General features: G+C 40.3%; 2 protein-coding genes and 1 pseudogene across 28 annotated transcripts; 2 read left to right on the plus strand and 1 right to left on the minus strand.

The window, feature by feature from the left end:
- The first annotated feature begins 66,782 nt into the window (after positions 1-66,782).
- Positions 66,783-165,444, plus strand: LNX1 (ligand of numb-protein X 1). Of its 3 annotated transcripts, none has more exons than XM_088021159.1 (10): positions 66,783-67,174; positions 129,707-129,948; positions 130,436-130,588; positions 135,858-136,060; positions 138,368-138,766; positions 149,708-149,842; positions 155,686-155,863; positions 157,677-157,905; positions 164,768-164,926; positions 165,303-165,444. In XM_088021159.1, the coding sequence occupies exons 1-10, from the start codon at positions 66,783-66,785 to the stop codon at positions 165,436-165,438; spliced, it is 2,226 nt and encodes a 741-aa protein (XP_087877285.1). In that variant the 3' UTR covers positions 165,439-165,444. The 3 variants fall into 3 exon arrangements, with proteins under 3 accessions (XP_087877285.1, XP_027956444.1, XP_027956445.1); XM_028100643.2 differs by having other exon boundaries at positions 138,395-138,766; XM_028100644.2 differs by lacking the exon at positions 66,783-67,174 and adding an exon at positions 75,843-75,934 and having other exon boundaries at positions 138,395-138,766.
- On the minus strand, positions 165,163-242,988 carry FIP1L1 (factor interacting with PAPOLA and CPSF1). Of its 25 annotated transcripts, none has more exons than XM_028100647.2 (19): positions 242,692-242,988; positions 241,496-241,540; positions 241,353-241,392; positions 235,166-235,223; positions 233,956-234,059; positions 227,783-227,847; positions 226,930-227,037; positions 226,277-226,407; positions 225,915-225,983; positions 216,778-216,881; positions 210,218-210,325; positions 200,288-200,381; positions 198,461-198,617; positions 185,726-185,752; positions 183,663-183,717; positions 182,189-182,244; positions 174,583-174,796; positions 167,575-167,712; positions 165,163-166,976 (listed from the first exon to the last, which is right to left on the minus strand). In XM_028100647.2, exons 1-19 carry the CDS (start codon positions 242,774-242,776, stop codon positions 166,829-166,831), a joined length of 1,806 nt encoding a protein of 601 aa, XP_027956448.1. In that variant the 5' UTR covers positions 242,777-242,988; the 3' UTR covers positions 165,163-166,828. The 25 variants fall into 25 exon arrangements, with proteins under 25 accessions (XP_027956448.1, XP_027956447.1, XP_027956450.1 ...); XM_028100646.2 differs by having other exon boundaries at positions 216,778-216,887; XM_028100649.2 differs by lacking the exon at positions 241,496-241,540 and having other exon boundaries at positions 216,778-216,887.
- LOC114206661 (elongin-C pseudogene) lies at positions 232,007-232,345 on the plus strand (annotated as a pseudogene).
- Positions 242,989-243,793: the final 805 nt, after the last annotated feature.

A 243,793-nucleotide genomic window follows, 5' to 3' on the forward strand; every position in this document is an offset into this window, starting at 1 on the left:
ATATTTATCTGCTAATTCACTCACTCAGCCAATGCAGACTGGGTGAGAATTCTGGGTCAGGCACTCTTCCGGGTGCTGGGACCTAGAGTGGAGGTGGGCTATAATTAAATAAAAAGATAAATAATAAAAGAAAATGGTAAATACTACCAATAAAACAGGGTCAGACTATAGAGATTGAGGGTGGAGTAAAAGGACAATGCTATTTTAGTAGAGTGACCAGGAGAGAACTTTTCAGTTTGCTGCAGTCCACACCATGCCCTATAGCCTTACTCACTTCAGTCATTTACTGCTGCCTGCTTGGCAGCTGGAGGCATCCGAGGTTGTCAGCTCTGCAATAAAATGATGGAAAATATAATCAAGAATTTAAATTAGGAACAGGGGAAATATAAATAAGAATAGAATGACAAAAGCAGAAGAAATTGGCACCAAGGATGGATGCCACGAGAGCCTACATGAGTGGTACAGTTGAGTGTCAGATTTAACTCTGAGCTTCCTGGAACTCAGAGCTAAGGGAGATATGTCCAATGACAGCATTCTCAGTTTTGGAAAGACGGAAATAAAGCCATTCCTTTATGGGTATAGAGCTTTTCGTCACCTGAACTTGGAGTAGAATTTGATCACGTTAGGCTTTCTGAAGGGAACTCTGACGGATAAAGTAATCAATAGTCTCACCAACACAGGCACAAAAGTATTTTCCACTGTTTCAGTCATTCATTCAAAACACCATGACTAACACATTAACATAAGCACTAAAGATGCAAAAAGGCCTGTTGTTTTCTTTTCTTTTCCCCTAGTGTCCATAGATAACAGATGAGGACATACTGCATTTAAACTAAACTCAGTGAATGTCAAGATAATGCCATGCAGACGCCTTGTTCCTGCTGATCTCAGTGCACAGAGTAGTCCGCCGAATGGACAGAATGCTTCACTTAAACTATCTTCCTTCCATAAATCTATCTTCTCTCAGTTGGTTATTAAAGAAAGAGTAGAATTAACTGCTCTTTGTGACATTGCTCCGTGACAGCCATCCTTATTACTAAAAGGCAATTTCTGTGACCTTTTGATGTAAGTAGGTAAATCTCCTTCCCTTTTCTGGAATAGCCCAGCGGGGGAAAAACATGGATGGTTATGCACACTGACTCCTTAATGTGAAAAACAGCCCACTGAGGGAAGGAAATTCCTACATCCATTCACCCTCTGCGCGAGAAGATTCCGCCACATTCCTGGGCTGGCAGGAGATCTAGCCTGTCTTCTAGAATGTTCCTAGGGAGCTTTCTCATGGCTCCAGTGTCCAGACTGTCTTAAGTGTTCCCTTGCCAAAGGAGCCCAAAGGCTTCTTAATTTGTGTTAGCTCCACTGTGAATTCCCAAGGGCAGAGCATGTCTATACTTTTAAATGTGTCTCCTGCCCCATGAGAAAACACACTGGCAAAAATGCAGTTGAGCCAAATTTTCTGTCCTTATTTTTTTGGCCCAGATGCCACCCCGCTGAGTCCTTATCACCTGGATTATCTCTTGGCTCACTGGTGATTTTGTGGGTTCACTCTCCTGCACTTGGCGAGAATCAAGGCGTTGTCTGAGGGCCAGAACCAAAACATTACTTCTCCCTCACTCTTTTTGAAAACTGAGAAGAGCATTTTGACTGCCAGTTGTAATCCTTACCCAGACTTCCTCCTCTCCATTACCACACCTCTCTGTTACTCTGACTAAATATCCCCTTTGAGCCAAGCTTACAGAACTGGTTCTCTGGGTTTGCAACAATGACTTTCCAGAAACACCCCGAGTTCAGTCTGGCACGAGCCTCGCAGTCTCTGCTTGGCCATCTGGCAATGCGGCCCTTCTGGTGCTGAAGTTACCCACCCTACCTGAGATGTTATCCAAGTCACTTGATATGGAGTCCTGCTCCGTCCGGGAATGGGACAGCCCTCGAGTTCCCTAGGACTTGCTACGAGAGTCCCAGATAGTGCTGTGTTTTCTGACAAAGCGCATCGTGTACGTTTCTTTCCATGGGCTGTAAACATGTAGTAGGTATATATTTACACACATTCACAAATACCTCAATATATAACACATTGTTTTTTTTATTTTATTATGTTATGTTAATCACCATACATTACATCATTAGTTTTTGATGTAGTGTTCCATGATTCATTGCATACAACACCCAGTGCTCCATTCAGTACGTGCCCTCTTTAATACCCATCACCAGGCTAATCCATCCCCCCACCCCCCTCCCCTTTAGAACCCTCAGTTTGTTACTCAGAGTCCATAGTCCCTCATGGCTCGTCTCCCCCTCCGATTTCCCCCGCTTCATTTTACCCTTCTTACTATCTTCTTTTTTTTTTTTTTAACATATAATGTACTATTTGTTTCACAGGTACAGGTCTGTGATTCATCACTCTTACACAATTCACAGCACTCACCATAGCACATACCCTCCCCAACGTCTATCACCCAGCCACCCCATCCCTCCCATCCCCCACGACTCCAGCAACCCTGTTTGTTTCCTGAGATTAAGAATTCCTCATATCAGTGAGATCATATGATACATGTCTTTCTCTGATTGACTTATTTCACTCAGCATAATACCCTCCAGTTCCAACCACATCATTGCAAAAGGCAAGATTTCATTCCTTTTGATGGCTGCATAATACTCCATTGTATATATATATATCCCATCTTATTTACCCATTCTTCTGTCGATAGACATCTTGGCTCTTTCCATAGTTTGGCTATTGTGGACATTGCTGCTATAAACATCGGGGTGCACGTACCCCTTCAGATCACTACATTTGTATCTTTGTGCAATTGCTGGGTCGTATGGTAGCTCTATTTTCAACTTTTTGAGGAACCTCCACACTGTTTTCCAGAGTGGCTGCACCAGCTTGCATTCCCACCAACAGTGTAGGAGGGTTCCCCTTTCTCCGCATCCCTGCCAACATCTGTCGTTTCCTGACTTGTTAATTTTAGCCATTCTGACTGGGGTGAGGTGGTATCTCATTGAGGTTTTGATTTGGATTTCCCTGATGCTGAGTGATGTTGAGCACTTTTTCATGATCTGTTGGCCATTGGATGTCTTCTTTGGGAAAATGTCTGTTCATGTCTTTTGCCCATTTCTTGATTGGATCATTTGTTCTTTGGGTGTTGAATTTGATAAATTCTTTATAGATTTTGGATACTAGCCCTTTATCTGATATGTCATTTGCAAATATCTTCTCCCATTCTGTCAGTTGTCTTTTGGTTTTGTTGACTGTTTCCTTTGCTGTGCAAAAGCTTTTTATCTTGATGAAGTCCCAATAGTTCATTTTTGCCCTTGGCGATGTTTCTAGGAAGAAGTTGCCGCGGCTGAGGTCGAAGAGGTTGCTGCCTGTGTTCTCCTTCAGGATTTTGATGGACCCCTGTCTCACATTTAGGTCTTTCAACCATTTTGAGTCTATTTTTGTGTGTGGTGTAAGGAAATGGTCCAGTTTCATTCTCCTGCATGTGACTGTCCAATTTTCCCAACACCATTTGTTGAAGAGACTTTTTTCCATTGGACATTCTTTCCTGCTTTTTTGAAGATGAGTTGACCATAGAGTTGAGGATCCATTTCTGGGCTCTCTCTTCTGTTCCATTGATCTATGTGTCTGTTTTTGTGCCAGTACCATACTGTCTTGATGATGACAACTTTGTAATGGAGCTGGAAGTCCGGAATTGTGATGCCGCCAGCTTTGCTTTTCTTTTTCAACATTCCTCTGGCTATTCGGGGTCTTTTCTAGTTCCATACAAATTTTATTTGTTCCATTCCTTTGAAAAAAGTGGATGGTATTTTGATGGGGATTGCATTAAATGTGTAGATTGCTCTAGGTAGCATTGACATCTTCACAATATTTGTTCTTCCAATCCATGAGCATGGAACATTTTTCCATTTATTTGTGTTTTCCTCAGTTTCTTTCATGAGTGTTCTATAGTTTTCTGAGTACCAATCCTTTACCTCTTTGGTTAGGTTTATTCCTAGGTATTTTATGGTTTTTGGTGCAGTTGTAAATGGGATCAACCCCTTAATTTCTCTTCCTTCTGTCTTGTTGTTGGTGTATAGGAATGCCACTGATTTCTGTGCATTGATTTTATATCCTGCCACTTTACTGAATTCCTGTATGAGTTCTCGCAGTTTTGGGGTGGAGTGTTTTGGGTTTTCCACATAAAATACCATATCATCTGCAAAGAGTAAGAGTTTGACTTCTTTGCTGATTCAGATGCCTTTTATTTCTTTTTATTGTCTGATTGCTGTGGCTAGGACTTCTAATACTATGTTGAATAGCAGTGGTGATAATGGACATCCCTGACATGTTCCTGACCTTAGAGGGAAAGCTCTCAGTTTTTCTCCATTGAGAGTGATATTTGCTGTGGGTTTTCCTAGATGGTTTTTATGATATTGAGGTATGTACCCTCTATCCCTATACTCTAAAGAGTTTTGAACAAGAAAGGATGCTGTACTTTGTCAAATGCTTTTTCTGCATCTATTGAGAGGATCATATGTTTCTTATTCTTTCTTTTATTAATGTGTTGTATCACATTGATTGATTTGCGGATGTTGAACCAGCCTTGCAGCCCAGGGATAAATCCCACTTGGTCATGGTGAATAATCCTTTTAATGTACTGTTGGATCCTATTGGCTAGTATTTTGGTCAGAATTTTTGCATCCATGTTCATCAGGGATATTGGTCTGTAATTCCCCTTCTTGATGGGGTCTTTGTCTGGTTTTGGGATCAAGGTAATGGTGGCCTCATAAAACGAGTTTGAAAGTTTTCCTTCCATTTCTATTTTTTGGAACAGTTTCAGAAGCATAGGTATTAATTCTTCTTTAAATGTTTGGTAGAATTCCCCTGGGAAGCCATCTGGCCCTGGGCTCTTGTTTGTTGGGAGATTTTTGATGACTGCTTCATTTTCCTTAGTGGTTATAGGTCAGTTCAGGTTTTCTATTTCTTCCTGGTTGAGTTTTGGTAGTTTATACATCTCTAGGAATGCATCCATTTCTTCCAGATTATCTAATTTGCTGGCATAGAGTTGCTCATAATATGTTCTTATAATTGTTTGTATTTCTTTGGTGTTGGTTGTGACCTCTCCTCTTTCATTCATGATTTTATTTATTTGGGTCATTTCTCTTTTCTTTTTGATAAGTCTGGCCAGGGGTTTATCAATCTTATTAATTCTTTCAAAGAATCAGCTCCTAGTTTCGTTGATCTGTTCTACTGTTCTTTTGGTTTCTATTTCATTGATTTCTGCTCTGATCTTTATTATTTCTCTTCTCCTGCTGGGTTTAGGCTTTATTTGCTGTTCTTTCTCCAGCTCCTTTAGGTGTAGGGTTAGGTCGTGTAGTTGAGACCTTTCTTGTTTCTTGAGAAAGGCTTGCATTGTTATATACTTTCCTCTTAGGACTGCCTTTGCTGCATCCCAAAGGCTTTGAACCGTTGTGTTTTCATTTTCATTTGTTTCCATGCATTTTTTTTAAATTCTTCTTTAATTTCCTGGCTGACCCATTCATTCTTTAGTAGGATGCTCTTTAGCCTACATGTATTTGAGTTCTTTCCGGCTTTCCTCTTGTGATTGAGTTCTAGTTTCAAAGCATTATAACACATTGTTTTAACTTAAATCCCTTTCACTCATTTCTTTCATCCCTAAAGTGAGTACAAAACACAGTGAGTTCAACATATCCATCAGGTTTTTTTTCTGAGGGGTGAGCATTGTCGTTTAGGCTTTTCGAGTAAATGTCTTTTCATAGACTAACAAAACTTTGTCACCAACTGGCATTGAGTGGCCAGGAAACACAGCTGGCAAGGTGCTTTGTGTTTAGCAGGGGCTCAATTCATGAAATAATAATAATCACAGCCACCCACTGGGTTCTTCTCCTTTGCCAGCCCCCATCAAACCCTACATGGCTTGGCTTATCTTGTTTCATAATTCTAAAAAATACTAAGGTTATTCCATTTTTCAGAGGCTTAGAGAGATTAAGTAACTTGTGCAGAGTCACCGAGTGGCCAGACTGGGTTTGAAAGCACGTCTGTGCTCCCCAGAGCTCCTGGAGGGAGAAAGGACAGGGAGGAAGGCTGTGAGATCAGGAGGGGCTTGGGCAGCCAGCTCTTCACATCCCCTCAAGACTCTGGGCCAAGGCTCTATGTCAGTACTGCAGTTCTCATCTGCTTAATGCACAAAGAACCGCTTTCCCAGAAGCCTGCAGCAGTCCTATCCCTGTCCATTCTGGTCAACACCTGGTTAAATCATCAAGCCCAGGGATTCTCAGCCTTGCCAACACTGGCATTTGGGGATGGACAATTCTTGGTTGTGGGGAGCTATCTTGTGCATTGTAGGATATTTAGCAGCATCCCCGGCTTCAACCCACCAGATGCCAGTAATATCTCCCAAGTTTTGACAGTCATATCTCTAGATGACGCCGATGTCCACTGGAGGGCAAAACTGCCTCATATGGAGAGCCACTGCACTAGCTACAACCAGAGGTGAAAGGAGATTGAGGTCACACAGAAGTGATGGTTAACAAGCCCAGAGGTTGGGAGCTTCTGTGCATATGTCTGGGGGATCTCTGGGATCCTTTGAGTGAAGCAACCCCTCTCATAGTCACAGCACCATTAGGACTCAAGCAAAGTGGAAAAGGCCAAGGTTCTAGCCACACTAAAGGAAGCCTTGGGCCCTGCAGGCTTTCAGGTGGGTGGAGCAAGGAGTCCCTCCAAAGGGCCCTAAAGGGCCATGATTAGCATTCCCCATGCCACCACTGTGGCAAGAAATGTGTGTATATCTGGGAAATGGTCCTTCTTGTATAGCCATCTCTGTAACATTCATTTGACCCCACGCATAAATGGTTAGAGAAGCCAGGCCAGATGTGACTGCAAAGCTATACGGGGTATGTCAGAAGTGCCCCAAGCTGGTGCTGGGCTCTTGTGGCCTATCACAAGATGGCCAGTGGCCAGGAGAGCCCTTTATCTCAGGCCCCACATTGGGCCTCAAATTTAAAATCTTGACATCTCCAATGTTATATACATGTTGAATTTTTGCATTCGGTCAAAAGCACTAATGTGTTCAATATATACATTTAAAATATATCATGCTTTTCATATGTCTACTTTGGAATTTCTTTCATGTTTAACATCCCAAGAGCCTCTAAAAGTGGATGTGGCCTCGGCCTGTCTGGACTTCTGGCGAGGCCTGCTTTCATCATTATAATGGCACATATGGAGTGTTATCTCCAGAGTTATCTCCCTGGGCCCCCAAATTATTCCCCACATGCTCTGATTAGTGCTGAAAATTCTATGGAACTTTTGTTTGCAGTGTCTTACATTCCAGGATAATTCTCAAAATAAAAAATATCCCTGGGAGAAATAGTATAATGACCTCTCCAAACTCAATCATGAGAAAATAGACAAGCCAATTTAAGAAAGGCTCAAAAGACTTGAACAGTCACTTAGCCAAAAGAAGACACACAGATAACAAGTAAACACATGGAAACGATGCTCAACATCATTAGTCATTAGGAAAAAGCAAATTAAAACCAGAATGAGATATCAGTACATATCTATTAGAATGGCTAAACTGAAAAAGACTAACCATACCAAATGTGGGTAAGGATATATAGGAATTGGAACTGCTAATGGGAAAGTAAAATGGTACAACCACTTTGGAAAACACTTTGGCAGTTTCATAAAAAGTTAATTGTACACCTACCGTGTGATCCAGCCATTGCACCCTTAAGTATTTACCAAAGAGACAGGAAAGCCTATATCCATACAAAGACTTGAGCACATATATTCCTAGTAGTTTTATTTATAATCATCCAGAACCAGAAACGACCCAAATGCCCATCAACCAGTGAATGAATAGTACAACCATACAGTGGAATACTATTCAGCAGTAAGAAGGAATGAACTGTTGATACACACAATATAAATGAATCTCAAAATTCTTTATGCTGAGTGGAAAAAGCTGGACAAAACAGAATACATCCTATCTGATTCCACTTATATAGAATTCCAGAAAATGCAAATAATCGATAGTTACAGAAAGCAGAGCAAGGTTTGCCTGGGGGTGGTGGTGAAGGGGGAAGCAGGTGGGAGAGATCACCGAGGGGCATTAGGAACCCTCTGGGGGTGATGGACATGTTCATCATCTTAGTGGTGGTGACAATTGCGTGGCCACCTCCAGATGCCGAAGTCGATCAGATTGTCCACATTGAATATGTGCCTTAGGAAGGAGCTCTGGAGCTAGGGTGCTGTGAGGGGGACAGGGGCACAGTCCTTCATGAGAACCACTGGGGTGATTTCTCCGTTGCCCTTTCGTCAGGCTGAGCACAGAGGTTGTAGACATTGCCTGGATAGTGTTACTGGCGTGAAGTGTGAGAAACTCATAAAAAATGTAGCAACTTATGGGTGGGGGAGAGCCCTGCGTCGGCACCCTTCAGACAACCTGAAGGCCCCCTTCATCTGGGTAAGGCCAGAAGAGATTAGGTCAAAACACACTGGATATATTTGCATGGCAAGATTCCTTCTTCTTAGAGAGGAGAAAAAAGGAGAGTGCCTCCCCACCCAGAACAGAGAAAGTGACAGAGCAGCTTGGATCCCCTCCAGCGTAGTCAGGCCAAAAAACTGAGAAGTATCCCAGTGTTCATTGAGAAAATGAAATGCACACACACACACACACACACACACACAGAGCAAGAGCGGCAGCAGAGCGAGCTGCCTCTGAGGCTGGGGTCTGCAGGTGCAGGCTCCAATTAGAGCAGCCAGCCTTCCAATACCTTTTCATCCCGAACAACGGCTGGGCCTCAGCCCCCGCCAGGGATTGAGGAAGGCCCCCGGAAGGACAGCCGACCAGACCCGGGAAAACAAAGACTGTCCGAATAAAGGCAGCTCATGTGAGTCGAACCTGAAACCCTAGCTTCATTTTTAAAACCTCTTGTGAGAATTAGCCAATGCACAATTTTGTGGAAAATCAGCCACTGGCCGTAAGGAAACGAACTGCCTTCCAAGACCCTCCACTCTACTTCCTCCTTAAGTGAACGTAGGGAGTTCTCTTTTGCAGCCCAGGGAGGCACAGTATTTCCATAATGGCACAGTCTTGTTGGTTGTTCAAACCCTTGACAGCAGCACCCCCTAAACGGATAGATTTTTTAGGATTACGGATGTAGGGCAGTCCTTCTGTGATTGGTGGCTCTTTATCGTTTATATAACATCAAGGCATAAAACAAAAGACATGGACCCTTATTTTTGGCAAAGAGGTGTGTATCTGATGTGCTTGCCAGTGCTCTAGCCTCAGCAGAAAAACACTAAGATCACAGACTTGTTTTCTCCATCCTTCTCCTCCTCTTCCTCCCCCTCCTCATGTTTTTTTACTGACTTCTTTAAGAGAAGGCTAGAAAGTTCGAGAAGCTCATACAGAGTTCCGTACTTCCTCTATAATCAAGTCTTCTTATTCCACAGCCAAGGAAACATTCCAAAGGAGAAGGAGCTCTCAACAGGCATCACCTCCCGGGTGCTCTTTCTAGGCTGCTTTGCCACCACCAGCAGCCTCTGTTTGGGGCTGCTTCTTCCCCTTCTTGAGAGTCTTTATTGTTTTTAATACAAATCTCCAAAGAAGTGCCAACAATTAGAAATGTTAACAACAGAATGTTTAAAAACCTATATTCCCACAATGTCATACTATTGTTCTGTGTTTCCCTCCAGATCTTGTCACGGGGCATACTTTTTTGTTTACTTAATATATGTGTGTGTATTTATATATATGCATGTATTGTGTGTGTATATATGTATATGCATATACACACATACAAGCATACATATAAAAAACTCCTGATTATTCCTGTAACTTGACTTCTCCACTGGATTTGCAGTCATGAGATATGAATGATTGGAAAGTTAGCAACAGAAGAAACAGTCCTTTGACACATTAATACCCCAAACAGTCAATTCTCGTTAGTGAATACTAAGTGCTCGTAGGGGAAATACAGAGTCAGGTTCCTGTGAGCCTCTGGTTCCAACAGTTTCATCAATTGACCAATACACAACCTCGTTCTATGTATAAAGACACCTTATTTAAATATATATTGTTTACTTATTAACATTGAACTCACGACCAGCAGCACAAAGAATATGGGCCTGAATGAAGTGTGTCTAACACACCTGTGTTCTTTGTAAGAAACGTCACAGCCTTCTTGTGTGTAGGAACACTGGACAGCACATCAGAAGTATATCTGGGGACCATTTTGAATACCAAATACCAAGAAAAAGCACAAAAATACAAAAAATGTGGCACTAAGTGGACCATGAAAAAGACACTTGTTTCAGTATGAGTACTGGAATAAGAAGGCATTTTGTTGGACTTCAGCTGGTCACTCATATTTTTCACTGTCCTCACATGACTGTGACAGTGCCATGAGTTTTGACTGGGGGCTCACAAATAAATTTTAGTGAGTAGATGAATTTGCAAATATGGAACCCAAGAATAGAGAGATTGACTGTATCTCCATTATATTAATGCCAGATACTGTGAAAACAGAAGGTAGTTGGCCATTCATCCTTCCCTTTTGAAAATAATTTGTCATTTCTTGTTAAAAATGCTACCGTGATGGCTGCCAGCTATCATGACAGATCCTTTCCTTGTAAAGTGGCATGTTCAGGAATACCTGGTAGGAAACCTTCTGTCTTGCTTCCAAGATCATCTTCGGAACCACAGGTGTGTTTGCATGGAGCCCATTCAGGTTGAAGGCAGTAGGTCTGAGTTTGAGTGGGGCTTCAGGCTTTCATCTCTGTCAGCAGCCTGACCCTGAGCAAGGCCTGTGTTCCTTCGTCTGTAGAAGAGAAAGTCTATGGCTCATCAGGTCTAAGACACTCATTCTTTCACATCTTAACATCTCTAAAACTGTCTCTTTGTTTTACTATTGATGGTGTGTTGTGGTTTAATTGGCAGCATTCTGTTTTCTTTCTGGTGGTACATAGAATAAAGGTGCATATTCCACCCTTTGGTTGGCCTGTGAGAAATGATGAAATACAGCAATAATGACACCTACTTCCTGGTTTTACAGGGACTGGGCAATGCTGCAATGTCGCAGGCTTGTTGTGAAAAAGCATGTGCGACAGAACATGTATGGTGCCACCACTTGCAAATTCAAGAATGATTATCGTGCCTTGCTCCTGGAATAAATCCATCTTCTTACTTTTGCAGTTCCTCAGGAAATTTCATAAAAGTTGTACCATAACTCCTATAACTCAGATTATATTTTTCATGCAATGGTGGTACAAACATATTGGTTTAGGGGGTCATTAAATTTTTTTTGCCACTGGAAATAACTTCCAAAAAGAGTTTGAGAACTACTGTTTTGAGGAAAGCAAAATGCAAGTTTCACGGGGGCTAGAGCAGTCCTCGTTCCATATTTACAATATTGCAGCTGTGAGGGTGCATGGGATCCGATTATTGGGATTCGCTTATTTGCATCATTAGGTTCCTTGACAGTACGAGTTGGACTTCCTCTCACTTTAACTGCTTTTGCATAGGTTCTGTCCTCCCAGTAATGAAAGTGAAAACATTGAGGCAATAATTCAGTCCTAAGTTATTAATATAACCCAAGCTGCTTCTGTCTGGGTCATCCACATTATCACCTCAAATGCTCTTTTTCTGAGGAGGGAGGGAGGTTACCTAGATTCTGTGTACAAGAGAAAGCTTACAATACCTTCACTTCAAACAGATGCCTTAAGTACAGATTTTGACCATGTTTCTTTGTATATGTTTGTTTGTTACTTGATGCAAAGGGTCAATATGAATCCAAGAACTATCTCTGGAGTCTGAGCATGGACACGTGATGGGAACAGCTAATTGGGCATATAGGGCCAAATGCCTGCCTCCCTGATAGCAAAATAAGGAGGTTGCTTTACTTGCTATCCTCTTGCCAAATTACTAGCAAAGTAAGTGAGTAAAAGGAAGAGGGGAGAAAACTGGGATTCATTAGGCTGCTTCTATGTGCCAAATTGTCAGGGGCTTGTGTCCAAGTGTTTCAACGCACCCACCTACGGGCATTATCATTTCCATTTTACTGTTATCAACACCTGCCGCTTGAGGTGAAATAACTCATTTAAGGCCCCAGGAGTAAGGAAGAGAATCACCTTAACACCCAAGTCCTGCCTCAAAGCCCTGCTCATTGTATTCTAAGGAGCAAGAGGGGCCAGTCAATGTCTCCGAGATGCTGTTACAATTGCTCCGCTGTCCGCTTTTCCTGCGGTCTTTGAGAGGAATTTCAAACGGGGCTACTTTAGTCACACTGTTGTCTTCTTACCACAGTGACATGCATAAACAGGTGCTTGCTAATACTTTTTTTGAAACAATGAGGTTTTGTTTTCCCCCAAGCCAGGCAACGATACATCCCTTCTGCTCCACCATGCTTCCTCCCTTACATAAATAAAAAGAGAGAAAGGGAAAAAGTAATAGATGTCCAGTCTCAGTGAGGTTCCTCTCTGATTTCTGTTCAGAATAGCAGGTCTTGTCCTCAGTAATTATTACTTTTGGGGTGCTGGCCGATACAGATTAACATCTCCTTTTCTTAAATGTTGCACTGGAACACAGAGATTTTAATTGACGTGCCCAAATTCACACAGGAATTAGCAATGGACCCAGAAGCGGGACCCAATACTCTGGTTCCCCTATCGGCCCACCCTGCTGTCTTATGCACACTTAATAAATATTTACAGCTTTAAATATCTTCCCAGCCACAGTTAGGACAAGAAGTACATATACATGCACGTAGAACGGATGTGAGGAACGTGAACTTGAATGAAATGGACACAACACCCCTCATAGTTAAAGTGCTGACCTAAAACCGGGAGATCCAAGATTTAAGACTTCTACTTGTTTTTTCAGTCTCTTGGCTGTTCTTTAATGTGCTGGGCAGAGAGTACAACCCGGACTAAAGGACGTAAGGTCTGTGGCCACTTAGAAGTGCACTGGTGAGAGACAACGAGGACCACATTCACCATGATGACTTTCCCAAGCTCGTGATGCCCTGAAACACTATGTGGGAAACAGTAGGACCTGTTACAAGAAGGCTTGTTTCTAATGCGTTGGATAGAATATTGGTCAAATCATGCCCTTACTTCCCAATAGACATGTTTTTATATTAAATCATATATAACATCTGCCGAGATATTGTTTCTTTTTCTCTTTATGAAAATATTGTAATAATTGCAGTATTCGTACACTGAATGGACTCAGTCTATTCTAATCACATATATTCTTTACTATAAGATACTGAGGAAGGAAAACATCTAAATGGAAATTTATATTTCTTAATTAAATTCTCTTAAACATGGTAATGAGTTATGTAAAGTAACCCCAATTCAAACTTACTAGAGAAAAAGAGGGATTTCGTTGGCTCACAAAACGGAGAAGTCCAGAGTGGGGATCCAGGTCAAACAACCTCAGCACCCTGTTTCTCTCCCGACAGCTGCCTCTGCACTTTCCGGCCTGCATAGTGTATTGCCAGCATTCTATCTGCCCCCCTCCCAAGTGACACGAAAGATGGCTGGCAGGCTTCGAACTAACAGCTTCTTTTCAGAAAGGTGGAGGGTGCTACCTTTCTGCCCCACCTTGGATTTCAAAATGCTGGTGACAGATTCTGATTGACTTGATGAATCAGCCACCCTGTTGGACCAATTCCTGTGACCAAAGAAGAGTGGACTGTGGCCAGCGAGGCTGGATCACGTGCCCACCCTTCCTACAGGGTGTAATAGTAGTGTATGGATTAGACAATGACAGGCTAAGACTGCAGCCCCACTAGGACCAGGGAGTGGAGAAGGGGCTCCCCAGAGGGAAGGATATTCCAATGCCAGAAGAAGGACAGAAAAATGAGCTGGACAGACAAAAAAAGTATTAATTAGCTCAGCCTGTGCCACGAGGCTTGTGATAATAATTATTATTATAAAAATCCAGTTGACCAGCTAATAGTGGGTGCTCAAGCCTAATATATGACTTTCGGATTTCCCACCGCCTTCAGTGTAGAATGTTATCATGACACACGTGATTTACAATATACTCCATGCCCTACCGAGTTGATTTGCAATGGTTTCAGTGTTATTAACAAGAATCTTAACAACAAAATACATTATTCTCAATCAGTTTCTGCATAGGGTTCCAGTGTTTCCCACATAATATTTTATGAATTCTAGGAGGTCCCGTGTGAAGTAGCTGGCACATATTTTGCTGTATAACCTTTCTGGTGATTGAGAAACTGGGCCCTAAGGAGGTTATGCAATCTCCCCAAAGTCCCACGACCAGTTTGTGGCTGAGCCAGTAAACTCTTGTCTTATGTCCCAACTGCAGGGATCAGCTCCCTTCTGGTCCACCATTTGGCCCAGACGAGGAAGATTGATGGTGATGAGGGTTCTTATGTCAAGCACTAGTGCGATTGGTTTTTAATGGTCTTTATTTTCATCTTAGAAGGAAAAATAACATATTCTTCTCTGGCTAAATACTATTTCAGGAAAAGCCACAAAGCAGGCCCCTGAGTCCTGTTTACAAAACCAAGCCCAACCTAACTCTGCTGAGCTGGCAAAAACTGATAACCTCACTTCAGCTTCCCTGGCCGTGGTCCACAGAACACGGATCTGTATTTCTGGATATTGCTGTGCATCTTTCTTCATTTATCGTGGCTAGGGGAAGTGAAAAGTGCTGCGAAAAACGAGAGGTGGAGACCCTGGGGAAAGGAGATAGTAAAAGGAAGATATAAAAGGGGAGAAAGAGAAAGGAGAGACTAAGAAAACTGCAGGGCACAGGCAACCAAAGAGGACAGTGGAGAACCAAGTTTGGAGGAAGGTGGTGCCAAAGTTCCAGGAGGGAAGGGAAGCTGACATTACCAAACCCCTATTATGTGCCATGGACATTCACATCCACTCTCTTGTACTTAACGCATCATTGCAACATCCTTGCAAGCGATGTGTGGCCATCGCATGGTCTGTAGAGAAGGAAACAGAGGATCATAGTGTCCAGGTAACTTGATGGATTCATGCAATGAAGAAGTAATGAAGTTGGGGCTGAACCCAGACATGTCTGACCCCCAAGCTGAGATTCTTCCCACCCCTCTCTCCCCATCATCCACGTGCTCTCTGATCACTACTTGTCTTAGGACAGGTTACCTAGAAGCAGAACGCGAGACAAGGATTCTTGTACAAAGGATTTCCCGAGGAAATGTTCTCAGGAAGAGCGGAGTGAGGGAAGAGGGGGAGGGCAGGGGAAAACTCTAAGCAAGGATATTATTCAATTACTCTAGCTTTAGCTGATCTGGCAGGGAACATGAATCGCCCTTCAGAATTCATCCCACGCTGAGGCGAAGGAGTCAGACTTTGGCACCCATGCCAGTTATTATCTGTGGCCATCCCTTTTGGTGAGGAGGGATGTGAGAGGTGTAACATCTCAGGGGAGTAACTGTTTAGAAGAAGGCGGGTCTCTGGAGAAGGAGGTGGCTGTAAGTCGTTAGCAGCCGTGTTCATAGAAGTTGGAGGATGGGTAGACCAGCGCAGGAAAGGTGATCTGCACCAGGCAATGGCATCTTCTCTGAACTCTGCTACCAGTCCTTGACTGTGCAAGGGAAGGGAGAAGGGGAGGCCAGAAAACAAGTAGCCACTGCCCCCATGGTCACTGGAGAGCCCAGTCTGAGTGCCATGTCAGTTATGAAGGCCTGGCCACTGTGGTAGCCGATCTCTCCAATCTGTAGGGAGTAGACCTCACACGAGAGCAGTTTCTTTGATGTGTGGCCCCATATTTGCCCCCAAACCATACTGCTCCCTTCAGGAGTCCCTTCCTCCCTGCCAGGCCAAAATTCAATGGTTTAGAAGAAATCAGAGGACCCGGGATCTTTGACTTCACCTTCACCACATTCATATATTTATCACCAATTCTCTCTCCACTCGCCTATTTTCTCTTCTTTCTCCAGCAGATTTTATTTTAAAATTTCAAACATGTAACTGCAGAATCTCACTAAGCCAAGGATTCTCAAGGACTGTTAAAAATATATATACCAGAGGCTCCCTCTGCCTCCATGGAGATTCTGAATCTATTAACCTGGGATTTCTTTTAAGTCCCTGGGTGATGCTAATTGCAAGATTAAGAATTACTATACCAGGCATTCCTCAGTCACTTTGGGCCTGTGTATTAGAATCACCTAGGGCATTTAAGAAAAATACCCATGCTCAAATCCCATCCCCCAGAAATTCTGATTTGATGGGTCGTAAGTGGGAGCCTGACATTGGGATTTTTTAAAGCTCCCCAGATGCTTTTCATGTGCAGCCAAGGAGGAGGGACACTTGCTTGGAGATTTTTTTAAAACTGATCCATGGGGACAGATGTCAGCATAGGGAGAATTGGAACTGTGTTGGGATCAGAGTGTCCTGATAAGAGGACAAGGAGCCTCCATGGACAGGGGCAGCAGAGGTGAAAGAAGAGATTCTTACTATTACTTTGATGATGAATAGCCAGTGTGATCTCATTTCCCATTAAATGTAAAAGGAACTAGATTTTTTTCAGGAATGTTTTTGTTTCTTCAGGTGTTCCTCCCCAAAACTGGTGGGTGGAAAGATTACTCTACTTGAGATTAAACCCAGAATTAATTCAGCCAGTTAAGACAGCTCAGGCATCATCCTGTGACATTCCCGATCCTTCCCCTCAACAGGTGCATAGGTCCCAGGAACACTAGCCACTGAAATTAATTATTTCCCAGTAGTTGCACTCCTTGCATTCCTGGCCCTCTGCTTTTTTCCCTCCACACATCACACACACACACACACACACACACACACACACACACACACACAGCCCTCTATGTTTACCTAACCCCTTGGGCTGCACCTCTAGCCCAGTGGACCTTATGGCAAAGTTCTCATAGTTCCCCTTGCTGGCTCACCTGGACTGGTTTGCCCAAACTCTGCAGCCAGGAAGGCCCTGACCCATCCTAGTGGTTGGTTCCCATACCCTATCCTGATGCCCCCTTCCAAGATCTAAAAGCTGATCCAGTTGATTCTTGGTATTACTGTCAATTATGTCCTATAAAGTCACTGCAAACACTAAATTAGTAAATACTGAACCATAGCTCCCAGGGGAAATACAGGGTTAGTTTCCTGCTAGCTTCTGGTCACATTTTCAGCAATCAGTAAACAACCTTGTTTCATGTTTAAGACGCCTTATTTAATATATATTATTGATTCATTAACATTGGGCTCATAGCTAACACACTATAACTCATGTCAGAACAAAGCTTATCTAAGAAATCTATGTTCTTTGTAAGATACACGACAGCTTCCTTGAACTAAGGGATACTAGACAGCATTTCACAATACTTAGGGGCCATTTTAGACAGCAAAATTACCAACAGAAAGCACAAAAACTGTGGCACTAAATAGACTATGAAAAGTACACTTGTTGAGCTGAAACAGGGAGGAAGACCTAGCAGAGCATGTGCATGAGAGTGTGCAGGTACCACAAATATTGAGTTTGGTTTACAAATAAATGTTGGCAGGTAGGGAAATTCACAGCTATGGAATCCACAAATAATGAGGATTGACCATATAAGCATCCAATTCTGAGAGACAAGATGTTTTAATAGCTTGCTATTAATTCAAAAGCCTCTGTTTTAAGCTAGCTCTCCTGAAATACTATATAGCTGAAGTACAGTGTTGTTACCCACCCCCTTTCTTTAACCAAGTAACTATTTTCATGGGAAAATATTCATGTTTCCAAAGATAATTGAAGATTTTTTTGTTTGTTTTGTTTTCTGGACCAATGGAACATAATAGGCAACATGAGACTAGGTGCACTGTGTAGATTCTGGCTTTTCAATAGAACACTATTTTGGAGGAATGAGAAAAACAGATGTATTTGTGGTCTTTATTGTGGATACATAAAGAGGATTTTTTCCTCTTTATTTCAAAAATGGCATCATCCATTTTAAAAATTAAGGTGTGCCTATAATGTAAAACAAAACAAAAAGCTCTATCCAAGCCAGGGGTGTGGCCTCAGGGTTGTCTAGCTGAGATCGCTAGGAAGAGGCACAGACTAAGTACTACCACTCGGATCACCCCACAGGCTGAGCAAGTACGGAGAATCGGTGTCTTTTTTCCCAGCTCCCAGGTCTGAGCCTGTCTCTTACCTACCGTCTAGCTTTATTGCTATGTCCGTAGGGCGAACAACTTTGCTGCTGGTTCAGAACAGCTGTGGGCAGGGCTGCAGCCTGGGTGCTGACAAACCATTCGGAAGGCAGACTTTGTCTTTTACAACACACTTTCTTTCCGGGTCTTGGAGGGAAGCCATGCTTTGGCACTGCCTGAGACTTTTTTTTTTTTTTTTTTGCCTGAGACATTTTTGGAAAGGATGGGCCAAAGCAAGGGCAGAGGGAGCCAGAGTGAGCTCTCAGCACTGAAACTCTGCTCCTCTGCTATAGTTGGCATGAATTTCGTCTGTTTCTAGGTGGGGAGGATCTAGTAGCCATTATTCTGGCTTCTGCTAGGGACAGCTTCCAGTCCTATTTGTTTGTGGCTGTACCAAGGGAGGGTTAGAAGCAAGAAGGAGGGGACTTGGCCCACTCTCCCATCTCAAGTACCTCCCTAGTCAGCCCAAACAAACATTCTCTACCTGAGTGCTTGCCATGTGGACCAGCTTTAAGAAAAGTCTTCTATTGTCCCATTCTTCCCGCTACATGGCTGCTTTCAAGATTTGCCTAACAGAAATCCTGGAGATGATCCTGTTTCCAGTGAGTTTAATTTTCACTTGTGCTTGAAAACTTGAAGAGGCGCTAAAAATGCCTTCAAGTTGGAGAGCTGTCAACTGATACCCATGATCTGTCTTCATTGCTTCCTAAATGCAGTTTTCCTCAGAGACTTGTGGAGTCAGGATGGTGTAAACCACAGGTCCATTGACTAGAGCTGAGTGCTCCCACTGAACACCCATTCTGGAATAATCAAGTGGAAAGTGCAGGAAGAGGACTGGCTCATGAAGAGGGTGCAGGACTTCTCGATGAAGCACTTCCAGATCCTTGAGAGAAGCAGCAATGGCAGCAGAGCCTTAACAAGTTCTGGTTCAGTTCAGAGCGTCAAATATGAACAGATTATGGCAGCCATCTTCAGAGATGAGTGAACTCAAGACTGACCTAACCATAAGCACATTTAAAGAAGAGAAATAAATTACTTCACTTCCATGCATTCATTCAACAATTATTTGGCTTTTTATATTTGAATTTTATTTTCTTTAGCATGGGGGGAATTTAGTTTGGGATTATTTCATTCATTAGAGTCAAGGTGCCTCAATTCAAAGCAGGAAATCTTGTTTTGTTGATTTGTGATTGTTACTTTCAATATAAGCATTCATCATTAGAAGGAATTCTCATGGAAATGCTAATGTGAGAGTCAACCCAAGTTATCTGGAAGGGAATTAAACACTTTTTTTCTGTACCGTTAAGGACCACAATAAGAGAGTCAAGAAGATGGGGAAGCTCCAAGGTAATCAAAAACTCCAAACCTGGTCTCCTTCACAGCATCCAGGGGATGCTTATCACACTAGCCAAGTCTTCCTCCTCCCAGAAGATACCCCTGGCCTGAGACAAAGGCCGGATGCAAAGCTTAAACTGTCCCATGCCAAAGCGCTCTTAAAACCCAGTGTGCATATGTGGAGCAAATGTAGCTGATTTGAAGAACTCCTGCTGGAGTTTGTGGTGCTCCTACCCCCCACGCCTGTCCAACCAAACTGGCCTCAGATCCTTGGCTGATCTTTATATAGTGTTTCTTTTTCAAAGACACCTGAAGAATGAAGGCTCAGTCTTCCAGACTACTTGCTGCTCTTCTAGCTTCACTTTCCCTTTCAGACTCTTGGCAAAGATAGGTGTATGGTATGTTTTTCATTAGATTTCAAAAGTAGAATTAATACTCAAATCTTTGGCTTTTATGATTGTAAAGCTCTTTTCTGAAGCCCTTAAGAAACTTCAGAGCTTTCTTTGGATCACAAATGAGCTAAAGAAGAAGATCTTGTTTCCTTTCTTTGGTTTGCCTATTTATGATGAAAAGAATGGAAAGAAAGGACTTTTAAGTGAGAAGAGATATGATTCTCTCTATTGGCCAGCTCCCAATTCTGTCCACATGGCTTCTGGTGCCGTTCCAATCTGGTCTCCACACTAAAGTTGGGTGATCTTTTCAAAATGTTGTTATGCCCAGCACCTAACACTGTTCCTGGCCTGAAGCACCTTCCACAAAGATCTGGTGACTAAATGAATGAGGAAGTGAATTCTAGCTTTCGGGTAGCTAATTTCTACTTATTTTTTAAAAGCTTTATTGAGTTATAATTCACATGTCATAACATTCACCCTTCTAAAGTGTGTAATTCAGTGGGTTTTAGTTTATTTACAAGGTTGTGCAACCATCACCACCATCAAATTGCAGAACATCTTCCCCACCCCAAAATGAAACCCCAGAGCCATCCGAAGTCCTTCTCTATTCCCCTCTCTGCTCAGCCCCTGAAAACTGCTAAGCTGTCTCGTATCTCTATGGATGTGCTTATTCTGGACATTTCTTTTAAATGAATCATACGATATGTGGCCTTTTGTGTCACACATCTTTCACTTAGCATCATGTTTTCCAGGTTCATCCATTTGGGGTAGCACGGATCAGTACTTCATTCTTTTTTGTTGGCAAATAATATTCCATTTTGTGGATATATATCACATTGTTTATCCATTCATCAGTTCATGGAAATTTGAGCTATTTCCATTTTTTGGCTATTAATTAGAATGCTGTGAATGTCTGTGCAAAGTTTTATGTGGACATATATTTTCAATTCTCTTGGGGATATGTATATGTAGGAGTGGAATTGCTAAGTCATATGGTAACTCTATTTAACATTTGGAGCAACTGCCAAGGTCAAACATGGCTGCACTATTTTACAAACTCAGTAATATATAAGGGTTCCAATTTCTCTATATCCTCACCAACATTTTGTTTGTTAGTTTGCTTGGTTGGTTTTTTAAATTTATTTATTGTTTATTTATTTTTAAGATTTTATTTATTTATTTGAGAGAGAGAGCGCAAGCGAGCATGTGTGCACACACGAGTTGGGGGAGGGGCAGAGAGAGAAGCAGACTCTCCATTGAGCAGAGAGCCCAAAGCAGGGCTCCATCCTAGGACCCTGGGATCATGACCTGAGCCAAGGCAGATGCCTAACCAACTAAGCCATACAGGAACCCCTGTTTATTTTTAATACTTTTTTTTTTTTTTACCATTTATAAGTGTACAGTTCAGTGGCATTAAGTACATCAACTAGTTGTGCAACCAAGACATCAACTAGTTTTGCAATCATCACCACTAACATTTTCATCTCCTGAAACTGAAATTCTTTACTCATTAAACATTACCTTCCCATTCCTCCCTCCCTCAGCCCCTGGAAAGCACTATTCTACATTCTACCTCTATGAATTTGACTACTCTAGAGACCTCACATAAGTGGAACCACACTTATGTGGTTTGTTTTTTTGTGATTGGCTTATTTCACTTAGCATAATGTCTTCAAGGTTTATCCATGTTATAGTATGTATCAGAAGGTCCTTCCTTTTGAAGGGTTAATAATATTTTATTGCATGACTATACAACATTTTGTTTATCCATTCATCCATTAATGGAAACTTGGGTTGCTCCCACCTTCTGGTGATTGTGAATAATGCTGCTATGAACATGGGCATACAAATAAGTGTTTGAGTCTCTGATTTCAGTTCTTTTAAAAATATACCCAGAAGTGGATTTCCAGGATCATATGGTAATTCGATGTTTTTGGAGGAACTGCCATACTGTTTTCCACTGCAGCTGCACCATTTTATGTTCCCATCAGCAATGCACAAGGGTTCTAATTTTGCCACATCCTAGGCAGTACTAGTTATTTTTTGTTTGTTTTTTTAAGTAATAACCATCTGAACTGATGTAAAGTGGTATCTCATTGTGGACCAATATTTGTATTGTCTTTTTTATTTTAGCTACCTTAGTGAGTGTGAAGTGGTTTATCATGGTTTTGATTTGAATTTCTCTAATAATAATGTTGAACATCTTTTCATGTACTGTTGACCATTTATGTATTTTCTTTAGAGAAATGTCTATTCAAATCATTTGCTCAGTTTTTAGTTGGCTTGCTTGTCTTTATTGTCAAGTTATAAGAATTCCCTATATATTCTGAATACAAGTCCCGTATCTAATATGTGATTTACCAACATTGTCTCACATGGGTGTCTTTTCATTTTCTTGATGGTGTCCTTTGAAGCACAAAACTTTTTAATTTTGATGAAGACCAATTTATTTTTTTCTTCTGTTACTTTTACTTTTGGTGTCATTTCTAAGGAACTCTTGCCTAATTCGTGTGACTGTTATGTTTTCTTCTAAGAGTTCTATAGTTTTTGCTCGTGCATTTAAACTAATGATTCTTTTTCTATGAATTATAATTAATATATAATAGTATTTTAATTTTAGGTATATAACATAATGATTTGATGTGTGTATATATTGCAAAATGATTACCAGAATAAGTTTCATTAACATTTATCACCACTCATAGTTACAACGTTTTTTTCTTGTGATGAGTACTTTTAAGATCTACTCTTAGCAACTTTCAAGTATACAATACAGTATTGTTAGCTATAGTCAGGCCAATGATCCATTTTGAGTTAATTTTTATATATGGTATGCCTATAATTTTTAAAAAATATTAGCCTAAAAATATATCAGTCTTTCCAAAAACAATTGAATATATTCATTACTCTGCAAAAGAAGGCTCTTGCTGCCATGTTGGGCAGCTTCCTTAACCAAAGTCATTTTCTTATGAGTTCTTTAAAAATTACAAGAATGTTTATATGTAAAACTGTTCTGGTCTTTAACCATATATACACTGTATTTAAAAATTCAGAAAATGTTTGAATATTTTATTTAACCAATCATTTAATAAATTTTTGTGTCTAATGTACACATGCAGCTCTCAAAGAAGTGGATGGTCTGCAGGGTCAAATGCTGCAGAAAGGTCAAGGTAAAGGACAACTAGGAAAGGCCTTTGGGCGTGGTGGTTGGTGATTTTAAGCTCTCTGGGCGAGACTCCAGCAGATTGGGAGGGTGGCAGTGAGGGCTTTGAAGTCACAGCTCAGAGGCTATTTGTTATGGAAAGGAGAGAAATAGGTTAATCATTAAAAGGCACAAAAGAGGGACAAATTAGCCAATATTAGGGAAAGTGAACATGTGTCCACTGAAAAGAGATAATATAAGGAGAGCCTAAGGGAGGCCAAGAAAAAGAGGAACTGAACCCAGTTCTCAGAGGTGAGCAGAAAGGACGATGTTAAGAGCACAGGTTACACAAGGAATTGGAGATCAGAAAAACCTATATTCCTTTGAGGAATAACTACCCATATAGAGATCTTTCAATGCAAGATTGTAGTCAAAACTAAAAGAAGTTCAAAACCTAGAGCTTCAGCTCTAGGTGCAGGTAGACCTGGATTCAAATTCTGGCCTTGCTTCTCAGGAGCTGTGCAACCTTGGGCAAGCTATTTAACTCACCTGTCCTTCCCTGTCCTCTCCTATAAAGTGGCAACAAAAATAGACCCACCTCATCAGGTTGTTTGAGTGAGGATTATATGAGAACTCCGTATAAATTTCTTGGTAGTTATAAATTCTCAGCTCTAACAAAAATAAAACATATCCAGAGTCCTGCAACTGAGAACTCAATTGGTTAAAATTATATTGCGTTCCATCATAACCCTCTTCCTACCACTTTGTCACAATGCTCTTGAAAAGTATCTGAGAAGTACATAGGGTTTGTATAAGAATTGTTTGTGACTCATCTTCCTCATGTTATGTGGAGTTGAATCTCTTTCCCCTCCCGTCCTCTGGCGTAACTGAGGAGTTAGCCTGCATTTTGGTCTAGCCATTCACACTGGCTGACTTGGATGTACTCCAGCCATATGAGGTACGCAGCTCCGTGTGCTCTGTCTGGGATGACGGATCCTGGGGGATGACATCAGCACACCATTCTGAAATCTCCAGCTCTGAGCTAGGATAAGTCATTAAAGCCCCTGATGACTGAATATCTCCATACAATATTTTCCTAATCTCCAGGTTATAAAAATACAAGCTCTTGGGCAACTGAAATTACTCTGGGCAAAACTCATTGACACTCGCCTCCCAAAGAATAATATTTTACGTCTAAGAGAGACAAAATTGTGAAAGAACATGCTACTGACTTCCAGTTCCAAGCCCTGTGACACAGTCAACAATGAGCGATCTTCCTGGCGACAGACATGTCAGCCTCACTCCCTTATTCTAGTCTCTCCAGCAATGCTGGATTTTCCCCAGTAAACACAAGTAACTCTGACTATGGTATCTTGTTTTCCTCAGAATATTTTTCGTTTACACTTAAACCTTTTCTCTCCCATGAGCTTCCTTTTTTGTTTTCTTTACTGTATCCTGTTGTAATAAGAGGATTTTGTTTTTACTTCCATTTGGAAAACTTCCTTCCTGGCATTCAGATTCTTGCCTCAGATGTCAGACGGAGAGATAATGGTCCATTGCAGGCCCTGGGGTAGGGGATGATGGAGAAACAAGGAGAGTTGTAGTCTCCACAGGCCCGTCAGGTTGACATACTTCATGCGTGAGAGGGGCCCAGTGTGCGCCAACAGTGCTTTACTGTTCACTCTCACGACACCGGGGCATTAACATGCAAGGCTAGTGTTTTGAAAATTGTCAGTATTTTCTAATCGATGCACTCTTTGAAACATCAGTGGGTTTTCTAAGGAACTTAACCACTCAGAACAAGGTTGGATTTATTGCAAATGCCAACTTTTGTGATCAAAATCCGCTCTTCCTGGCTTACGACATATCTACATCTTTCTGAAGCAGATTGCATTCAATAGCTGCCTTCTCGTGGAAAGCTAAATACACAATAAATAACGTTTTTAAAAATATCTAGGGAAAGAGGAGAAACATATAACTGAGTGGAACTTGCCTGTAAAAGAGATTTTGAAAACATTATTATCCTCCAGAGCCCTGTTTGACTAAAACCCTAATTTCCAAAACTTGCCTCCATACCCACAAATAGTAGAATTCTAGTGCTTAAAAAGATCTATGGTGGGGTTGGGGAGAGACCTATGGGATTGCTTTGTCCAACTCCCTCATTTATTAGTGAGGGAGCAGAGCCTGGGAAGGTGAAATGTGAGGCCCAAAGCAAGGTAGCAAGGAATGAATTTAACACCCAGCTCGTAACCCCGTGCTCATGATTTCATTTCATGTCACTGCCTCTGTCTTCTGAGGTGGGATTTAGAAAATAAAAATATAATGAGAAATCATAACGTAAACTCTTTAAAAGTAGGAACTAGATTTTCTTTCTTTTTCTTTTTTTATTATGTTATGTTAATCACCATACACTACATCATTAGTTGTTGATGTAGTGTTCCATGATTCATTGTTTGCATATAACACCCAGTGCTCCATTCGGTACATGCCCTCTTTAATACCCATCACCAGGCTAACCCATCCCCAACCCCCCTCTCCTCTAGAACCCTCAGTTTGTTTCTCAGGGTCCATAGTCTCTCATGATTCGTCTCCCCCTCCAATTTCCCCCCTTCATTTTTCCCTTCCTACTATCTTCTTTTTTTTTTTTAAACATATAATGTATTATTTGTTTCAGAGGTACAGGTCTGTGATTCATCAGTCTTACACGATTCACAGCGCTCACCATAGCACATACCCTCCCCAGTGTCTATCACCCAGCCACCCCATCCCTCCCACCCCCCACCACTCCAGCAACCCTCAGTTTGTTTCCTGAGATTAAGAATTCCTCATATCAGCGAGGTCATATGATACTTGTCTTTCTGATTGACTTATTTCGCTTAGCATAATACCCTCTAGTTCCAACCACATTGTTGCAAAAGGCAAGATTTCGTGTTTTTTGATGGCTGCATAATATTCCTTGTATATCTATATCCCATCTTCTTTATCCATTCTTCTGTTGATGGACATCTTAGCTCTTTCCATAGTTTGGCTATTGTGGACATTGATGCTATAAACATTGGGGTGCACGTACCCCTTTGGATCACTACATTTGTATCTTTGGGGTAAATACCCAGTAGTGCAATTGCTGGGTCATAGGGTAGCTCTATTTTCAATTTTTTGAGGAACCTTCATACTGTTTTCCAGAGTGGCTGCACCAGCTTGCATTCCCACCAAAAGTGTAAGAGGGTCCCCCTTTCTCTGCATCCTCGCCAACATCTGTCATTGCCTGACTTGTTAATTAGCCATTCTGACTGGTGTGAGGTGGTATGTCATTGAAGTTTTGATTTGTATTTCCCCCTGATGCTGAGTGATGTTGAGCACTTCTTCATGTGTCTGTTGGCCATTTGGATGTCTTCTTTGCAAAAATGTCTGTTCATGTCTTCTGCCCATTTCTTGGTTGGATTATTTGTTCTTTGGGTGTTGAGTTTGATAAGTTCTTTATAGATTTTGGATACTAGCCCTTTATCTGATATGTCATTTGCAAATATCTTCTCCCATTCTCTCAGTTGTCTTTTGGTTTTGTTGACTGTTTCCTTTGCTGTGCAAAAGCTTTTTATCTTGATGAAGTCCCAATAGTTCATTTTTGCCCTGGCTTCCCGTGCCTTTGGCGATGTGTCTGGGAAGAAGTTCCTGCAGCTGAGGTTGAAGAGGTTGCAGCCTGTGTTCTCCTCTAGGATTTTGATGGATTCCTGTCTCACATTTAGGTCTAAGAAAACAGCTTCTTAACCAAGGCACAATGTGTTAATCTTTACAGGGAAACGTGGCAAATGTAAACTTAATCCCTAATCTTTTAAATCTGTAGGAATATCACAGCCCCTGTTGCATTTTTGTGACTACAGTCTTTATATTTTCCTTATCAGTAAAAACATTAGCTGACTCCTGGGTTTGTTAAAAAGTTTTATACTTCACACCCCCTGGGATGGCTATAACAAAAAAGACAATGATAACAAATGTTGGAGAAATTGGAACCTTCGTGTATCGCTGGTGGGAATGCAAAATGGTGGAACCACTTGAGAAAGCAGTTCAGGGGTTCCTTAAAAAAGTTAAACATGGAGTTACCATCTGACCTAGCAATCCCACTTCTAGGTGGGATCCCCAAGAGAATCGAAAACGTGTGTTCTTACAAAATCTTTTACATGAATGTTCATAGCAACCCCGCTCATAATAGCCAAAATATGGAAAGAACTCAAAGGCGCATCAGTCGGTGAAGAGCTAAACCAAATGTGGTATATAGCCACACGATGGAATAGCACTCAACCTTAAGAAGGAAGAAGAAGAAAGAAGAAACATGGCTGAAACTTGAAAACATTTTGCTAAGTGGAAGATGTCTGATACAAAGGCCACATATTGTATGACTCTGCTTATATGAAATGTCCAAAACAGGCAAATCCATAGGTGCGGAAAGCAGGTTAGTAGTTGCCAGGTCTGGGGAAAGGAGAAAATAGAGAGTGACTGATAGAGATATGGGATTTCTTTTGGGGATGATGAAATGTTCCAGAATTAAATAGTAGTGACAGTTATACAGTCTTGTGAATACACTAAATATCACTGAACTGTACACTTTAAAAGGTGAATTTCATAGTATGTAAATTATATCTCAATGTTAAAAATTTTTTTTAAGACCCTAGACTCCTACTTGGTGAGAATAACATTTTCATCTTAGAGTTGCGCTCTCTAATGGTAGCCACTAGCCACATCCACATGTGGCTCTTGAGCTCTTGAAATGCAATTAGTCCAAAGTGAGCTATGCTGTAGCTGAAAATACAGGCTGGAATTCAAATACTTAGTTAAAAAAAAAAAAAGAATGTACATTACCTAAGTACATTTTTTATATTGAAGTGATACTATTTGGGGTATATATAGTTAAATAAAATATAATGTTAAAGTGAACTTACCTATTTATTTTTACTTTTTAAAATGTGGCTACTAGAAAACTTAAAATTCTGTATGTGGCTCACATTATCTATCTCATGACCAGCTCTGCCTTCGAGGTCACCCACAGCAGGTTGGTGTCTTTGCAGAAGCCCATGAAAGTGTTTGCATCTGGTTGTTAGTGAATCTGAGGCTGGTCCTTTTCCTGTACATAAAGGGCTTTGTACCCTGGGCTTGATTAGCTCTGTTCCATTAGCATGACTCAACACATGTAAACAGGGCAATTCAATGGATGCTTCCAGTTTTTGTTCTTTGAGTAGAAGGCCACCTGCAAAAACAGAGCCTTGTTATCTCAAAGAGCAAGGTTCTGGGTCATTATTATTTTAGAAAGTACTTTTTGTGTCTCTTGCTAATGAACTACACAGCAAGTCATCTGAAAAAGGAATTTTTAAAAGATATCATTTCTTTCCTGCTCAGAGTGACTTTTTTCCAAGGCGCAAGTTCTGTGTCAAAATATTCTTAGCCTTGACATGCATTTCTGGATTTAAGTGAAAACGGATCTTGGGATTCTCCTGGAAGGGAAATTGTTTTTAAATGCACTGAAAACAAGGGTTTATTTGGTAGGTGCAGTAGTTAAGGGCAAATTATGTAAATGGTGTAGGAATGTCCACCAGTGAGGAAGTTAAGTAGATTGATTGCTTTTTAAAAAAATCATATCTTTTTTTATTATTATTTTTAAATTTTATTATGTTATGTTAGTCACCATACATTACATCATTAGTTTTTGATGTGGTGATACACGATTCATTGTTTTCGTATAACACCCAGGGCTCCATGCAGTACGTGCCCTCCTTAATACCCATCACCGGGCTAACAAATCCCTCCTCCCCCCTCCCCTCTAAAACCCTGTTTGTTTCTCAGGATTTTATGTTTCTCATGGTTCATCTCTCCCTCCAACTACCCCCCTCATTTTTCCCTTCCTTCTAATGTCCTCCCTGCTATTCCTTATGTTCCAGAAATAAGTGAAACCATATGGTAATTGACTTTCTCTGCTTGACTTATTTCACTTAGCATAATCTCCTCCAGTCCCATCCATGTTGATGTAAAAGTTGGGTGTTCATCCTTTGTGATGGATGAGTCATATTCCATTGTAGATATGGACCACATCTTCTTTATCCATTTATCTGTTGAAGGGCATCTCAGCTCTTTCCACAGTTTGGCTATTGCGGACATTGCTGCTATGAACATTGGGGTGCATGTGGCCCTTCTTTTCACTACATCTGTGTCTTTGGGGTAAATACCCAGGAGTGCAATTGCTGGGTCACAGGGTAGCTCTATTTTTAAATTTTTGAGGAACCTCTACACTGTTTTCCAAAGTGGCTGTACCAACTTGCATTCCCACCAACAGTGTAAGAGGGTTCCCCTTTCTCCACAACCTCTCCAACATTTGTTGTTTCTTTCCCTGTCCATTTTTGCCATTCTAATTGGTGTAATGTGATATCTCAATGTGGTTTTGATTTGAATTTCCCTGATGGCTAATGATGATGAACGTAATATCTTTTTATCATGAAAACAGTGTATGTTATTTTGAGAAATTTCAAAAACACCAAAAACAAATAAATAACCAACACTCCTAATCTCAATGCTGGAGATAATTATTGTTAATATATAAATGTCTATCCTTCCATTGGAAAAAAAAGGTCTTGATAAGTCAAAATTATTCTATATAGAGAAGAGTGGAGCAAATGCTGTTGTTGCCTCTTGGATAACAAAATAGTAGAACATTTATTTTTCAACCGATCAAAAATAGTTCTATTGGTGCTCTAAATTTTCAGAAGAAAAATCCAGTCTGTATAGGTTTGGTTTACAACATCCCTGTGTTACTATTTAGTGTCTGGGCTGAATGTAATCCTTCAGCCCTTACTTCAATAAAACAAGAAAGATATTTACATTACACACACAGAAGATGTGGGTGGGCATATCTTATACATTTTTTTTTTTTCTATTCACCAACAAGGTTGTATAAAAATATTTACTGCTTTCCTATAGGTTCACATGTGTGGTGTAGTGTCCACGTCATGAGGCAGAAGGATGGATTATTCACTGGAGTTTTTATGGACCCACACTCAAGTGTTTCCCCAGCTGTGTTTACAGCTTTGGGTTTCTAAGCCTCTTGAGAAGTAATCAGTTTTGATTATCTTAAATCCCAAAGTAAATTTTCTTTTTTGGAGATTATTCTAGTTGTTAGCACAGGTTAGTCTGGCCTATTAAGCCATCTTTTAGTGCTGTGACATCCAAAAAGAAAGCTGTGGTTTTGCTTCGAGGAAAGAGGACGATTTGAAATATGACTCAGATTCTTCCTTGTAAGAGGTGAGGTCTCAGAACTCCTTTGCTCTCTCTCTCTCTCTCTCCCTCTTTTTTTTTTTTTTTTTTTTAAATCTTGTCCTACTCTTTGGTCATTTCATTGAATAAGTCTGGTCTCTTTAGTGTAAGTACCTTTAGAGCCAAGATTCTTATATGATGTTTTTTATTAGTTCATAGTTTTAAAACTTTGTATGTACAAGCACAGACATACTATTATGCTCTCAGTAATACTTGTTCCTTGACTAATGAGAAGTACAAGTGATATTTAAAAGCCTGGGAGATTATAAGTCATAGGTGACTTCTTGTTAGGTAACTTTTATAAATGACTATGTTTAATAGTCCTTCGTTTAAACCTTAAATATTCCTTAGCTGTAACTATACAATTAGCCACATTTAGAGCCAGAGTGTTTGCTAAGAGCTCAGGCTCTACCTTTTAACTGTTAGCTTGGGCAGATCAATGAACACATTTGTGCCTCAGTTTCCTTATGGAAGTGATGACTAATTAATTAACTCAATTAGCTAATTCATGGGAAGTGAATGGCATAATGACTGGCATATTGACAAGGTGTCAGTAAACATTAGCTGCTGCTCTGCCCCCTCGCCCTGCCGCCACTAATATATCTACAACCACTACCCTCTTGACCAATGCACCCAGGCTTCCACCCACTGGAGAGATACTCTCTACTTCCAGGCTGGGATCATTGAGAACTATCTATTATTTGGAAAAGTGAGACAACAAGGGAACATCTGCAGAGCTGGCCAGGTCAGCCAAACCAGCCAGCCATTCATTTTGTGACACATGCAAGTTCTAAGCAAATGAGATGAAAAGCAGCAACAGGTGTCCCATGAGATGCTTAATTTGGCCAACATATGCTGACCTCCCACTGGCCATACGGTCCTCAAGAGGAGACATAAGACCCAGTTCCTGCCTTTGCAGTCTTGTCTCCTGAGAAATTTTTTAAGTGTGTGTGCTTAGGAATTACTTGTGTCCATATAGGCAATGTGTTTTCTTAGATCTCTAGGGGGACAAAAAGAAAAGAAAAGAAAAGAAAAGAAAGAAGAGGAGCCTCACTATACACAGAACACTAGAAAAGAGAGAGGATAGATTCTGAATTAAAATGTCCAAGCCTTTATATTCATCAACTATTGCTAGAGGGTGAACCACTTCAAAACCCAGTGACTAAAACAACAACCATTTATTATTTCTCATAATCCCAGAGGTTGGCTGAGCTATTCCTCTGCAGGTTTTGTCTGGGATAGCCTCACTCATGTGTCTGGAAGTTGGTGCCGGCTATTGGCAAGAGCCTCTTCTTTTCCCAAGAACTCTCGTTCACCAGCAGGCTGGCCTGAGGTCCTTTGCCACATGGTCATCTCAAGGTTCCAAGACAGCAAGAGGGGAAGCTGCAAAGCCTCTCCATGCCTAGGCTCTGGAACTCCCATAGAGTCCAGGGCCAGCCCAGACAGGTTCACAAGGGTGGAGAAGTGGTCCCTACTTCGTGTTGGGAGAAGCATATCACACCACACAGCTTCAGTTAACTACCGCTGAATTAAAAGAAATATATTAATAGTAGCTTGAAACAATGATTTTTAAATTTCTCCATAATTCATTGGAGGCCATCATCATAGTAATCTTACCACAACCTATTTGTCACTCTTTAAATTGTGGCCTTTTCTCTATGGTGTCATGTTGATCCCTCCTGTTTCTCTCTATAGTTAATCAATTTGAAATGTCATGACAAAACTAGGGTCGGTGATTTGAGGAAAAAGAAGAACTCAATTTCTGTCTCACTCTCAGAGTCCAAAACAGATGAATGAATTTAGGAATGGCTCCCAAAGTCAACTTGGGATAAGATGAAGAGCATACATGTTTTAGTAGAGAAAAGGAGCCAGATTCCGAGGCGGGGCCACACCCCTAGAGTCCTCCCTGCACCTGGAGCTTCCTTTGAAGTGAAGGAAATTGCTCCACCACAAGGAGGCTGAAGGAGGCAGACAGATGTGAGCGTGGAATGTAAAACTAGTAAACATTCTATAAACACAAGGAGACGAGGGACTCATTAACAGTAAACAGTGTGAGCTGACTAAAGGTATTCAAGTTAGTTCTTGGTTTCTTGTGTCTTACTTCATATTAGATCCTGAGGAAGTTCACAATTTAGACAAGTCTATAATTCTAAGATGTGTGATCTAAAGAAGTGGTCATTTTCCCAGGTACCCATGGTGGAACCATTCACCTTCTGCCCAGAATCATGTGCTCCGCTTTACTTAGAAAGTTTAACGTGGCAGTCAAGAAATGAAGTATGGACCAGAAGGAATAGAGGTAGAAACACCAAAGGATATTCATTTCTAGAAGATTGTTGGAAACTTTCTGAGTGCTATTTCTGAGATGAAATACTATGTGATAGTAGGGGAAGTCTTAGAATTAAATATGGGAATCCAAGAATCAGAAACTCTTGTCTGGAGAATGTGTTGGCACAGGAATACAGATGGAATAGCAAAGGTTCCTGGATAGGAAGAAGTTAACAGTGAGGCAGAGTCCCTCAAACTGGCCAGGTGAGTTCGTTATGTCCGAACAGCACACATGCATACATTTTCACAAATGCATGTATGTGATTCAGTTCAAGTATAGGTACAAGTGTGTGGTCCTGTGTGGGTGATCTTTCTGTTTTCTTCTTGTTGGCTTGACTCCGCCTTTTCTCTTCCACACATACTGATTCCCAACCCACCCACCTACCCAGATAACCCATATTAATAGTCTAATATGTATCTTTCCTATTTTTACCAATGGCTGTATAATAATATACCCATGTACACATACAAGTGCTTTCTGATCATTATTTTACAAAAGTAGAACCATAGTACACATAGTACACATTTGCCCCCTGCGTTGTGCTTTACTCCGTCAACAACACCTTCTGAATTTCTTCCTGTCAACCAGCGCAGCTCTGAATCATTCTTCTTAATGGCTACATGGTTCCATCATATGGATATTCCGTAGTTTATTCTGCTATTCCTAGAAACACATTATAGCTTTTAGAAATAATTTGCAAAAAAACACCAAAAAACAAAAACCCTCACCCTCCAAAAAACACCTTTATATGAACCTTTTTGTTCTGGTGACTTTGTTTCTCCTTGAGAAGTTCTCAGGAAAAGGACGGCTGGCCTGAAGAGTGTATGTATTTTAAATTTTAATACATATCACCATACTGCTTCCCCAAGAGGCATTTTTTTAAGTAATTTTTTAAGAGGGGGTGGACAGAGGGGCAGAGGGAGAGGGAGAGAAAGAATCTCAAGCAGGCTCCATGCCCAGCACAGAGCCCAACGGGGGGCTCAATACCACAATCCCGAGATCGTGACCTGAGCTGAAATCCAGAGTAGGATGCTCAACTGACTGAGCCATGCAGGCGCCCCAGCTATAAGATTTCTCATTCTATTCACACTGCATGAAATACTCCCTTTCCTACAGCCCTGCCAGTGATAAGTGTTACAGATCTTTTAAACTTTAGACAGTCTGACATCTCATTGTTAGTTTAGTTTGCAATCCCTTCCCTTGTGATGAATTAGAGACTATTTGCATGTTTCTCAGCATTTGGATTTGCTTTTCTGTGTATTACCCATTCGTATTCTTTACCCATTTTCCTATTGGCTTGTTCTTGTTTCTCTTGTCAAATTATAATCTTTGTATATTATAAAAATTAAATATATTATCTGCATTATATATATTTCTGCAAATCTGTCACAGTCAATGATATTTTTATACTTTTGCCTTAAAAATTATAATTATTATAGTTAAACACATCTGTTTTTTCTCTTGTAGCTTTTGACTTCTCAGTTTTTATCAGAAAAGTTTCCCTGCACAATATAGTATAGATAGTCTACTAGATTTTCTTGCAAGAGTTTTGCCTTATCTTTATATTTTCATTCATATTTTTGTACTATATCCTTGGATGTGCCATAAAATTGGGATCCACTAAGTTTCTGGTTTGAATATAATAGCTTCATAGAGGGTTTGAATAATTGGCGAGGAAGTCCCCTGCCCCATCTCTATTTTTCCAAAATTACTTGTCTTGTCTTTGGTATTTATTTTTCTCTAGAAACTTTAGGATCACTTTACCCAATTACCAAAAACAAACACAAAAAATACCCACATTGTTGAAATTTGTGGGAATATTTATGGCATCAAGTCTTCTCATCCAAGAATTTGGTACATCTTTCCATTTCTTCATTTCTCCTTTTACATATTTTAGTATGACCTTGTTGTTTAGTATTATTTTTTTGTTATATCTATTTCTAAATATTTCACGAGGGTTTCTTTTTCACTGTTTTAAATGGATTTCTTCCATTCCGATTCTTATTGCCAGAGTAAAGAAAAGCTACTGATGTTTTGTTTTGTTTTGTTTTTTTTGTAGTTTTAGATCCATCTACTTTACCAAATTCTCTTCTTAATTCTGGGAGATTTTTACTAGATTCCTTTGGGTTTTCTAGGTTTACAATCATGTCATCTGCAAAAAAAAAAAAAAAAAAGATAGTTTTTCCTTTTCTTTTCCAATGTTTTTTCCAGTTTTAAAATTTGTTGCCATAAAGTTTCATATTATATTCTCTTTTAATACTTTTAATCATTTTAATCTGTTCTTTCTACTGCCTGAACTTTTATAATTTTGCTTTTTCTTCTTTTTAAAAATCAAGCTTATTTAGTAAATGTATACATTTTTAATACAACAAGATTTTGAAATTATTTATATATTCTACTTTTTTCTTTCTACTTCATTAATTTAAGATTTTAACTTTATGAATCACTTTCATTTTTTTGATACTTTCTTAGAATGTGGTTTTAGTTTCTTTATTTCTCATCTTCATTCTTTCATAAGGACAACATTTGACTATAAAATTTTTGATATAATCCTCTAGAGCCTTAGAGTATATTATAAAGTTCCCTTTTTTGTAGTTTCCAAGATTGTCAGTGATTTCCCTTTGATTTCTTCTTTGAGCCAAATGTCATCTAAGTATTTCTTAATTTCCAAGTAGTCAAGTTTTTGGTCATTTTTAAATATTTTCTTTCTTATTTAGTGAATTAGGATCAGACACATAACCTTTTTACTCTTTGAATTTGCTGAAGTTCTCTTTGTAGCCAGGTTTAAGTGTTTATAAATGTTTCACAGACATACGAAAATTTTCTGTATTAGGAATGTAAGGTTTTGCCCAATGGTGGTGTTGGGAGGTAACATGGCATAGAGTTTGAAAGCAAAGACTTTAGAGAATATATGTCTACTTCCAAATTTTCAATTTACAATATGACTGTGAGCACATCTGAATGGTAATGGTGTCTACTTCATAGAGTTCTTATGAGGATTACATTATTTAATACTTGTAAAGTATTTAGAATAGATATTAGCACATAGCAAGTGCTATATAACTTGTTGTTATAGAGATAAAAATAATTAATCAATTCATCTATTTCCTTACTGCTTTCTTTCTGCAGAATGGTCCAATACAGTTCAAAGAGATATATCAAGTCAATATAAATTCTTTGGTGCTTTTGAGGATGGCTTGTGGGTTAAAACATTATTCTGGTGCTATTTACTTTTTAATTAAATTTTAAATTATTAGAATTTTTAATAATTTTAAAAATAATTAATTATTAATTATTGATAAGTTTTAAAATACTTCCTTAGCTTTTTTAAACTGTATATATTATTTAAAATTTTTTTTTTGATTTTTAAAGATTTTATTTATTTATTTATTCGAGAGAGAGCAAGCAAGCCGGGGCGGGGGTGGGGGGGATGGGCAGAGGGAAAGAGAATCTGAAGCAGACTCAGCACTGAGCCTGGAGCCCAACGCAGGGCTCGATCCCAGGACCCTGAGATTATGACCTGAGCCAAAACCAATGGTTGGACACTTAACCAACTGAGCCACCCAGGTGCCCCTAACTGTATACTTTCAATGTTCATCTTACATTTTGGATTTTTCTTATCCTCACTACTTATTTTTTTACGCTTGACCACATTTAAATAAAAAATTTTACCCTTTTATAAACTTGGTCCCAATCTCATTCTTGCTTAACTAAGTTGTCTTTTCCCCCAGATAACACATAAATAACCATTCTTATTATACTTTAGAATTCTAAATTTTCTTCAGGGCAGTTTGGGCAAGATAAAATAACCTGTGAAATCAGATTGGATTAGAGGTGTGTGTGCTCCAAAAATTGGGTTAAGTGTACTGACTTCCACAGTCCATTTATTTTTGCCATTTCCTGTGCCTTTTTTTTTATGTGTAAATCTAAGTTTCTGTCTCATATTCCTCCTGCCTAAAGAAATTCCTTTAAGAGTTCTTGTAGTTCCTGTCTATTGGTAATGAATGCTTTCGATCTTTGATTATCTGAGAAAGTCTTGATTTCCTTCATTTGAAAGGCTTTTCACTGAGTATAAAAATTTGTGTTTTACAGTATTTCCTTTTCAGTCTTTGAAAAGTGTTCCTCCATACTCTTTGGCTTTCGTAGTTTCTGTTGAGAAGTCTGCTGTCTTTCTCATCTTCCTTCCACAGATCTGAACCATTAGGAAGGCTTTCTCTCATCTTCTACCCTACCCCAGTCTTTTTCATGAGCACCTGGTGTGGTCTGTGGAGAAGAGCCTGTGACTGAATGTGAATTCTCCTTTTGTCTGCTGCTCCCAGGATTTCTATGCTTTCATGATAGCCCCAACTTGACTTCAGAAATTTTTTCAAATTTTAGCAGGAGGTTTCTTACCTGCTTTTATGGAAAATCTGTCTTACTTTCATGCTCTGCTTCACATTAGCTAGTACTCATACTGTATTTCTCCTTGGAGGTGCCTATTTTTCTTTAGATTTCAGGCTAGTTGGTTGCCCTACAACCTCGGCTCTTTAATGGACCCCAGGAAAGTTATAATTGTGTAGATTATTCAGCTTTTTCTTTTTCTTAGGGTGTGAGTGATGCTCTTTCCAGATTTTAACATGTTAAGAGAAATCCATTTACTGAAATTTTAAGTTTAATTGACAAATACTATTATTTAATCTATAAATCTAGCAAAAAAATGCAGTTCCTTTTTATGGCACTTCTATAACTTGATTTATTAAATTTCCTTAAAACCTTTAACTGCACTGTAAGTTATATGATATAAAGATAATACATTAAATTTTCTTCTTAGTTACTCCACCTATCTGGTTGAAGTAGATTGTATTTTCCAAAATGGCTACCATACCACGATTCCCATCCCATATGCTTTCAGTGTGAGCTTGCTATTTTCCATAGAGAGTTAGAAACTATTTTTCCATCCCTTTAAATTTTGGTGGACCTCATCACTCCCTTTACCGCTAGAATATGGGAGGAGTTATGGTAATCCAGTTCTGGGCATAGCCCTTAATTAACTCTTGTCAGTTTCCACTTCACTAGGTTAATGGGGACTCCCAAGTCTTGCAGTGACTTTATAATCCAGGTTCCCTGGATTCTCCCTTAACACTCTGATGAATAATGCAAACCAACCAGGGGGTGTGAGGAGGGAGAAGTTATTTTAGCATTTGTTTACAGTCAACTCACCTTTTTTTTTTATTTTAAAGATGTCATTTATTTATTTGACAGAGAGAGACAGCGAGAGAGGGAACACAGCACGGAGAGTAGGAGAGAAAGAAGCAGGTTTCCCGCCAAGCAGGGAGCCTGATGCGGGGCTCGATCCCAGGGCTCTGGGATCAGGACCTGAGCTGAAGACAGACATTTAATGACTGAGCCACCCAGGCGCCCCTACAGTCAACTCACCTTTTTTGTTATTTGGTTCTATTCTCAATTATGTTAATATTCTTTCAACAGCTCTTAATAGATCATTAATTTAGCTCTCATTAATTTTGCATATCTCTTTTGGTCTGATTTTGTGGCCACAATTCCAAAGTCATTCTGGTGCCATCCTGAAGTTACCCAGCAGAATTGTATTCTTTTAAAAATCAAGTTGTTGTTCTATTTCTAATAGTGTTTGTTTTATATAGTTAGATGTCTGATATTTGATGCATACTTTGGTGTTTAATGCAAACTAGCCTAGGACTGTGATATCCTCTTAATAGAAAGTGTCTTTTATCATGATGGAATGCCTTTTTTTTTTTTTGCCTTGCTTAATGATTTTAAATTTCAATTCCTTTTTTGCTCATGTTAGCATCCTATTTCTGACCTTCTCATCTCTGCATTCACCTCTTTTCCTTCCCTTATTTCATCACATTAATAGCATTTAGTTGAATTTTGTGTTTGAAAGCCTTTGCTATTTACTTATTCAGCAAATATCTATTGAGCACCTTACTATGGCCTAGACTGTGTTCTAGACATTGGTGTAAAAAACAAAGGTCCCTGCCCTCAAGAAAGTCTATGGGAGCAGACAGGCAATAAACGATATGCATAATAAATAAGCAATTAACAAAGCATTTTGGAAGTCCTAAATGCCACGGAATAAAATAAAAGGGCAGAGTATGTAGGATTGGGAGTGAAACAGGGAGGTTTGTAACTATAAACAGAGTGGTCAGGATAGGTCTTGTTGAGAAGGTAACATTTAAGTAAAAATTAAAGGAGGGAAGGAGCCGGCCATGTGGACATCTGGAGGAAGGGTATTCCAGGCGGAAAGAATAGCCAATACCAAGTTGTAAGATAGAGGTATGCTTGGCATGTGCAAGGGAAAGCAAGGAAGCCAGTGTGGATGGAGTAGGGGAAAAGGGGAAAGTAGTAGATTAGGACTGAGAATCATCATGGATCAGGCAGTAAGGATGTCACTGGTAACTTGGCTGAGTATGCAGTTTTGAAGAAATGGGAAGGAAATACCATGTTCTTCATTTTTCACGATGGTAGACATACTTCATTCTATTTCTTTTCTCTAATTTGCTTATTGTGGACTTGATTTTTTAAACTTTTTCTTTTTCCTAACTTTCAAAAGTTTGACCATTCTCAGACGCGGGATATCTCCAGTCTGAATTTCTTGCATTTTCTGGTCACTAGCCTAATCTCATTTCTGTCTTTGCTTGCCAGACGAAGAGAGGGAATTTTGGCCATTCTTTGGGCCACTGTGGCAGTCTGGGCAGGAAACAAGTGTCATGGTCATATCAGGTCATCGAAAGCAGCTTCCTAAAGGGGCTATTCCGGAGGTGAGCACAGGGATAGTGCAGCAGTCAGTGCTAGTAAGAGTGTGTGGTTCAGTGGGAGGGCGAGCCATTACCACATAGGAGAATAGAAGCAACGACTAGAACCCCGAGAGAGAGTTTGTGCCTTATGTTGGAAAATTAGCCACTTCATTAATCTGGGAGGGAAGTTTATTTTTATTTTTATTTTAAATATTTATTTACTTATATTTTGGAGAGAGAGAGAGTGGGGTGGGAGGGGCAGAGGGAGATGGAGAGAGAGAATCTCAAGCAGACACCCCGCTGAGCATGGAGCCTCACGTGGGGCTTGATCTCACAACCCCGAGATTATGACCTGAGCCAAAATCAAGAGTCAGATGCTTAACCGACTGAGCCACCCAGGTGCCCACTGGAAGAGAAGTTTAAATGAACACAAGATAACATGTCACTTCCCCTGGAATTCTATATATTCGTAGTATCCTCTTTTTCCATTTCCTGTCCTTGCGTCACTCTTTTCTTGGAAGGGTGCCATCCCCACCTAAGACGTTCAACCCCATCCCAGACATGAGCATAAATCCTTAGTCTAGGAGAATTCACTTTCTAGTTCATTATAGGAAAGACAAGTTACTCTGTCTCAGACTCTGGGCTGATATTCATAATTCACTTTTGGTTACAAAAAAACAAACAAATCCAGCTAGTCTAAGTGTATTCCAGATATCAAGTGTTCTTTGGAGATCTAGTTAAACTTGGTCTGGACCCCAATACAACTGCCTGTGAGAATTCAGTCCTTACGAATCTCTGTGAGTTCCTGGGTCACTTTCTCTTGCTTCTTCCCGCCTTCACACTCCCATATTGGCATGGGCTCTGCTAGTTCTGCCTCTTGTCTACCAGTCTTTTAAGTCTAGAAATTTCACCAGTTTTCCCTCATTAGTTCAGCATTTTCTGAGTGTAAAAACTTTAACGACCAGTTACTTTTCATGGTCTCAGTTCATTTCTTCTTCAAATTTTCCTGTTTAAGGAGGGGATACTGTGCTTATGATAAAAGAATAAATAAGGAGTGTACCAGCTTTAGTTGCTAGTATATTTTTAGTGGGGCAATGGGAAAAGAAAAATATACATTCTTTCCCAGGAAGAATAGAACAAAAACCAGCAGCTCATTGGCAACCTTGAATGGGCGTACCATCAGTTTGATAAACCGCCCTCCAACAAATTCACAGAACAACAAATGGATTTTGGCAGTTCCCTTTGTTTCTGCACCACCACCATCTATAAGAATTGTTAATACATATGATAGCCCTATGTTGCAGTGAGAAGGCCATCAGAAATACATTTTCCATTTGTGAAACCATTGCCAAATACTCCAGGCAGTATGATAGCCCGTGTAACTGTAAGTCATTTAAAAAATATTAAAAATCAGTACAGCACAGGCATCAACCAATAATAGACCAGACCAGTCAGACAAGGTCTTAGGAGTAAATACCTGGTACAGCCGCATGGTGGACACCAGCTGAATATCTACCTCATCTATAACCCAATAGCAACTTCGCTAATTCACATCATTTTGTGCCCAAATATTTCTTTTCTCTTTCCCTTTCCAAACTGAACTTTGTTCATCATGCGTTCATTCAACAAAGACATTATTATACTTCTTCATATGCTCTCCCACCCTTTCTCCAGCTCCTGTCCCATTGTCACCCACATTGGTATTACCCCTAATAAAGTCTTTGCATGTTTCATCATATCTTGGCATCTGTTTCTCCCAGGACCCAGAAAAACTCCCTAATGGCTGTATCAAGATCACAGACAGCAGAACTCACTAGTTACATTTGGATTTATCCCGGATCACTGCAGAGGTTAATTTCATTTCCATTACTTTTGGCATGTACATTAGCAGACCCTGGTTTTTATTTCTCATTCTGTCCCTCTTTCCATTGACCATCGACTTCCTGATGAGGATCCACTTTTGCTTTTCTATGAAATCTCGTGTGATCATTTCCAGGGGAGGACAATGGTACTAATAGAAGTCAGCCATTTAAGCAAGGGTAAAGAAGGTAGATGGCGTACAGATTCTATAGAATGGGGAGATTTCTGGGAGAGGGGATGGGGTACAGGGAAAATAATGGTAATCAGTTTAGAGAGTTTGGCTTTGAGATGACTGACATTTGGGACTGACCTGTTGGCGACCCCTGGCATGTGGTTCCTTGTTCCTTTATCCTGGAGAAGATACCTTGCTACCTCGAAATGGGTTGAAGGTTGACCAGGAACATCACAGATCTTCTTCCAACTTTAAGTTCAAATGAGTTGGTGCATGCAGCAGGTCCTAGGGGCAGAGATGAAGAAGGGACATCCTAGCACCACTGCTGTCCCTCTGCCAAAACTTCGCAGCTATGTGACATTGAAGAATGAGCATCTCGCGGTGTACATGGCTTGCTGCCACACTCATGCTCTCGTCACAGCTGCAAGTTTAGTGGGTGACAGACCATGAACAGTGTTGATCCAGGTGCAGCCAAATCATCTAGAAGGACTGGCCAACCTGGGGAGACTCTTAGTGAGAGTCACCTAACCTGGGGGTGTGAATGTGCCTATGGCAGGACATGTCAAAGCTGTACTTCCAATCCACCTCCTGGGGCAATTCAGAGAAAGTGGGATTGGACTGGAAGGGTAGGCCTCTCCTCTTGCCAAATGGACTGCACCACTTCAGGGGGACAACCCAAACCAGAAGAACCAGCCTGGCCACCCTGAGCTGATGGCTGGCACTGATATTGACAAAGCATCAAATTAAGACAGTACAAACAAGGAACTTGGTAATCTAGAGCCTCTATTACCCAGACCAGTTAATAACACTTCTCCTGGCTCTTAACTCTCCATAAATGCTGAACTGGGCTGAATGGATTTTTAAATGCAAAATGCAGACCTCTTCTCAGACATTTTTACATCCCAAGGGGAATGATTTCCTGTTCTCTTACCTTGCCCCTCAGCTGCAGTTGAAGTCAACATTTCCAACTCAGGATTAGTTGAGCTACTCAGTAATGGGGGACTCCACGAAAGGTCTATGATGATAACAACCCCACGGTCTCATAATTGGCGAAGGACAGTAGGCTAAAATATTCATTACTCTGTGATTATCTGAACTTTGGACTGGAAGTACATCTTCCACGCTGACTTTGAGAGGAGATGGCTGCTCCTGGGGCAGAGTTCCCAGAACTGGACATGGGGAAGCCCGCCCAGGTCCACTGCTCCACTTCACTGTGGCTTCATGACCACCAAGAAGTCTACCCTTGTTTACTCCAGGCACCTTATCATGGAGGAGTGACAGGTAGCCATGGAATTCAGCTCTAAGAAAGGCCGGAAAAGACACCCACCCATGTTCATCATCCAAGTTGTTAAAGGAGCATCTTCACCTGCTCATGATTTGAGAAAAGTCAAATGAACTTTACTTTGCTGAGACTCTGTTAGTCAGAATCTGACCAAGACGCTGTCTCCTCATTAATGGTGAGTGGTCTTCATGATATTCTCTTTCTTATATTCTTTGACTTAGGACAACTAAAGGACAGGCTTCTTGACATTGATCCCCATTTTTGAGAACCTGCCCTTTCTTGGACGGAAGTGGAATTTCATTAAAAAGAAAACACTTCCCCCACTGAGAAAGTTGGCTTCCTCTGTGCTTATCACACCCGAGGAGGCCAGCAACATGACTCCCCTCTTGATTTTGCCATTTCCACTCCATCCCACTGGGACATTTTTTGTGTATCTGTAAGTCACTTTATGTTACTAGTTATTAGGAATTTTCAACTCCCTCAGGAAAAAGTTTGAAGAGGTCAGGCTCTTGTCCTGGATTCTATAAGACAGCAGAAAAGACAGCAAATATACTGGAGGGTTATGGTGAGGAAATGGTAATTTGTTCTCCACTGAGGACTGATGGCACAGAAAATGGAATTAAAAGGGAATTAAATTACACCAGAGGCTTAAAAACTGAGGAGGTTTGAGGTGGGGATCTTTAAGAATGGTTTACTGAAGTAGACCAACTCCACCTTCAAGGAATTTCAATTCTACAGATGTAAATATCTACAGATATTTCTGTCACCTGCAGAGAACGGGTCTTTTTCAGATTCTTCCCAAGGTGCCAGCCCTTCTGACTGTGGTCATGAAACTCTGAGACTACATGTGAGGAGTAATTAGTCTTTCTACCCTCTCAGAGAACCCACCCCTACAATGTGAAGACTGTAAAGCTGTAAGAGGCCACAGATTCCCTGGGGTGACACACTTAGATTCTAAAAGCAGGTTAGGATCCCAGACCCCCTGTGTAGCAAAGGACCAGGATGAGGCTGTGTGGGCACCCAAGAAGATGAGGAGCCCTAAAATCAAGAGGAACTACACTCCAATATTGGCTCTGCCATTTACTAGCTGGGCAAACTCGGGCAAGTACTTTTTAACAACTTGGAGCCTTTAAACAAGAAGAAACCAACCCATCCCCTCCTTCGTGCAGTTGCACCTGTGCCGCTCCTCTATTATGGCAATTCCACCTTTGATTGTTTAATCATTGGTCTTAAACTCTACTTGTCCTTTGACTATGAGTTCCTGAAAATAGATTCTATTTACCCTTGAAATGGGCTTGCATATTGGTGGTGTTTAATAAATTTGTTGAGTAAGCGAGTGAAAGACTGAATGAGTGAATAATGAATGCCTAGATTGTAGCATTACTGTAACATTTCAATGGGATCAAATCAGCTCCCTTCCCCAAGTCAACAGGCCTAGACTGCTGCGAGAAGGAAGGGGAACCTCGAGATTTAGCTTGACGTGAGTTTCTCTAGCCCCTCCACCTCCCCTTGTCTCATACTCATCTTTAGTTCTTTTAACTAATATTAATCACAGGCATTGGGTTAAGTTCCTTCCTGGCACTTCGTTCAGGCTGAGTCCTGAGGGTCTATGAAAAGCTATGTTCCCTACCTGGCTGTCTAGAGAGGCGATGGTCTTTTAAAAGTGGCAATTCGTGAAATACTTGCTGAAGTAGAGTGTGTGGCAAGTAGGAGGCAGGCAAACCTTGGTGAGGTCACAGAAGGTTCTGTGAAGGAGATGACATTTGAGCTGAGCTCTACAGGTGGAGGAAGAGTTTCCCAGGCTGAGGGAGGAGTCGTACCTGAGTCTCAGGTCTGCCTGTAATCAGCTGGGCATGTCAGACAAGTTACATCACCTCACAGAGACTCAGTTTCTTCATGTGTTAAGTAGAGTTAGTTCCTGGGATGTTTGCCACGATCCCGTACAAGAACACAGATAAGGTGCATACCGTCAATCCGGGCAATGGTAAATGCACAATAAATGTTAGGGGGGCATCACATGGGTAAAAGCCTGGAAGGGAGAGAGACTGATTACTATGGGAACCACAAACAGTCAGGTTTTGGGGGTATCTAAGGAGAACCGTGGGAAAGAGTGCCTCTTTCCCATCTGGGTTTGGGATAATTTGAGAAAAATTGAAAAGAGTAATTATGGAGGCAAAGACACCACCTTTTAAATGGTAATGGCTAAACTGAACACCAGCACCTGGAAAAAGGGAAAACAGAGCTTGAAGACCTGGGACGGGGCAGACCTGAGAGTGGCAGTTTCTCAAACGGAAGAATGCCCAGAAAACACTCGGAGCATGGCACAGCACAGGGAAAGTCTGGCTCACTCCCAAGACAGGAAAGGAAGGAGCAGAACCGAGCTTACCTGGTTGTTCTTTCCCATTTTTCCAGCCAGGGACTCCCAGAGGCGGAGTGACTAAAGTGTGGAGCTGGTCAGGGTTTGCTTTGGAAACCACTTTCCTGTGGAAATGGGGGTGTGAGGCAGTGCTCCTTTCTGACACAGGGTGACTCGGACACCCCAGGTCTGGAAAGTGGATGGTGTTCTGTGGATGGGAAAGATAAGATGTTGACGAGTTTTGATAGTCAGGCAGGGGACAGATCATGAGAAGCCTGGAGGACCAGACAAGCAGAATGAACTGAAGGTGGGGTGACCACCGAGAGGGAAGGGAGAGACACTAACCAGGAGTGCCGAGGAGAGTGACGAGTACCGCAGGTGCTGTAGGACATCCCTAAATAGTGGCACCAGTCTTCAGGCTTATGGGAAGAGAGAAGACTAGCACAACGGTCCCCCCAGGTCACGAGGAAGTTGAAGATGCTGGCAAGGAAGTGGGAATCTGGGCCAGATAAGCTGGAAGTGAAAACAGTATGGAACAGATATTCTCGGGCAGCCTCCAGGCACCAGAGATCAGAGAAGAAGACAAAGTTTGGGGAAGGGAGAGGAAAAACCTGAATGGTTGAAAATACAGCAGAGAATGGCATTCTCAGATTTTTTGAAATGGAAGATTTGGAGGTGATAAGAAGATCCAAGGGGTAGCCCTAAGAACTGGCAGCTTAGGGGCGCCTGGGTGGCTCAGATGGTTAAGCATCTGCCTTCGGTTCAGGTCATGATCTCCAGGTCCTGGGATCAAGCCCCACGTCAGGCTCCCTGCTCAGCAGGGAGTCTGCTTCCCCCTTTCCCTCTGCCCCTCCCCCTGCTCGTGCTTTCTCTCTCTCTGTATCTCTCTGTCTCAAATAAATCAATAAAATCTTAAAAAAAAAAAAAAAGAAGAACCAGCAGCTTAAGAGGAGCAGAGGTAAAGGTCCTCATGGTTGAGGGGGTCGAGGATGCCGGAGGGGTCATCTACAAGGACATGGAAGCCCTTAGAGTGAGGCCAAAGTTAACAAGGAAAAGAGATTTTATATCTTTGACGTATGGCATTGGGTCAATCATTATAGCTGTATATGAAGGAACCAATAAAGAAACAAAGACATGACAACTTCCAAAATAGTGACAACTGTCACCAAAACATGCACTAACCCACCTGGTTGATGCAGGAGTGGAGTCATATAAACATAAAGATATTTACAGTGGTGGAATATAGGCCTTGTGATAATTATAGAGACCGTGACAATGAAGTCCCTCTGTGTATGTGTGCTAAAGCAGAGTGTGCTGGCCACAAATATGTGCCAAGTCCAGTAACTGAAGTACTCCCTCTCCCCCCAATAGCACACAAAGCAAAAAGTGTCTGCTCCTAAACTGTAGATCCATAGATTGTCCTAGAAGCTCGTTTGCACACCACGCAATATTCAGGCTGTGAGTTTCTTGAGAGAACCAGAATCTCCTCCACATACACAGAACCAGATGGCATCTATCGTAGCAGCTGATAGTTGTGATTATTACTATTATTTTCCATAATTGTCCTTGTGGGATCTGCTTATTTGCATCATGCTAAGCACTTGTAATTAGCCAATGAAAGATTTGGGGCTAAGCTAGTTTAAAAAAAAAGTCTGAGGCCAAGATGATGGAATGTGTACAGCAATTCCATTTCATAATGCTGAGTACTTTCAGCCAAAGTGGCTTTTTCTTGAGATGTGTTTATTAAAATCACATGGACTATGTTTTGTTGTGGCATTTAGTCATCTTAGACAACTCTACAAATATGCCATAAAAAAAAAAAAAGGAAGCAAACAGGGGCAAAGTAATTCTGACGAATCACGAGGCACGCTCTTAGCAATAAGTTTGTTGCCAGGAGGAATCCTTGAGAATGCCAGCCTTCATTGTGTTGATCTAGAAGGAAAGAGCTTTGAAAAGAGACCTCCCTTCCCCCCTTAGATTTCCCTGTCAAGATACATGAAAGAATTCAAACTAATCAAAAAGCCCAAGTGAGCTGGCTGGTTAACTAGGACAGCCCCAACCTTGAGTTCAGAGAGATTTCTAATGCGTTCCACCTGTCCCTGCAGACAACCATGTTTACGGGAGGTGACAACTGCAAGGGAGGCGTGCCTCTAAAGAGAATAATGATCATAAGGTAGCTGAAATGGCATCTCCTGGAAATTTTGCTTCACACTGAAAACATGGTCACTCTTTTTTTTTTTTTTTAAAGATTTTATTTATTTGACAGAGAGAGACACAGCGAGAGGGGGAACACAAGCAGGGGCAGAGGGAGAGGGAGAAGCAGACTCCCCGCCGCTGAGCAGGGAGCCCGATGCGGGGCTCAATCCCAGGACCCTGGGATCGTGACCTGAGCCGAAGGCAGACGCTTACCGGCTGAGCCCCCCAGGCGCCCCAACATGGTCACTGTTATTTTTTCTAGAGAAGTGTACTCTTGATCCCCTACCTCTCCCCACCACACACACACCGTCCTTCTGGCAACCACCCGTTTGTTCGCTCTATTTAAGAGTCTATTTCTCGGTTGGTCTCTTAAAACATTGTCACTCTTAATAAATCACTCCATGCTCAAGATGCTGAATTTCTTTCTTCCTTTTCTTCCCCCCAGTTAAAAAAGCTGTTTATTCATCATGAGAGTAGTAGCCAGCAACACCGTGAAGACCCAAAGCAGTCAGCCCTTGAGGGTCTTTATAATCTGGTCCCACCTTACCCATCCAAACTCAGCATGCCATGGATCCTCTTCGCCTGCCTCCCTCTGCTCCCTCCCCCCCGCCACCGCTTCCTCCCCGACATACACAGGTTGTGATCATCCCTGCCTCCATCTACACTGCCACCCTGTCTGGAACTATGTGCCCTTCCCACCATCTTGCCAATCCATCAAGGTCCCATACATTCTCCATGAAGCCTTCCCCGGTGGCACCAGCCAACATTGCTCTTTTTCTTCCCTGATTATCCCTCCACCCTCTGTGAAAGAAGGCATAGAAATTACACTGTCTTTGGACTTCCATCTTGAATATTCTGAGGTTATCTCTCAGCTAAAGGGCGCCATGGCCCTTCACAAGGACTAGTGACTCCCCTGTCTGGTATGGGGGGGAAAAGAATGGAAAAGTGTGCATTTAACCAACCCAGTCTCAACCGTCCATCATGGCCGTGGTTGGTGCTGGATTAATTTTACATTGTCTCATATTATCCAACTGTAGGTAGTTCCGTGTTCTTATGGCTGTCCTGATAAGATGTTCAGATTTTAAAGGGATACACTGTTGAAGTTATAGAGAGAGATAATCATAAAAGATGTCACTGAGACTTATAACCTATCATTCTGAAGGGGCCCCTCAAGTTGATCTTTTATTCCTGGGGTTGGTTTCACAGGCTTTCAAAAGATGATTTCAAGTGATGCATTCAGAGTGTGTTTTCTCATAACCATATGCATAAATAATATGCATCTGTGTATAGGTTCTATACATATATAATTTATGTATAAACCAGATTAATAATTCATTTGCAACTGAAGACACTCTTTCCCAGAAACTATACCCCCAGGGCGACTTCCACAAGATACTTCCTTCTGAATAAAGGATGGGTAAGAAGCTTCGTTAGTGTTCAAGAAGTTGCCTGGCGAGCATGAAATCAGAAACACTCCTCCCCTTCTTTCCACTGGTTAAAACTGCTCTGGGCCTGTTGCTTGCTGGCTGGCCTGCCTTTAAGTAAGTTCTCAGCCTTCCTGTGCCTTGGTTTTCCCAGCTTTAAATGCAAATAGTACCTAACCAATAGGAGTGTTGTAAAAAGTGCTTAGAACAGTAAGCAGCACCCACTAAGCACTTATTCAGCGTCAGCTTTGTATGTTTTTTACTTCTACCTTTTCACCAGTACTTTAGAAATATCATTTCCTGAACAATGCAAGAGCCCTAATGGAATAATGAAGCCCATATTGATTTTTTTTTAACCTTTAGAGATTATTCTAAATCTTGGAGTACCAAGATGCATCTCACTTAGGATATCTGATTGTGTAAAATATATCTACTTTTTTCTCTTTCTCTTCATTTATACAACCACACCAGGGAGTGAATTACACTCCTGCCTCAACTCTTGTTCTTAATTTTTATTCATCAGGCCATATATATACAGAAGGCTAAGTGTATATGAATACAGCAAGTGAAGCCCCATAGCCTGGAGGCCTTTGGATAAAGCTTTATGCGCCATCACTTCTTACAAATTCTTCCCCCCCCACTCCCCCCCCCCGGCACACACATACACAACTCCCCCTCCAAAAAGAGAAAAAAACCAAAAACAAAACAAAAAGAATCTGTCTGTGATTCCATTCTCCCAGGACAGACTTGGAGGCCCTAGAAAAAGATGAGGCATGGTTGACACACGGGGAAGGAAGGTGGCCTCAAGACTGCTGGAGGCCGATCTTCTAGATGATTCATCAGGTTGGTCGCTCGCCCCGCCCTTCTTCACGGCCCAGGGGGACACCCTGTCCAAGTGAAGGAGAAGCCTTTGTTTTGCTGATATTTCTCATTTGAGAATAAGCTGGGGGACTGGTACTTTTCCTGAATGGCCCACATGGAGAGCGGTTTTCCTCTTCCTGTTGTTAACACTAAAGAAGAGGCCACACCAACCTTAGCTTCTATGGGATAAAAACGTGAATGGGGATTTTTTTTTTTTAAGCTTGTCATTCTCTTTTCAAGGTACACCCAGGTCCCAGGTGGGGAAGGTGGTGGTAGAGCAGTCTGGGACGGCTGGGGGAGAGGAACCAGCTCTCCTCCTAGTGCAGTATTCAGAGCCCACCCTGCACCCCTTGCCCTAGACTAGAATTTCTCTTCCTTCCCTCCCTGGTAGTTTTACTGGCTGCGCCCAAAGCTGAGGCCAAGAGAACAGAATCAAGACCTCCTTCCTTCCCTCTTCTCGCCCTCCCCCTCTCATTAGTGCCTCTTCCTCCACCCCTCCTCCAAGATGCCAACCTACCACCCACGGACCGACCAAAACCCGCTAAAGAAGTGCAATGTTACAACGCATGGAAAAAAAGGGTTTCCAGCATCGGAAGAGGGACAGAGAATAAGGGGGCGAAGGGGTGGGAATGGGAATTTCCACATTTTTTTTTTCTTCAGGGGAAAAAAAATGTCTCTCGGGGTAAGCAACCATCTCCTGGGAGGGAGAACCCTCAATTTCCCCCGGTAGCACATTCTGGAGAATGAATGGTCGGGAGATGCTGGACGGGGACCACAGAAATACACCGCGCTTAAATACAATGAAGGGAGTTGTTTATAATCGTCTGGAAGATGCCAAAGGGTTGAACAGTCAGTCATAAGCGCTCCCAGATGGTTCTGTGGCGTTACTGTCTTTTCCTGCTGGAAGAGCTCAAGCAACACGGTGACTTGCCCAAGGTCACACACCACGCTTAGGACAGAAACAATTCTGACTCCTTCTTCCTGGCTGTAACTCAGCAGACAAAGCCACCTTATTACTGCACGATCATTCAAATCTGAATCATTTAAATTGCTCCTAATTGCAGGTTTAGAGGGAACTGTCAAGTCCATATGACTAATGACCGCGGTAGGAACGGCCGAAGTTTTCCAAACTCCTGAATATGGAATTAAAACACCCTCCTCCTCCTGGGGTGGGGGTAGGAGAAAAAGTGTTTGAAAACTCGACCTTGAAACTGCCAACCAGTATCATATTTAGATTTTTTTTTTTAATGCATTTGAAGCATCACCTCTGATTTTTAGTATCGGAACAGAAAAGCACTTGGGATTCAAAGGGATGCCATTCAGAATGGCATTCCAGGGGATCTCTCAAAAATTTTCCAAGCAGTCGATCGATCTTCACACTCTTCTTTCTTACGCCCACCAAAACACTGTCTCAGCATTTAAATTTCCTTTTTGCCTCTTTTATAGGCAGCTATTTGGGGGTTGGGGGGTGGGAGGAGGGGGCCGTAGAAGCCACCGGGCTTGTAAGTTCAGATCTGTCCACGGGGCTGGACGCGTGCTGTGCTCAGGAAAGAAAGTAAATTCCAACCTGCCAATTGCTCTAACTGATTCATTTGTCCGCACAGAGACGCCACCTACCTGCTTGCAGGTATTCAGGTAGATGACAGGTGGGCGGGACCTATACTGACTGTTTCAATAGCTAAGGTCCCAGCAATGTTTTATCTGTGAGGCTCCTGTGATGTCACACATTTCCTGCTCTCGACCAACCAATGCCCTCCTCCTTCCTTAGGCACCTGTGCACCAGGGTTGAGCCCGGTCACTGCTCCGGCAGCCCCAGGAACTGCTGGATTCACCCACAAGGCATGGGACCTGCAGGGCTGCTGCTGCCTTGAGTGCCCTGGACACACACTCGAAAAGGTGAGTTGAAACCCTCCATTTTTCTCTTCTGGCATTTGGACCCCTGGCCCCTGAGGGATCTGAGTGAGGAATTTGAACGAAAAAATAAAAGCTGAATGGCTTAGCCCAGGTGTTTGTCCCACAGGGAGAAGCCCTTTTGAGAGGGAAGAGCAGAGAGATGCCTTGACATTTTGGTTGTACAGGAAAATTCTCCCAGGCCAGATATTTAATCCTTTTTGTTTCTCTTAATCATTAAGCCAGCCCCTGCTTGTCTGGGAAGTTGATCTGATTTTTTTTTTTTTTTTTTAACCCTGGAGTGGAGTGCAGCGGAGACTTTTCTGAAACTGAACTCAAAGGTTCAGACCTGTTCAGCCTGCTTAATGGGGGTTGGGAGGCCAGCGCCGAATGAATTCAGAGTTGCCTTATTTTTGCCTCATTTGCCTTATTTGGCCTTACTTCTCTGCGTTTGTCTCACCAGAGGCAATTTCCATCTGAACCTGTGAGATGACCTTACATTTTTTTCCCCCCAGAAGTCCCGTCCTCAGACGGGTAACTTCTGCTGCCCTCCTCGGAAGCCCTGCACTCATTTTCCTCCCTCTTTCTTCTCTAAAAAAGTCTACTGTCTTCTTTGTTCTTTGTTGACGTTCTTAAAAACCACTTTACAGTCCGGATTAGAACTGTTTACATCCAGACCTGAACTGGCTGCCTGCTGACCTTTGGTTAAAGTAAAGATTTTTTTCCTCCGTGCTTAATATTGGAGAATGAATGTAACTTCAGGTCTGATTTTTAATTTTTTTTTCAATTCTTCCACTTTTTTTTTCTCTTTTAATAGCAAATATACCGAAGACATTGTTCTGCCAGGACCTGACTTTTTTTTTTTTTTTTTAAGGAATTTTACCTGTAGGATCCATTTTTGTTTTCTTAAATCCTGATCCCACAGCCTGTACTACTTCTGTTCTTGACAGCCCAAGAGCCACACTCCACAGCCAGCACTGTACTTAGAGAAAGGAAAATAAACCCAATCCCCTGCTGGGATGAGCTGGAAACTGTAGAGGGAGAAATGAACCAGCCAGGGGACATTTCATTCTGGATTCCTTCATCGGTTACTTTTCTGAGATCTCAGTTCACAAAGATCTTTGCAAAGGAATAGCCTGTTAGGAGTTATGCTTCTATTCATCCACCCGGAAATTCAAGGTGCATGTCAACTCTCCAGAAGGAAAAATTGAAACAAGCTGAGAAAACTTTTGTCTCAGACCTTTGCTTCTCACCACTAGAAATCTGCCCGGGGCCTTGTTGTCAATTTCTCTCTCCCTCCTCCGAGGCTTGTATTGTTCTCTCCCTGACCTTTGTCTGTTCTTTTCCCCCAAGTGGTGTGTTTGGTTGGTGGCTACGAGGTTGTCCCCTACTAGTCTTCTCACTTGATTCAGAGCTTTGTCAGTAGAAGAAACAAAAAGATCTCTTCGATCCTGAATGTTTCTGGAGAGAAATGTGTCTTTAAAGTCACAAACCTCTCCACAAGATGCATTCCCTCTGGGTTACCACGGTCTGTTAGCTCTTTGCACAGTAGTGAAGTTATGACTAAATACACCATTTCATCACTGTATGTCAGGGTCCCTGGCTGCTAAAGGAACAAAGCTGGGCATGCTATGCCCCCAGATAGAAGAAAGGAAAGAAATTACGGAGACTGGAATCCAGAGTCAGGTTATATAGAATGTACTTGGTCTCTTGGATAATTTACACACAAGTGTTGTCCAAAGGACAACTCCAAAGGAGTGAGAGACCCACAGTGGTTCCCTGCCTGTACTAATGCCATCTCTTGGTTCAAGAGGCAATAAATAGGGCCTGATTGGAAAACATACAATGTCTTCCATTTACATTCATGAGCAAGTTACTCAACTTCTCAGACCCTCGGTTTCTTCATCAGTGAACAGGAGACAATCCCTATGATATGAAGTGACCATGAGACATAAGTGAGATAACATGTTGAGAGCGTCGGGTGACCAATGTCTGGCTCTACATGGGCGCCAAGTAAAGGTGCGGTCCATTCTTAAAGAAATTTTCCTGGGTGCTTGGCAGAGATAGTCTGACCCAAGAAGATAAAAGATCCTCTGTGGTTACCATCATTAGGAACCCTGATAGTTCTTGTTATGGTTATTAATTGTACATAATTAACTCCAATGTTAACAGTTCAGAGAAAGAAAACAAGCAGGAGGCAGGAGAACGCTTAAACTGTGTCACACAAGCCAGGCAGATCGGTCTCTGCCAGCTCCCAGGCATGCTTAGGAGTTGCTGGCCATTGCTGTTCCTCCTGCCTTTCCCACCGCAAAGCCCTCATGCCACAGCAGGCCCACTGAATGTGGTCCTCCGCAGGCTTGCAGGGGGAATGTCCTGTTGTCATTTGCTGTAATCTGACTTGGCAGGCGGCCCTTTCTGCTTTCAACTGTGCTCTCTCTCCAGGGCAGACTGGGTGCTTGGTTTCCTCCAGTCTTGCAGATAAACACCCTTGGCCGCAGCCTGGTGAGCTGCTGTGCCAAGTCACCAGGACAAGGAGGAGGTAGCCGGTTGGGAGCCTGCCCTGCGCTAGGGAAGGGAGCTTGTGGCTCCCTTGGAGGTGATTGCCTCACTCATGGAATATCCCATGCCGTTGGATGACCTTGAGGCATTGCATAAGAGCAGAAGTGTTCCCAGGCTCCTCTAAGTCTCACCCTACCCTGAAAAGCTAAGGCAAGTTTTCATCATTCACGAGCAGATTGAGGACAGAGGTTCATAACCTCGACCCTACTACTGGCGTGCTTAGGGGGTCCTGGGGAAGAACCTCAGCTTCCCTGCCCATCCGTTTCCTTGTTTATTTACCTTTTCTTTAGAATAGCATCAGATTGCCTGGGTTCAAAAGCCAGCGCTCCCTTACACTAGCAGTGTGGCCTGTGGAGGTGATTTAACCCCCTTTACCTCAGCTGGAAAATAGGCTTATTATGAGGAAGAAATGAGTGAAATGTCTAACATGCTTAGAACACTTCCTGGCACAATTGCGAGCTCTTGCTAGTATTATTTTTTTTAAAGGAAGATAGAATCAGACAGGTCGGGGTCCGAGACCTGGTTCCACCGTGTAATTAACATAACTCCCTTAGTGCCTCTTTGTCACACTTGGCCTCATCTGAGAAGTGGAATACTTCCCAAACCCAGTGCTGTTGTAAGGAATAAACATGAAACGGTTTTATGTAAAGTGCCTGGTCTACGATATAGTAGGTGCTCAATAAATGGTAACCCTTGTTAGGTTAGTACGGGCATATGTCTTGTTACATGCGGGCATACTTGGCTTGATTGCATTCTGCAGATATTGCATTTTTTACAAATGGAAAGGTTGTGGCAAGCCTGCCTCCAGCACATCTATCAGTGCCATTTTCCCAACAACATTTGTTCCTTTGTGTCGCCGTGTCACATTTTGGTAATTCTCACAGTATTTCAAACTTTTCATTACTATTGTATGTGTTATGGTGACCTGTGCTCAGTGATTATGACTCACTGGAAGCTCAGATGATGGTTAGCATTCTTTAGCAATAAAGGATTTTTAAATTAAGGTATATACATCGCTTTTTTAGACATAAGGCTATGGCGCACGTAATAGACTATGGTAGTGTGTAAACTTTTATATGCACTGGGAAACGAAAAAATTCCCTTGACTCGCTTTATTATGATATCTGCTTTATTGTGATACTCGCTTTATTGCGGTGGTCTGGAACTGAACCTGAACTGTCTCCGAGGTGAGCCTGTAGAGGAAACAATTATTATATTGGTTAAGGTTTGACTTACCAGGTCATGCTACAGTTTGGACATAATAATGTCCAATGCTATTAAGGACACAGTAGTCAGTGGAGGGCCAAAGCCTCTTTGAGAAAACAGATTTCCCCAAAGACCCCCAAAGGTTTAGAAAGAAAACCTGTTACCAAAGATGATCTTGTTTATCTTGGAGCTCCATGGTAGGGGAGCTGCCTGTCGGAAGGCCTGGTCTTCTGCAGACCTGTGGCAGGAGGATTCTGTGATGTCAATAAACAGTGGGATCTCCCAGAGCAGTGATGCCCGGCTTCCTGGCTTCCAGTGTCTCCCTTTTGGAGGTGAATTCCTCAGGTGGAGTGGAGAAAATAGGGTCCGCTGCTGGGATTCTGACTACTTGAAAGGCCATTCTTGTAAGATGCTGCCAAGAGAGGACGTATGAGGGAGGCTCTGAAATGTGCCCTCCTCATCGCCTCAGTATTCATGGACCTCCTGGAGGTGACACATAACTATTCCTGATATTTATGTGCTGGTATCGCGTGGACTTGCTTTTATGTGGGTGGCACATTTATGGTTCTCTGACAGTGCCTCCAAACTATCAACGGCTCTTCAAAACTATTTGGAAGGAAGACTGCATCTCTCTTTCTGGGTTAATGGGATTTAGCCGTCTGTAATCCCCAAAGAATAAGGGTTAACATGAAAACCAGACAAGTTGTTAAGTATAAAAACTGCACTTAGCTGAAATCAGAAACCAAGAATGTCAGTTGCCTCCTATAAACCCCTTACACTCACCATTTCCTCTTAGCTCATTTTGTTCTAAGTGAACAAAGACACCACAGTGACCTATTTGCTTAGTTACATGGAGAGGCCTCACAGATCAATATAAGAAAGAGCTTTCTAAGAATGAGAGCTGTCCAAAAATCCAGTAGGTTGCCTTTTGGGGTACTGACTTCCCTGTCACTGAAGGTGATTGTTTTTTGGTATATTTGTTTACTTGGTATATTTGTATGTGCCCAGTATGCATTGCTAAATGAATGAATGAAGGCCAAAGAGAATTTGTGTTTCTTTAGCGACACATATATTCATCTATAAAATGTAGGTTATATTGGTCTCATGGCAGTATTATAATGATTAAGTGAGAGAATACATGTAAAGTACACAGCACAGTATCTTGCACCTAGTGAATTGTTCATTAAATAGTAATAATAATAATAATAGTAACTATTATCATTTTCTACTATATTCTAAAAAGAGGAAGAAGAAGAGATTCCTGCTGCAGGTAGGGAGTAGGCAAGAGGGCCTCCCAATTTGAGATTTACAGTTTTTATGATAATCCCTTCATTTCTATTCTTTTCATCCCTGCCCTTCTTCCTCTGCCTTTCTGAAAGAACCTCTTCCCCTTGCTGTTGGGAACCATGCTCTTTGATGTGGTAGATTGACTTTACACAAGGACAGCCATCAGAGTAGGTTCTGGCCCAATTTACCAGGGACACTGTTGTTGTTGTTTTTTACATCACTCATTTGTGCCTTGGAATGTGTGGATTTAAATTCCACCATTATTTTCCAGTGACTCTTACTTATGTTTGATGCATTTGTCATAGGCACACAAGAGACTTCATCAACAGCAGAGTGGAAACTCTCCAAGAATTTTCTTTAATAGCATCTTGGCACAGTGCATGGCAATAGCATATGCATGATGGCGAGGTGTAAATATGTCACTTCCATCTGGGAGATGATTTGCATGACTTGCCTATGACTGCTTTTGTCAGTCATGTGGCCTTCTTTGAATAGAACGCTGCATGGTTAGGCACCTGCGTACTCACATTAATACATGAGTCACCCAGTGTTTTCAAATTCCTCATTCAGTATCCTTGTTAGATGTGTATTATGTTCTCTACAACACACACACACTCAGCTAGTCTTTCTGTAGTCTTTTCCCCCCAGGGGCCCTAGCAAACTTGGCTTACCCGTCATCACTGAAAACATCTGTATTCTAACTTAGTAATGGATTAAAAGAAAATGATTACATTTTTATACGAGGGCAGAACTGCCTCCTTAAGAATGGAGCAGTCTAAGTGGCGGCCATTCCCAACATATTTTCCATATCCTTAAGCCATGGAGAGAAGCGCTGGTGTGGATCATTGGGAATGTTTACCCCATTCCTGGCGGAATGCCCCTGGAAATACATAGCCTTCTGTGTTAGTTTCCTAAGGCTGCTGTAACAGATCGCCATAAACCTGGTGGCTTAAAACAACACAAGTTATTCTCTCACAGTTCTGGAGGCCAAAAGTTTGAAGTCAAGGTGTTAGCAGGACCTCGTTTCCTCAAAAGTTTCCAGGAGAGAATCCTTCCTTGCCTCTTCCAGCTTCTGGTGCCTCCAGGCATTCTTAGGCCTGTGGCTTCATCACTCCAACCTCTGCCTCTGTCTTCCTATCACTTTCTCTTATGTGTGTGTGTTCTCTTCTTCTGGGTCTAATGAAGACACTTGTCATAGGATTTAAGGTAAATTAGATAATCCAGGATGATCTCATCTCAAGATCCTTTATTCATCTTCAAAGACCTTTGTTCTAACAAGGTTCTGGGGATTAGGACAGGGCAAGATATTTTAGGGGCCAACATTTACCTGCTACACACATACCCCAACGGACGCTCATACACACAGGCTTTTCCCACTACTCATAGAGCAACTCCTTGTCCACGTGGAGGCTGAAATATTGGTCAAAACATAGGTAAAGAGAGTTATAATCGGCAGCCTTCACCACTACCATCATGTATTTCTATGTTCAAGGCAAAATAGTAAGTGTTTTATGATCTAAAGACCTACTGAGTTTTTTCAGTCAATAGTGTGATGTATCTAGGAAAAGCAAAGCAGTAAAGGCCATCTTACGTTGCTTTAAAAGACAAGTAGTATCTTGGATAAGGAAGCAACAACTCCGCTGAACCATCAAACCACAACTGGATAAGTGTCCACTTCTGGGTGCCATGTTTTCAAAGGGACCTTAACAAACTAGTGAGCATCCTGGGTAGACCCTTTACTACCACCTCAACTACCAGGGAAGACAACTGGAAGTACCAGAGACAAAAAGAAAAGACAAGAGAGAAACCACCAATTCTCTCTTTAATTTGGAGCGGGGGGATGGCCATGTTTTGAGGGAATGAATGTGATCTACATCACACTGAAAGATCCAAGTAACAAAAGGAAAGCATTCAGCTGTCGGAAAACTAATAAGCTTCCCATCATTGAATCTGTTAAAGCAGAAGCTGATACACCATCAGCTGTAAGGCTGTTGTAGAGGTTTCCTACACTTGGGGAGAATCTAAGATTCTTACCCAACCTCAAATCCTGTGATTTTTTAATAAATCGTTTTAAAATCTCAAATACAGGTCATCATGTGACCAAACACTAGTATGTATGTTTCTCTTCCTTAACTGGGGGATTTGTTCAGGTTCTTCCCCTACCTTAATTTCTTCCCACTTGTCCAAATACCATTAATCTTTGATGATCTGCCCTGAGGCCCAACGATTCCATGAGCTGTCCTGACTATTCCGGGCCACATTATATGGTTCTCTTACCTCTTTGCCTCCAAAACTTGTTCCTGGCTCCTATTTTGGAGGGGGGCGGGTGGAGGGGGTAGGCGGATCATACTCCTGGCCATACTCATTGTGTATTTCCTTTGCAATGCTTTAACATTTTTTTCTATATGTAAGTTCCATTTTTCTAATTAGACTTAAACTTACTGAAGATAAAACTGAATTCCCTATGGGAGCTCCCACAGAATTTAAGACAAATGCCAGGCGTGGCATAGGTGATCAATGAACATATATAGAATTAAAACACAGCAGAAACAATGTTGAGAATTCAAATATCTTCCTTCACCTTGTCTTTCTCTCTATAAAATTTGGTTTTCTGTTAAAAAAAAAAAAAAAAAAGCATTTCCTGAATCTATTTTCCAGCCTCGGGTGGAAGAAGGTCAGCCTGCTTTTCCATGCTTCTCCTCTGACATTAGTGCTTCCCAAGATCCTATGGCGAGTATTTATATGAACAGAGCCCTCCTCAGTCAATGCAAAATACTCTGCCTTCGGTTTTGTTGTTGGCAAGGGGTCAGCTCCATTCCACCATGTTGGTAGACCAGGAGATGGGAAGACATTTTTTTCTGGGACAGAGTTCTTACAAACAAACTCCAGTAGGAAAGAGGTGCCATAATACCCAGGCGAAAGGCAGTAGTAAATCTTCAGGCTCCTCTCCAAGCAGCTTGTAAAAGATCTTCCCTGGGCTACTAAAATTTGTATCTGATCCGCTAGCCACCTGGGACTCTTTTTACCTGAGCACTTCCCTGTTCTTCCCACTTTCTGTCTGTGTTCTCAGCTATTGACTCCAGACATTGTCTCCTTTTAGTTCAATTCTCCTTTAATTTCAACCTCTTTAAAGACCATTTAGATATATTTTTTCTGTCCTTTCTAGTGTTTGCAACACTATGCAGGCTAGTGTCATTCACAGATGCAATGAATGAATTGCTTGCTCCTTCTTGGAGATCATGGATTTCGATATGAAGTAGGATCAGATCTAACCCTGACTTTTGAAACAGTCCATAAGCACCTGCCTAAGAAGGTGTTCTATCTCCTTGGGTTCTATCTCCTTTTCCTCTGGAAATGTATATAGCACCCCTGCCTCCTCAGCCTGCACTTCAAACCCTCTTGGTTAAAAGACAGTTTTTATCCCATGTGTCACAATTTTTATTCAGGTCACTAAAGCACTTAATTCCCCCCTATTATTGCTGCGTCTGTAAGCTAAGGAATAGCCCACAGAGCGTTTGTCCACCCTCTTATGTCCCTTAGTTCACAGTTGGTATTTGTAAAATCTATCTATAATTTAAATGTAATTATACATTTATCTATAATTTAAAATGTAATTATAAATTTACTTTGTTTAATAGAGAAAGATAGAGCTTGCCCTAACTTTGGCAATCACTCCCCCACCCCCACAATAATCTAATCTGGGAGTTCCAGCCAGGGCCAGGGCAGTGGTTAGACAAACAGGCCAGCTGACAATTAATTTGGAAAGAGAAATGAGGCCGCCAAGGTGAAGAATTTCCCAGCACTACCCCATTCGATTCCTACAGGAGTGTGTTTCTGGGCTTCATGGTCCAGGATGATGTTCCTGACTGACTGGGATCTCTGCACTGAGGTGTGGCCTCAATGACCAGTTTGAACCCAATTCTGCAACCCTTTTGCCCTGCGTAGCTTCATCCAAATTTCAAGGTATTGTCAATGACAAAAAACCTCAAGCTCAGTTTCTTGAAGCTTAAAGTTCCCTCAGAAATCCTCTAGCATAGGGGTTTTTAGTCTTTATTGTGTTTATGTAAAACATCGGGGTTGGAGGAAGATGGATTAGGAGATTTTGAACAACATTAAATAAGTCAGCAGAACTTAGGAAGCAACCCAGCTATAGGAGGGCAGAGCCCCACACTGTTTACATGGTCACGGAGTCCCTGCTGGAGAGAATGCTTGTCACTTAACGGACACACTCTCAAAACAAAGCTCTTTCGGGATCCAATCATCCTGTGATCATCTTGGGGCCTGGCTTTAGATGATGCTTCTTTCCTCTCATGTAAAGCAAATTCTTCCTCCGGTTTATGAGCCCTTCAGTGAACTGCTCACCTAATGGGCCCAGGTGACAAGGGCACCTTCTCAGACACTTTCTTTTCCAGCACTCGTGCAGCTTTTTTCTTTGTCTTTTTTTCTTTTCTCTCCTCTTTTCCTTTTTCTTTCTTTCTTTCTTTTTTTTTTTTTTTTTTTGAGAAGCATCCAGAGCTGCGGGACTTTCAGCTCATCTCATTGGCATTCCATCGGCTGCCCGTGGCCCCGCTTTTTTAACTTTTTCATTTATTAGGGATGTTGGTGAGTGTTAATTGATGTTTGTGCTCTGGATGAAAAAAATGATCTCTGATTTGCCATGTGTTTAAATGGTTTCCATTTCTCTTTTTTCCTGTTGTTCAGTTTGTCAGTACATTTTAGAACAGCAAGATTTACCAAAATATAGGAACACTTACAGACAAATAGGAGAGTCCAGAGCCCCAAATACCACTCATTCTTGGGATAGGGTTATACACTGCAGATTCTAATACTCAACTGTTTAGCCACTAAGGAATGTCTGTTTAGATAAATCCACCTAATACTACTAAATATCTTTGAATTTTCTAAACTGTGCTCCTAGCCGCTACTTTTCTACTTTATTACCCTTGACTTTTTCCCCTCCTCTGTGCTCAGGAATTGCTAAGGGCTTTTCCCAGGCCTCAGGGTGGTGTCTGGCTCAGGGCAGGCCAGGACTGCAGTGATAGCAGTGGCCTGAGAAAGCAGATGCCATCCTAGGCTCTAGTCCGTCTCACTCTGTCCTGGAGTTTTGGGGTTCATTCTACCCACACACTGCAGGAGGGACACCAAACAATCGGGGAGCTTGCAGAGGAGAGTGGTCAGCCTCACAGAACATATGGAAGCTGGAAGGAATGCCAGATAGCCGAAGGCTGCTGCTGGACCTGGAGGGGTAGGGGTGAGAAATGGGGTATCTTCCAATAATTAAAGGACTTAAGGAATTTGACATATTCTTTTTTTTTTTTAAAGATTTTATTTATTTATTTGATGTAGAGAGACAGCAAGAGAGGGAACACAAGCAGGGGGAGTGGGAGAGGGAGAAGCAGGCTCTCTGCCGAGCAGGGAGCCTGATGCAGGGCTCGATCCCAGGACCCTGAGATCATGACCTGAGCTGAAGGCAGACACTTAACGACTGAGCCACCCAGGCGCCGCCCCCCCCCCTTTTTTTTTTGGAATGTGACCTATTCTAAATAGTTCCAAGGAGAATACTGGCACCCATGGAGGGGGTAGGTGAGTTCTAGAGAAGCAAATTTTTGTTCTATCTAGAGACTGTTCTCCTAGTAGTTAGAGCTCTCCAATGCAGGATGATCTATTTTAGAAGGTAGTAAAGGGCTGTTTAATTTAGGGACCTTCCCTCAAGGTCCCTTTCAACACAAAGAGTCTATGGCTCAATGTTTCATCTTTGTCAAGGTCGAAATCCCAATGCAGGACACACTGCCATTGACTATGAGGATGAATTCTTTTTAATAGTATGCCGTCCAATTACTGTCGTTGTAAAACTGTGACTCATGCAGCCATTCAAGAGGAGCTGTGGAATCGAGTCTTGTCCTTTCAGGAGGAGGAAAATGTGAAATTGTCAGTGCAGCCTGCCAAATGATATGTTTATCCATTGTCTTTCCAGCACAGTATATGGTTTATCCTCGGGTAACCATTTTCTGCAAAACCAGTGTGCATTTAACGGAGAATTGGTAGGACACGAACACACCAAGGACCCCGTTGTTCTGGTCGGCTATGTCATGCAGACATTTTCCCACTTCCAAACAGTTCGTATCCCAACGGCTGTTCTTTTTTTTTTTTTTTTTTTAAGTTGTGAAAATATGTTTGTTCTTAAGACTTTTGGATTTTTAATGCAGGTGACAGGATACATATGACCTCTAACGACCTAGCAGACAGTGCTGACTCACGTTTGCTCTGGAATGTGGCTTTGTTGTCAGCCAGAGAAGTTTAGAATTTGTAAGTTAGGTAGAAGAAACTTCTGTACAAATTCTGGGTGCGACCATAAACTGGTGGGAAAGGAAGCAGGGACTAAGGACCCAGATATAGACTTTTATTTTTCCTGGCCCTTCTCACCACTACATTGGTGGGCTGCACGTCCCTCTCAAAGTCACCTTGGGCTTCTATTGCACCACGAATCACAGGAGAGACAGAAAAGATCATTCCTAAACCACAATAGGTTTCTATGAAGGAAGTGTACTGTTTTCACCCCCGTGCCCCATACACGCACCCAAGGAGGGAATCGACTTCCCTTCTCTTTCTCCAAACTGCAGCAAAGCCATATTGCAGTTCTGTCGCCTTACCTCAGCCAGGGCCAGGGGTGCTGAGGGCTGGCACACTGAGGGACGTGAATGGACTCAAAGCTGACAGGCCCTCTCACTTGCTTTTAGAAGAAAAAAGAGTTTACCTTTAAGCCATAATGATTTTAGATAATTTCTTATCGGTTCAGCAAGGCACATACATGTCTTAAAAACATGATACATCACACGTGTTTATGAGACATAAACTGGAAATAAGAAACCTCAAATAATATTAATCATATTTTTTAAAGTCTACCTAGTTCTTTCTTTAGAGCCTAAAGTGCTTTTTTTTGGGGGGGGGCAATTCTCTCATAATCTGTGTCTATTCATTTAGGCTTTATTTAGTCTAAAGCAAAGTTGGAAAATATATACGGGAGTGTTTACATTAATATTATGTTAGGAATCTGGTCTACTCACATGGATAAGGGCCAGGGAATTCAAATTTCTCTTAGAAAAAGAAAAAAAGGAAAGAAAAAAGAATTGGGGTTGGAACTAGAACCCACTATTTTTGCTTGCCCATTCCCCATTCCATTCATTCGGTCTTGGGCATTCTAGCGGTTAGTAAAGGGAAAGACTATTTTTAATCAGAGCCTTGGAAAAGCCTATTAGCAATGGGCCTAAAGAGACTTTAAACCTAATTTCTTGGGGCTCTTATACTCGGCTGGTTCCATTCTGACTAGTCTTGATCAGGAAAGATGCCTGGACACAACAGCGAAATGCTTAGGAACAGAACCTGGAGTCAGCACCACTTCATGGTTTGTTTCTTTTTTGGTGGAAACTGGCAAGTTACTTCCCTGTCACACTTTAGTTTTTCATCTGTTAGATGAAAACAAACAAAACCCAACAACCCTGGGGATTTGCATGGATTAAATAACATAGTCTATAGAAGGCCCCTAGGACAGTGCCGGACACATGGTAAATGCTCAAAACTGTTAGAAGGCAAAGAAAAAAAGATTTTCCCAGAAGCTGACCACCCAAAACAAAGCAAAACCCTCTGCTTTGTTAGCATAGAATCCTAGAACTCTCTTTCTGAAAGGGACTTTATAGTATTGGTCTGGTGGCTTGCTTTTTTTTTTTTTTCCTTTATTTATTTTTTTAAAGCTAGATTTCATCCAACAGAATATTATAAGGAAACTGATGTGTCAGAAACACATCAAAATGGAGCTGGGACTGGGTGGGGTGGAGATGTGGGCACAGCTCTACCCGAACCGCCTTCCCGTCCTCCCTCCCCTGGAAGGCACCGAGGCATCTGCCACTTTCCAGAACACAGTCTGAAAAACCAAACGTCTGGTTCAGCTCCATCATTTCACATTTCCGGGCAGGGCCCAGAAATGTGAAGTTGTTTTCTCGGCGGCGTGACCCGAGCTACGACTGCATTCCTGTCACTTTCCAGTACAGCACAATGAGAAAGAATGGACACGACCCAAACACGCGGGAGTATTTGACCAAACTCTTGTCAAAGTTCAAAATATGTGCACTCTTATTCCTGTAGTTGATGATCATCTTTTGGGTGGCCCATTTCCGTTTTCATGTTGATTTTTTGACTTCTTTTTCATGCCACTTAAAGCATTTCCTGTGTGGTTCCAGTGCCTTCTATCAGCCTTGAGGACACATAGCAGCTGTGTATGTTTCCCTGAAATTGGGCTAGAAACAACTTCATCCCCTTCTGCACTCTCTACCTTAGCCTTCTGTGGTCTCTTCTGATGCTCAATAAAATGTTATGATTTCTGAGTGTTTTCACATTCGGGGCATTTTACTTCAACCTCTGGACCAGAGTGTTCTTTCAGGCATATGAGCGCAGTCCGGAAATGTAAACATGAAGCTGACCTAGAGAGAGCTTGAAGTCAATGTGTTTTCTTTTTGAGATAAGGCTATGCTCCTACAAACAACCTTGGACTTCATTTGGTAAAGAAAAAAGATGGAACGTGGTTTAGGAATGCCCCGCCATTTCCAAATGCAGCAGGTTTCCTGTTAAGTTTCCTCATGTGTCTTTATGTTCTTATGGAATGCCTGAAGTCTTTTCATTTACTTTCCAAAATGAACAAAGTCGAGGGGGCGGTGGGTGAGGGAGGGTGCAGAATTCTTAAGCGTGCACCTAGTGCACACTTCTGTTCGCACTGGTCACGCAGGCTTGCCGGTTACCCGTGCTCACGCCTGCCTCCCCGGGCCTGGGGACTCCACGAGAGCAAGAGCATGTCCTTGAGAACTCTCTTGAAGGTCTCCTCCACACCCAGCTTACTACCCAGCTCAGAGCTGATACTCAAAACATATCTATTGAATGATTCCAAGACGCTTCCAGATATTAATCAGGAATGTTAAAACCTCCATTATTTGAACTCCTATCCCAAAGGAAAATACATAGTGTGATAGTATTCCACTGGTTTGAAATATATATATAATTAAATAAAAGAGCACTATTAAAACAAAGCCAAAAGACCCCTGAGAGGAACTATAGCTTTCATTTTCTAGGTGGACTGGGCTACACGGGAGACCAAATGAATTCAGTACAAACACATGTAAAGACAGTAGCTAATATTGACTGAGCACTTACTGTATTCCAGGTACAACTGTAAGAGCTTTATGTCTCATATCTCATCTCATCCTCACAGCAATCCTAGGAGGTAGGCTATTGTTATTCTCCTTTTACAGATATGGATTCAATCACTGGCCCACAGCGGCGGTGGGATTCGAACCCAGGCAGTGCAGCCCCAGAGCCCACGTGACCGCTAAGTGACTGACTGAGTGGATGACGTGCATACGGACGAACATGTTCTCTCACCACAGTAAAAATACAACACACTCAGCAGCTCTCATTTCTTCTCAGATGATTTAGTCGAAGGCTCTGATGTCCTACATTTTCTGAGTTTTAGAGAAAGCTGCGGAGAAAGATAGGAGAAAGCCGTTAGAGGGTTAACTGTTTTTCTTCTTGTCCCGATCTGACAGAGCATTTTATTTTTTTCAAGATTTTATTTATTTATGTGACAGAATGAGAGAGGGAGAAAGAGAGAGAGAGCACAAGCAGGGGGAGTGGCAGGCAGAGGGAGAGGGAGAAGCAGACTCCCCGCCGAGCAGGGAGCCCGAAACAGGGCTCAATCCCAGGACCCTGGGATCATGATGTGAGCTGAAGGCAGATGCTTAACTGACTGAGCCACCCAGGCACTCCCTGACAGAGCATTTTATAAATCACTGGTCTAATAGAATTTTCTTAATTCATTTTATTAAATTAATACAATTTATGTTTCTTAGGGCATATTTCTTTTTGAGTTCCTCTAGGCATTTCCCAGATAGTACCCAGTGGTTTTTCCCACCCCAATGTGAAGATGTTAAAGGTAAATATTATTGCCACTAGGATGGATGGTAAACAGAGGCATAAGGGGCAAGGTCCCTTGCTCAAGGTCATGTCGGTCACCAGAGTGGGCAGCGAGCCCTGGCCTTCTGAATCACAGCTCGGTTCCTGCCCACTGGTGGCAGAGTCTCAAGTCCATTGCAAGTGGAGTCTTTAGGTGGCCATGAAAACGAAGATGAGCTGTGTTACTCTCTTTCAGGTCTGTGGATGGCTCCTAGAAGATCTTGATTTTCTCCTGAGGACATTCCGTTTTCCTGGGCCAATTTCCTGTCAGACCATCTCCCCCGTTGACCATGAGCCAGCCAGACCCCGCCTGTCACCCTGATCTCAGCCCTGCTCCCCCGTGTGTGGTATGTGGCCAAGCCCACTCCCCCGAGGAGAACCACTTCTACACCTACACGGAAGATGTGGATGATGACCTCATATGCCACATCTGCCTGCAAGCTTTGCTGGAGCCTCTGGACACTCCCTGTGGACATACATATTGCACCCTGTGCCTTACCAACTTCCTGGTGGAGAAGGACTTCTGCCCCGTGGACCGCAAGCCGGTGGTGCTGCAGCATTGCAAGAGGTCCAGCATTCTGGTCAACAAGCTCCTCGACAAGCTGCTGGTGACCTGCCCGTTCTCGGACTACTGCACCGAGGTCCTGCAGCGCTGTGATTTGGAGCAGCACTTTCAGACAAGGTAGCACCTCCTCATGGGCCAGCCCCCCTCAGCCGTGTCCTCTCAGGGACAGCTGGGCTCGCCTGCCTCCCAGGGGCAGCGTTGTCCTCGGGGGCCGGGTGCTCCACGACATGCCTTTCCTCTGCCTTCTTCTTTGCAGCCGAAGAAAGCAATCGCCCAAGGAAAACCTTCTAGGTGTTTATCGCTATGGTTCAGTGTGAGAACACAGGATGTCATAGAGTTGTGGTGTGTAGGTATGGGGAGTAGGGGGTTTATTTTATGGTGGTAACACTCACATAACATAAAATTTGCCACTTTAGCCACTTTTAAGAGTAGAGTTGAGCGGCATTAAGTACATTCACACTGTTGTGCAGCCGTCACCACCATCCTTTCTCTAGAACTTTCTTCATCTTCCAGAATTGAAACCATACCTATTAAACCAAAACTCGCCATTCCCTCCTGTCTGGCCCCTGGTAACCACCATGCTACTTTCTGCCTCTATGAATTGCTCTAGGAACCTATTAGAAGAGGAAGCATACCATATCTGTCCTTTTGTGGCTGGCTTATTTCATATGTGTGCATTCTAAAATGTCAAAGATACTGGAAAGATCTGAGGAGCATCTTTCTCTGGGGCTCATGGCCCCCAGAAGATTTCCTGGCAGGCACTGCTTATCTTTTCACATCAGAAAAAAAATGTCTCCCAATTTGATCCATTATTAAAATGTCCTCTGTAGGGGAATTGACGAAGGCCAACTCTTCTTTGAGGAGATGCGAGGTATTGCCAGCAAAGTTTTCAATGGAGAAATGTAGAAAACTGTTGTCTTCCGGTGATTTTTCTAAGTTTTTGGCCAAGGTACACATGGGTGGCAGAGCGATGGTGTCACCACCTCCGCTGGTGGCCAGCATCATGCACTCCACCTGTCTGCCTCTTAGGTTGTCCACTTACATTGTCATGTTCCTGGGCATTCCCCCCGTGGATGGCCTCAGGACAGCCCTGAATCTCGTTTCACATGAGGTACTCTCTTAGAACATTTAAGGTGCTTAAGAGAGGGTGAACAATAATACCATAATTATTCATAAGAGGAAATGTGGAAGCTAGTGTTTACTTTGGTTCCTGTCATGACAAGGGCAAGAGGTAGGTGCAGGTGTTTTTTCTAAAGGTCACATACCTCAGGTTGTGAGTCTGAGTCTTTGTTTTTCAGATTCTCTGACGTGGATTTGCATCCAGGGCAGTGGCTGGGCCTTAATGCTTAGCACTTGTTTTCCATGCTAATTATGTCTGTGAACTTGCTTTTCAGCCCCAGGATGTTGAGTGAAAGGCATCTAACCCAAGTTTGCAGGTTGCCTCTGACCCTCTGTTGTTGGCATCTGAACTAGGGTACCCCTCTTCTCACTGCCCAGGAGATTTGGCCAGAGGAGAAGGGGGTGAGGGAGGCTGTTTGTGACCTTTGTTGGAAGTTTGGCCCAGCAGGGGGAGAGGTACTGTCTGCAGGGAAGTAGGTCTAGGGCAGGCCAGAGAGAGGCGGATGCTGACAGGTGCTGGGGCAGAGCCAGGGCCAAGGCCAGGGCCGCACTGGCTAGGGGAGGCGAGCAGTGGTGGAGGACAAAGGCCCTGGTAGAGCTCCCTCGCCCATCACATGCCCTGCTCCCAACATTTGCACCCTCTACCTTGGTGTTTGGGGCTGTATGAGTTTCCTATTGCTGCTGTAGCAAATGATTGCTACTCGGGGCTTCAAATCACATAGATGTGTTATCTTACAGTCCAGAGGGTTAGAAGTCCAGCATGGGGTGCACTGGACTGACATCAAGGAGTTGGGAGGGCTGATTCCCTCTGGTTCTAGGAGAGAATCCCCTGCCTTGCCTTACCTAGCTTCTGGAGGCTGCCTGCCTTCCCTGGCTTGTGGCCCCATTCCCCATCTTCAAAGCCAGCAGTGGACCATTTTCCAGTCTCTCTGCCTGTCTCTGTGTTTCTCTTTCTGTGTCTCTCTCTGTCTCTCTGTTTGTCAATCTCTTTGTCTCTCTCTGTCTCTCCCTCTCTCTCTTTTAAGATTTTATCCATTTTTATTATTTGAGAGAGAGCACGAGTAGGGTAGGAGGGAGAAATAGACTCCACACCAAGCCGAGAGCCTGATGTGCGGCTCGATCCCGAGACTCTGGGATCATGACCTGAGCGGAAGGCAGATGCCCAACCAACTGAGCCACCCAGGCACCCCTCTCTCTTTCTGTTGGTCTCTGTCTCTCTCTCACTCTCTTATTTCTGCTTTCATCATCCCATCTCTGTCTGTGGTTCTGGCCTTCCTGCTGCCCACTTGGTAATTACATTGGACCCAGTTGGGTAATCTACAATCATTTCCTCATCTGAAGATCCTTAATTTAGTCACATCTGCCAAGTCCCTTTTGCCCTGTAAGGTGACCTATCCACAGGCCCTTGGGATTAGAAGGTGGCCGTCTGTGGGGGCAGGCGTTGTTCTGCCCACCACAGGAGCTCCGTAGGGGAGGGAAAAGAGAGGGGAGAGCAAAGGAAAGAAATGCGGGTGGTCTCTGGAGACAACGTGAACGTAGCAGCTTCTCCTCACTTCCTCATTAAGAACTGATTGGGGCCAAGACTATCCTGAAAACTGGGGAGAAGATGGCATATGGATCGGAGGGTGAGTTCACAACAGAAGTGGGGCAGAAGAAGAGCCAGAAAGAAGCAGTTGGGTCCTCTGGGGTCTCCAGGGGAGAGAGGACACTAGCACCCCTCAGCTGCCCGGAGTGGGAAGGTCATTCACCCACCCACACAGGCGTTGTGGCCCACACACCTCAAGGAAGCCCAGGGAAAAGTCTGGATGAATCCTCAGCTGATAATGATATGCACAATAGAAAAACAACAGTGAGGAAAGAACCCAAAACTAATTGAAATCACCTCTTCACACTGAGGCCTCAGAGTTTCTCACAAGCACCCAGCAGCAGCTCCCTGTGAGGGGAAAACTCCCACGTAAGGGAGGTGTAGGTCTCAAGACCGGCTCTTGGTCTGCGCCACACATCAGCTTCCTAAGTAGGTCGAAACCAACATTTCCAAAAATATGTTGTATATATTAGTCATCAAATGCTTAAGATACACTCCTTCCCCTCCCACCCTGTGGGCGTTTGATTGGCAAGGATTCAAAACTTGGAGCGAATCCAGCACCTGACTCTGGAGCCCTGTTAGGTGTCGGGCCAGCAACTGGGCCAGCGGACCATCTCTTCCCCTATCCCTCAGAAGGGAGATGAAGATTAAGTTGTTACTACTCTGGAGTCCCTTTAACTGGGAACCACCAAGAGGTGACCAGGAAGCAAGGGTTTTCCTTACATCTCTATAAGAGACCTCCAGGTTGGTGGCTGCAGGTACCCGAGCGTGGTCACACATTTGTACTAGAAGATAGCTTTCTTTGTAAATTTTGCATCTCAGTTTTGGTATTTAAAATGTAATGAGTTTTAAAAAATATTATTTGCCTTGTGGCAAAAATGGAATGAATATAAACTAGGCAGGCTCAGGGTCTATCCAGTAAGGAGACTTAACTACAATTCTGGTTGAAGACCACCATGTGACCAATGTGGGTCCACACACTCCCTCCCAGCGGGTCCCAGTATCCGAACAGTCCCGGGCTTCATGGAGAACTGCAGACTTAGCTTTCTCCACCTGTGGAATGGGAGCTTATTTCATTTGGGCTCCTTGAATACAGAGCTCTTCAGAAATGAATCACATTTAGAATGTTGCCATTGTCCCTCTAGAAAAGAAGACGTGGTAGAGAAATATTTTTCCTCTCAGCTGAGGTCTCTGTTTATGACCTGTCCATAGGTCCACACTCATCCTAACTGTTGACCCAGAGATGCAAGCAGCCTCGTCTTTAAACAAACGCTGCCTGTTTTCTCCAGAATTCATGTCATTTGTAAACATTGTTGTAAACATTGTTATCTGGCCGCTTGAGCCCCTGAGTTGAATGTAAATCCTTAAGTAAAACATTTAGGACTGATTGTGATTGTGCATGACTGGCTGGACCAGCAGCTCCTCGTCCTCTTCAGACGAGGGGGTTCTTCCATGAGAGTAAGCCTGAGCATGTGAGCTAATGTTTGGAATCTTCTGGCTACTTCCATTGACCTCCGTCCTCTTAGATGCTTGTGGACTTCCATCGCATAGGTCTCCTGCAAAGAATTCCCACGAGGGTGACAGGCTTGTTGAGTCGAGGGACAGAGAGCCTTCTTAACCAAAGGACATTGCCAGGAGACATGGCATAGTTGCTGTAGGGCCAGTCCGATGCATCACTCTTGACCCAGAGCAGTGAGAGGGTGTGTGGGAGGAAAGCCTTCACTTCCTTGATCCTCAATGGGAGTGGTCTGAGGCTCAAGACTACATCTTCCTTGTGTAATAGCATCATCCACATGTGTAATATTTATCAAGGATCTTCAATAGGCCTGGCCCAGAATGAAAGAAAAATCTATACACACCATGATTTCTGCCCCTGAGAAAATGACCTTTGAAGAGTGGAGAAGTTGAAATCACGTGCACATTGAATTGTTTCATAGGATAATTCCCTTTGCCCTTCAGTTTCTATCTTGTGGAAGATAATACCTATGGGGGATAATAAAGCGGACCCTTAAGCTACTAGCAGGAATAAAGAGATCAATCATTGTTCAGTGTTTTGAAAACAACCCTGAATGAAAATGTGTATAATTGGCCCAAGACATACCTGACTGAAGGCTCCGGGGGTTTTGTTTTGTTTTAATTAATTTTGCACCCCCAAGTCCCCGGAGTTTCTTCTCCAAAGACCTACCCCAGAACCTCTCTTGACCTTTACTTCTCGCAGGTGACCCCTTTCGTTAGTGTGTTCAGTACAACACAAACACAGTTACTGTCTGTGGTGCAGGGAGGATTCTGCTGCCAGAGGAAAGGTCTAGGGGAGCATTGCTCTGTGGAAAAACAGGTAGGTTACAGGTCTTGTTGGTCATGTCAGCCAGGCTCCACATTTTCCCTATAACTGTGTTTTGACATACATACTTCAAGTGACATTCCAATCCTGAGCCCAACTTTTTCCTGGTTCCTACCTGGCTGAGAGCTGCTCTTGACACTCTTCTGGGCACAGAAGAAATGAGGCAGTTGTCCTGCCTTGCCTTCTGGGAGAACCACTGAGTTTCTATCACGTTCCAAGCAATTTGCTAAAGAAACAACATTCTCCAGGGCACTCATGCCCTGAAATCTTCCTTACCTTTTTCCTTTCTTCCTGGACATTTGTTATCCATCCGTATGAATGTTTGACCCCTGCTGTGGCTCTTGGCCCGTTTGAAGTCCTGAAGTCCTTTGGTTTTGTTTTGTTTTGCTAATTTGCTTCTGATCAAGAAAGATTGGTCCAAAAAGTTGACTCATTAACCGAGTTGAATTCTAGTTCCTTCAACAAATATTTATGAGTATCTACTGTGTTCTAGGCACTATGATGAGGATACAGTGCAGAACAAGACCAGTAGAGCTCCTGCCTCCCAGGAGTTCCTTGTTTAGTGAAAAGAGGCAAGAAAAGAGGAGGTAATGGGTGATATCTGAGATGACATTTAAAGTTAGATAGAACTTAGGCAAAGGGTACAAGGTTTAGGGTTAGGGCTATTTACTAGCAATGTCGCTACAGAATATGACCATTGGGATTCTATCCCCAAGGGATTGTATTAGGATTGTATTTGATGGCAGATATTAGAAAATTCAAACTGAATTGGTTTAACTTTATAAAAGTTTCATTTTTCTTATATAACAGAAAGTATAGGGGTAGGAAGTCCATGACTAGTATGATGTTATCATGATGCCATCAGGAATCCAGTCTCTTTCTGCTTTGCAGATTAGCTTTCATCCTCAATTTTGTCACCTCTTGATCCCAAAATGGCTACTCAAACTCTAGCATCACATCTAAGTTCCAGGCAGAAATAAGTTCCAGGTAGGAAGAACCAGTGGGAAGGGCAAATCGACAACATGCAAACTGAGACTTTTGCTTTAAAAAACTTTCTGGGATGTCTTACCCACTAATTTCTGCTTATACCTCACTGGCCAGTATTATGTTATATGGCCACCCATCTGTGAGAGAGGCTAAAGTGCATTATTACCACCACGAACTAAACCTAGGTTCTGTTAAAAGGCAGAAGAGAAGGTCAGATCTTGGGTAGGCAACCAGCAGTTTTTGCAGTAGTGACAGAAGTAACAACAAAATTCCTTCGTTTTTATATTGCATTCATATCCATTAGTGAATTTTATGCAAGGAGGTAAAAGGGCAAGCAAACATCCTTTTTAAAAAAAATTTTTTTTATTGTTATGCTCATCACCATACATTACATCATTAGTTTTTGGTGTAGTGTTCCGTGATTCATTGTTGGTGCATAACCATCCTTTTTTTGTCATCGAGACTTGGAGAAGCACTCTGACATGTCCAAGATTATCAGAACTACAATCTAGCACACTATGAAACCCACAGCCTTTTTTTAGACACCATGCTTTTCCTGAGCCATGATCTATCCAGCAGATCCTGGACACTTGAGAAGAGCATGTCCCAGGACTCCGTGAAACTCCATATTCAGGAAAAGGCTGTAACATTTCATGTCCCTAACGGTGCGGGAGGAAAGAAAAGAAGAGAATAACAACGCCTCTTGGAGATAGGTGCTGGGCTGCCTGCTGGGCTCCTTCACTGTTATGAGTGGTTATTATTCATTATTATTATTAACAATAACAATTTTTATAATGATAGCTAACACTCATTGAGCCTTTTGCTCTTTATAGGCATCATCTCGTTCCACCTTCCTAACAACGCTATGAGTAAGCACTGTTATTATTGTCTTTCTTTTACAGAGGAAGAGACAGAGGTTCAGAGAGGTTAAACAACATGCCCAGTGTCACACAGCTAGGATGCGGCGGAGCTAGGGTTCAACGTCATCTGTTTGATTCCAGCAGCTAAATACCAAACCTAACTTCCTTTGTGCAGCTATTTCATTTTACTTCCTTTCCCCCAGCCCTGACTCACTCTTGCATACTAGGCTTACAAGGAATGGAATTCAAATGAGAGCCTCAACAAAACTATAAATGAATACATGTCCTGCTTTATCAAGATGGCTTATCTCTGCCCGAAATTGCAGCAGTTAAACCCGTACATTCTAAGGTTCTACTGTGCTTACACTCTTTCAGGCCCGCCTCAGGTAAATTCACTGCTCTGAGGCCAAATTCCTGTTTCTACAGCTCATTGCAATTGTTCTCAGCTCACGGACTTCTCCCGGGTCTGCGTCCTGGCCGGTCTAGTTTGCTGGAATTGCTTGGGTGCCATTAGTGAAACTATCCATTTAAGCCATTTCTGTTAAGATTGAGGCCTTGAGCTGCAAAGACCCAAATGGATTCTAGCCCTCTTTTTTTTTAAGATTTTATTTGTTTGTCCAAGAGAGAGTGCACACAAGCAGAGCATAAGCAGGGGGAGCAGGACACAGAAGGAGAGGCAGGCTCCCCACTGAGCAGGGAGCCCGATGTGGGGCTCGATCCCAGGACCCTGGGATCATGACCTGAGCTGAAGGCAGACGCTTAACCGACTGAGCCACTAAGGTCCCAGATTCTAGTCCTCTTGAAGATGGGGTAGAAGGAGGGGAGCCCCGGGGGCTTCTGGGGGCATCACAGAGTTTAGGCATGCAAAGAAGTCCTAATGCGAACGTAGAGAGCATGGGCTAGAGTCACTAATCTGTACGCTGCAAGTGCTAATGTGGCCCAGCCCCCCGCGGGACCCCCCAGCAGGTCAGGCATGAAGAGAGCTCCACTTCAGAGAGGAGGTGGCTGAGGCTTGGGGGATTACATGAAATGCCCAACATCCCACAGCTGGTGCCAGAGCTTAGTTCAGCCACTCAGGGGAGGAAGAGGAACAGAGAGACTTCCCTCCTTGCAGAACCAGAACCTGAACCTGGTTTGGACAGAACTCTAGGTCTATCAAGGCTCTCTGCTATCCTCAAGGAGAGCGACACAGCCTAATCTTGCAAAGGGCCAGTTGTCCAGATGAGTAGAGAAGCTGTCACTTCTCTTACAGCCGCCAGTGTAGTGAGGCCAGAGATAGGTAAAACATCCTAAAGGCAAGTTCTAAATATACACTCAGGCGCGGAGCTGGTTCATGTTTAACCCTCCTCTGTCGCAATATCTGGAGACTCACTTCGAGCTCCGATCTCCAGGCTGTGTTCCAAGGATGCTAATTTCTTAGAGTGTCTTCCTCTAGCAAACTGGGGGACAGCTCTTGATGATTTGCCTATCTGCACAGTGGGGTCTGAATGTGCCATGCCCGTGCCCTCTCCCCACGCAGCTCAGCTTTCAGCCCATCTGCTCCCGGCCGGTGATGTCAATGTACCAGCTGCTTCCCAAGAACCAGTCAGCATCCTGCAGGAGGGGCAAGTCCCTCTCCCGGGCATCAGCCTGCTTGCTCTCAGCCCGAGACCTCTTGCCAACCGTGGTGGGTCCCTCTGGTCTTATATCTCCCATCCGAGAAGCAGAGGGCACGACCCTCTTCCAGGCCTGTGACTTATCAGCGTGGCTCCATCCCAGGGCTCCACATCTGATGCCTTCTCTCTGCTGATTGTGGGGATATGGCCAGGTTTGTTTCAGGGAACTGAGCTGGGCTGGGCCCCTGCAGCTGACAGAGCGAAGGTGGCCAGGAAGAAAGCAGCCTCCTGTCGGAAAATGAAGGCACTTCTGCTGCTGGTCCTGCCTTGGCTCAGCCCTGCCAACTACATTGACAATGTGGGCAACCTGCACTTCCTGTGCTCAGAACTGTGAGTCCCGCCATAGCGCTGCCTGCCTGTGTTTGTGTGTTGGGTGTGTCGGGGGTGGAACCGGAGTCCGTTCCCTGGCTGGTATGTCTGTTTAGAGGAATCAGTCCCTCATGAGCTAGATGCACTCGACAAAGCACGCAGCCAGCCAGCAGTCTCGAGTGACATGCTTAGGTCTGTGACTTAACAAAAAAACACACACACCATCTTACGGATGCTCCGCTTTCCCAGCGAGGCATTTTCTTCCTGCTTCTGTGCCAACACTGCCTTTTTTTTTTTTTTTTGTACTCTACTTTTTCTCAATAGATGTGTCTTCTCTTCCTTCCATAAATAGAACCAAAGAGCAATTACGAACCAAGCTTGCAGACACAGATCTGCAGCCCCTGTCAGGCATTTCTAGTTCCTTTTACTGGGAACCCAGTCTTCGTACCTGAAAACACATACAGCCTCAGCACAGCAGAGAGGTCACCCTCTGTGTAAAACAATAGGCATCCTCTGGAGCTTGGGGTTTGACCATTTTTAAACGTATGAGCGAGCAGAGAGAAGTGGGCAGGGAGCCCCCACATCCCATCACCTTGACTGCTTTGCCACATTTGCTTCGTGTATTTTATTCAGGTGGTTTGGAGTAAATTGCAGTCATGACCTTTCGCCCCTAAATACTTCACTGTGCCTCTCAAAAAAAATGAATAAATAAAGACGTGTTCCTACGTGACCTATGTCCATTTTACAAAAGGAAATGACTCACACACCCAAACTCTACAGTGGTGTTTTTCTGGCTCCTTTTGTTAGTAAGCTTGGAAAGAGTATTGCAGGTGAATGTGAACAGCTTCTGGCAAACAGAGGAAAAAGTGCTGAGGTGTGTGTGCCTCAGTCAATGCTGGGAGCATTGACACAAAAGTGTGTTCCTCCTCACTCACCTTTTGGATGCGGAAACCTCGCAAGGGCTAGCTTATGTGTAAATTCTTGTCGGTGGGCAAACGAGAAGCATTCTGATTAGAATTCATAGAGCCCAGCCTAGAACAGCTCCGTGGGTCGTACAGAGATAGAGGTAACCCTCCAGAATGTGTGGTGATAACCAGGACCTCCTTTATAATCAGCCAGACTGGCCAATGTGCATAGCACAGTAGATGCTCAATAAGTTCTTGATAAACAGAGGAGAGAACAAGGGACCTAGGTCCTTGGAGGCAGACGATTCCCTTTGAGGGCCCTGCATTTCAGGATTAGCTGGTCCCATCTTTTTCAAATGTAACCCCCCTCAGATAAGAAGGTTCAAAGGGGAAGTATCTGGCTTAAGCCTGAGTGGTGAGCATCTCTTGGGTAATAATGGCATATGGAAGCTTTTCTAGAAAAATATACAAGGGCAGAGCTCCTTGGGATCGTGGCAAGTCTCCTTCTTCTCCCTTGATGGTGTCTCTGAAATCTGGTGCCAGAGCGCTCCTCCTCCGCACGCTCACCGCCACCTGCTGTCCTTGTTGGTGGCCGGGCTCCTCTCCTAGGGCTGCTGCAGCAGTGACCGCATGCTCGGTAAGTTAAGGCAACGGAAATCTCTTCTCTCATAGTTCTGGAGGCCAGGGCCTTGAAATCAAGGTGTGGGCAGGGCCACACTCTCCAGGAAGGCTGTCAGGGAGAATCCTCCCTTGCCTCTTCCAGTTCCTGGTGGCTCCAGGCGTGTCTTGGCTCCTGGCCACCTCACTCCGATCTCTGCTTTTGTCGCCATATGACCTCCCACTGGTGTCCTTTCCAATTCTCTGTCTTTTCCTCTTCCTATAAGGACACTTGGCATTGGATTTAGGGCCCGCATCATCCAGGATGATCTCCTCTTGAGATATTTAGCTGAATTACGTCTTTTTCTAAGTAAGGTCACATTCACAAGTTCCTGCTGGACATCTCCTAGGGGACCACAACTGAAGCCACTGCGGGTGCTCCTGAGGAGCTCTCCACTAATTTACTTTCATTTTTATGGTCTAATTAAAGGAAGGCTCTCCACACTGGCTTCTCAATTTTCTTTTCTACAAGTACGTGAATCAAGGCCACTTTTCTGTTGAGTTAACTGGACACAAGCAGGCCATTCTTTCCAAAATGTGAAACAATCCAAGAAGCCTAATGCCAGGAAATTGCCAGGATGGCATTCCCAGACTAATGTGCCAGAACTTTCTGGAAGCCTCAAGTCACTGGGCATGATTGATGAGAGAATTCTGTGTGGCTATCACCTGATGCTACTGGTGTGATAATGAACTAAGCGGCAAATTGATGACACATTTCAGGTACTGTGGCAGTGCTTTGAGCAATACAGGCGGTAAAAAATTTGGCATGGTACCAGCCCTCAAGGAGCTGACGATCCAATTGAGACGATGAAATTTATACACCTCAGAAATATTAACAATGAGCCAAGGCATAAGGGCATATGTCTCTAAAAAGTAGGATAGGCAATAAGTTGAGAGGAGGTGGAGTTTGCCCATTTCCATGAAATTGGTCGGGGAATGCTTCTAGGGAAGGTGGTGGTTTGAGCTGGATCTTGAAGTCATTAGAAAAAGTTTAGGCAGAATCACGGATGGGAAGAGAAAGCACTTCAGGCAGGGTAAAGGGCACTACAGAGGTTGCAAGGTGGCTGTGGTTGTCACCAAAGCCTTGAGAAATGATAATGGAGAGCAGTAAATGGGACTGCTGGGTCCCTTCACCGTTCTTGGAAGCTAGGGCCATGGGATGGTGGCTGCATGTTCCTGAGACAAAGAGACACTTTTCTCACTGCCATAGGCCACTGGGATCTCGAAGGCAGGCAGAGCTGAGTGGACTCACTAGAAAGTGCTGGGAAGCCATGCTTCCTCCCGCCCCCCCTTGTCTGAGCTTTGGCGCCTTGGCCTTGGGGGAGCTTGACCTGTGTCCACCGTGCTCCCAGCTGCAGAGACCCTCCTGGATTTTCCTTCCTCTCAAAGGCAAAGGCTCTCTCAGTCTGAGTCCTGTTCTCACAGAGCCCAGCTGGAAAATTGGAAGTAATCCTGTAAATAGTGTCAGTTACAGTGTGTGGCCCTGGGGGCCACAAACTCCAATGCCTACAGGAACCGGGCAGGGGTTATTTCAGAATGTGAGTCATTCAGGTATAAGATAAAAGGAAGTGGTGAGGCCTCTGAACAACTGTAGTGTGTGTGTGTGTGTGTATGTGTGCGCACGTATGTAATTCAAGTGTTTTTAGACATTACATATAATTTAATATATATTATTGTTTAAATACATATGATATATATGATACATATTATATAAGATATGTATAATGTCTAAAAGCATCAATTTAAAACAAAACAACTCTCCAGCAGATCACTTCTGCCTGCCCAGTTTGGCCTTCAGACTCAACAGTTTATGACCCTGGGCAGCTCCATCTTTAAACACGTCCATGGTCACCTAGTGCCTTGATGCGGAGGGCAGTGAATCCCACAGAAGCAGCCTAAAACCAGAACATTTGACGTGGAATCCCAGTCCATAGGTTAGAGGCAGGGCATCTAGGATTGCTCTCAGGGCCGGCAAAGAGCACCCCATGACCGTAAAGGGCCATGCTCTCTTCCCCCATGAACCCTCACCCCCACCCTTCCACAAACTCTGAATTTCCTAGACTCCAAAGCGAATGTGGAAAACAGACTCTCTGTCTCACAGAATGAACATGGATAAGGCCTTCTCATCCTTCTGGGCCCATTTGCTGCCCTACACATGAGGAGACATATAGGTGAAGTCTCGAGAACAGCATGGGTTCTGAGGACCACACGAGTGAGAACTGAGGGCTGGGTTTGTTTTTTTCAATGCAGATATTTGGGCTCTGAAATCTGCTAAAACAAAAATATTTGGCAGGGGCATCTGTTTTCATTCTGAAGCTCTCCAGGTGATCCTTATGGGACCACCATCTTCATTCTTAACAAGCTCCCCCAGTGATCCTTACGGCCCCTCCATATTCATGCTTACAAAACTTCCCAGGTGATCCTTATGGGCACTGCAATAAGAGAACTCTTAGCTCCAGCTTGCATGTCAGCGCGCCCTGACTTCCTCTGCGGAGAACCAGCACTCCACCCTCCAGGTCTGCTCTGTGTCATCAGCGGCTTACCTGTCCGTCTCCTCGACCTGGTGAGTCCTGAGGGAGAGCTTGAGGGATGTCCATTTGTGCACACCCAGCTTCTACACCCTTCACGCTTCGATTAAACCGAGCGCTGTGAATTTGGCTCCTATCTTGGCCAATTGCTACATATATTGCAAGGTCTGATAAAGAAGACCCTGGTTTGGTTTCTGTGGAAGGGAGCGTTGATCCTGCTCATAATGATGCGAGCCAGCCTCGTCTCTGGTGCTGCAGAAAGCAATGGTCTTGCTCTCCTGAGGCTTTGGTAATGTCTTTCTACGTACTTTGCTTAGCAAGAATGCTAGGGAAAAACCTTAGAGTCTGGTGGCTGGTGAGATGCGGTTGATGGTACACCCCCAACTCTCAAGAGCCACTTACAGAAAACTGAAAAATTCTGTCCCTTTTCCCCCACCTTTACCGTTTCTAGCTCCTCTCCCGCTCCCAGTACTTCTCACTCCCACGTTCTGCGCTGCTGGATGCTGCATCCACACCCGTGGTGGGAGTTCGAGCGTGCCCCGAGCCCCGCTTTGCAAAGCAGGAAGCTGCCCTTTGCGTTTACAGCCTCGGGGAGGAATGCGCGCCGCGGGATGGCCAGTCCCCCAAACCACTGCTGCTCCCGTTGGCTGTGTGACTTCTCGGGAAGCCAGGACATGGGCTCTTGTTACAGTCTGTAGCCAGAGATTTTTGCTTCATACGTGGCAGATCCGTGGACAGTTGTTTGTGCCAGTATCTGGAGGGAGAAACTCCACTCCGACCCCTGTCGAGACAGCAGTTCCAAGCAGGGAAGGCTTATTCCCCCTGGAATTCTGTGCACGGAGAAATTAAGATGAGGGACTCGGATTTCGTAACTTGAACCATTGAGGGCTATGGGCAGATGAGGCCTCCTGGAGGAGTTGCCAAGAGTAGCAGGAGCTCTGTGGCAGCCTTGTGTGTGTCCTCCCTGGGAGGTGGGGTAGGGCCCAGGCTTCAGAGACACAGAACACCCACCGAGTGTCTTAGGTCCAAGGACTCCAACCACCCACCACTTCCCTAGCAGAGCTTTCTCCGACCAACCTGCAAAACACACTTTCTGACAGACTGCACCACCTTCCTGCAGCAAAAACATTCACTTTGCAGGCCAAAGAGCATCTTAAATCACACCTAGCTGGGCATTCCGGGCACTCAAGTGAAGATTGCTTGCCTTAGTTTCGTGTGGCACTCATTTGGCCCTGCTCCAGCTTCTCGGGGTCCCTTTCTCTAGGTCAAGGCCCTGCAGCAGCACTAGCCTTAGTAACTTCTCTGCTCCTTGCTGACTTCAGCCAGACATGCGCTGGGCATTGGGCCCTGAGCCATAGCCTGGGAGAGCATCCTCTTCAAAAGCTTTGTGCCGCGTGGAGCTCTGCGTGAGGCCCATCTAGATGGATGCCGTTGGGCTCTTTCTGGCATGAGGGAGGAGGGGAGGGAGCACAGCGGGATTACCTCAGCCCCCATTTCCTCTGCACTTCACTGTGTTAACTACTCCCGACACTTTCCAAGTTTAAACCAACAGGGTGAGCTTTATGGATTTGCCAGTAAACACTTTCCAAGTTGGGTCTCCAAGAATTTGCTTCTTTCTCATCAAAACAGAAAAGGAAAAAAAAAAAAAGTTGCTGATCTCTGGATTTTTCTTGTCCTATGTTTTGAGAATCTCAAGTCAAGTTTGGATTAAACCCGGAAGGAAGGAGGTAGAGTTTACAGAGGAAATGGGGTGAGGTGGAGAAATCCTTTTCCAACGGAGAAGAACAGGGTCCAATCTGGGGGGACCAGAGCCAGGGACCATTCAGGTTCAGTGACTCTCTTAATGTCTTCCGAAGCATTGCCGTTTAGCACATGTTTAATAGAGCATTTTTCCTTAAATCTACAAACGTGTGTATTTGGAAGGAAATTGAAGCCGCATGTTCCTGGTTCATTTATACTTATCAAAATGTTGCTTCATAATCATTCTTTGATGTCCAAATTTCACAGGGATCCAACTTAACGGTCTTATTTATTTTCATTGAGAATCGGCAAGTTCTCTTTTGCAAACAGTAAAGCAACTCCAGTCCCAAACCATTCACTTTCTGATCTAACATGCAAACTCTGGCAGTTTCAAGATCCCACCCAAATGCTTGGCCAATTGTGTTTGTATTTCTTTGGGTTACATGATTCAGTCAGGTGCATGACCAACGAAGTGAGGATTTCTTTCATGGCAGGACTCCTTCAGTGATTGTTTCATGTTTGGTTGACTTTATTTTCCTTTTAACTTCTTATAATGAAAATCCCAGTGCAAAAGTAGAGAGAAAAGTAAAATAAATCTCCCATGTACCCTATCCCCCATCTTAACGATGCATGGGTGTCTCGTTTCATCTAGATCCTTGAACTGTTTTGAAGCAAATCTCAAACACCCTATTTGATTGGTAGACCTTTCAGTATTTATCTCTAAAGGGTAAAGATTCTTAACCATAACACTAATATCACACTAGAAACAATTAACTATAATTCCTTAATATCAAATATCCAGTCTGCTCAAATTTTCCCCATGTCTATCTTCTCTTAAGGTTGTTTGAATCATGAGCTAATAAGGTCTACACTCTGCAATTGGTTGCCATATCTCTTAAATACACCCTCCCTTCCCACTCTATCAGTGCAAAAAAGAGCTCTTGAGGTAAATTTTGAGGCATACAGCTTTGGCAAACTCCAAATACTAGCCTAGTCACTGGAAAAGGAGAAAAAGAAATTATATTAACTTACTACCAAGTTGAGGGAAATGTAAAGGCAAGATCCAAAATAATCTTATGAACGTAACCAGAATGAATGGGTTTTTTTTTTGATCTTGTCATCCAGATCTTTGAGGGGAACTTGAAGAGAATGGGAGAGTATCTTCTCCTGAGGGTGATAGTCTTCCAACTTTTTGGTCACAGACCTATATCAAGAAGGAAATTGGTCCATATGCCTATCCAATGTAGAGCTATCTGCTTACACCTATATTACTATATTCTGCCCGTTAGAAAACCTCGCACAAATACTGGTAAAGGATGAAGTCTACGTAAGGGTTCTGTTGCATCCTCCCCACATTCCTCATGGGTGCCTGCACTTTGGAGACCGCCACAGAGTTACAGGCTCTCAGGACTCATCTTGCATTAGAACACCACCCCTTCAAAATAAACAGTAAATTTCCCACTGCCCGTCTGTGGGATTGGCCTTGGAAGGAATAGGGCAGGAAATGGCCCATGTTTGCAGGCCAACAAAAACTTGTGGGCCAAAGGACCAGACATCTTTTCTTAGTCATTCCCCCCCCTTTTTTTTTTAGACTATCACTTCCTTGTGTGGCCCATGTGGACCCTACTCTCCCAGCTTCCTCCACTCTCAACCATACCTGTTTTCATAAACCTCCCTCACCTGCCCTCCGCACCTCCCACCAAGAGTGGGGCTGGGGAGGAACCAGGGTTGTGAAACCTTGATTTAGAGTTTGAGGAGTCCTCTTCTTAAGACCCAATCATGAATTCATACTTGCTAGGTCCTCAGACAAGTCCTTGGAATGCTCCTGCATGCCTTGAGGTATAATCATCAGTCTTACAGTCTGTGTGTTCCCCCACTTTCTACCCCCCACCCACTTCTCTATTTCTGTATGGAGCCAGCTCTCGGAATTCTGGTGCCCACTTCTTTTGTGTTTAACTCTTGCATATCCAAAGCTAAGAAGAGTGTTCCCAATGCCCCATGGGCCAAGGAGGTACCTGTGGCCCCTTCTCCATCCTCTTCTTCATTAGCATTTCTGTCTAGAGTAAGAGAAGGAGAAGCCAGGGCCCCAAGACAATGACTAAGTCCCTTTGTCATCCCGAGAACCATAATCAAATGGCCCACCACGGTGAATGTTGGTGGTGAGAGAATTTGGTGACTAGAGACACGTGCTCTGGAGTCAGACTGACTCAGCTTTCTATTCGGTCTCTACCAGCTGGGCAACCTTGGGCAAGTTACTTAGCCTCTCTGAGCTTTTCTCCTTTTATAAATGGGGATAACAACCCCTACCTCACAGGCTGTGGTAAGTGCTGAATGAGATTATGTAAAGCATGTAATACAGCTCCTGGTACATGGCAAGCCCTTTAAGTATAGATTTTAATAATAGCAGCAGATACAAGAACATATTTCATCAATTCTAAAATACTTAAGATGTAGCCTGCTCTGAGATATTATCAATGACACTGTCCAAAGAGCGTGGGCAGTATTTTTCTTTCTTGATAATCTGTAAAATAATGGCACATCCTGCAATAGAGAGTCTTTGCTGTCATGAAATTTGACCATAAAGCTCCATCTACAATAAGCACAGATGGCCTGAAATCAAGAAACCATATAGTCCTTTATTTTTTCTCCCCTCCCTCACTGAAGAGGCAGGTAAGTGGCTGAGCTGAGAGAGGGTATCCAGTGTCTCATGGTAAAGTCGAGAGAGGACAGAGCCATTTGTCGGTGGGCAAGGACCACTCCTCCCACGTGGCTCTACTCCCATGGGTGGGTCCTTTATCACACCAGCTTCTCTCCCCGGAGTCTCCCTTAGACACTTAGCTCTCTTCCTTGTTACCTTGACACTGAAGCTCCTACTTCCTTCCTCTTTCCTGTCCATCTTCCCCCTCTCCCAGTTTGAAGAGGAAGGCCCGATCCAGCATGTTATTTGGCTGGTGGAGTCTGCGACCCAGAACCATCCTTTTTTTAGAGCGCAAGGAGGCCATGGAGATGATCTGGTCCAATTTTCCCATTCATATAGAAGAAACTGAGGCATAGTAATTTATCTGAATGACTCAGCCCTGTCAGCAACAAACTGTGACCTCAAATACTTCATGACACTTTTGGGGGAAAATAATGCGTTCATTTTAATGTAGCCTCAGGAAACCATAAAGCTGGAGCTAGTTATTAAAATTTTAAACTGCTTCAGGCAAAGCAATGGCATAGATGTGCTAAATGATGCACCTGACCACACACATCACCTATTAGGAATTGAGTGTCCTCTGAGGGGACCTGACCAGATGGGCATGCTCAGAATGCTCTCTCAGGAATTCCTTGGCCTGTTTGCAAACTGGGGGCCCTTTGACAGTAATAAGGCTTTGCATTTGAACATGGCATTCCAGGGGTTTCATGTACAACAGATGGCAACCGAGCGGCAGGGCTGAACCCAATCATGAAGCAGTTACAAGCTTCAGCTTGTAGTAATTAAAAATGTAGCCTCTGAAGCCACTCCGATCTGAGTTCAAATGCTGGTGCATCGCTTACCAGCTATGTAACCTTAGATTAATTCACCTCAGCTGGGCCACAAGTTCTCTGTCCTTCAATCAGGGCTCTTAATGGTAGCACGGACTTCGTGGGGTAAGAATGAAATACACGCATGAGGCACTTAGTGGACACCTGGAATATCATAAGTGTGTTGTAAACAGCTGTGGTAATGGTAGATGAATGACCTCCCTTGAACTTCACCGCAAACGCTGTGAATCCCCATCCTCCTGATGAGCGAGCTAAGACTCCTTGAGGTTAGGGAAGCTCCCCTCAATGATCCAGCCAGCCTGGAATCCAGGCATCCTGATTCTAGGACCAGGGCTGCCCCTACCCCCTCACCCCCACTGTATCTCCCTTTGTTGCTGTGAAGATGGTGTTACTGGGGGTGGGTGTCAAGTTGCTGCAGGTCTTTAGAATTCACTAGGGCCAGATTTGGGGACCGTGATGGACTCCAAACCAGAAAAGCAAACTGCTTTATAGATGAAATTTTTCTGGGCAAAATATTTGTGTAGTTTCTCTGGCCAGTTAAAATTACCCTGAAGATGGAGCTTTCCAGCAGGTATAATTATTTTTTTTCCCCACTAAAATAGGCACAAGAGGGCTCAGCCAAAAAACCTCTTTGGCCTCATGAGCTTCTTGATGAATGAAGAGACCGTCAGAGGGATTCTCTTGTGAATGCATCTGCAATAGCCCTTTTCTCCAAAATGCTGCGTTGTTTTGTTTTTTTTTTATAGAAAAACATCTGGGCCAACATCAGAAGCAGAAACCCCTTCTCCCATGACACAAACATGTGAGGATCTGAGGGGTCATCAGGGAGGTGCGGGTCGCGTAGCATGGTGAGCGCGAGCGTGGACCGCGGAGCCAGCCAGACCCTGGCTCTGTCACTTACTAGATGCGGGTCTGCCTTAACCCCTCTGAGCTCAGCCTTTTGGTGCTGGTAGGGGCTACGTGAACTCCTGCGTATACAGCCTCTGTACCATGCCTGCACATGAGCATTAGAGACCAATGGTAGCTGGTTTTGCTTCCTCCTTTGCTACTCTGCAAGCCAACTTCCTTTCTCTGTTCCCTGCATCCTTTTTCCTCTTCAGAAAAGAGCCCCGTGTGGCACTAGGCAGTGGTGGTGGTGGTGTCTGATTACTGGAGGCTCTTTCTGGAGGAATCCCCCCTTTTGGCCACCTCTGGTTCTACTCGGGATGGCAGCCCAGCCTCATTGGAGAATTAGAATTCCTTTAACGTCACAAAAGAATGATTAAACACTTGAGATATGCTGACTCTCCGTAAAAAACCCCCAAAACACTTATGACCTGCTTCAGAGAATTTAAAACTCCAAATGGTAGCTAGACAGGAATGGTGTCTGGGGCTCAAAAATAGAACCGGGGAGGGTCAATGGAACTAAGAAAAGAGTGTTCTAACTTGAATTGTTTCTCCGATGACAAAATGACCAGACAGCTTAGGCTATTCTGTGAGAAATGTGGTCAATTTGATTTTTCTTTTAAATCCCTTATCAGTTGCTTAGTATCATTAAGAAAGCATCAGGGTGACAAGTTCTCAACTTTTCACCTGGTTTCTTTGTATATCCATCTCCTGTTACTTTCTTGACGTGGGGGCGGGGGGCGGTTGGATTGAGACACAAAGGAGTGCAGTGGCTTGGTTCTCCTTCAGCTTCTTGGTCTATTTAACAAAGGCGGGGCATTTCTAGTCATAAAATCAGTACATTCCAGAAACAGATTGCTTTGTTCAGTGGAAGGAAATCAATGTTCTGAAAAAAAATCCAGCAAGCTCTCTCCCACTTCTTAGAATTCTTTCCCTCTAAGTGCTTTGTTTTAGAAGTGCTTTTTCTCTTTTCTTTTTTTTCCCCCAAACTTAGCCACCTACCGCTAGATGAATTAGTAAAAAGAAAGCACTCACTCCTGGGAAGCACATAATTTAATATCAGGTATTTATCAAGTACCTATGAAACATCAGGCGTGTTCTAAGGCTCTGAGAATCCTGCAGTAAACGTATGTTCCGAGAGGGCAGTAAACAAACATCTGGCATATCAGTTGGAAATAAGTGGTATGAAGTAAGACAGCATCTCCTGACCCTGGTTTATTTATAGAAGAAGGCCTCTGAGAAAGTGGCATTTGTGCAGAAACCTGAAGGGAGCAGGGGAAGGCTGTGAGGACTTCTGATATGGGAGAGCCTGACTTTGGAGTCGGGCTGGCCTGTTTGCACACCTAGATCTGACACTGTCTTGCTCCATGTCTCATTATGCGGCCTTAATCTCTCTCCTCCATTCTCTCATCTGTAGAGTATGAGTGAGGATTCCTACAGCCCAGGATTCCCAAGAGTGGTAAGACCCGTGGAAAAGGAGCTGGTGCCTGGGCAGGCCGGCTGAAGGGCCAGTACCTGCTACTTCCTCTTTAGCCTTGGCTGGATTATTTCTGAAGGAGGTTGGGATGGAACTTTCACCTGGTTCAACATCACTCTGGGTCACATGCTCCCAATGTAGTTCTAAATGAGTCTCTGATACCAAAGGCCTCCTTCTCCACACAATGCCCGCCCCCCCCCCCCCGCCCTTAGCTTCGGTGTGAATTCATGTTTAATTTTCTCATCCCTAAATTGTGTTGCTTTCTATGTTTCTCCAGCCTGTTCAGACCTGTTTTTGGTGGATTCTGTTTGCAGGTGTGTCGGGCTGACCTGGTTTTCTTCCTTCCTCCGGTCTCAGGTCTTCTGTGGCGCTCCCCACCTGAGTGTCCTCCATAAATTTCACGACACCTTGCCCTGGGTCTTCCATGAGGGTAGTGAGTCAGGGCATTGATGTGTTGGCAGATTAAGATCCCCCCTCTGAAACACCTCTCTATGACTAGGCCTAACACCTCATTTGTTTGGGATTTCCATCCATCTTCAGCCTCCATTTTGAATCTTTGGACTGATAGAGAAAATCTTTCCCAAGACCCAGTGCACATTCGGCTCAATGCCCTCCTCCCTGTAGCATTACATTCTTAACTACCACAAGAGCAGTATTAAAGTCCTCAAGATAATCTCATAAACTTGTCTATGGTACTTTAAATGCAGATCGTTCTTTGTTTATTCATCCCTGGTATTCTGACCCTTCTAGATTTTGCTCCCCTAATACTTACTCCATAACCAACAACTGCATGTATCCTACACTAATTTCTCTCTACCCTTTCTGATTTCTTTCTATATCACTATCACATGCTGTTGGTCTTTTTCCAATCTTCTGACATCCCCCTGTGTGCAAGGTAATTTTTCAGAAATAATTATTCATCTTTACTGCACCGTTGTTCAGTAAGCATGTTAGTCAAATTCTCTTATCCCCTGAGGACATGTGTCATCTGGAGCAGCTGATTTATGTATGTTTGTGTCTGCCAAATATTCCTATCTTTTATGTCCAAACTGATCCATGTGAGTTTATAACTCTCAATTTCACTTATTTATGCTTACATTTTTAAAGGAGTTTAGCATTTTATGTCTTAACATTTTTTTTTCGGTGTTGGCCTCTTTTAAAAACCTAGTAGATCTGTGTTCTTTTAAGCTTCTTGGCCTGTTCTTTATGACGCAGGGTGAGCTTACAGATTCTAAAGCTATTGCTAAGTGCTAAATTCTTCTGTTTCAACTTGTATATTTTTTTCTCTGAGCTGAATTGATACAATCCATTGTCTGGGCACCCTATTCTTCAGTATTCAGAACTGTTTGGTGACCCTAAGTCTCTGACATGACTGACTAGGTGTCCACTTCTGCCATTTGATCTAGAGACTGGAATTAAAGAATTATGAACTATAAATTTCAGGGAATATTCATATTCAATGGAATATGCTGATCTGCTTTTTAGAAACCATACTCAAGTCGCTCAACTTCCCGAAGTGTAGAATTTTCCACTCTGCTTATAGCTTGGTCCTAATTATTCACTCTTTTTTCCCCCAGGGAAATAATTTTATTCAACCCAAACTATCTTTGTAAGATAACCTTGCCAAATCAGCATGATTTTAGAGAGCTTTTTTCTGAATTTATTCAGTTGCTATCTGTATCCTAACTTGGGTCGATCACTCCATCCACCCACTACAGAACCCTGAAGTCACAGCACACATTCCTGCCGTTTATTTTTAGACTATACTCCAACGCCCTTACTTTACTAAAGACAAATGTTTGACCCCAATAAGCAAGGACATGTAAATCTGCAACCACTCTCTGCCCATGACTACTCCAACAGAAAGCTCTGTTTATAATGCAATAACCCTTACTCTTAACAAGCTTTACAAGCAATAACCCTTATTCTTAACAAACTTTACAAGCTGGTGCCACTTGACTTTGAAGTTGGTATTGAAGTACATTCGCGTGAAGCCCCATTGTCATTTGGAGCTGTTAGCAAGAACAGTGTAGTTGCTGAGCCAATTTTATTTTATTCAAATGGCATTAGATTTGGTATTGATTAGTAACCCAAGCAAAAATAACTGGAGCATCTGAAAACTAAATTTCCAGTCTTAACCATGTGGCCAAGTGAAGCTTTGTCATGGATGCCCCATGCAAGGATGCAGAAATTAAATTCTATTTGCAGCCATTGCAAAGAGAGAACAGTTTACAAGATGTTGTTGCTGTTTTCTGAAAGCCTACTTTTTAACCTTAAAAACTACAGTAAGCAGTTTTTTTTTTTTTATAGCATCTGTTTAGGTAACAGCAGTCCGGTATTTGGTGACTTATGTATACATTTACTCTAAAGAGCTCAGAGCAGAAGTTAAACCAGCTGGAAAGGAATCGTTTTCTGCAAGTGAAAGAATGTTTGTGTGAATCCCGTACTATAAGAAGAGAAATTCCAAAGCTCTCAAATCTTAAGAGCCATTGGAAAAGGAGGGACTAGGAAACCTCCAAGGAATTTGTCAGCCCAGACTACTCAGTAGGTAAATACCTATATACTCTAGCACTGTCCGCAGAGGAGAAAATAACTTCCCTACTTGTTGAGATTCTGCAGGATTAGAGGACCAGAAGGGGAGGAAATATGGCTGGGGACCTTCTGGGAAGAGAACAAGGGGGCACTTCTCTAGTCCAGACCCTGGCCCCGGGCATCTAGCAGCTCCCCTTGGCGGAGGGCTCTTGTGGTCCTGTTAGTGCCGGAGGGAGCCCTTGGTTTCTGTAAAGCACCAAGAGCTCCTTTGATGGAGCAGGATGGTTACGTGGCTGATCTGATGTTAGGCAGGAAATCTACCTTATTTAAAGTGTGGTTTAAACAAAAAAAAAAACCTTCAAGACTGATTCAGTCCTTGGAACTGACCCCACTTCCAGTGGGACCGAGCTGATTTAGTCCCCTTTCTGGATCCCTTTCAACCACTCAGATGTCCCGGACTTGGACTTGGCCAGGTACAACTGTCTGTGCACGAATGTTAATGGGCTGTTTGGCTTTGCGCTCTCTGATTACTTCCAGAAGTTGCAGAACATCTTGTCCCTGTTGAGGGTCTTCAGTTACCTCCCCTCCCCGCCCCCCGCCTCCCTACCCAAAAGGGCCCCTGTGTCCGTGCACTCATGTTCAGCCTCTCCTGGCCATGAAAGTAATGAGACTGGACCCTAATGGCAGCTGCATTTTAAATCTGTGTGTAGTGTCCCCAGTGAGCTGCGCACCTGCAAGTTTGAATCACAGCCTATGAATCCCAGATGCATCACGTAAGAAGCGGGTGATGTGGGGGAGAGCTTTTAACCAAACACATGCTGGGATACGAGGCTTAAGCCATCTGGCAGAGAAGCAGATCAATGGACTTTTCTAAAATGGAAGACTTACTCAGATCGATTGGACCGGAGTTGCAATTTAGTGGTTTTCCAGAGATGAATCCTAGTCCATTCAGAAAAGAAGCCTAGGGGTTCTGATCCCTTACCCCCACATCCAAGTATGCATGTGCTTCCTCCCTGCACTCCCCTGGAGTTGGTAGGAGCCCCCAGAGCAGCAGAACTATAAGGAGAGGCTGTTCTAGGTAGCAGAGGACAGGGCAAGGCGGAAGGGTTTTCCTGTCACTGCTGATCTGGGTCCCTGAGGCTTGAAGATGAGGTCCCACTCATCCCAGGGGTTTTGTGGGAATCTAGCGGAACGGGGCACAGATAAAACAGGCACAGTGGTGTCCCACCCAGGGGCGGTCCGGACACCCAGCCTTCAGGCTTGTGTGTGAAGCGTGTTCTCTTACTGCGTGTTCTCTTACTACGTGTTCTGAGTGTCAGGCTTGGAAGTGGGTTCTTGGGATTTTTGCTGTGGTGGAGGAGGCAGCCATGGTGGTTTTCTTAGGGGACATTTATATTTAGCCAATGGCTGATTGAAACCAATTGCTATGCAAATTTCTTTACATACTTTGCATCCTTAATATTTCCCATTCCAAGTGATCATAATTAGAGAAGCAGTTACTAACAGTAGCCAAGCCCTACCCAGCCTTAGGATACTCTTGTCTCAGCGGGTCACTGACTTCCCCACAGCATCATCCAGAAAGAAGGGACTGGATGGGCCAGATTGTCCATTTAAAGAGGAAGAAAGAGTGATGTTCATTGAAAGCTTTCTCTCGCCCCACCCCACCCCCTTTTTTCAAAGACCTCTTCCTTGACCTCGTGAGAGGGTATGGTCCTAGACTCCTGTCGGATGGGGAGTAGTGCAAAGGAAGGTGCCCAGGGCTGTCCACCGGTGGGGGGCTCAGGCAGTACTGAGAGGCTCCTGAGTCTGAGGGCAGAGCCAGTGTTTGGCACAAAGTGTTGGGTTAGAGTAAATAGAGGGAGTGGGTGGGAGAACACTAAAGGAACCCAAAAAGTGGCCACATTCCCATCTTTTGTAATTACCCACTGTGTGTGTGTGTGTGTGTGTGTGTGTGTGTGTGTATACATGCGCACGTGCAGCTGCTGTCTACCTGTTGATAGGAAACACTGCAGCTTGCCTCCCTTCTCCACCCAGGAACAATGCTGGACAGAAGGAGGACTAGAACTCCACCCTCAGACAAAAGATTCAGTCGATTAAGAAATGGTGGACCTCAGGCTATTGTACACATAGGACTTCAAAGGCAGTGGTTACCATTTCAAAGCTTTTACAGGCATACTCATAATTCCTGCATCATTTGCTGGGTATTGGACTCCACTCAAAAGCACCAGGTATTCATGCAAGTTGGCTGCCTTTAAAAAAATATATACACCTTTTTCTCCTATTTTAAGGCAAACCATCTTTGGCAGGAAAGTCTGTATACCTTCCCCACCACCACCTTAAAATGCAAAGAAAGTAAGCCTGGGGGTGAGTTTCTTCACCTAATGGCATGCCAGAATAATGACTGGCTTGGGCTATGAATAAAGCAAACAAAAAGGTAGAGTTTCCTAGGAAATTCTCACTGCTAAAACCATGTTAGAGATAGATTTTTCTACAACCAGTGAAAGGAACGATCCCTGGGTTGGAGCTGAAATTCTGTGTTGATGCTATTATTTACATCCTAGTGTAAAAAATGCAATCTACCACACCTTCTGTGGTGGTGGTTTTTAACCAAGTCATATGCATCGTTAGGTGTAGAAGCAAGAAGGGGAAGAGAACCAGCTACTTATTAAAAAAAGAAAAGAGAAACCCAAAGGAGTGATTTCTCATGAGCACCTCATGCTAAGTGTAATCAAAGGCTCTTGAGGGGCATTTAGAGCATTCATTCAAGGAAACTGTCACATCAGTGTCTGTGGAACTCTTTATAAAGAAGTGATGTGGGAATAGAGGCACTACACTGGGAATGGAGTGGCTCCGAGAACTAACCCAGAGTTTGTAGATCAGTACTGCTGAACAAGTTTTTATAAGGCGCATTTGTAGAATATGCCGTGTTCTTGGACAAAGGAGTAGGGAAACCTGAGGTCAGGAGCTGCTTGTGGTCTGGCACCATTCCACTCAGTAACGTTTCTAGACACTTTCCTATGACCGTTTTTGAGCTTGTCCTCCACAGGAAGAGTTCCTCAGGGGACGCCTTTGGTGGCTGTGCCCCTTGTGTTAGGACAGTCTTCTAAAGGAGGCAACCTGACCATCTCCTCCCCTGGGGGATGGATAGCTTCAGTTACCAGAGGAAATCCTATTAGGCATTTCCCATGAGCTTCCCATGAGTGTTTGACTTGACCTTGAACATAGGAGGTACATTTGCAGCTGAAGGGCATTGCATTTATGTAGTTATCCCTAACCAGTTCCTCATGGTTAAATAAGGAAAATCATGCTACTTATTATGTAGAATACCAAAGAGAACAGTGATAAGATTGGTTCAGGGTGTTGTAAGAATGTGTTTATAAATAGGTGGAAAGACCTATGGGTCAGGATCAAGTGATTAACCCACAAGGCTTATACTGCGGCGGTACCTCTCCGAAGTAGTGACCTTGATGAAGTCCAATATTTTGGTATTTGAGCTTCCCTACCTGTAAAATGGGGGTGATGGTGCCTTAGTTAACAGTTATCAGATGCTATACTGAATGTAGGAGATAAAATAGTCCCAGCCCCGTGTGCTCATGAACTAAGCCAACAGATGAAGGAGAAATAATGGAGGAAATGAAAGCAGGAGAGAGAGCATAGAGAGGGGATATTGACTAGGGAGTCCCTGGCATCCTCACGGCAGCGGGTATGGGGAGCTGACTTAGGATCTCGGACTGATCATTGAGTCAGCTCCAACTTCCTTGGCTCTTGTCTTCCCACTCAGGAGTTTTTGGTGGTTTTGTTTGTTATAACTGATGGTAATGTTTACCTCTGAGAGCATTAATATGGTGTTTTAAGGTTTGTGAATAGAATAACAACACTAATCAAGAAAAGTTAATGTTCAGTCTCATTTACAATGCAATGGGCCAGTTTGTTTCATTGGAGGGATTTCTCATCCAGTGCTGCAGGTAATCAGAATCAAAGTTTGCTGCTCTGGATGGATGTTGGGGGCGTGGGGAGGCGGTCGTGGGGAATTTTTCACTTGTGGCTACATCAGGATGCAGGGTTTATGTCATGGAAATACTATTTCAGGAGAAAGACAATGATTGCTGTAGAATTTGGAAAAAGGACAAAAAGAATCCTGCCTTAACAAAACAACAAAGCCTGGTCTGCTGTTTACCGAGTCTAAATAACCAAATGAAACGGGCTTATTTTGTAATGGAAACTGCAACATTGGTGGGTCTCCTATAACTTGAATTATATCCTTTGTGTTCCTTAAAGCCTAAACCTTTAAATTATGCGGAAAGAAAATTCCATTTCTATTCTGATTCAGCCATAAGGATTCATAATTATTCCAAGATTGGCAAACACCTTTTCCATCAATTCCATGATTTAACAGAAAAACACTGTCATTTACAACAGCTTAACGCTACCAGTTTCTTCCACACTCAAGCATGGCCATTTTTTTCTACAGTAACTTTTTAAAAAGGCCATGGCTCAGTCATTCGCTTAGCAATCCCTCTGGCGTTGCAGCCATCATCCTGGACAAAGACACGGAGGCCCCCAGAGATAGCAGCCTGTCCGGAAGGCTATGGCTGCTGCATGGAGAGACAAAAAGAGCACATATAATTTGACTCTTGATACGTTACTCTCTTGAGCTCAAGAAGACAGTTGAGCTGTTCTTCCTGAACATTTTCACATCTTTCCCTAAAGACAGGTTCTCTTAGCCTTCTGTTGCACACCAACTGACCAAAATTCAAGGCCTGTTCTCCCCTTTTACCAACTTCTGACACTCAAGGTTGAAGATAGGACCTCACCCAGAAGCACAGTACACTCGGGAAAGGACTTGCAAACACTCTTGAAGAATCAACAAAGGCATGAAGGAAACCATGGGGCAACTGGCTTAATAACAGAGTCTTCGGGCAAGAATGTCCGTGCTGTTCCTCTGTAACCATGGAAAGCAATCAATGAACTCCCCTGATGGGACCTTTAGACCTGAAAGGGAGAGAACATCCATGTAGCAGGCTCCTGGAGGGGAAATGTTTGGAGCAGAGGAAGCCTGGCAGCAACTTTCAGGGCAGCCTGGAGCAGGAAGCCTGGACCTAAACTTGCCTGTGGGGGAGGTCTCTTCAGTAGAGACCCCATCGGCCCAGCCCGCAGTGTGGCACAAGCTTGGGCACTCCCAAGGCTGACTCTGATGCCTTTGTTTCAGAATGAATGATGTGGGGGCCTTCAAGAATTCTGTTTGTTCTGTCCCCTGTGGTTGGAACTTCCTCCACAAATGGTCTTATTGGGGATGTTATTCCCCAACTGGCACGAGGAGAATTTCCTATGGGGACTGTCAATTAGCTGCGCTCTGGAAGAGCGGGCCCTTCTGCGGGGATCTTTATGGGAAGCAAAGGTTTTGTTTAAAAAGAAGGCTGGTTGCCGTCTGGCCACTCCAGAGCCTCTAGCCTGTGAGTTTCCTGGGGCTTTCAGCTATTGGAGCCCATGGCCTTGTGTCAGCAGATGCTTTCTTGAAGGGGACACTTCATGTTCATGGGATTCGTATCCTTCATCCATCCCTTTTGTAAGCCATTCATTGCACAGTTATGTTTAGCAATAACCTTGCCTTTGTTTCTCACTGGCAACCCTCCCTTGCTGGTGGGGGTGTCCGCTCGTGGCTTCTTTCCTCAGACACAGCAGGGCTCTTTAACTCCTTTTCAGCAAAAACAACTGAGGCAGAAAGTGGTGCCCAGGCCCCAAAGAGGCTGCACTCTGTCCCCTAAACATTCCTGAAGGGTGAGAAATAAATACATCACCAAGATGTTGTTGGGATAGAACAAAGAGCAGTAACACCCGTGTCTGGAAGGACTTGTCCTAAGATCTCTCTTAGAACTCCAAGCATTCATTATGGTCCAACATTAAGAAAAATGAAGTGCAGAAATTGTGGCTTACCAGCAGTTTGCTTCAAACGTATTACAAATGTGGGGCATTTCAGCCTCACCGTTTAACCCTTGCTCACAGTTTACATGACAATTAGGAGTTCATTCACCTCCCTTTACATTCTCCCCCGGCTTATATGTTTACATGGCAGGGAAACATCAGAGCAGGCAAAACTAAACAACTAGCTTCGAGCTAACATAATTTATACTAAAAAAAATTGAAAACTAAATATTATCCCAACCCCTGTCTGTTTCTGTGTGCCTCATCCAGGGAGATGCGGGTGTAGAATGTGAGACAGAGCCCGTGTCTGAGCCAGCCCAGGCCACAGAATTTTAGGATGATTAGGGGCATTAAAGATTAGCCCGTTGAAGCCTTTCATTGCATAGAGGAGAAGAAGCCCTGCGAAATTAAGTGGTTTGCTTGGGAGAACACAGCGAGCTGGGGCAGAAAAAGGACAGGTGGCATATCTTAATTTCTGACCCAGTTCCCTGCAGACGACAGAATTCTGTTGCCCATAAAGTGTTCCCTACCTCATGGCCTCAGCACTTCCTTGCTGGACAGAGTAGAGAAATTCTTGACTTGTGCCAGTTGAGTTTAACGTACTGGAAGAAAGAGTAATAAGAAGGCTGAAAGCTCTGGGGGAGGGGGTGGGTAGCGGGTTGGCCATAACCTAGTACCACAGACTAGGGGGACTAAATAACAGAAATGTATTTCCTCACAGTTCTGGGGGCTAGAAGTCCATGGTCAAGGTGCAGGCAAGCTTGGTTTCTTCTGAAGGTTATGAGGGAAGGACTTATTCAAGGTTTCTCTTGTTGGCTTGTAGATGGCCATCTACTCTCTGTGGCTTCACATGGTCTTCCCTCTGTCCCCTTCTGTGTCCTAAATTTCCCTTCTTATAAGGACACCAGTCAAATTGGATTAGAGACACCTAACTTTATCTCTTTAAAGGCCCTTTCTCCACATAGTCATATTCTAAGGTACTGGGGGTTAAGACTTTCATATGAATTTTGGGGTGGGGGGGACACAATTTAGTCCCCCATAGGGTGTATGTGCATAACTTAGTCCCCCATAGGGCGTATGTGCATGCACATTTTTGTGCAAAATAGAAAATGAGAACAATAGAAGGAAAGAGAGAAAATAGGAACGCGAACAAGAGTCCCTTACGCCTGCTGAGGAGGCATAATCCTTTCATGGAGATTGGAGAAAGAGAAGACGACATGAGAATGGAGGAGAAGCTGGAGCTTCTCGCTGGCCAGACCCCTGGACTCTCAGAACTTCCTGGCATCGTCTGACAGGGCCTGCTGACTTGAGCTTGGTGCTGTCAGTCTTCTGAGAGAGAGCAGGCTGGGGGTTAGGGTGTCTTTGTGCGAGCCAGTTTGTTTGGTTTGAAACTGGACTGCCCAGGAGTCCACTTCAGAAACAGAGGGGTCTCAAAGGGCTAGCTCTGCACTGTCCATCCATCATGGTAGCCACTAGCCTCGTGTGGCTGCCGAGCACTTGAAACGTGCCACTTCTAGATTGCTATGCACTACAAACATAAGATGCGCAGGAGATTTCAAGGACTTAGGATAAAAAAAAAAGAGTTTATGCTTAGGTGTGGAAAGAGTAATGTTTTTATATACTGGGTCAAATAAAGCATATTAAAATATACCTGCTTTTAAAATTTTGCTTTATATAGTAGGTACAGCTTTCTAGTAACCATATGTGGCTCTTACGAAGTTTCTATTGGACAACTGTATGCTCTAAACTATGCACGGGAAAACTGGGGTGGAGGTAGGCGTGCGCTATTTCGAAACGTTAGAAACTATATGAATATGTGTGTATATATGCAGTTTTCTATCTTGCATTTATATAACATAATCCTGTTTCTCTTTGTTCTTTACAAATATGATCTTCAACATACAGGGTAGCATTTTTTGAACTTACACAGCAGTAGAGAGATTAGTAGAATAACTCTCCTAGGTGCATCTCCCAATTTTAACAATTATATTTTATAGTTTTACCACATCTCCAACTTTTTTTTTTTTGCTGGAATATTTTAAAATAAATTCCAGACATTATGTAATTTTACTCAAATACCTCCAAAAGGTTTCTCATGGCTTACGCAGTATTCTGACTTTTGGCGTGTCCTAATTGATGAAAAGATTCTCTAGACATAGGGACATTTTTCTTCAACATAAATTTTCAAATTTTCTCTATCCTAGGTAATCTGTGATGAACGTTCTTTAACATAAATCTTTTTCAGGCTGAATTCTTAGATTTGGAATTTCTTATTCAAAGTAGATTTCTTAAAAATATTGGACACATAAGCCAAATTGCTTCCTGTCTTTTATCTCCATGTTCCACTGTAAACACATCTATCAGCCCTAGATGTAATCCGTGCTACTTGCATACATCAAATACTGTCTCACTGTTGTTTCTTTTTTTTCAAAAATTTTATTTATTTAACAGAGAGTGCGTGCAAGCCCACAAGCAGGGGGAGCGACAGAGGGAGAAGCAGGCTCCCCGCCGAGCAGGGAGCCCGATGCGGGACTCGATCCCAGGACCCCGGGATCGTGACCTGAGCCGAAGGCAGATGCTTAACTGACTGACCCACCCAAGTGCCCCTCGGTGTTTCTTTAATTGGAACGTTTTACTTCTTTCATTACAGCTGAGCCTGAACAATTTTTTCTTACATTTCATTTGCCATGTACATTTCAATATTCCTTAGCCATTTTTGGTGGAATTTTCAGTGATTTTACTATACTTTCTGTATATTAAAGATATCCTTTGATTATATATGTTGCAATTATTCTATTAGTCTTTGTATTTATCCTTTGAGTCCTGTTTACAAATACATAGAAAGACAATGGTAAAAAAAAATTTGGAAAATAGAGAACACAAATATTATTTATAGCCTGCTCTAATGCAACCATTGTTACTGTTTTGCATGTGAAGACAGGCGTTTTGGCATGATTCTAATCAGCTTTGAATATTTGTTGACAGGAGTGTTTAATTTTTACTTGTTTAAACATATTCGTCTTTACCTCTTCCACTTCTTTGCGGTGGAAAAAGTTCTCCATATAGAGGTCTGAAAAGCATCTGCTTCGTCTTCTGGGCTTTGCGGCATTTCTCACAGCCCTGTGTTCACTTCTTTCCCTTTACCCAGCCTCAAATGAGGGCCTGGACAGCGTGTGTCCATTTCTCTTGGTTCTGGCCGCCGTGCACTTGGGAGCTAGGCCAATGTTCTCTGCGAGGCACAGATCCTGAGGAAGTTCGGCCCAGGGCCATCCCCACTAGGTGGTAAGGTTTGTCCGCAAGGATGCTCTGCCGTGTTCTGGTGGGAGCTCGTGCAACTGCCCCCCATGCTCCCCCCCACCCCGCCCGTCCTCTCACACCCTGGCAGCCCACGACAGACACGGGCCCGTCAAATGCCAGCTTGCTCTGTTCCCCAGGTCTGCCCTGCCAGCCTCTCTGCCCAGAGCTCCGTGCCTTACTGACTGGACTGTCACTCCCAGGTAACAATGTGCCCATCATCCCTTCTCCCTTGACCTTTGTTCTCTTGTTTCCTGGAAATCGTGGTCTCCACACGGATGTAGAAATACTTGAATATGATAACAGCAATTTGTTTGCCTCAAAATTTAGCACCCACGGTACTCTACTTTCCGCTTGGAATAACCTCTCTAGGTCTCTGTAGCAGAGTGCCGCACCCTTCCCTCGTCCAAGGGAGGTTGTGCAGGCAGGCAGCTGGTCCATTTAGTCTGGGTTTGGTTTACATTGGCCAATTACCTCTTCTCCTGCTCGCTGCGGAGGCTGTACTAGCTTTTTAAATGTTTGGGACAATCCTCCCTGGGTGAGTTCATGCCACTGATCGGCGGGCCCTGCCACTCTCAAAGGGAAAACGTGCTGGAGAGACACAACGGGTTAGGTGACCACTTTTGTGTTCTAAGGAATTCTAGGAGACGGAATGGAAAGACAATTGAACATGGGTACGAAGTTTAGATAAACTTAGAAAATGTAAGACTGTCTTCCCAGGACCTGGCACATAGTGGGCTCAAAACAAATATTTCTTGGGGAAATAAGTGAATGAAGGGAAAAGTAAATTATATTCGAGCACAAGCCTCACTTGATTACTGGTGGAATCTGGCTCATGTAATTGGATTAGAATCCCCCCCCCCCTTTGTCTCTTTATTATCCGGGAAGATACAGTGAGAGGGGGAGCTTTCGCAAGGTTTCTGTCTTCAGAGTCCGGTAGCTGACAGCCCTGGGGTGCCCCCTTCCCTTGCTGGGGCTCCCCGTTGCACTGTATACCCTCCCCTATGGATCTGTGGGCATGCGCTGTACCACTGATCCAGGAAGGAATCAGAACTCAGGCTTACTGAGTGAAGGGAACAATGCTGATGAACATAAAAACACAGGATATGTAGAGAGGAGTCCAAGCACTTCCTATGCATAATGAAGTGGCGAAAGGGAGCATGCTTACAAGATGGAGCCAAGAAATGCTCTGGAGCTAAGAACCTTTATAATAATTGAGCCAGCACCGGACTTGTGGAAACTGATTCTGGGCGTGGGGAATTCATGCAGACCCACTCTCAAAAAGATTTTGAAGCCATCAGACAATGACTACCACACCAAATTAGGAATCCACATTTAAGTGGATAAATTCCTAAAAAAGAAAGTTACAATGGATAAGCTATTTTTCTAAGTCAGATTATTTGTACCACAAACCTGGGAATTAGCTAGTGTGTTGAATATACAGAATTAAAACTATATCCATTCACCAAAATTTGACCTCAATTTGTAAAGATGAAATGAAGTTGACCTTGGTGCTGAGAATATAGAACTGGATTTTTTTAATTCCCAGTGATATATTTCAGTTGCAGCTAACGTCTATAAACACAACCTTGGATTTTTGTGGGGGGAGGGGTAGTAAGAAGAGTCTGAAACCTCCTTTGATCAGCATGTATTTGGCCTCTCATTCATTCATTCATTCCCTGCCCCTCCTTTAGCTTTCTTTCTTTTTCTTTTTTTTCAGTTGACATACAATATTAGTTTCAGGTGTACAACAGTTTCAACATACATATACATTATGATCACCATGAAAAATTTAGCTTCTACCTGACACCATTCAAAGGTGTTACAATATTAATTATATTCCCTATGCTGCACATTACATCCGCATGAATTATTTCATAATTGGAACTTTGTACCTTTTAATCCCCTTCCCCTATTTTGCCCATCCCCCCAACCCGCTCCCCACTGGCAACCACCAGATTGTTCTCTGAATCTATAGATCTGTTTTTGTTTTGTTCATTTTTTTATAAATAAAATCATAGGTTATTTGTCTTTTCACTTGCTTCACTTAGCATAACATTCTCTAGGTCCATCCATGTTGCCACAATGGCAAGATTTCCTCATTTTTATGGCTGAGTAATATTTCTTTGTGTATATATACATATATATATACACCACATCTTCTTTATCCATTCATCTGTTGATGGACACTTAGGATGCTTTCATATCTTGGCTGTTGTAAATAATTTTGAATGAACATAAGGCTGCATATATTTTTTTGAACTTGTGTTTTTGTCTTGTTCAGATAAATACCAGAGATGGAATTGCTGGGTCACATGGTAGTTCTAGTTTTAATTTTTTGAGGAAGCTCCATACTGTTTCATAGTGGCTGCACCATTTTGCATTCCTACCAACTGTGCATGAGCGTTCCCTTTTCTCTGTATCCTAAGTAACACTTGTTTGCTGTGTTTTTGATAATAGCCATTCTGACAGGTATGAGGTGATATTTCATTGTGGTTTTGATTTGTATTTTCCTGATGATGAGTGAGTTTGACCATCTTTTCATGTGTCAGTTGGCCATCTGTATGTCTTGGACAAATGTGTATTCAGGTCCTCTGCACTTTTTTTTTTTTTTTTGGTTTTTTAAAGATTTTATTATTCATTTGAGGGCAAGAGCACATGCGAGAGCATGAGTCGAGGAGGGAGCAGCAGACCCCCCACTGAGCAAGGGGCCCAGCACAGGGCTCCATCCCAGGACCCTGGGATCATGAACGGAGCTGAAGGCAGATGTTTAACTGACTGAGCCATCCAGGTGCCCCCCATTTTTTTTAAATTGGATTCTTTTATGTTAAATTGTTTGGTATTCTTTATATATTTTGGGCATTAATCCCTTATTAATTATATTATTTGCAAATATTTTCTCCCACTCAGTAGGCTGCCTTTATGTGTCGTTGACGGCTTCCTTCGCTATGCAAAAGTTTAGTCTGATCTGGTCTCACTTATTTTGCTTTTGTTGCCCTTGCCTGAGGAGACAGACCCCCAAAAATATGACATCAAAGACTAACATCAAACAGCTCACTGCCTATGTTTTCTTCTAAGAAAGAGTTTTGCCGAATATTTAAACAAGAGTTAGTTTTACATTTAAGTTGATTCATTTTGAGTGTATTTTTCTATATGGTGCAAGAAAGTGGTCCAGATGCATTCTTTTGCACATAGCTGTTAGCTTTGCCAGCACCATTTATTGAAGAGACTGTCTTTTTCCCCATTGTACACTCTTGCCTCCTTTGTCAAAGATTAATCGAATATAATAGCTCAGGTTTATTTCTGGGCTATTTTGTTACATGGATCTATGTGTCTACCTTTGTGCTAGTACCATACTGTTTTGATTACTATCGTCTGTAATATAGTTGGAAATCAGGGATCCTGAAACCTCCAGCTTTGTTCTTTCTCAAGATTGCTTTTGCAGTTTGAGATCTCTTGTGGTTTTGTCTAAGTTTTAGGATTTGTTCTAGTTCTGTGAAAAATGCCATTGGTATTTTAAGGGGATTGTATTGAATCTGTAGATTGCTTTGGGTAGTATGAACATTTCAATGATAATTCTTCCAATACGTGAGCACAGACTATCTTCCCATTTACTTGTGTTGCCTTCAATTTCTTTCATCAAGGTCCTGTAGTTTTCAGAGTACAGGTCTTTCATCTCCTTGGTTAAATTTATCCCCAGGTATTTTATTCTTTTTAATGCAATTATAAAGGGATTGTTTCCTTAATTTATCAGATAGTTCATTATTAGTGTATAAAAATGCAATAGATTTATGTATATCAATTTTGAATCCTGCAACTTTACTGAATTTGTTGGTTCTAATAGTTTTGGGGTGGAGTTTTTGGTGTGTTTTATATATAGTATCCTATCTCTGTACATAGTGACAGTTTTACTTTTCTAATTCAGATGCCTTTTGTTGTCTGATTGCTTTGGCAAGGATTTCCAATACTATGTTGAATAAAATTTGGTGAGAATAGGGATCCTGTCTTATTCCTGATCTTAGAGGAAAAACATTCAGCTTTTCACCATAGAGTATGATGTTAGCCATGGATTGGTCCTATATGGCCTTTAGTATATTGAGGTATGTTATTTCTATATCCACCTTGTTGAGAGTTTTTATTATAAATGGATATTGGATATTGAACTTTATCAGATGCTTTTTCTATATCTACCGAGATTATATAATTTTTATCCCTTTTTGTTGTTTTTAATGTGTATCATATTGATTTTTTGTGTGTGTGGGGCGGTATTGAACTATCCTTGCATCCCTGGAATAAATCCCCCTCGATCATAATGTAAGATCCTTTTAACGTATGGTTGAATTTGGTTTGCTAATATTTTGTTGAGGATTTTTTCATCTCTGTTCATCAGGGATATTGACTTACAATTTTCTATTTTTGTCATGTCTTTGTCTGGTTTTGGTATCAGGGTAATGCTGCTTTGTAGAATGAGTTTGGAAGCATTTGTTCCTCTTCGTTTTTGTTTTTTTTTTTTTTTTTTTAATAGTTTGAGAAGAATTAGGTACTAACTCTTCTTTAAATATTTGGTAAAACTCACCTGTAAGCTCTATGGTCCTGGACTTTTGTTTGGGAGTTTGATTACTGATTTAATTTCATTAATTGCAATCGGTCTGTTCAGATTTTCTATTTCTTCCTGATTTAGTCTTGGAAAATTATAATTTCTTATGATCCTTTGCATGTCTGTGGTATCAATTGTAACTTCTTCCCTTTAATTTCTAATTTTACTTATTTGGGCCCTCTTTTTTTTTTTTTTCTTCCCTTCAATGAGTCTGCCTAAAGATTTATCAAATTTATTTTTTCAAAGAATCAGCTCTTAATTTTATTCTTTTCTGTCTTTTAGTTTCTATTTATTTCTGCTCTGATCTTTATCTTCTTCTAACTTTTGTCTTTGCTCTTTTTCTAGTTCCTTTAGTTGTAAGATTATATTGTTTAAGATTTTTCTTGCTTTCTTTAGTAGGTGTGTCACTATAAACTTCTCTTTTAGACTGTTTTTGCTGTGTCCCATAGATTTTGGAACATTGTGTTTCTACTTTCACCTGTCTGCATTGTTTTTGTTTTTGTTTTTTCAGTTTCTTCTTTGATTTCTTCCAAATGGTTGTTCAGTAGCATGTTTAGCCTCCATGTGTTTGGGGTTTTTTTCCGGTTTTATACTTACAATTGATTTCTAGTTTTATACTCTTAGGTTGGGAAAAGATGCTTGATAGGATTTCAGTCTTCTTAAACTTATTGAGACTTGTTTTGTGGCCTAACAGTTGATCTCTCCTGGATATGTTCTAGGTATTTGTTTTTGGTTACCATAAGATCCATATATAACATCCTATGTATATAGTAGTTTATTTTAAGGTGATGGGTGTTCAAGTTCAAATGCATTCTATGACGTGGATGGAACTAGAGGGTATTATAAGCGAAGCGAAATAAGTCAGAAAGACAAGTATCATATGATCTCACTGATATGAGGAATTCTTAATCACAGGAAACAAACTGAGGGTTGCTGGAGTGGTGGGCGGTGGGAGGGACAGGGTGGCTGGGTGATGGACATTGGGGAGGGTATGTGCTACGGTGAACACTGAATTGTGTAAGACTGATGAATCACAGACCTGTATCTCTGAAAGAAATAATACATTATATGTTAAAAAAAAAGTAGGAATGGAGAAATGGAGGCGGGGGAATCAGAGGGGGAACGAACCATCAGAGACTATGGACTCTGAGAAACAAACTGAGGGTTTTGGGTGGGGGGGATGGGTTAGCCTGGTGATGGGTATTAAGGAGGGCACATATTGAATGGAGCACTGGATGTTATATGCAAACAATGAATCATGGAACACTACATCAAAAACTAATGATGTAATGTATGGTGACTAACATAACATAATAAAATAAAATTTAAAAAGTTCAAATGCATTCTAAAAGCACTAAATTTTTACTACACCCCCTACAATTTGCTTTTGGTGTCATATTTTACATCTTATTTTATGTATCTGTTGACTAATTATTGTAGGTCTAGATGATTTTACCACTTTTGTCTTTAAACTTCCTATTAGCTATGTAAATGATTGATCTACCTTTACTATGTTTACCTTTACCAGTGGTTTTTTCCCCCCATAATTTTCTTATTTCTACTTATGGCCTATTTTCCATTTTTAGAAGTCCCTTTAACATTTCTTAAGGCCAGTATAGTGATGAACTCCTTTATCTTTTACTTGTCTGGGTAAATCCCTGTCTCCTTCAGTTTTGAGTGATAAATCTGGTAGATCGAATATTCTTCATTGCAAGTTTTTCCCTTTTAGCACTTTAAATACATTGTACCACTCTCTTCTAGTCTGTAAAGTTTCTGCTAAAAGTCAGCTAACAGTCTTTTGGGGGTTCCCTTGTATATAATGGGTTTTTCTGTTGCTGCTTTTAAGATTCTCTTTAACTGGTGACACTGATTATAATGTTTGGTGTGAGTTTTGGGTTTATCTTATTTGGAAGACTCTGTGCTTCCCAGACAAGGATGTCTGTTTCTTTCACCAGGTTAGGGAAATTTTCAACCATTGTTTCTTCAAATAGGTTTTTCTGCCCCTTTCTCTCACTCATCTGAGATCCAGTTGTCTCAGAAATGTTAGTATGTTTGATGTTGTCCCAGAGGTCCTTTAGACTATTTTTAAAAATTTTTTCTTTTTCTGTTTTGATTATGTGAAATGTATTGATTACTACTGTCTTCCAGACCACCAATCCCTTCTTCATCATCTAATCTGTTGATTCTAGTGTATTTTTCATTTCAGTGATTGCATTCTTCAGCTCTGATTGTTTTTTTTTTTTATATATTTTCTATCTTGCCGTTGAAGTCCTGACTGTATTCATCTACTACTCTCCTGAGCTCAGAACATTTTTATGACCATTACTTTGAACTCTTTATCTAGTAGATTGCTTATCTCTGTTTTGTTCTTTTCTGGGGTGTTGTCTTGTTCTTTCATTTGGAACATATGCTTCTGTCTCCTCACTTTACTGAGCTGTCTGTGTTTCCATGTATTAGGTAGATCAGTTACATCTCCCAGTCTTGAAGGAGGTGGCTTTCTGTAGAAAGTGTCCTGTGGGGCCCAGTAGTGCAAACCCTCCTAGCCACCCAAGCCGGGGCTCCCAGGGTATCCCCTATGCAGGCTGCACACACTCTCGTCTTGTGGTCGGGCCACAACTGTTATGGGTGCATTAGTGAGCTGGGCTGGCCCCCAGCCCATCTGGCTGAGAGGCCCAGCCGTGATTGCTGCAGGCATGCTGGGGAGCAGGACAGCCCTCTAATATAGCTGGCTCTGAGGTCTGCCTGTGACTGTTGTAAGTGTTCTAGTGGGGGGGGGCTGTCCCCCCTGGAAAGGGCTGCTTGGAGGGGATTCCAGTGATGGCTGAGGCTACATGCCAGACATGGTGGGGTGAGGATCCTCAGGAGGGGCTCTGGCTAGGGCAGGGGGGTTGGGCAGGGCGAGTTCTCAGAACACTAGGGTAGGGCAGGTGGTACTAACACAGTAGAGGGCATCAGAAATGGCCCTGCCAGTGCCAGGACAGCTAGGTAGAAGGAAAGCAAATTTAAAAAGTGGTGCCCACCAGCGCTTCACTCCCCAGAGAATGTTTCCATTATGCCCTAAAATTAATAGATTTCCTTCACATGTACGCCAGGTACTTTTCAATCAGCTGCCTCTGTGCTGGGACTGGAGCATATGAGATTGTGCATGTGCCCTTTAAAACCACAGTCTCCTTTTCCTACTGCCTTCTGGCTCTCTCAGACCTAAGTGCCACTGGTTTCCAAAGCCAGGCATTATGGGGGCTCATCTTCCCAGGGTGGGGAGCCCAATGTGTGGCCCAGACTCTTCATTCCTCAGGGAAAGCCCCCCACCCCATGCGTGGGTCGCCAGGTCTGGGGTGTGGTCCTGACCAAACTGTATCTCTCCCCCTCCTACCAATCTCAGGGTGGTGTTTTCTTTACATCCTTAGTTGTGTAAGATCTTTTCTGTTAGTCCTCAGGTCCTTCTCAGAGATAGTTGTTCTAAATGTAGTTGTAGTTCTAGTTTGTCTGTCAGAGGAGGTGAGCTCAGGATCTTCCTCCTCTGCCATCTGGATCCTGCCCTCAGCTAGGTTTCATTTTCTATTACTTTAGAATGATGAGTTCTAGATGATGCCCAAGGAATTTGCTCTGAATTTTAATTTATTCTACAAATATTGTGAGACTTCTACGGAGCCAGCGGCTGGGGAGGTAAAGATTTTAAGCTGCACTCTCTGCCATTAGAATGCTCATGACTTAACTGGGGAGACTGAGGAATTTCCAACTGGAAAGTGCCAGGGGTTACAAAGGCTCAAAAGAAAAGAATAATTTTATCCTGGGGCTTAAGAAAGCCTTTTAAGAAATGACCCTTAAGCTGGGTCTTGAACTCAGAGTAGGGTTTTGTTGGGCAAAGAAAGAGGGGAAAGTGAATTTCAAACAGACACTAGAGCAGACAGAAAGGCCCTGGGATGGTTGTAATTCCTGTCCAGAGCAGGACACTGTTTGGCATGGCTGGAGGAAGAGCCTCTCATCCTTGTGATTGTGAAAGCCTGGGGGTCAGTTTGTACTGTATCTTTACCAGCTGTTTGGCCAGCAGTTTTCATTCGGCTTTAAATGTCATTCCCAAAGTAGTCCTTCTAGTATGAAGTTGCAGCTTTTGGTTTCCCCACTTAGTGCCAGGGATTGGTGGGTTGACTGGTTGGTAGTTCGGCACAAGAATTCAGGAAAATGGAAATCGTTCACAAGTAGCTGTTGTGTGTTGTTTACATAGTAACCAGTACTCCTCATTTTATATCAACATTTATAAATTCCGCAAACTGAATTTCTGATGTAAACATGGGAATGAACACTTAAGAATGTGTCCAGTGATTAGGTTTTTTGTTTGTTCATATTACCATTGATTAGAAGAGGTTTCTTGTCCAACAGGACTTAAATTATCCTGGAATCGTTATTAAATTTTTTGTTTCCTAAAAAGTCCCCAAACATACTTTAATGCTTTTCCTTGAGACAACTTCCAAACAAATGGTCTGTATTTTTAAAAAGATCAAATGTCAATGCCAAGCAATTATTTAGATTAAACAAATTAGATACTGGCAATTTGCAATGTCCAATTTGCAAATTACCCCTTTACCCATTTTATTAAATGACAGGGTCATGCTAACCCTGATCAGGTGGTATTTCCAAAAAATGTGACTGAGCTAACAAAGAACTTCATTATTTTAACCATCAGCCCAAATTGTCATTGTCTTCCCCAGGCACACCCCTTTCCTGGCATCCTGATTACTTTCCCTGAGAGGGGCAAGCTCTCAACCACAGGATGATAGCATTGCCTACCATGTTTTTGATTCAAGAACCTTCCTGATTCTGTCTACAATTAAGAAGTTTTGAACACTTGAGCTATCTCTATTTGCTAGCCTAACCGATCGTTTCTTCCCCACGGTGGTGATGGTCAGTGAGCTTTGAGGGTCAGAAATATTTCTGTGATTTTTCTGAGGTCAGATTAGAGCTGAAACTGCAGGAAACCAACATCTTTGTGGCTGGCTGGATAAGCTAGTTTGGGCTGAAAGCATGGAACGGCAAAAACAGATTCAAAAATTCGGTTTGTATCTTCTTGGTTTACCAGCTGTATGGTTTTGGGCAGGAGGCAGAGCTTTTAATTCGTTTTCTTAAATGTGTAACAAAAGGGACTGTAGCCCACATTGGGTGGCTTTGGGAGTTCTAAATGAGAATGAAAGAAGAGGGCATGTGAGGCATGTGAAGGCCCCGTGGCTGCAAACAGCTATAAAATGTAGATTACTATTTGTGCAACACATGAGTGCTTTCTGGAAGCTCCAAATCCAGCACAAATTCCCACCTGTATACTTTGAGTGCCCCCTCATGAGACCTTCAGATCATGTATAAATTAGAAGAAAGCACCCCCTTGGCAAGTGGACAGAGTTTTTTTTTCTTTTCTTTCTTTCTGCCCCCCCCCACCCCCCAGAAAGGGCCCCTTCCTATTGGCAGATGCATCCTCTGCTGGCACATGGCTGGGACAGCAGAGAACTAGCTGAATGTCAGCCCCCTGAAGCCCTCGGTTGGCCCCCTTTGTGCAGGAGCCAAACTGTCCAACTATGTTTATTTCCCCTAAACCTTTTAATCTCCTCAGAAATGCAATTAGCTTTCCAGGAATTGGATTGGTTCTAGAAGTAACATTTCCTGCTAGAAAGACATGGGCTTGAAGTCAAACACATTTTTCATGTTTTGATCTGCCATTTACTAATTGTGATAGAATGACTTCAAGGAAAAGCATCCTGGTGGTCTTGTTATGTGACCTTGGGTGAGTGATTTAGCATCTCTAGATCTGTTTCCTTATCTGTACAATAGAGAACACCAACATGTTCATCCCCAGAGTTGGTGGTATTAAATGTGGGAGATACCATGTCTGGAAGGGTAGTACAGGACTCAATAAGTGTCCATTTCCTCGAGTGCCACTTCTGCCACCTCCAAACATGGCTCTTTGGTTTTCCGCGGGATAGGAAACCTACTCTTCATAACTAGTTCTTCAAATCACAATTTCAACAAGATAATGACTTCAGTGCTAACAAGGTCCAAGAAAAGTGTTGTTGACTAGAACTTCAAAATGGGGGAAAAAAAAACCACACTTTAGTTTAAACCATAAGACTGTTTCTTATCAAAGCATGTCTTCTCAAAACAAATCAATACTATTAACACTAAGAGAGTAGACATCAGCCAAATCTTCTGGTTTTCAGTGGAACAAAGACCCTTATCCAAAAATGTCAGTTTTATATAATACAATTGATGGTCAATAAAGAATAGGCTGGCCAGCCAAATTACAATTCAGTTAATAGAAAAAGCTGTCCTCTGAAAATCAGTTCTCAGTATCCTACTTTTCAAAATCCTCTACTATAATTAACAGAATCCTCTATCATTGACAGGCAAACGGGAGAATGGGGAAAACTGAATGGAGCCCTCGTAGGGTATTTCGGGACAGTTGGCAGAGTAGAGAGAGCTACTAGTTGTTTCAAGAGTCTGAAGCTAATACCTGAATCCACAGTGATTTCTACAATGTATTTGGGTCTATCTTCACTTGAAGAGGCCGAAACCAAACTGCCAAGTTCACCTATAAAGCATAAAATTGATAGTCTCCTTCTAGTAGGTCACTGGCTGATTTTTATGAGAGGTGTATGTTTATATTTGAAAACTCACTGTACACAATTTGAGATAATTTTCAAAGTTCAAAATATAGTGGTCTTTCTCTGTAACATACTTTTTCTTTGCCAGGAACATAAACACATGCCCATGTGGGTATTTCCTTGGAAGCTTTCTAGAGGGTCCTGTTGTTCAATCTAGATGGAGGTCTACCTGATTATCTGTATTTATATTATGATAAACTATTCATAAATTAAATGCTTAGCATCTTAATACAAATGTAAAATTCTAGAACAGTTCAGATCCAAAGGATGTTAGCCCCAAATTCCATCATGTAAAGATGTGGGTCCTTAAAGTTTGTGATACTACTCTGCAGCTTCACTTCCCAGTCTCTTGTTTCTATTTTTGGCAGGGTAGAAGCTTGATTTGAACAACTTGAAGTCCACATTGCTCTAATAAATCTGGAGACTGTTTTTATTCCCTCAGGAATAATTGGACAGATTAAAATGTTTGACCCCAGTGATTTCAGTGTGGTTCTCTGGTGATAGATTTTAGTCATGAATAGGTTGAGTGATAAATCGGATGGCTGGCAAGTGGCCAAAGTTTAAGTTTCACTTATTTTTTTTCTATTCCCTTTCTTTGCTTTCTCTTCCCTAGGGACTGTTGAATTTCTAGAGGAGTAAAATGAGTAAGAATCAAATGGGTTGAAACCCAAAAGGCAACCTTAGAGCGCACCAAGTGATAGAAAGTAGGAGCCAGGGCCAGATTCAGGATTCAGCCAGGGTAGTAGGAGTCAAAACTAAACACTGAAGTTTTGAAGGGTCAATAGTAAAGACAGAGATTTTAACATGTAGGCAAACCCTAAATTCAGTCGAAAATCATTAAGAGCACATGATGAGCAAGTAGTAACTTAAGACATTAACCTACCTCAAGGATCTTACAATTTTAGCGTTCAGTTTGTGAGTGAGAGAGAGAGAGAGAGAGAGAGAGAGAGAGAGTGTGTGTGTGTGTGTGTGTGTGTGTGTGTGTGTGTGTTGGAGAAGCAGGTGTGAAAATGGATGATAAAGTAAGGGGGTATTAAAATTCTCTCAATTTTTATAAGTGTCAAGCCAAAATGCATCCATCCAGCTTTACTAAAGATACTTGTCATAAATACTCATGGTATTTCAGGCAGAGAGATCTGGTCAGAGAAATCATTAACAGTATACAACTTTCAAACTTCGTTCTTCAATGAACCACCAAAATCAGAAAGACTGTAAAACCCAGGGAACAGGGTGACATTTTTACATAGGTAGTTGGAATTAAAAGTTTAATTGTTGAAATATTCCTGCATCCTCATTCAAGTGTTCATTAAGAGCCTCCTAGACACCAAGCACTCAGCATGGCTCCCAGTAGGGATTTATCATTTTGGGCATATAGTTAGAGCTAAAAGAGAATCCAATAGGTTCTATTTAAAGGTTTTAACCTGTTAAGGTAATAGGGAAAAAAACATTGATGTGGCTTATTGTTGTCCATCGGAATCCATCACTGTGTTTATCGAGGTGGTATTTCAGCTTACCCCTTGAGCTATATATGAGTTTTGGGAATATTTTTTGGTTGTGTTGGCTATCCTTTGATGGCTTGTTTGCCTGGTTATATCTTCATTATAGCATGCCAGTAAACAAAACTAAGAATTCAATTGCTAGTATTTTAGATGAAAAGGATTTGTGCAACACATTATAGTCTCCCACACACACTGTGGAAGATCAGGATAAGTGGATCCTGTCCAGTGGAGGAGATGGCAATGAGTCTTAATTTCTCCCCTTATCCAAGTCCAAATGATTTCAGCAGAAAAAGAAACCTTATTTTACCTGTTTCCCTGGGGGATTGGCGTAACTAGTTTCCACTACCCGCAGACTTTATCCCAGACCATTCTCTGCACAGCATTTAAGGAAGGATGGGGAAGATGACTCAGCTACCCTGGGAGCAAAGACACCTGGTCATCCAGACATCAACAATGAAATGATTTCAAGAATTCACAAGGCAATGATTGGTCAGTGGGCAGATTGTGCAAAGCAGATTGTGTAATTTTTCCAATTAAAATCTGTGAGATGGAAGGGATTAGGGTAGTTCTCACCCATGGCCACACTTTGGGATTGCCTCGGGGAGCTTTATGAAAACCCCAGTGTTTAGTAGACCAACCCCAGAGATTCTGATTTAATTGGTCTGGAGTGCCTGATAGCCTGGATCTTAAAAATCTTCCCAGGTCATTCTATTCAACGAAGTTGAGAACCACTGGATAGCGTAACAAGCATGCTGATACACTGATAGCAGTGTTATTTAACACTATATCTCAAAAACCTTAAAAATGTGTATTTACTTGGTCCAGTTATGGAAAAGCAATACGAAAACTGAATATATAGGTATCTACATGTCTCTGCATTGAAAAATTGGAAGAATAAATAGATTTGCATGGTTTTTCTTTGGGAATAGAGTTTTTATAGGTTATTTTCATTTTCCTATGTTTTCAAAAATTTCTTCCCTGAACCTCTGTTGGTTTTGAAATTTAAAAAGACCATTTATATTGGACTCTGATGAAACAAACATTTCATGAATACAGCATGTCCTCACCCTTATATGCAAGACATGGTCTCAGGGAGTTTTGATCTAGTCAAAGACACACACCAATGTCCATCAGCACTCTGTGTTCGTATGTGGTAAACACCAGGGTCTTGGGGTAAAACAGGTGCAGCTCATACTGTCCTTGTTTGTCTGCCTGTCTTTCTTCTGTGCTAGATGGCTAACTAAGAGGGAAGAGTCTTAAGAGCACCTAGCACCTGTGCCTTATATTTTGTGGACGTTAGCCATCACTCGAATGTTTGTGGAATGAATGAATGAGAGAAGAGAGATTCCTCTGACACTTCAAAGGAGAAAATGGGATTAGGGGCAGGACTTCAGTGAATGAGTCAGATTTGTTTGGATGGTGGCCACTCCAGGTGAGAAGCCAGTTTGGACAAAAACCTGGGGTAAAGGTGGGTTTGACATGAGGAGGGACAGGTTGTAGACCTGCTCAATTGCAGAGAGCCTTGTCTGGAGCAGCAACTGTGCCAAACCAAAGGAATCGAGCAGAACAATAGAAGGTGGGCCTGGTGAGAGAGATGGAGAAAGAAGGGGCTTCCAGGGATCTAAGAAGTAAATAACAGGGTCCCTCACTTTTCCTGTGCATAGAAGCAACCCCTCCGTCCATTTGCATAACACGATTTGGGGGAAAGGAAATAGGATTCACAGAAGGGGAAAGGTGGTTTCCTTTCAATATAGTGAAATTTTAGCAAATAGAAACAGGCTGATAAAATAGGATTTTTGTTTGTTTCATGCAGAAAGATTTGGCACAGGAGAGTCCAATATCTTTGCATGGCACGTTCTCAAACAGAGTGAGGAAGAACACACTTCCTCAACATCTGAGTGTCAAGTATTCTGTCAGGAGGGCTCTTCACACCCAGCTCAGAAAGGGCCCGGAGAAAGTCCAGCGTTTCATAGTTATCCTAAGAGCTGGAATGGAATGCACTTTGAGGAATGAAGGAAATGCTTTAAAATGTCATCTGGGAATGATTTCTGCTCAAATGCCTTCCCGCCGTCCTCCACTCCCACCCCCATGCCAAGGTGTCACCTCCAGGGAGCCCCTGGGGTTGTGCGGGCACTCAAAGACTCGTCCTGAGCAGATGGAGAGCTAGGTTGCTTTCAAAACCAGTCAGAAAACTTCCCTGGGCAGCAGTCAGTATTTAAAAACCCTCACCACTATGAAATCCACCCTTTTCCAGTTCTCCTAAAAAACATTTCCTAGTCAATCCTGAAATAGAAAGTACGGTTGATCCATAGCCCAGTTTCCCGAAAATGAGAAGCTAAACGTTGGTTATTTCCAAGGGTTTTAAAGGTAAAGATGGCAATTCTGAATGGAACCAAGAATTGCAGAGACCAAATGTTAACCAGAAAGACCACCTCTCCCCCCGACACCCTCCACCACCACCACACACACCCAAATCCATGGACAGTGGACGGAAAACTCAAATCATCTGTGGCATGAGAATTGTCTGCACTCCCTCCCCCAGAGTGTCCAGGAAAACAACTCCATGACCCCGAAGATGTCGAAGCCTCAGAGAATGGATAAACTATTCTGACGTCTCCGTGAAGAATGGACCTGGCATCTGGACCATGCCCGAGCCCTCCGCCATCCCTCATTAACCACTGTCAACTTCACATCTGGTTGCGGCTTTAGGCTCCTGAGCTGTCACCCCAGGGAGCAGCACTGGTATTTATCAGGCACTCCTGCCTATCTTAGGCTCTTCCTAACTAAACAGTGGAGGCAATTCTTCTAGTTACTGGAAGCTCTGGAATTTCATGAGGTTTGGACCTGCAAGGTGCTGTGCCAAATTTAAAGGTGGCCCTCGGGACACCCTTCTGGGAGGGTGTGGTGTGAGCACATGCTGGGAGGCACCTGAAACCACCATAACCCCACCCACCTTGTTTCTGTTTCTATTAAATCATGGCAAAAATCTATGAAAAGGAAAAAGACTTTGTAGGAGTACTGTGGTGAAGGGCATATTATTTGGAGTCAGGACTCTGACTTTAAATTCTATCTCTGCTGCTTATGCGGTGACCAGCACATCCTGGTTTACGTGGGGCTGACCTGGTTTTTTTAAACGGGAAATCCCTCGGGGCACCTGGGTGGTTCTGTCGGTTAAGCGGCAGGCTCTTGATTTCGGCTCAGGTCGTGATCTCAGGGTCGTGGGATGGAGCCCTGTTGGGCTTTGTATTCAGCGAGGAATCTGCTTGTCCCTCTCTCTCAGCTCCTCCCCTCACTCTTTTGCTCTCTCATTCTCTTGCTCTCAAATCTTAAAAAAAAAAAAAAAAAACCACACTGGAAATCCTTCATTCCAGGACCTCAGTCAGTCCTAGGCAAACTGGGATGGTTGGTCTCCTTAGATGTTAACTGTGTAACCCTGGGCATGTGAACTTTTGTATTAGGTTTCCCCATCTGCACAACAGTGATAATATTATCTGCCTCATTATGTTGGTGGGAGGATTAAATGAAAGAGGGTAAAGTGCTTAGACCTGCCTGACCCATGTTAAGGACTACGTGTGTGCGTTTATTATAAGATAACTTGACAGTTATATGGTTCCAATTGACAACAAAATTGCAGACTGGGGAAATATGTTTGACTCTCAGCTCCTTTGCTTACTGCTGTGTCATCTGGGATAAGTTACTTAACTTCTCTCAGCCTCGTTTGCCCCATTTGTAAAATGGGAATACTAGAACCTGCTGGGGCAGTATTTGGTCCCATACACCGCAAAACCGTGCCTGGTGGTAAAGACCAAGCACAGAACAAAGGACAGCTCAGGTGGTTACGGTTATGACGTGCTGTTAACCGGAGAGACCATGTATCCCTAGCCGGTGTGGGACCGGTGGGTCTGCCTCTTTTCTCCCTCTGATAGAGTAGAATCGCCTTATCCACAGGGGATACATCCCAACACCTGGAGTAGATGCCTGAAACTGCCGATAGTACCAAACCCTCTATGTACTGTGTTCTCCTATACATACGTGCCTATGATAAAATTTAATTTATAAATTAGGCACAGTAAGCTATTAACTAATAATACAAAAAAATTATAATGATATACTATAGTTTATGTGAATGATCTCTCCCCAAATCTTATGGTATGGTACTCACCCTTGTTCTTGTGACAGAGACGATGAAACGCCATGTGACGAGTGGGGTGAGTGACGCAGGCATGGTGTAGCATGAGGCTACCACTGACCTTCTAACTGTTATGTCAGAAGGAGGATCATCTGCTTCCTGACTGTTGCTGACAGCGAGTAACAAACCATGGAAACCGAGACAGATAAGGGAGGATACTGTAAATTCTGTTTTCCACCCAAATGCTGTATATTTATGTTATATATTTGAATATGAATGCCTGGACTAAGGGGTGCCCTCTAGAAGAGGAACAAATCACCTAGAGATGCCCGCACACCCTGAAAGGATCATTTTAAGCCTCTGCCTCTTAGGATGCTTGGGGCCACACCTATTCTTGGAGATAATTAGGGTTTTTTGGAAAGGAAGAATGGCAGGGAGACAGCAAGTCCAAGGGCATTTGGGGACCACTGTACCTGCCTCCCCCACCCACTGACCCACCATACATGCTCTACAGACACAGCCCTGTTGACATGGCAGAAGAGAAGGCATAGAAGATACAAAGCTCACTGCTCGTGCCTATCAACCGCAAGCCTAAACATGCCATTGGGCCCCACTTGGTGGCTCCTGCTGTTGCATTCTTCATAGCACCACTCAGTAGCTGACAGTGGACCATATCTGTAGGAGAGAATATAAGGTTATATGGGGTTCCTGTGGCTCAGTCGGTTAAGCATCCAGCTCTTGATTTCAGCTCAGGTCATGATCTCAGGGTCATAGGATCGAGCCCCAAGTTGGGCTCCACGCTCAGCAGGGAGTCTGCTTGAGATTCTCTCTCTCCCTCTGCCTCTGCCCTTCCCTTCCCTGCCCCACTCTCTCCCTCTCCTCTCTTTCTAAAACAAATATTAAAAAAAAAAAAAAGAATATAAGGTTATAAATAACCTGCTTCTAAGGTGCTCTGCTTTTTCCCTGCCTCCTACGAAGCAGTCGGCTCCGAATCCTCAGTGACCAGTGTGCATGGTATCTTATGGTCCTAAGGTGCATGCCTCAGTTAAAAGCCTTGGGTTCAAATCTCAGTGCCTCTACTTATCAGCTGTGTGACCTTAGGAAAGTTACTTAATCTCTTTGGGCCTTAATTTCTCATTAGCAAATGGTGATAGGGATCTTTCTCATTGAGCAGAGTGAGGACTGAACAGGTTAATCTGTGTAAAGCACGTGGAATAGTACCCGGTGGTACGTCCACCGTCCGTGCTGGCTGTAATTATACATCATTTACTCGTGAGTTGAGATTTGAAGGATGAAAAGATGTAGCCGCAGATTATCTTACAGACCTAACTCTATAAACAGAAAAAAATAGAAAAGGAGAGCCATTCACATTGGGTTAAAGAATATCTACTTCTTCCCTGCCTCCCGCAAAATACACCCCGCAGAGACTGACCCACTGTTTCTAATGTGTGCATGGCAGCGGGTGATCTGTCCCATAGATCACTGTAGGAACAGATCAGCATCTTGGGTAAACCGAGTCAAGAGTGCTTGCTTAGGTTGTCCATCAGACCTCTTTGTTTCCTGAGCCAATTCTACCTTAAGAGCACCCTGCCCCTCTCCCCACTTCACAGTGCCTGAGTCAAGAGGCTGGTGCTCCAGCTACCCAAAGCTTGGCCTGCATTTCCCTCGTTGCTTTCCTGTGTGTTTTTAATTTTCCCTTTCTGGTATTCATTAACAAGTGAGGCAGGGGTGGTTGGAACTGCTGGGGACATTTTCCCTAGTGGCTTGGAGGCAGAAGAAAGGGACTAATGAGAGGAAGGAGTATGTGGTCGGTGGTGATGTAAGAAGTCCATCGGCTCCCCAGGGGGAGAGCCTTTCAGGCTCAAGTTCATACTCCGGGTCTAAACGAATTCCCAGAGGGTGGGCTTGACCAACTGATGACCTCTCTTACTTATTAACTGATGTTTACTTCACTTGTGACTACACAAAAGTGTTAATGACTTTTTTCATGTATGGTTTCCAGTGGCTTCATGAGTGGCCATGTAATTCGATCCCAGGGAACATGGGTTTTAACTTAGAGGAGGAGAAAAAGTAATCCAGACAAGGAGGAATGACTTTACCTAACATTCTTCGACCAAAGAGATTACTGAAGAAGCTGCAGGTATAGCGAGTGAATTCTAGAAACTATCCAATCTGAACTCAGGAAGGTCCCTAAGGAGGCCGTGTGCTCGGGACCAGGCTGCCTGAGAACCAGAGGAAACGTTAATAATGAGTTAATAGGAGTGGTGTTACTGTTACTTGAGTCTTATCCAAGTAACATGATCAGGATTAATTCACAAGGGTGGGTCCTGCTTGAGGGTGGGCTCAGGGAGCTCAAATGGGACTGTTTTGGAAGATGATGATTGATGTATTTATTTTTATCTTAAACACAAGAATTTCTAGTGCTGTGCATTAAAAGGATCATGAAATACTAGTCATCATGTATTTAAAATACATAGCCTGCCTTCTTCGAAAAAAAGAATCCAGGCAGCCTGCAACAAATAAATCACATCTGGGCCAGCACAATTAAAAGTATAAACAGCATCTAATAAAAGGAGCAAGGGAAAACATAGCACAGGGCATTATGCTAAGTGAAATAAGTCAAAGACAAATACCGTATGATCTCACTTAAATGTGGAGTATTAAAAAAAAATGAGTTCCTATATATAGAGGACAGATTGGTGGTGGACGGGGTGGGGGTGAGTGTGTGAAATGGGTGAAGGGTGTAAAACGGTGCAAATGTCCAGTTATAAAATAAGCCATGGAGATTAAAGTACAGCATGGTGACCGTAGTTAATGATACTGTGTTGCATATTGGAAAGTTGCTAAAAGTAGGTCTTAAAAGTTCTCATTACAAGGAAATGTAACGGTGTAGGTGATGGATGTTAGGTAGACTTATTGTGATCATTTTGTAATGTATACAAATATCAAGTCATGCTGTATACCTGAAACTAATAACATCATAGGTCAACTATACCTCAATAAAATCCATCAAAGGAAAAAAAGCTATCTGGGACAGCACAATTAAAAGTATAAACAGAGAGCATCTAATAAAAGGAAGAAGAAAAAACGGCTATTTCCCAAATCTCTCAGGCTGCTGACATAGCCACGTCTATGAGTGCTGTCAGCACAGTGTTGAGAATCTCATGGTGAGCAAGACAAGCTGGACTTTCAATCTCACAGAAGCCATGTTCTTTTGGGGGGAGACACGTATTTACAAGGGAAGCAAGCAGACACACAAAATAACTTCCAAAGATGTTAAGTGCCAGGAAGTAAAATCAGGTGCTGGTGAGAGAGGTGGTTCATTTTAGATGGACCATCAATCTCTGAGGAGGTGACTTTAAGCCTTCCACTGTCAACTTCATCACTCAAGTGTTGGCGTCAGATTTCTCAATGCCCAATTATCTCCTGCCCCCATGGGCACGGCTTAAGCCTGCTGAACCTCGGAAGTGGGTCAGGGACGGAAGTCGGGTGTCTTGGGTTTTATCTCCTGCACACTCCCAGCATCAGTCCTGCTCTTTGGTCTCACTTCAGCTCTGTTTCTCCCCCCATCAGTGTCACTTGGGACAAAGTCTGCACTGAGCCCAATAATGCTGGTACCTGCCACGTACTTGCATCCTTGGGGCCTTTGAAAGTAGCATTCATATCTAGACTGCAGACCAACATCCTTCATTTTTCTAGATTCAGCTCCAGTTTCACGTCCTCTGGGAAGCCTTCCCTGGTTACCTCCAAGCAGAGCAAGTGGCCCCTTCCTCTGATCTCTCAACACTTGGCTTGTACCTCTATCTCCCTCAGATAATGGGGCACGGTGATTTTTCTGTTTCCATGGCCCTCTCCTTGAGTGCATACACTGTGTAGAGTGGTTTTGTTTTGTTGTGCATCTATATTGTCTAACATCATGCCTGATATACAGTAACTATGCGAATTGGTGCTCACTGCTCCTATATTCCAGTACTGATGGGCACCTTGGGTGAATCTTTAAATCTTACAGTAAACATTATTGTGCCCATTTTATATCTAGGAAATGAGGCTCAGCGATTAAGGAATTTGTTCAAAGTCACAGAGCAGGAAGGTGGCAGACTTAGGATTCCCATCCAGATGTTTTAAACTCGAAAGCCTGTGCTGTTTCCACTTCACTTTCTTAGGAAGCACTCTGTAAGTGCATATTGAATGAAAAACAGTATTTTAAAATCACTTGCCCTGCTCTACCAGCATAATCCATCAAAAGAAGATGTATGGTAACTGTTACTTAATTCTATGTGTGTACTAGTTTTGGAAGCCAGATCAAATAAAATCCTATTGGGTGTCAAGGAGAGATAAAAAAAAAAAAAAAAAAAAAAAAGTTACTAGGGCAGTATGTGAAAAGGGGAAGAGAAATAAAAAAAGTCTTCCCTCTTCCCTCCCATTTTTCTGCTCTAGAGTTGGAGTGAGGGAAATTAAAAGGAACATCCTGAGCTTGCTGAAAGGAAAAAAGGAGACAGGCTTCCTATCACAATCACGATAATTGTGTTGTCGGGACCATGGGGGTGAATCCATCCATCCCCCATTTGATAATTTCACTAAAGTGAACGCCGAAAGGGTGACTGTTGCTTAGTTCAGCTCCACAAATGTGGACTGAGTGCCTGCCCTAGCACATGTACATGCTATTCAGACCCTCTAAGATGCACCTGGGTAAGCAAGACTTTGTCCCTTTACGGATGCTGGAGCAAGACTTGCCCAGAGCTAACTGGTTGGCTGGGGCAGAGCTAATGTGCCTCAAAGGTAGGCGGGGAGAGACGTGGGAATCTACAAGCTGACTCTTTCCCCAGCACCAGTGTGAGTACCAATGAAGGAGTCCTCACTCTCCTAGAAGGATCAAGATTTCACAGTTTGGTTCTATTGGCTAAAGTATGGAACCAGACTCTTCCCAGCCTCCCTTTGGAGCGTGCGTTCTGTAGAGAAAAAACAAGGAGGAGGGAGGGAATGGGGATAGGTTGTGCCAGGAAAAAAAAAAAAGTTGCCTTAAGTAGGGTGGTCAAGGAAGGTGGATTTTCATCACGGACCTGAAGATAAGGGAACAGACCAGGTGGGAACCTAGAGAGACAGGGACAACAGCAGAATGCAAAGCCCCCTAAAGCAGGAATGTGCTGGGCCCTGTGAGAATCAGCAGGAGGTGAATGAGTGAGGGGTGGGGATGAAGGCAGAAGCAATGGGACAGAGAACACAGGACCTTGTGAGCCATTGTGAGTACCTTACGCTCTGTGGGGAATAGATGGGGAAGGGAGACAAGTGTAGAAGCCTAAGAGGCTGTTAGGCTGCTGCAATAATCCAGGCATTGATGATGGTCTCTTGGACCAGGATGGTGGCAGTGGAAGTGATGAGAAGTAGTTGGATTCCGGATATATCTTCTTGGTTGTATTTGGAGTGCTGAGAGAAATAAAGGAATTGGGGATGACTCTGAGGTTTTTGACCTGAACAACAGGAAGGATGTAAGGTGCTGTTCAATAAAGCTGGGAAGACGTGCGAAGAGCTGGTTTGGCAGGGAAGCTTAGGGTGTTTGGATAGGTTAAGTTCAAGGTGCCTATGAGATGTGGAAAGGAAGACGTGAAGGAAGCAGTTTGATATATGAACCTGGAGTGCAGGGAAAGTTCTGGGCTGGAGGCCAGGCCATGGGAGGGGAGAAAGCATGGAACCCCACAGCCTGGATTCCAATCCCAGCTCCACTTTATGGACCTAGACAAGGTCTTCTTCCCTGCTGGCTTCCGTATCCTCATCTGTGAAGTGGAGGTGGCGCCGTGACTATTACAGGACAGTCGTGAGGGGTAAAGGATACCACACATGTAGAGCATAACACAGTACACAGTAGATCAATAGGTAATAGCTGTCTTCTCCCCTACCCCCTCTGGCTTGCCAGACCCTGTAGGGAGCCCACGATCCTTACAGATTGGGCAAAGTCTAGAATGTCAGGATGAGGAATTGGGACTATCTGGTAAGCCCTGGGAAATATTTCTACAGGAAAGTTTTTGAGTAAAATGAATTGGCAAAGTTAGGATAGATTGGATGGGGAGAAAGACCAGGTGCAGGGAGATGGGCTTGGTTGTGTTACAAAGCAAGGGAGATGCAGGGTCGGGAGGGCCAGGGTGCTGGCACGGGAAATGGAGCACGCATGTCTGAGGCCCACTCTCAGTCTGCAGGGTCACCAGCACCTTGATAAAGCTTTCTCGGAGCTGGAGCACTATGGGTTCCTGGGAATCTCAATGTCCTATCCCCCTGCTGCCTCATCCAAGGACACAAACAAGAGCCTATTGCTCTCTCATGGTGACCATGTCTCTTGCAACAGTCCCCTGGCCTGGCCCCAAGGACCCTGAGCAAAGTTTGAGTCACTCTTCCTGTTCAGTGGAGCAGCTGAAGCCTAAGACCCAGCCATTGGCAGAGGAGCTTGCTTCCCTCCAGAGCCCCCTGATCTTGATTCTCTTTGCCTGAAAGAGCAAATACACCCATTAGGGTTGAATGGCTCCCTTTCTCATTATGTAATAGCTTAGGGCAAGTAATTAGCTCTCTTAGCAGTGAAAGACAGTTGAGAACTTAGTCTCCTTCTCTGACTTCTTTGATCAGAAATAGGGCTGGATAGAAAATCCCAAGTAAAATATTAAAATGCAAGTAGAACTGATAAGTACATTCAACAAGGTTGCAGGACACAAGGTTAACTTACAAAAATCAATTGCGTGTCTAAAGTATGTCATGGACGGTCATGTCTTCTGTGAATAGAAATAGTTTTATTTCTCCCTTTCCGATCAGTATGCTGTTTACTACTTTTTCTTGCCATATTGCACTGGTAAGAACCTCTAGCGCAATACTGAAAAGGAATAGTGAGGAAGGATATCTTTGTGTTGTTCCTGATTTCAGTGAAAAAGCATTCACCTTTCAGCATTAAACATGATGTTAGCTGTGGATGTTTTATAGATATTCTCAAGTTGAAGAATTTCCTTTTTATTCCTACTTTGCTGAGAGGTATATGCATATAATGAATATTGAATTTTATTAAATTTTTTTTGTACTTATAAAAAAATAGGGCTGGGGCAAATCATGAAAGGGGACCCCCTTTTGGAGCCACCCTCCCTATGCATGCACACACACACCCTCACTCAAGTGGGGACAGAGGGAGATTGTGAAAGAGTAAAAGGAGGGTAGCATTGCCTCAAAGAGGATTGAAAAGAGAGAAATGTGTCAGACCTACTCACATTGGCCGTGTTTGTTTGTTTTAATTCCCAGAGGTAGAAATTGTCACCCCTTGAGATAGATCTGGCCTACAGATGTGTTCGGTTTGACCCATGCCATGGGCTTTAAAATGTTGAAATTGTTAACTTTTAAAAATCAAGAGACTGCACATTAGAAACTGGATTTCAGCTTATAAAGTTTTCATTCCAGCAACACTAGGCTGTTTTTTTTTTTCTTGAGGTATAACTGACATATATTAGTGATTAATTTCAGGTATAAAACATAATGATTTGATAGTGTGAAATGATCACCACAGAAAGTCTAGTTAACATCAATTGCATAGTTACAAATTTTTATTTCGGGGAGGAATTTTAAGATTTACTCTTCTACCAACTTTGAACTACGCAATACAGTATTATTAACTATAGTCACCATGCTGTGCATTACATCCCTATGACTTATTTTATAACTGATGTTTTTAACTTTTTGATCCCCTTTGCCCATTTTACCTACCCCCACATTCCCTCTGGCAAACCCCAATGTGTTTCTATCACCCTGAGGGGTTTTTTTTGTTCTGTTTTTGCTACTGTTATTTTAGATTCCACATATAAGTGAGATCATACAATATTTGTCTTTCACTTACGGCATTTAGCATAATGGACCTCAAAGTCCACCCATGTTGTCACAAATGGCAAGATTTCCTTCCTTTTTATGTTCAATAATATTTTATTGTATATATACACCACATTTTCTTTATCCATTCCTTTATTGATGGACACTTACATTGTTTCCATTTCCTGGCTTTTGTGAATAATGTTGCAGTGAACACAGGGTGTGGATGTTTTTTTGAATTGATGTTTTGGTTTTCTTCAAATAAATACCTAGAAGTGAACGGCTGGATCATATGGTATTTCTATTTTTAGTTTTTTTGAGGAAACTCCATACTGTTTTCTAGAGTGGCTGCATCAATTTACGTTCCCATGAGCAGGGCACAAGGGTTACCTTTTCTCCATATCCTCACCAATACTTCTTTCTTGGTCTTTAGTAATAGCCATTCTAACGTGATATATCAATGATATCTCATTGTGGTTTTCATTTGCATTTCCCTGACGATTAGTGATGTTGAGTATATTTTCATGTACCTGTTGGTCATCTGTATATGCCCATTTTTAATCTGATTGTTTTCTGCTATTGCATGAATTCTTTGTGTATTTTGGATATTAACCCTTTATCATAATTTGCAAATATTTTCTTCCATTTTGTGGCTTGCCTTTTCATTTTGGTGATAGTTTCCTCTGCTGTGCAGAAGCTTGTTAGTTTGATATAGTCCCGCTTGTTGATTTTTGCTTTTGTTGCCTTTGCTTTCGGTGTCAGGTCCAAAAAAGTCATCACCAAGACTGATGTCAAGGAGCTTACTGCTTGTTTTCTTCTAGGAGTTGTATGGTTTCAGGTCTTACATTCAAGTCTTTAATCCATTTTGAGCTAATTTTGGGATATGGTGTAAAACAGTGCTCCAGCTTCATTCTTTGGCATGTGGCTGTCCAGTTTTCCCAGCACCACTTATTGAAGAGACTGTCCTTTTTTCATTGTATATTCTTGCCGACTTTTGTCATAAATTAATTGGCCATATATGCGTGGGTTTGTTTCTGGACTCTCTTCTGTCCCATAGGTCCATATATCTGTTTTTATGCCAAGCCTATAATGTTTTGATTGCCATGGCTTTGTAAAATAGTTTGAAATCAGGCAATGCCTACAGCTTTGTTCTTTCTCAAGATTACTTTGGCTATTGGAAGTCTTTTGTGGTTCCATACAAATCTTAGATTATTCTATCTCTGTGAAAACTGGCATTGAAAGTTTGATAGGGACTGCATTGAATCTAGATTCCTGTAGGTGGTGTGGACACTTTAACAATATTAATTCTTCTAAGCCATGAGCGCAGAATAGCTTTCCATTTATTTGTACCATCTCCAATTTCTTTCATCAATGTCTTACAGTTTTCAGGGTACAGATCTTTCACCTCTTTGGCCAAATTTATTCCAAGGTATTTTATTTCTTTTGATGCAGTTATAAGTGGAATTGTTTTCTTAATGAATTATCAGAAATTGTTAGTATATAGAAACACAACAGATTTTTGTATATTGATTTTATATCCTGCAACTTTACCAAATTCGTTGATTAGTTCTAATAGTCTTTGGGTGGAGTCTTTAGGGTTTGCCACAATATCACGTCATTTGCAAACAGTGACAGGTATATATCTTCCTGTCCAGTTTGGATGCATTTTATTTCTTTTTCTTACCTAATTGCTCTTAGGTTGGTCTTCCGGAGACAAGGACCAGCAAAGGCCTGGAACAGCTGCTGGCCGCTTGAAGTGGAGCAGCATACCTCACCATGGTCACCCGGCCTCACCATCCTCATTTCCTCACTTCACTAGCATATGAGTTTATAAGACTTGGCTTAAAGTAGGATCAGACTGGGCAATTAATAAACTAATAAACTCAATATGAAGAACAGACTTGATGTTTACCTAGTTCAGAAGTGAACAAAGGGAAAGAATGTGAGGGAAGTTAGATCAAAGGGAGGTTGCGTAGTTAGCCAGACTATTACGATGAGGTATTGAGGCTCTTACTTACAGGCAATGTATATTCTTCTATCCTAAGTGGTTAAGCTCACTGTCAGAAGGCAACCCTCCACTGCAAAGCAGCTCGTGCTTCCTGGTTGGCTGAATTCAGCAGGACACCCCATCAGAGCCTCTGTGAATTATGTTAGGGTCTATCCAGCTTCAGGTCAACTCCTGGCAGTAGCAAACTCATGGACTCAGGAATTTTTGCAAGAAAGGGGTTCATTTTCTCTTCTTGCTCCCCATCCCCTTGCAGAAAAAAAAAGAAGGCAAAAATTCCATGGCACATCCATTGTCTACTTCTTATGTTAAGACTGATTGGCCTCTGCTAACTTTGATATAGGAACTCAGGATCCCAACAGTTTATTACCAAAAAATAATAATAATTGATTTTCAGAGTTGCTTTGTTAAACAGATGGCGTATCCAAAGTGCATAGTTTGGTTGAAAAATGGGTTTTTTATGTTCCTTGTGTTCATCCTTCAAGTTCACGGCCATCACCCATCACCACCTGAGAGTACTTAGTGCTCGGGATAACTAAAAGGGAGACTAGATCCTGCTTGCTTTGAACACAACCCAGGGTTCACTGTATGTTCTTGTACCGGCCAATGCTAATCGGCTCTTCCTCACGCCTCCCCTCTTTTGTGCTTATAAATCAAGAGGCCTCAGTATTAGTCACCACAAAAGAGATAATTAGTAAGTACAAGCTGCTACCTTCATAGATCATTCTGTGCCTTGGATCCAAGCTAAGCCAAGAAACTGGAGGAAGCAACATCACACAATTATGGGTTGCTTTAGCAAAACATTTTTTGTACAAGGCATATGAGTCTGAACGTTTAATTCTAGATTCTGTACCCCCCCCCCCGACACACACACAAACTGTTGTAAGGATAGCTATGATTTGAGGCCAAAGGGAAGATTACTTACCCATTTTATAAGGTTTTCCTTTCCTAGACTAAAAAACGTGACTCTGGAACCCCGAGGACTTGGAACAGCAATTGTTTCTTAATGGTATAGTCTTCAGATTCATATATTTTAAATACCTTAATCCTCCACAGGGTCATGGCAGCAAAATAAGATGTCCCTTTGTTCCACTGGGATATGCTATGTCCTCCCAGGAAGCCATGACTTACCAGCCATTTGTCCAACTGGGAAATTCATTTCCTGCTCTGGCAGGGCACATGGTCAAGGGCATTGCTGCCCCAAGAAAAGAAAGACTGTTTCCAGTCCAACTAAATAGTCTAGGAACTTCCTTCCCATGCATTGCTAACCAAATATTGCTGGCTTGGGTAGAAGTGTTCCACTCATGTATTTATGACTTTGGAACTGTTCAAATCCATGCTGGCTTTTATTTTTTCCATCACACAGTTCTTCCAATTTTTCAGTTTCCCATATCAGCCAATTTGCTATTTTTAAGCAGAACAATTTCAAGCCAAAGTAGCTAATCAGAACAGTAAAACCTTACCAATTCAAGCAAGGAGCTTAAACTTTTTCGGTGAGAAAAAGCCTAGCATTAAAAACTGGAGGCCTTATCTATAAGATAAGGGTATGGGATTGTATAATCAAAGTCCTTTTCTACTAATATTAAAACCACAATTCATCAGATCTAAGATTCCATTGATCATATGAAACATATTTTATGTACCAACAGTTTTAAATATTGTCAGTTGTTAACATTATTCCAAAACACCTTTAAAGATTTCCCTGCAGTGTGTGGATTGGTCGCATCGGACTCCTAGGAATTTGAAATCCATTCAGACAAATTTGGTGACCTCTCCTGCCCTCTAGTTGTATTGTTTGGCATGAAATAGTTCAATCCTATTGAATGGTCTCAGTAACGAAATATAACACCACTTTTTATCTCCTTGGGGACATCTTTCTTTCTAAGCAAATAAAGCATTTGCTTGTCTCTTTGCAAGAAAATATGGAATTGCTGTCCTCCTGACAATATTTGCTTCATCAACATCAAACTTAGGTGCCACTACTGTTTTTGAGACTTTTTGTAATATGCAGTAACTTTTCATTTCAGTGCTGAATCATAATGTAATCTTTTCTAAGACATTGAATGGCAATTCAATTCAATGGTGTAGTACCAAGAATGGACGCAGCTCAATGGAAGTTACAAGATGCCCCCCACCCCGTGACTGTGTCTGCCCTGTTCAGATAATGGTATCCGCATCATGACTGCAGCTTGGTGCAGTAGAAGCTGCATGACTCCATCACCCATGCATTCTAATCTCAGAGAGGTTAGAGTATGAACAAACAAGCATCCCAGAATGGGTTGATTACGGAAGTAGCTACAATCTCCTGATAACTTACTATATCTCTGGCAGGGTATTAAAATATCGACCCGACCTCACAGCAGCCCCAAATGTATGTGTAGATTAGGAAGTTTAACCAGGTTAACAAAACTGCCCCAGACTACACAGGTAAATTTCAGAGCAAGGATTCAGAACAAGACAGTAAGCCATTCTATCCACTAGCTCTGTTTCTACAGGCTATGAAACTGTGTGCATATCAACTGTAGACTGCTGTTGGATTCCTTTTACTTTCAAGAATGTGAAGCATCACTCCAAATAGGCTCTCAGAGGGTTATTTAAAATAGCTCAACCACATAAGATTTTTCTATAATGAATTGATAAAAATAATTTATAATTAGCACATCTATTATAAGCAAATGGCCATTTCTCAAAGGGGCTCACCCTCATGATTTCTGCCTTCACAACAACTGTGGGAGCTGGTGTGGCCATCTGTAGCTACTTGCTCACCACAGTACAACGAGATCGTCAACTCATCCCCATCTTCTGACCAAAACCCTAAGAGCTGAAATGACCTTCTCAGTGACACATGGATGTACATTCACAGCAAAATATGGACCTAGATCTGCTTATACCTTGGCCTCCTGGCCCTTGGGCCTGCTCCTCAACATGGGGGTATGAATGGTTATAGACAATTATGGTTTTCTTTTTATAGACCATGAATGTAGTTTTACTTTCCCAATGTTAGAAGACATGACAATGAATGGGACTTTGGTGCCCAGGAGCCCCCGGCCCGTGGTTCTGGCCAGCAGCCTAGAGGTAGAGCATGGAAGCCAGCAAGCTTGCCTCTAGAGAATACCGATGCTAAGTTAACCCCTGTGGCTTTGTGGTGATGGCGATTCTATTTCCGCAGACAGTTAAATATGGAGTCTGGGAGGAGCTTTGTGTTTATGTTCAGTGCTTTGGGAACCAAACCCAAAAGAAAGGACTGAGTGTGACTAAGAGCTTTTGTGGTCAAAATAAACACCAACAAGAGAGAATTACTAAGTCCAAACAGTTGAAGAGTGCCCGCCTCAAGCTCTAGTCTTGTAGACACCCTGACAACTGTATACATTTGCATGCTAGAGGCCAGTGTAGAGAGTGCTTTAAGAGAATGCAAAAACATCTTTTAAAAATTGTTTTCTCAAGTCATTAAATCATTTAGTTTGTGAGTGTATATTGAGTACCTACATGTGATGGGGGGGGTGGGACATAGGAGTGAACAACTCCCACTCCAAGTGCAGCAAGCATGTGTACGTGAAGAAGCTGGGTTGAACAATGAGCAAAGCCAAAGCCTTTTCTGACCTCCTGCTGGTTTTGTTACAGCTGTAAAGGTGCTTCCCACTATGGCCTCACCAAAGACAAGAAGAGGCGCTCTCAAGATGGCTGCCCAGACGGCTGTGTGAGCCTCACAGCAACAGCATTCTCCCCGGAGGTCTCTGCAGCTGCCACTGTCTCCTTGGTGACAAATGAGCCTGGCCTAGACAACCCTGCCTACGTGTCCACAGCGGAGGATGGTCAGCCAGCAGACAGCCCTTTGGACTCTGGCCGGAGCAACCGAACTAGGGGTGAGTCAAATGGGCTCCTTGCCTTGAGATTGCCTTCTGTGGAATATTTACTGTAGAAAGTTCTAGAAATGTTTTTTTAGGGGGAAATCATTCTGGCAGTTTCGGCAGCAATCCATGTCTAATTCTCAAAAGTGAGATGAAACCACAAGTACCTCAGATCATTAAAAATGTGTAATCAAACTTAGTAGAAGGGGTAGTGTTGGGCCTGATGATTCACCACCCCATAGTGTTGGCACCTTCCCATCCATGCTGCTCAAGGAAAGCCTTCTACCTTCAGTCCAGCCCAGAAAAAAAAGAAAAGCAGGTTTTTAAACCATACATATTTCACTGTAGAAAACGGACACAGAACAGAGAAGCAAATCGCATCATTCTTCCACCTAGAAGTAATCACTCTTCTTGTGTTATTGTATATATCCAACCAGGCATGCACATAAAAGAGGATTTTTGTGACTGTAGCTACTGTTTCTTCCTTCTCTCTTGTCCTCAGCACGGCCCTTTGAGCGATCCACTATCAGAAGCAGATCTTTTAAAAAAATAAACCGAGCTTTGAGTGTTCTTCGAAGGACAAAGAGTGGGAGTACAGTTGCCAACCAAGCTGACCAGGGCAGAGAAAATTCTGAAGACACCACTGCCCCTGAAGGTAAGTGACCTCCCCGTGAGTCTGGACATGGGCTGGGCTTCCAGAATGACCTCAGGGGTGATGAGAACCAGACCACCACCCACTTCCTAGGACACCTCTCTTCACAAGGGCATAAAATATTTTTTACCTTGATCAGCCTACTTCTTACATAAGTAACTAAAGGCAGAAATGATTGTTCTCTTTTCACAGAGGGTGAGCAAATAGGTTTTGGAGCCCTTACCTTCAGGTGCTAGCTTAACACATATAAGAAATAATAATAATTAAGTGAAAAGCATTTAGAACATGGCTGGCATGCAGTAAATGCTATGTAAGTATTTTTTTCTTCTTATGACTAGGTATAATGTGTGGTTCTGAGTGTGTTTTTTTTGCATTAACTTATTTAATGCTCACAACAAACCTATGAAATGGCTACTGTTATTACCCCTCTTTTACAGATAAGAAAACCGAGGCACAGGGAGATTACTTAGCTTGCCCCGAATTACCTTGCTTAACTTTGAATTCAGGTAATGTGGCTCTAGAATCCAGGCTCTGTTGGATCTTAGATCCTATGTGTTTATAAATGCAGCTGAGGAAATACTTTCTTTTTATCTTATGTTAGACCTTCAGAGCGGTAACGATAGCTCTTTAAAAAAAGGTGGAGCTTTCTTGTGTTCCAGGTAGTGTTTGTCCTAAGTCATTTAGATGTCACAAATCTAAGGGATAGGGATGATGATGATTCTCATTTTATAGATGAAGAAACGGACACCCAGAGAGTAAATCGCCAAAGTCACCCAACTAGAAAATGATAGACCTAGGACCTTAGCTCAGGTTCTGTGGCTCCAGAGCCCACTCTGGTAACCACTGGATTAAGGGCCCTCCTCTCCTGGGGGGTTGAGAGGTAGATCCCAAACCACTGTCTTTATCACACCTTCAGAGAATCCATGAGCAGTCCTAGAAAATCTCTCTTGCTTACTTGTCACCTCTCCCCTCTGCGCGTACCCATACACACGCACACTCTGGGCTCTCACTACTCTGAGCTCACTGCAATCCTGTGAATACTGTGCCTCTCTCTCTCCCTTCCAGGCTGCTGTTCAGCTTTCACTCCCACACCCCTTCAGCTGCCATTCTCATTTCCTCCTTCCAGGCTCCGCATAGGCTTGGCTTCCTCCTAGAAGCCCTCCCCGACTCCCTCAGTCCTCTTTCCTTTGTGTTCTCGAAGCATCTGCATCTTTATTATAACAGTGTCCCTTTCACTGTCACTGCCTCTGTAAGAGCAGGGATTCTTTTGTGAGTGTGCATATCCTCAAGGTGAAGCACCATACCTGGCACACACAGTGGTGTTCGCTGAATGTGCCGTGAATATGGGATTACAACTCCCTGTCTGCCAGTCCTCCTCTTATGAAAGGGTCCTGAATTCTCCTCCACGTAAAGTTTTCTTCTGCCTGCATAAGATTTATTTGCCTGTTTATTGCAGAAACCTTTTTAATAAGAGATTACTGTGTGAAAGGTACTAGCCTAGGCTCTATACCTTTATATAAAGATTATCAAATCCAGTTCCTGGCTTCAAGAGCCTCCTTCATGACTAAAAGAAAAGAAAATACCATGAAGAGTGAGCTATAAATAAATGGCAGTGGCAGCGCAAGGGACAGAAGCATCACTTGCAAGCAGGCTGTTTAACCTGTGTCTACGGGGCGGTTTATGACCTGGATGGGCACTGCGATCTTGACTGTGTGTTAGAAAGTAGTGGGAGCCATGTTCATAGCAGCAATGTCCACCAGAGCCAAACTGTGGAAAGAGCCAAGATGTCCATCGACAGCTGAATGGATACAGAAGAGGTGGTATATATACACAATGGAATATTATGCAGCCATCAAAAGGAATGAGATCTTGCCATTTGCAACGACGTGGATGGAACTGGAGGGTGTTATGCTGAGTGAAATAAGTCAATCAGAGAAAGACACGTATCATATGACCTCACTGATATGAGGAATTCTTAATCTCAGGAAACACACTGAGGGTTGCTGGAGTGGTTGGGGGGGTGGGAGGGATGGCGTGGCTGGGTGATAGACATTGGGGAGGGTATGTGCTATGGTGAGCACTGTGAATTGTGCAAGACTGATGAATCACGGATCTGTACCTCTGAAACAAATAATGCAATATATGTTAAGAAAAAAAAAGAAGAAGATAGCAGGAGGGGAAGAATGAAGGGGAGTAAGTCGGAGGGGGAGACGAACCATGAGAGGCGATGGACTCTGAAAAACAAACTGAGGGTTCTAGAGGGGAGGGGCGTGGGGGGATGGGTTAGCCTGGTGATGGGTATTAAAGAGGGCACGTTCTGCGTGGAGCACTGTGTGTTATGCACAAACAATGAATCATGGAACACGACATCAAAAGCTAATGATGTAGTGTATGGTGATTAAAATAACAATAAAAAAATTAAAAAAAAAAAGAAAGTAGTGGGAGCCAAGATGGGTCCTGGAGGGCATTTGGGAGTTTTGACTTGGGGCCATGAACACACCGGAAAGCTTTTGCAGAGTGTTATTGCAGGATCCGCGCTATGTTCCGGGAAGATGGCCGCCGCCTGAGGTGTGCAGGAGGCTTAGAGTGGGAGAGAATGGATTTCTTGAGATGCTCCAGGAAGCTATGACTCCAGAATGGGGTGAGGTGTTAAGACTTGGCAAGGCTGGTATGATGGTCTTTTCAGGATTTGTGAGGCAACAAAGTTTTCAAAAATGCCCTTCGAGTTGCATTGTTTCAGCAACCTGTGGTTGGTCCTGTGAACTCCCGTGGCATAGTTTATCCATCCTTTTTACAGGGGTAAAGAGTCTCCACTGCTTATTGGCTGTGTGACCCTGGCCAGGTTGCTTAACTTCTCTGAGCTCCAGCATTCTGTCCTCTAAGAAGCAGGGATAATAATAATCTACTTCATAGGGTTGTTGTAAGTACTAAATCCAAAAAATATGCATGCAGCTGGCTAGCTCAATGCCTGGCACATAACTCTCAGTAAATAACATCAAATCCCCAGTCCTTCGGTGAGGACACAATATTGAACAATTTTATTTCATTCCAGACCATCACAAGTTTGGCAGTTGGAAATTTTTTTTTTAGACTTTATTTATTTGAGATTGTGTGTGTGTGCTGGGGTGAAAGGGAGAGGACCAGAGAGAGTCCCAAGCAGACTCCCTGGTGAGCACCGAGCCCAATGTGGGGCTCCATCCCACATCACTGAGATCACAGCCTCAGCCAAAATCAAGAGTGGGATGCTCAACTGGTAGAGCCACCGAAGCACCCCGACAAATTATTTTAACTCTTCAATGTCACTAGAGTCTCATTGGCGTGGTTCCAATTAATGTTATGTACAAGCGCAACTGGGTGTGTCCTTTCAGACTCTCAAATGGCCTGAGTAGTTTCAGTTTGGGAGGATGGTTTTTGTAAATCTATTGGAGTCGGGAGGAGGGCCGACAGGGGGAGGGGAACAAGAACCAGCAGTTTGATGATTATTTCTAAATCTTTCTTTGTTCGAAGTGTTTTTTGTTTTCTTTTTTTAAATCACCATTCCCTGTCACCAGACCTGTTTCAACAAATGCTTATGGTAACGCCTACTTAATGTAATCAAATAGTTTAAACATAATTGAACTCAATCACCCAAGCACTGTTGGCCCCGGGAACTGACACATTAAGGCTGCTATCCACAGCCTTACAGCCAAGCCAATCGCTTACATTCAGTTACATCGCAGTGGAGGTTAAGGACCCACATTTGCAACGTCTCAGGCTTCCTCTGGCTGCTAAATTGCTTTGTTTATCATGTTCTGCAATACTTTGAAGTAATTTTAATTCTTTCTGTATTGTTCCTGGAGAGTTGAGCACTTCTTAATGAACTCACAGTTCATTAGGGAAAATGGACTAAGGTCAAGAGTTTTGAAAACAGAGTGCATATTAGGCAGAGCCAGACCTGCAGTTTTCCTCTTCCCAGATGACTTATGAAGAGAGAATCTTAGGGCAAAGGCAGCTACAGGAGACGAAAGCATCTCCACCCTCCACATCCACACTCAAGCAAGGGGAGGAGGAGCTGCGGCCGCCGCCAAGCTAGGTGTAACTTGCCTGGCATGTCATGGCGTCCCTTCTGCACGCTTCCACTCAGACTGAAGCAGAGGGCGGCTCCAGTCAGCAGTGCTGGCTTATAGGTCTACAGGGCAAGTGCCCTGTGGGACGGTTGTGGATCCCTGGTTCCATGGAAACCTGAGGGAGGTGACAGGATGGCAGGTCACCTGGAGTCCCAGGCGGTGACTGGCCCTGAGGGCCACCTTCCTGTGCAACCTCCAGCCAGTCCTGTCACTTCCCCACTCTAAGCTCAAACGTCTTCACGTTGTAAAATAAAGCCGTTCAACTGTCTGTCGCTATCAAACCGGACTACTGAGGAAGCTCTTCTGTGTGTGGGCACAGGGGTGGGATGCGGGCTGGTGGGGAAGGGACCTGTGGAAGATTTTGTATGGAAAGAAGAGTCTTTAGTTAAAAGATAAAGTTGGAGGCACCCACCTAGGTCTCCGGATCTCCTGTGAGCTCTGAATTCAGCAATGCAGCCAGATCAGGGATGAGCCTCTGGAAGCCACCACCTCTCCTTGGTCACAAATCAGGCTGTGTGACTTCCCTTTATTGACACCAGTGTCTGGGAGAGAGGCCTGGGAATTCCCTAAGCCTGAAAAAGCAGGGACTTCCAGGGAGAAGGCTTCAAAATGGCCTGGGAAGGCAGAAGAGCAGGTTTGTTCTGTTTTGTGGCTCTATACGTAGGTGCTGAAACTGTAGTCTCTTCCATAATGACCCTTCGTTCTCCTTCACACCTTCACCCCAGGAGGCTTTGGCTGACACTTGTGGTTTGTGCACACAGCCACAGGACAGCAAGAAGTGATGTCCTCAGAGATCTTAGAGTCCAGGGGAGGATGTAAGAAATGAGCGTGGTTGATAACGGAGGGCTCAGTGCTGGGAGCAATAGAAGCTTTGGGGGGAATTGGGATGTTTAGACAGAGCAGGGAAAGAGTGGGATCAGGGTAGAGTTTAATTGAAAGGGATCATTTCATGCAAGTCTTGAAGGAAAAATTGGGTCTAGGCCTAAAATGAAAAACATTCCAGGCAGAGAAACTGATGCTGGCACAGAGGCAGGAAAATGGAAAACATGTACGAGGAATGATGAATAGTTTAGTTTGGCTGAAACCAAAGTTTGGCAAGAAGAAGAGTGGTTGGAAATGTCCGTTGGGTGGGTGTCTAAAATAAATACTGTCTTTGTCCATTTTAGTCTTTCCAAGGTTGTATCACCTGATTCCAGATGGTGAAATTACAAGCGTCAAGATCAATCGAGTGGATCCCAACGAAAGCCTCTCCATTAGGCTTGTGGGAGGCAGCGAAACCCCGCTGGTCCACATCATTATCCAGCACATTTACCGGGACGGGGTGATTGCCAGGGATGGCCGGCTCCTGCCAGGAGACATCATCCTGAAGGTAGATGCGGTCGCTGCAGGGCCATGAAAAGGGGCTTAATAAAAACCCCTTCAGAGCAAGTCAATGGATGGATGGAGGAAATGCTAAATAAATGTGAAGCGGTCCCTTTCTGTAGTTATCATGTTGAGAGGACTCTCATCTGAGACCTGTAATATAATTGAGATGGGTCTTTGTCCCCTTCTGTCTTGTTCTTCTAGTCTCTCCTTTCTGTAGAAGAGTGGTTCTGTCCCTGTATCATTTTGTCTGTTCTCCTTTTCTTTCTCGTCTCCCCTCCAGCTTCTGTCCCACTTCCCTCTCCCCACCTCCTGCTCCTCTTCGTCTCTCCTTCCTTCTACCTCCTCCTACTACTTTAACAATAACATGAAAGAAAACTGGAGCGTAGATCTTATGTTGTTTTTAGAGCAGATTAATGGAACATTCTGTATTTTATCCATTCACACACCCCTCCGTGGTAAATGTCTGGGGGCTTAATGGCCCTCCATGAGAAAAACCAAGAGGTAATCCTAAGCTATTCCCACCAAGCCACAGACATGGCGGGGCAGGCAGGTTGGCGGCACAGCGCCCCTTGGGCATTTCTGTCCTCTGAGGCTTGGGTGTCGGGAAGGACATTCGGGAAGAATTCTGAGAAGAAGAGAACGGATGAAGGGAGCATTGTTGATCAGACAGAAGTCAGACAGGTGGCAAGTGTGACAAGAAATCCCTCCCTGGTCCTGTGTTCCCTGTCCGATACCCAGAGGAGGGTTTCATCCCACTCCTTCTAGGTGGTTGATGGGCCGGCTCCTGACACATCATGTGCTATTTCTCTGGCAAAGAAATTCTTCTTTTTTTGGAATAAGAGGAGAAAGAATTTAAAGCAGTTGTCATAACAATCCTGAAACTCCCACTGGCCTCTGAGGTGGAGGACAAGGCAGGGCCTGTCGAGCTCCAGAGTGTGTCTGCAATGCAGTTGGGTGACACTCTGCACGGCTGCCCTGTAGAGGGAAGGAGCTGTCCTGCCTGGGAGGGTTACGTAATAAGACAATTTGATTCTTAGGGCCTTCAGGTGGCCCTGGCAGGCAAAGGGCTGCCAAGACTGTCTAGCAGAATCCCCTGGTCTTCTCCTGGCCTGGGTGCGATGGGGGAAAGCAGACGCAGGATCAGTGACCAAGCAGAGCAAGAGTTGTGAGCTCTCCTGGGCATGGACAAAAGTGGTGAGCTGCTCTGTGTACGAGAGCCTCCATCCATCCATCCCTGGAGGGGTGGTGAAAAACCGGGATGGTGGGCTGCAGGAAGACCTCTTAAAATTTCACTCTGAGCCTCCTTTAACCATTGGCTGCAAGTACAAGAAATCCTACCCAACCATAGAAATTCAAGAAGGTTGTCTCTCTTCTGCGGGGCCCCTGTCCTTAAGACCCTGTGCGGAGTACAGTGCTGTCGTAAAATTGTTTTCTTGCAAAGCAGTGACTACCACTAGGGGCTGTAGCCTTCCGGCTGGGCCTGCTTAGTCAGAGTAATGAAAACCAGGAAGCCCCATGCAGCATCAGCCCCGCAGATAATGAATGAGGCATAGATGAGAGGGCTGAGCTTCAGGACGTTGAAGTAGAATAAAGAGATGCAGCCTTTCAGTAAGAGAGCCTAGAAACTCATTCACATCAGTTTGTTTGAAACTATACAGATTTTTTTTCCTTTTGTTGAGAACATGGGCAAAAGACCTCATAGGCAGGAACCACCTTAAGACCACACACACACACACACACACACACACACACACACACACACACGTGTACACACACGCACGCATGCACACGTACGCACACATACACACAGTGGCAGGCCACGGAAGTTCCAGGATGGATGACCCAGGGAGAAGAATTCATCTGGAGATCACTGGAAAGAAAGTGTCAGCTCAGTTTAATCTCAACAGCGGTTTAGTGTAATCATTTGAACCTAAGTGGGAAATTTTCTTCTTTTGCCTTTTCCTACTTTTTCTTCCTTTTTTCTCCCCCCCGCTCCCACCCACCCCTTCAGCTGAACGCTGAGTTTGGCAAGCAACAGGAATGAGGGCTGGGACTGTGAATAAATCTGGGGGCCTGTGCAGGGACAGGTTGAAGAGAGATGGCATCCACCGGGAGAGCTGAACAGGCGGCGCAGGTAACACAGAAGGAAAGCGGGGCTAGAAGTAATGTTGGAAGATGGGTGTGTCTGGAGATTTGGACAGAGGAGAAGGTGACAAACCAGAGCAGTCTTTAAGGAAGGGTCCTGCTGATGTTGTGGGCCTAGGCCTTCTAGGAAGTGTTGTGGCAGGTGGAGCTGGCTGATCCGCTCTAGCTTCCGGTCCCCTCCCCCTGCCACCAGGTCAACGGAATGGACATCAGCAACGTGCCTCACAACTATGCCCTGTGCCTCCTGCGGCAGCCATGCCAGGTGCTGCGGCTCACTGTGCTGCGTGAGCAGAAGTTCCAAAGCAGGAACAGCGGACAGGCGCCAGACGCCTATAGGCCCCGCGATGACCATTTTCATGTGATTCTCAACAAAAGCAGCCCTGAGGAGCAGCTTGGAATAAAACTGGTGCGCAGGGTGGATGAGCCTGGGGTATTCATCTTCAACTTGTTGAATGGTGGTGTGGCAGACCGACATGGTCAGCTGGAGGAGAACGATCGCGTGTTAGCCATCAATGGGCACGACCTTCGGTATGGCAGCCCCGAAAGCGCAGCTCATCTGATTCAGGTGAGTCACGGGTCATTGCCAAGATCCTGGCTAGAAACTGCAGGCGTGAGTGGGATGCTCACTACCCTGACCTACCTGCCCTCTTAGTACCATGTGTGACATGTGGTGCCCCCCTTTCCGGGAGTCAAGATTGAAGGACCAGGTAAGAACATTACGCAAGCAAATGATGTGTGTCAGGCTACGGACATTCCCTAAATGTTGCCAGCCATCCAATCTGACTGCCCATAGACACTCAGGGTTATATGCTGCAACCTGATCAGGTTAAGATCACTTAAGATCAGCAGGGTTGTGTCATCTTTGTACCCAGTGTGTTATTTGCAGACTAGGGGTCATTCAGATACATTCTGGACGTATCCAAGACATCTAGAGGTACTAATTCCCATAAGAAACTGTGCCATCTACCCTCCAGGAATCCTGTGGACAGAGACCACTATGGGATTGGCTAAGGCTAAGCCCCATCTCCATGTCTGAATCCAACCTCCTTGGAAAGCCCATGGGAACTCAAGTATGAAGCTAGAAGATTCTAAAAAGAGAGGCATACAAATTATGTTCCCAATAGCCTGACATTGGTTCAAATTAATTCACTTTCCTGACTGGCATAGCATCATCAATCCCTAGCATGTATCTTGTTGCCTTTGGCTGGGTCACCATGGTTTTCTACCGTTTAATGAGCTACCATCTTTATTCTTAGAAGGACAGGCTTCGTTCTGGGCTCTTGTACTCTAACCCATTTATTCACTTCATTTAGCCAAGGTGTATTAATTTTCTGCTCACCTAGACATGTGTCAGGCACAGAGAACACAGAGATGATGGCCTCTTGGACTGTTCTCTCAAAGGAACCCTCAATCTAGTACAGGGGATGGACTTTCTGTAAATAATTGTCATATGGTGTATTAGTAATATAATGGAAAAATTAAGTACAGTGCTGTTTCAGATGTAGAGATTTTTGCTTGCATGGGCCTAGGAATTCTTTATGGAGAAGATCTTGAACTGGAGCTTTGAGGAATCAGAAGTTCTCTAGGTAGAGAAGGCAGGGAGGGTCATTTTAAGGGGATACAACACAAAAGAACATTTCCCTGGAAGCTGGTTAGGAAAAGCATTCATACCTGGAGCATGGTGTATATTTAAAAAAGCAGTCATAGACAAGGCAGGATTGGGAGGCAAGGACCAGATCCATGCTAAGAAGTTCAGACTTTATCCTCAAGGCCATGGGGTGTCATTGGAAGGTTTTAAAAAGGAAGTGACGTGATTTTCTAGATCTCTCTCAGGGTAGTAGAGAACTGATAGGAGAAGGGCCAGATTTGAGGTCTTATCTTATGAAGCATTTGCAATTACCTGGCACACTGCGTCAGCTTGCACTTAGTGACTAAATTATTAATACTTCAAGAGGAGACAGCGAGTCAGCAGTGGCAGTTAAATGAAACTTGTACCAAGTCCTGCTGAGGAGGATCATCAGAAGACAGAGCCTGCTTTCTAGAACTTGGTCACCTAAGCACACACAAGTCTCCGTACCCCGGGTTCCAGCCATGGAGTTCTTCCAGGTGTTGACAGCTCTCTTCACTGTCATGTGTGTGGTATCTTCTCCCTCTTCCTCGAGGAGAACCAAGTAGTGTATGATACTGTCCTTGTAGGTGTGGACAGCCTGAGGCAAAGAGTACAAGGGGGCTTACCCTACTTCCTCTCTCCCCCAGGATAGGAAGCGCGTGTGGTGTGTGGCTCTTGGTGGTGTCCCACTTTCAGAGTGATTCTCAATGTGATGGATGTTCATCTGCTTAACAGGCCCTGAGGCCATAGTCTGTGGAGCAGGTGGAGAAGATCAGAGTTACAGGAGGCATTTCCCCTCTGGACTTTATGCCATCTAGTCCCAAGTCCTTATGCCCAGCTTCAACTTCTCTGAACACCACACCTACGTAACCAACTGCCTACTTGGTATCTCCATGTAAATATGTAAACGGTATCTCAAACTTAATGTCTAAAACCAAATCCTTGACTTTTCCCTCCTCTATTCCTTGTCAAACCTGTTCTTTCCTCAGCCTTTTCCAGTCTCTAGAAACGGCACCATTTGCCCAGTTATTTGGGCCAAAAGAATCTCTTACTCTCTTTAATATGCTCTCTCTGTAATCCATTTCTCACCCCCTCCGTGGCTTCCGTCAGGCATGCTACCACTGGCACTGGGTCTCGGTGAGAGACCTCCCACCTGGCCTTTTGGATTCCACACCTGACTCTACCTCTGCTCTCTACGGCAGTTAGGTGGCCAATCGCCAGTCAGTCCCCTTGTGTCACTCCTGTGCTCAGCTCTCTGATGCTTCCCAAGACACTCAGAGTAAAATTTCCAAATCTTAACAATAACCTTCAGAGCCATATGTAATTTGGCCTTTCGTTACCTTTCTAGCTTCATTTCTTAAGCGAAGTAGAGGGTTTCTAGTCTTCTCATCCTTGCCTTACCATGCTCAGTCACCTTGCCTTCTTGCTACTACTCCTCAAAAGTTGCAAGACCTTTTTCACATCAAGGCTGATGTTCTTGCTATCCCTCTGACTGCAAGAATCTTCCAAATGTCTAACTGCCATGCTTCATTCAGGGCTCCTTAAATGTCACCTTCACTGACCATTTCACTTAAAATAGCTTCTCCCACCCCCAGCTATATATCCTTTATTTAATCTGCTTTATTTTTTCCTACCAACTAATTACTTTATTACCTGTTGGCCTAGTATAGAATAATACAGTATTGTGTATCAAGCACTTACAGAAATGCCTGGCAAGAATAGACACTTGATAAGTATTTGCTGAATGAATAAATTGAGTTGAGTTACAAAAATGTAAATATACAGAAGATTAGATTTTATACATTAATTCCATCTCTTAAGGATTTTTCATCAAACCGTTTACCAAAGAACAAACACCAAATCAACTTTTACATGCTGTTTGTCTCCAAGATGGAATTTCTACATCTTTTCCTCTTGAATTTCTTCAGAATTACCGGTTGAGCACCTTCTAGGTGCCGACGAGTGTGTGGATACAGTGGTAAACAAGACTGACACAGTTCCTGGCCTTGTAGAGCTTGGGGCATATTCTTGTCCCTGATCTCAGATACAGTCAAGTCAGAATTTAGCAGGTGGTTCTAGCCTGTATGTGTCAGCGGGTGAGAACAGAAAATAGATGTTTATGAAAACATTAACCCATGGAAAAGGAAGAATCATTTTTCTCATCATGAACAAACTGCACTCTAAGCATTATTTTTCCCCCACTTTAGAAGTAGACTTTTTAGGTGATCATCAATTTTTTTTTTCGTGTCGTATTTGTCAACTCCTCTGCGGGTCAGTCTGGACTCACATTCTAGAGCTAATCTGCCAACGACACTCCGCAGCAGGCAAAAGAAAAACTCCCTTACTCATGCCATTTGGAAAAATTTTGATTACATGTGGCATTTTACTTTTGTAGATTAATAACAGAAGAAGGAAATTTTTTTCCCTGAGAAAGTAAATTTATGAAGTAAAATCTTGCCTAACAGTGGGACTTCCTAAAAGAGTCTTCTGCTTACTAAACAAAGCCAACGTGCTTTATAAGCAGGGGGAAAGGAAAAAAAAATTCTTTTAAAAACTTGGGCAAAGCTAGTTGGAAAAGAAATGGAAAAAGTAGAGTGCTGGGAAAATCCAGTTAAGCAATCTCAAGAGTGGATTTTATTTATGTGATACTTGTAACACACACCAGGCTGGGGGAATTAAACTTAATACCCTTCAAAGGTGGAGACTCAAGTTACCAACCAATCCTTGGCTGCCTGGCCTTCGTGTATCTCCTCCATGAATCATACTTGCCTTAGAAAGAAATTCCCAGACAACATGTCCTTTTGGTCATGTTTTCTCCCACAGTACCACACTTTTGCCTTTTTCTCCATTATTTCAGGGAAAAGTTATTACAGAGAAGCTACAACTGTTTTAAATTTGACCAACTTACATATGTAGAGTCTTAACCCCCACTTACTCAGCAGCCCCAGGTGTCAGAGCCCAGGAGTGAGTCGGACTCCTCTAGGAGGAGAAGCCCTAAGGAGACAGAAGCTTCAAATATACAGCATTTGACTCCAATATTTGGAGCAGTTGACTCCAATAAACCTAGGACAACTTTATTTTTCTCCATTATCAATTTCTTAATTTTTTGAGCACCATGTCTAGAATCATTGTAGGTGGGATGCCTGGGTGGCTCAGTGGTTAAGCATCTGCCTTCAGCTCAGGTCATGATCCCAGGGTCCTGGGATAGAGTCCCACATCATGCTCCCTGCTCAGCTAGGAGCCTGCTTCTCCCTCTGCCTGCAGCTCCCCCTGCTTGTGTGTGTGCGTGCTCTCTCTCTAACAAATAGATAAATAAAATCTTAAAAAAAAAAAAGATTCCATCTCTCTCTACTAATCAGTGTGCAAATGATTTATGCTGACAATACTATGCCTATTCTGAGATGCTCTCATCTATCTGCAATTCTGGAGCAGTGAGTTCAAATATATACAATTAAGAAATGAAGAAAGTAATTTTGGATTTCAAATTTGAGTCTCCTTCCTGTGTGTTTTTTTCCCTAGGCAACTCCCAAACTTGAGGCAGATGCTGAAAAAAAAATTCAAAGCCATTTGTAAAGGGGATGATAACCTCTAAGTTTTCATTAATACTTACAGATGTGTGAATTTTTGTTCCCTTTGCATGAATTAATATTTAAATTAGAAGTTATTTTATCAAAGAACAACTGGCAACCAGGCCTTTCAGACTTTTCAAAAGAATGTGAGCAGCCTCTAGTCAAAGCCAGAAAGTAAATAATGAACTACTCGTATTACCTACATTTGTTCTGAATATGTGGTTCCTGCTCATGAGTTTTGCACAACTGGAAAAAAGACAGAACTTTTGTCCCCTGGAGCCAGTAAGAACTGCCAGTGAAATAAGACCTGATAGATCAATGTGCTTTTTACAGATCACAGCTAATACAGAGTCAAATCCCCATATAAACCAATTTTCTTAACATGGCACTGTAATAAATTTAATACAAAGGCTAAAGAATACATAAGTGTAAAAACCGTCTTAAGCTGAATTCTTAAAGTCCAGATGATTTTTATACAGGGCTCTAAATTTCATGCATTCATGATAAAGCATGACTTGGTAAACTATACAGCTTTTCAGCTTAGAATTTTGTCAGTGAATCTCATGCACAGCTCCACACTACAAATATTAGGGAATCTATTTTTATTTAATATTAGGGAATGTTGAGGCTACACTGCCCTTCCTACAACTCAAAATATCCCATGTGCATTTTTTTTAACACCATAGAATAGAATCAACCACGAGAATAACTTCTAGATACCATAAAAGAAATGATGTTTGAGGCAAAGGACCTGGGTCATTCTGCTGACTCGGCAATCAGCCACAAGAACTCAACTAAATTCTTATTTTGACCTTGTCATTGACCTCTGTATGACACTGTGTACATCATTAATGTCATCATTAACATCTTAGTCCTTAAAGATGTGCTTCTGGGAGCAGAAGGATGAATATGGAGCTACAGTCAAGAGGGAAAGTAGACCAAATTTCTGTCTCAAATCTTTTTCTACCCTGGTCAAATCCTAAGGTCCAATTCAACACTTTTCTTCAAAGCCTCCTTAATTTCCTTTTTCCTTGGCCAGACTCTGGTTGCTCTTTGCTCACTAAAGTAGCTGCTGCCTCTCCAGCAGAAGATATTCTTGAATTCTTTTAAAAATGTGCCAGGAGCTATGCTAGGAGCTAGTGTTTCAATGATGAACAAATCTGTGCATCTCAGGTTTGCTTGTGCCAAGCTTGTTTTCTAGAAACTCTCCGCTTACAGTGTACCGTGTTAGCTTGTTCAGGAATTCTATTTCTGGAACCCCCAACTTTTTGCTCAGTGAGAGGTATTTTTCTCAGAATTTCTCTTGTTTACTGGAAGAGAGGGGTAGGGCAAGGACTTTGTTTCTGCACCTCGTTGTGTGGTATGCTGCCAGGTCAACAAATGACTGGTGACTTTGGTATTTTTCTAGCCTACCAACTGGTGATGGTTCTGATGCCTCCTGTGGTCTGTATTGTCATGTAGGATCTATGTGCCTTATGTGATCTCAAAGCTAGGCTGTACTGATATGAGATGTTCCTTAGTGAGGCCCTGGGAACCTCCTTGTCATCTTCTAATTAATCACTAATAATGAAGACCAACATCTATGGAGCTCTTGGCTTCACAGAGCTAATCCCCTATGGATGTATGACGTGGCAAAACAGGAACCCCATCACTGAGGTCCTGGGTACAGCTGGTCCATCAGCAAAGAAACTACTCTATATTGGTTCTTCCAGGTCTGATTCTATACACCCCGTGTGTGTACACCCCGCTCAAATTTATTAGAGGGAGTCCAGAGTTCGTCATGCTTTTGAGATGATTTGAAAACATATGAAATATTAAAGAAAGTAGAAATATTTGACCGGGAAAGGAGAAGAGCTAAGAAAGAAGAGGGAGCCTTATCTTCAAGTAAGATCGTCCCACGGAAATTGATCTGGGGCCATCTGAGAGGATATGACTGGAGTCAATGGACAAGCAAGAAAATGGCAGATTTAGTTCAGCCCAAGGACAAACTTTCTAATTAGTGCTATCTAAGAATGGCCCACACTGCCCTGGGACACAGTGAGTTCATGGTCATTGGAGGCACTGAAGCATGAGCTGGGTGACAACATGGCAAAGATTTTGTGGGGGAACTGAAGCCTGGGTTACAGAGAGAATGTTGGCTTAGCTATCTGACATCTCTTCCATATATGTGACTATTTAATGATATGGAACCAGTGCCCCACAATTTCCCAGGGCATTGTGAACACAAAATAGATGAACTGACAAGGATCCTTGAGTAATGGGTGGAAGGGACGCTAAGATGGGGCAACCCCAGAGAGTATAGGAAAAAAAAAAAAACCCATCCCTACTACCATACATTAAAAATCAAAGCTAGACTGTCTCCCTCTGGGATCCTAGGAAAAGAAATGAGTAGAGAACGCAGATGCAGGATGAATTATTTTTTAAGAAATGCTCATTAAAACCTTTGTTGGTGGAACACTAAGGAAAGACAAGCTTATGTTGTTATAAATGCAACTGTAGCTTTCACTTGTCTCTGTAACAAGAGTTCCCCAGTCAAGCATGGGTCGCCTGTGGACCCATACTGGTGTTATAAGGGTTGTGTGTTTATGGTCTCCCTGCTCTGAGCAATAGTCTGGATGCCTAGCAGCTTGGAATTTCCCTGTTTCAGGTTTTTAGAATGTTAAGAACTGTTTTATTTAAGCATATATATTTTTTAAGGCAGCAAATGCTGTAATGCCTGTGGTTTGACTCAATCCTTCACAGTGAATAGGTGAAGCCCTGGGCTAGGTGAGGAGGTCACACCTTGAACTACAGGTGCACTATCAAGTCTCGGTCTGCCCTAGTTCTCACTGGCTGCCTTGGCCATTGCGTGGCCCCACACAGGGCAGAACGGTAGAAAGACGCCCTCTGCTCCAATGTACAGCTCTGCAAAATGCCTCTCCTGCTTTGTGTGGTGGCGTCTTTGATTTTCCATTTCTCTGCTCTGTGAAGTTTCTGATCTGTGTGGTATCCTGACATGATGAACACTTCTTATCGGCCACAGTGGCTTCTGTAGGGAAAAGAGCCATTCCCCGGGCTGAACATGAACGTACAGGATGCTTGCCTTGCAAGACGTCAGCATAGAGCTTTCAGACTCCTCCTTCCAGTTACAAGAGGTGGGATTTTATTATTTTTAAATGGGCTACACCTAAATGAGGCTGCCAGACTATGGTTCCCTTCTATGGCCTCTGCTTAGTCCCGTCATATAAATATTATTGGCAGTCTTGAGTCAAATCTCAAAAGAGCAGAGAAAAATAATCCTTAAATCATCACCCAAAAAGACAAGCCTTATCATGATAAATGCTACTCAGTTTTAACCCTTTGGTTTTCTCTGAATATTAGATTTTTCCTATTTCCTTGGCTAGAAGTAATGGGTTCCAGCCTAGAGAGTCTCGTGTGTGTAGCCCATATCTCTTTCATGGCACCTGTTCCTGACTGTCCCTGAAGTAGGACAAACGGAGGACAGGAGCCATGTCCCCAAGGCTCTTCGTGAAGTGACTGGCCCAGAGCAGGCACATGTCAGCCGTGGAGACAGAACAGCCACCAACAAGCTAAGGTCCCCAGGGGAGAACATGAAGGCCATTAGAAGTGCTTCCCTTTAACTGAAAGAAAGGAGAGAGGGGGTTTAACGCTCGGGCTCTTGGAAGAGGAAGGAGAAATAGGTACAACAGTTAGCCTTTGCAGCTTGTAACCACCGTGTCCAGAGTTTGCCTCGAAAATTGAGGCTGTTTAAAGGAGAAAGAAGAGAGGAAACTTCACCCGAAAAGGATTGTCCTCTAGCCTTGTCTGCTACTCAAGATAGCCACAATTGTGGCTTCCAAGAGATGCAAGAGAGATGCTATCCTACCCGTCTTGTAGCATGCTCTTCCTCTGAGTGTGGTATTGAAGCCAACGGATCTGCTGCACCCATCTTTCTGGCACATAGAATGTGGCTAAGCAATAACAAAGTTTGTCTCCCCTCACCTCCCCCTTCTCACACTTCACCTTCACACCCACAGAAAGAAAGACTTGCTCGTTCTAAGGGCTGTTTCTCAATGCTGGATCTGGCTGCTGCTAAGGGCTAGAGCCGGTACAAACACATTAGCCTATTTTCCACCTGAAAATAGGTGTTTTAGCAGCCTGGAAACCACTTGTTTCCACTTCAAACACTGGGAAAGAAAGTGAATCCGATAGAGTCTCCCTGAGAGCAGTTTGTAAGGTAGCTGGTTAAGAGCCACAGACCCAGCCTTGTAGAGAATTTATTTCCAAGTAAATTGATACCAGGGTTATTTATTGGAGCGTTGTTCCTGCCAACAGCTTACTACCAAAGTCGGCATTTGAAAATCTCTGAGAAATTTGTGTTTGAAATGTGAATTAAACGGCTCTCGCAGGCTGCTCCCTGGCATTTTGAATTTTAGCTCGCAAGTTGATTTGATATAAGTCTCAGATTTTCCTCAATTCTTATGAGGTGCCTAGGTCACGTGATTGCTCCTGGGCCAAGTGAACGTGATACAACATGCAGGCCAAAGACAAACCCACTGCTGAGATCCTTCAAAACATTGGAGTTTCCCTGAAGATAAGGAGCAAATCTGGGCTCAGCAGTTGGAGTTTTGACTGGAGTATTTTCCACTTATCTCTTAGTCATTTTTGCTTCAGAAAGTTCCTAACGATAACCTCATTAGGCTAAGTGAGGCTTACGGTATAAAGAAAGAAACATTATTACAAAATACTCCTCCGGTATAAAGAAAGAAACATTATTACAAAATACTCCTCTAAGAATTGAGTTTAGCTGGCTCATATTGTAGTTCTTCATGTCTGCCGGCTTCATTGTTTCCTGAGCTTGTTATTTTTGTTCTGATGCAAGCTCTATAGGTGATAAGAAACACCAAGGAATTCAAGATAGGCAAAGAACCGAGGGAAGGTATGTAAATGAGCATTGAGTAGACCAGCAAAAGGGATGACTGCGCTTTATGTGAAGGAACATGAGTGAAGGACTTGAACTTGCTTTTCGGGCCCTGTTCAGTAGGATTTTTGTAATTACAGAATTACAGAGACGAATCCACTTGACTGGCCCACCATATCCACCAATAGACATTCTTAATGCACTTTAGAGGTTGTTTTTAAAATTTCCTCTGATTTACAGCTACTCAGTTGATGATCCCTACGTTTCAAGAGAGCTCTGAGAAGAAATGTTTATTAACGTAAGGATGCAAAACCATGAAGGTTTGGGCTGGTTGGACAACCGTGGGGATCTGAATTCATTGATGGGGCTCTGATTGATTAAGGTTTTAAAAACAAGGTCGTCCTTCATGACCTGATTTTTCCATGGTCTGATAGCCATACCTGTAAAGGAAGAAAGGCAGGTGGGCCAATGTCCATCTCTGCTGTTGTGGTGAGCGGTCAGGGGATGGGTTGAAGAGAACCAGCCCAGAAATTTACTCCTCTCTTTTCCACCTTGTCCCCAAATCTAGTCTTTCTTGGGGACCTTTCTAATCAACTCTGGGCCATCAGGGAGCTTTGTTAATGTACAGTTCACAGGGCTAAGGTCTCCTCTGTCTGCCTTGTGGATCTGGAGCCTCAGTAGTCAGCAGTTGTGGGAAAATGAGTAATGCTCTCAAACAGAAATGAAATTCATCTGTGGCAGAAAGCCAATTTGTAAGTTTATGGTGTGGAGTGGACCTCCCCAGTAAGCAATGTATTTGTTTGGAATGTTCTGGGCAAGCATCAGTGTGTATGGCAGAGAGGAAGACAAGTCAGAATTAGTGATAGTCCCATAAAAAATAAATGATCAAGGCAAAGGCCTTTAATCAGACTGTCCTGGAACCTCTTAAGTCATCCCTGTATTGCTAAAGTGTTCATCCTTTCCCATGCCTACGTGTCTAGCACTGTAGATGCAGGATTTCTCTTCCTATGGTAGTAGAGTTGCTGCCACCAACTCTGTTCCTTTTTCTGTACTGTTTACCTTAGGTCCAGGTTTTAGACTTTACACTGTGTACTCTGTTCTATCTGAGAAGTCCTTCAGCTGTGGCTTGTGTGCAATGGAGCTGTCCTTTAAAAATAACAACGTTTGATGATGTCTTTACAAAAAACTGTTGCATAAGTCAAACCTTCCCTAGTTTTTCCCTTGAAGCAGGTTGCATTCCCTGATTTAAAGATAAAGGAAATAATTCTCATGTTCTTGCCAAATTACAAAATGGGCACTGCCATGAGAAATACTAGATGCCATTTGTTTCCATTAGAGTAGAATAAAACTCGTATGTTGGTAAGCCCCTGGTGCCGGCCGTGTTGGATGGAAGCTCTGAGTGGCTAATGTCTGTGTCTTCTCCCCCAGGCCAGTGAAAGGCATGTTCACCTCGTCGTGTCCCGCCAGGTTCGGCTGCAGACTCCTGACATCTTTCAGGATGCTGGCTGGAACAGCAACAGCAGCCGGTCCCCGGGGCCAGGGGGCAGGAGCAGCACTCCCAAGGTGAGCCCCAGCTGGAGTATGTCCGCTCCTCCTGCAGGAAGCTATTTCTTGTGAAGGCTGCACACTTTAACCTTTCTAAGTGTAACCTCTGGACTTCATCACCTGAACACTGTTTGACTTGGCTTGTAAAACAAAAAGCCTGAGGTCCCATCCTCAGGACCTGGTGAGATAACAGATGTCTCCCATCCAAGCAAGAGCGAAGAAGGTGCAGGAGAGTTTTGAAACTTTATCTTATAGACTTCACATGGGGGACATAATTTCAAGTAAAAGCCAAATATATGTCATGTTTTTCCAATAGTCATTTTGCTTAAGGACCGTTTTCATTCATTTTGAAATGAAATGGGATTTGCTTGGTTTTTGACTTTCGAAGTTCCCAGTCTGCCTGAAAATTATTTTATGAAAAATTAAATTATTATAATTATATATTATATTTAATATAAATTAAAATAATTCCTCTGTTAATTTTAGTATGTTTGTTTTTGCAGAAGAGCCCAGGAAGATAATATAAACACTTGAAGTTCATGTAACATTATGGAGTAGTGGTGGGTGATGGGGCAAATCAGAAAGCAGATGCCCTATGTTATAGCATTTAAATTCAGAAATAATGTAAAGTAATATGGATTAAGCAGAATGCATCTATAGGCTGAATGTATCCTTCAGGCCAGCAATTTGAGCCTCTCTTTCAATGAGGTGACTTAGCCCAATTTGTACTTCTGTCTGTGTCTTCTATTAGAAGCAATGCCATGATCTCTCCATTGGATGGGTATCTAAAGCAACACAGACCTTGCTCAGTCCAAATTCAGAGTCCCATAGCCTTGGCTTGGAATCCTATTGTGATGGTAATGAGTTTCTAGCCAGTTCTCCTAAGATCTGATTTCATTAAGTCACTTGTAACTAAAGAAAAAAAAAATCTATAGGTAGCCCATTCATCTTGCAAGAGATTAAGGAATGCCTATCATAGCAATCAGAACATATCAGGCTGTGTTTCAGTTTGGAATTACAAGTTTGGGTTTTTGAGTAATGGATGCAGAAACAAGACTCAAAATTTTGATTTTGAAATGTGCCATTAATGATACAGCCTATGAGACCACACCCCCACCTCTTTCTGCAGCCAGCTAGCCAGCCGTGTCCCATAAATCCATAAATTCCAGGCTTATTTACAGTAAGCAATCTAGACAGACCAGGCAACTCCTGCTATTTTTTTGTGGATAAGGACTCCCTGGTGTCTTTTTTTAGTAAATACCATTAGTGTGTTTAAATTAAACTAATGGTATTTATTAATGGAAAACTAGTTTATTAGCGTAATCTAATTAATCTAATTAATTATAGCTGGATTAACTAGACCATATTGTATTTTAGCTCATTAAACCACTAAGCATGAGTCTTCTACCAGCACTGTGGGTCTATAATCCCTTCCACCTAACCACCACAAATCATGGAAACAGCTGGGATGAGCTGTTCAAATTTTTGCTGCAATCTATGTCATGTATCCAACTCCTGTAAAACATACAGAACAAATTGGCCCTATTGGGACATTGTAATATTTTCATTTTAACTTATAGTTCTGTCTGTCTTCTGAGATGCCCCCCCCCCCCACACACACGTACGTGGCCTATTTAAAATAAAACTAAGCCATATATGGCTCTTTGATGATTTAGGTTTTTATGATCCTACTAAGCTTTGTTTTATCTAGGAAACAAGATGGCTTTTTGAAAGTAGGAGCTTAAATGAGTCAGAGAAATACCAAAGGCGGCAAACCAAGACTTGTGAGACAGAAAAGTTTGTAGCCAACTGAAAAGTTAAAGACAAATAGGTGTCAAATGTAGGCATGTGGCTACCTCTGTGGGAGAGGAAAGTGACCAGAGAGAAATCACAGAGAGACTTCAACTCTAGTGGCACCCATATTTCTGACACTGGGTTGTAAGGTACATGGGTAGGTCATTATGTTCATCTTTATATATTTTTTTATAAATCTAAAATGTTTTATTTTATTTTATTTTATTTTTTATTTTAAAGATTTTATTTATTTATTTGAGAGAGAGAATGAGATAGAGAGAGAGAGCACGAGAGGGGGGAGTCAGAGAGAGGAGCAGACTCCCTGCTGAGCAGGGAGCCCGATGCGGGAGGCGATCCCGGGACTCCAGGATCATGACCTGAGCCGAAGGCAGTCGCTTAAAGAACTGAGCCACCCAGGCACCCTAAAATGTTTTATTTTAAAAATCCCAGTATTTTATAAAGTATGTATTTTTATAGCTAAGTGATAAGTAGACTAGTGCTCATGATGTTTTTGAATCAGCTTGAATTAGTTCATACTAAATTGTGTTTTTGAACATTAGGGAACATCCTGAGGTCTCTAAAGTAGAGAAGGGGGGTTGGGAGAAAACCCAGATGGAAAAGAAGATCTCTGTCGTATTTAACTCTCTTTCTCCCCCAACCAGAGTCCAGCCACTCTGCATGGGAAAGGTTCATGGTGGTACTTGGGTTTTCCATTGTTAACATGGGTGTCTCTCTCTGGTGGGGAAGGCAGATGGCTGACAAAAACACAGGACAAAGGACACATTCCCATTTGTGGTAGCCCAGTCATTTGTGTGGAGCCCATAGATGCTTGAAACCTTCCCTTATTCAGCACAGCAAGGCTGTTGGGTAAGCCCTGGGTAAGTGTGGAAGAAGACTCCGCTCTCCAGATTCGTTTTAATGTTGAGTCTCAGTTTTTCTGCCTGGACACATTTAAGTGTGAATAAATAGAAATAATATTTCTTTCCCTTTCCTCAAAGATACCTGGCCAATTTGTACATTATTCAAGGAATATTTATTCACAACAAAATAATTAGGGCCTCATTTATTTCTATTAACTGGTGTGGCTGGTGAGAAGCCATTTCTGGAATATTTCATAAGATATGTAATTTTGCCACTTTCAATGAATTTAGTGACACTTTTTTTAATGAAATATTCTCAGATCAAAGGTGTTTCTTCAGTCACAGGTGTGCCCTACATGGGCATTCTACCCCACTTCATATATGAGGTTGGGAGAGCTTTGAGTGATGACGGTATTACAAGATCTCCAAAGATATTACTATGAGAAATCCAAATAACAATGAAATGTGTTTAAACTTACTACCTAGAAAGGCAATTAAATTATTGGAATCTTCTTTTCCTCTTGTAAATAGGGCAAATCTTGTAAATATTGATAAAACCCAGTATATGCAAAATTGTGGGAAATCGGCAAGTTCACAATGTATTGGTGAGAGTATAGGTGATCGAACCATTTCCTATGTATCAAAATGTAAAATGCCCGGTCTCTTTGATTCAGCAGTTGTACTTTTAGGACATTAGCCCAAGGAAATATTTATACAAGTGCACAAGATATGTGTCTAAGGATGTTCACAGTGACACTGTTTAATTTTGCAAGAAGCTTATAAACAACAAAAATGGTCCTCAGTCGGGGGATAGGACATATCCACATGATGAAGTACTAGGCGGCTGTTCAAGAATGCAATAGAGTGTGTGTGTGTGTGTGTGTGAGTGTGTGTACGTACACATACATTTTTTAATGTGAAAAGATGTCCTTGTTTTCCAGAGCATGCCATACTGTGTTTTTAGACATCACCTTGGGAGACTGATTCGCTACTCCTACAATATCCCTGGCTTCCGTGTGGAAATAATGGAGGAAAACACTTCTTTTTGAGGATCAGGAGTACATGCTTTATGAATATCCACAGGAAAGAGCTGAAACAACAGAGCAGCCAGGAGGAGTCTCTAGGTTTAGAACTTTGCCCTGAGTTGTGGGCATTTCAGAACTGCCTGCATTTCCAAGCAGGGCTCTTCTGAGAGATGTTTGTGATTAAGGCAGAGACATGCAGCATCTAACTGCTTTGTGGGAGAGAAGAGTCATGAACTGAGAATGGACCTGGAGAGCACCTCCAGAACTCCTCTGGAGCGCTAGGACCACTGCGTTCATACAGTTACTTATTTGTCTTATGTTGAACCTTTGCCCTGAAGAAGTTCCCATTTCAGTTTTATAACTCACTTCTGATAACCAGTCTCTTCAAGGTTCTGGGGTTTATAGAGACACACAACCCAGGCCTTCCGAGTACTAATTGTAACATACACCTGGCCATAGTAGTTTGTAATTCCTGATTTAGTATTCTGTTACTACCAAAAACAATTTGTGGCAACTTGTAATTTAACCATCCATTTATTTGACAAACAGAGTTACCATCTTTAATGTGCTAAATGCTATATTCAGTGCTAGGGATATAGTAACAGGCTACTACTGGATACAATAAGGCCATTAAAACAGGCATGGGTAATTTTATACCTTAGAAAATTGTGAGATATAAATGCACAAAAAACCTAGGCTTATCTTCATAATGAAGTGTTAAAAATGGACTCTTGTGGGGCGCCTGGGTGGCTCAGATGGTTGGGCATCTGCCTTCGGCTCGGGTCATGATCCCGGGGTCCTGGAATCGAGTCCCACATTGGGCTCTCTGCTCCTTGGGAGCCTGCTTCTCCCTCTGCTTCTCTTTCTCTCTCTCTCTCCTCCTCTGTCTCTCATGAATAAATAAATAAAATCTTTTTAAAAAAATGGACTCTTGTGCATGCAGGCAATAGTTCTATATGATGTTAACCATCAACTTTACAGAAATTTAATTATCATTCACTTGATTTGTTGAATAGATAATACATTCACAGGATTCAAAAAATGGAAAGTATGCATGAAAGAGCCTCCCACCCATGCCTGATCTGTCCGGTTCCCACCTTCACACCCATAAAGCCACTTTCTTGTTTCCAGAGTGTCTTCATGAAATGCAAATATTAATACAATTTCTCCTCCCCCTTTTTAAACAGAAGGAATATACTTACACTTTCTTTTGTACCCTGATTTTTTTTTACCAGATACATTTTTAAATTTTCTTTCTTTAGATACAACTGTAAGCTGTGTTTTGAGCTATAGACTTCTCTGAGGTCTGATCGAATATTATAAATATTTATTTGCAGTGCACATTCCCATTTATACCCCTAGGTCATTGCACAAGCAGGGAGGAGAACACATTTTCAGAAAAATTATATGTTGATATGTACTCATTGATAAACATGCCCTTGACTGACTGTCTTATTGCTCCAAGATAACACTGCATGTAGCTTTGAATGTTTTTAGTCTAGAGTTGCTGAACTGAAATCACAGTTCTCTTAATTTGCTTTTCGAAAGTCGGTCCTCAGTGTATGCTATACAATGTGTACACTATATTTTTATGTAATTAAAGGGTAGAACGGCATATTACTTAGAAATGCTGAAGTAAGAGTAAAGATGCTAATTGGAGAGAACCCAGTCAGTAGGGAGTTTTTAGAGTGGAATATCTATGAAATCCATTATTTTTCCTTAAGGAGTTCTATAATTGAGTCCCTCCTTAAATTAAACTGAGACTATTTAATTAAAATACTGTTACTTTTTTTTTAACTTAGAAAAAAATTCCTGCTACTCATGAATGACAAGCTTTTTATGAGATACTACTATCAGGAATAAATGAGTCACTTGAGAAATTTTGGGTGCAGTTCACTTTGCATGCTTACTATTTCTCCAGTGGCCTCCAACCTGTTCCTCTTCCATTTCTTCCATTCCCGTTCGAAATGCAAACTTTCTCTGAATCAGCCTATAGAATTTGGAATAATACAACTGCTGAGGATGGGGGATAAAGCCAGGGTTCTCTCTGCATGTGTCTTTCTCTGTGAGACCAAAGACTACCGTCACAGATTGATCCAACTTGGGTAGTTTTTGTATGTAGGAAATGCAAACCCTCTTGTAAGCAGATGTGCTATGTTTGTTTTTCTGTCTGTGCCTTTAGCCCCTCCATTCTGTGGTCACTTGCCGTGAGAAGGTGGTAAGTGTCCAAAAAGACCCCAGTGAATCTCTCGGCATGACTGTTGCTGGCGGAGCATCACATAGGGAATGGGATTTGCCTATCTACGTCATCAGTGTTGAGCCCGGAGGAGTCATAAGCAGAGATGGAAGAATAAAAACAGGTAAAAAGACACTTAAGGTACTGGGGCAGTGGGGTGTTAAAATGAGTTAGCAGCTTGCTGGGTTAGGTCACTGCTTCCAGAAATAATGAGAGGATTAGACACTGAGCTGCCTAGGACCTCTGTTACCCATTGACCATGATTGGTTTTGGTATACCTGCTGGACTGGGTTTCACCCCTCTTAGTTTGTGTGTGTTGATGTGGGCCACTTGGCTTGCTAATAAAGTGAGTACCTGCAAAATATGCCAAGAAGTAATGGGGAACTTCTACAGTTATGAGCAAGTGGCCTCAACAGAATAGCATAATTTTGTTCCATTCTTTCTAAGTGATTCTTTGCTGGATTGATCCTGTGATGAACCTATTCATGAATTGTTCCATTTTATGGGTTGGATGGGAGAAATACTTTCATAGATTTTGAGTCAATGAATATTAAGTGAAAGTACCATGCTAGGTTCTTTCCCACTCTTAAAAAAAAAAGTGTTTCATTATTTTAATCATGTGTGCTGGGCTACTTTGAATGAAGGAAAGGGATGTCACATATGTATCCTTAATAATAAATTTCCATGAGTGGGTAGCTCAGATGGTTGAGCAACTATGTCATTTAAGGGCTTAGATTCAAGAGTTCAATGTGAAGTTTCTGAAGTACAGTTGCTTGGCCTGAGGAGCCACAGGGGGGTAGCATGGTAAGGGATTTCTTTGGCCAACCTAACAGTGCATCTTTTGGGGTTAGGCAAGACTCCAACCCTTTCCCATATGTCTCTTCCTATCTTTTTACTCTTGCTATGGCTATTCTGTGTGAAAAAGATGATATTCAATGGAGGCAGAAGATCAGGAGAGAGAGAAAAGACTAGAAATTGGAGGTAGGAGAGGTATGTGTTTTGGTTTGTCTTGCTCTTCCTTTTCACCCAAGCACCTGGGTGGAGAATGATGAGGTTCACCAAGAAGTGACTTGTTAGCAAGAGAACGTGAGCAGAGGATTGTGTAGTATGGTGTGTGGAAATGGCCTTGTACATAGTAGGTGCTTACCCAACAGTAGGAGTATTACCTTTGCAGTGAACCACAATGTTAACTCCCTTTTCCCTCTTCAAGAGCGTAGTTCCAGTTCATTTTTCTTAACTGCTATAGACTCCTCTGCCAGACCCTTTCAGGGGTAGTCTCTTATTCACTCATGCAATCCATATTTATTGGGTGCCTACCACATGCCAGGCTCTATGCAGGCACTCGGAGCTTTTGCTAAACGCTCTCCCTTTGTGCTAAAAACGAGAAACAAGACATGAAGAAGTAGGTTTTCTTGGATTAAATAGTAAACAAGGCTAATTTATCTTCCTTCTTTCCTTTTTTAAATTTTTTAATTTTTTTTAAAGATTTTATTTACTTGACAGAGAGAGACAGTGAGAGAGAGAACACAAGCAGGGGGAGCGGAAGAAGGAGAAGCAGTCTCCCGGCTGAGCAGGGAGCCCGATATGGGGCTCGATCCCAGGACTCTGGGATCATGACCTGAGCCAGAGGCAGACGCTTAACGATTGAGCCACCCAGGCGCCCCTCTTTCCTTTTTTTTTTTTTAAAGGCAAGAGCCAAACACTAATGGGTATGCTTTAGAAACCTCCAAACATAACTTACCAATGCCTTGAAACATGCACACGCTAACCGTTTGCTATTCGAGAACTCAGCCTTATGCCAATGCAGGAGGCTAATGACAAGCCCCCTTCACCTCACTCACTCCCCCGCATCCTGCTCAGTCCTTTCTCCTTGGCACTTTTACAAAGTTCTTGTTTGCACTCTTACTAAGGACGGCTTCTGCTTCTCTGGCCATTAGGTGACATCTTATTAAATGTGAATGGGATTGAACTAACAGAAGTCAGCCGGAGTGAGGCAGTTGCGTTATTGAAAAGTACATCCTCCTTGGTGGTTCTTAAAGCTTTGGAAGTCAAAGAACGTGAGCCCCAGGAAGCTCCAGGCAGCCCAGCAGCCCTGGACTCCAACCACAACATGGCCCCAGCCGGAGACTGGTCCCCCTCCTGGACCATGTGGCTGGAATTACCACGGTGAGTCCCAACATGACCTGCTTGGAGAGGTGTGGAAGGAAACAATTACATTTCTTAGAGCACTCTTTTATTCTTTTGGGCTGATTCATGGCACTAGCATCTTCATGAGTCCCAGGTTTGACTGTAAGACTATTTGAAATAATTCTGTCTTCTCTTCTGTTACTGAAACTGCATGCACAAAGCCCAGGGCAGGGTGAAAGGCTGGACATGGAAACATTGCTATCCACTCATGTTGAGGACCTTGGAGCTCGCCTGTATGGTTGTATCAGTTGCTCATGCAGCGGAGAACTCAGCTGACAAGGACAGAAGGCTAAAATCCAGCCTTCTGGAACCCACCATGGAGCCAGGGGAAGGATTACCTTTCCCTAATTTGCTAGTGGCAATCCTCAGAACTTGCCATGGAGGTAAAACCCTTCATTGGTTTTACCTCCTTAGCATTGGTGGGGCCCTAGCTGAACATAATGCAGAAGAACATTTTGCCTGTACCCAGATGTTTGAGCATGTGCTGATTGAGGGTATGTCTCAGTCTCTTTCTCCCTAGTTCCTACTCTTGTAAAGTTCTTTTATAAAACTTCAGGAAGCAGCTAGGTTGTCATTTTAGTGAGATGTAACTAGAGCTTTACAGTGAAGCCATTAAATTGTCTCAGACACTCCAGGCAAATTTTTAAGGGAAGCTTTACTAAATGACTAAATGCAGAAATTAAATATTCAAAGGACAGATAAATTGGGGTTTGCACACCTGCATCAGAGCATGAATCCTTGGCCTTCAAAGGATTGCCTTACAAATTCCAAATGCATGATTTAAATGTTAAGTATTAGTCACTGAAGATGAAGTGCCATAGGATTAACTGAATGAAAGTAGGATGTTTCGTTTTAGTGCATTTTTCTTGAGGGTGGAGATAGGATGGTTTCTCTGTTTTTCTTTTCTTTTTCAAATTTTAAATGAGGTTTTAAAAAACCTCCCTGTCTCAAATACACTGACCTAGATTCCTTTTTGAGCCTTTCTTAGTTGATAAATTATTTTTAAAATAAGTATATTTTTAAACAGTTAAAAAACTGAGCATTGAGGCTGTTTGAAAAGCTTCAAGCATTTTAGAACTGAATGTGAATGGAAGAAGAGAGTGTTACTTCAACATTTTTTAAAAAATCTTTCTGAAACCGGAATCTATGAAAGTAGGTCATTTTTTTTTTTTTTTTTGGTGGTTGAAAGCTATTCATCATGTATTCACACTTCCTCACTGTGCATTCATGTAAGACAGGACAAATATGAGATGCTTTTTGCTCCAATTACAACCACGTGGATGGCTTCCTCTCCCTCCACTTTTTGTCACTTGGCCTTAGGCAGCAATTCTCTGCTCTTGCCAGAAGGATCGTCTGGATGGGGTTCATTTCTTTTGAAAGTAGACAGGAAGTGTGAAATGATGCCAACACAGACAACCCTGGCAGCCCCCCATCTCCTCGCAGTGATATGATCACAGTAGAATCCCAAGGCACCAAAGGGGAGAGTGTGCCCTCAGATCTATCCTCCCAGACCCACTCAACAGAGGTAGTCACTGTTACCAATTCCTGTGCGTGTTTGCAGGGAAAGTCTATGTCGGGGGTTGGCAGACTTCTTCTGTAAAGGGCCGGAGTTGAGGCTTTGAGGGTCACACTCTGTAGTGCGGATACTCAGTGTTGCTGCTGTAGTGTGGAAGTAGCCATAGACAGTATGCATATGAATAAGGGTGGCTGTTGGGTCACAAAGACAGGCGGTGGACTGGGCCGTAGTTTGCTGGCCCCTGGTCTGGGCATCTATGTACACAAGCACACACAGTGGTAGCATACACGCTATTGTGTACCATGATTTTTTTTTTTTTTAATCTTAAGAATATCCTTGGGTGTCATTTCACATGAGTACATATCCAGCTGTGTTGTTCTCTTCTATGGCTGATAGCATTCTGTTGTACAGATCAGCCGTAATTATTGAACGAGTTCCTATGAGCAGCGAACACTTGGGTTGTTTTCCACCTCTGCTTTCACAAACAATGCTGCAGTAAGAATTCGTGAGGGACGTACAGGGGTAGCCATTGTACTAGTGTGGTGTCCACTCACCACAGAGCTGGTTACAGAAACCACAGAGCGTCTGCCCAGCCATGGGACAGGCTGCTTGGATAGAAAAGTACTGGATCACACTCCTTTGGAGTAGGCTGTCTCAGTCATCGCATCACTGTTAGCGAGCAGTGAGTGGCGGTGTGGACAAGTGGGAGGCCCTTCTCCTCTCTTCCTCTGTATGCATGGCTTATCCTTTTCACCTGATTTTCAAAATAACAGATATTTTGGGTTCTTCTAGGGAGTCCAGATATGTATATATCTTTTATGTTTCACGTCTTGCGTTTTCTGTTGAATCACTCTTTGCTTATTGTGATCTGCCCTTCGTATTACTTTAGCTTATCCTTTCCAGCTTCTACTTCCATTTTGGTAGTGGTTTTATTCCTCCCTTCCGTGTCTTTCCTCTGTCAGCTCATTTCTTCTCTTGTCTCATGTCTTCCTGGAAATCTTACATCTCTGTGTGGATCTCTTGTTTATAGAGGAATTGTTTCAGGATTATTTTAAATTCAAAGTGATGTGGTTGGTTATACATTTCATTTTCTATGGTAGCATTTTGTTTCTGTGGCAGCATTTTTCTGGTGAGTGGTTTTTGTGTTACTGTTTTTACTGTTACTTTCCCTCTTTTCTGTTGTCTTGTGTGTCTGTCTGCTAGGTCTTTTGTAATCTTTGAGTTAGGTGAATTTTTCCTGGAGCAGCTATTGGCTGGAGGTTCATCAGGGGAAGGAACCGGGGCCACCTTCCAAGTGGTAGAAGCGTCTCTTTATGACACGGGGTTGTGTTGCTTCACTTCTCTCGACCCAGATCAGCAGTCTGCGTCTCTCCCGTCCACCCAGGCTACTAGCTGGATGTACGTTCGGGTTATCTGTTTGTTTTCTCGTAGCCTCGCACGTGCCCTTCTTCTCTGTCAGATTAGGCCCGGGGAAGCTCTGCCCACGGCCAGCCTGCCTGTTTCTGGGGTTCCGCTGTGGAGTGGGTGTTTTGCCCATCGGAGTAGGCCACTCCCTGCGGACCCCAGCTGTGGGCATCCTCACTTCCAGCTTCCCCCTTTCACTGCCTTCAGCAGTCGGTTCTCCCCCCTCGTCTGCAGTGACCCAGTTTTGTCTCAGCTGGAGTTTGCATTTCTGTTTCCAAGTCTCCTAGTTGCCCTTATTGTAATGTTTAAAAGCATAAGGGGAAACATAACCTTCACTCTGACATTTTTAAACTAGAAGTCTGTCCATCCTGGCATTTTTCAGACGTCCTTAATACTGTTACGTTCCTTTACCAGGCTCTCAGCTAGTTTCAGGATGCAAGCCCCCAAGTCATCACACTGCTACAATTTTTATGGATGGGTATGTCTCCTCACATCTCTACTCTTGACTGCAGAGAGCTTCAAAGACCCCAGTTTCTCCCCGATTGATGCAATACCATTGGCTTAAATGTCTCAAGTCATTTGGCATGACTGATGTCCTAAGAATTTCAGGCCATTTGTCATACCTCAGCAAGTTGTTTGAACTGCTATAGACTGAGGCTGAAAATAGATATACATATTTTTTTAATTCACAAGGGCATTTCCCTCCAAGTTATACATTTTCTCAAAAACATTTTCCCCTTACAACAGATTTTGAGGAAACCTATTTGCCCTAAAGTATGATCCAGTCAGTTACCTAAGATTCTCCACTAGTGAAGAAAAATGATGTGTCAGCAGGTCTAGAAACAGGACACCCTTTCCTAGGCCGTCATAACCACGCCCTCAGGTACAGCCCAACACAGAGTGAGTAATCACGAAGATGGTGTTCGTATACTGAGCGAGCCCTGGCCTGTTCTGAACCAGTGGGTGTCAGGTAGAAGCAGTAGCAGAGCGAGTAAAAGTGGGTTATACAGGACAGTGCAAGCATACCTCACCCTTCTCAGTGGTTCCTCCTGTAGCCAGAAGTAACCCCTGGGCAGCAGCTCCCGATGCGGTCTCTAAACTAGCCCAATGAGCAGACACCATTCGGCTGAGGGGGGATGCAGAAATCCCGGAAGACCTTCTGCTGTATTTCCTGTTGGCTTTCAGGCCCAGAATCCACATCTGGAAGTCTTTCAAAACATGCTCTCATCTGGACTAGTACGACAGAGGAGGGATGAATTAATATGTATTATTATTATGCAGGCAGAGGGTGCTTCGGGAACCCAGAAAAGATTTTGGAGTGAATTGATGAGAAGAGTGGCAACATTTTTTTACAAACCTCTTTGGCTTGAACAAAAGATAACTGGACTCTCATACCTACTTCTGCATTCGGTCTGTTGCCAGATCACCTATCATGTGTCTTCTGAGCTTAAATGCTTATTAGAAAATGAGATTTTTTTTTAAAGGCAAATATTATCTCACTATTCTGATAAAAGTATTTTTTGACCTCTAGACTCCCTGAAAGGCACATACTTTGAGAACCACATTTTAGTAGTAGAGAGGCTCAGTGAAATTTTGAGGTCCTCTGAGAAAAGAGGAACCCTTAAAGGAGACTGAGAAGGAACAGCCAGTGAAACAGAAAAATATACAGCTTCTTGAGCAACCCAAGACTTCACTGTAGTCCCTAACGTGGAGTTGATTTGTGAAGTAACCATAATTTCCTCATTGGGAGAAAATTACTAAACTCCTTGCTATTCTTTAAACTATGCCAACTCTTCTTCAATGAGGCCTAAATTTAGAGAATGAGTTCAGAATAGGAAAAAAGCTCACATTTAGAATTTAAAGTCACTTAATATTTCAACGGTAAATCCTGAACATCATCGATCAAAGCCAGGTTCCACATTTCCCAATGGGGAGTGGAGTAATTCAACTTGAGTAACGAATGCCCAGTACTAATCCGTTTCCAACTAACCAAGGTCTGACTTTGAAAGGGTTTAACATACTGCATTCTTGCTGCTGCAATGAAGTTGAAATACTTCACACAAAGGAAGGAAAGTACTGAGTGAAAAAAAAATACTAGTAACACTGCCAGCCACTTGAATGCATGGCACGGAGGGCAGGATTTTTGTCTGTTCTGAGTAGGGTGCACTCAATAAACGTCTGCTGAAAGATGATCCAAGCAGATAGATACTTTCTCTCCAATATCAAAACAAGAGTCGAGGAAAATAGACACAATTCGTGACTTAATGTTAGGTTGAAAATTTTATACTAGAACATAAATTTTAGATGCTGAGGTTTATAGCTTGTCCACATGAAATAAAATACTAAGACTCAATATAAGGTCCAAGGTGATACTTAACCCTTATCGAGTAGAAGCAATCCAATGTCAGACCTGTTCAAAGTCTCGTTGTTCCTGTCCTCAGAAGAAAAGACACATTGATCCAGTGGTCCAAGGAGGAAGAAGTACTTGTTTCAAGTATTGTTCTATATACCAGTTTATATGTTTTAGGGAATCATGGCTGGGAAGTGTTAAGGTAGCTATTTGCTCATGACCTCGCATAAGAATTACCCAATTCTTCATGTGCTTTCCCTCAAGTATTGGGCACAGGAAGGAATGTAATGCTCTGGTATTTGGAGAACTGCCAATTACCTGCTTTGTATACGAGCAGTGGGTGAGCCATTATGTAAATGTGCTGACATACCACAGCTCCTTCAGGAGGAACTTAATATTGACATCAAGTCTGTGAAATAGAGCTGATGAATATTTTAGTCAAAATATAGTTGTTTTATTTAATGAAAATCATTCTTCAGCTATCAGTGAAATTGATTATTGTAAATTATGTGTGACAACAGATATAAAACAAAGTTGAACTGAATTTTATCCCTACATTCTAAAGTTATCCCCCAAACAAAGCCAAAGCTTATTTCAAGTTGGAATCAGCAACACTATGAAACATTACACTGATTAGCAAGTTTGGTAACAAATGTTAATGACCAACTTCATCACTTAATAAAACCTTTTACAAGAGACATTTTATTGGTTTCTCAAAAAGCACTTAATATTTTCAGGTACAGCTTATAAACAAAACAATTATATTTTGATTTTTACCGATATGAAAATGCTAATTTTCTTTCAAACCAGTTCAACCGGGGGATTTTAGTCAAATCCAGTTCCTGACACTACCTGTCACAACTCTTAACACAGTTTACACCTGGCCTGCACCTATATTAACTGATCCAGCTGCCACTGAATATTAAGAGTTTCTTCCATCTTACCTATTTTAGGTGAGGATTCTACTCACAGAAGACATGTGACCTCTCCTTCTCCCATTCTATAACTTCCTATTCAGTTTACTGTTTTCGATTATGAATCATTCTTACAACTTTTAAATGTACCTCAATTTCCATTCACTTTATGCCTGCATGCTTCTCTATAACCTACCGAACATGTAGAACTCCATTTAAAACGGTATTTTTCAAAAGTCAAAACTTTGGCAACTGCATTCATTATTGGGGTTAGGTTTTTTAAGTTTTTTTTTTTCACAGAGAATCATTTAAAGGGTTTTTGCCTTCATTAAAATTATATTCACAACCAAATAAAAATGATATTGCTTGAATTTGGTTCTTCATCAGTAAGGATTTAGGTCTATCCAATTTGTTTAATATAAACACAACATAATAGTATTTTTTAAAGGGTGTATAGCAATGGAAAACAATTCAGCTAGAAAAAGCCCACTAACAGCATGAATGTCACTGGGCTTTGACAATTCTGAGTGAAACCCATCCAATGCTATTTAGCCTGAAAAAAACGTCAATAAAGGGAATGGGAGATGAATCATAATAATTATTCACTAAGAGTTCAACCTAACTGTGCAGATATACTGCTTACACATTCTATTTCAGATACCTGTATAACTGTAAAGATGTTATATTACGAAGAAACACAGCCGGAAGTCTGGGCTTCTGCATTGTAGGAGGTTACGAAGAATATAATGGGAACAAACCTTTTTTTATTAAGTCCATTGTTGAAGGAACACCAGCGTACAATGATGGAAGAATTAGGTAATAATGACTACTTATTACCAATATCTTGTTTTATAAATGCAAAAGATTGGCCCCATTAGAAATAACGCATGTACTATATACCTTGTTTTATTGTAAGAAAAACATCTACATAGCATTGAATTTCTAAGAATTCCTTGGTCCCTTACAGCAACTTCCTATGCTTTTAGCGTCCCTTCTAACAGAAGCTGACTGGAGAGTTTGCAGAATTTAAGTGAGGTGGGGGGGGGGGGGAGCCTTAATTAGGTATTCTTAATTAGAATTTTATGTTAACTAAAATTGACAGATGGAGCAAAAACTAGGACCACCAAATACACTTGCATTGACTCCAGCTCTGGATCAAAATGCTAATCATGTGTTGTTTTATGTTTTTTAGATGTGGTGATATTCTTCTGGCTGTCAATGGTAGAAGTACGTCAGGAATGATACATGCTTGCTTGGCAAGGATGCTGAAAGAACTTAAAGGAAAGATTACTCTCACTATTGTTTCTTGGCCTGGCACTTTTTTATAGAATCAATGATGGGTCATAGGAAAACAGAAAACTACAGATAAGCTATGTTGAAACAATGTATTTATCTTGTCAATTTTTTTTATTTAAAGGATACACTGTAAAAATGTAAACTGTCAGGAAAAGTATGATCTAATGAAAGCCAGTTATGCCTCAGAAAATGTAATTCTCGAAACATAAATCCTATTAGTTTTTATTCAGGGCGGAGGATTTCTCATTACAACTTTAAGTTTTTATTTTTCTATTCACTAAAAAGCTCTTAAACGGCTGAGATCATTTGTATACCCCCACTGACTTCAAATCCTACAATTAAAAATTTGGTATATGCTAAGGTCTGTAAAGGGTATATTATGGGCATTTAAAAAAAAACAATTTACAGCCAGAGGATCTTAAAAGTGCCCTGCTGGAAAATGTTCCTTTCATCAAATGAGAAATATTTTTCAAATTATAGCTGTCTTTTAGTATGTGACATTAAATTCATTTCTATTACCACTATTTAAAGGATCCTAGTAATTCTTTCAAAACCATGTTGTTACCATCACCAACAAATATATCCTAAGGCTTATCCCTAAAAATGCTCACAGAATTATAAACTTGTATTCACAGATTTAATAGGAAATGACTAAAGCTCTTGTCTTTTCAGTCACAATTAGCTAGTAACTGTATCAAAACACATGCTGCTCAACCAATGAGCTTTGGAAAAAGCATCAAGAAAGGCCAAACCAGCTTGACCCCGGCTCATAGAAAGCCATGAAGCAATTCAAATCTGTGTCAGAGTGACAAGGGTTTGTCCGTGTGCCTGCCATAGAAACTACCCTCAGGGCAAGTTATTTCACAGACTCCAGCCAAACGCCTTCACTAATTTTTAGGATACAAAAGTTGCCTATTAGTTATACCATGAATCCAAATTGAGAATGCTGAAAACCTATCAAAAAGTTGTGGTATCAAAACTGCATACGAGTTCTTTAATATGCTAAGCAAGAGTGCCACAGCAGCATTGACAAGACTACTTTTAATGTCAAGACTCAGAGATGCCTTTTGCAGTGCAACCTCTTGAGAGTGGTATTTGATTAACTCAAGAAAACTATGGCCAAGCTGGAACCTTGACCTTTATGAGACACTGTGTATGTACATAGCTCTTTAAAATTCCCTGCTGAGCGACTCATTCACATTACTTGGATATAAAGTCACTGCTGTCTTTATTTTTTTAAATATTACAAGACAAAGGTTTTTAACTTAACATGAAAAATTCACTCTTTTATTTTGAGAAAAAAGTTAACTTTTCATACTAACAGAACAAGATTAAAGGTAAATTTCTTAAACATTATCCAGAAAAATAACAAGATTTATGGTACACTTCTGGCCCTAATATACACAAAGGCCACAGCCACGCCTATTCCGCAGGTGCAGCTTCGGTGCTCTCCTGTTCAGGGGCAGGCTCATTGCCAGCTTCTTTTCCTTCTTTGCTTCTCTTAGATTTTTTGTGCTTGTGTCTCCTGTGACTGTCTCCTTCTTCACTTTCGTGGCGACGTCTACTATTACTGAAGAAAAGAAAGGTTTATTCTTAATGTTTAAGTATATACATAGTGACAAATCAACCCACTGTGTCTAGGTGAATTGTCAAGATAACACTGGGTTTGAAGTAATCCATTCTTTTTCTCAAACACACTTGGAGGAGTAACCAGTTTTTTATGTGACTTTCATAGGAGGTGGTATTTATATTACAGGCTCACCTTCACTGATATTATCCTAGCTTCTCAGAGCCCACAGACGTTATTCTGAAAAACTACTATAAATTAGAAACTGAAGCACTAAATCAGAACAGAAAGTACTTTCTAGGGTTGATTTTAGGCAAACAACACGCATACAATTTATCTGACTATGCGGCCCTGCATTTTCTTTGATTAAATATTACTGGTTCATATGCTAAATAAACCCCTCCCAACAAGATAATGTAGTAAGTCTGAGTACTAAATGCAGTCTTGTTAGATTTAAAAAATCTTTGTTGAGCCTATAAGGAACGTTTGAACTGTTTCAACACATTATTCTTAATCTTCCAATTAGGAACACAGATCTACACTAATTATTTGGAAATGTGTTTCCCTCTGCTTCAAAGGGATTCCCTGTAAAAGCACAAACCTTCGAGATGACTTGTGTCTGGTTTCCTCTTTCTCTCTGTGGCGTCGTTCTCTGTGTCGTTCTTCTTTCTCCCGACTCGCTCTGTGGCGCTCGTAGCCCCTTTCTGCATACTCTCTGTATCTGTATCGTTCTTCGTCACTGAAATCAGAATAAAACCTTCTCATGACAACTGGACTGTTAATTCTAATGACTTCAAACTACAAGAGATGTGATCTGAGTCCAAACCAGAAGCCCCCATTTGTTGTTAGCATCTTAAACAGAATAGGTGCAAAAACAATGGCATTCCCAAATTAGTACTGCATCTAATATAAAACATAATGATTACACGTTAAATGTCCAATTTTGTTTTGTGCTTTCACAGTTGTTACTGAGTAGAAATTTTATATAACAATTTTTCCTTTAAGAATTGGGAGCTGTAACAGATTTAAATTTTAACTAGCTTCATTTTCTTTTGTTCCTTTTAAAATTAAAAGCATGTTTGTATATCTCAGCTTTCCAACCAAAATTCTTTTAGAATCTTTGTGTGCCCAAGATTTTATAAATAAAAATATTTAGTTCACAATGGCTATATAGTGGAAAGTAGATGAAGGTGCTTAAGTTTTGCAATCACATAAAGAGTACATTGCACATTCAAGGAAGAGGTATAAACATGAAGAGACGGACATCAAAGCAACTTCTACACTATCCACACAAAACGCAGGCAGAACACTACCTGTGGACATACGTACAGTCTGACATCCCAACTAATATTATAGGTGTGTGTGTGTGTGGCTGGTAATGGGATTCACATGGCTGGTAGCAGCAAGTGTGCACACCTAGGCTACACCTCCATTTCCTGATTGTGGATAGAATGAACTGGTGACACTGGGACTGATGACTAGACGAGAGCTAGTAGTTTTTTTAACCTCCCTAGCCTTGTCCTCGTTTTGTGCCCCTTATATTCTTCTCTCCATCATTCTCTCAGTCCTTCAAGTTTTCTTTTTGGTTCAGCACAGAAGTCAACACTGTCTGCAACCTATTATCAGTAACTCCCTTAGAATAAAAATATCTTTTAGAGCACTATGTACTAAAGAGCTTTGGTTTCCAGAAATGTCTAATATAAATTAAGTCAGTAATGTGCATGACGCATCAAGCTCTTAAGGCATATGAGTAAAAGTAACAGGACACAGAATCAGGGGAAAGTATAAGCCATATAAAAGAAAAAGCTTAATTATGGTCTCCTACCAAAAGTAATGATTCAGTAGCGCTACATCTAACAACTCCTACTGTGTGGATCAAGTTATCGCCTGAAATACATTATACATTCTACAAATTTTACCTAAAGTATACTTATGTATATATACATATGTGTATGTATACCTGTATACCTGTGTGTATACACATTTTTCTAACCATAAATATATATATTATATATATATAAATAACCATAAATATGTACTTTTGCATTTGGACATGGGAAGCATGTCACCTGAAATGCAATGTGTTAGGACAGGCAGTGCAGAGTAGACCAGGTAACACATCCTGATTCTGCTAGTGACTAAATGTGTGACCTGGGGTAAATTATTTACCCTTTCTGAACCTCAGCTTTCTCATCTGTAAAACTGGCAACTATCATTTTCAAGATTGTCAGAGAATTGGCAGTAACATTTATAAGGTGCTTAGCACAGTAGTAGGCCCTCAATTAAGTGGCAGCTAGCCAACATGCAACCATCTTCAGTCAACTGAAGGCTAAATTTTTTTTAGAAGCAGACCTTTTTGTAAAGGTGACTGACTCTGTAATAACGTTTCTGAAGTAGAATTACCATGACAAATGAATATTACCGTGAATAGTATCCTTTTAAAAAAAAGAAAAGGAGGCCCTCTTTGTAATGGATTTACAAATTGGATTTACATAAAAATAACTAAGGTTACTTTATTATCTCAATTTGTCATTTGTAACCCTCTTTTCCCTCTCACCGTAACACCAATTCTGTTAGCTGTGAGGCCTTTAAGATTCTGAAGACAGCCATATGATGATAACCATACTAGAGAGGTGATAAAAGATTCGTCCTGATACACAGAACGAATGAAGACCCGTCCTTCCATCGCCTTCTCTGATAGCAGCTGCTGCACAAAGGTTTCTCTGGGCCTGGAAATCATTACAGCTCATTTCAAACACCCTACAATGACCAGCCTTCTTTCTGGCCCACACTTAAGCGGCCTAAAAACCAGATGTTGAAAGAGGTCTGATTTTCAAAACAATGACCCTGTAATTTGTAACACAACACATACTATATGCCATACTGCAAAATGTCAGTCTTTAGAAAAAATAGCCCTTACTTATAGCTCACCCGGATTTCCCAGAGAACAGTATTCCTGAGGTAATTCAGAACAACACAAAATTCCTCTACCTTGTGCCTCCTGGGCCTTGAACTTTTAGTCAGATTTATGTAAACATTGATTCCTGATGCCCTACAGCTTAGCAATCTGAAAATCAAATATGGTTTAATCATTAACACTTGTAGTTTCCATAAAAATTGAGTAGCACTTATGTGTTATGTTTGAAGCTGAAGAATCAGAATTTAGCCTCAAGTATTCTATAAATGTATTATTTATGCAAAGAAAATTTATGAACACTAGCAAACCAATTCATTTTAGTCTTCTTTCCGATCACGTTTACATTCAGCACCTAAACTTGTGAACATGTACATTCTAGAAATAGCAGTGCTATCTCAAATATTTCCATTTGAACTACAATTAGAAACAATTCAACTTTCTGAAAGTAATGCTCCTGAATTTAACAGAATCATGCACCATGTGGCTAAAGGTAACAGCACACATCCCACCACACAAACACAAAATTATACCCAGACACACACACTTATGTATGTATCATATCTTTACTAATTTATAGTCAATAAAATTTTATCAGGTGCCTACAATGTGTGAGTCATTAGCAGCTATAGGAAGGAAAAACATTAATAAATCCTATTGTTTCTTATGACACAATTTTTTTTTTAGGTAAAGTTTCAAACTACTAACCAGTCCTAGTCACCTTGATAATAATATATGCTTAAATAGGTAATAATAGTGTATGAATATTTCTGTATCCTCAGCACACAGCTCTGTACCTGGTACATAACAGGGACCAGAAAATGTCAGTTACATGAATGAGTGAATTGCCTCCCCCAACCCGTAAGAGATAAACTGCATAGAGAGTAATAAAGAAAATGAAAAGTAACAATTTTTAAACTACCTAATTTCAAGACTAGAAAGAAAAGATTTTAAGTAACATCTCAACCACATTTTCAGTTGACAGAATGGCTCTCTACCACTGTCTTCATTTCTCTATGCGTCCATTTCCTCATCTGCCAAGTCAAAATTTAGATAATCCCTAAGGACTTCTTTGGATTAAGAAGTCTATAATTGCAATAAAAAAAAAGAAGTCTATAATTGCATGATCTAGATATATCTAACAAAACAAATGCTGCCTGAATCAAGTATACGCTGACATCCTGAATGGATATATTATTCATCTCATCTAGCAAAATCAGAAAACTATGTACCTTACATTTATTTATCTCATCCATTAAAAGAGCTGGTACAAAAAATGTTCTGACTCATTTCATTCTATATTGTGATGGTACCAAGACTGATATGTTTAAAGAGATGCCAAAATTACTGCTTTTATAGTCATAAAGGTTGATTTTTATTAATTTCAAAAGCTGCCTAGCTAACAGTTTTATTCAACAACTTCCAAAACTGTTTCTTCTCTACTGTATTCATCTTCCTCCCCTGCAATATGTAAGTCATTTTATTCATTGCGTGCCAGGCATTAGATGGTGGTCAATGCCTGTGCACAGGTTTGCTAAGAAACATATGCTTTAAAGAAGATACATTAAATACTTAGGGAGCATGTGAAGGAAATAATTCAACTTTCTTTTGGGTTCAGAAGAGCTCACAGAAGACAGACATGAGCTGGACCCTGAAGAATGAAGTTTGTGAAGCAGAGAGGAGATGAACAACATAACAAGGAAGTATGAAACAATAAGGAATTTTCAAAAGAGCAACCAGCTGAGCACAGCTAAAACATGGGGTTTATTGGCTTGAGAGAGAATGGGTTAACATGCAGGAAGGTGTAGGTTGGCGTGGAGTCCGCTTGGGAATCCCTCTCCCTCTGCCCCTCCCACTCATGATCTCTCGCTCTAAAATAAATAAATCAATCTTTAAAAAAAAAACGTAGGAGGGTGTGGTGACCTGGGACTTGCGGATCATAAGAAGAATTCTGAATTATTCTCTACGTCAGCAGTATGTGCCAATACCACAGCAGTGTATGAATTCTTTCCAGTGGCACAAAAAGTTTTAGGGAATTAATTCCCAGATCCACAACCTCTGTATTTATTCTTTCTCAAATCTAAACTGCTTAATGATACAGCAGCAGGTAAAACATCATGCCACTTCTCCAGCCAACCTCTTCTCTCATCATCAACTTCCTAGCCCTTTACAAAAGGCATTCCTTCACCAATTTTACTATGACGCACTGACTCGGTGTGAAAACCATCACTGCATTAAAAATATCTAATTTAAAATATTAATGTCAGATCTATTTTATTCAAGTAACAATAAAGCTTCTGTAAGGCTTTAGGTCTTCCTATCTTACATATTTTTCTGACAAGGATAAACTATGGAGTAAGAAAGGGGAGTATTCTGTATTCTGGGATGTTCTAGCTTCAGATATATTGTTAAGCAGTGTAGCGGAAGTCATAACAATTTTCCTTGATCTAGTTAAAACAAACAAAAAACAAAAAAACCCACACAAGTCCCTTTGAAGGAAAGCAAATCAAAGTGTTGGGGGCAGCACCTTATATTCATTTAAGTGAACAGAAAAATAAAGTCAGACTTCTCTGATAAAAATGGAGTGTGATTTGGCTGTCAGGCTTGAGGAGAGCTGTCTTTTACCAACTAAGTTATATGGTAGCTATTTTCCATAAATGGAATGGGGAAAAATTGCAACTCATGACAATAAATATTTGACACATATAAAGATGGTTCATTTTTTAAGGACTTTTTGCAAAGATGTATTAAAATTAACAATCCTGGGGTGCCTGGGTGTCTCAGTTGTCAAGCGTCCGCCTTTGGCTCAGGTCATGATCCCAGGGTCCTGGGATTGAGCCCCGCATCGGGCTCCCTGCTCAGCGGGAAGCCTGCTTCCCCCTCTCCCACTCCCCCTGCTTGTGTTCCCTCTCTCACTGTGTCTCTCTCTGTCAAATATATAAAATCTTTAAAAAAAAAATTAACAATCCTTTCTGAGCATATTCAGTTAAATAAGATGCATCTAAAAGAAACAATAACAAGGTAGAAGTCTTTTGATAAGTCTTGGTAAAGCCCTTCTGGTGTTCTTCCATGAAACTGAGAAAACTAGATTTTAATTCCTGAATGTACTGGGTTGAACTGTATCCCCCATTGTTCAAGTCCTAACTCCCATACCTGTGAATGTAACTTTATTTTAGACACAGGGTCTTTGCAGCTGTAATTAAGAGGAGGTCATACTGTATTTGGCTGCACCCTAATCTAATGACTGATATCCTTATAAACAGAGGGAAATTTGGACACAAAGAAGGGAAGATACAATATGAAGACAAACACAGATGGGGGTGATGCATCTATGAACCAAGGAACACCAAGGATTGCTAACAACCATGAGAAGCAACGAGAAAGGCACGGAATAGATTATCCATCAGAGCCTATGAAAATGAACTAACTCTGCTGACACCTTGACATCAGACTTCTGGCCTACAGAACTGCAGACAGTAAATACCTGTTGTTCCAGGCTGCCAGTCTGTGGTACTTTGTTATGGCAGCCCTAGGAAACAGTTACACTGAGTAACAAATACTTCTGCAAATCAGGAGATTTCCAATTCTGCTTTTAAGAAAGTTGAGTCATGGCTGATAGGGCTGAACAGATCCTTAAAAATAATTTTGATGGTAGGTAAACTATGTAATTTTGGATATCACCGAATCTAAAGGTGCTCAAATAATTAAATGACAGAGCCACAACAAAATTCCATCAATCCTCATTTAAGTATTTTATGTGAACAAGGTTTCTCACTGTTTACATCGCTATATATTTTTTTAGAAGAAATGTAATTAATGGCAAAGTCTGCTTTTTCCTAACAATAGTAATATTTACTCATGGATACATATATTAATTGGGGATAGGTGGAAGGTCCTTCATAATATTAAGGGATGTAGTTCCACTAAATTATTTTCAGAAGTTGCATTATCTTCATATATAAAAATAAGTAATTAAAATCAGGGAAAAAAATTTTAAAGATACTTAATCTTACATTCATCAATTTTTTTTAGACATTTAAACTTACCACAGGTATGCTGCAGGAAAGATGGACAGAATGATCAACTAAAAAAAACTTATTTAAGAACAAAAATATTTTACAGTAGAAAAAAATTCTTTGGGGGAAATGGCTCAGAAATAAGAATTCAAGCACAGAGAAATGTAAAATTTCTGTTAAAGAGAGCCTGTTATATGCATTTTAAAAAAATGGATGATGATGTTTAACAAGTCACTATAATGTTCTTAACCCACTGGATATGTTTAAAAGAGTGATGATTTTACTTTAAAATTGTAATGTTTATAATACACTGGAAATTATATCTCTATCGCCAACTATTTAAACTTAAGGTGAAAAATTTTAGATGGAAAGATAAAAATATTTTCAAATTCTTTTAAGGAAGAAGTAAACAAATTGAAGACTGTTGCTTTACATAATGGAAAGCCTCTATGGATTAAATAAGCCTTGACACTTTTAAAATGGTTATCTCCTGAGATTTTATTTAGGATGGCATTATCTCAGTAAAATTAAAAAAATAAATAAAATAAAATAAAATGGTTATCTCCTAACTACTCTCAAAGCAATCCTTTCCCAGCTGAATTGGATTTTCCATCCTTGCACCAAATATAAACTCTGTGCATATGAAACACGTGTACAAATTCCCGCACACTCAACAAACCTGTTAAAAACACTTGGTGTAGGACTGTGATCACGCTCCCGCTCTCTCTCTCTGGTACGTTCTCTTTCTCTGTCCCGATCACGATCTCGTTCCCGGTCTCTGTCTCTGTCTCTATCTCGATCTTTCTCTCTTCTTGAATAATAGTCCCATTGCTTGCTGGTATCCACAAGACTAGGCCACGAAGGAGCAGAACCAGGAAGGTGGGGAAAGGCAACTAAAGAAAACAACAACAACAATTAAAAACAAAAGTTACAGCACTTTAAAAAAAGAGAGAAAGACAAAAACAAAAAAACAAAAAAACCCCCAAACCCACTGAAAAGGACAAAACTCCCACCAAAAATGCTTCATCAGATTATAACAGAAACCTATTTTATAAATAGAAAAGAGATATAACATATGGTGAATACCCACAGTTTGGGGTGATATCCAGAAGGAAACCTTAAAGACCTAATATATAAAGACTCTTCATTTGTCAAGATGAACAGGAACCAGAATTAGATATAACACAAACTTTCCAACCAAAAATGTAAACCAGACATCTTCAAAGTGTTGAGAGAAAGTAATGGCCAACCTCCAACCTAGAAATGTGTACTCAACAAAATTAAATCTCAAGAATAAAACAAAGGCATTCATAGATTAAAAAATAAGCAAAAGTTTTAATAGACCTGACCAAAAAGAACTTCTATGAGATACACATAATACATTCCAAGAGTAACCACTAAAATAATAGAAACAAAATGTATCATTTCAAAACAATGTAAGGAAAGATAGAATTTAAAAAATCATCTGAAAAACTCAGTTCAAAAAGACTTGGAAAAGACAGGAGTTAGAGGAGAAAAGTTTGATTAGTTCAATAACACAATAATTCAAGAGACTGAATTCATCAGCTAAATGACAGAGTTTGTTGATTTGTACTTTTAAAAGCTATAAACAACAAAAAACCCTCTAACTATATTCTGAATATAAGAGACATATAAACACACAAAATGGCTGAAAGTAAAAGGAAGGGAGGAACAGGAAAACACCAATCCCCCCATGTCTGTAGGAGCAGCTTGATTAATGACAAAGACGACTCACACCAAAAGGTTACCTGGGACAGAAGGAATTGACGACAGGGAATGGAAGATGCAACTCACCAAGCAGACAGAACAAACTAAACTTCCAGGTGGCTAGCAACACAAGCTTTAATTTTTTTTTTTTTGAAGATTTTATTTATTTATTTATTTGAGAAAGGGAGCAGGGAGCCTGATGCGGGACTCGATCCCGGAACTCCAGGATCACGATCCGAGCCAAAGGCAGTTGCCCAACCAACTGAGCCACCCAGGCGTCCACAAGCTTTAATTTTTAGAGAGTAAAAACTAACATGAAAATAGGTAGAAACAGAAAAATCCACCATGATCATGAAAGATTAACATACTCTCAATTATTGCCACTTGAAGCGGACAAAAAAATTCACTACAGATATAGAAGATCTGAGCAAAACACTTTTAACAGGGTTGATTTAATGGACATAACATAGAATACTGCCCATAACAGTTAAATAATAATCATTCTTCTCAAACACATATGAAACACTTACAAAAATATATTACGTACTTTTATACGATAACAGACACCATAATCTCCACACGTTTCAAATTAAAGACATTTCTGAAAACTCAGGGGTCAAAAAAAATAATAAATTTTAAATCATTTAGGAATAAACATAAAAATACAATATATCAAAAGTGTAGGGATGCAAACTGTTCTGGAGAGAAATCTAATCTTAAAAAACACTACATTGGAAAAGATGGAAAATTAATGAGCTAAAGCTTCCAAAACTTAAGAACTTAAATACAAACAGAATAATCCAACAGAAAGGAAATAATGAATATAGAAGTAGAAGTCAAGTAAACAGAAAAGAATCATACAATAAGAAAAAGTTGAAAGGTAGTTTTTGAGGATTAGACAAATAAAGCTTAACAATATTCTGACAAGAAAAGAGGCCACATAAACAATTAGAACCAAAAAGAAACTGTAACTACAGATGTTGCAGAGATGAAAGAATAGAGAAAATATACTTTATACCAATGTATTTAAAAACTTGGCTAAAATGGACTAATTCCAAATAATCAGTAACTTACCAAGAAGTGACTCAAGAATGAAAAATCTTGACTACTCCCCTAACTATGAAAGACACTCATCAGTAATTTAAAACCTTCCCAAGAGACTAGATGGTTTTTACAGGTGAGTTTTACTAACTTATAAGGTACAGACCATTCTAATATTATATAAACTTCAACGAATAGAAAAAGATTATTCCCTAACTTATCCCATGTGGCTTATATAACTTTAATACCAAAACCACTTAAAGAGAATACAAAGAAAAAGCATAAATTAATCTTACATATGAATGTAGATGTCAAAATCCTAAATAAATCAGTGTTTTGTTTTGTTTTTTAAAGATAACGAATCATGACCACGTCAGGTTTTATCTCAGCAAATAAACAGTGGCTTAATGTTAGAAAAATTTAGAAATTTGCCACATTCACAGATTAGAGAAGAAAAACAATGATTATCTCAGACAGCATTTGATAAAACTCAGTATCCATTCACAGTTAAAAGCTCTTTGAAACTTTCCTTGATCTATATAGGACTCCATCAAAAACTAAACAATAAAAGCCTAGTAGTAAAATGCAAAAGCATTTTCTTTAAAAAAAGTTTTTTGATTAGCATATATGTTGTATGTATAAATAAAACACAAACCAGTATTTCTAAATACAAGTAAATACAAACAGAACAGGAAGTTCAAATGAATGTATCACTTAAAACAGCAACAAAAACATTAGGTACCAATGACTAAATCTAACCAAAGATATGCAAGAAGTGCTTGGAGATAATTACAGCACTTAATTGAAATATATTAAAGAACATCTCCAAAACTGAAGAGAGGCCCTGTTCATAGATGGACTCAGTGCTCTAAGATATGATTTCCACACATACTGATCTAAACATCAACGCAATTCCAATATGATTTAGTTAGAGCAAGGATTCTGGAGCCAGGCTGCATGGTTTCAACTCCCCATTCTGCCACTTACTGTGTGATATTGGGAAGACCACTGAATTTGGCTGTTCTTCAATTACCTCATCCATAAATTGGGAACAGTAACAGTATGCCTACTTTATAAGGCTGTCAGGACTACATGAGTTAACAGTGTTTTGTCTAAAGTAAGCAGAATATAAATGTTAGTTTATTAATCAAAATCTCAATACAGTTTTTCATGGAACTACCAAAGCTAACTTTAGAACAGATATGTAAGAGCAATGGCCCAAGAATACTTCTGAAGCCGACTAAGTAGATAGATTTTTCTGAACCAGATACCAGATTTACTATAAAATTCATAATTAAAATCGTGTGGATTAGCACAGGGAAAGTTCAACAAATGAATAGTCCAGGAAGCCAAGAGTCAGATACAGGCATACTGGAAACCTGTTCCTGAATGGACAGGACGTTGTAGGTCCCTCAGAAAGGACTTACTATTCAACAGATGACACTGCGACAATTATACCTTTACTTTATAACACAGGCAAAAATGAATTCCAGATGGCTTAACACATGAAAAACAAAATTTGAAAACATTTTTTGGGGAAAAAAACTTGAGATGGATAAAGTCATAGTCCAAATATGAACCCAATTAAAATGTAGTATGACTTTACACGGCTGATGAAGTACAAGAAAAATATGGTATTTTCAATTTATTTGCCATAGGAACCTTCTCCTTTTCATGGCTCGAGTATTAGAATTATTTCTACAGTATATAATATTTACAGTCACAGTAATGTAAATATGGTTTATTGTTTAGCTTTCAGAATAAAAAACTTATCAGGGCACAGATAGTTTTGGTTATAGGACAGAATACAAATGTCTCTTTTTTCTTTAGAGATTTTATTTATTTATGAGAGGGAGAGGGAGGGAGTGGGGGGAAGGGGAGGGAGAGGCACAAGCAGACTCGGTGTTCAGTGAAGAGCTTGACATCGGGATTGACCTCAGGACCCTGAGATCATGACCTGAGCACAAACCAAGAGTCAGATGCTTAACTGACTGAGCCACCCAGGCGCCCCAAATACAAATGTTTCTAAGCAGAAGTATGGTTGACCAAAGCTGGGAGGCAGAGCAGTAAGAAGAGGTGAAGGCTCAGAAATTTGCACAGTGATAGACATTGATAGTACAGGACACCATGGGCATGTATATAAAAAAAAGAAAAACACTGATATAATTTCACTGGTGGGGAAAAGAGAGGGGTAGTGATGGTAAGTGAGCAAAATACACATCTATCAGAGGAGGAGGAGAACAGATGGTATCCATAGTTATATAAATCAAGAAACAGGGTGATAAGCTTATGTATAAATGCCATGTAGACCATCAGAAGAACTAAAAACCATCAAAAATGCTTCTCTGCAGTTCTCTGATATTTCTATAAATTTTACTTTTTAACTAGGTCTTACTTTATAATCACCATCTTAATATGCACATCAAGAAAAATAAGTATTTTGGGGTGCCTGGGTGGCTCAGCTGTCAAGCGTCTGCCTTCGGCTCAGGTCATGGTCCCAGGGTCCTAGGATCGAGCCCCACATCGGGCTCCCTGCTCAGTGGGAAGCCTGCTTCTCCCTCTCCCACTCCCCCTGCTTGTGTTCCCTCTCTCACTGTCTGTCAGAAAATAAGAATCTTTAAAAAATAAAAAAATTAAAATCAGTATTTCCATCTACAATTACTTCACAGTGTTTTGAGGATAAATTACAAAATTCTAAAATAAACTAACAAAGGTAAAACAGAATTACCAACAAAGAGGAAGATGTATCTATAATCGTTTCTTTAAAAAATTTTTAAGATTTTGTTTATTTATTTGACAGAGAGAGAGAGCACGCGAGCTCATGCACACACAAGCAGGGGGAATGGGAGAGGGAAAAGCGGGCTCCCGGCTGAGCAGGGAGCCTGATGCGGAACTCGATCCCAGGACCCTGGGATCATGAGCTGAGCTGAAGGCAGATGCTTAACCAACTGAGCCACTCAGGCACCCCCCAAATTTTTAAAAATTGAATTCAATTTTTTTAATTGAAATATATTTGACACCATATTGTGGTGTACAACTTATTCATTTGTAAATAATAATTATTATAATACAATTGCCAATGTAGTGATAGCACCTCTATCAAGTCATATAATTATTACTTCTTTTTTGTGGTGGGAATAATTAATTAACTTCATTATTCAGGATATGTTAAAAAAATCCCTATATAAGCAGATGTCATGGTACTTAAATATTCCTTATATATGGTAGAAATTGTGTTGACCTAATTTTTTTCAGCATAAAACAATGATTTTTTATTTAAATTCAATTAACATAAAATGCATTATTAGTTTCAGAGGAAGAGGTCAGTGATTCATCAGTCTTATACAGTAGGTAGTGCTCATTATATCACATGCCCCCCTTAATGTCCATCACCTTCATTCCAAGGTTTTGTTTGATTAGGATGAAGAAAATTCCTAACTTTCTTCTCATTAATTCTTGCAATATGCTTTATAATTGTTATTACTAGAGAATTCCTTCATTTAAAAAAATGTTTCTCTCTGAGAGAGTTGGGGTTGGTAAAGAGTGAGCAGAAAACTCTTGCTTACTGATTAAAAATTTGCATATATTACTTTGAGAAAAAACTAAATGCTATCTTCCACAAAGAAACTGTGTAGGTAATCTCAAGAATGAAGTCTTACTCTTTCTGATATGGGCTATTTGTTCATGTGTATTCAAACAAATACACAAGGAATCTCATGACAAAGCAGAAAATAACAAGTGCCATAAAAAAGGTAAAAATAAAATTTTAAATAATTTAACAATGCTTACTTACGTATTATAGGCACTTACATATTACATTTCACTGTGCTGAGCATTTTAGGTTCAAACTTTATTTTACAGAGAGGGAAAATGATTTAGGTTAACTTATCCCAAGGTACTAGGATAATATAGACCCAGGACCTACCCCCAGGCTAACGGTAGGGCCTATGCTGTAACAATCATGCTACACTGCTTCAGAGTGCAGAAAAGGGAGAGAACTTGGGAGTTTGCTGGAGATGGTGGGGATAATCATAAAAATAACAGCTAATATTTGAGTGTTTATTAAATGGCAGGACTAAGGTGTTTTAATGTAGTCTCACTGAACCTCAACCTTATGAGGAAGAATTATGCTATTTAATAGCTGAAGACCTATGAAAGTCACATAAATAATGAGAGGGAAAAGCAAGATTCCAACCCAAGGAGCAGGACTTCCTGGAAGCTCAGCAATAATGAATAAATGAACAAACAACCAAATAATAAAAGGTTGTATAATCACTGAAATAAGTCAACAGATCACCTTCTGATGTGAATGAATGGCATACATGTAGTTGGAAGAAGGTGGGTCTGAAGGACAGTACCACACCAAGATAGATGCCTAGAAGGGAAATGGAAGTGTACGATTGGTACTCGAGCAACCACCAAGATTTAAACTTCTGGGGTGTAAACTCCTTTGGAGTCATTCAGTGTCTTCCATCCCCAGTGGTACTGTTTGAATACAAGACACCATCGTTTCTCCCCCTGGATTATTCCAACAGCTTCTTGTTCCCCAAATCAAGCATTTCTGCCAGTCCTATCTTTCTACCCACCCTACAAAACCACAACTTCCTCACAATAAGTAGCCAGAATGGACCTTTTTCAAATATAAGTCTAGCAATTTTACAGCTCAGCATAGAACTAAATGGCTCCTCACAGCCCTCTGAATAAGGCTGAAAATCGAAACAGCATGGCTACAATACCCCGTATAATCTCCTGTCTCATCTTGAAACATTTATCATGCAAACTCTACACTCCAATCACATCACATTTCTTTCACTTCATAAAGCCTACCAGGTTCTCTCTCACCTTCGTTTCTCTGGACATGATTTGAACCTCAAATCACATCACCTACCTCTTTACCCCTTCTAGAGTGGGAGACCCCTCCACTATGCTCCCGTGACACCTTCTTCTGTTACCTGGCTAATCCTCACTGGCCTATAAATTTGGTAAAGGCAAACTTTAGTTTACTGTATCCGTAAAACCTAGTACAATGCATAGCATTTTTAAAAAGAATGAATGATCAAGAGATCAAAGCAGAAAGTGGTATCAGAAGCCCTTAGAACGGATTATGTTGTCAAGAGTGAACAGGAAAGAGGACCTAGCCGAATGATCTACAAGAAAAAACAGTGAGGTAAAAGAGGAGAACAACGTTAGCTTGATGCCATGAGTCAAGAAACAAAAAGATTATGAACGAAGACTGAGACAATTTGCTGACAAATCTTAAATCCTTTTACGAAAAGTCAAGGTAAAAATATCCCTGCTGTACCACCATTTCTTAATTTTTAAAAGTACAGTTGATAAAAAAATGAAAATTATTTTGTTAAGTAACCTGGAATGTAAGACCTAGTTATTCCATTAGTTAATATTTTTAATTGCTCTATAAAGATAGTACTTTAAACCATGAAAGTCTGCTTTCATTGCTTTAAAAATATTTAAGTACTGGTTCAAACTGAATCTGGGCAACCAAAAATAATACTTACCATTGCCATATGGAAAAGCACGTGCAGAACGACTATCATAACCAGAGGAATGTCCACTGTTGAAGAAAAATGTATTCTTATGTGTTGCAAGTAAGTTCTAACTTTTACTTGTTTGGTATAAATGCAAAACATCAAGGCAGAATTATGGCTTTCATTTAACCATCATATAATGATAAACCTTAATTCTAATTTTATTTTTTAATACAAAAAAACAGGCTTTTAACCTCAAAACATATTAAACCTAATACCCACCTGTAAAGAAAAACATAGCTTGCTAGTACTATTTAATGTGAATAATCCAATCAATTCAGCTTGACTCCCAAGATAATAGAAACTTTTGAGGCTAACAGAGTACTTGAGATTTCACTAAAATTTAGTCTTAAAAAAATAAATTTTAATGATTCAGAAAATCAGCCCCACCCACAGGATAAACAAATAATACTTTTTAACATTCTGATTGAGAAAAATACATATTTAACAAAGACTTAATAAAATTAAATCCTTATATTCTCATAATTAAGACTGTTCTGGAGCTTTATCATTTCCTTTTTGAAAATTTTGCATGGCTTAATCCTACTGAAGTAATGTTTTCACAATTTTCCTGTCTATTAATATAATTTGGATCACTTTCCCAGAAATACATTATTTTCATAGAGTTTACCTGCTACTTAAGAGGAAATAGTATTGGTTACCAATTTTTAGTGATTTCTATCTGCCAAGAATTGTGCTGATGTGTTATATTCACTAGCTGTTTTATGTTTTAATCTTCACAACTCTATCAACCCTATTTGGTAAAAGGAAACTGAGTCTCAAAGAGTAGTTATGAAAACTTGCCTAGCAACGCAAAGCTAGGGAATTCTGAAGCTAAATTTGAGCCAGATTTGTGGGATTTCCAAAGACCTATGTTGTTAAACACCGTACTGCCATCTATGAGGTAAATACTCTTTAGTACAGCATTCCAACTAACATAACATAAACCAGAAATGCAGGGTATAAAACAGAAGGCCACATAGAATGGATCCAAGCTTCCTTTGTGGAAGTTAAGTAACATACAGCAGGGCCATAAGGAGTAAAGCAGCTTTTCTTTCCTATGGTTCCTGATAATAACTGTCCTTACTTAATCCTAAAACAGACATGTATTATTCATGATTACCAGTCATCTGTTTGGATAGCCCACAAAAATTACTAGAGCCAAGTTTTTACCAATCTAGAAGTTTCTTTAATCAGTATGTTATAAATCAAACCAAGATATTTCAAAATTCATTTGGTTTTCTCTGTCCTGTTTTGTTACCGAACTACAGATCTAATATCTTATTATAATAACTAGCATAGATCTAGACTCATGAATTAAAAGGCAGTACTACTTAATGTTTACAAAATTAAATCTTTGAAAATATTACCAAGCTATGTATATGACTTTTCTGTCAAAAGTTTACCAATGATAAAAAGTTCTACCCTAACCATACTGATTTACCTTTCTATTGTTGGTATAAGAGATGGAGGTGGAGCGCCTGGTGGAGGAGGAAAACCTGAAACATTCAATCATAAGATAAAAAAAAGTTAATAGAATGTACTTTTAATGTGAAGTGTGAAACAAAGTTGCTGCGTATCACTAAATTTCTCTGGGGACATAACGTGCTTCTCTATGTTTAAATGGACAGAAAAAAATGGAGCTTAAACTTTTAAATAGGTCTTTTGAGCAATAAAGCTTTAAATGAACAGTCTGGTCTAATACACAGAGCACAAACTGGGAGTCAGGACACCCGGTCTTATTTTCAGCACCACACACAGCCCATTTTGTGAGTATGAGAAAGTTAATCTCAATGCCTTACCTTATCCATATATAAAACGGTAGTAGTATTGCCACCAGATATGTAATACTTGAAATACTTTTGAAGAAAAGCAAATAACATTTACCTCTTTCAAAAAATATTTTTTTAGATGTATAGAAATTTCCTTAAAATATATAATTATAAATAAAATCTTACCAGTAAATACATAAATGCTTAAGGCTGAGATTATCCATCATAAAATATGTTTTAAATAGCATGACCCTAAAGAACTATTTTACAAAGAAGGGCATATAATATAGTTTTTGGATTAGTTTGGAGAGAAAATAACTTGCACCTTTTTATCATGAGGTCTGTATTCTCAGTAATTCAAAATACCTAAATGAAATACCATAGAATATGGCTAAAAGGGACCTTAACAGTTTATCTACTCTGCACTTTCAAATTCAGAGAGGCAATAAAGCATCCCAAAAAAAGACTTTAAGATTCAACTTAAATAACTTATGATACCAATTCCTTCCCCAAGTTTTAACAACCCTCACTATTAGGAAATGAATTAAATTCTATAATTTAAATCTCTTACACTACAATTCATATGCTGTCCTGAATGAGAACAAGAAGCAATCCATTATCATATTCTCTATCAACCTCTGCATATTTGAAAACACTCCCACTAGCCTCCTTCTTTAGTATTCTATCCCAGTTCTCTTAACCGTTCTCAAAGTCCATTTAAATCAATTTTTGGCCCTGCTACCAGTTGTTTCAAATTCACCATGCTTATCTTCACTATACCCAATTTCAAGATCTGTAACTCTTTTATTAAACATCTCAGAACTGTGAAGTTTAGCCATGACCACAATCCTATCTTATACAGCTTTTCAAACACATTTTCTTTTAAACTAGACACACCAATGATCCCTTTATGACTTGTCCTGATAGTCCTTTTTTAGCCACACTGATAAACAATTAGTGACTCACTATTCCACAACTAAATATGTATACTATCCTATGCTACCTAAACTCCACTATTTCTCTTTATCAAGGTCATTTTGAATTCAGACCACCCTTCCAAGCATGGTCACCTCTCCTTCTCTTTATATTCCTTGGCTCTGAATACTGAACTCAGTAACAAACACACTTGCTATCATATTTGCATCACAATCTAAAAACATTTTATAAACACCGAAAAAGTGTAAAAAACAACCTCCTGGTCACATATAAACTATTGATCACACCATTACAACAATCAACAATTTAACCACCACTCTAAGAACAGCCATCTGACCAACTGTCAGTCTATCTAATTGTATGGTTCAGAATATATTTTCTCACAATACTGAGTTTTTTTACAGGGTAAAAAAAAAAATCAGAAACCATGATAAAGTCAAGATAAATGATCTTTCTCTTCTTTTGCAGTTGCTTTATCATATAAAAAATTCACTGGTCTGAAAAAACATTTTTTCATAAAAATTTTATTTTATATTCCATACTGTTTTCTTCAACAAATTGATACGGTGAGAATTTTCTCAGAATCTCTATTTCTACAAAAATGGGTAAGACAGATATAAGAAAACTAAGTATCTTAATCAAAACTGGAATGAAGCAAAGGCAGAGCTGAAAATAGGACCTTGAAATCCCAAAAGCCTATTCCATTGTCTAACCACATCGACACTGTCCCTCCTGTAACTATAAGCTTGAAATTTCATGTTTATTAACAATGATGGAGAAAACATGAAAAAAGTTTTACCTGGAGGTGGTACAGTTATTGGAATACCTAAAAAACAAGTGATGAAATTTAATATAGTAATTGGATTTTATAACCTGTTATGTATTTATGCCATCACCAAAAAAAAAAAAAAAAAAAAAAAAAACCTTTGAAATAAAACCCCTCGCCTCATTTTCCTGGCTTATTCACTCAAAAGAAGCATTCTGTTTTCTTGCAGAGGACCAACAATTCCAGTATAACATCCGACTTCCTGATGAAAACCCAGTCTAACAACTTGGTAACAAGATTTCCCCTACTAGGTGTAATCACAAACAAGTTAGACAACAGTTAAAAAAGCACACCTGTGCATTTTTAGTGCACAAATATCAAACTCCATGAAATTAACACTAAGTCTGATAATCAACATCTGATCTTGTTATTTAGTATTTTAATAGGGAAATTATCAATGGGCTCTTTAATACTGCAGGTAATACAAGGTAACTCTGAAGATGATGACTTTTCACTTTAGTAAAGCTTTGTGGGGCGTTCGAATGTTGATTTGGATCGTTTTACTATTGTCGACAGGATTTGGGAAAATATTTCCTTTGATTTGTAGGAGTACAAAAGGGGGGTATAGCCAATTCATATGTATATACCCCCAGGGCACATTAAGATAAATGTGGACAATTTTTTTCTACAGGAGTCAGTAAATACTAATTTGAGTGACTCTCATTCATTTGCACACATTATAAACTTTAAGAAATAAACTATGTTTAAATAAACATTCTCAATTTACACTGGTCAAATGTGCCCTTAAATCCTAATGTAAAAGTTATGTGACATACAGATAGATTCTTTTTGTTTGAAGGAAAATGACACTTCTAGGTAGGAAAATAGAAAAAAACACAGAATGGTTTACTAAATCCTATCTTAAAAACTGCATCAAAATTAGTCCAAAAGAGGGGGGGGGAAAGTCAAAATCATTAATTAAATGCATGGCGAAAAAATAATGAAAACAATTACTTTCAAATATTTTGTCAATGGAAACATCTGATAATAATTTGGAATTGTTCTGTTCATGTTTTACCAGAATAAGAGGTTTATATAAAAAAATCTTAAGTCAGCCAGTGGCTTTAAAACGGAGAATGAAACACCTGATTTAACCACCCATACAATAAAAGGATATGCTAAACTTACAAAACCAAGAAGACTGAAAAAGATATATAAAAGACATGTAAAGCCATTATTTTTCGAAAATCATTAGACCTCCAAATGTCTACTAACTCAGTGTAATACTTAATGGCAATTCTTGTCCATCCTGAAGTTACCTTGCTGCTTCCTAAATTACTAAACTAAAAGAATCCAGCAAACAATATAAGCTAGCAGAGTCCCAGACACCATACTAAACGGGAAAAGTAAGAAAGGCAGAACATATTAAACATTCTTAATATCTATTACCTAATTTTCTTTAGAACAGTATAAAGTCTTTTAGAGCACTGTTTAACTTAACTTCACTATGTGACCTAGTTTTTACATTTAAATACATGATTTTTTTTTTTTTTTAGGTGTATAGTAGTCCCTTCTTAGCCATGCTTTCCAGTTTCAGTTATCTGTAGTCAACCGCATTCTGGAGGCAGGTGATCCTCCTTCTGATGGTATTGTCAGAAGGTCAAGAGTAGCCCAACGCTATTTATGTCACAGGGCCTATGCCATTCACCTCATTTCATCTCAGGACACAGGCATTTTATCAACTCACGTTGTCACAAGAAAGGTGAGCACAGTACAACTGAAATATTTTCAGAGAGAGAGGGAGAGATCACATTCAAATAACTTTTATTATAGTATACTGTTATAATTGTTCTATTTTATTATTGTTGTTAATCCCTTACTGTGTCGAATTTATAAATTAAGCTTTATCATAGGTTATGTATGAATGGGAAAAAAAAACATAGCATATATAAGGTTCAATGCTATCTACCATTTCAGGTACTCACTGGGGGTCCTGGTACATATCCTTGCAGATAAAGGCGGGGGGGTGGTGGGGAGAAGCTACTGTATAAGATAAAGAACTGTATGAAATTCAGCAAAACACTCTGTAATCCTAATAAACTACCCTTAAATGAACACATGAGCAACATGCATCACTCTAAAGTTCACTACAGCTTACTAAAATGTGAATTTATGCAAAATAAGAAATTACTAGTCAGCCCTCTCAAAATTTAGCCTTTAAAAACATCTAAGTTGACAAATTTTCAGAAAACAAAGAAAGACTTGTAACCAAATTATTAAATATGCTATGAAGGTTGTTAAAATTACAGTCTTTTAATTCTCACTACAGTAGTATCATAGGACAGGTTTTTTTTAAAAATCAACTGGAAAGAATTAAGAACAAAAAGAAAACTCATGCTATATGTAAAGATGTCTTTCCAGTCATCATCTACTCATCACAAAGTTAACATGAGAACTAAAAAAGGCCCTTCTTGTGAGGCCTCTATTTCATCTAAGATATTTCAATGCAATTCTTTATTGGTAAATGTTCACCCAAAGAGAACCACAGTCGATGAAACACAATACAAATCAATTCTTTAGTATTATTGGATATATTTTCAAAATGCAACCACGAAAGTTTAGTATGTGATATAATGTTGGTTCAATGTAACTCTCATACAAAAATCATGACTTAGTAATTTGACTTTTGTTAACAAAAGAGAAACAGCATAAGGAAAGAGAAAAATTCCTATCTTCACCCTCAACACTCCCACCTTCCTGACCAACACACGCTCCCTCACCAACAGACTAGAATTACACAAAGGAAGTACTGTGTTTTACTGTTTCCTTTATCTGTAAAATGAGTAGGACAAAAATGTTTATTTCCCTGGAAAGCTTTGCATAACAGTAGTAAGAGTAAGATTTCTAGTACTATAGGCCAAAGCTTTTGAAAAAGTAATATTCAAGTTCTAAGAGGACTGGATAGATTAGTGGTTTTGAAACTTTAGTGACCACCAGAATCACCTGGACAGTTGGTTAAAACACAGATTGCTGGGTCCCTTCCCTAGAATTTCTGATTCAGTAGGTCTGGAGTGGGGCCACAGAACGTGCATTCCTAACAAGGACAGGATAATGTTGCTGAGCAGAGACCATACTTTGAGAATCAATAAATCAGATCCTAAACTTCTCTGTGTGTTGCAGTGCTTAACACCACAATATTCAATACATATAAAATAAATCCCATTTCAAATTTTTATGAAACTAACAAAGCATGTGACACCTTGAAGTAAAACGATAGAGCTATAGGATAACCACCTGGCATCCTCAAAAGAAAAGAGAATCAGATTTACTTTTTCCTGTAATGCACACTCTTCAGTGGAAAGCATGAAGGTGTGGGGGGACCTGAAATCCTCTTTGGGAACTGAAGGAATTGAAGCAAAAAAAATAGAAAGGCATCAGCCCTGTGATACTTTTTGAAAGGTATTTAAACTATATTTTTTAAATTTGCACAAAATTAATAGAGGCTCTGCAGTCAACAAAAAACAATAAAAATTGTGTATGAGCTCATTTTCAATGCAGCCCATCACTGTTTTCCTAAGGCAGAAAAGAGTTTATATATACTAGGTAGCCTCTGACACAGCCTCTAATGATCCCTGATTGCAGATATTTATGCCTTTTTATACTTTTGGTATTTATACACTCCCTCTGAGTATGGGCTGGATATAATGACTTATTTCTAACAAACAAAATCCAGCAAAATGATGGGATGTCACTTCTGTGACTAGATTACAAAACACAGTGACTTCTATTTTGCTGGTATCCTCTACAGTATTCTTGGCATGCATGTTTTCCTGAAGCAAGCTGCCATGTAGGAGAGGAAGTGAATCTTGATTTCAACAAAGAGGTGAGTAATCTTGAAAAAGAGTACTTTCTCAGTCAAGCCTTTGAGATGTCCATCCCAAAGTCTGTGGCAGACTGAAGCAGAGGACCCAGCTAAGCCGTCCCCACATTCCTAACCCACTAAAACTGTTCAATAATAAACGTATGTTGTTCTAAATCCCTACTTTCTGGAGTGATTTGTTACTCAGCAACAGCTAACAAATATGTTTAATAACTACCTATCATTTGTCTATTAAGGTCAAGTGAAAGAAAAAGGCATGGCAGAATTACGCAAATTATGCTTCCAAGTTCTCACTAGTAACTTCTAAATTCATCAGTACCATTATGTTACAAATGGATAAGCTTGATCACTTTCTCACTGATTTCTACTTCTAAGTCATCAAGCTTGCAAGTAAATTCAGCACAAAGAAATTGAGTACATAAAGTCAAGGTTTATAAAAATCTTTAAATATTACCTTCTACTACATGCTTTTCTGTGTCAATATTTCTAATTATACACACACACACACACACACACATATCGTCTAACATCTACCCTTTAAAAATAACATCCTATTTTGAGTTTACTGAAAATACTGATATAGAAAAACAAAAGAGAAAATGAGTACAGTTCTCAAAAATTTCAAGGAATTCTTTTTTAAAGGTACTTTTGGAAAATATATTTTTGGCAAAAAGCATCAGTTAATAAGCAGATTTGCTGAATAAGACCAAAAATCTTACAGAACTATAAAAATAGCTTAATAAGTATTATATTAATAAAACAGCTTCTCAAAAATGTACTTGAGAAAGGGTGCGGATAATATTCATCTAGAATAGGCCAAGCTTTTGCCAAAGTAGCAGTTCTTAAAGTGTTATCTGGAGATTCCAGGGGGTCTCTAAGACCCCTTTCAGGAATCTGCAAGGTTAAAATTAGTTTCATAAAAATACTAAGATGTTATTTGCCATTTCCATGCTCATTCTAAGTGTCTAATAAATTTTTCTAGAGGCTACATGACATGTGAAATCACAAAAGATTTAATGCAGGAACAAACAGGAGAATCCAGTTTTTTTCTATTAAGCTGCATAGTAAAGAAAAAAAAAAAAAAAAAGAAAAAATGGCAAAAGTGTAAAACAAGACCACTCTATACACTGTTTTTTGTTGTTTTGGAAAAAATTATTTTTCACACAAATATCTTAATGCTAATATGTAACGGGTTTATTATGAGTATTTTTTACATAACATTTTAACTTATTAGTTTTTATTTCTAATACAAAAAATAGATATACCATGCATAAATAAAAGCTCTTTGGGAGATTGTAGTAATTTTTTTTAGTGTATAAAGTGGTCTCTGACCAAAAAGTTTAAGAGCCACTGGGCTAAAACCAGACTGCTAACAGAGAACTTAATCCACAGACAATGTAGGCCTTAGAGAAAATACAGAAAGACCCCAGATATGAGCTGCCTTTCTCCCTAACCCCATGTGTCACTGCTATAACCCAAAACCATCAAGATATTTAAGGAATGAACATGAATTTTTAAGTGCATATAAAAGTACTACATGACTAGTGAGACACTAATGTACTTGATGATAGTCTTTAGGAATGAATTTAGGAATTCCTTCTAAAATGCAGAATCCTACACATTTTAAAATCTAGATAAACAGCCAAACCCTATATACAACTTTAAAAGCAGGGATCATTGTTCTCTGTGGTCTGCACTAATTGGACTATACAGTATTTCAGTAAAGCAAAGAGCCTTCCTCTACTTAATGGAATCCTGAACTAGATTTTAATTGTTCTGAAGACTTACAGAACCATAGTCACATGAACTTTAATTTTGATTAATGTTATAAGAAATGAGCTAAAATAAATCTGGCCTTCCTCTCTTTCAATAAACTCTATTATAAAAAATGAAGATAAAATAGGATGACACTAAAATTAACATTTAAAAATCTAAATTAAAAGTCTATAATATTTAGTTTGAACATAGTTTTAAAAAAATAGTTTACAAACATTAAATTGTTTAAAAAACAAGATAAGCCAGATACAGGACAAATACTGTAATGATTTCACTTACATGAAGTACCTACAATAGGCAAATTCACAGAGAAAGAAAGAATAGAGGCTACAGGAGCTGGGGGATAGGGTAAAGGTTACTGTTTAGTAAGTACAGTTTCATTATGGATAAGGAAGTGTGTAACTGTAACCATCATAGTGATGGTTATACAACTCTGTCAATGTATTTAATGCCACTGAACAGACAGTGAGAATAATAAATATTATGTACATTTTACCACAATAAAAAAGTACCATAAAATCAACTGCACTATAACATGAATCTTACCAATTTTACAATTCTTCTTCCAATAAACAAGTATATCACAACTGGTTTATTCAGTAAACAGACTTAACACAAATCAGGCAAACAGCAAAATCTCAGCTAACTGGATGTTTAAAAAAAAAAAAAAAATCTGGTTCCTGCTCTTTACAAGCTCCATAACTTCTCTACCCAGAAATACATATGCATGCACTTCAACATGAGGGAACTAGTTGGAAAAAAAAAAAAAAAACAACTTTGAAAAGACACATTATTGGGGGGAATATACACATAAATGACATGATTCGATTCAACACAGTTAACAAAACAGGCTTTTGGACAAAACCGCCTGCTGGTTCTGCTATTTTCTAGCTTAAACTCTTTTAAGTCCCAGTTTCTATTCTGTAAAATTAGAGTAATACCTATTTTAGTCATTGTCAAGAATCATATTGAGTTAATACACGAAATGTGCTCAGAATAGTGCCTCCAACAATAAGCATTCAATATATATTAGCTATTATTAGCTATTACAAGTGACCCTTGAACAAGAGGGCTTTGAACTGCACAGGTCCACTTAAATGTGCATTTTTTTTTATAGTGCAGACCTATAAATGCATTTTCTCTTCTTTATGATATTAACATTTTTTTCCTCTAGCTTACCTTATTATAAGAATACAGTATATAATCCACATAACATAAAAAGTATGTGTTGATTGACTGTTTATGTTATTAGTAGGGCTTCCAGTCAACAATGGGCTATCAGAAGTTTCTGGAAGGTCCAGTCAGGTCCAGTCACATGTGGATTTTTGAGTGGTTGGGGGGTTGGTGCCCCTAGCCCTGATGTTTTTCAAGGGTCAACTGAATTTCTACTATTACTCACTGAATGCATGAAGCTGCACTAATGTATTTCTGAAAAATTTAACAGAATAGAAACTATTGGGTGGTTCACTAGGCGATGAGAATAACAAATTTTCTGAAAATTAACAAAGATGTTGAATAATCCGTGTTTTCAAGCTCTTGTTACTATGGGTAACAGAAAACCACATTAAATATTTTTTCATTTAAAAATCTACTCCAAATGTCACAACATTAATTTAGGACCTTTACATGTTTGCTGTACTGTCCAACACAAAACTTTCTCCACTCTTGACACAAATCAATTGTGGCAAATATTTTGTTCTGTTACTAACGAGGTTTCATGTACCTCTGTAGATGTGTGTTTGGGGGGGTGGGTAGGAGGCAATACACCTCTCCTTGTCTGCTATTTGACAGTAAAAGTCCCTTGAATGCATGCAATCTCTATCACCTCATCATTGTTAAGGAGGTTAAGTAGTAACTATCTACTTATGCAATGAGTCATGCCTGGAAACCTCTAAGAGTTGGCCATAAATTTTTTTTCTCCAAATCAAGGCATTTCTGAGAGTGAATTTAATAAGAGTTATACTGGATAAAGGTATAAAGTAGGTTCCACGCAAATCTGGATATATGGTTCTATTTGTGAAAAAAATCCAATTTATGAAAAAATTAACATCCCCAAACATGGGTGTAAAGATCATTACTATGTTTGTCTCAGCATATACAGGCCTACAGACTTGAAAGCATATGCATTTGAAAGCAAATGTTAACAAAGACAACATTAATATATGTTTAAATTCTCAAAGGATTTTTTTCCTTTTTCCTTTTAGTATTTCTCAAGGAAGCAAAAAGAAAACCCAAGGTTTCTCTAAGAAAAATGGAGTACTTTTTAAGGCAAACTTATAAAAAGACTCCTGAGCCACAGCTTTCTTTCATTAGCTGCTTATGATTCTTAAGGTGATCTAAATTACAGTGAACTCTACAGGACATACTGTAATCTGTGGTTCTGTGGTAAACTGAAAATGTGGCTTTAATCAAGGCCTATATTCAGCTGGTAAGCATCTATGCAGCCATACTGTTATGGAAAAGCTAGTAACCACTTTGATTGCTAAGTGTCTGTGTGACTGTACAATCTGAAAATCTCTCTGGTGTTATGGATACAGAAACATGTTAACTCAATCAGCTATCTTATTTAGGGAATGTCAAGTATACAAAAGATCTTTGTGATTAGCATTGTTGGGAAACACTGATGGAAATACAGACTACCTTCTCTCCCAACAGCTCAAAATCTAGTAAAAGTAAGGAGTAATTCAGATAGTCTCAATTTACAAATATTTGGTTTTAGTATGAACTGGTATCTCCCTGCCACCAGCAAATATACCACAGTTAGATATTGCTTTTAAACCGGCATCAGAATTCATCTGAATCAGTATCCTTAAATGCTGACAGGACAGCACGGAAATTCTAAGAATAAGCAATCAAAGGAAATCTGGATAGGTATTTAAAATATGGAAAGCATGTAGCTGAAAATTAACATTACAGGCATACCTCATTTTATTGCGCTCACTGTACTGCGCTCCATAGTTACTGTGTTTTTAACAAATTGGAAGGTTTGAGGCAACACTACATTTCAGCAAGTCCACTGGAGTCATTTCCCAAAGTGTTTGTAATTTCATGTCTTTGTGTCACATTTAAGGTAACTGTCACAGTATTTCAAACTTTTCACTATTTTATTTGTTATGGTGATTTGTGGTCAGTGATCTTTTGATGTTACTGTTGTAACTGTTTTGGGACACCACAAACTCTGATCATATATAAGATGGCAAACTTAATCGATATATGTTATTTGTGTTGTGATTGCTTGACTAACCGACAACGACTGGCCTGTCTCTCTCCTTCTCCTGAGACACAAGAACGAAATTAGGCCAATAATAACCTTACAATGGCCTCTAAGTGTTCAAGTGAAAGGAAGAGTCACACATCCCTCACTTTAAACGAAAAGCTAGAAATGATTAAGTTTAGTTAAGAAAGGCATGCCAGAAGCCAACTGGCTGTAAGCTAGGCCTCTTGCGACATACAAATTGTGAATGCAAAGGAAAAATTCTTGAAGGAAATTAAAAGTGCTACTCAGTGAACACACAACTGTTAAGAAAGCAAAATAGCCTTACTACAAATACAGAGAAAGTCTGAGTGGTCTGGAGAGAAGATCAAACCAGCCACAATATTCCCTTAAGCCAAAGGCTAATTCAGAGCAAGGCCCTTAAAACCCTCTTCAATTCTATGAAGGCTGAGAGAGGTGAGGAAGCTATACAAGAAAAGGCTAAAATTATCAGAGGTTGGTTCATGAGGTTGAAGGAAAGAAGCCGTCTCCATAACATAAAGTACAAGGCGAAGCAGCAAGTGCTGATGGAGGAGCTGCAACAAGTTACCCAGAAGATCCAGCTAAGATCATTCATAAAGGTGGCCACACTAAACAAAAGATTTTCATGTAGACAAAACATCCTTCTGTTGGAAGAAGATGCCATCGGGGACTTTCACAGCTGAAAAGAAGTCAAGGCCTTGGCTTCAAAGTTTCAAAGGACAGGCTGACTCTCTTGTGGGGGCCTAATTGAAGCTAATGTTGAAGCTAATGTTCACCATTCTGAAAGTCCTAGGGCCCTTAAGAATTATGCTAAATCCACTCTGCCTGTGCTCTATAAATGGAACAACAAAGCCTGGATGACAGCACATCTGTTTACAACATGGTTTACCGAATATTTTAAGCCCACTGTTGAGACTACTGCTCAGAAAAAAGGATTCCTTTCAAAATATCACTGCCCATCGACAATGCACCTGGTCACCTAAGAGCTCTCTCTTTGTTGGAGACATACATTAAGATTAATGTTTTAAAAAAAAAAAAAAAAGATTAATGTTTTCATGCCTCATAACAAAATATCCATTCTGCAGCCCATGGATCAAGGAGTCATTTTGACTTTCAAGTCTTACTGAAGAAATACATTTCATAAGACTATAGCTGCCATTGATAGTGATTCCTCTGACGCATCTGGGCAAAGTAAATTGAAAACCTTCTGGAAAAGATTCATCATTCGAGATGCCATTAAGAACATTCACGATTCATGGAGAAAGATCCAAATATCAACATAAACAGGAGTTTGGAAGAAGTGGATTCTGACCCTCATGGAGGACTGTGAGGGGTTCCAGACTTCAGTGGTGGAAGTAAGTGCAGGTGTGGTAGAAATAACAAGAGAACTAGAATGGGAAGTGGAGCCTGAAGACGTGACTCAATTGCCGCAAGCTCATGACCAAACATTAACAGATGAGGAGTTGCTTCTCATGGATGAGCAAAAAAAAGTGGTTTCTTGACGTGGAACCTACTTCTGGTGAAGATGCTGTGAAGATTGTTGAAATGGCAAAAAGAGGATTGAGAATATTACCTAAACTTAGCTGATAAAGCAGCAGCACAGTTTGAGAGGACTGACTTCAATTTGGAAGGAAGTTCTACTGTAGATAAGATGCTATCAAACAGCATCACTGCTACAGAGAAATCAATTGTTCATGAAAGGAAGACTCAATGGATGTGGTAAACTTCACTGTTGTCTTATTAAAAGAAATTGCCACAGCCACTCCAACCTTCAGCAACCACCATCCTGATCAGTCAGCAGTCACCAACATCAAGGCAAGACCCCAAGGTCAGCAAAAGATGACTCACTTAAAGCTCAGATGGTGGTAAGCATTTTTTAGCAACAAAGTACTTTTTAATTAATGTATTAAGGTATTTTTAGAAATAATGCTACTGCACATTCAACAGACTGCGGGAGAGTATAAACATAACTTTTATATGCACTGAGAAACCAAAATTTTGATTCTTTTTATTGAGGTGGTCTAAAACTGTAATATCTCCGAGGCAAGCCTATAAATAAATAACCTAAACAACAAAAAAATAAGGAGTGTGACTCTACGGTATAATGCCATAGATAATCTGAACATTTTTAAAAGCTATTATCCTTATAAACAGAAGTTATATGGCAAAGAAATGGAGTAGTCTTGTCATTTTGGAAAAAAGTGTGCTTCCAGATAATGCCAGTGCCTATAAGCAACATCCTATAGAGCTTCTAAATATTCTTATACCAAAAAGGTATTTATTTCTTCACCATTTTTTATACCTCTCTCTCACTCACACCACTTACTCTCTCACAACAGCTAGTGCTGACTATATAAACTGTTAGCAATCTGGGGATATACTATGTTAGCTAGTAATAAAAAAAAAATTCTTTTAAATCACCTTTAATACCTAGTAAAGTTAAAGTAAGATTACCAAGCAATCTGGCATAACACTATTACCACATACATTGATTATCTTTTAGTGTCATCAAATCAAGTATGTTCAGAATTAACTATTTCTACATTTTATCATGTTCAGTAGACAAAGGACTCATCTATGAATCACTAAGTCTTCATTCCATTCCCTTTTCCTTTGGTTAATTCTCACCATATGGAAAACTCTCCATATGGAAGACCCAAGAGTCATGGGTCCAATTACAACTTCTGAAATGGTTTATGCTCCAGAACAAGAAATTCGTTGAATTTTAGAAATAATGTTGTCTGGAATAAGCACCTCCAACCTATCCCGTGTTCTCTTTCCTCTGTTTTTGAGACAACACAGTCTCTAAAACCAGTCGTTTTTCATAATAATTCTCATCCTTTTTGAATATAAAAGTGACACTGGAAGGGAATCAAAGGTGCTGTGGCTGTAGGTCCAATGCAACAGCTGACATTTATAGAGACCAAGGATGAATACTACAGGGAAAGACTACTCAGACCCTTTATTTGCCTAGGTACTCTGATCACAACTGGCACCTTAAAACAAGCATGGCTCTCTCGAAATGACTGAGTGGACATGGCTCTTTAGTATGAACTGATTTTATTAAAGCAAATTTTAGCATATCTCACATGTGTAATTATAATTAGGACCAGGAACTAGTTTTTATCATTTACTATTGGCATTCTCCATAGGAAGAAAGTTAATTATTATCTCAATCTTGTTAGTTTCATTAAAAACTGATTAAGGGGAATAAATATTGGAAGCTTACTGGGAATAAAGTAACAAAGGCCACTGGATGTAAGGTGAAAATATAAAATTTAGGGATTACTTGTGAATTTTTTCTATTGCCACCAATAAAATAAATACTCAAAAGTGGCTGAAAATACGATAGAAATTTAATTTTGTCTTGTTTAAAAGAAGTAAGTACCAGGTACCTGGCACCCAGAAGCAGTCTCCTAAAAGGAAATCAGTATACAAAGATGACCAGACTGAGATTTTCACTTCACAGGATATATTTTTTTAAACCTATTCCAATTCTAAAAGTATCTCCAAAACTTTTTTCAAAACAAGTTAACATGGTTTACAATTCAATATGGATTTATCCGTATACAATTAGCAACTTTAGTGATCACAATCATACTTTTAGATCACAATTTTAGCATCTGTCCATTCTCTATTTTAGCATATTCTCTTTGCTATGCTGAAATAGCACATATAGATCTGTTTCACTGATGAATAGATTCACTGTGAATCTATTGAAGATTTAATGTAAGTTTCCTATTATAATTTTAATGCAGTATAATCAATGAAGATTTTATTTTCAAATATATATTTTAATTGTTAGAATTAAAAATAAAAAAAACACTCATGATTACTTTTTTTTTTTCCAAAATCAAATGACTTATTTATTATTTACCTGGTGGTGGAATCAGAGGTGGAGCAGTGCTGACAGTTGGAGGTGGTGGAAGAAATGGAGGAGGTGGAAGGTGGGTGGGAGGAGCTCCTGGGGGGAAAAATGGAGGTGGTTTGCTAAAATTGTTGTCTACTTCAGTAGCAGATCTTTCAGAAAGGACCTAAAATTAAAGCATAATTTAAAAAATGAATAAATGTTCTTATCTAAGATTAAAAACTCATTAAATTCATTTCATTTAATTTAAGAAATGAAGTAAAAAGTTTTATTCACATACACATACTCTGGGGAGGTAGAAGTAATTTTTTCCATGTGTGTGATATGTGTGTATATATACAGATGTGAGTATACACTCACACACACTTTTTAAGGTGTCCATAAAGCCTAGAAAAAATGACTGAATCAGTACCCCAAAAAAGTAATAATAAAAACATTCTAAACAAGTGTACTTCTAAATTAATACTTTATAAATATAATGAGTATTATCTTTGCTACCCAACCAACCTACAGTACTCAAATTAAGGCAATGTAATCATTAGTCACAAATACCAGCATTAGGAAATTAACATGGCAGCAGAAACAGCTATCCACTGTACTAGGGCTTGTCATTGTCAGGTTGCATGCATGAACAGGGTGCAAGTAAATAGGCAGCCAGATACATAAATAACTTTTTCATGTGAGTCTTATAACTTTAAAAACGAGAGTTTATACTTGAAAAGTAAATGTATTTACAAAACACTGATCTATGTAAAGAGGTAAGGGACAGGCAGCAAACCTACAAAAGTGACACGAAGAAATCTGGATTTTTGTTAAGGCTCCCTGGGGGATTCTGATATGCAAACACATTTGGGAAACAGCAGAAACATGTAACATAATGTTGTGCATTTAATTTGTACTTCTAAAATCTTTGCCGGCTAAAGGGTATCATTTAAACATATAATCCTTCTTTTCATTAACTTTCCCTACATTTAAGTACAGTAATTTTTGTAATGCTTATGCTGGTAAGCTATTTTTAAAGTAGGGAACAGAATGATTTTAAGAAATCATGGCATTTTAATGGTGGGGGAAAGAAGAGAGGGCTATCTTCCAGTTTAGAAACGATTTACCCTTAAACATTAAAGAAAAGCAGATTAATTTACTAAAAGTAATGAGAATCAAAACACTTTGACTTTTTTTTAAGGTACTCATGAAAAGGTAGTAATAAAAAACAGTAATGATCAAACTAATAGCTGAAAGTCTGTTACTAAAGTTCTAACTTGAATCCAAGTTACTAGTATCTCCTTCATTCTTCCACTTGAAAACAAAGGAAATCTACTTCCTCCAAAAATGACACGTTAAATTATGGTATATCCATATAATGAAACTATCACGAAGGAATTTCAAATATTTTAAGAATATGGAAAATCAAAATGATAACTAAAAAAAAAAGATACACAAAAAATAATCATAAAGTATATCCTAATCTTGTTTGGTGACAAGCAGGGGATGTACCAGAGTGTGAAGAGTGGTTACCTTTAGATGCTAGAATTATTGGTGGTTTAATTTTCTTCTTTACACTTTTCCCATATTTTCCCTTTTTTGGTCCAATTAACCTACATATTATGTTTACAGCAAAGGAAAAGAAATCTTACTAAAAAAGATCCAAAGATAATAAATTCTAATTGGAATAGCTTTTATAATAAAAGGGTGATTAATTCCATATTTTAAATCTCTTGGTAGCATCTAAAATACCAAACATACAGCACAGCACTATAAATGTGTATTGAATAAATTAAATTAGAATATGGATACAATCTGTCAGTTTAAAAATTAATAATTTTTAAAATACGAAACCTGTATGTTGCTGTTTTCATTTGCCCGTCGCCTTCCTTCAACTCGGCTAATTGTTATAGTCTGACCAATAACATCAATTGCCCCAGGTAATCTCCTGTAACACAGAAATTGAATCAATTCAGTTTCACCTTAGATGTTTGAAAAAAAACACAAATATTAGGTGAGAAATGAAATCTAAGACCTTTTGCAATGTACTTTAAAATAAAACCAGATCACAACACACATTAAAAAAAAACTTCACTAAGTTAGATCTCACTACTTTGTACTGTCATAAAAACTAAGCTTTATTAGTAAGCTGGAACCAATGTACCCAATGACGATCATGTTAAATTTAAATATTTTTATAGGTTTTCTTTTAAATTTACTATTTTTTAATAATCTCCAACTAAATTTATCTTTGTGGAATTGAATCAGGTAGCAAATGCTAAGAGAATGGAAATAAAATCTTTTGGCTGCTGCAATTATAAAACATAATAATTCTATTACAAAAACTTAAAAAATTCCCCCAAGAGACTTGAAAAGAAATAATGCCCATTTTGATACACTATATTTTTCTTAGTGATTTAATCCAAGCATTAGAAAGCATAAAATGGGATCCAGTTTTCCATTTCTGATAACTTGCCTTTAAACAGAAAATTTTAAATATTTAAATGCCTGCCCCACTCCAATTGTATTTATAATCCATTAAAGTTTAAGTAGATGAGTAGATGGAAAAATAGTCTACCACAAAATAATGCTGCAAATTTAATTAGGAGAAGCTAGTAAGTTAAATTTTAAAAAATAATGTTAAAAGCCAGTTAGTAGTTAAAGATTTTATTAAAGTACATATGCTTAAGATACAGAAGTCACTTGAAGGAAGAGGCAATGAAAAATGGATGTAAATTCAATGAATTTCTCTTCATCTCTATTTCAGTTCTGAACAATTCTGCCTTTAAAAACTTTAGAGAAGTATAACCACCAAAGTACCATGGATCCTTCCACAGTCACCACAGTTAGGTTCCTGAAACAACTAATAACAGCTACTATTTGTTGAATGTCTACACATTATACCTAAACCTCACAATAAGCCCTCACTTAACAAATTACTGTAGATTTGTTAGAGATGTTAAAGTTAGGGCTCATAGTGATGTCACTGACATCAATAATAATTAAATGGCAAAAATAACTTTCAAATCCGAGTCTTTCAGATTCCAAAGCGTAGAGACCCCTTCCCTTGAGCTATGCTGCCTCCTAGCAAGATAACTCACTTCTGAGATATCAAGACTTCTGAAAAATCAAGAACTGGTCAAAGTTTGCTTCAAGTGAACCTTGAGAAGCCCCATAAATAATTTTATGCTCACAAAAACAAAATAAAGACAACCCTGTAAAAGTACATAATAGCATTTGAAATGTCTTCAACTACATAGTCCATTCCTACTTATCATCTTGCCCACTTTAGACTTCTGTTCTATATAATTCTGATAGAACTTTTTTTTTTTTAAAGTTCACGCTTTTCTGATTTTATGCCCAGGTCATTGACTTCCCAGATTTCCTCATGATCTCAAAGAGAAAAAGTGATTTTTAACTTAACTCATACCCTTTGATATAGCTGGAAACTATCCTAATAGTCACACATGAGAAAAATCCAAATACCTCAGACATAAAACAAATATTGTTCCAATTTTTCCCCTAAAACTTAAAACAATTGCAAAACTATGACCACTGTAACTTCATTATCAAAGCAGATGCCATCATCCCTCGGATATCTTCACACATCTCAGATTCCAACATCCTGACAAATATAGGTATGTGTCCTGAGGCCACAATTTCCCTCACCTTTTATTGCTACCTAGACTTCATTGTAAAAATCTTTACCTCTACTATTTCCTTTTCCACTCTTTTCTATTCCTGATTGCAGCATTCTCCCCTCTCCATCTTTTAACATTTATTCCCCTCAAGAACAAATTCTCACAAATGTATTTGGATTTGCAATGTTTCCAAATTGTTAAAGTAGCAAAACTTAAATCTAGATCTAACAGTCTAATGTCTGTTCCCAAATGAAAGACTTCTATATACCATGGATTTCTAAAGACTTCTGCTTTCAATAATTCTGGGACAAGATAATGTTGGCGGGGATGCGGAGAAAGGGGAAACCTCCTACACTGTTGGTGGGAATGCAAGCTGGTGCAGCCACTCTGGAAAACAGTATGGAGGTTCCTCAAAAAGGTGAAAATAGAGCTACCATATGATCCAGCAATTGCATTACTGGGTATTTACCCCAAAGATACAAATGTAGGGATCCGTAAGGGGTACGTGTACCCCGATGTTTATAGCAGCAATGTCCACAATAGCCAAACTATGGAAAGAGCCAAGATGTCCATCGACAGATGAATGGATAAAGAAGATGTGGTATATATTATACAATGGAATATTATGCAGCCATCAAAAGGTATGAGATCTTGCCATTTGCAACAACGTGGATGGAACTGGAGGGTGTTATGCTGAGCGGAGTAAGTCAATCAGACAAAGACATGCATCATATGACCTCACTGATATGAGGAATTCTTAATCTCAGGAAACAAACTGAGGGTTGCTGGAGTAGGGGGGTTGGGAGGGATGGGGTGGCTGGGTGATAGACATTGGGGAGGGTATGTGCTATGGTGAGCGCTGTGAATTGTGCAAGACTGTTGAATCACAGATCTGTACCTCTGAAACAAATAATACAATATATGTGAAAAAAAAAAAGAAGATAGCAGGAGGGGAAGAATGAAGGGGGGAAATCAGAGGGAGAGACGAACCGTGAGAGACGATGGACTCTGAAAAACAAACTGAGGGTTCTAGAGGGGAGGGGGGTGGGAGGATGGGTTAGCTGGTGATGGGTATTAAAGAGGGCACGTTCTGCTTGGAGCACTGGGTGTTATACGCAAACAATGAGTCATGGAACACTAGGTCAAAAACTAATGATGTAATGTATGGTGATTAACGTAACAATAAAAATTAAAAAAAAATTCTGGGACACATGAGAGTACTCATTTCTTAAAGTTTATCTTAAATATGGTCAGAGAAGTCTAATTTTTCAACTTTAAATGGATTGATCACCGAAGATTCAAAGTGGCAAATACTAAGTTTCAAAAAATATACACATGGAAAATCAGCCTTAACAAATGTCCATCAGTAGAGGGAATCCAGAAAACTGCAATTTCTTACATTTCCACAATAATAACACCTCTTTGTCCAGGGATTTTTACCACACAAACCGATATACCTTAACTTAATAAAAAATGTGAAGTTTACCATTGTGTTCAGAAATATATCTTATGACAAGATACATAAGCATATACGAAAGTAACAAAAGGTACATAATATTTAACAGAGATGAGTAACAAGCGATGTTATTTTGATGCCACATTATGAAAAATGATGTTGAACCATATTACTCTGAAAATTTTTAATGAACTTTTTATTTCAATGCATAAAAAGATTTCGTAGAGCTTCACTATGGATAGCTACGTACCTTGAGTTTCCACATAGCACCAGTTTACCTGGGCTTACTTACACATTTGTTCAATAAGGCAGATAGCTAATGTACCTATCAAGATTCTCTTCTCCATATTGGACAGTAAAAAGCTGAAGAGAGACAGAAACTAACCACAATGGGTATCTGAAGTCTCATTAATCTACAAGATTAATAGAGGCAGTGGATGTTCATAAGTCTCTACCTTTCATGAATATGAATGTCTCTCTGAAATTATAATGGAATTAAATTAAAATGACGTATTTTGGTGATTCTGATGTAAGCTGCTTACAAAGATACAACAAAAACTTTAAAAGTGACAAAATTAGGACCAAGGGAAGACACAGAATTAGTTATTAATCTTTTGTCACAAATCTATCTCTGAGCTTCTCATTTTTTAACAGCCAAAATAAAGGACACCATTAATAACAAAAGTCTTTTGAGGTGTGTAAGATAAAAACAAAGCATTAGCTCTAAAGATGGCGTTTCCTGGTAATAACAGCTAGTGTTTACTAAGCACCTACTATGTGCTAGGAAAGCACTGTTCTTAGCACTTTATATGCATTTACTGTTCATAATAACCCTATGATGTAGCAACTATTATTCCCATTTTATAGATGAAAATAAAGAGAAAAAAATTTCTCCTGAATCCATGTTAAGAGGAAGTATGATAAAGTACAGTTTTCAAACATTTCTGACCCCAAAATATAGTTATTTAAGAAACATTTTGCACAGCAATCCAGTACCCACATATAAAAAACTGAGTTTCATGAAACAATACTTACTTACACTTATGATAAAGGAAAGAGTAACATTAAAATCAAACATGATTTATTAGTATTAAATATCACACACAAAAAAGCAAAATAAACAATACAAAACCATGAAATATTTGGTGGTTGAGACCATGAAACTGCTTTCACACCCATCACTAATGGACTGTAATCTCATGCTATTAAAAACACTGAAATAGGGACAAAGTCTCCAATATTACTACAATGAAAACATAAGTGAATTTCACAGAGCTGTTTCTCAAAATGTTCCTCAATACCTGCTGAAGTGTAACAACGCACAGTTCAATAAAAGCAATTTAATCAGGTGGAGCCAAACAGTGTTGTCTGAGTACATGTGCTCTTGACGAAGACTTGATCCAAGCATTTAACCGTACTTTTTTTTTTAAAAAAGATTTATTTTTGAGAGAGAGAGAGAGCGAGCATGAGTGGGGGAAGAGGCAGAGGGAGAAGCAGACTCCCTAATGAGCAGGGAGCCCGACATAGGCCTCGATCCCAGGACCCTGAGATCATGACCTGAGCTGAAGGCAGACACTTAACTGACTGAAGCCACCCAAGCGCCTGGATTTAACTGTACTTTTGAGCAAGAATCCTTAACTAGCATACATGGGATACTGAGGGATCAGGAGGTTCCTCAACTTAAATATATGCATGTGTATAAATGTATTTTTTAGGCAGAAAAGTCCACAGTTTGCAGCAAATTTTCAAAGGAGTTACTGCTTCAAAGTTCAGAACCACTATTGTAAAACAATAAATGAATCAAATATCCTTGAAGTAATCTATGAATTTTTTTTTTCTCACAACAGAGCTCCTAATAAGAACTGTGCAGCAAGAGCAATAGTTCAAGGATTCATTTTCTAGGAAAAACCTAGACATGACTATTAAATATTCCCAATATCATTGTCTAACTCAGGTCATGCAGTTAAATAGATGCCTGTAACAACTCTGCATGGAAATTGGTATAACATCTTTTAAGCTACTTTAGGAAAGAAATAAGCCTTGAAAGACATGTAGAATGGATTTAGCCATATAGGATGGGGAGGGAGTACATTAATTTTAAATGAAGGGAAGAACGTGAGCAGAGAAAAGTATGTAAGGAAAATAACATGTGGAGGATTTCCAATTTCCAGTTTGGCAAATACACTATCTACCAATCTGTTTGCAACAGAAACAGCATGATACACCTTTGATACTGGCTACCAACAAAAAGACTTTCAAAGAAACAGAAAATATAAATTAAATGAGACTCACACAAAAGAAAGAGCTCCATAAGGCATAAAATGCTATGCAAACATCAGTTCCACCCTATTAATCATTTTTACCTCATATTCCAAGGCGGTCACTAAATATTTGATTAATAATCAATTAATAATCTTTATGTCAAGCCAGAATCCCATTTTTCAATCAGTGGTTCTCAATGCTTCCTACACATCAAAAACATCTAGGAGCTTTTAAGAATCCCAATGCCCAGAGTGCACACCAGACTATTTAATTCAATCTCTAGGGCCTAAGCATCCATAATTTTTTGAAGCTCCCCAGGTAATTCCAATACACAGCCAAAGTTGAGGACTACAACTAAAGGCATGCCCAAGAAAGACACATTGTATTTCCTTCTAGAAAGAATTTAAAGTAGTTGATAAAAATGAATACTTAACTCCTTATTACTCAATAAATATAAAGTCATACATACCAAGGCCTGATAATTAAGGTAAGGCCGTCATCCACGCATATATATTTTTATACTGATATTTTGAGTTTTGTGGAGTCACACAGTATTGCCTCTATACTTTTTCTTTTACCTTCACAAGCACAAGAATTATTTCCTCTACAACATATACAGTTTATAAAGAAAACTTAATGTATTCTATTTTTCAGTGAAGATTAATCAAAAATGCCGTGCTGAAAAATAATATATGTCCGAAATAAAAATCACAGAATTTAAAACTGTTTTCAGAGTATGTATCGTCTATCAGTACTACCGTTAAAGAGACTACGATGGGAGCAGAGATCCAAAGGGAACTAACACTTACTGGGTGCCCTGCAGTAGGTGCTTTTGCAGCCACAGAAGCCATTTAATCTGCCAAGTACTCGGTGTATATCCAATTAGTTTCATTTTCACAGATATGGAAGGCTCTTTTGTGAAGTAAAGTGCCAGTACCAAGATTCATGTTAGTTATGACTACTTCTACAGTTAGTTAAGTCTACTTCACAAAAGTGCTTGCTAATTTTTAATTTTTAAATTAAAAACTTGCTAAATTTTTAAAATGCTGTTACTTTTTTAAACTATCTTAAAAACAAAAAACCTTGAAGGCTTAAAGGTGAACTATGCTAAAATTTGATTCACTAGAGGACATGAATGTGTTCATTAGGGAAGCCAAATTTACTCACTTTTGTGCAGAGCTTAAACTAAATGTTTAATTTCATTTTTTAAATATAGGAAAAGATACCATTTTTTACAGGGAATCTTTTAAAATAAAGGCCTTCATATGTCCAATCATATAAAATCTTGTAAGGTACATAATACAGCAACACACAGAGTGCCCAGTCAAATGCCATGAAGGTACAGGTACAGCTTTTCAGTATATTATTTCATCAAGACATAAGAAGTCGTGCAAGAACAAATGAAGAGGTCAATCTTAGACTGAATGTCCATTTAACATCCAGTTTTATTGTAGTTTTATGTTTGTCTATTGTAAGAAATGCAAGCAGGTTTAAATATTTTAGTGATTCTACATTAAGCAATTTTTACTATTCCTTTCAAGAGTCTAAACCAGTTAAAAAGCATTAATATTAAAAAACAAGCTTAATAATAAGACAACCTAGAATTTGAAACTAATTACCCGACAAAATTTGGTATTACAAAATGGAAACAAAACACACAAATAAGCTGGACATTAGGATAAGATTACAGCAATCATCCATATTGCCAATTTCAATTTTCTGTGTTCATTAAAACTGCTTTATTCTTCTAATTGGCTTAGTGTCACAAATATGAATTTATAAAACAAACTTGTACCAATAAAATGTCCTTGTTACATACATATAGTTAGCCTGAAGATTACTATTAACCAAAGTTGGAAGAACACTATGTTATATAAATTAATAGGACACACATGAGAAAAGAAGTCTGAGTCTCCAAATAACTTTTCAAAAGGATTGCAACCACTGTTTAATTGCTCTTTACAAAGAGATTTAAGCCATGTTTCAAAAAAACCCCTACATTTCTCAGTTATGTTAACTCCAAGAGCTAGCATCTCATTTTTTATAAGTGTGTGTATGTATGTGTCCATATATATACATGCACATGTACAACCAGAGAATAGCTTTTATCTAGTTTTCTTCTTCTGAATTTTCAAAAGCACAAAATACACATTGAAAATAGTGTCAAATTTCCTTACTACCTACATTCCCTGAGACTAATCACAAAGTCAGAATGGGAGCTTTCTGTGTTTCTAAAGCATCTTTTTTGGGGGGTGGGGGTGGGGGAGTAACAGTATCAACACTGAGATGTATCATTTTCAGTTATGAGAACTAATATTCTCTACAAACTATCTTACTTCAATAAACCATTATATCAAAAGCACAATTATTTTTAAAAAGTTCTGTCAAATAATTAGTATAAAAAGGAATTTCAGATACGGAAATAGTAGCAAAATAAACATATATAAAGTTTTAAACTGCATTAAAAATAAGTGATTTAAGTATTTCTATGCCTTTGCTTATGAAAATCAACCTACCTTAACTGCAGGTACTAAAAAGCAGAAAACCAGGAATTCTAGCCCTGACTTTGCCTCTTAATTAGCCATAAATCTGGGCAAATTCTTTACTTTCTCAGATCTCCTTTCCATGTAAACCAGGGACTAGCCAGAAAATAAAGAATTTCATGATTAAAAGGGCCTTCCTGATAACACAGTCCAGCCTGTCATGTTAAAAATGTAGAAACAGAGGCCTAGAGATTTTAGGGAACTATCCTAAATTCACAGACACAAAACCAAACCTAATGTTCAAATCCAGTACTTATGCCATGAAACTGCTGTAAGTTTAAGAAAGTAGTTATTCTTTATCTACAAAGATGGCTACTGATTCAACAATAGAACAATGAAAATGAAAGCTCTTATCGCCTGGCCCTTTTGGGATCAATAAACAGGCTGTCCAGATTACCGGCCAGGTTAAATATAAATCTACGAGTTTCTCTATGTACTGTATGCTATAATGACCAATTATTATACAGAAAGTATACTATTAGCACTCCTGTTAAACTCTGAAGTTTCACAGAAATATTAACAGTGAAAAGATTCATAGACTCCACTCTGCACTTATCAGATCTAACTTTATTTAAAATAACTCTTGAAATTTCTACTGGTGCTTCAAGAATTCTAGTTTTAAAAACTAAGATCAATATCCTGTAATACTATGGAAAATGTCAATGAGTATACTTTTAAAATAAAAGATATGCAAATTTTCATTTTACACCCTGTTAAAGCAACATATGCAACTGAAACTATTCTAAGAATATAGATAATATATTTCTATCTGCATCAATTATATATTTGAGATGAATAGCCACTTTTGAGAATGACTAACCTTATTCTCTCCTAACAAGAGATCCTATCAAAACCAAGCGGATTAGAAATTCTTACTATTCATGAAGAATATATAATAAAGACCCCAAAGAAAAGGAAATCTAAGAAAATAAAATACTGATAGTGTTTCCTCCCTTTGCTTTTCTTTTAGTTATTATGATCAAAGATATCTGATCATAACTTATATATCTGAATGAAAATATTTAAAAGCACATTAATACAGCATCAACCTGCCTAGGAAGAAAGCTTAAAATGCTGTAATGAACACGAACAAAAAACCACCCCCATACCATCACTGTTTAAAACTTTAAATGGAAAAATCAGGGAGGTACCTAAGTCTACATTTCCAAGTTAAGCAAACTGTTAATTGCTCAGACTGATTACTATTTGCAATGCACTGTCATATCTAACATATCTGCTTCTCACCACATCTCTTGGGGTAGAAATTATTATTCCCATGTTACAGGCTCAGAGAGTATACAGTACCCATCCAAGGCTGCATGCTTTGTAACTCTAAGATTCAGAGCACAAACCAGAATTCTGCAGAGGGGAATCAGGAGTAAAAGCATAGGAACAACAAAGGAGATGGTACTTCCTAAGACACCTGCTAGACTCAGTGAAATGGCTGCTTTATGCACTGTAGTTGAGATAAAACATTTGGAAAGATTCAGTGCAGTTCAATTTTATAGGTTCTAAATACTAGCTCAGAAGGCTAAATTTTATTCAATAAATAATGAGAAACACCCAGGGATTTAATAAGGTGTGATATGAGAAAGAATTAAACCTGCAGCAGTAGGGAGAAAAAAACGTTTATTGAGGTCCCACTAGCATGGTTCCATTCAATTTATAATGTATTATAAAAAGCCAGAGAGATCATAGGCAAGGTGTGAGGTAACAGGGCCTGACATGATTTTTAAAACCCTCAATTTCTATAACAAAAAAGCATAATTGAGGGGGTAAAAATATGGTACAATCTAATCAAAGTTTATTATCTTATTACTAGACAAAACAACACTGATGATCTAAACATCAGGGAGTAGCCAATGTTTAAAAACAGCCTTACCTTAGGTCAGGTGATTCGGCCCTCCCATACCGGTCCTGCCACTTCCCAACGCTGGAATTGGCTTTTCTGGAGGCAGTACTTGTCTGAGACTGAGAAGAGGTGCTGTTTCTGGTGAGATAAATTTTCTATGTTTTTTCTTACATATTGTTGTCTCTGACCCCCCTTGTTCTGACTTTTTTTTCTTTTCTTTGACATGCTTTGTCTAAAGTCCTTTAGCATGTTCCTATTGTATCATTCTCTCCAAGGCTCTGTGGTACTAAAACTATCAATAGGTACTTAAATATAAATGTGCTATCAACATTTTATTAACTCTAGAATATTTTTAGAAATTTTTTTCAAAATAATATGATGTCAAAATGCAAAATAAGAACCAAGGGCTTATCAGGTTATAACATATTTATCAAGAAATAACTTTCTGTGCTTTTATGAATAACATTAACTTCTATGGTTTCACAAAACCTTATTCAAAACTTTGGTATTTCTTTCCCTATATTCTTTCAATAACAGGTACAAATAGTGTACCAGCTAACAGTAACTCTCTGATGTGTTTTATAAAAACCTACATTTTATATATTTCATAAAAATTCCATTTCAAAGTAACTCTTCCAAAATAAAATTCGAAAGAAAGTTAATTTTATCCATAGTGACATACTCCATAAAAATTTCAGCTATTTACACTCTTGCCAGTCCTTTAAAGGACTAATAAGACACTCTTCCGATAGGAAAATTTTTCTATAGGAAAAATATATGTTTATGTATCTGCTTCTTCATGTAAAAAGAAACATAGGAAGAATAAACCAGAAACTAGATAAAATAATTATTAACAGGAGTGAAAAAAATTGGGGAAAGAGTGATAAATCAGTATACTTGGAACTCTGTTAAATGTTTTATATATGCAAAAAATAAATCAATAAACATGGAGGAAAAGAAAAGCGAAATACAAACAGAAACAATGGATCAAATCATACTTTAAATGATTAATATAACCACGCTAAAGGAAACTTCTGAATATTTTGACTATATACCCTAAGTCTGGGGAAAAAAAGAGAAAGAAAAAAAGAATTCCAAAGAAATCTTAAATTCTACTTAATAGGTTTGGTTTCTGTAATGGCAGGTGAAGTCCTAATCTATTCTGTGTGTATTTTAGGATTAAACAAGTAAGTACATACACTGAAGTTGTTCGGAACTAGGTTCTCAATGCAGTAAAATGGTAAAAGATGCAAGATGGAAAAAGGAAAGGGAAGTAGAAACCTGTGGTGTCAAAATGTGAAATAAAAGAAATATGATGACCGCATGACTAAAATTATACATAAGGCAAATGAAATTGCTTGTTTTCTCCCAGCTGAAAAAGCCTAGAAACTGTGACACTCCAACAGCAATGAGCGAACTGGTGCCAAGATCTTGGTTTCTGTTCATCATTACCCACTAAAAGGCATCAAGGTGCTTTCAAGAAATAGTTGCTTTCAAGAAATAGTTGCTTTCAGGGAGGGGCAAAGAAAGCACAAGATAAGCCTGGAACATCTGGTAAAGCTAGAAAGTAAAAAAATCCTCAAAAAAAAAAAATGATGGAGAAAAATCAAAAGGTCATAGGAGCCACTCTGAAGAGGCTGCCACAGAACAAGTCTGGAACAATCTGAGCATCAATATGAATGACAGTATATATAAGTCGTATACATGGCTTATATACTACATATACAAATAAACCATATATATAAACCACAAACACACTCTCTCACACCTAAAATAAAAACCAAGGAGTCTAGTTGATAATAAGTAAGAGGAGGAGGTGGGAAAGCTCATTTTTAAAGGAGAATGCCAACTAATTAACATAAGAAAAATAACAGAGTTAGATAATCACTATTTTACAGCCATTATAGTAGTAATGGGAGAAAGCAAAAATCATCAATGGATACTAAAATTCTTGGGAAGTTTAAAAAGAAATAATATAGATACAGTCTCCTCACAGATTATTAAATACAAAGAGTAAAAATAGTAACTTTGCAGTGCAGAAACCCAATGAACACCATCACAACTAAATGATTAAAGCTATCATCACTAACAATGGGGCAAAATGACATCATGTACCTCTAGGCTGATGCACGGAGAACACATCATCACTTACGTAGTTTCCTACCTAAAAAGCAAAACCTGAATCCAATAAAAAGGAAACACCAGGCAAACTCCAGACTGAGGGATGATTTACAAAACAACTGGACTGTACTCATCAAAATCGAGTCAACAAATACAAAGAAGGTCTGAGAAACTGTCTCAGATTAAAGAATAAAGAGATAAAAGAGTTAATTATAATGGATGATCCTGGACTGAGTTCTAAATCAAGAAAAGAACTTCCATGAAAGACATTATCAAAATAATTAGCTAAATTTATGGTTTGTGTATTAACGTACTGGCTCATTATTAGATTTTCTCACTTTGGTAACTGTGTCCTATGATTATATAACAGAATTTCCTTGTTCTTACATGCTGAAGAATTTAGTTTGAAGGGGAATGATGTTCATAATTAATAAATGGTTCAAAAAGGAAAATATTTTGGGGAAATTATAAAGCAAATATGGCTAAATGTTAACAACTAGGGAATCTGGATGAAAAATACATGAGTATTCAGCTTGTGAAAATTTATCAAGCTGTACATTCTTGACATAATATGAAAACTTTTAAAGATTAAAACATTCTGATATATTAAATATTAACATTTTACTTAAGTATGCCAATTTGCTGGGCAATACAGAAAGTCAGAAACCAAACATTTCTACTGATAAAGTACAAAGAACCAATAAAAAAAGTTCTGTGCAAACATACCAACAGTCATCTACACATTAATAAGGCAATCTAAGATTTTTAACAAAGGAAATACAGTGGTAAGGTCAGTAGTACAGCTCATTACTATTTGCTGTGTACTCTCTATTATTTCTTAAGTGACATTCCTGTCTTCTCCCTAAAGTCAAAAAATTTTACTTTCTAACATGTCTAATTTCCATAAATACAAAGACTAAATAAAACAGAAAACACACAAATATTTATTTAGGGAAATACTTCACAATGAACAAAAGTATACTTTTGATCAAGATGAACCCAGAAAACAAGCTTTCCTAATGAGCAATGGGTATTGTTCTTTATATCAAAAAGTGACAATATTGACATGTTGGGTATGTTTCTATAGGTTGTGTGGCAATTAATCTACTTTTTTGGTATCAGTGATAGATGTGTTAACATTTCTATCATTTCTTTACTTCCTTTTTACTGTCCCAGTAAATACTAGCTAGTAAATACTAACTGCCAGTATTCTCCATCTCTCCTTCAATCCATGGTCATCCATCATTATAATCACTTCAAGGACCCTCTCACCTTCCTTGCCCCTTTGTCCTATTTGCCTGGTATAACTGCAATCCCTGTTAAATCCAGCTCTAGCTAATCTTCACCAACATACAAACACCTGACAAGGGCAAGAGAAACACACCCAAGCAAGCTGACTGGTCTCATTTTAAACCCATAGCCATTAACTTCCAGAGAAGCTGGAAATGTACCATCTCTCTCCCTGTGTCAATTTTTCACTCTACTTGTTCATTCCCATCAACATATAAAAATGTTGTAATTTCTCCCATTTCGAAAAAAAAAAAAAGCCTCTTGAAGGCATGTTTCCCTCCAGGTGGTGCCTAGCAATCCAACTCCTTTCCCTAGTTCACTCACACACCTCTAAATGACTATTTCAGAGTAACTTCTCTTCTCTTCTCAAACATTCAACACCTACTTCCACGCATCCTCACGTTCACCAGTAAGTCTGCATCCTGTGTGCTGGGAAAAACTGAAGCCATCAGAAGAGAGCTTTCAGTTGCTCCCATCAGTATCATCTTACCCACCACCCTCCACCAGGTGCTGTCTTCAATCCTGTTACTCTGAGTGAACTTGTCCAACCCCTTCCCTTTTTAAGGCTAACCCCCCTTGCATATTACACCCTGTCCCTCTGACCTTCTTAAGGACACTGTTCTCACAACTGTCCTTTCTTGCTTCTTGCATCATCAATAGCCCCTCTAGTAACTCACTCTAAGTCTACAAACAAGTTCTAATTTCTATCATTTTAGAAAAAACATTCCCGTCCCCATATTTCCCTTCAGATACTGTTCTATTTCTTTGCCCCCTCAAAAAAGTTGTCCATATTTTCTCATTCTAATTCCTTTCCTTCCATTCTCTCTGAATTCGTTCTAAAAAGTCTTTTTTTCAAACTTCACCTTACACCACTAAAAATGATCCTGGTCAGGACCACCAGCAACCTTTACGTTTTAAAATCCGAAAGTCGGGGCACCTGGCTGGCTCAGTCAGTGGAGCATATGACTACTGATCTTGGGGTTATGAGTTCAAGCCCCATGCTGGGTGTAGAAATTACTTAAATAAAACCTCAAAAATAAGTAAATAAACAAATAAATGAAAAGTCCTTCTCAGTCGTCTTCTTCTGGGCCAGTCAGTGTTATTTGATAGTTAACTGTTCCTCTACTTTGAGGAAAACACATTTTTTTCAAGACACGCACTGGGTGTTCTTCCTACGTCAGCAGTTATTCTTCTCTACGGATCTCCTCCCTCCGCCTTCAGCCTTGTTTTTCTGACCTGGAAGGAAGCACCCGAAGGCTCTCTCCCTCTTACCAGTTCTCTATCAATACGTACCTCCTTAACAATCTAATTCACTTTCACTACTTCTTTAAATACTACTTAAACACTTACCGCTCCCAAATTTCTATCCCCAGCCATACCTTTCCCCTCAACTCCAGATCCATATCCCCTTCCTATGCAAATTTTCCACTTACAGGTCTAACAGACATCTCAATTTTATTATGTCCTAAACTGAGCTCTTGGTCTTCTCCCCTCAAAAAGCACTCCTCCTGCAGTCTCTTCCATCTCAGATGTAAAAGATCCTCACCATCTGCACCACAACCACTCTGGTTCCAGTGATCTCTTGCCTAGATAACCGTTACAACCTCCTAACTGGCCTCCCGGTTTCTGCCCCTAATCTCTCTGTAGTCTGATCTTAATAAAGCAATTAAGACTTAAAAAACCTACAGTAGATTATTTCATTCCTCTGCACAAATTCCAACAGTGACACCCCTTTTATTTCACTTATGGGAAAAGCCAAATTCCTTATAGTGGTACAATGCCCTACATAATCTGGCCAAAGGCTGTTTTGTTTAAAAAAAAAAAGGAGGGGGCAGGCAAAATAACAGAAAACCTGCTACTGATTTTTAAATAGTTTAATTAGCAAACATCTACAGAGTATTACCTATGTATGTACTACTGTTCTAAAACATTTCACATAAAATTAAATCATTTAATATAAATAACTACCCTGTGAAGGATGGATTATTATTACTACATTTTACAGATCAGGAAATGAAAGAACAAGATTAGGGAATGTGCTCAAGGACACACAGCTAGTAAGTAATATAGCCAGAATTCAAACCCCAGAAGTCTAGCTCCAGAGTCAAAAGCTCTTCACATCATTCTATACTGCAGAACACAATAAACTCAATGAATGAAAGTGACCTCTTTTAAAATAGGAAAAGAACAAAAGAAGACTCCATATTAAAAGGATCGGTATTCCTCTGCTATCCTAACTTCTTAGCCAAACATGTGATGAGGTTTCATTTAGTTTAAATAATATTTGGACATGACCATGACTAGTAATTGTTAGGATGAGGAGGCAGTCAAAATCCAAGATGGCTTTGTGACATTTAATTTTGGCTAAAAGTTTCAAGAATATTTATCTTGGGGCTAAACCACATGTTCCCATACCATCTCTTCCTACATTTGTATATTATGAAATACTATCTTACAGCAATTCAAAATTGCAGAAAAACAAAACCAGAGAACTGTGTAAAATAAACTTAAGTAGCACAAAAGGTAAATGATCTGGCTGAGAACTAGCAACAGTTGGGTTACTGATTTGTTTCAGGCCCAGAGAAATAACTGGTAAGTCATCTTTATCTAACTGCTAACATCCAACTTCCTTCGTTTTAGATTACCCTTTACCATTTTCCTAGTAACAGGGTAACCATTTGCCAGCACATCTGCCTCTTACAATTGGTACCTTGTGGAACTCAAAGTTAGGTATTATCAAAACAAACCAAAGAAAGAAAAGAAAATGGTTTTAATCTGAAAGACTGCCCAGGCTGAAATCTCTGCAATCTTTTACTAAAATTAGTAAAACACATTTAGGTCAACAGATCTAGACTTAGAAAGTCCAATAGTTCTTTATGTAGGAATAATAATAAGCACAGAAAACAGCAAGATTGTTATCACCATCTCTTCTAAATGTAAGATTGTCTTTTTTATATACATGTAACTATATACCATGCTTCATTTATTGCTTACCTAGATTTTTTTTTCAATGGGAAAGCACCCAGAAGACTTTTTCAGAGAATTCATTTTGTACTAAAACAACATGGATTGTTCCAGTTTTTCTGGCAGAACATTCAGCGCTTTTATACTTTATATCACTAATACAAGATGAAGATACCAATGCCTTCAATAAATGGAGTTACAATTGTCTAACTAACCTGCTCGGTGGGAGTCCAGTCTTGAACAAAGAAGGAGGAGAAGTAAACTCAGCTTTTGTAGATGGAAGAGCTGCTTCCTTCTCTGAATTTCCAGTTCTTCCCTGCTGTACCTTAAAAAAAAGGGTTATTAGCTTATTTAATAGAACACTCAAACATAATACACTAAACGTGTTTAAAATAAATTTGTAACATTTGATTTAAATTTAAACATGAAGAATGTTTTGTTGCTGAATATTTAATAAAATTATCCTATTTTAGAACATCATTAGGTGAAAGGCACCAAAGATGGATGAGGGGATCAAAATGTTCCCAACTATTAAAAAAAGTTCACACTAACGTCACTTAAAACTCCAATAAGCTATAACTCTTTCATAAATTCCCTTAAATAGTCACAAGTTAAGTCCAAGACACTTGGTTATGACTCCACGTTTCTAAGTTCAAAGACCTTGAAGAATTTTCCCCTTCTATGTTTACTACCATTCAGAAAAAACCACCAGTGGCCATTTTAGCCATTCTGACCATTTTCTGTTCAGACTGTGATTTGCTCCAACATGAGTATTAATAACCTATTCCTGCACTTCCATACCATTTGTTTCCCCCTCATCATCAACAGTACCACTGTCCTGTCAGTTCAGTACACCTAGACGTTTGAAGGTAGTCATCGGTCTCCTTAATAACCTCTTTTCCCTCTTTATGTTCACTTTCAAACCAGTATCTACTTACTCCATAATTTCTCCCAGATTTAGCCACCCTTTCTGCTCCTAGAAGAGCTTTTCAGTATGGTCCAGTCATACTCCTTTACACTGTGAAATTCTTCTTTGTGATCTTTTGCTTTTATACTCACCTTCCTATTTTAAATCATTAATTTATTAAATTTAAATTAAGTTGCCCTACACTTGAATAACATCACACCGTATTTTAGGTCCTACTTAAATTCTACTGCTCAGTCTAAATTGGGGATCATTCTCTTTCCCCATGAGGCAAGGGACAAGAAAATCTCAGACACCTTGACTCTGATACATTCAAATCACTGATTCAATTCCAGAAATCATCTACCTCTCACATAATCATTGTGTGAGAAAAAGAATATATTTGAGCCATTAAAGTCAGATCTCTTATTAGTATTGCTGAATCCAATCCCTAATGGGTGTCTTCACATAATTATGGCTTAACATTGACATTTTAGAATCCCACTCCTTAAAAAAATCTATTTAAAAGGCCCAGATCCTAGGGAGAGATAACGGAGGATCAGCACTAAGAAAATGAGGATAGAAAGTAAGAAATGGATTTGATAGACACCTGAAAGGTAAACTGACAGAATGTGATGACAGGGTAAATAAACAAGGTTCACTCATCAAACATTAAATATCTATCATCTAAAAAACTATTACCAGAGGCTGAGACTAGAGAGAAATACAACAAAATCTTAGACAATGGCACAAGACACACGAACAATCAGAGCAATACAATAAATGCTATGAAAAAAAGTAACCGTGGGATAAAAGATGCTATGAGAACATAGAAAAAAATGCAATACTCTTCCTGCAAATGTCTGGAATACTGAGAGTTGACAGTACGGTCTCAACTGTTCCCCTGAGTTTCAGTAATTTATATCCAATGTCTTACATATCTGATAAGCAACTCAAACTTACCATGGCCACAACAAACTACTCATTTTCCAGCTGATCCCCCAATCTGATCCCATCCAAGTCTTCCCCATAAGTAAACAGCACCACCATCTACTGAGCTGCTTAAGGAAAAAAAGAAATCCTAACAATTATCCCAAAGATATGACCATCCCATGTCAACTTTACCTTTATGATACATAGCAAATTCAACCACTGATTATGTCCACCCCTAGAACCCAGGTTAAACCTACTACCACTTCTCAACTGTTCTGCTAAATTTTCTCTCTGCTTTAGTCCTACCTCTGGAAAATCCATCCTCTGTATATAGCCAAGCAATCTTACTAAAAGTGTAAATCAACTCATCTCTCTCCCCTGCTCAAAATTCTCCAATAGCTTCCCAATGCGAACAGAATAAAACCTAAATTTATCACGGCCTACAAGGATTTACACTGCATTTAGGTTTTATTCAAATCTGTATCCCAAGTACCTAAAAACAGTGCCTGGCATGCAATAAGTGCTCAATATATATTTTTTATTTGATTGACTTTGAGACTCAGCTTAAATGTCACATCAAAGTCTTTCATAGGACTTGGAGTTATAATTTTTGGCCCAGTTATCTAATTAATGACTACTTTTCCCAATAACTCACGAAAACTCTAAGATTATGAAGTTGAGGTCTATAATGCTCACCTCTTCTCCCTACTCAAGCCTGAGATGCTTCCTAGCATAGTCAACACTCAGTTAAAAACTGGGAAGGGGAAAGAGAGAAGAGTTGAAGAAGAGAAGCAGAGGAAGAGGTAAAGAGAGGGAAGAGAGCACAAATGAAAAATTATTTTTAATAGGGAGAAAAGCAAGAAAAGGTATCAAGAAGACACAGTACATCTTTAAACATGTAAAAATTGCTTGTTTCCTCAGATTTCTTTTATTTCTTTGTCAAATACTCTAGTTCTGAAAATCTTTGCCATTTTAGCAACTCTCCTAATCAACTTGCATCCACTTGTCTTTAGATGTTGCACTTAGAATTACAGATTCAAAACTTGTTAACCAGAATGAGACTGTTTTTTTAAACAGAATCCAGTATTTTGAGAAATGACCATAAGATACCATGACAGATTTTTTCTTTTGTTTTTTTAAGATTTTATTTATTTATTTGTGAGAGAGAGAGAGAGAGAGAGAGAGCACAAGCAGAGGGAGCGGCAGGCAGAGGGGGAGGGAGAAGCAGGCTCTCTGCTGAATAGGGAGCCCGATGTGGGGCTCGATCCTAGGACCCTGGGATCATGACCTGAGCCGAAGGCAGATGCTTAACCGACTGAGCCATCCAGGTGCCCCACCATGACAAATTTTCTAAAAACCAAATCATGTCAGGTATTACATATCCAAACAGAAGTTGAATGAAGTCTGCAACCCTGAGAAACTAAATATTTACCCAAATTATGCTACCAGTGTCCCAAAACTTAAGTTTGTGAAATTTCCTTCAGCTGCCCTTCATAGCATTATTTATAAAAGGTTAACCTTACAAACAAAATAATATCTAAAAAGAAATCTGTTAAGTGTGGTACACCCAAATAATGCATTATGCAACTATTTAAAATGTCATTTATCAAAAATCTTTAATAAACTAAGAAAACATTTGCCACATAATGTTAAGGTAAGAAAAGGAAAAGTAGCAAACCACATAAATTATAATTTTGTTTCAACCCACAAAAACAAAAAGACTGACAAAGCAGTAAAATTTGGGACTCTGAAAGCATATTAAAAAATAGTAACTGATTGAGCACACTAAAGAAACCTGAATCTTAAGTCAGCAACAAGAAAACAAAGATAGTATGATTTTCATGGCAGGACCCCAAAAGGTTCAGGAATTGACAACTCTAGTTACCAGAACATTTCAATCAGCCAAGTATAAATCTTTTAGGGAGGTCACTGGAATCTAGTCCCTGAAAAATCAAATTGCCACAAAAAGAAAAAAACAAAATAACCCATGACACTGACACGTGGGACTTTAAAAGAAAAAAAAAAATAGCCTTATGGTAAAGAATATAGCAAATCTTATTTATATTCAGAGTTTCCAATCACCTTTTTAGAGGCCCATTTCCTTATGAGTGAATGGCCAAAGATCAACAAACATTTGAGGAAAGTCAGTCAGAAGCCAAAAGCAACAGACACGCTATGCAGGAAAATAAAACCTAAATGAAACAAACCTATCATTAATATAAGTATCTTCTGAGAGACAGATGAGAAAAAAAAATACTGCAATACTGCATGCATGAACAACGGGATGCTACCGTTAAATACTGAAGAAAAATCTTCTTGGATATTAACAATATAACCACAGAAATGAAAAAATGAATAAAGACTTAAAAGGCTGAAGAAATCTCCCAGATACAAGACAAAGAGGTAGAAAATATGAGAGAAAAGAAAATTAAAGGACTAGCATAAGAGGTCCAATATCTGAACAGGAGGTCCAGGAGACGTAAGAAAGCTGAGAAAAAGTAAAAACATAATAGAAGAAAATATCCCAGAAATGAAGGATATGTGCTTCCAGATTAAGAGGGTACAAATGAATGCTTGGTACAATAGATGATAATAGACACACAGTTATGAAATTTCAAAACACAGTGACAAAGCTTATACTCATCCATGGAGGAAAACAAAATCATCTATGCATGTGTGTGCACATACATAAAAATAGTTTCAGAGAAGGTTGTGGGTCAATTTTTTCTTACACACAGTCACTAGTCACTCTTTCCGTGCCCCTCACTCCAAATTATAGAATTACACAATTGTTTTTGCACCCAAGTAAGTGATTTTATTTTTATACCTATTAAACTTCATCTCCTTTTATTTCACTAAAAACAAAAACCAAAATAATAAAACAAAAACCTTACTTATATTGAAGTATATAAAAAATTATAAGAATGTCAAAATGTTGACAATCACTGAGGCATTACAGTAAACACACAAGGGTTCATTTGTACTATTTTATCTACTGGTTAGTATGTTTGAAAATTTATCTAACAAAAAGTAAAAAAAGTTATTTTAAAGAGGCTGGTAGGTGGCTTGTCTCTCAGTTGATTAAGGAGTTAAAAAAGTATCTTTGCAGTAGACATGAAAAGAACTTAAATTATGATTCTTAAATCTGCCCCTTTTTCCATTCACTAGTTTAAGATGGGTTCCTCATTCATTTCATCCCTACAGTACTGCAACAGCTCCTTATCTGGTCTCTCTTACTTCCTTTTCTCTTCCTTATATTCTAAAGCCTACCCTTCTAAAGAACACTTGTCAGTTTTCTAAAAACCAAATTTGCTCATGCTATTCTCCTACTCAAGAACTTTCAAATGGCTTCCTATGGCCTACACAAATGTCTACAGGCAGTTTAAGATTAAGGTCTTTCCCATTATGGACCCATGTCTACTATTTCCAGGCTTCTCTCCTATAGTATCTCCACCCCAACTCTCCTTTCATGCTATCTGGTTTTGCTTATATTGTTCTCTCTGCCTACAATGTTCTACAATCCCCTCTTTTCTACTAATGAAAATTCACTCGTCTTTCAGTTATCATGTTTGATTCCTTCTAGACTCTGCACCTTAGGAACCCACTCTACCCTCTGAACTCCCTACTGCACTTTGATAACAGCACTAACATAATATTTCTCAAAATACACCACGGTTAGTTCATATATATATGTCACTCAGATCATGAGCTCCTTGAACACAGAGACCCGGTCTCACTACAGTATCTAGTATAGTGCTGTGCACATTAGAGGTACTCAGACATAACAGAAAAATTGGGAAAGTCCTTTTCTTTCTGTCTCACCAATCCTAATTGTAATTCAAATAGTGAATTAGCAGGTAAGAGCTTAGACTTTCTTTTTGCAACCACACCTTACAAGGCTACCAAAATTACATGACTTATAAGCTGCTTCCAGAATTATGTTACTTATTGAGCACTTTCTTGCTCACAGGCAATAACTCCTCCAACTTGTCCTTGTTTCTAAGGCTTTCTAGTATTGAACCCTACAAAGCCACCTCTCTTCTACTCCTTTCCAAAAGAACTCCTCCAATAAGGCTAATTTCTATTTTTTTAAACTCGTGGAGGTATTTTAAAGATTTATTTATTTATGAGTGTGCGCACACATGTGTGCAAGCACAAGCAAGGGGAGCAGGGGGAGCGGCAGGCAGAGGGAGAAGCAGACTCCCTGCTGCGCAAGGAGCCCTATGTGGAACTCAGTTCCAGGATGCTGGGATGATGACCTGAGCCGAAGGCAGATGCTTAACCTACTGAGCCACCCAGGCATCCCGATAAGGCTAATTTCTTAAATAATACTTTCATTCACTATCTATTCAATTAAGCTGAGTTTCTTTGCCAAAGCCACTTCCTAATCTACAATACTTTTTCTTGTGTTCTCCACACTCAAGGTTCTGACTAAAATGGCATATGCTTCTCTAATACTGTATCTTTAGACTTTAAAAAAAAAATACAGAAATAGAACTATATATAATGCTCAAAGTTACTTCTAATCCCAGAGTAATTTTTTTTGCCTCTTTTAAAATTTATTTTTTAAATTTAAATTCAATTAACATATAATATATTAGTTTCAGAGGTAGAGGTCAGTTATTCATCAGTCTTATATAATACCCACTGCTCATTACATCACACGCCGTCCTTAATGGCAGTCACCCGTTACCCCATCCACCCACCCTCTCCCCTCCAGCAACCCTGTTTCCTATAATTAAGTCTCTTATGGTTTGTCTCCCTCTGACTTTGCCTTGTTTTATTTTTCTCTCCCTTCCCCTATGATCCTTTTGTTTCTTAAATTCCAGGAGTTAAATCATGATAATTGTCTTTCTCTGATTGACTTATGTCTCTTAGCATAATACCCTCTAGTTCTATCCATGCTGTTGCAAATGGCAAGATTTCATTTTTTGATGGCTGCATAATATTCCATTGTATATATATACCACATCTTCTTTATCCATTCATCTGTCGATGGACATCTTGGCTCTTTCCACAGTTTGGCTATTGTGGACATTGCTGCTATAAACACTGGGGTGCAAGTGCCCCTTCAGATCACTACATTTGTATCTTTGGGGTAAATACCAGTATTGCAATTGCTGGGTCATAGGGTAGCTCTATTTTCAACTTCTTGAGGAACCTCCATACTGTTTTCCAGAGTGGCTACAACCAGCTTGCATTCCCACCAATAGTGTAAGAGGGTTCCCCATTCTCTGCATCCTTGCCAACATCTGTCGTTTCCTGACTTGTTAATTTTAGCCATTCTGACTGGTGTGAGGTGATATCTCATTGTGGTTTTGATTTGTATTTCTCCCAGGGTAATTTCTCATCAACTCATTTCTCCAATTTCTATAGCATTTTGTCTAAAATAAACATTTTGGTATCTAATACTACTTAAGAAATTTACCTCTGCATATTTGGGATACCCATTACATTCTTAAAATATTTTTTGTATTCTTCAGGTTGTAGGATATATAGTGAAAGACAACTCAGACTTTTTCAAAGAACAAGAGTCCTAGAGAAATTTGAACAAGGATTTTTTTTAAGGTGACAGAAACTTGCCTGAAACTTAAGGTCAAACAGCAACCTGAAAATGCCAAACACTCCCATACAACCAGTAGTTGCAGATTTTGAGCAACATCAATAAAACATATCCCAAAGACCACAATATACATTAAAAAGTTTGAGTCACACACATTATTAAAATACACACCCTAGGGGCACCTGGGTGGCTCAGTCGGTTAAGCGTCCAATATGTGATTTTGGGTCAGCTCATGATCTCACCAGTCAAGAGGCTGAGCACCCTCACCCAGTTGGGCTCCCAGCTCAGCAGGTAATCTGTTTTGAGATTCTCCCTCTACCCATCCCAACTCGCATACACTCTCAAATAAATATTAAAAAAAAAATAAAAAAATAAAATACACAGTTTCCAAATCAGTATTTGTAACAGATAAGTAGTATTTAATGTGCATTATCAAGGCAAGAAAAACCATTAGACTACACCCATTAAATTAAAATCCTTATTCATTCAGAACCAAATAAATCAGAATGGAACAATAACCTCCTCTCATATAACCAAAGGAACTTCAAAATAATTTTGATTTGCACAGTATGCATATATGCATGCACAGTATGCATATAAAAAATGCACAGTATGTATATAAAAAACTCATTCACGGTGACCACTTTCAATAAGAGACCAGCTCCTAGGAGTTTCTTTCTATTCTTTAGTTTCTGAGGTCTATTGCAAAAAGACAAAACACACAGAACCTGGCAGTTTACAAAGGCACCTTGTTTTCATTTCTGTTAGAAGAAATAAGAAGGACCACTGCAAACGAACTATTTCATCATCAAGACAACTTTTCTACCTATTCATTGTAATCAAGTGTAACAATATATTCACTCCTTAAATAAGAAGATAGCACCAAAAAGCACCTGATGACCATTTAAAAGAGAACAGACATCATTACACACTTTCAAAAGATTGACAGCAGAACAAGAACCAAATACTTACCCAAAGTAGGATGTAAATTAAAATTAAATTCTCTACCCAGAACCGTGTCCAGCAGAGCGCGGCTACATCTGCGGCTATAGCACACGTATTGCATAAGACAGTATTGCGGTGGACAGGGCTGCAGTCCCAAAAGGGTCACAGGGAAGTGCCTGCCTGCAGAAGTTCCCTGAGTATATAACCCAATCTAAAAGCCACTCCCAGTCTTCATTCCAGTGTCGTTCAATACAAGAATTAAGAACTAAGAAGTAATAAGGTAAAGGAAAAAGAGTACACAATCAGGTTTCGAGAAAAGTTTGTAGGTTGCTGTGTATTGCAGAAGTATGAAAATATGACATTATTCTTTGGATTGGGTCTGTGATCATATGGAATGGAGAAGCCAGAAATAAGACTCGATTTCCAAGTGGGAATATCAACCTGCAAGTCCCTACCTAAGCCTAATCCTTTTAAGTTATAAATTTTAAAAAATCAACGGCTTTATCCTATTCTGTTGAGTCTTTCTTAGAGACTCCTAAAAATGAGTAAGCTTGAGACATCTTAAGACTATAAGACACATTACACCAATAATTTTAGTGTCATACAGATAATAAGCAGTATGCCATCTTCCTTACCATATTTTTTTAAAGAAAATCGAGAAAAATAAGTCTCCAATTCTGATAAAGATTATAGCATGATCTAAAAGAGCTTAGTCTATTGGTGTGAACTTTTATATCCTACAAATATACACTACAATTCAAAATAAAATCACAACATACAGCAAGAATAGTTTTACTTGGCATTTGTTAGTATAATAGGCTATAAATTCACATGCTTGCAAAAGTGGAGATAAAACAACAATCAGCAAATTTGTAAGTCACCAGGAAGCCGAAGGTTTGGAAAAAAGGTAGCTATTTCCACTTTAATCTCATCCCTTGAGTAGTGGTATGGGAGCAGACTCAAGAACAAAAAATGAGAGCAACCAAGGATAATTTACTAAAATTCACCTTAAAAAGATTGAATCTGCCATCTTGGATCTCTGCACCTGGTGTAACTTCCATAGTACAGTCTTCGGCCTAAGTTAAATAACACATTCCCCATTAAGATACCACATAATTTTTAATTGATAGGCCATATAAAGACAAACTAGCTGTGGCTAGTCTGTGACTTGAAACTAAGAACATCAGATAATCAATAATATGAAACTGAAAGGGAAGGAAGGGAAAAAAACAAACACGGTAAAGAGAATGAAAATTTTAAACTATCTTATAGCATTTAATCACCTTAATGGGGAAAAAGTGATTTATCTGGGGAGTAAAATTTGGGACTGTAGAAAAGCCTGGGGTATTCTGGAATATTTACTAATTACCGTAATTTTATTTGTAGTAGAGGTAACTGGTATAACTTCAAGTCCCATTCGTATCCTCTTTTGTTTTTCACAGTAAGCTTTCCAGGTATCTTCATTAAACCCATAATTAAAATAATCAGAAAGATCAGCACCTAGCGATAAAGCACAGTGTTAGTGTATAAATATTTCAATCCTATTTTTATGCAGTACATAAACTATAAAAATACAAATTTAGTGTTCTATCAGTTTTATCACCCCTTCTAATTTTCCCAATTCTCCCAATTTCTACCATAAAGCAACAGTACTATAAAAATTTTTGATCAAAAGTATTTCCTTTAAGCCAGAGTATTATGCTAAGCAAAATAAGTCAGTCAGAGAAAGACAAACACCATATGATTTCACTCATGTGTAATTTAAGAAACAAAACAAACGAACATAGGGGGTAAAAAAGTATTTCCTTTAGAAATGGCATTATAATAAAACAATATGCAAGTCTACTCTGGTATAATGCAGTAAGATTTAATAATACACGTCATTCCTACTCATCTACTTAACACAAGAAAAATTATATTAAAAAATAATATTCTAAATGGTTGCTAAAAAACCAAAAACTTTTCTAATGACTGTTTGTACTAAAAATCTTTTGAAACAGATACAATCCACAATAATCTTACCAGGTTTACGCCATGGTTTATCTTCAAAAGAATCCAAATCTACCTCCAAGAGTGGAACTCCATTAATGCTTCCAGGTGCATCAAGGTCCACCCCTTTGACTTTTGTTCCTATTTTATAAAATTACAATATAGTGAAGGAGCTGTTATTAGCAAAAGGCTGAGAGATACCACAGCTAAACAGAAACCATTAACACCTTTTTACTACCGATAGCACTAAATACGGCAAAGGTTCCAAACAAAGCATTAGAGTTACATTTACCATAAATAAAAGGTGAGATCAAGCTTTATGGAGTAGCTGTAAAATAAACTGGACTGAAGAGTTTAGGGACTTGTTACTTATAAGGAATTCCTGTACCAACAGGAAGTTGCTAACTTCTGAGTTTTAAATCACTTTTTTGTACAGCCTGTGAGCTGTCTTTACCTTTTTAAAGGGTTGTAAAACGAACAAGAAAACCAAGCATGTGACAGGAACCCTGTGACCCACACAGCCTAAAATTTTTATTATGTAGCCCTTTACAGAAAATTTGTCCAAGGGCACCTGGATAGCTCAGTCGGTTAAGCATCTGTCCTCAGCTCAGGTCATGATCCCAGGATCCTGGGACTGAGCCTCACATCAGGCCCCCTCCTCAAACGGGCGTCTGCTTCTCCCTTTCCCTCTATGCACTCACACACACTCGCTCTCTCTCTCTCTCTCAAGTAAATAAATAAAATCTTAAAAAAAAAATTGTCTGTCTCCGTCATGTATGGTCAAAACCACTCTTTTTAACTGAGCTGTAATAGTTCAACCTATTTATGACCTATTCATACATACGCCTTATTTTCCTATTTATACAGCCGCAAATAGAAGTTTTACCTGTAGTTCCATAAACTCTTCCCCCTGTTTTGATGTTAAGATTTACAGGTGCTGTACCATAACTCCTAAAAACAAAATAAAAATTATACTGAGAAACTTAAAACAGCAATATATTCAACACGTACAAATAAATTATATACCCACACAGTAACTACACAGACTAACAATAACTTACACATTTTAGAAAAATGTTCTAATTTTAAAAGAAAAAGCAAATATTTTTTAAAAGTCTAACTTGCTTTCCATCTGAAAAAACCTACCTGCTACTAAGTCAGTATCTCGCTGTAACAAACTTCTTAAGAAATTTGGCTAAGAGGAAATAAGTCTATACATCTTTTCCTCATTTTCTCACCTCTTAGTTATTCAACATGCAGCAATCCTGCAAGAAAGAAATTTCTCCACCTTGTTTCCAAGTCCAGTGACCCCCCCTGTAGTCCTTCCTGCATTGGTTACTGTTGATAAATCCTCTTTCAAATACCCATGGGGTACTTTTATACATAAAATGCATTCATTATATTAAATCTAAAAATAAATCTAGGGTGAAAGCAGAACAGTGTTTGGTGGTAGTCCATGGTTAATGACTGAGGAAATAAGAGGGAAATTTCTAGAATGCTAGTAATGTCCCATATCATGTTCTGGATGGTGGTTATATGAATGTATACATATGAAACAATTATTGAGCTGTACTTTTTTAATGTAATATAATATACACATGACAGAGGGAAAAAAAGTACAAAATCTGGAGTCAGACCCAGGTTCAAATACAAGTTTTGTCAATTACTAGTTGTATAAATCTGGCTAAGTCACTTATGACCTCATGGAATTTGTATAAATTTTCTGTAATGTGGGTTTACAGACAGTTCTCTACTTTTCCATATAATGCCTTCTCGTATATGAAGAGGAAAATCAAATGTACTAAACAAAATATAGTAAGACCTCACTGTTTTCAGTGATATATTTCTCATTATATTCATGTTATTTAATTTGCTTCTTTACTCTCACAAGTTCAGGTAACTGGACTTGCAAAGATTCACTGTTTCTGATCTGCCTAATAATTTCCATTTTTTATCTACATGTACTAAAATTATGAGACTTAGTTTATTTACATTAGCACTATCATTTTGGTTTTCTGCTTAAAAAATGATATATAAAAAATGATTAAGTACAATAAAATATTCAAATAATTGTATAAAACTTCACTGCTATAAATGCAGAAACATAAAATAGCCCAAATTAAACTGTTACTGTCAGGTAGTACCACCATACAAACTTGAAGTGTTTAAATCACCTCCATGATATTAACTCATTAGTAAATGCTTAAACACCAACAGTGCATCAGATATAGTTCTCGGCTAAGGAACAAGAATTGAGGTACTGAACAAATACGGCTCCTGCCCCATGATGCTTACATTTCAACAATCTAAATCCAGCACAGCAAAAGCACTTTTGGGTTATCTATATCTGATGTACAAAAAGTTCTAGCTGTTTAAAAGTCAAATGTACAGGGGTGCCTGGGTGGCTCAGTCGGTTAAGTGTCTGCCTTCTGCTCAGGTCATGATCTCAGAGTCCTGGGATCGAGACCCAGGTTGGGCTCCCTGCTCAGACGGGAGGCTCCTCTTTCCCCTGCTCGCTCTCGCTCAAATATTTTATTAATAAATTAAAAAAACATAAAAAAGCCAAATGTACAAAAATCAAGTAGTCTCTAAATGGTCCTCTTACAGAATTGCTGAAGGATAAAACAAAATAGAATTCATAAAAGGCTTAGCCATAAGTTCAATAAATCAACTTCTTTGCTCCCACCCAGCTGCTTTCCCTTCCATGTTTTGCCTTTAAAACACCACTTTTCAGGTACCTGCGTGGCTCAGTCAGCTAAGTGTCTGACTTTTTTAAAGATTTTATTTATTTATTCATGAGAGAGAGAGAGAGAGAGAGAAGCAGAGGGAGAAGCAGGCTCCCCGCTGAGCAGGGAGCCCGATGTGAGACTTGATCCCAGGACCCTGGGATCATGACCTGAGCCGAAGGCAGATGCTTAACCATCTGAGCCACCCAGGCGCCCGTGTCTGACTCTTGATTTCAGCTCAGGTCGTGATCTCAGGATCACGAGATCAAGCCCCGTGTTGGGAGCCATACTCAGCACAGTCTGCTTAGGATATTCATTCTCTCTCTCTCTCTCCCCACCCATGCCTGCCCCTACCCCAGCTCACTCGTTCTCTGTTTCTAATAAAATTAAAATCTAAAAAAATAAAAAATAAAAAACACCATCACTTTTCTTTTTTAATACTACTAAGGCTTTGTATTCATTGTGTGTAGAGAAGCTTAGCTGTTTGGAAAATTGCACTTAAGCTAATCTGATTACCTTCCATTAGACCCCCATGAGGTCTCAGGATTCTCTAGGTGCCACATCTTACATACTTGGGTATTTAAGGAACTTCAAAATAAATACATCAAAAAAAATGTATTTTAACCTACTGCTTCTACATTACCCATACATGCTAATATACTTTTAGGTACTCAATTAACTGCTCTAGAAAGCTCTAAGTCATTGAGTCCTTTATCTCACTCTGCATCCACAACCAGTTACCCGTGTTATTTCTATTATGTACTCAAATGCATCTTTTTCCATCCATCCCTATACTGTTGCCACTGGCTTAGTCTGAATTATCATCTTATGTGGACAATTCAAATATATTAACTAATTTCTATTTAGTCCACCTCAACTACTGCTGTCTTTTATCTTTTCAAATAAACTAACCTGCTTAAAAACCTTTAAAGGTACTAACTCCCTCAAGTGGTTTCAACCACCTTTTTCCCATCTACCATATTCTCCAGCCATGCAGTTCCTGTAAGCCATGCTTCTACTACATCTCAGTAGTGTCCTGTGCTGAATCATCAGTCCTCTTCCTTCTGAGTCAAGAACTATCCAAACAAGTTCATATATTACCTCCTCTAGGACCTTTTCTTCAACACGTGTAGGCTTTTAGCAAGTCTCCTCTCAAAGTTTTCAATTCACTTTGCACATTTCCATTCTAGCACTTAAACCACACTGAAAGTATTTGCTCACGTCTGTCTTCCTCACTACTTCTAGTAAATAAGGATATCTTTATTATTTTCATAGTCTCATCATTAATTAATGTAGTGCCAACAAACATTTTTAAGTGTTTATGAATGGATAAATCTCAAAGGTAAGAAACCACTTCTCTGTACAAGCTAAATTATTCCCTACTATAAAATTTGCTTTTCTTACCTTATAGATAAAATGAACTACTTTGTAACAAAAGTATGTTTCCTAGAAAAATGCTACTTTGTACTTTCTAACAGCTTACAATAAACCCATTTAGTATTGTTCCTTGAATACAATTTGCTCTTTAAATTTGCTTCTGAAGGGCACCTGGGTGGCTCAGTTGGTTAAGCGATTGCCTTCGGCTCAGGTCATGATCCTGGAGTTCCAGGATCAAGTCCCGCATCGGGCTCCCTGCTCAGCAAGGAGTCTGCTTCTCCCTCCTCTCATGTGCTCTCTCTCTCTCTCATTCTCTCTCTCAAATAAATAAATAAAATCTTTAAAAAAAATAAATAAATTTGCTTCTGAAAATTCTGTGCACAAAGTTAAGTATTCATCCAATGTTATTTTCTCATAGGCTCTTTCAGTTTTCAAGAGATATATCTTGAAATATCAAGGTTAAATAAGTTCTATACCCTTCAGAAAGATCTATAAATGTTACTTTGAAATACAAAAAAAAAAAAAACCCAAACCATAAAAAGTAGATCAACTGAAGGGTAGAAGCATGGACAGAGATACGTACATTTACACATGTGTATGGTAAAGCAAACCTAGCAAAATGTACACTGTATAATCTAAATGATGGGTAAGTGGGTGTTCACACAATTCTTTCAACTTTCCTGGATAATTTGAAATTTTTCATATTGAAATGCTGAGGAAAAACACTGAAAGACAAATGAGTTCTTAACATTCAGTCTGATAGTTAATACAAATTTACTGAATATTTACTATATGTAAAGCAACATGAGGAATAGGGGAATTCATGAACTATGGTTTCTACTCAAGGAATTTAGAGTCTAAAGGTGATAAACATGAACCAACATAACTACATTTCATGAAACTGGAAACTGCTGTCAGAAATAAAGTTCAGGGCTGCGGTGGTTACAGGGCTGACAAGAAACTACTGAAGTTCCTGTGGAAGTGAAGTACAATTTCCTAAGAACATAATGGATGGAGAAGAGAAAAACTATGGTGGCTGTGAAGGCCCTGACGCCATGTATGTCAAATTGATATCTTCGGATGGTCATGAATTTATTGTAAAAAGAGAACATGCACTAAAATCCAGAACAATAGAAGCCATGTTGAGTGGCCCAGGTCAGTTTGCTGAGAATGAAACTAATTAAGTCAATTTTAGAGAGATCCCTTCACATGTGTCATCAAAAGTATGCATGTATTTTATCTATAAGATTTGCTACACTAAACACTACAGAGAGATTCCTGAATTCCCAATTGCACCTGAAATTGCTCTGGAAATGCTGATGGCTGCGAACTTCCTAGGTCGTTAGATAAAATAAATTATAATAAACTGTTAACTTTTTTCAGTAAAAAAACAAAAACAAAAATAAAAGTTCAGGAAAAGTACTATGGGAGTCTATGTACATTTAATATTTGAATGCAATTTCTACCAAAAATTTGGTCATATTAATAAAAAAAAAACCCCACCATTAGCTTTAACTGTTATATAAAATTATTTGTATTTGCAACTATAGAAGAGTATTTACTACATATACAATGATTATAATGTTCCTTTTGCATAATGCAGATGGCAAAGTCCTATTAGCATAGAGGTCTACTAGCATTTCATGTAAGCCCAACACTAATTTTTTAGGTGGAGATGAGAACACCAAGAATTACCTATCCTAACATGACTGTCTCTTCTCAACCCTGATCCTTAGTTTTAAAATTATACAGGCAGTCTTTATTATAATGTGAAATGGACCTTGACAATAACTGAGTTACCTTTAAGCTCCTAAAATAACTTTTGAAAACAAATGGCTCTAGTATAGAAATATTCAAAAATATTTATGTATATATTGCTTGATTCCAGATAAGGCTGCATAATGAATTACAGTGCAATTGATGAAAAGTTTATGTTCCCAATGCACAAGTACCACATTATACATCTAATCTGATAAAACACAGAAAAAATACTTTTACTTTACCACCATAACAAAATCACATTCTGTACTTTAATATATTCCCTTCTAGCTTTTCTGTAAGATTCTTTATGTGCTTAATGAGCTAATGACAGTCGATTTACTCAATTCAGTTTTACAGACTATGAAATTTTAGACAACATACTATCTTAAAGAGCCAACGATAATTAACTTCAAAAATATGCTATGAAGAGCAAAAAGAAATACTTTTGATACTGTTTTTATTGGACAAATTAAAAACCTAAACTCAGTTTTGGATAGTACAAGGGAAGAATGTAGATGAAATCTGTAATTTAAGGTTTTCTAACTCTAATTAAAGAATTTGTAGTACTCAATTTATAAAAACAGCTTAATTTCAGAAATCAAAAACAGTTGCTTCCATGTCACTTTAATAAATTAACTTTATCTTTAAGAAATATTTTTGTGGTAAAATTCCTTTTTATAATGAGATAGAATTGACACTATTAATTTTAGGTGTACAATATAATGATTTGATATATGTATAAATTGAAAGATGATTACAGTTAGTTATCACCCATCACCATACAGTTCCGCATTTTTTCTTGTGATGTAAACTTTTAAGATCTACTCTTCCAGAAACTCACGGTGAAATTTTAAGACGTGTTCTTTCATATCATGTAAGATGGACAAACGTAAAAGCAATGGAATCAACCACCACTAGTTCGATATAAGCATGCTACCTTTGACTCAGGCATACAATCATTAGTTATTAAAATAACTTACCACTTGCGTGGCTCAGTCAGTTCAGTATCCAACTCCTGGTTTCCACTCAGGTCATGATCTCAGGGTCATGAGATCAAGCCCCAGGTAGGGCTCCACACTCAGCGGGGAGTCTGCCTGAGACTGTCTCCCTCTCTCTCTCTCTGCCTCTCCCGCCTGTGTGCACATGCTCTCTCCCAAATACATAAATCTTAAAAAAAAAAACAAAAAAAACTTACCCGTACTGTGGTGCTCCCGTTTTAATGTCTCCTATAGTGACATGAACATCATCCTCATCATCATCACTGTCACTATCACTATCATCTTCAGTCTCGGTCACTTTCTATGCCAACATAAACAATTATAAAATACATTCAATAATTCATCTCAACATCTAATATGAATAATTGAAAAAGTAATCACTTTGTTTTTTGAAGTATAGTTTTAGAGAAAAATAATCACAATTTCATAGCACTGTTACCTCATTTATAACTAATGTTATATATGATAAAAACGGATAAGAATGTAAAATAAAATCTTCTCAGCATAATCTTTTTGTAAATAACACCTCATGTATTTTTTCCTATGATTCATAACTGCTTCTCTGCAAAAAGAATCTAAGGCATTGTACTAAGATATGTAGAACATAAATTATAAAAAATAAGTATTTGAGGAATTTTTGTCAAGAATATGAAGAGGAAAACAATTAACTGTAAGAGTCATGGTTAAACAGCACCAAAGAGTTAAGGAGCAGTTCACTTATTCTTGTCATTCATTTACAGTTAGAAGCGTCCCTGGATGCAAATGACTGAGGGAATATTTTGTTTCTATGAGTATAAAGTGGGACCATTTACAAAGGTTTTATTTTGGCTCTCAAAGGCAATTTTGTGACTAGTCACACACTAGTAAACAAAAAAGTAGATCACCTAGGCAAAATATTTTTTTGTATACAAGTTCAAGCCTGTAGAATAAGGATTTCCTTCTTTTCACAGGGTCAGAATGTTAAAATATTCATAAAACCAGTAATACATGTTCACCCCCCAAAACAACACTTTCAACAGGCATGAATGAGGTTAGACAATATCACATATTTATATAAAAACAAATTTTTCCAAAAGTTAGGACAATCAAACTTGGGCTGTGGGACTTAATGTTTTCCTTGAAAACAAGGTTCACTGTGATCTCTTCAGTTGAGCTACATTCAGTTCCTTGAAAGTGGTCAACTTCAAGCCTTTGCACGTGTTCCATTTCATGGAAAATCTCTTCCCACTATTGCTTCTCATCACTGTGCTTTTGATGGCACCGGATGAGGTGGGATATTAGAGCAGACCAGGTCATGTCGGACACTGAAAGTCATGTTAAACTTTTGGCTTTCTTCCTAAGTGAATGGGAAACTACTGATAAAGACTTTAATCAGAGAAGTAACTAAATTTCAAAGCCTTATGTTACCGGTTTAGGTACGCCGTTTTCAGCAGTTTCATCTTCAATTCCAGATGGAGGATTAGCACTACAAACAACAGAAATAAGTGCACAAGTCTGGTATTACTTTTCAGAAGTACAGACAGCGTACACTAGTATCTTTAAGCTGTATGATAGTTTCCTAAAATTACTGTCTCCACTGGAAAAGAAAAAGGATGGCAAAAACTGTCTGTGTTATTCTGTTATTCCTACTGCCTCACATAATACCCGTACTCAACATTCACAGAATAGAACTGCCTCCACAATTTATTAATGAATTTGACAATGGGATACAATTTAGGTTTTTTATTATTTTAAAAATAATAACACTTAATTTTACTTAGCCTCTTTATTGAACACCCACTATGTGCCAGGTACTACGGTAATTGCCAAAGGCTATGTAACACAGTTTTCACTTTTCCTGATTCCCAAGAACTCAAGATTTGTCATATAATCACATTAACTCTTTTAGTCTTCAGTTAACATACATGCTTCTTCCCAGTTTTGTTTCATCTATCTAAATGGATATACGTTCTTTATTTCATAAAAGATACATTTTAAGATTTAAAAAAAGTTTATCTTCATGTAAGACTGCCTTCCCATTTGATGCCAATAAGTAGCTCCAGACCTAATTTTGATGCATTAAAAAACAAATTACTTTTTGAAGGCCAATCAATACCTGAATTTGCCCTATTAAAGCAAAACTGATATAAAACAATAAACCCCTCTTTTCTCATGAGACTCAAGCATATGGTCATTAATCACCAAATAAAACTAGTACGGTAGTGTAACTGGCTTCTTATACTTTAGTAATTATGATTTCTATAGTGGGAACTAACCATTAACCTCACTTTATAAGTAAAGGAACCAAGTACAAAGCAATAACTCACATTTAGTAGGATTTCTAAGAAAAACATCCAGATCTTGATACAGATCAAACTTTTCATTAGGTTTCTGCTTATCTCTTCTACACTTCACTTTCTGTCAAGCAGTGTTATACTTTGTCAAGCAGTTTTTATATGTTGATTTAATCTCTACAGTAGTATTTTACAATACAATCCTCGTATAAAGCAAAATGAAGGATAAAAACTAAAAGTTTAACTGTTAAGTTTTCCTTGTGTTACTGCTTGACCCAAGAAAACAAATACACAACTATAATTCTTTAGTCCATTTAGCTCCTGCTTAATTATGTTTCTACAGGTAGACAGAAACAAGTTCGGTTTGTCACAAAACAGTATATTTAGCCAAAACTTGAGCAAATAAAACATGACAAAGTTGGACACAGCATAATGCAATGGTTAAGAAGTTTTAACAATGAGGGCGCCTGGGTGGCTCAGTTGGTTAAGCGACTGCCTTCGGCTCAGGTCATGATCCTGGAGTCCCGGGATCGAGTCCCGCATCGGGCTCCCTGCTCAGCAGGGAGTCTGCTTCTCCCTCTGACCCTCCCCCCCTCATGCTCTAGCTCATTCTTTCTCTCAAATAAATAAATATTAAAAAAAAAAAAAAAAAGAAGTTTTAACAATGAACCAGTCACAAAGAAGCTGGGGAGAACTCTAATAGCAAGGACTCTGCTCAGTTACAATGTGATGATGTACCAAGATGAATACTAGAACACAGGTTTGGTGAACATGCCTTCCCCAATAATTTAAAAGTTTTCATTCCCTATCACCATTAAAATGCTAGAAACATAGAATTATAAGCTTTCTCTAGAAAAATTAAGCTTTAAGAGTAGAAATTTTCCATAGGATGAAGTAAACTTAATAGCTCTCCAAATAAAATTTTAGTAAAGAATATAAAGACATTTTGACAGTAATGCTCAGGGAAGGTAGAAGACTTCCCTCCAATACATTTAATCAAGCTAAGTATAGAAAAATTAAAATTAAACAATGTTCAATCAGAAAAATAAGCTTTAGGAATTATAATCAAGAACTTATACCAACAAAATTAATGGAATAGATTTAAAAAATTGTATTTAACTGTGAATCTGTAACATTACCCATTGATTCTTGACCAATTAAAAAACGGTATGAAAAAATTATAATTACTTTTATAACTATAAGCTACACAAATCACAACTTTTGTGAATAACTGAGATTAGGGTTAGGAACTGGGTTGGATACATGAATTTAAACGATAAAATTTCACAATATAGCAGTGAGTGAAAAAAAAAATCTTCCAATTTAGGGGATGTCTTTAAGTGAGGAAGAATAATTTCAGCATCCCTTAAGTTCTATTTCCATGTCTCACTTCTTCCCTACATTCACTTTTTTAAAAATGCAGACATACCCATGTTGTCATGCTTTGCTTTATTATACTTCCCCGCTAAGTTTTTTTTTTTTTACAAATTGAAGGTTGGTTATAACAGTGTATCACCTACCAGTGCCATTTTCCCAAGAGCGTTTGCTCACTTTGTGTCTCTGTCACGTTTTGGTAATTCTTGCAGTACTTCATACTTTTTCATTACTGTATTTGTTACGGTGATCTCCTTGACGTTACTATGGTAATTGTTCTGGGTAGCTATACATCACAACCATTTAAGATGGTGAACTCAATCACTAAATATTGTGTGTGTTCTGACTGCTCCACTGACCAACCATCACCTGTCTCTCTCCCTCTCCTCAGGCTCCCTATTCCCTGAAACACAACAATATTGAAATTAGGTCAATTTATAACCATCTAATGGGTCTGAGTGTTCAAGTAAGAGAGCCCACACATCTCTCACTGTAATTCAGAAGCTAGAACTGATTAAGTTTAGTAAGGAAGGTGTGTGGAAGGCCGGAAGCCAGGCCTTTGTCACCAGCTGGCAAAGGTGTAAATGCACAAGAAAAGTTCTTGAAGATTAAAAGTGCTACACTTTAGTGAACACAAGAATGGCAAGAAAGTAAAAACACCTTACTGCCGATATGGAGAAAAGTCTGAGTGGTCTAGAGAGATCAAACCAGCCACAATATTCCCTTAAGTCAAAGGCTAATTCAGAGCAAGGCCCTTATAACTAATACCTCTTCAATTCTATGAAGGCTAATAGAGGTGAGGAAGCTATACAAAAGGCTGAAGTTATCAGAGGTTGATTCATGAGGTTGAAGGAAAGAAGCTGTCTCCATAACATAAAGTGCAAGGTGAAACAGCAAGTGCTGATGGAGAAGCTGCAGCAAGTTCCTCAGAAGATCTAGCTAAGATCATTCATAAAGGTGGTCACACTAAACAACAGATCTTCATGTAGACAAAAATAGCCCTCTGTTGGAAGAAGATGCCATCGGGGACTTTCACAGCTGAAAAGAAGTCAAGGCCTGGCTTCAAAGTTTCAAAGGACAGGCTGACTCTCTTGTGGGGGGCTAAATGAAGCTAATGCTCATCACTCTGAAAGTCCTAGGGCCCTTAAGAATTATGCTAAATCCACTCTGCCTGTGCTCTGTAAGTGGAAGAACAAAGCCTGGATGACAGCACATCTGTTTACAACATGGTTTACTGAATATTTTAAGCCCACTGTTGAGACTACTGCTCAGAAAAAAAGGATTCCTTTCAAAATATTACTGCCCATCGACAATGCAATGGTCACCTAAGAGCTCTCTCTCTGTTGGGAGACACACAATGATCATGATTAACGTTTTCATGCCTCATAACAAAATATTCATTCTGCAGCCCATGGATCAAGGAGTCACTTTGACTTTCAAGTCTTATTATTGAAGAAATAAATTTTTTTAAAGATTTTATTTATTTATTTGACAGAGAGATAAACAGCGAGAAAGGGAACACAAGCAGGGGGAGAGGGAGAAGCAGGCTTCCTGCCAAGTAAAGAGCCTGATGTGGGGCTCAATCCCAGGACGCTGGGATCATGACCTGAGCCGAAGGCAGACACTTAATGACTGAGCCACCCAGGTGCCCTTAAGAAATACATTTCATAAGACTATAGCTGCCATAGATAGTGATTCCTCTGATGCATCTGGGCAAAGTAAATTGAAAACCTTCTGGATAGGATTCATTATTTGAGATGACGTTAAGAACATTCATGATTCATGGAGAAAGGTCCAAATATCAACATAAACAGGAGTCCCCTCATGGAGGACTTTGAGGGGTTCCAGACTTCAGGGGAGGAAGTAAGTGCAGGTGTGGTGGAAATAACAAGAGAACTAGAATGAGAAGTGGAGGCTGAAGACGTGACTGAATTGCTGCAAGCTCATGACAAAACATGAACAGATGAGGGGTTGCTTCTTGTGGATGAGCAAAAAAAGTGGTTTCTTGACGTGGAACCTACTCCTGGTAAAGATGCTGTAAAGATTGTTGAAATGGCAAAAAAAAAAAAAAAAAAAAGGATTTAGAATATTACCTAAACTTAGTTGATAAAGCAGAAGCAGGGTTTAAGAGGACTGACTTCAATTTGGAAGGAAGTTCTACTGTGGATAAAATGCTACCAAACAGCATCACTGCTAGAGAGAAATCATTTGTGAAAGGAAGAGTCAATTCAATGTGGCAAGCTTCATGGTTGTCTTATTTTAAGAAACTGCCACAGCCACCCCAACCTTCATCAACCACCACCCTGATCATCAACAGCATTCATTTCGAAGCAAGACCCTGCAACCAGCAAAAACATTATGACTTGCTAAAAGTTCAGATGATGGTTTGGATTTTTTTTAGTATAAAAGTACTTTTTAATTAAGGTATGTACATTGGTTTTTAGACATAACACTATCGCACTTAAGAGACTACAGTATAAACAAAACTTTTATATGCACCAGGAAACAAAAAATTCATTTGACTCACTTTATTGGTGTGGAACTGAACCCACAGTATCTCTAAAGTATACCCCTGCCAGCTTTGAAATAGATTTCGTATAGCACACAAACCACCCATTTGAAGCGTTCAACTGAACGGTTTTTCACGTTTACAGTATAGTGCAACCACTACAACTGCCTAATTTCAGGACATTTTCATCACCCCAAAAGGAAGCCTTGTATATATTAGAAATCACTCCCCAGTTTTGCCTGACCTCAGTCATGGCAACGCTGTTTCTATAGATTTACCTATTCTGTACATTTATTTTAATTGAATCATACAATATGTAGTTCTTTGGGACTGGCTTCTTTAGCTTAGCATGTTTTCAAGGTTCATCCATGTTGTAACAGATATCAATACTTCATTTCTTTTTACTGCCACATAGTATTCCACCATATGGATATACCATATTTTATCTATCCATTCGTCATTTGATGGACTTTTATTTCCATTTTTTGGCTATTAATAAACAATGCTGCTATGAACATTCATGTACAAGTTTTTGTGTGGATATGTATCATTTCTCTAAGACATATATGTACAAGTGGAATTCCTGGATCATACAGTAACTATGTTTAATCTTCTGAGGAACTGCCTGTTTTCTAAAATAGCTGCACCTTTTTACAATCCCACCATCAGTGTATGAGAGTTCCAATTTCTGCATATCTTCACCAACACCTGTTACTTTCTTTGTGATGGTGGCCATCCTATCCTAATGGGTGTAAAGTGGTACTTCCTCCACTTTCTAAACCCAAATACTCTTTAAAAGATCTTTTAACCACCCCTTCCCCATTAGCGGACATTAAGGCATTGATACTAGATTGATGAGTAATGTCGGCATATCCATATACTTGTCTATGTGAGTTGTTCTGATATCGAGAAGTTTCAAGCTCCCTTTACATGTTCTATAAATGATACTAAAATCTTTCTAGCAGCCTAACAAAGGGAATCAATCTTAAAACAGATCCATTAATTCCACTTTCAATTTAAATAGAAAACGTTGAAATTATAACCAAAGTGCACTATACCATCGAAGGTATTAATAAATTGCAAAAACAGTAAAGGAATCTTTTTTAATAAAAAAATTTTTTTAACTTTTTCCTTATTAGTCTAATGGTTATATTGTATACTCCGCTACTAAGCTCACTTAAGAGTACAAAGTTACTTAATAGTGAAAAATATTCAAACCCTTACCTCAAAAACTTTGTCCCCAAGCTACTAGCAAATAAACAGAACTGATTAGGTCCTGAAATAGAAATAAACTCTAAAGTATGCAATGTCTTAGAACCTTCAGTCAATATGCTGTATTCAAGCCAATGATATTTACAATGAAAGAATTTTGACAATTTGTTGATAGAACCACTGTACCATACAATCTGTTTAAGTATCAACAACAAATTCCACTAACCTGGCATTTTCTTCTTCTGGCCTTTCAACTTCATTTTCATCTACCAAAAAAAATACATAAATAAATAAATAAAATTAACAAACAAACCATTCTTAAAGAAACCAGTATTATGAAAATCTGAAGTGATCATCACAAGCACTAACCTAGGTCCTTTGCCAAATCACTGTGCACATGCACGTCCCATGGGCCTATAAGCACATCCAAAGTTAGATCACCTTATAATGACTTAACAAGATATGTCTTTTATGAAAAAAAATCAGACTTTACTTCTATAAAAGCTTAATTTAAGAGGCATTCAAGATTTCTAGATCTTTGTTAAGGAAACCCTACACATTTACATTTCAAAGAATATTACTAATGCTAAATCTTGCCACCAAAAATAATGAATTTTACAAGTTTGTCAAAATCAAAGTTTGTCAAAGTCACAGCATCAAGGAGCTGCATGGTGCCCAAACGTGCACTTTTACTAAAGAATATACGTTTTAGGCAAGGAACACATATTAACTTTCAAAACTAGTTATCATTAACAGACAAAAGACTGACTTAATGAAAAGTTAAAAACCAGACGTCAAGTCCCTTTCATGAGGAAAGTACAAAGTGCACTGAACTTATTTGGGGAAAAAGATACATACGAAATAACTGAAAACTGTAAGCCTAAGGGACATGAGATACTTCTAATGATGTGGGTTAAAGAGCACTCTCTTAAAAATGAAAAACTTCACCTTAATACAGGAGACATTCGGGGTTTTCTTTATGGGCCATAATGTATTCCATCTCTTTTTCTCTTAATTAATTATTTTTAAAGCACGACTTTCAGACAAGGAGGTACCCTTGCAGGTGCATTCCATACAAACTGACCATCAAGAAACAAGACGTTAGTTTTACAGCATCAACTTTATTTAGCTATTATTACAGAAAGACTGTTTCTGAAAGAAAGGGACAGGGAGGGCATCCTACAGCCAAGGGGCAAGAAGAGATACACCAACAGAGCTCAGAATGGAGATTAAACAGCAAGGGAGCGAGCGTGGAGACGAGACGGCCTGGAAGACCCCGCGGGGAGGAGGGTGAGGCTGGGGGTCCGGACCCGCGCCCAGCCCCCGGCCCAGCCCGGCCTCCGCGGGGTGGCTGCGTGGTGGGGGCGTGGGCTGCGCGGGGGGTGGAGGCCAATGGGGAGGCCGGCGATCGCGCACGCCTCGCTGGGCCTAACTCAGGTCGGAGCACACTCCGTACCAAAGGCCCCACTGGCGGCGTGAGGGGCCCGGGACGCCGGCCGTTTGCGGGCTGGGAGGGGAGGCCTGAGGGAACCCGGGAGTGAGAGAAGGGACAGGAAGTTCCGTACCGCCATAGAGCCACTCTTCCTCCTCATCCCCTCCGGTCCCGCCGCTCAGCTCCGACACTAGGCGCTCGACCTCGCCGGCCGACATGGCCGCCCCGAGCACAAGTTAAAGGCGGCGATCAACAGCCCCCTCCAACCCCTTCCCAGCCTCGCTGCCCGAGGGCGCGAGAGGGGCGCGAACCCGCCGGCGAGGGAACGAAGAAAGCGCGAGACTCAAATCCCAGAAAGGCGGCCGCGGCGTTGGAGGCTGCAAACGAGACGACTCCGGCGGCGGTCCGCCTGCGCACGCGCAGCAGCAGCCCAGCGGCGCGGCGTCTTCAGGCTGCTTCGCTTCCGCGGCGCAGGCCACCTGGACCTGGTTGCGCATGCGCGCCGTCATTGGCTCCGCCCCTGTGGAATCCTGCTTGGCCTTTTTAGCGTGGCTTTCTCCCGTGGCGGCGTCCGGCGTCAGCCAAGGATCCCCTCCCCCAACTTTTCCTCTAGTAACCCATGTTGCCTTTGCCGGCCAGTGCACCATTGTTCCCTTCTCTCCTTGACGCTTGCTTTCTCTTCTCAACTATTTTTCTGTTTTTTAATCTTATGAAAGGTCTTGTTTCGTTTTTCATGTGTTTTATCAGCCTTGAAACAGAATTGTTACCTTATCACTCCCGTTTCTCATTAAAGAAAATATAATTCATGCCTACTTTATTGAAAATTCAATTTTAACGGCAAATGAAAGCCAAGCTAATAAATGAAAAATGCATTCTCTTTGTTAAAAATAAAATATTACAGTCAAGGTCGAAGACCCCCCTCCGCAGAAGTATCCCTTGTTTGCTGTTTGGTGTGAATCCTCAAATATTCTATACATTTACTTCACGTGTATTGTTTTGGTGGAAGAACCTGAGGTTAAGGAGTCTTAAAGGGTACAATACTGTATATATCATTCTAAGGATTGCTTTTTTTTTTATAACTGTTTTGGAAAGCCTTTCCATTTTAGTATACTTAAACTATACCCATTTTTAAGTGCTTCCCAATATTCCATAGCATGGCTATCACAAAATGAATATGGTTATTTCCCTAGTGATGTACATTTAGATTGCTTTCAACTTTTCACTTTAACCAAAAA

Source organism: Eumetopias jubatus, unplaced genomic scaffold, assembly GCF_037043125.1.
Source record: "Eumetopias jubatus isolate StellerSeaLion01/CBP00866 unplaced genomic scaffold, mEumJub1_p1.0 scaffold_2, whole genome shotgun sequence".
Lineage (NCBI taxonomy): Eukaryota > Metazoa > Chordata > Mammalia > Carnivora > Otariidae > Eumetopias > Eumetopias jubatus.

Bases quoted from the DNA above. Each gene is read 5' to 3' on its own strand.
- FIP1L1 (XM_028100646.2), bottom strand. From the start codon at position 242,776: ATGTCGGCCGGCGAGGTCGAGCGCCTAGTGTCGGAGCTGAGCGGCGGG. The intron at 241,393-241,495 runs GTTAGTGCTTGT...TTTTTTTGGTAG, and splicing joins TGATTTGGCAAAGGACCTAG to ATGAAAATGAAGTTGAAAGG. The intron at 216,888-225,914 runs GTGAATTTTAGT...CTTTTTTTTAAG, and splicing joins GCAGATTCAATCTTTTTAAG to GTACAGCAGGGAAGAACTGG.
- LNX1 (XM_088021159.1), top strand. From the start codon at position 66,783: ATGAGCCAGCCAGACCCCGCCTGTCACCCTGATCTCAGCCCTGCTCCC. The intron at 67,175-129,706 runs GTAGCACCTCCT...GTTTTGTTACAG, and splicing joins GAGCAGCACTTTCAGACAAG to CTGTAAAGGTGCTTCCCACT. The intron at 136,061-138,367 runs GTAGATGCGGTC...GATCCGCTCTAG, and splicing joins CAGGAGACATCATCCTGAAG to CTTCCGGTCCCCTCCCCCTG.